Source organism: Ips typographus, linkage group LG16 (assembly GCF_016097725.1).
Source record: "Ips typographus isolate SLU linkage group LG16, UJ_Ityp_2.0, whole genome shotgun sequence".
Lineage (NCBI taxonomy): Eukaryota > Metazoa > Arthropoda > Insecta > Coleoptera > Curculionidae > Ips > Ips typographus.
In genome coordinates this window covers 5591355-5879712 of record NC_138437.1, presented here as the reverse complement: position 1 = coordinate 5879712, position 288358 = coordinate 5591355, and the positions used below count along the sequence as shown (strand labels likewise).

Below are 288358 nucleotides of genomic sequence, written 5' to 3'. Positions count from 1 at the left end.
GAGCAGCATTAGTTCCTTACCTTCAGCTGTGTGATCACATTACTGGAGTGACAAAAAGAAAACTTGCTTCAGTATCTCTAGACGTAAAATAGGGATATAGTGAAGACATCTCATATTCAACAGATAACCCCACAGGATAATTGGGTACTTACAGTATTGCAACATAGTTCCAAACTGATTGTAACTGCAGAACTGTTTTAATTGCTTTACTTTACAGTACGTAATGTAGGTAATGACAATATGCATGAATGTCTCTAAAATTTACGAATATTAGTTGCAACAATTTTAATAACAAAAATTTTATCACAGAGAGTAATAAAGCAAGAAAGGTGTAATTCCATTCGGATTTAAGACGTCATGGCAATCTCGTTTATTGACCGTTACTATCTTCGCCATTAACTAGCGGTATCACAGATAATGTTGGATTTTATGTATACTTCAGCTTATCTATGGTATAGGCTTCAAAATTGCGTCCGAATCAATCTACGCGACACTCAGTTTCGAAATGGGGCTTTGTTCTTTCTTGCTAATTGGAAATATTACGACCGCGCTATAAATATAAGCGGCATATGCCAGAGTATTCAAATACTAATTATTTTTAATTCGCCAATACACATAGATAAAAAACAGGAGCTAAATGCCGGAATTAGAATTAATTGCTGGCAATAATTTCATATTTATTGCTGTCCTCGTAAATTTGGTTATTTATTAGGGAAGTTATTTAGTGCCGCTTATGTAAACAGCATCATTATCAGGTAACAACTGGCATACATAACTTAAGCTGTCAAGAAAAAAATGGCCGGTGTAAAAAAAAAATGCAACACGGAAGAGGGAAGAAAAAGATGCTTTGCAAACACTTACTCACTAAAATATTGGTACAGACCGCAATAATCTAAAATATCACATTATTTTTTTATTTACTTGACCAACAAATGTTACTAACATTCCAGCAGACTGGTTCAAGCTTAAAAGATAAATGTTGTTAAAGTTTAACGAGGTAGTTTCAACTAAATTTAATGCAAGGGCTATAACACGTTTCGTCATTTGTTGAATTGTTTCTGTTTTGATATATGGGCGCCCTTTCTAATATGCCATAATGTTATTAAATTTTGCAAACGGCATAAAACACAGGGCGCGTATAGATGTAAAACGGCACATGAACAGGTTTATATCACTGAATTAATGCGGAGTATCCATAAACAGCGTAATAGCTTTTGGTACGTGGCTTGTAATCTATTAGCCTTAGTTTAATAACGTTACTTTACCCTCAATTCTTTGTCTCAAAATTTTATACTTTAATCAATAATTACATTACTATATCTTGACGGTTGAACTGAAAATCGTGCCTTTATTCAACCGGGACTTTTTTAATTTTTGTAAACACGAGACAGAGTCGTTCTGTTTAGTATCTGGGTAATAAAAATTAAATTACGGGACAACCCAATTGGGTAAAATCTTCACGTTTCCTGTAAAAATGAAGCCATATATGTGACCATAAAACAGTGAATCATAGGAAGCAAGAAAGAAATGGGATTATAGGCGATAAACTGTTACCGCAGTGGTCATTTAAGAACGAATTAAACGTTTCTGGGGTAATATTTATTTATGGGACAGTTCGACGCACAAAACAAAATAGAGAACCTTTATGGTTGTTCTGTCTTGCAACCTCAATTTATGTGCTCTCACATATGACAGATTTTCCTACTGTGTTCTTATTTATCAGGCTCTTACTTCTCTATAAAGTGTTGTGAATGAATATAGCGTATAAGTCTTCAGTGTAACCTCACCTTTCCTAGAGAAAAAATTAAAGAGATCTTATCCTAGTATTCTTCTGAGCTGAAAGAGCAGCTTTCAATACTACCGTGCTGTGATTTACGCAAATAATGCACATCACTAGTCACTAGGCACTACACTGCTAGGTTTGTAACTAAGACTTATTTCAGTTTGCAGAGTTAAAATGGCAATTGGTTTCAAGCCAATCAACCTATTTGACATCCTAAATCAAATCATTCAACATGTAATATTTGCTCTGAAGCATTGAATGATCAGAATTCTGAAGACGCTGAATCTAAGATGCACTATGCTCGATTGAACAAATGGAGTGAATGTAACATACTCTGCCAGTTGGTCACGTGACTTCAGTTAGGTTGGCTGATGAAACGGTCATGTGATTGTCAGATTCTGTTAGTTCTTTTATTATAAAAGGTTTTAAGTAAATGAAATTATTTTCCGTAATTTGTGACTTTGTCCCTCCGACGAAGCTAGGGAAGCAATGAACCCATTTTTGGGGATATCAGTCTAGTGATTTGCAGTTTTTGGAGGTTGAAACCTTCCTAATCACCTAGACCACCTTCGTGGAGTTAAAGTTGTACTATTTTGTGGAAGTTTTGTACGTTCTTTCTCTAGAGTTTTCGAAAATGATGTTTTAACCTGTCTTGAAAAACTCTGTTAAGGCTAGTAGGTACTTCCTTGGTTATGGCTGGCAAAGGACCACCTTCGTTGGTGAATGGAAAGCATGTTTTGTATGTAACACCTTTTCGACTAATTTAGTTAATGCAAATCATTTTACATACGTTCAGTGTTCAGTTTACTAGACTAAGATACCATGACGCCAATAGCTCTCCCTGCAATTGACGCATTTACGCTTGAAATAATCGAGTCGGTTTTGTAGTAGTTTTCGACTAATTTAGAGATGAGCAATCGATTCTCATGTCAGTTTGCCCGTATTCCAAAGAAGATTTCAATATCGTTTAAAAATTTAATTCAGGTGCTATGCAGGAATGATTTCCACTTCTGAGTTATATCAGAAAATAAATCAATCTTCTAAGAATTTAAATGCAACCAACAAAAATACTCGGTATACAAAGTGGTGCACCTATAAAGGATATTGTCATCCAGACAAATTTATACAATTAAGTTTTATGGAAAACTTTAGCAGTGAACTATAACACCAGATTTAAACTTCTTGAGCTTTGTTTTAAAAGTTGGAGCAACTGTCGTTAACTTCTATGCAAGTTTAAAGTTTTACTGTCGTATCAAGTTTCATTCTTTCCTTGGCAACACGTGCAGACAAAAATATTCATTATACGTTCTCTCCATTCTGCAGTTAGGTGCAGGTTTTCTCCTCAATCAGCGTGGACCTTTATAGAGAAGTAAAAGAATACGTTGTCACTTTAGAGGAGGATGTGAAACTGAGATGACAAATAAGAGAGATTAGGTGAAAACGCTCCCCGAGCTCGACGCCGATCGTCGAGACGGGAAGCCATTCATCATCTTACACGTAACACTGAGCTTCTACTACTTGGATTTTATCTCAGCGGGGATTCTGGAGTTTAGATCTCAGTCATAAATCGGAAGTGGATATAATTATTATCTTCATTTCACTCGCCAGTCACACAGCAACACTTAATATAAAGTGGCGGAGCTTTAACCCCCTGACAACGATAACTGTAATTATAACATTTAGTATGTTATTCTGTCGTTCTCACTCACCTGCTGTTTGGAAGTCATAAGGGTGGCCAAAAACTGTTATACCGTAAAATTACAATCTAGCTCAACAAGGTATATGGCAACTTATCGATACACTTAAGTCCTAATGTTAAAGGCAATTAAATCCAAATTAAATCGTACGAGTCGCACACATGTACCGAAAAATATGGAAATTTGACACGACATAAGGGCCATTAAGCCATTGAAATGAACAAGTTTCAAACCTCTTCCGGATTTATTGCGTGACACGAGTGCATTAAAAAGTCGCGATAAGGGCTCGACCTGAAGCACACACAACCCTCTACTATCATTTTGTGTCTCTAAATGCACAGATGTTCTTCAAATTATTGCTTCACAAACATTTATTATCCTGCTTTTACCTAATTTTTGTGGCTAAGGAAATTTCACTCAAAAGATTGACACAACTCAAAAAAATGGCAATGAGTAAAAGACACGTTTACATAATTAGGTGACTTAGGTTTGATATTATTTTCTATTTGTGACGTATGTTTTTATTAATGATGAGGTTGGTCTAGGTTAGGACGCTATGTAAATAAGATCTAATTTTGCTAAATGCTATGTCAATAATAAAGCTAAAAACACTTTGCCTACGTAAGGTTCAAAAGAAATACGAATATAGTCACTTGTTTTTATATACGCTTTTCTAATTGTTCATACTCATTGTATACGACCCTCTTTTCCTGAGAGAAAAATATTAAAATCTCGAAAAGGTTTATCCTAATTATTTTTTACTGTCTTCTTGTTATTCTTTTTTTCTCAACAATTTGCAATTAACCTCAGTCGGAAAATTGCCAGTAATTTGAAGGAACTTCTTCCTGTAACTATAGTTATTAAGTCCACGAAATCTTAACCAAAGATCCCCTCTCAGCTCGACAACGATGGAAGTAATTAGACATTTTCAACAAAAGTATACTTCTTGCCAAGTTCTAGCCTCTTATGTTCGCCCCGTCGTTTTCTACTGATCCCTTTAATCCTGTGTATCGCATCTATTAGCAGTCTGGCTTTCCTGATTGGTCTTAAGATATTTTTGCAGAAAATGTCCCAATTTATTACCTACCTTCCTTGCATTATCTGATCGCAAATCTCCTTAATTTATACCCCGAAACAAACTTTTGGAGTTATTTCGCTTTAACACATCAAGATGAGGGTTCGATTGCTAATAGTGATTGTTGATTGACAATGACAAATTGTTCCTTTACGGTTTTAGTGAATTTTTGTCAATCTAACTTCTTTATTCTTCTTTCTAATCGGAAATTGTATTTTGCAGTTATCAACAAAATTACTATTTTCTTATTACACACAAATTAGAACAATAATCTTCCCTCCTATTAAAGTGATTTTTTTCTGAAAAGACTGATGGGTAAAAAAAATATGTGAGTGGTAAATTTATATTTTCACCCCCTATTACATGACAATATATAACGCACGCAACGGTGGCAAAATTTCCATAGAGGCGAATCGAGCCCCTGTCAATCATTCGAATACGCCTAAGGGCAAATGCTTTTAAATATGTTTGCCCGAAATTGTTTTTATTTAGAATTTAAAGTGGATGTTTCCGTATGACATGATGGATGCGTGTTTCCAACCTGGCTTGGTTGTTATTTGGTTTTTGATTTGAATTTTAAAACAAACCTCTCGAGGACATGGAAGCAGCCAGAAATGTTATAAGCAAAAGCTGTGGAGAATATTTATTGGAAATAAACGCATGAACGATCTGGATGTCGGATGAAATATTTCTTTTTGCTCATATAAAAGTAATGGCGCTAATAAACCGAACCGTCTTGCGTTCTCATCAGAAAAATGATGAAGCGCAACTGGGAAAATCGTTAAAATAAAAATATACGCATCCAAATAAAGACATTAATGGATCCTGACAAATTAATGAAATTATACCTTCCAGAAAATTATTATCGGTTTATGTTTCGGTCAGGCATTCTTTGATATCCAGGGAACTCACTGCTAATGACAGTGGTTTCGTTTTACTGCTTTCTTATAACGCTATTAAGCTTAATGGTGAATCAGAAAAGTAACTAAATATTCCCTTAGCTGAATAAAAATAAAAGATTACGCAACGCATGTTGAAGAGAGAAAATTGATAAACCTATGTTTAGTCGTAATACCGACGCACCCAAACTATTTAGTCTATACCACAATGCGAGTGTTTAACATAACAATACATTGTATAGGCCACGCAAGTGTATAACAATATGTTCCCTTTTCGATATTGTGATACGTGCATTATCACTTCCATATTGAAAATGGTCGTTAGTAACTGGTTTGTTTAGAATTCTTAGACCCATAATAAATCAGAGATAGAGCGCAATAAGTGTCGTCCTGCGTCATATTATGTATTATTGAAATGGCCTTACCCTTAAGTGAAAAATCACCAACAGTTTGATCTAACTCAAGCCAGAACAAAATTGCTTTTTAATAGATGACTTGGTAGGATATTATATCCATGAGCGTGTAATCACTAGCAACTGGTCGCTATTAGGCTTAATTAATTAAATTTAATTTGAATTTACGTTAGGGGTTAACATGTTCTCACGGTGGTTTACCAGAAATAATCCCCTTCGACAATTACGATTTGATTCGTACCTGCGATTATTTCATCAGACCTAATCAATATTTTAATTTATTCCGAAGAAGAGTCGAAATCATCACGAAACCATCCCGCGTTTCCCACGATTATTTTAGGGCTTTTTCCAAATTAAATTTGAAATGAATTTGTGTGCTAGGACGACTAAAAACATACGTGCATGCACATAGGACTCTATTATTCAATTAGGAAGCGTCCGGAGTAACCAACCGGAAAATGTATACTGTTGAAATTCAAAGTGAGATTAAGGTTTGATTTGTTTTAGTTAGTCACAAGGTTTTTAGTCAATCCATTTTGCAAACCATAAATATAACAGGACCATATAAATTTTATTGTCAATAGAATGGAGAGCACATAAATATTTCATAAGGGGTTATGATAATTTTCCACGTGTTTTTTTGGGCGAGAAATGAAAGTTTCCGCATCAATCTTCTTCGTAGAAATTAATGGTCCTATTTTTTGTTTACTATAGACGTTTCACACAAAGGCTTGCCCTTAAAAACTCATCAAAACAGGAAATTAATTTTCTCTAACCCGCATAACTTTTTACTATTTCTAGTTTTCCCGAGCAAATCCGTTCACTAATGCCTTGAAATGTTAAAAAGACAATTTCATTGAGGTGGAATACTCTAAAACAGGACGAAGCAGGGACTATAAACGTATTTACAGGGAGATAGGTAATAAAGTTAAATTTTCATTGTCGGAGTTGGAGGAGCTTTCTTGCATGTTAATCTGCCCAAATGGCTCCACTACCGCAAGATTGTTCACTGACATAATTTACGTCTTTGAGTGGGATTTGTTCACATCTAGTAATCTTTGTTTACTGCTGTCCTTCATTTGCATTTCCTGCTAATGGCTTTAGCCTTTCCATATACTTTAAAGTAGCTATTATTGCACGTATTTTGTTACCGACTCCAATCAATTTCGTCATTATTCACACAAAAACAAAAACATCAATCACGCTGATATGTTACTTTTTCAACAGTGGGATATTAGCAGAAGTCATTAAGTGCTCCATCCATCATTAAGAAATGAGGATCAACTATAGGAACTAGGGTATGTCTAATAGATAATATGACAAATGAAAAACTTTACGCTTCTATGGACACGTACCTTTGTATTTGGCTATATAAGCTCAACAATAAAATATGATATAATATAAAAACTTAGTATTTAATTTTTTTAACAACTTGATGTCAACTGTAATTAAAATTTATATGATTTGCTAGAAGTGAAACTACTAATCAATTCTAAATTGAGTACGTGGATGAAGGAGGTAGTTGTAGTAGTATTTGTAAAGTGCCTGAAACAATGATAATAAATGAAATAAGAAAGTCAATTATATACAGGGTGTTTCAAATTCGAGCCACATCATTGGGATCTCGAAAACGGTAAGAGCTACAGAGTCGGAATGGGGAAAGTTTTAGAGAATTTTATGTGAAACTTATTTCCGGTTTCCAAATTAAATTATCTTTCTCCGTTTTCCGGAAAATTGGGAAAACGTCAGAGGCTGCATTTTAAACATTCTTTATCAAAGCCAAAGAGGGTTTTGAAACTAAGACATTATTAAGGCACTTTTTTACGTAGAACACAATGACGTAATTAGAAAAAATCTATCGTCATTGGTTTCCGAGATATGGGGGATAACTTTGTAAATTCTTATGGCCGCCTTCAATATGAGTCTGAGTGACATTAGGCGCTTTTTTTCGACCCATGATTTCGGATCCAAACGCGCTATGAAAAATCACATGACACCATAACTTTAAAATCACATGGTGGTCACGTGACTTTTGAATTATAACGCGTTTGGATTCGAAATCACAAACCGAAAGAAAACTGAAAAAACGGCTATATGATTTCTGCTGTGTAAATCATACCGCCAACCTATATAGACTACAGTTGTCTATTTGGTTTTTGATGAGCGATTTTCCCGCACTAGTGCGGTAATAACTGTGTTACTGTACCCTTGCCGTGTTTTGCTGAGTGTTTCTTGGAGTAATGTTCTGCTGATCTGTGGGGCTTTCCATTGCCTCGTTACCATCATATTATTTTTAATTAGATTACTTGTTAGCATTAAATTATTGAAATTCAATTTTTGGTCCAAATCATTAATAATGTCAAAAACGTGTGACCATTTTCTGTTTGTAAATTACACCGGCATTCACCGAGAGGATTTTTAGTATTTACCATCCCTTTTTCTATTGATTAAATATAATTTGACACCACATTTCAAAACTTGCTTTAATAGTGCATTTCTATGATTACTTAGCAGCGTTGTAAATAAATTTTTTCAACTACCATATTTTGCACATTGATGGATGGGTCTAGGAACGTTTTCTGTGGTTGTCTCATTAACAAAATAACTATTTTACGTCATTTTTTGTAAAGGTTTTTTAGATTTATAATAGTAACAAAATGCTGGTATAGAAAACCACCCTATTGGGTGAAAAGGTAATAAAATGAGTTAGAAGCCATAAAGAATATTTCACATATTAACGGATGCTGATCCACAAAAATTTAATCTTCGGTATTCAGTCGAGGGGCGAATTAATGGCCGAACAAATAAATTAAACCCCTTACATGATGTTTATTGCTTAGGTCGTTAACGTCCTCATACTTTATTTTTCGAACGATCTCGTTGCGTTTAACCCCACTAATACGGTTTTATGATTTCCAAAATTTTTAGCAATTTACATGTTTACGATAGGTACGGATTTTAGTTTTATGACTTTCTGGGACAGGAGTTAAACGACAGCCTCTACGCATTCGATTTATGGGGGGGTTTGCTACTGCTAGGGAATTAGTTTTACACAATGAACAATTTAACCGATTGCAGCAATAAAATTTAAAGGGGTCAGTCTTAAGGTGGGGTTAGTGGCGAACATTATTTTAAACTGAATATACGAGACGTTTTTGGTAAAGTCGCTTAATATAAAGTGGACAGTTTATGGGTTGAAGTATTGAATTCCCAATCAGCACGTAAGCCATAAAATGTGTCAACCTCCAAATACCAGATAATGACAAGAGCGGTGGTCAATTACTTTTCAAAATGAATTCCGATTATTATTAGCAGCTGTAAATTTAAGCGTTCATTGCTCGGTCTTTCTGCATTCTCCTTCTGCTACGGCGACTTTTCTTAGAAGGAGGCTATTTACTGATGTTTATCCGAATTACTTCGACGACACAAAGTAGGACAATAATATATTTCTTCTTAAGTTTCACGATTATGCTTTGCGACCATAAATGTGTTCTTCATCGACCGCATTCAGCGAACCCATTAAAAACAATATGCCAGCTTTTAAAAGCATTGTAATTACTTGAATATTTCTGTACGTAACAGTGAAATTTGGTGAGTGACTCACCACTGACTGAGAGATAATCGAAAACCCTTTCGCGATAAATAGAGAATTCTAATCGATCTCTCAACACTGCATTTGCAATTGAATAGATGATTAGGAGGTAGAGAAGGCAACAGCCAATGAATCCTTGTCACCAGTGATGGATTAACTGACATCAAATTCTCATCATTTTACGCGCGACAATCATTTGAACTTATCGTGGCTCCATCTTACTTGATTAACTCAATTCATACGACACGCCATACTTATCAAAGAAAATATAATAAGAAGTTTGCATATTTAATCTTTCAAGCGTGGCCACAATAGAACACCAGTAGCTTGGAGGGTTAAGCCGAGGGTGACAAATTTACTCGTTGACATTAGATTAATTATCGCCTTCACAATCCAACTATAAAGACGACACTCGAGGCTAAGGAAAAATACAAATGAAAATTGACCGTAAAAATATCTGCCAGCCCCAGGGGGCTTAAGAGCACCCCAAAGATGGAAAAGCCCAAAGAAAACTACTTGTTACAGGACATCTGACGAATTCCAAGAAAGCAATTCACCATTAAAACACAACTCGAGGCCATTTCCAATCATTCGATAAGCACAGCTCAAGTGGCCGGGTGTCGTAAAGATATGTCTTATTTCGTAACGGGCAATCAGTAGCTTCTGTGTAGACTTCGGAGCGCCGGTGGCGACCTTTTTGTTATGTTATACTATAGCAAATTCACAATCTGGCTGGGTTAAAACAGATTGCACGAATCAATCCAGATAATTATTTACACCTTAAATTTTTCAACAAACACTTTAACTTTCAATCTTAGGGTCATGAGAGAGAGAGAGAGAGAGTTTTCTGACAAATTTAAAATGTATGTAAATAAATACAGATAATAAATTATATTTCGCAAAACTTGCAACACTGATTTTTTAAGATTGTGTTTCGTTTAAAGCTGCCTCTATTATTTTTAATTCCATATTTTTATAAAATCTTCTTAAGTCTTTCGAAAAACTGTTAAAAATACCACCTACTTCCAGAATCACCTAAAAAATCCGATTACTATAATTTTCCACTTTATTTGTTACTTATATATGATCAGACGCCTTGAGAAACAGTTTGTAACTCATGTACATTTTAACCTTTTGGAAATTTCAGATGGATCTAGAAACATCCTGAAACCCATTTTTGATCCTAACATTCTAGGAATTTATTAAAATATTCAATGGATATAAGTCTCTATAAGCTCCATAAAAGTCCCAATAACCTTTTAAAAACACTAATTGTATGTACAAATCTATTGAAGCTCAATTTTGGTTCTAGTGGGCCATAGTGTTGTTATTTAAATTTCAAGTAAAACTTGTCTGAAATGTCTGTTTACGGCCAAAAAATTTGAAGCAATACAAGAAAATGTGGGAGGAAGCAGATATTGGATTTGAATTTGTCAAAACAAGCGTCGACAGTTAATTTGTCAGTGAACCTGCTGCCATGATTTTTTTTTTAAATTTCTGTAACAAATTCAATTTTTAATTTAGAGTGTTTTTTTAAGAGTCTAAATGTTTTAACCACATTTTTTAAATTTACTATTTCAAACTTGGTTATCAGATAGCGTTCAATGCAATCCTATATACAGGGTTAGGCATCTAAACTGGTGAATAAAAGTTTATTAGGACCAATTTTCCTTCTTTCTATTTCAAACTCAAATATCTCCGAAACGATTATACCTACTGTCTGATTCTCAAAAGTTAACCAGCACGTGACCAAAGAAACTGGTGAGGTCAGACATTCTTTTTTCATGCCAATTGTCAGTTTTGTCAAATAGACTATTTTACAATCTCAGAATATGTCTTCATCACGTGATGGTCAACTTTTGAGAATCGGACTATAGGAAGGACATTATAAACAAAATGTTTCTGAAATAACAAGCAGAGTCGAAAACGAGAAAAAGAGTGAAACGTTGGTAAGCATGCTGTTCAGGGTGTGTGCACAGTCCACGTGCCTAGATTTGAAAACACAATTGCATATTTCTTTATTTTTAAGCTTGTCCAACGTGTTCGTGGGGTTTCTATTTGTAAACTTTGCCCCCTATAACCGAAACCGCGGCCGCACTGTAGGAGGTTTTCATTAGATAAAGAAACAGTTAAGCATAAAACGTGCTCTTTGCCTCAGGACTGTTTGACTTGGTTTTTGTTCCTGCGAACTGTAATTGATTGATTGTGTGTTTCAGATTTCTTTTACTTTACGGTGTATTTCACTTCCCATCAGGGTATATGGGGCATTGAGTGTATCTAATTTTATCCAGATGTAAATTTATTTTGGAAAAATGATGCCCAGTTTCAATGTACGCTATGCATAAGCCATGGGATGTAATATCTGACCAGGTGTGCGTCACATTCCCGCTTATCTCTCTGCATTTTATTACTTTAAAAACTTTATTCCCGAGTTTTATTTCCCTTTGTAAATGCAACGGGCCTGTTACGTTACGCGTATTCCCTGTTTATTAATTCATAGGCGCTTTACTGTCAACAACTGTACATGGCAAATCGAATTTATGTAAAAATGAATTTTAAAACGGTTTTTAATGTTACGGGCGTTATTTGTTGATAGCGTGTAATATGATATTTATTCAGCAACATCAGTCGGTAATTACAAAAAGTTATGTGTATGTGTTTTTCAGGTAAATAAATATGCTTTTCTAACTCAGTTGCATAATGAACGAGTGGTGCTTGAGGGAAATGATTCTGAATATAAATGACTCAAGGGATACGAGAAGAAATCTAATCTAAATTAAGAGAAGCTAATACAATAATTATTTTTAAGGCAATCGGACAATTACTCAAAGGGGGAAAGGAGAATCTGCGTGGAATGAAGGAAAACTGGATGATAGCAGTGGAACGAAATGACAGAGCACTACTTGTGAAGTCAATGCAATTACCGAATTGAATGAATTTAGAATATGTGTTTTGATGGAAGCGTTTCGGGGTGAAAGTCAACTTGCAGACAATCAATCATTCGGTTGTTGGTGCCAACTGCAAATCTTGACAAATCGCTTTTGAGACGAATTTTGAATACGTAATAAAATGCGATTTCTGATTTAACCGGGAGTGATCTTGTTAGAGGAGTTATGTTTTCTGTTTGACACGTAACTGGGCGGCTGAATAATATATTAACGTGTTTCGTATACAGTCGAACAATTTGGGTCACAGCTCCTAGTTTCAACCCCCGAAATCATTCATCCGCGAACGGCGTTTTAGAAGCGCCAGATTTATAAGCTCGTATATCACGATAAACATATTTTTGTGCGATGTGTCTAAAATTCAAATCTGTCCCTTATATATTCAAACTCACTTTTTCTCCGACAAAGTGGAATATTCCATAAAAATTGCCTTTGACTGCAGGGTAAGTCACCACCCGTATAGAGAAATCGTGCGCGGAAAGAAGTGGGTAGGAATCTCATAAATTAGGTTTGGAACATGTGATAAAGTTTCAGCATCCTATTTGAAACATGATTGAAAACTTTCCACAATAGGGACTTTATGCTTCACATATTTAATCAATATATTGTTTTACTAACATGTGTAAGATGACGAATTTTTTCTGTATGCTTTTTTACCTGTAAACTGAGAAATCCAATTTTGGTTAGGTTAGGTTAGGTCTTCTGTATTACTCGGAATCTGCATTTTTTCGCTGAGATATTTAAGGTTGACACTTGTTGTAGCCAAATTGAGTTTAGTTTTTCGCCTACCTGTAAGTAAACGTTTTATTCTTAATTTCTGTGTTTTATCCTGCTAAATATTGCTCTCAAAGTAACTGTAAAAAGCCGTTTAAAATAATTATACAGGGTAGGCAAAAAATTCGTTAGCACAAAAACTCTCAGTCTCAACATCATTACCACAACCATCATTAGTAATTTGTTTGATTTAAGCTACAAAGTATCAAAACATTGAGAAACTAAATACGTTTAAATAAAGCTATGATCACGTGAGGTAAATTTGTCCCCCAAAACACAACATCCCTCAAAATCATGCAAATCTATTCGATGACAGTGACTGATTACGCACGACTTTGTCCCTCTCTGACCTAAAACAAAAAACGGAAAAATAGGATATGTGAGTCGAGTCGGTATTGGACCTTTGGGAAAAGTCCATAAATCAGGGAAATTTTCCTTGTCTTCTTACGCCGACGATAAAAGATTGGAGAGCTAATCATTCTATGATTGATTATTTCTGTATCTTCTTATTTATGCATATATATTTCTCCTTGTCATTTCTAGCTATTCGAGACAAACTACTTCAGTTAGGCAATGTTTGCCCCGTAAAGTGGGTAAATTTATTTAGGAAGTGCAAACTAAACGCGGAATCCGGATTTAATAGTTTCAGTTTGGGGACAATTCTATTAGGCTAGCTATTTCTGTATTCATGGATTAACTGAAACGCTTCTCATATATGCAAAGTGCAAGAAAACAGAGACGTACTGAGGTGTCGTGTTTTTATTTTATTATGACTATGAAAAGGAACTGCCTTTGGCTATATAAAAAAGTTTACTTACACGTAGGAGAATAGTAACATATTATATATAATCGAGTGTTTGGGGTGGTTTATATAAGGGGAGTTCGACCCTGGTTTCCTTTAAATCACACACATTATCCCCAATGTGTTTCGTCTTAGTAACGTGACGCTGATGAATGTAATAGAATTGGCTTAGACCTGCGTCCAACCACTAAGACGACATCTTTAGAATTTACAAGACAATACAAACCAAATTTATTTAAGGGTTAATTTCGGGGTCCGCTCAGTAATCTCAAGAGCTGATGGCTCTCTATATTTCTGTATAATTACATCAGGATGAACAAAGGTTTTGATACATCGATTTGTCAAAGGCGCCAGGAACAAAAGACTTGGCGTTAATATTGTGTTAAACGAATATTAATCAAACGTAAATCAGGAGATGATCATTAACTGTTAAAAGAAACGAAGTTCAATTCTGCGAAAGTATCAATTTACTGGGCATAATCATTGACCATATGAATATCAGCTCACTAATACCTTAAAAAATGACCATTATCCGACAGCCATAAATACGAGACGTGTTAATTAAATGGAACAGAACGGCACATGCTAGATTTTTCCCGGCTACATTTTGCATAGATATCTCGTTAAAGGGAATTATCCGTACGAAGTAATTAACTGGGGGGGATTCAAACACACAATGTGACAGTCTAAAGGTGACTTCTGCGACGCGTCTCCATCATTAATTTATTTTGAAAATAGGCTTATTGGGGCTCAACCCTCTTCCCTTGTAAACTAGGCTTTGACTCGTATTTTTGTGAGCCGGTATCTCATTATTGAGGGAGCTGCTTAAACGGGAAGAAACTGAGATAATCCCTAAGACACCACAGCCTCTATAACTAATTATCATTCCCGTTCAACCCTTCTATTTTATTTGAGTTCATACACATATTTTCTGCCTATAATTTGTAGTCATTAGAGAATTTCCTTGAATGTAAATTGTGCCGCGCACCTATATGTTCCACTTTTTATCCTTAACGAGGACTTCATTTTATAAAGAACATGTAATCAGAGTATGGCTTATTGTATTAGTATTGCTTTCCCACAAATTATTACCTGGTTTATCATATTTACCGATGAAAAATGACTTGTTTTGCTTCAATCCATGTAATTGAAACGATTTGTCGGTATAACGTTTGAAATACCAGGTAATGTGAAATGAATTCTCTAAGAGGCATTCTACACGGTGTATAATTTTTTTTCTTGGAAAATTCAGTATCTAGTTTTGACGTGAAATTATAGGATGCATCTATACTGCAATTAAATATTCAGTGACCATTACTTAATCAATTATGGAGAAAAGTGGTTTCTAAGAAAAACGACTTAAAAATTAGGAAATAACGTAAAACTGGTAAAGAGTGCGTTTTTGGTACATATAGTTTTTAGTGGATATGATGTCAGTGTTATGTCCTGTCTCCGACCAGTTTTGACCTTTTGTTGTCGACTCCAAATCTATTGCCTTTCCAAGAGTCCCAAACTCCCGTAGAAGACCAGGATTGTCCTCAAAGTGGTTTTAATAGTGACTCCTTCCAGGTACTTTAACCTCTTGCAGAATACTCTCATCGCAGAATCGACATTTGTTCTTAGCTGCTTCCTTTTTTTTTTCAGGTGGTACTTCAAGGGTTTGTGAATGATAACCATTTGTCTTCTCCAGTAAACTCAAAAAATCGTTTTAATTCTAAGAGGAGAGCCTCTTGCTTGATACAAACCTGGAAGTGTTCTCCAATTACGAATAAAGATGTGCCCTGTAAATGTTATTTGACACGTTTTTTAGTTAAATTATTCAGGGTCGGAATATGAGGTGATATAAAATGCACAAAACTTATACGGGCCAATACCAAAACACCAAAAGTTCCTTTCGTTACAAATTTATTTTGGATACATAAATCAAGAACAAGGAATTGTTTGTAGCACACGGTGAAAATTTTATTTGAGTTCATGTGAAGAGTTGGAAGTAGGAAAATCCCCAAACAATCAAAGGGCGTACATTATACAAAGCATAAAGAGAAAAGTTAAATATGCATGGAGCTAGTGTCCAGTTAACAGAGTGGTGATCGTCACGCGTCAAGTAATTACAAATGCATGAAGGCATTGTGTTCGTAGGTGGTCAGGGCTTCCAATCTCCACTTCGGGTTAACTGCACTTAATTAAATGCGAAAAAACAAGAGAAAGCAGAGGGACACGCACTTTTGTTTTCCCGAATGATGGGATTCAAAGGGTACCGACGGACAAAAGACAGAAACGGCCCCGGTCATCATCAAATTGATTGTTATTTTCGTTATTTATGGGCTCTACTTAAAGTCGCCCCGAGTTTTGAACAAGGGCATTGTTTAAAGGGCACATGACATACGTCAGTTTTAAAGCTCGGAAAATTGACCGTTTCATCCCTACTAGCTGTGGTCTGAATGGATTTAAATTACTGAAGCGGTAAATCTTCAAGACTGAAAAGGCGGAACGAGTTATTGCTAAAAAGCGAGTTGGTTCTTTAGCTTTTTTATAAGAATTACTAACATTATCCGAGCAAATGTTTACATTCGCTAAGGGACATTTCTTATGCAGAGTCTTTGTGCTAGTAACAATCCCTCCAAAAAATGAATGGTTCGATCGTAGCTCTATATGGTAAGATTTATTTGCGGTTGAAATATATGTTTGTTTTCCTAAAATCGTCAAGTCTTAGTATAGAGAAATGTAAACTCGGCATTCCGCTTGCTTTTGTTATTTTCCAAAGCACGTCGTTCGATTGAAAGACCTCTTTGATGTTCAGTTAAAGGTATCCCCCATCAAGCAAATCTCACGAAATAAACATACTCCTGCAGTAGCCACAGATTGAATATGGAAGCATATCTGATTGAAGTGGGGTTATTTTTTGCTCTGTTTATCTTCTTTACATTCACAGTATGTATCTCCTGCTTAATCTATCAAAGTCCTTTAATAAAATATTATCGCATCTTTTTGTTCAACCGCAAGTAAAAAGGTTCAATTTAAAAAACCTCAGTACACGTGAAGGGATAATTGGGCATTTGAGTGTTATTAACTTATTATGTTTATTGCTGTTAAGGGTTCTTAAAGAATTATTGCGACTGCTAATTTCGAGGCAAATCATTTTTCCCGACGAGAACCTTTTAGCGGCAATTTGTTCGAAAATTGCATACCTCGCTCTCTTATCAGATCGCATTAAAGTACACATACCGCAGTCGAGTAACACAATTACTCAGTTTAATACAAAAAAATAGATGGAACGACTTCGCATCTATCTTGCGCCTCAGAAATACCACTTATAGCTGCTGATTATATATTAATAAGCAATTTCCCTTCTCCCTGCAAACATTGCAACAATCTTTCTGACAAATTAACCTTTCCAATTCCATGCATTAGCTGAAACGTAAATAAATAATAAAGTTAGTGAAGAAGAAAAACAGTATCAATTCCCCTTAACAGCGATTCATTTACGTCTAGTGAAAAAAGAACGCCGGGGACAATTTCCCAAATGGCTGGACAAATTTTGGTGTCCTGTTCCCCGATAACCGTCGATCTGTTTCAGGAACGTCTGCTTTTCATCTTAGTCTCTTACTTTCACTGTGAATTATCTATTAGCTTCTAAATTGGCTTTTTTCAGTCTATAGGGTGAATAGAGAGAGGGTCACCTAACTAAATTTGGAAGATTAGTAGTTTGTTATAAAATTGTTTTTCTAAGATCTTTGTAAATATTAACTTCTTCAATGATTAACAAAGAAAGTTAAACAAGAGAAATTCTACCCTTGATAATGTTGATGGTGTCTGACTGTAAAACAATCGTACCAAATGCCGTGGAAATTTTATGACAATGAGTCATTAACATTGGGAGCCTGACATAAGATCCTTTATGGCATCTAAACGAGAACATCACTTACACGAGACATTTCAAAACCTGCGTAATCGGTCCCCCTATTTCGGTGATGTTTTACTGTCCAAAGCCAGAACTTAATTTCCTTTTAGTTTCCTCACCCAAAGTTTATTGTCCTGAAGGAAAACTTAAATCCCGATTAGAGCAACAATAAAACAAGATCTAATGAGGCAGTCAGTCGCTCTGGTCGGAGCTAAATTTTGGAAAATCCAATATCCCAGATTTTACGTCAACCCGGTGGTTTTAATGCTTGAAAATCGTCCGGCAACAATCAATCCTAATTGCTAAAGCGTATAAAAGACTGGAGCATAAAAGACCACCCATAGATGCTATCGCTATTTAAAGCCTCCTAAAACTTAGAAACGTTGCTTTTGCAATTATGAGCACCTATAAAACCTACCCTTCTTATTACTTAATCATGTCTTGGTGTACGCCTTTTCTTTCAATTACCCTGACGCTGTAAAAACGTGCATTCATAATTTAAATGTATAAAGAGCAAAAAAGTGAAGACCGAGGAAATGTAATAAAGAATAATTTTGAAAGAGGGCGAGAAACGCTTAAAAAACTGATGAGTGTTATGAAACAAGATTTGTTAAGTGTCAATGCATAATTTGGTGGGAAACGGAGTCATTTTTAACGTTGAAGCCATGAATAGAAACTCGCTGGGGTGAAGTATCGCCTCATTTAAGCGCTGCTGGTTTGGATATTAATTGAATACGACAGACTCTATTAATATGATTCTATCTAACCGTAGTCGCTTACTGGGAGTAGCATATTGCCGGTTTTGCGTCACCCGAATAAAAGCCAGAGATGGCATAATAAATCATGTTGCGAGGCCAAACGTAGGATCATTAGTAGGGCGGAATCAATCTACATTACGTCTCTTCTCTAGAGCAATTTCACATTTGGACAATTAGTCACCTGCTGGTTGCTTACCCGGCGTAACACCCGTTCTAAGGTCTTAGTCTTTTTCCCTCTTAATAGCATAATAGAAGATTGATTGTTCGATTTCATTTGTTTCTCCACTCGACCACTCACTTATGGCTTTTTCTGCATCTCATTCATAATTTAGGGAGAGTTTCAATGATGCGAGTTCAATGAAATAGCATAAAAGTTGGACACCAAGACACAGACTGGAAAAATACTAAGCACTGTTGGTTGAAGCTAAAAAGCAATTTCATGTTGACATTGTAATAGTTGCTAAAAACCCCAACAAGAAAAACTGAATATTATAAGCCCCAACAGAGATAACAAGAAAGTTTCTAGAAAAACAGAAAAACTCTGGTGATAGTTTATATGCACCCTTTAGTGTATTAGTGATGTGGTTTTGACTAAGTAACAAAATACTGCAAGGATAAACCAGTGTGTCACAAATTCGAAGGAAACCCCCTACCTAACTTGTGATGGTTTGACTATTTTTAGATTTTGATTTGACTGTGACTGGTCAGGTGCAAAACGTCACAGTCAATCACAAATCACCTTGTACACAAAATACCAAAGAAGTATAAAGTTGTTTCAGTTTTGTATACGATATTATTCCTGTTCCGAATTAATCTAGATTATAAATGGTCTTCACTCTGACGTAAAGAACCAGCAAACAAAAAAACATCTGAAAGTAAGTAGATTTGCATATTTGAATAACGACGGGAAATCGTGCTCGGCAAGAGTATTTGTCAAAATCCGCATCATCTAGTGACCAACTGACCGAGCATAGAAATTTGGTAAATGAGCCGCAGAGAAAGAAATTCCCCACAAATGTGAATACATCTCCGTCGTCATTTATGTATTGTCGTCGCAGGATGAACCGGAATCGCTGCCATCTTAAGGGGTTTTTGGACTAAATTCCGGTGCAGATATGGGAGTTGGATAAAACACGAAACCGGAATGATAAGTCGAAAGAGTCCTTTTTTATTTAGGGTCATCCCCGAACGACGATCAATCACCGGACATAGGCCCCTGTCTGATGGACTATGTAATGCATAATGTTTAAGACGTTAACTGCTGGTTTAAAACGCATCCCGAGAGGCCACTTTGGATGTCGCTTTAGATAACTGCCTACAAATAGCCCTCACGTAACTGGGGAAATAAACTTTACTTGCTTTATTTGAAATGGTTGACCCTCCATTTTTCTTTGATTAATGCCTGATAAATATCGCCGCTATTTTTATTTTAGTGTATTATTTTCAGCTTTAAATAAAAGAGAAATGCAATTAAAAAAATACAAAAAGAATAAATTAATGGGTGGCGTAAAAAATGAAGGATTTACAACAGATTAGAGGATTATTCGTACCTTGTGATTTCGAGGGTGTAAATTTTTTAAGCGGATAATTAATAAAAGAAACCGGGGAACGAGAATTATAATGATTAAGATAGAGGGATGCTATGTAGCTGGCAAGCATCAAAGAGAGTTAAATATAATTTTTGTCCGAGAGCAAATAATGACGCGGCAAGAAGCCGAAATAATGATTTGTGAGAGATCTTAGAAACGCCTTTATCATGGCTTTGTAATTAGTCGCTGTGTAGAGCGTCGATATAAAAAAGCGAACCGTCCACAAAGTGTCTACGGATTAAGGGTGACTTTTTTGATTTATGAGCTGGAATACAAGGAAATGACAGCGGCGCGAAACGCGGGCGAAAAGTCGGATTAAATATGCGAATCCAATTCAAGGGATTCAAACAGTTAATCAATCACCAGATACCACCGCAACCGTCATGCAGCCGTGAGCTCGCATGCTGATAACGATACAGTCTTCTTTCTTTATCCTGATTACTTTTTCCAATTACAACTTCTAACACAACATTAATTCCAATAAGGCCATACCACATTGTATACTTCATTTATTCATCTAGTAATATGTCATAACTGGGCAGCATTGATGAAGTCTGATGATCAGCCTAAAAAACTCCTGTATTCTTCTCAACTACTTGTAGTTTTTATTAGTTCTGGTAAGTGCGGAGGTTATGCCAAATTCAGGGACGAAAATTTAAAATTGTTTAATTATATAAGCAGCTGACCTATCATCATAAAAGCAATTGAATTTTATATCACTCTTTTCATGGATAGGCTAAGGATCTTAATAAAACAGGTAGTACCTTTCCTTCTTCTTAGCTTTTTGGAGGAATAACGGGAATAACTTTAAAAAACTGAAAATCGTATCATATCCTTAGATCGCATAATTACTATACCAAAAAATCATCTTGCAAGTGAAATATTAACTTCATTTTATTATGGATACGTATTTTTCATGTGGTAGGGAGAGCAAGATTTTTCAGGGGTTTCAGAGGAAGCTTTGAACTCTTTTATTACATTTGCACTTGTAAACTCCAAGTCTTCTAATTTGTGTCAAAATTACTTGCCAACTCCATATAGCCTCATCAGAAAATGGTCCTAATAGTATGTGGTGCAGGCACGTTTTTGTATATTACAACCAGATCATAATTAATATTATATCTCTCTCTAAATATCTGAGATTTGAGTGGTTGTTATGAGATGACAGTGACATTAACTGTCATATGAATTATTTAAATAATCTATTGATAATCAGCTTAATGAGACGAATTAAGCGGAAGTCTTATTTGCATGAAAAAAAACGTTGCACCATACAGTTTGGGAAAAAACTTCGTTCTGTATCAGAATCACAAAAAATGTTTGCAGGGCAGTATTTGGTAAACGTAATTGTATCAAAAATGATTGAAAATAACTGATCATTACAATTTTTTCACACAACTTATAATTTGGGGTTATACCGCCAAGCCCAATTCAAATTGAAAACTCTTTACTGATCCTGCGGTTAAGTCAACATTTGTTTATCCGGGCAAGTGATTTTGGGGTAATGTTTAATTTAGATGGGATATTCAGCGAAGTGTTTGAAAACAGTGGTTTCGGGGTGCACCAGTTCCATCTATCTGATTTTCGTGGGAGCGTCAATTACAAGTCTTCTGGACCGTGACCCAATTTTCGAAAACACCTGGTTCCTGCTTTTTTTCTTCTTCGTATCCTTAATATGCAAGCCGTTTAATCAAGCTGGAAGTGACTAAAGTATTATCGCCTCGGAATTGCGGAGAAAATGGTGATGATGTGTCCATTTAACCGCTAGAGGAACGAATGAAATATTTAAATATCGCTGGATTATGTAATTAAAATCCTAACGAAGTCGGCGCTGAGTTTATTGCTGATGAAGTTTCACTAATTCGACCTAAATGAGTCCCTTGCGGCCCTACTCGGATATTTAACAGTCCCCATTCTAAAGAAAGGATCTACTTTATATTTAAACCTATATAGTAATATGCTATTTATATGGCCATTAATCTAGTTGGTAATGTCCAGCACTAAGGACTGATATAGAGGGGGTCAAAGGGCTTAGAACAGGACGCTATTTGTTGAATATAATGCCATAGGGCTGATGTGGCGCTGTCACTTAGGCAAACTGCCTTAAGCTTCGTCAATTTGCCGAACCATGAAGCAATCCGGGCAACACTGTGTACATAAGTTAACAGAATGCGTTTGGCAGCATATATTTGATTCACTTTGAAAATCAAACGATATCACTGCTAATTTAATTATTCATAAAGCTGTTCAATCGATTACAACAACATGAATTAAGCACATCTTTTTTAAGCGCTATTAGTGAGGCACTTCGGATCAAGCTGCTTGTATTTACAAGGCGCTTTTAAAGTTAAATGAATCGTGGCAAATATACACAAGTCTATTGTATCTTATCTTGATACTCTTGTGGGTTCATCAATCACAATTTACACAAAGGCATTTTTATAATGGCCCCGGGCCATCTAAAAACGTTTTGATTTATTTCCTAAAGATCTAGCTAGCACAATGGAAAACGAAACATCATACAGATAAATTGACCAAATAATGCCTGTTTTGCACATTAGCTCCAATTTCGACGATGCACCAGACATAATAAACATGATGTACTCCAAAGTACGCATAGAATTACAATAAAAAAAATACAATTTTATTGAGTACATTTTTTGGTTGGAATTGAGATGGATATACGAATTGTTTACAAAAAGTTTTGCCAATTTATTGTTATGTTTTCCGTAATATTTACTAACAGAAATATGATTTCAAGTACAGGGTATTTTAGTCAAGTAAGTTGATTTTTTAAGATCACATACCTTGACTTGATATTAAGTAGTTTCATTCGAGATGGATATTTGAAATAACATTAAGAGATTTTAAGTTATTTTGTTTGGATATAGTTACGAATACTCGATAGGATCATTCCTTATTATGAGAATAAAATAATACTAAAACTATATACAATTTTCCTTCTTGGAAAAAAAATGTAGAATCAATTTGTAACACTCTGTATGGAGTAGGGGTGTTCCAACACTCGTCATACCAAACACACATAGTCACATATGGTCATGGTCTCGCTATGTAGACAAATGATAGACATTACATACCACATGTAATTTGAAGACCTTACAAAAAACATTACAGAGTATCCTGACGTCAGGAAGTGGTTATCTTTGTTTACAAAGCAATTGAATTTGGGCAGTATAAATACATTATTCGGGAAGTTCGGCAATGGAGATTACTGGCTTCTGTTTGCTAAAATTATTAGGTTAGTATAGTATGTAGGGCTAGATTTTTAATGGTTAGCAAAATAAGGAAGTATATAACAAAAGCATACTACTATACAGGGTTTACTGACCTTACATGCATCGAATTTCAACCAAAATTGACATAGTCACAAGATGTCAGAAGTTTCTGACATCTTCCTCAAACTTTTAGGGGCCTCAGAAAATTTTTAAAAAATCTTTGAAGGTTTAGGATACTCCTAGGTGGCATCTGGCAGATCTTGAGAGGTTTTTAGAGACCTTTGGCAATTTAAAAAGAAATCTTAAAGATTTAGAACACTTTTAGAGACATCTGGCAACTCTTGAAAGGATTTCAGTAGTATTTGGAGACCTCTGGCAATTTGAAAAAATCTTTGACACACACACACAAGTTTAGCACACTATTAAGGCATCTGACAACTCCTGAGCATATAACATAAATTGGACAAAATTTGTATCATCTATCCAAGTAAAATAATTTTGGTTTAATTCAAAACTAACATACCCAACTGTTTTTGAAAATCATTTTCAAACTTATTGCAAGTCGGTGAATTGATTTAAATTTTGCATGTTAATAAGTTTCAATTTCGTTTGTTATCGCTTCTAATTTACATGGCAAATCTTATTATTGGTTTCAAGCAAATTTAATGGCAATTATATACATTGAAGTATATTGAGATACTGGTTTTCTTGAACCATCCTGTAGAGCATTAGTTAGGCGATTTGCTTCAAACAAATTTAAGCTAAAAAGATAATGTGTTTTCCGAATAATTTGTCATTAAGTGCAATTGGTAGGCAAATATTAAAAATACAAATTCAAAATAATTAACATTATCGAGGCTATGAAAGAAGGGAAACAAAATGGGTATTTATGTGTCCATTTAAGCTCGAATATTGTCACGAGGACGTGAAAGAATAAGCGCCGGTTAAAAAACAAAACGGGGTTTGTGTTTTATTATTAGAGCTGAGGGAGAATTGTCAGCAATCACCCCGCGGTGCGGTATTAAATTGCTTTCATTATGCAAAATTTATGTCAATCATTACCATTGGATTTGACACCGGGATATGATATTTCACGATATATCGTGCGAAGGCAATGAACCACAGGCCAGATTAGGCAAAAAGGACGTTTGCAACGCCGAGTTTATCCTTGTTATCGCCTGTTCCGGGATCCCGACACCTGAGGCAGTCGTATACATCCCATAAACTGTCATTAAAAGCAGCCACTCTTCTTGCAAGACTGCTAATACTGTTTGCCGAAGCCCATCGAATGTCTTTTTATATTTATTTTGCACCAATAAAGTTTTAAATTGCACCAGTTGAAATGAGCACCCCTTTGTTTCCTTGTCCTAATACCGGGAACATTTAATTTTAGCAGAACTCGTGGGGCACATTAGAACAAACATCCTGAAATTCCTCACACCCTAGCGGGTGTGGTGAGTATGTCACTCAAACTTGGCACCCAATAATATGAAATCAGAAAACTCATTTTCTAAGGTGCAAACATATCGGTTAGAGTGACGAATCAGGAAAAATAACCCTGGTGTCCTAAGTAAAATGTTTGCTCGACAGATTAGTCACTTGTCACTGCCAACCCGTCGACCTTCTTGGCTCTACGATTTTTCAACATCACTCTGACTTTATCTTCCCGAAATTGTATAAATAGCTTTCCTAATAGAATGTGGCGTTCATTAATTTACTTTCCTACTTCTTCAGGGTTTTCATTTTCACCAATTACGACAGGAGACAAAAATTTTCAGAAATGGGGAGAAAATTCTTCGGTTCCATATATCAGCCAAATTAACTAAATTTGAAAAATCATTTATCACTTGACGAAAATTAGATTGTCGTTTGAAATCACCAGAAATAACACCGCAACTTTCGTTATGTTAGGGCAAGCAAATTACCACATTTCTCCTTAATTACCAAATAAATTACCACATGGATGTAAATTGTTTGTCTTCAGTTCTCCAAAGCACGTATTGGTAGGGTAGTTAAATATATATAATGCTGGAGGTTTAAGTATATAAAATCTGTACATACGTTAGCTGTATCAAATATTTGTCAAGCTTCATAAACGATTCCGTTTGGCACACTGATTCGATGGACATGGAGGATTGACATCATCCATATTTAATGTCCCTAATTCCAGAATATACCCTCTACTTCCGTACATATATGCACACACGATACCTTTAGAATTCGATAATTACATATTTTATAGTGGCATTAAATATTTAAAATTTAATACAATGCCGGGTGCGACTTATAGCCCGAACAACATACGCCGTCATCGTTAAACTAACATTTTATCAGCGTAATTATTGCAGACATAATTAAATTCTGTTGGATATTCTCAGTCAGACACTTTTAGGGTCACATATTGTTTACCTTTCATTTAAACTTACTTTAACATCTTTCTGATACTACAAAGTTTAAGTAAATCTTGGTTTATTACAGTAAAAAGTTTTGATTAATTATCAGCAAGTCAGGTTAGAATAGGATTTTATGTGCAAGCAATAAGAATTTACTGAACTGTAGTTTTGTTTTTTATATGAAAGATTGTTTTTTTAGTCTTGATCAAAAGGGAAAAATTACATTCCATTTATTGAATTTGATTTTTATAATAATTTTTGGCGATTACAAATTTTAGATTAAAACTCTTTTGAGTATATGTGAGTACATGGTATTTTGATTGACAATTCATGGTAGTAATTTCTTTTTTTTTTGTTATTAAATTTGTAGTCAAAAAGTGTTCACAAATGTAAAACTAACACACTATACATATACTTTAAATTGTTTACTTTCCACTCTGTTACAAGCTGAATCATCTGCGTTTCTTGACAAGTATAAAGGTTTTAAAATGATCCATACAAACAATTATACAGTAAATAGAGAAAATCATTGCAAAGCAAATTCTTGACAAAGATGAAAAACATTTTATATGAACAAACTATACTATCTTAACCACCCTAATTACATGTCACAGATTGTCACCCACTTATTCTCGTTAGGTTGTTGAAAAATAATGCCATTCATATCAGCTGCTTAAAAATAATTATCTAATGTCCATTTTTCTGAGCTCAGACTGTGATATTTTGCACCTAAACTGTCACACTCAAAATGGCTCACTCTCATTACATAATATCTTAAATATAAACATATTTGATAACATATAAACATCCTATTTTTTTTAGCCAAACATTTGTGGAAAATAGTTTATTCTGCAAATTTTTTGGACGTAAAAAACGTAGAAACCGTGTATACCATGTTATTAAGTCGAAAATGTCGAGAAATTTTACGTTAACTAATAACGACATTTTAGCATAGGTCTAGCATCTATTTTGATAAATATTCAGGATTGCAAATTCAATTTGAAAGTAATTCAGATAAAAGACAACTTATTGTAAATTTTTGAAATAAACCCAACCTGGTATTTCAAATAACTAATACCGGAAATAATTGAAATAGAGTCCCTTTTCAAATACTATCCAGCTCTGTATAATAGTTAGTTTACTTTCAAGCTGTAGTTTAGACCAAAAAATGTGTCATTGTCATACAGCATACAGTTAAACTTCACACTGACTTTTAGCAATAACCAGTCTAAAATCTGGGCCCAAAGTGTATGAACGGTTAGCACACAAATTGCGTAATTTCAGTTACGAGAATAACATGACTCATCATCTCTAACCCTCATGTACTGTGACTAATTAGCGCTGTACTGGACAGCTCACCTTAACGGTATTACGAACCTTAGGTTCGAACTATGAATATGTGTATACGGGCATTTGTTTGAAATGTTCGGTATAGTCCAGTATTGCGTAAAAATCTTGGGGCATTGGCCTTATTTGCTGTAAACGATAAGGTACCATCACGGATAAAAACGTAAACTAAGTCGTTTGAAGTCATAAGTCAAATAAACTTAAAGTGGCCAGATGATGAAACAATTTTTCCTTTACAGGCTTTTAGAATAAAGTAAACAGAGTGCTTTGTTTTCGCAATATGTCAACGTTTAAATGGGGACCTAATCTGACCCGTCAACTAGTATTCAAGCTGACAGAATTTGAAAAGCTATTTTACGTCAAAATAAATACTCGAGGTCGGAGTTTTTTACTTTTTTTGGGTACTGCTGTACAGGAGTGGAATTAACCCTTTTTTCCTTATTCAGTTTTCTGTCACTATCCAACCTGATATTTTTGGATGTATTTTAAAAATCAATTCACGCTGGTCATAAATACAGATTTGCAAACCACCTAAAGCTTGAACTTTCCTTGAAAGCCTTGAAAAGAAAAAAAATTGAAAACCGATACTGTGTTGGAATGTTCTTTGTTTGTTTTGAGCCACAAGAGAGTTGGTGGTATTTTCGGAATTGTTGCCACTAATATAACTCCGCCTGTTAAAAATGCGAATACAGTTTTTGTTTTATTTTTACATCCTAGAAATCCCAGAAGCTCATATAACCGTCTATTACGCCAGGCAAAGTGGGTTACGTTCTCTTTCTCTCGTTGGTTCGATGTTCATGGCCTTAGGGAGCCTTTTTATTTTTATTTCGCAATCACGTAATATAACAGATTGGTTCAGCCAGCGTATAGGCGCAGTGCAATTTTAGCCAACGGGTTACTTTAAAATTACATCTAAGGTGGATTAACGTTTTCCTTTGCACACTCGAAATTGACAATTTATGCTTTTCCTTGTTTGGTCGTTTAACAAAAAGTCGGATTAAAATATTACTCAAGTAATTACAACATCATTATGACAGGAGGTAAGCCGTAATGTCATACAATACGTCTTATAAAAATTTTCCGATATCAGATTTCCCTCAATTAAATATCGGAATAAGCGGAAAGAGGGTAGAGTATCTTATCGAAATATAAGAGCGGAAAAATAATTAACCTCCGTATTGGGGTGCTTAATTGGCGTTTGGAACGCACCTATTAACAGATTTGTAGTTATTGACTGGAAACATCAAACAGTAGTAAATAATGGTTTCCATAACATGCAAGTTTTGAGGATAGCCGTATAGAAGTTAAATCCCATCATTATTTCAAATTACTGCTGTGAGTGTGATTTGCAAGCAACTAACTATCTAAACTTAGCAAGTAACCGAAATATTTTTTAGATTTTTTTTACATACAAATTTATTAGAATACATAAAATGATCAGATTTAATCAACAACCATTTGGAACAATAATATTCAAACCTGACAACAAACTTAATAGTAAAATAGAAAAAAGGTACAAGTCGTACAAGCAATGAAAACTGTTATAATCGGCCATCAAAAAGCAAATAATATTTTTACGAGTATTTGAGAGTCAAGAACCGCGAAGTTGAACGGACGCCGAATACGTAATCATTTATTTAAGAGCTTAAGGTGAATTTTCATGTAACACGAAAAAGGAGGAATTGAGTGTAAGTGACCTAGAAGAAAGCGTAAAATGTTGCCCCAGGCTCTGTCGCCAGTTGTCTGGTCTGACCTGAGCGACCCGGACACCAAAGGTTAACGTTACGTTCACCCCTAAAATTCCACCCTCGTGTTCTTATTCCGCGCAGAACGGCCAAATAATAGAATATTTCACTTAATTAGTTTCGTGCTAGTGTCATGTGGTTAAATTTGGCAAGACTGTTTTCCAGAGGTCTTCTTTTCTTAAAAAAGTATTTAAAGTTTTTGCAAGTTTTGAACACTTTGTTACAGAAACTGATGATTGTACGTGTAAATCGCACAAGATTTTGTTATTATATTTGTCTAAGTTTTTGACGCTTCTTAGATCAAGAAGGGATATTTATGCCTAAATTAATATTAAAAACGTTGTCTAAATATACAGATGTGGTAAAAGAAAACCCTACCATACGAATGATCACTTTACGGACAGAGAATAGAAAACCATACAAAATCAACAACAAAAAGCATAGAAAATGCTACAAAATGTTCCGAGATATACATTTCAGATAGTACATAAAAAACACTGCTAATACTTTTAATAAAATTTAAAAAAAATGCATTTTTTGTGCTTATTTTTTTTATATATAGTATATTAAATTTATTAAAATAGACTTTTTGCTGTGTTGTTGATAATTAGATATAAATACTTGTTTAGATTCCAGAAAATATTGGATTCTAAGATACGTTCTTTAGATGTTCATTTGATCAAGATAAATTATTGTCTCCTTAAACCCATTTTAAAAACGTATACTGATTTGTCAAGTATCTAGTAACCTTACCATCATCTGCTAGTTAGTGCTCAAGTAAATAAGATGGCGTGCAGAAATTGTAGACTTTAGCTTGCTAAAATTTTCTTAAGTTCTACTAAATTAACAACAACTTTGAGAGCAAGAGAATATTGTGCAATAAACAGTTTAGAAGCATTTAATTGAGTTTCTCTAACTACCAAACATATTCTTGCAAGAAACAGTTAAAACAAGCATTTTTCTTAGTTTTGTACATAATTCTCTGCTACCTCTCTTTTTTTAATACAACTCTCTGAATCCTAATTAGCATTCTATTGACTACCTGGTATCAAAAAGGCATTAAAAAAAGCAAACAAAATGAAAAGGCAAACATGCTTTGAACTCCACGGCATTACCAATGTCTGGTCTATATTTTAATTCAGATAAACGTCAGATTATTTGTGCCAGTGATCCAAAGAGAATTGTTCATAAAGATAACAAGCAGCTTGTCTCGCTGTGCGCGTTTTTGTTACAAATTAATTGCATCCAGACAGAATTGTGTTGGCGGAACTGGAAAAAGTGAAATTCGGTTAAAAAGCAGAAGCCGTATTATTCGCAAATTTAATGGAACCTTTTATATCGACCGCCGCTAATTAGTCCAGTATGAAAGAGTCTGCAAAATATAATATTTGTTTTATATAGGAATTTATAATGCTCTATCGGGTTTAATGTTAAACAAAAACTTGTTTTTGTTTGTCAGATTAAGAGAAATCTGATAAGCTTCTCATAAAATAATAAAAGGTAATATACTGAATGGCAAACTGTCTAGTGTACTTTTTTAGTAAATTATTTTAAGCCACGGATGTTTTAAATATTTTTCAAAAGGGTTTAACACAAGGTGAGTAAAAGTTTGATTTGTTATGGTTTGGAGTGTCCTAGTTTATATTAAAAGCCACATTTATTTACTCCGGTACATGAAAAAATTAAATTAAAGTAATGGATATTACTCTCACTCATTCTATGTTTGCTACACGAAAAAACTATATTGTTAGAGTCAATTTGAATAAGACAATTCAAAGTGTTTTTCTACTATTTATAGAATATTGTCAAAATTGGCAAACATGCGGAATCTTCTTAAACAAGTTTCATGCAGTTAAAAAAATTTCTTAGTAAATAATATATAAGATCTAGTCTTATCTTAATTTAAGTAGTTTGATTAAACCTTTTTTAAATTATGTAGAAAATATGTTCCAGAAAAAACTAGGTAACAATCTATAAAAACCATAATAAAATGTAACGTGATCGTGTGTGTGGGTTTTTCCCTGCCAATATAATTAAAAAATACGATTCTTATATGCGGGTATTCCGGTTAAATTTATTATTCGGGAGTATGCAGATGAGCTGCACGCATCAGGGTCGATGGCAGAACGGTCAATGCAATGTCCAGATATTTAATGACCTTCGTCCCAATGATTAATTACTCATCTGCGTAACATTTAAACAACTCCTATCAACCCGCGTGCTGCTGTGTGTAATTTGAGTAAAATCGGTCTGCCCTCTTTTGCCCGCGTTCACCCTTGTGAAGTCATGGGAATAAATCCGTTTTAGGTTTAGGTACTCGGAGTAAAGAGGGAATATTCGCTGTAGTCCGTAACGAAAACCAGTGGGATTAAATTACACGTCGCCGATGAAAGTCAAATCTTGAAATGACCGATTTAATAGAAGAAAATATGAAATATCGAGTAACGCTTGTTAAAAACATAATACCTGTGTGTAAGAAAACTTTGGCCATTGAGAGCAGCAAAAATGTGTACTAATCATAAATGAAATTTGAGTCGGACCAGTGTCGATATGGCAGTTTGTGACTAAAAGAGTGGGCAGCAAATTACAGCACATAACAAGAAATAATGGCAGCACCAGACGGATTGTAAGGTTTCATTAATAGCCAAGCAAACAACCCAATATCTCGGTTTACCTTTACCGAGTCCTATTGATTGGAAACGGTTTGGGATATTAAAAGTATTAATGGTTAATTTCCGTATATGACCGTAACCGGAATTATTGCAATATTCCGTAAATGGAGAGAATGCGTGTGTGAGAGTAGCCCCAAGCAATATGCGTTTGGTCAGTGTGGTCAACGTGAAGCGGAAAGGACAGAAAGGGGTGACCGCAACCATCTCTGGATGACTCTTTAAGGGATAGTCTTTAGTCGATCACAAATAATTGTTTGTTTTCTCACGGTTGGCCTCATACACTAATTGATGTCGGTATTAATGCTTAGTCGTGTGGCCAGCCCGATTCCGGATCCCTCTTTGTCCGAAACCAAAAATAGGGAATCGTTCCTATGCCAATTTGTCCCGACCATGCCGGTATGATTTTTCGGTAATAAGCACGTCCCACGGCCCTTATATCTTCCACTATTGACAGCAATTATGTTTATCTTTGCTCACTTTACCCTATTGAAGTGGTTCTCCTTTCCACCAATTTCTACTCTTGTTAGCTTATATCAATACGGTTTTAATAGAAGCTAGTTCACCGTAAATATTTGCTTTGAAATGGAGAGATCACTTATGTGCTTTCTTGGAGATTTAGATAAATGCGATAAATCGATTATACATATGTTTTTTGGGTGCTTTTTACCTTAAAAACTCAAAAGCAAAATATGGGATGTAGGAAAATAGGCTAGATCGTTTAAGTAACAAAGGCAAAGCAATACGTAGCTGAATGGGACTAAACAACACGCATAATATCAAACTTGAGAGAGTGTCCCAATATTGTAGGTCAAAAATGATATGGTGAACGGAAATTGTGAAAATATTAATATTCTATGAAACATGTCTTAATAAAATGTTTAATTTCTTTTTTAATTGTAATTGAAAATAATAAAAATATAATAAGTCTTTAAGGGTATTAGCATAACGAAAGAATTAAACATACTTTTAAACCAATTACTCATGTTGCTGTAACGCGTTTAAGAACTAAGAAATATTCCTTCTCGGAATTACAAACACAATGAAGGCGTACACTGAACATAAATTAAAGGATATATTAAAATAATCTACCAATATATTGCAAAATTCTTCGTGGAGCCTTTTTAAATTCCAACTTGGTAGAATCCATTAGATTGTATTGAAGCTACACATATATAAATAACCGGATTGCTTATTAAACTCATAAACTACGTAGATAGGCATAAAAGAAACGAATTAGCTGTTTTGATTGTTACGCACCTATTTGTCACGGTATCTTTGAACCTTTTTACTTGAATTGCCGCTCAGTACATGTAAGCAGATTTTATGGAAATTAATTAAAGGTTTCTGGAATAAAAATGGCTGTTCGATGTTACCGCCAGGAAATTACCTCACGAAAGGGCCTTAAATGGTGTATTGTTTAAATTAATTGACTGAACGGGTCCGATAAGAAATTGGCCCTAAAACTTTTACGACTAATTAACCAAAACTCAGCCTTGTCCATATACATAAACGGAGTTTGCATATAAAGTAACTGTAGATGTAGGCAATCATTCGCGATGACAAGGGCTGCCGTCGATAACATTCTGGACCCGATGTAATTAAATCTTCTAATCAACACCTCCATTCATCGCGATAGGGTTATTGTTTAAAGAGAATGAGTCGGAGTACCGCTGGTTTGTCGATTTTCCCCTTATCCTCACTTGCTTTTATTCCCAGATGGGTCATTTATTCGGATTTAAGGTGGACAACGGCTAACGTTGAGAACTTAAGCTTAATTGAGCGGAGAGTTAGCCTATTACGGATGCAAATGGAGATTGTGCGGTTGTCATACTGCCATTGGACATTGCACCGACTTGCACTAACGTAATTTAGGCCTACCATATAGTTAATTCACTTGCAGTTTGGGAACTTAAAACAACATTTTAGGTTTTTCGTTTACAGATGCATTGGTACAAATGTGTTTCAAACCTAAAAAAGTGACTATGTTTATTTTCTATACCTTAAAAATTATCAATAAAAAGTAATATGTATTAGGTACAGTAATACCCAAATTAAAGTGAATATCTTCTATAACTCCTTCGACAATATTTAAGGATTTGGGAATGGTTGGAGGCCTCTGGGAATTTTATAAGACTTTTGGGTGGTTTGTGAAGTTTTGAGTGGCTTAAAAAATATACAAAAATTACCTAAGAATCTTCATATTACCGAGATATTGAATTTTAAAAAGTAGTAAAAAATGTCTTCTAATACCCCCCCATTCTATTCATTGGAAAGTTTGCTGCAGTGTTTGTCTAACAGTCTAACTCATTGATTTCTAATGTCATCTCTCTTGTTGCAAACAATATTGGATACTAGTGACTGTCGGCAAATGTATCGTTATTTCAGTATGAAGAACTAAAAGTTTAAATCATATGTTTGGCGGTAAAAGCAGAACTGAAAAGGGAGGGCCTGAAAAGTGGTAAGGGGAAACTAAAGCTAAAATGTGTGCGGCAACGTGGTTTAAAATCAAAACCATTTGCACACATGCATTAAGGATAAAGTGTTCTCGGTAATAAATAATAGTTGTTGGAATCCAAAGTTCCAGTTCGTTGAGCAGGATGAATCAACAGAAGCGTCGGTGTCTTCGGTCTGCGTAATATCTCGGTAATGACCGTCGACGCCGAAAGGGTTACATGACAAACAACATAGGGGCGGAAGTAAAAATAACCTTCAATATGCAAATTCATACGTAGTTATTCACCCATTTACACACCCCAATTTTGCAAAAGCACTCTTTTGAATTATTATATATACTGCGCCACTTTTCTCCCACTTATACTTCAAAACTTATGTTGGAGGATAAATTTACATATCTTTCTAATTTGTCAGTTGGGTCGAGTTGGCAACCAAATAAAGTGTAGGAACTACTTTCCGCCAACATATAAAGAAAGAGCAATTAACAGAGCGTTTGGAATATCCTTATTTGAGCAAGAATACACTTAAGCGGTCGGGTGCAGAGTATGCAAACTAACAAGTTAATTGAGTTTTGAAGTTGGCAACGTAACGAAATAATAAGTGTAAAGTGAATTGTTTCGGAAAGTGTCACTTGAAGTTGCGTCAGGCCTCCTGGCGTCAGCTAATAACTTTGTACGACGGTCAATTCATCTTTGAAAACTGTTGTCTCGACTCGACACGCTCAATTTTAATGTCACCGACTGGGCTGAACAAGAGAAAACAGAAGAGCTAACACGTGATTCATATTGTTATTGTTCCTTGACGAACGCGTCCCACAGGGACCAATATCAATAAACTTATTGAAATACTTTTTAGGAGGATAACAAGGGGGAAAATATAAAATAAAAACTCCAATTTGTATATCTGTGGACTTTAAGGGCCGGCCAAATCGACCCCTTGTCAATCCGCTTTCCACAAAATCCTGACCAATATACTTACCCTTCAAAAGGAAATGGAATATTGGATTAATTTCGAAACAAATCTTTTTTTGCTTTATTGGAAAGGTAAACACAAACCAATTCAATTTGCTTGGTATCACAACCACCGATGTAATTTGATTTTCTTCTATCATAGCAATTTTAAGGCGGACTTCCATCAAACACCAACTCCAAAATTTAATTACAGCTAATGGAAACAAAACTGTTCCCATTTTACAAAATCAAACTCAATTTATAGAATATTGTACGTGCAGCCTGCTTTTATGTAAAACAACCTCGTCCGGCAAATTGGATTTTATTAACGGAGTCGATTTAATTTCCCCATGAAAACTGCAAATGCGAAACGAAAATATGGATGAGAGATAAAATATAATAATAAATAATTTTCAATTTAAACGCAGATTTCAGTTTGGGTAACCGTGTACACTATTAAAAGGATAATACCATAGTACAGAAAGCCAGTTAGGTTCGAACGAATTATTCCAGTAATTTAAGTATAATCAAACGATAAATTTGTTTAAATGCTAACCAGCGCGTTATGAAATCAAAGGCCGTATAAATAGAATTGCAGCTCTTTTAAAACCCTTTTAATTCCCTAGTGTCGATGAAATTTTTGTCTTTTGCTGACACATTTACTTTTTCAATTCAACTACAACCTCTGAAACAAAGAACTCTGACTGAGAAGAATTAATAGGAAACCTTAAGACCATATAAGTCTTCTTTGGCCGCGCCAACTAAAAGTCGTAAATTATGAACAAAGAATCTCTAAGTTGGGCAAAACAAAACGACTTTCTCGTTTAATTCCCCATAAAAGCATAAAGCGAAGAAGAAAGGGGATTAAATATTTTATCCCGGCTGCATGGGTATTAAAATCGACTGTCATTAATGCGACAAATTGTCACCTAAATTGTACTGTGTCTCTTTGTTAGCGGAAAATTTTTAATTTTTACTTTGCACCAGCTCAACGACCGCATTCGCAGGGCGGACAAAATTAAAAGAAATTATATTTAAATTACGACACCACGGTGCCGCAATATTGTCTCATGATTTTTTTGTTTAAGATGTTGTTAAAACGTAATAATAAAAAAGTGTTTTTTTGGGTTCCTTGGGTCCCAAATAGTGGGAAGCGGCCATTGGGAGCTCTCGGAAAATTGGAATAAGCTCAGGAAAATGGCACTTTTCAAGTTTTTGTCCAAATTTGCCCTATATTTTAGCGAGGAGAAGTAACTTTCGGTGTTTTGGTCAATGTGACGTTCTAGGAGGGCGAGAAGAAGCTAACCCAAGATTTCGGGTGGGTTTTCTAACCCATTCTTTTTTCACACAGTTATTCGAGATTCTTTTAAGATAACTTAATATGTAATTTTATTTTTTGACCGAGAAAAGGCCGGAGGAATAAACGAGATATGTCAATAGTAAATAGAAAAAAAAATTCCCGAGACCAATGGGACTGGCTAGAATATCCAAAACTTTCGTAAATTCAGCTAAAAACATGCACATACGATTTATATTGATTTTTGTTATAACAAATTGCGATTTTGCCAATTTTGTAGAGTCCTTATTTCTCCTTTTGTTGATGTAAACTAATAGTTACTGAAAATAGCAACATCGAATTTTGTTCTAGCAAAAATTCTAAAATCGGTAAAATCGTCTATATTTTTAGCTAAATTTACGATAGTTTTTGATTTTTAGTCAAGCCCATTAGTGTCGAGCAATTCTTTTCTATTCAATATGGATCTTTTTTCGTTTTTTTTATCCAGGCCCGATCAAAAAATAAACATTTAAAAAAAATTCGATAAAATCCTTCAAATAGGTAAAAATTGGCTTAAAATAACCTAATTTAAGTAGATTATGGGTTAGGTAACCCAACCAAAATCATGGGTTGGCTTCTTTTGAGGTCCTCTGACGATGTAAACATAGCAGGAAGGAACAAAAATGCACAAAACAAGGGACAAAAGTGGTTGTTGCATATGGCGTCCGTAAATTTCCAGTTGGCACTGTCAGATCAGTGGAAGTGATGTGAGTCAAAAATTAGAATTTTTTTATTTTTTTTAGTTTTTTATAAACTGCTAGATTTAAAACAAAACGGAATAGATGATACAAAGTGATTTTCAATGGTTCTAACCCAAGCCACAGCTGCTTAGCTCTAAGAGTTTCATAGAAATTGGAAAAACTCTGAAACACTTTGATGCCTTATAAAGCTTTGAATATCTTTTGTTTTCAGTACCCTCTTACTACTTAACGTAGGTTTGCAAATAACCCAGCTGCATCCGAAAAAATGACAAAAATAAATAATAAATGTAACTACTAATACTATGTACTGTAATACTATAAAATGTCTTGACAAGAGTTTCAACCCTCGTGATTTCCGTTATATCTTTAATAGTAAAAATGACTTTATTACTCGCTCAACTACGGTCTTAACAGGTGTTCCCATTCAACCTGCTCTGGTTTGTTGAGTTAGAGCACTTTTTTACCACGGGGATTACGCTAGAGCGAGTCTATTAGTCAAATAAGGAGCTATTTGCTACCAAATAACAACACAACTTCGTTAGTTCAATCCAGTTTCTCTGTTTTATATTGCCAAGCACCCTTTGTGTTCCCTGAATAGAATTAAGTTTTTGAATGTTTCATTTCTTACTTGACGACGTTTAGGTCAAATGTTATAATGCAACTGAATTAAACGATTGTAGCAATTAAATTTTGAAGGGGCCTAGTTTTGCTTTTGTTATAGTTGGAACAAGAAAGAGTATCGGAAAGAATGTGGTTACAGAACCGGCTTTACGTGATGTAAATATGTTAGAATATGTATTTACATAATTATTGAGTCATAGAAACATTTTGCAGATGCAAACATGGAGTTCTTCATTCTATACATTTATGGGTTTATTTGCCAGGGAATTTATTGGTGTCTTATACTAGTGGTCTTTAATCAAATTATTACTTCAGCAGAATGATCTTTGGCTTGTTTTTTCCATAGCCAATATTGTCCAATGTTTTAGTGTTTTTTTCAAATCAATAGCATCTATACTAGCTCTCAACATGAAGACAATTTCTGTATGCCTAAATGTTAATGAAAACTTTGCTAAAAACTACAATATTTCCAAAAGACTTTCGAGGTCTTGCAAAAATGTCTAAGTATTTTTGAAAACCTCCCAAAAATTTCCAGAAACCTCCTCTAGTGTTTTAAACCTTCCAAAGATTTTCTAAAGCTTCTAGAATAATTTGGAAATGCCAGAGGGTAGTGAAAACTAAATTTGACAGAAACAACCCTACCAAACATCAAAGATTTCAGCTATATAAACCTGACAACAACTCTTGTTGATGAATTGATTGAAACAATCTCCTGCTAGTTACGTCCACATATGCAGGACAATGGTTAGTCCAGACACAATCTACGAAAAATGCTTTTATCATTTTTGATCATCCTGTACATCGTTGACAATTAATTAAGCACTCTTTACAAACGTATACTTAGTAGTAATTTTCAACAGAACTCTGAAACCTCAACCCAAAAATCACATGTTAAATAAACCATATCCATACTGCCCATTTAATTTACAGCAATAACGAAGCAAAAAAAACACACTGCTCTTTCATTACAACGGACAAGTTTAATGTATCTTATTTCCTCAGTAATATAGCGATATAGCACGTGAAGTTCGTTAATAACGTGTACATTTTTACCTGAAGCAAACCCTTTAGGGGGATTCCGAAACATTAAGTAATGTCCTTTGCAATTGAGCTATAGTTAGTTCGTGAAATATTATACCTAATTAAAGAAAAAATCAACGTAAATGGAATGGACATGCATTTAAATTACTTTATGCAACCGAATATATTGTGTTGGTTTTGTTGGAAGGCCAGCGTGAAAAGGTAACAAGGGACATTTATGGCCTGGGTAAGCGCTGAAAACAATAATTCACCCCAGGCATAGCAGGTAGAATTAAGTTTAGAAAGTGGTAAACTCCCTACTGGTGAAAGAACCATTTTTACGACTCACAGCTGAACATTACAATCATCCCTTATCTTATATTGTGTATTTATTTAACGATCTAGGAGTTAATGCTCTGTAGCGCCCAATTATACTTACAAAGTAACATGAAATGCCCTTTGAAGGACACCAAGTTAAGTTATTCTGCTACATCAAAATTACAATTTTTATGAGCTCCATAATATGAAGGTTGAAACTCATACTCCTTTAGCAAGTTTTCCATTAAACTAAATGTAGCATAATGGCCAGGCAATTATAGTATTATGTGGAAAACAAATGGAAATCACTAGAAAACTGCCGACGAAAATTGCAACATCGGCCCAAACAGCAACGTTATGCAAATAATAGCGAGAACACAAAGGCCACTATTAACCAAAACGGCATTCAGGACATTTTTCTTTTGCTGATAAGCATCTGGTGTTTTAATTGAGTCCGTGTTTGTAATAAGTCATGTTGGCCTGCACTCTAATTAGGTAATTATTTTTCCATTTTTGTTTCGATCACTTAGATTTTATTTACTCCCAGGGATCGTGACATGATCGCAAAAATTTGAATGTGTAAATATAAAGTGATATATAGATTTTAAAATTTGGGTTAAATGAACATATTTTGAATAAATAAAACTACTAGGATGAAATGACGAAATAATGTTGCTTAAATTTATACCTTCTGCTAAGAAAATGTTTATGGTTTTCACGAAAATTTACACTGAAATCAAATGTTAATATTAATGAATACACCAGAAGCATGTTTGAGAATCAACATTGTCTTTTAAATTTTTTTTAAAGCTTTAATATGGATTTAAATAATCTAGTAATACTGTAAATCTTATACATAACATAAATTTTATGTGGATAATCCAATTTGGACACCGGATATCAGTGTCTTAAAATTCTGTAGCGCTTTCCACATTTAACTGACCCTGTATCACTAAAGATAAACAAAATCCTCATACATGCCATTTGGCTTACCCTGTATAGTTACATTTAACTAATACCCTCTACATCACTTTCATCGTCGGAAATTACGATTACTACATCCTTTTGTGGTTCATCTTCATCAGAGATTACTATGCTCTCTATCTCGTCAGTTTGGGTTGCCACACTTCTTAGAGTGGGTCTGTAGATACAAATTCTCCCATAAGAATCTGAAAATAATATACATTTTAACAAACTTAATTTAAGATTTATAATCAAAACTGCTGTTTTTTCTCAAAATTGTCTTACATTAGTTTTACATTTCTTTAAAACTACAAAAACGTTTCTTTACACAGCAAAGGACATATTTATCCTTTTTCTAACAAATAGAATTGAAAAGTTTCTTACTTGAAGGCCTTGCTAATCGTTGGTGAAAACCTCTCTTTAATGATTGAGCGATGGGTATTAAAGCTGGTAGATCCATGCTTTCCTCTAAAATCAGTAAGATTATTTGAAATGCATCTACAGAAGAAACCAAAAGACTAAAAGCAGTTTTTAGTTTTAGTAGCATAAATGATCAACCCTATCCCTTTTTAATACACATAAACAAAATAAGGTTAATTGCTTACTCAAAACATGACAATATCTTACGTATTGAGCTTTGATGATGGGCAGGAAGTTGTAAGTAAGGATTCTCACTGATGGGCACTGAAACAAAACAAATTTACACTTTTTTTGTCAAAAATATCAATTTACTTACATATTGAATCCTCTGGTGTTGTCACAACCTCGTTAGTTGCTAATATACGTAAAAAAATTCTTAATAATTGACACACAATATGTAACAACTTACGTTGAGATTGACTGGGCTCTCCTGTAGCTCCTAAATGAGAAAATATTATTACATATTTACACATTTTCAGTGTATACCGTACCTTGTAATTGGGCTGGGTCAGGAACAGGAGTTTGCCTACCTACACTGCTTAATAATTGCGTACACAAATTCTCGTCAATTGGTGAAAGGGGTAATGAAACATTACAAGTTTGGACTGGTGGTGGGGTTGGTGTTGTTGCAGAAATTATTCCTCCATTTGGGTCACTATTCGAGGCTGTCAAAATTTTAAGTCTATGATATTTGTATGTATAGTAGAATAAGTTCGGTCTAGAAATTAAACGTAGAATTTGTTCCAAAAGGCCACCAGGAAAAAGTCACTTGGTAACCGGTTTCGGCACAATTGTCATCATAAAGAACAATTAAAAAAGATTTTTAAAAGTCAGAATATACAACATAAAACGGCTAACAAACTAAAATGTATACATACCATGTATATTGCCACATTACCATTTATTGTATTTAAGAAAAATAGGGATGTGTAAAGAAAAAGCAGTAGAAATTAATTAAAATGATGGTTTCAATAAATTTAATGGTTATGATGTTCTCAAAATAGTGTGCTTAAGCACTTACATTATATCTTCTACTAACCTTTACTTACATAAATTTCCTGTAATAACAGAAAAAAATGTGACTTTCCAAAAATCAGTGTAATTTTTCTTTCCACTGTTCTATTTATTTTTTTTAAACTTAGCGAGATAATAGAAAAATATCGAAATCGCAAAAAGTTACTTACTTGGTATTGGATGACTAGAATTTTCTTCGTTTTCTCCTTGTTGTGTACTTGATTTTGGAGGAGACATGATTTCCTGAAATAACATGTACCTATATGACATTCGAAGTGGAGTTTTCTTGAATTTGTTGTTGTTTTTCATGTCCTACTTAATAAACTAATATAAATAAGGAAATTCTACTTAGTCAACCTGATTGTTAATTTTTAGCATCATTTTAATTTTTGCAATATTTTAATAAAAGTGTTATTGATAGCCTTTGACATCATATGGCCCCCTAGCGTCATTTATGATTTTTGAAAATTATCACAAATGGTGATAGACAATATTTACACTTGTAAATAAGTGGGTGTACAAGCTTGACATAGGAGAACAGAACTTATATTTTTGTAAATACCCCAAGAACAAACAAAATAATGTTAAAATTTATTTGTTAAAAAAAAAATATAAAAAAGCTGCGGGCTAACAGTAGGACCGGAGAAAAATGATTTGAAAGATTAGAAATTTAAATTTTTTTTTATCAAAAACAGTTAAAGAATTTTATGATAATTTATGTATAATTAACTAGAAAAATACTCATCCAAAAATAAAAATCAACAGGTTCGAGGGTTTTTCTGAAAAAACTGTTCTTTATTTTAAGCATTTAATATACTTTTGCCGAATACTTCGAGCTCTGATTGAATTCAATTTAATCAATGGGAGTTAGAAATAAAACGGTTAAAATTGAAAGGAGGATTTTCATGTGTGGCAACATTACTACCCGTTCGGCCATTCCCAGAAAGCGTAATCATTTTAAATTGCATGCAGTGCTCTAGTAATATGATTTTATAGCAACGTGGAGCAGGAATATTGGCAGTAAGCTCTGGGTGACTGAGTCCTGTCGGTGGGATTATGTGTAAGAGCAAGGGGCGTCAGGAAACGATATAGTTAGCGACAATTCGCATTCCCCCAAACAAAGCGGTTACCCTTTTTGGGGCCGCGCGAGACATAACTGCCACCGGCATGGTTTACATAAAAATGCATAAAATATATATAGATCGGATTTGTAGCCACGGAGGCTGTTAAGTTTATGTCAGGATTTCACTTTGGGGTATTTGTGAAAGATGTTTCAGGGGCTCAAAGCTTAGAATTGAAAAAATGCAAACGTGGAAGGCTCCGACAATAAGGCGAGGTAATAATCCCCCTTAGTGGAGTTCTTTTGAAGTGGACAGGGTTGGTCAGTAAGTCCGGCTAGCTGTCAGAAACAATAATAAGCTGAATCGCTGAGCTGGCAGTAATACAGTTCTGACCCGCATGTTTGATCTCAATTACGTGTTGAATTGCCTTTCGAAATGACAATATTCACCCGCACCGCTTTCAAATCGACTTCTTTATTCTTGTACATGCGTTACGCAACTACGCCCTAAATAAAAGGGGTAGAAGATTTTATATGGGTTTCTACCACGCGTGGATGATGGATGCGATTGGGATGGCTGTCAAATTGCCGTTGATTCTCCTTGGCGTGTCGAATCTTCTCATTCCGCAACCGGAAATCTGATTAATTGATTTTCTAAGTTACCCTATCGAGTGTGTGTGCGCGAATCAATTACGTAACTGCACCCCCTAAATAGACAAGCCACACAGAAAAACCTTCCATAAAGAGCATCCAACAAAGGAGCTCACTATTTTAATAAAAGCTGCTAGCTTATTAAAACTGGAACTTCACTAATTAAGTTTCGCGGAATATATATGCAACATAGCGTAGAACAAAGGCTTATTAGCAGCTGCATGAAAGAAGGTCTGATGTACGAAATTTTACTAAATGCTTTTTACCAAACGAAACAAAAGCCATAGCCAACAGGAATTGTACAATCAATAATTAATTAAAATTCCTTTACAAAAAAAACCTCCAGGTGCCGGCAATAAAAATCTAATAACAATATAAAGCTGAAGTTGGAGGAAAAATAATGTGATCACCCCCCAAAGGCCTTCAGTGCCTTTATTAAGTGAACTTTATTGAGTTACACGAATAATCATATTAATGAACTCGCTCTTGCTTGAACGGATTCTTTCGCTGTTTTTCAATACAGGGGCATATCATTCTTAATTCAACCCTAACAATAAACCGATCTCTTTAAATTTCACTTTGAGACTTAAAAGTGAAAATTTCCTGTAATGTAATAAACTTTGTACTCAACTAACAAGACAGTTGTCTTTACAAATATTGCTCTCTAACTCTACTCATGCAAATTATTTTCAGGTTACCATTTACTTAAGAAAACCTATTAATTAATCGTAACTTACTTGATTTTTAAATAAAAAACACTCTAACTTTGCACAGCGTAAGTAAAAACTGTGTTTCCACTTTAAGAGTTGGCAACAAATTAGTGTCCTTGCAAATAAGCATAGGTCTTATCAAAGCAAAATTACATACTCACAAAATAGACAGTCAATGCAAGTTAATGTTTGATTTTATTGTTTATTCTTTCATTAGCCTAATCACTTTAATGTTGTTTATAATGATTATCCGAGTTTTGAATCACCTTTGCATAAAATATTTCAATGTTCAAGTACTCTATACTACCAGTACTATATGAGTATTTTGTATATGAATATAAAAGCAATGAAATATACTTTAAGATATTTGAAATCCCTATTTTTAACACAGTTTCTCTAAATTATTACATTTTAAAGTCAGTTATTGATTGAATTTTTATACAGGGTGATGTTACTGAATACGTATTACATATTTATAAAGTATATAGATAATACAAAGGTAAATAAATAAGGTTAGGAAATCATGTGAAATAAAGCTATGGTTTTTGACAAACACTAGATAACTAAAAAGAAATCTTAGCAGTTAGCTGCGGTCAAAATAAAGCGGTTTAGCCATATTTGCCTTAATCCAAAAGTTGATAATTACAGAGCTACTTCTGGAGACTCTTTTAGACTGAGATTAACGTACTTTTAGTATTTGAAAACTTTTTCTTATTTCCTAAGCAAAAATAACAGGCAAATACGCCTTTATACTCAAAAGTGATTTACCATTACCGAGAAAAATTAGACAAATTGCTTGAACCGTATGTGGCCCCCTCGATCAATGTAAAAATCGTTGGCAGATATGAATACCCAATCTCGGAAAACCCCCTGATACCTAATTTCATAATTTTAAATGGTTTGGTATAAAAGCTATAATTAAAAATTGATTTTTAAATTTTAACTTTGCCGCCCTGTAGCTCTGTAATTATCAACTTTTGGATTAAGGCAAATATGGCTAAATCGCTATATTTTGACCCCAGTTAAGTGCGGCAGAGCGTTGTAAAGACCTTTCAGGGACACCCTGTATAACATGTTTAATATGACTTTAACAATTTATATAGCTTAGGGTAATATTTTGTAGTTTTAAACAATTATGGGACATATATTACCTATTTTGGTCAGAAGCGTTTGCGGAAAAAGGAGGATCAAATTTTTCGTTTAATAAAGTTTGACGCGAAATGCAATCCATGAGGGATGGAAGGCATCATAAAATCGATTGATTTACGACGTGCGGAAGTAAAATTGCAATCGTAACTACGGCGTGGCTCATAACATGCAAGACCCCAATGGCCGATATAAAAACTAAAATGGACGGAAACGCATTGCCGCAACATCAGCACCCCCTTAAGTGCCGAAACTGGCGTCTGCCAATTTGATGGCACCATCGACGTACTAAGACAATCCACACACACTACCGCTTGATAATATTATTAATCACAAGGGGTGCTATTATTACCGGTCAACGGCCACCAGGGTTGAAAGGGGCTGAATTCCTTTTGCCCCCTTTGTCCTGTTCTCATCAATCTAAAAGGCTGCAACAATGTGCCTATGCTCACACTTGTAATGTTCGTACTCTCACCTGAAAAAGATTGACAAAATTGATAGCTGATTGACAATCATAGGTAACCAAATAGAAAACCAACAAAGTGCACGTTACTAGTGACAGCTTTCAGTCAATCTACATGCAAAGCCCATTTATACGTTACAGTGCTGTGTAAATGTCACCTCACAACGTTGTTTCTCAAGTCTAGTATTGATATAAAAAAATGTGTTGACATTGGTGTGGACGAGAGGCCATAAAAGCCTCTGGAGTTATCCAATTCACTCGACACTAAAATTATTTTCAGGACTTTTACGACTTTATTCATCTGTCAGTGGAAAAATAGTCACTTATAACATTTCAGTTTTTTTTAAATTACAGTTGCAAAGTGTAATTTATACGTATGTGAAATTGCTAAAATCAAAAACATGTGGATCCAGACCCTTGACTCAATACGTCGAGTGGCGTGCTAGTTTATTGCCACAATAATGAGCCAGACTTTAGTGAAAGGGTGATTTCTTTTATTAGCTACCATAAGTAAGCTATTTCCTAAAATCCCCTAGCCCATCTAAAATTGAAAGTTACTGAGGTACTTATAGGCTTTCCAGTAGTAAATTGACGTTGCATTGATAACCAGAAAACATGTAAACCCCACGTTATGGGGTTTAGGCAATAAATATAGTGAAGGAGGTATATATGTTGTTAATTAAACTAGTTTTATCTACGTTTATGAAAAGCGCATAATTAATTAGTAGGCACTTTAGCAATAAGCCGATAAGCCGTAAAATATGAAACGAAACCAAAATTAATAATGACAAATGAAAGAATTAGCAGTAGTGTATTATTCAGAGAGAAAATAAATAAACTCCTACTGACAGTGTTTTATGTAGGGTTAACGTCATTTGAAAACCTTCCGGCAGTAAATACGGAGATTTGCGTGGAAGGCTAGATTATTGCAAATTCTCAATAGTAAACAATTACCAGGGGATTATATCGAGGTTTATTAGCCCCCGAATAGTAAATATATATGCACGTCTAATCGTATTTCCACATAATCTCGCATTGTTGATAGATTAGGTATTATGTTTGATATTAAGCGCTCATGCATGCGAATGCAAAATCCTTTGACGCCACAGAATTAATGTATCTGATCGCAGTTGTAAGCGATACCTGGAATATCTGTCATAATCAAAATCGGTTCTTTGCTTTAAACTATTCGCTGGCTGTTAACGTTTGACTTTACAAAATCGTTCGCGTCAAATAATTCGATAGGTTCATACTTCATGCCAATTGAAAAGGCATTTCTTGCTAATTATAAAGCATCCTGGGGAGACAGTAGCCTTGTAGGTGCCTATCAGGTTGTTTCATCCAAATGAGCCCGTCTTAAGAATTTTAACATGCTTGTCATAATGGTTCACAGGGTCTCCCAGTTTTTTATCATACAAGTCAGGTATAACAAGAGGGTTAAGTTAGTCTAATTGGTGTAACTTTACTGTAGCTAAAATGTTATGTTTATGTCATTCCTAGATTTTTAACACTCTGTAACTCAAAAAGTAATTACGTAATGTTAACTCACACAAAAGGGTTTTTGCTCATCAAAAAAATCTTTCAAAGCACGATGAGTGTAGGACTTAATGTGATATTTTTATTTAATTGCTACCGCAAGAGCGTCGGGTGGTGATTAACAAGTATTAAGTCGTTATTACAACGACAGAAACACCCTTGCTATATAAAAATAGATCCAGAAGGGCGAGTCAGAATTAACAGAACATGCTAATTGGTTTTAAGGAGATAATGAGGAATCGTGTGCTCCACGTCGAGCCAGAATCCCGGAGGGAATTATGAATGGATCGCCTCGAGTGACCTTTGAAAATGTCGGCTCTATCGCGAACCTTTGTCGAGTTTAATCAGGAGTAGAGCGTTTCACCTATGTGGCGACCTAACCTTTTATTGTGACCTTACAACATGTGTCGTCGATGTGCGTGAATTGTGAAACAAACAGATCCACGTTTATAGTATTTAACAGCCCTCTGGATGGGAGATGTAATTTACCAAGTCCTCTGGGAGCTGAATAGAGCGCTCATATAGAAATATCATCGGGTTTTATACAATAGGTACATAAATTCAAATCGGCTCAATGTGATAATCCGTTAAGAGAGCTCTATACGCGTTTCCTGAACGCATATTTTCGGGTCATTGGTTTACGCACAGTAAAAACAGGATAAATAAAATATCACGAGCTGCTGTACGACGCAACCAGAGCCATTTCACTTTATGGACTGTGGAAAAGTATCCCGGCAATATGGGAATGCAAAAATTAAACGACACTGAGAATGACGTTGACGACAAAAATATGTGCATTGATTGAAGCGTCTTTCCCAGTTGGGGTGGTTTTATCCCTGCCACCCAGGGGTGATTTACCAGCTTACGATTGTTTAAAATGATGGCCTTGGGCTTCATTACACTCGAAAGACGAAGACGGCCGGAGCCACGAGAGCTGTTTTGAAATTAATTTACCGTTCAAGGGCTATCGAACTGAAAAATATCGCTGCCGGAACACAAAAGCTTTGCTCCTACGTCTCTTGCAGATTTATGCCACCCGTGAAAGTATTCTTCAAGTTTTTCGTCTTTTGTAGCTCCAGTCTAAGGGCTCAACGCATTAAAAGCATTCGTATCCAAAAGAGACCCGGTTAATCAGGCACTTCAAAAAATGACGTTCTTCTCAAACTATTAAGTAAATATGTTGACATTTTTTTGCCTCAGTACCCAGAATATTTAAATTTTTTTAAACTCAGAGAGAGATTAGTTGCAACTTGAAACAAGTTAATAAACTCAAAACTGTTGAATATAAACTCAGTAATATTTTCATTCAAATGTATATGTTGTTTGTCTCTTATAATTTTTTGTTTTTGCTAGTCTTATCTCTGCTTATTAAAAGCAGCGCATTTTCGATTGCCACTGGTACCAGTTTGAGACTTGATTAGTCTAGTACATTCATCTACATCATCTCATTTTTTGCCCTAATTGAAATTTTTTCTTCAAACTACAGACGTTACTACGAGGTTGTTATAAATATTCTTTCTGTAATAATAAAACTCCGAAAACTAATCCGTCATTCCATCCCAAATGCTTCTATGCACTTAGTATCTACCTTAGATCTGCTGGAAGCTTCAAAAGTTATCTTGCACACACAGGTAACAAGTAACGTTGCTCATACTATTCCTTGTAAACCAACAGGTTATTTTCTTGGTTACTTAGAAATGAAGAGAAGTGAACTTAAAACACCTCATTTCAAGAAAGAAACTTTTGCTTTATTGAAATTTACTTCAAAACGAGAAATATTTAGCAAGACAAGATATGTTGCCTTACTGTAATATGTCTCTATCTAAAGTTTTTCAATCAAGAAAACTGGGAAAAAGTGGTACTAGTTCACACTTCCAGAGTGATTCTAGAGCCTTCTGGAAAATAAAGTAAATTCTCGGAATGTTTAGGATTCTTTTAGAAGCCTATGGCAATTGTCAGGAAAGTTTTTAGTACTAGTTAGAGATTTTAGGCACCTCCAGAATGATTCTAGAGGCTTCTGAAAATTATAAGAAATTCTTGAAATGTTTAGAACTCTTGTAAAGAAGCTTGCAAGAGTATTTAATGGTTTTTGAAAATTTCAGAAGAAGGTACGAAATAAATTATAGAGGACTTTGGCAACTTGTATGTAATGGAGGCTACTGTCCTATCAATACTGTCAATGTTATGTCACAAATTGGTCTTCTCTAGAGAAATTTCACTAATCGTTTCTCCACATGGCTGATCGTCAGGTTCTTATTGCGTTTCAAAGAAGAAGATAATCATGATGAACACTGACCTAATGGATAAATTTTGCGCTAATCAAATAAATGAAACAAATTTTGTTTTTATTAACAAAAGGTTTTTTAGACTCATTAGCGGACATTATTGGCATATTAGTCATAGCATTTTTGTAACAACTGCATAAAAGGCAAAAATAGTCTAAAAGTCAAACTAACTTCTCTAATAATCAATAACTTGTGCAGACAGAATTCACCACCTGCTTGGGTGGTAAATAGCGGTCAAGGACTACTTTTTTTACAGCCAATTAGGTTCTATAGTAGCATTGAAAAATAACTACTCTGAAAACATACTGACGTCTTTATGACAGGCCATTGTAGATCAGTCCTACACAAACCCTGCGGTAGGGCGGCTTTGGTGTACCGTTTATTTTCAAACAAAAAATATATATCATGTCAAATAACGAGTTGAAAAGTAACGCTTTAACATTTGCTACGTTTAGTTAAATATTTGTAAGCATAGACTGGTGCCGCAAAGGTTTCGCAAACGAAAAGAAATCTGTTTATGTGTTTAGGAAACGGTTTGACGTATCAAATCGTTTTTTACGGTCCCAGAAGGGAGTCTGTTTCTTACCGTCTAAACGGAGCCCAAAAATGCTAATTTCATTTCCGCAAAAACTGCTTATGTATTATCTCTAATGACGTTTGATAGGGAATTCAAATGGTGTCTTCCCTAATATTAATTCGTCGAAATGAAAAGGTCTATAAAACGGCGTCTTCGCTTCGCCCTATTTCCCTTTAAAACTTTTAAATTTTACGATTATGCTAAACAGTAGTTCACGATTCACCTTATTATTCTTTTACGTTCCCATTAAAAAAAGAAGCTATTTTACGATTTTACAATCTCTACCACATATTTCAACAAAATAGCTTTCAATCTACGTTTAAATTGACATTGATTTACACTCGAGACTCTCGAGACATCTAATCCTTCGATGAAAAAAAAAGCATAATAGCTAAACAAAACATGGACAATGCACTATTAATCCCCTAGATGCCTCTATAGCACAAAAAAGCATTTACATAAAAAATATCTCTATTTAACACAATCACCACTGAAATTCGATATACAACACTTCAAAATGTTAATCTCGACTGAATAACTTTTAATACATGGTAAGTAAATTGTATGATCAATCAAAAATGTAGCTCCGAGATATTTATCTTTTCGAGCGCATTCAGCTATTTCAATAGGACATTTTTGTAGGGATTAAGTCTAGGTAATGGAGGAGAAGGATGGTACTTGAAAGGCTTAAATCACGCACTTTTTTATATCAAATTATTATAATAAGGCATTCATTAACCCTATTGAAAAAAATCGGTAGAGAGGCATAAAATACGTTGCGTCCATGAATCATCTTTTTGGTCAAGTTCGTGTAACCAATGATTTTAAAACTGGAAGCAGTTGTTTTCATGACTTTAAGCCTACAGTATTGTTCTGTAAATATTTTCACTTACTATTTTATAAAATACAAAAAAGTATAATAAAATAGATAGCAGTAATTTCTTAAGTCAAAAGTAGTGCTAGTTCACAATTATGCTTCTTCTAGAATTCAAAAATTCTTTTAAACAGCAAAGTGCATTTAATACTAAAAGGTTACAATACAACATTAGTTGAAACGAGTCCAAAAGAAGGCAGTTAATTTTTTGATTTTTGAAAAAATTGATAGCATTAGTGAAGTGTATTTTCGTCATAATTTATAATACTGTTTTACTTAATTTTGACTTTTTGAAAAATCGTAGCTCTTTTATTGTATATAATATTATAATATAATAATAATAATATTGAACTATTCTTTAAATTTTTTTGAAAAGTGAAAAATTCTAAAGTGCTTTTTCTGTGCTTATTTCACCTAATTTAAGGTTCTTTTGTATAAATATGCCCTTTGCTGTGCATTGGAACCCTTATAGAGCAAAATAAAAATTTGCCGAAATTGCACTTTTGACAAAAATTGAATTTTTTGACTTTTTGAAAAATCGTAGCTCTTTTATTTAAACTTGCAGGAAATTCGTTCCTACGCCATTCGAAAAAGAATAAAAAATACTACAAAATCAGTTAAAAATGGCCTCTCTAGCTCCTCATGTTACCGAGATATTGAATTTCAAAGAGTACCTAAAAAATTGTTTTCTTTTACACACTTTATAATACTATTTTTTTGGAATAATTAAAAAGCTCTTTAGCTCCAAAAAGCTGTCTTTAAACAGCAAATATTTATACTAAAGAAACACATTTATACATGTTTTATATATGAATCTTTTCTTATTTGAATATATTGAGACTAGAACAAATATACCATCCTATAATGGTTATAAAACAGTACGTGCTTTAAATATTTAATACATTAACCAACAAACAAAAGTTATTCTAAAATAGTAAATTGCTAGTTAAGCGTTTTATTATTTTTTAAATATGATAGAACTAGTGTAATTCCATAAGAAATTGCGTTTTCAGTCATTACTCACGAACTCAACATTTTGGTTAGGAATATAACATTAGGCGTTCGTCTGCTTATTTAGAAAATTGAATTGAAATTCTCCGCTTCGCTCTGAGCTGAATGGAAAATGGAGTTTGGCTTTTAACTAGAGGGTTTATGCAGTAAAACACAAAGTTTCCAGCGTTATGAAAATACGAGGCACTAATGACAGTGGCGTGTATTTTAAGATGAAGTCACAAAAAGTTGAGCCTATGTTCTTACCGAAAACAAGCAGAATTTGCAATTCTATATCTTTTATCGTGTTTGCACCGATAATAAAATTGTTTATGATTGTTAGATATGAGCGTCTCGTTTTTGACGACGATAATAATTCAAGTTTACAGGCCTCCGAAACTAATATTTACATGTGGCACCATCTAGCCTGAAAATAAAAATTGTTTATCGCGGAAGGAACGCCTGGGGATGCTGGGATCCCTATTTTATCCTGACAAAAGGTAATTTCTGCCCCGCGTACAATAAAAACGTTTTTATCGCGGGATACATTTAAATTTCGCACTAAAGGCCGTTTTATTAGTTAGAGTCGGGGAATTTCATTCTCTGGCATATATATAGCGTCTTTAAACCTGGAATCTATAATTTTAATATCTGGCCCGTTTATTGCGGGTGGAGGATTTTCATTTAGAGTGTTGTCCACTTTAAAAGCAGCAAACAGTGGAGCGCTTAGCGTTATTAAAGGGCACCACACCTCAACATGTGAAACAATTCAGGGTAATTAGTAAGAAAATTAGAATACGAGTATCGTCAAAGTTTGCTGATTTTATCAGGCCTAAAGGTGAACGGCCCACTGACATTATGCATTCATTCATATGCGGGACATGTAATCAAAATACAAGTTCTAATTACTTTTCAGCAAACAAAAAGTGACGGTTAATATACATGAACTCCAACACGGGTCGAGCAGAATTAATGATTCGCGTATCTCACAACGGTCACTGGACATTTATTTTCGCTGAGATTGATTTTAAATTTTCAGCTTAATGCCGATGACAAATTACACCGATTAAAGCCTTAAGGGTAAGAATCAAAAAAAAACCTTTTCCCTAAAACCTATTAAATATGCAAGCTTTAATTATGTTCTCATAATGGAGACTCTAATGACTTGTTACTAATTTCCTCTTTTTTTGCTGCAGGCTTTGACAAACACGGTTTAAGATTAGCAAATTTGTAAGAATATTTTTGATTGTTAGCTAAACAAAGCTATTTCACTCTATATTAATTATGTAATTGTTTGAAGGGAGAAGCACATATTTATGTTTTTATTGGATTGAGTAACTGCCATGATTGACTTAGCATTCTCTAGTTTTTTGAGATGGTGGAGAAGAGTTACAAGAAAATGTAAATGGCACTGTAAACAGTGGCAGTTCTAAGAGGGGGACTATAGGGCTGAAGCCTTCCCATTTTGCTGTTGCAAGCACGCATCAACAAAAAAATCATAAAAACTATTTTCTTCTTTGAAACAAAATGACTTTATTATTGCACTCGGTTCATGAGAAGCAGCTTATACATAAATAAGTCCATGTTCCAACATTATGGATCACATTGGTTTGAAACAAACCGTTTGCTTACTGGGACTAACCATAAGCAAAAGCAGCCTAAAACATAACATGACGTTCAATAGGAAAAACTTGGTTGACTTGATCGGTTCCAGGTCCGTAACCACAACCATCAGTCACAACAGCAAATGCAAAAACTTTGTGAACTTGATATATGTAGTTCTTCATAAAGTTTTTTACTTTCGGGCGTAAAAGAACACTTTTAATAACTAGTTTCTAGATCTTCCGTTTCTAGATAAATTACTCTACAGAGACAGATCTTAATGCAATAACTGCTAAAACAAATGTGAGGAAAACTCTTGTGTAAGTTAAGTAATCTCGAATTGGTGAAAAATGGTAAAAGACTGGTTAAATGAAGGAAATTTGGAGTTCAGTAATATGCAGTCCTAATATTTTTTTGATTTGCAAGTGAATGTTACAACGAACTCTATAGCAAGATAAAAAATAAGAACAACAACGACAAAATTACTGTATACAACATGCAAATTAATACACTAACAATTTATTATCACCCAATCAAGTAAATTCGTAATCAAAATTACCAAACAGTAATAAATCAGCAGAGGCGCCAATCTGGGCAACCAATGGGTTTCTATCAAAAAAACTCATCAATTGAATTAATTTATGCTTGAAAGTGTTTACGTTGCCTTTGTTTTTAATGTTATCTGGTATCTGTCATCTACTAGACATTGCCTCAGGTTCCTTCTCCACAGTTTTACTTCTAGTGTTGTTGTACCCAAGCATGTTTTATTTTTTTAAAGATTACAAATTACGATGAGTATTTAAACCTGGTAATACTTATTTTAATTAAATGTTTGTCTATTGTGTAGATGAAAAATATGACAAAATTGAAAAGAGTTTAGTTTATACATGTGAGCAAAATGTAATATAACCCAACACGGTAAAGTCAAAATTTAAAATATGCGTAACAAAAAGGGTCAATTGTGTTATGATTGGAGACCATATATTTCTGTGGAGCCATGTTCTGAAAGGAAAAATTCAGTTAATTAGTTGTTGTTTCAATGGTACAGAGGCGAAATGGCGCTTAATCGCAATTAACCGATAATTGGCATTTTGACAGGCCGGTGAGTTGCTAATAAAACGGGGCAAAAACAGTCTTTCATTGTGCACAAAGCAAATGAATTTCAGCCGACAGGTCCGAATAATCCGCTCTCAATCGGCAAACAAGCCTGTCACATATTGAATGGTGGGTGGGGGTGGTTGCACTGCGGTGTAGGGGTGTTTATGCACCGTCACATGAAAGCTATTGCGTCCAGTATTGCTCGATTCAATTTTCTATATGCATGTGTGGCTCCTTCGCTTAAATTTTCTCATTTATCCCCTCGAAACGCACCAGACTAATCGACATAAAAAACCATGGTTTAATACTCTAACTTCAATCAAAAAATGCATATAAAAGATCCAGCTATAGTACTAATACATTCGTATTAAAAAATGGGCATTTTTTCAGTAAGGATTGTTAAACATGCATTTTGGAGTTTTTCAAAGAATTTCCCATTATCGCGCCAAAATTACGAGGTTGTCGACCACTCATTTCTTGCTGAATCAGTTCAATGCGCTCGGATAAAATCCTTAGGTTGATACGAAAATCCTTAAATGACAGAAAACCATTAAGAATGACATGCATCTATGAGAGCAGGGTTCTACCAGATGTCTAAGAAAAATACCTTAAGATGTCATTCAGTCAACCCATGATTTAATTAATATAATGATAGTAAATGTATAAGATTGGAATTGAAATTGCTTTTCTGTACTATAATTCTAGTCAACTGGCAATTTTGCATTTTAGTCTCTTAAAGATGCAACCCATATAATGTTGTTATAGGATATAAAGTACAATTGGGAGGCCAAAGTTATATTATCATAATATTTAAATGAGAGTAACGAAAGAACGGGATTTTAATCACTTTCCTAGTGGAAACTGCAAGATATCAAGAATGAAGAGGGTCTTAACACTCGTTCCTGCAACTAAAAAGGTGTAATTGCAACTGCTGCTAAAGCTGTTACCACTTTCAAATTAGCAGTGCAACTCACATTGGCAAGTTTAGTTACCTAAACTCAACAAATATTATTGAATTGCAAGATTATTATCCAATAAAAAAACTGGCAAAATTGACCAACTGAACTTTTAGGTTTTGCTTTGCAAACCTGTTCGTGTACTTAAGACATGTGACAAAGTAGGATGTATTAAGGAACACTGTGTATACATATTTCTTCTTTCATCGAACCTCGACTCCCATAAGATCACGTTGTAGGTACAAAAGACCGGGAAATTGAACCCTCGTCTATTCCAATCTAATAGGGTTTCCTCTAGTTGAATTCTAACACAATTACAATTTAATTTGACTAAAACAAAAACGTTAATTTGCATGCATTGAGTTTGGTTAAAGCTTATATTTGAGTGATTAATTTTGAAGATGAACCGATTATTGAGCACGACGTGGATTAGGACGTACATTTTGCCAATGTTATTACCACATTTACTGACCTACCTATTCATTGCAAGGGGGGGTTTAATACAAAGCTTATACCTTTCATGTAAATCTGTTAGTCGAAGTAATATTCAATTACGAGGGCTTCACTCGACTAATGCACACATGTAGTTTTCTCTGCTAATTTGGAGAGGGCTTCACACACGAAACATATGAACGGAAACCAATTTAGCTGGAAATTATTCCAATCTAAGTCGAGATAAACGTCCGAGTGGAGAGGAAATTGCACTGGACAATTTCATTATTGAAATTTAACTTTAGATGGATTTGATTGTACCGTGTATACATCATATAAATGCTTGCAAGAAATTTTAACCCTGATATATATGTATTCGTTTTCCTTTTTAGCCACAGGTTAAAGCCTAAAACAACAACTTTCTCTCTTCTGGTTTAACCCCTCGTGGCTACTTGTTTATAAACATAAGGCTGAATAATAAGCCTGCAGGGTTGGGAATGTGTATTCATAAGCAGTGTCTGTTTTTCTAGAAATCAAGTTTTGCTTAAAATGCTGCAGAAAATCGTTCTTGCCTGCTGATTATTCAACAACTCGTTAAACAATCGAAATACCCTGCAGCAAAACGTGCACACATCTACGTGCATGCGATCATTTATTGTTATCTATATCTTCACAGCTGGGCAGTATTTGAAATAAAAGTACTTTTTAAATTTAAAATTCATTTTTTACTTCATTGAAGATACATTAAAATAATTGTTTTAATAATTAATAATGTTTTTTGAAGCAGCATTTCAGATTGATAATTCTAATTTTCCTATTTTCTCTCGCTGTTGTATACATTTATGTATGACGGAAAACATATTGATTCAAGGGAGCCTGAAAACTCTGGTTATAGACACAAAGTTAATAAAAGTACAGTAAAGGAAAAATTAATTATGTAAAAATGTAGACAACAAAGCGGGAAAAGAGGATTAGCGAATTTGAATAATAAATGTGGAATACCAATAGGCACTGGGATAAATACCGGCATTTAATCAAAATGGTAAATTACGAATTATGCTATATATGCCTGTATTATACCGTGATTTAACACGAATATGCAGGCGTTTATTGCAATATTTGCATAAAATTTCAGATATATTGCCCGGCGGTAAACTCCTGCACCCTCTGATGCATGTGCAATCTATATAGGGTTTCCAGAGCTGTAATCGACTGGTGATATACTGCCTGAATATTATGGAGTATTAAGTTTAAAATTTAATGTATCACACTTAAAACTCAAAACAGGAATAAATCATAGTCAAAAAAATTAAGGAAAAAGTAGGCATTAAAACACTAGTTTTTGAGAAGCTCATAAATATATTATATATGTGTGTAAGAAAAGCGTGAAGAAACAAGGGGAATAGAACCTTTTCATGATTTATGGCATTTAAAGAAATGCATTAGCAAATATAAAGCGGCCAAATAAAAACTACTTATCTTCGTAGCTTTAGATTTATAGCTTTCTTGGAATTCCAACTTCTGCAAACACAATTAAACAGAGATTACATAATAAATTCCACAGTAATGCCACTGAAACACTGATATTTTATTCATAGTTATGTCAAATTCAGGGGTCCATTTCTCTTAACCGGATCGAGTGGTCAGTTTGAAAACACCCTCTTTCAGAACATTTTCCGATTGCTTGATTTCAGAACGTCTTTATGGCCACTCTTTCTATTCAAAATCAGGGATACATTTATCTCTTGTCCGGTACATTTGCTTTATTAATCTGCCAAAAACACACTTTTTTATTTGCTACCAAATCCCTTATTTTTAATGTACGACTCAGGACCCTTTTTATTCAAACGGGGTGAAGCTTTCCTTCTTTTTGTTTAACTTCATAAATTTTGCTGCCCCGTTAACTCCAATTGAAATGTATCTTAGTGCTATTAAGAATTTCAGTATTAGTGTGGTAATGGCGAATGCGCCAGTTCAGTACTGTAAAGTACCATAGTACCAATGTTGCAGTTGGGACCGCCAATTTACTTACAACATTAGAAAGATTCTTTTTTTCTGTTCTCTTGAGTTCCCTAACCAATATTTGATCTGTTAAAAATGTTTCAATAATTTAAAAAGCACATCAATATAATACAATTTTCACTATTTATACAATAATATTATAATAGCTAGTTTTTTAGCTTTGTTTGAGTTAAAGTTAGTTACAGGTACTGGTTTATTCCTAAAACTTCAATTTGGTTATCCATTTGTTAAAAGTTAGTAGCAAATTCAGTTTACCTTTTCTATTTTGTTCAATTAATTTCCATAGCCATAGCTTGTTATTTTTGTGTTGGCGTTCTTCTTGTTTTTGATTTTCTTTCTTTTTGTCTTTTCTCTGTTCTTTCTTAAACACTAAACTACTTTTACATTGACAATTTTTTCGTTAATTTCTTTGCAGTACTAACAGCTCTATGAAAGAATTCTCCCTCTCTCATCTCATATGGTATTTGTTTATGTTTGAAAAACTGATTAGTGAATTAAAAAGTAGTGAAAGAAAACACGAAAATAGTGGAAAATGGTATAAAAGCAGGAGGAGTTCTATAATATAAAATCTAATATTTGTTTGTGTCATTTTAACGGTTGATTTAAAACAACGAAAAACACAGTAAACTTAAAACATATCCTAATTGCCGTGAAAAAATTGTATTTACACTGAAGAAAATTGGTAAAATTGTAAGTGTAAAACTAGCTTTAAGCATATCAAGCAATTGCATCGTAATGTAATTCTTGTTATAATATATTTTCCTTAAATTATTTCATGCATTTGAAATCATTTTAAAAATTTGCAATATGATGTTATCATGTCTCTTTTATTTGAATATCCTGTATCTCAAAAACAAAGTGTTAGTAAGCCTTCAAAAGAACTTTATTATTTTTGGACATAAAACACGGCCTTAAAATTTTACATATGTATTTCTAAGAGAGTTCTTTTAATGATAAAAGGTTTCAAATAAAAGTATATCAGTGTCAAGGAATAAACAAAATGGAATTCCAGTTTTTGGACCTTAACTATGTTTTCAAAATCACAACTTTGAATTTTCTTATAATTCATTAAGTACCAAAATAACAACGTAGATTTTAGTAAAATAAATCTCTTAAAAACCTTTTTCTGATAACAAAGGTTTTAGAAATGCAATAATTTTTAACTGTTTGGATCGTTTAAATTCGCAGGGGAATAAAGTAGATGGTTATTTTATAGGGCGGTAATAAAACAGGGACAAAAAAAATTGATAAGTATATACTGTGTGGTAATAAATCTACATCCAGATATGATTCAATAACGGCCACAATTTAATGAAATACGAAATGCAAACAATAAAAAATGCCCTTTTACTGCAGCAAATAAAACGGATTTATTTTTTATCATAAGAGTAAGGCGACGTAAAATATTTATATACCGTTAAATATCCACGGATACCCGCAATAGAAAAGGTTATGTCTTTTCTACAAATCCAGAGGCTGTTTAAGCCAGGGGGGCTTTAATGTTTCTTTTTTTTTTGACGGACCCTAAAAAGCAATCACAAAAACGAATCCAAAATATGTTTACGTCAACGTTTACGGCTGTTATAGATGTATGTACCGTGCTATTTTTAAGAACGTCACCTGAGTAAACACACCACGCTACTTCCTTTATTTCAATATAATCTATTAATTTACTTAAACCAAAATAATCGTAAATACGTATCTGTATGATATACAGGGTATTTAAAGCAAGTTAAAAACTAAAGAATAACAATCATGGTTTTGTTATTATTTGCTGTTGTTCTGTTTATTGTCACATTGATTGAGAACATGAAATACAATAATTATACTTCCCTATACTTCTTGCACTGTTTCTTAAATGTATTTCATAAAAATGGTTGATTTGTCAGCAAAACGGTAGTCTAAACATTAATTAAATTCTCAAGTCCTGAAAGGTTTGTTTATGTGACTTTTTGCCCTCAGTTAGACAATACCACATGGTTGAAAAGCCCAGAGACTAAAAATGAGAAAACCTACAGTGTGGTCAACCTTTAAGTCGGACAGATAGAAAAACTGCCAGAAGTCCGTTTTTTTTAATGGAACCAATAATGTATTATGGTTTGTAATAAAAGAACATTAAATTTAGAACAAATCTATGTATACTCTTATTCTAACTTTGACCGTTTCTGACTTAATAACAGTTTTTCCTTAGTGCGTATAAAATCGTAATTCTTACTAATCTCAAAACGGATACCTGCTTGTGCAAAGTTTGAACCAGTGTTGAATTTGACAAATATCTGTCAGAACATGTTGTAGTTATGGAATCGACAACTAGTCATTAAGCACAAACAGATGTCCGTATTTATACGATTGCATGCGCCCTTTAAGGAAAAACTGTTAATAAGTCAGAAACGGTTGAAGTTAGGTATAGGAAATGTATACTTGTTCTAAATTTCTAAATTCTTTTATTACAAACCATAAAACACCGATGGATCCATTTAAAAAAACGAACTTTTGGTCGTTGTCGAATTTAATTAAACTTTAGACTACCGATTTGCTGAAAAATCCACCATTTTTATGAAATATCTAAAAAACGGTGCAAGATAGGTATAGGGAATAACTAACATTAATTACTAGTCTTCTTGAATTCAGAAATGAGATTACTTATTGGCTACACTCGATGATATACCATCATCGTGAATCACACTGTATACTTAGGTGATAACCAAAACGAGGTTAGAAAGAAAAACATATCTAAAGAGAATGCACAAATGTAAATTTGCTTGTTTTACATATCGCATTTGTAAAGCTGACTCCTGAATTTCAAATTGCAAGGTTCATGTGGGATAGCCGTGTTATCCTCAAGGACCTTTCTTTGTTATAAAGGGTGCATTTTTATGTTCCACCCAAATAAGTATAGATAAACGTGTTGTTAAGTCAATTTAAGTGGACGGAATATGTATGCTTTGAGTGGCAAGTATATGGGGGACGAGTAAGGTCATACAATGTTAACCGATTGGATTTAACAAAAAAGTGACTTTAGACAAAAATTAATTTTAACAAACAGGGGAATAAATAGTTGAATAATGTAATGATAATTCGGTTCATCCAGTTGAATCTTTTAATTACGCCACAGCTACAACAAGCGTTATATCGAAATATTATGCAAATACTGGCTGTAACCCTTTTCGAATTTACTCCCGCAACTAAAGGTGTTGACAAATAAATTGCTGCGAAAAATTTATGCTCTCTGCCTGACAAATTTTAAAATATTCGACTCGTTTTATCATTGTTTCATAACGCACCACTGATATGTGTATTCCGGTCCGCCCATAAACGCAAAGAATGTGTTAAAAAGTGCACCAGATGCAACACGAAGTCTTATTGTAAACAGCCGGAACCGCTGTTTTACACATCTGTATCGCTGTATGTGTTAAAGTGGGTCAAACTTCTTCACTTTGTCTCGATTATTAGGGATTTGTTGCGGAACCTTAGGGTCAACCTGGAAGGACTGCAATCTTTCATTTTAATTTGCTAAATTATTCCACTACGCTTTGCTAGGTCAATTTTACTGTCATCATTTAAAGGTAGTAGCTCTCTAATGTCTTGCGCGTACTACTACAATTTTCTTGCGTAACTTCGATAAATAAATCGTATTATAGGCTCAGTCATTGCCATTACGCTTTATGCTGGTAACAATACGGCAAATTAAATATGTCAAAAGTGAATGTCCAGTCAAGTATCAATAACGCCTTATGAATAAATAGTGCCAGTTGATATTTTGCGATATGTTTTGATTTTTAATTAAACACACCGGTAGATAAGCAGTACTTTTAAAAAATTTTACAAAACGCAATTTTTGTTTTTGTTGATGTTGAGCAACATCGAATTTGTTATCCACAAATATGATAAAATATTATACCTAAATAACGGAAATTGTAGGTTAGGTTGTCTTAATATAATTTTACTGTACCTACACCATATAGCAAAGGCCTGTAAGAAAAAAAAGGGTCAAAGACAACTATCAGTGGCGCCATTGTAACGATCCTCTATATAAAAAGTGTGTGATAATAGCAGTGGCAGTTGAGTGGTCTTTCCCTCCAATATCAAATTCTACGAGCATGTTTATGATCTTATAGATCTCAGAGGAATCTCTTAATAGGGACTTAATTCCCTTTGCTATTTTACGTATGCTCGCTTCTTTCTTCTTTTATGTGCAACCTTTTATTTTCTTGGAGATTGTATTGTCACATTAGAGATTCTAATGCAATTACTCGACCAGTATTGTAATTATATATAGTGAGAGTTTCGTCAATCAAGGTTCAAGTAGCACAGTAGCAGTACGACAGGTTATCTGATCGACTTAAGCCCATCACTATATCGTAATTATTAAACTTGACAAACAGGTTGTTGCCCGTGGCAATTTGACAAGCGTACCGTTTTCCTTCCTTAGGTACCACTATTAAAGCATACTACGTCTTATAATTAGTATTTTTATGCCAGAACCTGTTCTCGACGGATATTTTTAGATCTTTCAATGTAGACCTGCATAAACCGGTGAAAAAAAATATGAAATGCCAACATGCATTATGCAAGAATTAATTAGGTAAAACAGCAACGTTACTACGCGTTATTTAAATAACCTATGAACCTGCTTGGCGCCATTACTAGCATTATTTACAAATTTAATTTATTCGGAACATCATTTAATATGCTAAGCAGATCCAATTTATAGCACACAACACTAGGTAGACAAGGAACTGTAACTTCTTAAATACTACATTGGCTACTGACATGACATGAACCACACTACTTTAAGGGTCATGTGACATGTATTAATAGTACTCGGTAGTCGCGAATTAATAAGCAGCAAGGTACTCGAGCGGTAAAGTTGGCGCATACCTGGATCGCATTACCGAGTTTAATGAACAGTAGCCGCAATAATAATGGTAAAATGAGGTGGACAAAGGTTCAGAGACCAGAGCGTGGCTAGCAAATTGTAATCAGTACCGGGGCCAGAGTACTACCGCGGTCCATAACCCCACGGGCAACGATTTGGCAACGCTGCATCGGTTCAGCTGACACCTGCAGCGTATCCTTATGTGGGGGCGGGGGGCGCGGAGCAAGTACTCGCGAGCCGCTCAACCTCTTTACCCCTCTACCCCCTTCGATCCGACAACCGACACAAATCCCTAGGACACGGCCAAGATATAAACACCCATCGTTGTCTTATGTTAACTAAACACGCACTCTCGGATTTTCTATATTTTGTTTACATTTTGTTTCCTTATTGAAATAGTCTTCACTTCCATGTGTCACAGAACCTTTACAAAATGGTGCTCTCGACAAAGATGAACTAAGCTTGAAAACTCAACTAAAATTACAATTTTTGAGTGTAACTCAGTGTTCCATCTTTGTTGATTTCAATGTCATAGAGGTACTGAACATGTAAGGACGTGAGTTGAAACGTACACCCTTACATGTTCAGTATGTTCATTTGACAAACTGAACAATCTGACAATTACTCCCATTTGTACCGTCGCACTTTAAGCCAAGCTTAAGTTAAGTGGGGTTCAGACTGTGTAGAATACAGTTGGAAAGTCACAGTCTGGACCATGCTTAACTTAAGTTTGAAATTCGACAGTGCAAAAGGCGGTTAAAGTAATAATAAACTGACAAAATGAAGAGAATATCAGATACAAAAAGCCACAAAAGTCCTTAAGATAGTCAAATATGCAATTTTTTTATTATTGGATCCAAATAGAGCATCAAACCAAGAATACCTCCAAAATATGTCCGCTAAAGTAACCGAAGTTTTAGGTATAGTTTGCAATAATACTCATGCTAAGTTCATATTACTTATTGTCGTTAAAGGCGTTTAACTAAAAGATGCATAATAGAAAGAACGATTTGCTATACATTTTTTAATTTATAATCATGTAACACTTGGTATATCCATACGATTTACTGAACTAAGGATACACGTGCCATTAGTAGGTACCTAGATTCCGACATTCATATGCTTTAGTCTGCTGGGGTAATAAAAAAATACTATAGATACTATGTCAGGTACTTTGAAAAATTCAGGATTTTGGAACTAGCTCAGCAGATACAAGTCCCAATTCAACATTTTGCTTCTTTTCTATATACCACTAAACTACCAGTCCAAACAAGTATGGACGGAAATTTCCAGTACGACCCAAATTACTTGCTGCATCATTCTAGATACAGCAGGTCATATATAAATATGGTAGGTCCAATATGGTTTCCAACTCAGAATCAGTGACTATGCCATTTTCTGACTTTCCCAATGGATAATTATTGGAGATTCTCTCCAAGAGTATAGGATGGAGATTAATATTGCTACTGTAGCTATAGTAAATGTACATTGTTCACATTTTAGGGGTGTTGTAATGTAAAGGTGTACAAAAACAATGGTTGTACTTTGGCTACAAGTATTTGGTAACCAAATCAAGTTTTAGTTCGTATTAATATTCTTTTGCTTGATACAGTTCTTAGTGTAATATTGTCAAAGTGGGCGCTAGTGGGCAGTACCTAATTGAAAATCGTTTTTTTGTCCCACAATAATTTAGTTCTCAAGTCATAAGAGAAGAATATATTGTCAACCTTTATAAGTTGAAATAATCACTGAAAAATGAATAATAAAAAAGGAATGATAATTATTGGGTCACCATCCATTTTTATGTAAAGGAGACTACTTTTCCAAATCATTATAGAAATTTTAAGCAATAGAACAGTTTGGCTTAAACTAATTTACAAGTAAATGAACAATATTTTTGTGACTTAACTGATAGTAAAAGCATGTATAGCGTTCTGAGTGAGGGTTCATAAGAACCAACCGTAATCTTCTTTAGCACTTGGTTGCCAGATTTCAAGCCGCGTTGCAGCAAACCTTATCTGCGCATTTAACCGGACTTTGGGTACTGCAACGCGGTGCGCGGAGGCGGGCGTGTGGCGTGATGTCAGTGACGTCATCGCAAGCACCAGGTCAGGGTACCAGGGGAAAGGAGGGAAAACGGCCACGTGTTCGTTAGATTCGGTCCAGCCTGTACTACACAACCCACAGATCAAGGACAGTTTTACGAGCTCCTGCATATAGTACTTATTTTCTTATTTTACATTAGTAAATGCTCCATGCAGCGCACTTGTGCAGCGCGCTCAGTAGCGTCCCATCTTAAAAAAATACACCTTAAAGGTTTATTATTGTTTTTTTATTGTCATTGTAAAAATAATTTACTGAAAGTTAATACGACCTCGATTTTTTTGAATTATTAGTTACAATTTGCTGAATTTTGATTTTTGTTGTAATGAACTGCTTGGAGATCATCATTTTGACAGTTACCCCTACTAAACTTTCTCTTGCAAATATCTCCTTTAAGAGGATTTTAACGGCAGAAAGTCTCTCTTGTGATAAAACCACTAAACTGCAACTTTTCTCCCTAGAGGGTTTTCTGAATTTTCTACACTCCAAAATCTGGTCTCGGTTTTTGGCATATTCCAGCAAAATACTACTTCCGTGTATTGGTAGGATATTACCAAACAGCAATAGATAGTGGCTAATAGCAATTGGACCACCCTGTATGTAAAGTTAGTTATTACGCAATAACCATAATTGCTATGCAAACGGCCTTGTTGACTACGATTATATTATATGAAAAAGAAGACCCTAATGAACTACGTGAAGCATTTATGTTGCCGATTTCCCAACCGTTTCACGCAGAAGAATAAACAAAAGAAAAATAGGTGCTTATGCATTGGCGATTTTTTCTGAACGAGCAAACGCTGGGACCTCAAGGCAAAGCGATTCTAAATGGATAATATAATATTAAATATATTTCTGCGACGCAGTGGTATTGCATCAGTGCAATTTTCAAGGCTTTTATATGATCTATCCAGTAGAGAACTGATAAATATCAATGAATACAGGACTCTCAGTAAGTATGATCAAAAAGATACTCTGACTTTCATCTGAGAAAAGTGAATGGTTCCACTGATACAGATGGTGAAAGTTCTTAAAAAAACCTCTAAATGATCTCAAATATCTGGAGTATTATTTCATGGATTTAAAAAAAAAATTAAGATCAAGATCCTTAACAAAGTTTTATAAAAACTCAAACAAGCCTTCTCTTGATATTGCAAAAAAACTTTGATCATTGATATAGCAATGGAACCAGACATTTTGCTATATAATATGTATTGAAAAAACAACTTTTTGGCTACTGTATTCACTGATATTAAACAAAATTTTCTCCTTGTCTAAGGTCAAGTTAACACGTGCATCATTTAAACAATGCAAGTTGAAACCTCTATACCTTTACGCCCATGTGTAACCAAATGTATTTATAAAAGTTAACTGTAAAGCGACAAGAAACGCGCTCCGATTTAAAGCTTATGTTTTGCTGGCCTTAAGCCAATGTATGGTAATACTATAAGAATTTCTCATAAAAATACTCACCGTTTAATAGATATTATCATCGTAATTTGAAAGTTAAAAAACCTGAAAAATATTATCCCACTTAAGTACAGCAAACATTAATTAATAATTATTAACACCAATTTGAGGCTCAGAACTAGCTAAAGTAATAAATTGCTCACAAGCACGGCCTTGTCTTTACTACGGTTGTAAGCTAGTCATTAGAGTACGGACTTGAAGACTAATTAAGGATTTTAAGTGCAATAAAATTAAAGTCATTAAATCTTTAAAAAAAAAATGGATCCCTGCATCTTTAATTACCTTCTTGGCTAATAACCCATAAGATTAGACCAACTGGAAGAATTTATATCTGATCTGACCTAAAACCAATCTATACAAATTTTGATGCCTATAAACACGTCACTTGTTGAATCGTTGCTTCTGTTTTAATAACAGCTCGAACTTTTCTTTTTTTGTCAGAACATTACTGTACTATTTTAATTCTCCAACCATAATGTGTGTATGTCAAAAAAGCAAACAAAACAGTACAACTAAAAGTGCGTCACGCGATTTCAAGTAATTAATCTATTTTAAGGCAACCTGCTAGCTCGTGACACGTGTGTGTTGTGTTGAATTCAGGCTAAATTTACTTGATTTACTCTTTGGTCGTTTAATATGTAGCAATATAATGAATTTTAATAAAATTGATTTTTAAATTGGTAAGAGTTTGTCCTAATAGGAGACCATCAATATTCATTCACATATCTAGATATTCTTAGTCTAAATACATTACAAATAAATGTGTAACTGTAAGGGTAGACACAAAAATATTCATACAAAAATACAATTCGCTTAACTTAAGAATAAGAATAAGTGAAGTAATTACTTTTTGTACTTTCTTAAAAAGAAAGTTACTCATCAGTGTGAATCAATCAAGTTCTTGACCCACAAGACATATTCTTTTTTGACTATTTTATTAATGAAATATTGTCAAAAATGTAATCCATTTGTTGGTATTGCCATCAGTTTTTTACTATCTACCAAAAGTAATTAAATGTAAAACATACAATACCAGTTTCTGGCCTATCACCCGAAAGGTAACATCAGAGACTGGACAGCCTAAAGTGGGCGAACAAGTGCATGTATTTAATGTAATAACGTTCAGTTTGCTTTACTATATGGGCTTGTTTATATTTGCATCCTCCTATAGTACGAGTCTAAAGTAAAACGACGCTTAAAAAGACTCTTACGTTCGACATAATAATTATTCAAGAAATGCCCATTTAACAACCATAATCGGTGGTAAGAAATCAACTGATTAGAGGCTATTTATGATTTGAAACGTTTTTTGTGAAGTGTTACTACATAGTAAATAAATATCATAAAACATTTTTATGTGCGAGTAATTGCATTTATATTCCAATCAAATTTCACAACTGGTTGTAAACAGTATGCTGCTGCAGTGTAATTTATAGTTATAGAGCTGAAGCAAAATCAGCAATACTCTTGGCGCAAATTAAATCATAATTTCGCAAACCGAAAACAAGAAAAAGCCATTATGAGTGGTTTTCTCCTTTTTAAGTATATACATGTAGGGTTGCAGCTGAAGGACTGTCATTAAATCTGATTGAAAGTTGTATAAGTAGAAAATGAAAAAAGCCCACTAAAATCAAACTAGCATAAAAACACGAGTTAAAGTAAAAGTATTCAACATATAATCCAACTTCATCTTTGTTGAGATTTTATTTTTGTTTATTTGTGCGAGCTCCCGGTGTTGGGCTGGCTGTGTGCGCCTCGGGCGATCTTGAAACAGCCATCATTTATAAGTGTAGCGATACGAAGAACTTGATTCCGAGGTTTGCTTGCCTGAAGATGTTGATGACCCTTATACGGACGAACCCTCGGCCTCTTCTGATTTAGGACGCTGTTGCACTTTATTTCTAGTTTGCTGTTCTGTAAGAACTTTTTGAACATTGTCAAAATGTTAACATGACCATGAGTCAAACCATTATGGAATATTAAGTGTCAACGGATGAGGTCTATACGAGAGAAACCCGAAATATGAATTAATCTATCCCGACGACCCTTTGAAAATCCCTCCGTTTTAAGCAGGTAGGGCTGCTTGCACCTGTTGTTCCCCTTCGGTCCCTTTCTATTTTCTAACGTATTTACGCTCCTCTAAAAAATAAACGATGCACATGTTGGCTCGTTTTGCTCCCGATGCAACAACAAGTGTCTCGAGTTTGAAACAGATCCCTAGATTTATGGCTTGTGTCACGTTTGCTCACACTTTTGTGGAAACAACACTTCATACCAAACTAACACATAATTTCTGGAATGTTTCACTGATTTCTTCAGTATGCTTTCAGTTTCAACAAGTCTTTTTTTAGTACAATAGTATTAAATGATTATTCGTCTAATAAGTTAAATATCAACACTCAATTTTGAGTTCTCTTCTTCATAAAAGCAACTTGTTATTTGAATGTCGTCAACGTAAAGGCCACACCATTTGAGATACTATGTCTGGCTACGAGAAATACTTTCTATATGTAAAGGAAAAATTGAGAACTAGAATCACTGGGAAGAACCAGATATCAGATATCTTTACTGTCAGATGTTTACAATGAAACTCTCCTTCAGAGACAAAATACAGTTATTAAAAAATAAAAGACTAGTGAAGATTTTTGTACCCGTACAGGAAGTTAACTATAAGTCATAATATACTTAGGAACGACTGTTGTGTGACTAAAACAGACAGTGTCATGAGAATACAGGGTGTTCCACGATAAATACGTCATATTTCAAGACTTGATAGTGCATTAAAACCTGAAGTATGCTGTATATAATTTTGCAATATTTTTATAGGTGAAAAAGATTAAGAGATCTACATCATCTTAATTTCTATACAAACACGAAACGCTGTAGCAAAATGTAGCAAGGAAGCTTCTTTCTAAATTGAATAAAAAATTAAAAACTGATTTGTATTTTATGAAAAAGCAGTGGAGTACCATTTTTTTCTGTAAAAAGTATCTTTCAACATGGGCTTCAACAACGCCACTGGGCAAAATGAAAAACACGTTGAAATATGTTTTGGAGCAAAATTGCAATTTTTTATTCAAATTTTCTCGCCCCGTATGTCCGCAATATCGTGAAACACCTTGTATATGACGGCAACATAAGACAAGTAATTAAGTTTAAATGCAAATCTATGAAACTTAAACAATTTAAATGAAATCACTTTTAGACAAAAAGTTTTCATCGTTGTTCAGCAAATTTCTCTGTCAGTTATTTTAAAACAATTATTCAGTAAAAGAATATTTAGAACACTTCTCTTCTTATGGTTTACTAACTAACTATAACCGACTTTTAACAGTTACAATCTAACATTCTCGAGTAAATAATAGTTTTCAATTAATCAAATTGGGGGATATATCAGTTATTATTCTCTCCTAAAATGCATCAGTGCGAATGTCCATTTACAATGCAACAGTGGTAACAATTTATATTGTTTACTCGGTGACAAGAATTAATGAAAATGAGGTAAATATAAAATATTTGTTATGGTCGCAGACAGATTTATTTACCCTACTAATTAATGCGAGCGCCCAATTTATTAATTTCTACAAACATCAAATTTAATTCGTTCACTTTAATTGGAAAGGATAATACTAAAAGTATTATGCTCTATGTATTTAAATATGTTTTACCGGATGTCTCATCAAAACTAAACCAGTGTTCTTATTAAGTGAAGGAAAAAATTGCTCTCTAATTTCCTAACATATCTTAAGAAAGTAGTTATTTGTTGTGTTACCATATTTTTTGTGGTTCCAATTACTTAACAAGCACAATAAGAAATCATCAGGTGTCCATTTCGCTTCAGGTAAGTCATGGGATCTAAGGTAGGACAATTAAAATGAAAATAGATGTCTGGAAATAGTGTATAATTAAATCTGACCATCCGTTATATGCCATGTATATTCGGTGAATCCTTGTCGGCTATCCTTCATTGATTTCAGTGAGAAATTTTCTTACACTTGCATTATAATTTGAATGTAAATAATGATTTCGAACAATACATATACATCATATAACATAATGATACTGACCAAGCGGGCATTAAAATACAATTCTGCTGGTCCAGACAAGTTTAAACCTTAAGAAAGCAGCAAGTACTACCACTCCACTTCTGGGTACTTAAAATCACTTTTACATGCACGTAGTGGGTATATACCTACACGAAAAACATCAAAAAGATAAAGTCTTGAAAAAGCACATCAGCTGTAAGGTTCTAACCGGTTTCAGACGTAGCGTTTTTCTTTTCTCCTTCTAGTAGTACTACAACTACTGCTACTACGTAGTAAATTTGATGTGTTTAGTTTATGTCGCGATCAGTTAGTTGACTTTCTTCCGCAACTTATAATTTTAATGTTATTGTGCTAAGCAGAATGGTTAAACTTTTTCAACTGACCCTATAAAACCTGTAAATAGCGACTAGTTAGGAAAGTGTTGTTACACTAAGCACGTGTGCAACTTAAGGTGTGACCTTAAGGTCACCGGTTCCTTATAAAGTCCCTACATCACAAAAGTAGTTAGTCATTACAACACTACGAAAACAGTAATAATTGTCCCAAGAACATGACTGAAATTAGCAGGAAATGTGTTTGCCTACTAGGAAGAAATCTTCTTTAGCTTGTTCTATTTCTGAATGTCCAGCGATTAAAGGCGACTCAGATTTTTATTGCGCAGTTTATGCGAAGTAACGATGCATTAAAGAGCTTTGCTTCCGTTGACCTATGCTAGAAAGAAGTGACCTAAAGGTAAATCCCACTCCATGGCGTTGTAGTCGCGAGCGCAGCGCACGCTACTACCATCATGTTGGTGTCCTTGAACGATAGCGCGTACAAGTCTCACTTGCACTTTCTTGCATCCGAAACACTTCAGGCTGTAAACGAATTTTTCTACATTGTTGTCGGATTTATTAACCAATCAATAACAAATTTACTAAAAACCGTCATTTATCCCAACTAGGACACTTCGTACTTAATACGTACATTTTAGGGCCTATATCTTTGTACATAATGTACTTAAAATTTTAATAATCTGCTTATATAACAATAAGTAACTATGTTCCATATTGTTGTATTCTGTTTTGCGTCAGATGGACGCATGTCGTTTTTGGCACAAACTTCAAATTCAAGTGTTATTTTAGTTTTGACTCATAGACCAGTGTAATTTTCCATTTTTTCTGCGCTTTTAAATATTAAGATAAGCATAATTTTTATTATCGTACAGTTGCGTAAAATACCTTTTTGAAATTCAAAACCTAGTAAATAGTAAGCATTTACAAAACTGCTGCAACGCGAATGAAATTATTTTATATCAATACCAATATCTCGGCAAGTGCAAAACCTGTGCAATTCTTACGCTACCATGGGTGTGTAACTTAACTTTTGGAGCACAATAAATTGCCAAATATAAGTATAATATTTACTCTTTTTTTCGGTTAATTATTTCTGCAATCACCCTGCATATCGTGCACGATTGGATCACCACATATACCAGGTGTCCAAGAGCACCCTGGACATAGAAGATTAACATGGGAAAACGGTTTTGATTTTTTTTGCGCCTGTACGGGTCATTTAATGGAAAAACGCTTTAGATAAAAGTTGTAGAGAACTTTTTCGGCTATCAACTCGTAATTTTTCAATACCGTAGATTTGACCATTAAGACGAAAAACGGCTCTAAAATTCGGAAAGCAAAATTTATTCTATTCTATTAGCAAAATTCTTTAAGAAAACACTGGTTTAGCTTGCAAATATTTAATGAAGACAACCGAATCACCTATCTCAAGCCTCTTCATAACACTACCAAACGATTTAAAGTGATGAAAACAGTGGACAATGAAGCCAGATCTTTGAAGATAAGTTTCCTACTGTACAGGGACAACAACAAAGGGGTCAAATACTTCCTTCAAAAGTGGTGTGATTTAGTTTCAATGTGCTTAACTTCATGGACTATCATCAGCGAGGGTCTTCATCAGTGTTGCAACTAAAACTTAAAATGGTTTAGTGTTGATATCTGTCTTAAGGCTCAAAATTTCATGGGACTGTTAAATGTGAATAATCTTAAACTGGCTATAAAACCTCTGAGAAACCCCTTCTAGGAACAGAATATGGACTTACACAGTCAAATTATCAGTCAGGTGACAAAAGTTTTTGTATATGGGTAGGTATTGTCAAAAAACCAACTTTTCAATTGAGCTATCTATATGAGCTGTATTCTAGGTTTAGGTATTAACATTATAATTGTGTTCTTTTTTCCACACACTCAATTGTTCCAAATAAAACTTTGTACACTGAACATTTGTATTAATTACCTATTTATTCACAGTTAAAGGTACAGTATACTACATTTTCTTCAAGTGAAAAGCTTAGGTACAATAGGTGGCAAAAAAAAACTGGTCTTACCACATAAACAGTGATTGTTCCACAGATTGAGTGTGAGTGGGTGAACCTTTCACCATACAAGCTAACCTAATGTGTGTTTGGATAATAGTGGAGTTCCAAATTAGCAAAGGTAGGTGAAATGTAGTGATTGAAAGTCTCTAAAGAGAAACAACTTGCTTCTAATTCAATACACCATTTCACAGGACATACCTTTACTAATCAAATGTGAACTTGAGTTACACATTACTTGCAAATAAACTATTTTTGGTTAGTAGACATTTTACAAGTATCCTTGTAGGTGAATGATGTTCAAGTTAACTAATAGAGCTAATTAAATATCAGTACTTACCTTACCCTGTAGAACTAGGGAAAAAACATTGATAATCAGTTATAAAAAATGCCTATTTATTAACATCATACAATATAAAACCACTTCACTATGGTGTGTTGATAACACTACAAAACAGAAGGATACAATAAAACTAGCAGTCACATAGGTCACTAAATTGCATCACTTTTGAGGGAAGTATTTGCCCTCTTTTGTGGTCCCTGTATAGTAAAGCAACTTATCTTCAAACATCTGCAGGCCTTCCTAGTCCATTGTTTTTATCACTTTAAATCGTTTGGTAGTGTTATGAAAAGGCTTGAGATAGGCGATTCGGTCGTCCATGGTGCTCTTGGACACCTGGTATACTTAAATGTACGTACATAAAACGTACGTCTATAACACGCCGAGAATGTTGTAAATCGGGATCAAAAAAGTACGTACTTTTTACTAGAAATGTACCAACGATGTACGTTAGTCCGTACGTACTTTGTGTGTACTATGTACGTCGTGTTGCTATTTGTAATATGTCATAGGCATAAAGCTGTTTTAGGCATATTGCCTAAGCATTTATTAAGTGTCATAGCCAATAGACAAAACAGTCAAAAGATATTGTGACATGCCGACCAAAGATTCAGGCAATTAACAACATGATTGTAAGTATTATTTTGTTACTTTGAAAGATTTTCTTGAAGGTCTTGATGTTGAAATTTGAGCGTTATTATCTGAATTTGGCAAAGTAATTTAATCAAAGGTGCGTACTAGATGTGCTACAAGTTAGAGAGTACCGTAGAGAAGAAAGAGTGCGATCATGGTAGACTGCTGCTGTACTCCGCGACATACAGGGAGTAGGTGGAGACAGAAAGTGTTGTTGACCTCAGGTCATCGTTGGCAGATTGCGTTTATTTTCACCGTCACTATTATTCGTTTTATGTTTGTCCTATTTTTTAAGCTGACGTATCAAAAATTAATCATTTATTTGTGGCTCCTTTGTTTATTCCTTTGCTGTTATTAACGGTAGAAATAAATGGGTTCATGGCTGCGTTAGCTCGACCGATAAAGGGGACCAAACGCATATATTCGTTAATGGACCGTTACACCATTAGTACCTTATCGTAACTTTTATGGTGAGAACGTACCAATTTTTTTAAATCTTTCAATGGCTGATATACTCAGTTTTAAAAGATGACACAGGCAAAAGCCCAATTCAGTTAATCGTGTCGAGCTTGCTTGAGGTAGTAAACAATTTTAAAGTACTAATCAAGACATACTAGAAACTTGTTCATGTCAAATACTTATTCAAATTTTAAAGTGAGTTTTATCGATGGCAGACTAGTATCTCTGTCTGGTTCGGTCCGTAAACACGCATCCTACTGTTCACATATCTTCCCTATTAATTGCTCTCAAATACACGATGTCGTAATAACAAAAATTCCTTCAGTAACGTTTACTTTCTTTCTAAAGCTATTTTCTAATTAGCTTCAGGTTCCCAATCCTTGAATCAAATTTGTCTCTGATACCCGATACCTGGACTTTATTGTCTGTCGTTATCTTCAATGTTTGAAACTAGAGAAAAATAGTAAAATACAATTAAATTGTAACTTTGACCTTCTCATAAAAGTTACAAGATTTATTTAAAAATTATGACTAATTACATATTTTAGAGATTTTTACAAAAGTTGAAAGGGTTTTCTCCCTTGTCAATCTACTAAAAAAACTGGTTTTATGCTATGTAGTAAGTCTGGGTAATTGGTCTTTGAGATTAAAGGGAGAAACTGATCAATGGTATCACTCAATTTTTTGATGACAGATTTACTAATTACTATTGAGTTTAGCTTAAACCAGCTTTTTAGACTATGTGGAACTGTCAATTATTATACTTTAACGTTCATTCATAGTCTCAGACTGTTTTCAGTCTCACCCCTTAACGAATAATGTTGGACGAACACCTGAACTTCAGTCGCTCTAAAAAAGGGTTCAATGTCTGCATTGATTAAGGTTTTTTAAAAATTAGCTTTGGTTTTTTCATATAGTGAACAGATTTAGAGGGGTTGTGTCAGAATGCTTTACCATTCAAGCGATTTTTCCGTCTCCCTTTTATTTGAGCCTATACAGGGTGTTACAAATTTGAGGTATTAGCATTGCTATTTCAGAAACTATAGTTGATAGAGCTTTAGTTAAATGAAGGCAAAGTTGTGCATTTTATTGCAAAATAATTTGGTAAAAAAATTTTCATTACATCTGGAGATTTCGACTTGAGTGCACGACGAAAGTGCTTTTTTTGTACTTCTTTCACCTAATTTAAGGTCCTTTGGTATAAATATGCCATTTGCTGTGCATTGGAAACCTCTTGGAGCAAAATAAAAAATTGCCAAAATTGCACTTTTTGCAAAAATGACATTTTTTCAGTTTTTGAATTATTGTAACTTTTTTATTTGAACTCTTATAGATTTAGTAAAACGCCACTACAAAAAGAATAAAAAATTCTATAAAATTATCAAAAACTGGCCTCTCTAGTTCTTCAAGTTACCAACATATTGAATTTCAAAAAGTAGTAAAAAAAGACCCTTAATGCCCCTCCATTCTTTCAATTTTTTTTTTCTTGGAGGAAAGTAAAAAATTGCCAAAATTGCACTTTTTGCAAAAATGACATTTTCTCAGTTTTTGAATTATTGTAACATTTTTATTTGAACTCTTATGGATTTAATTAAATCTCCATTAGAAGAAGAATAAAAAATACTACAAAATGAGCAAAAACTGGCTTCTCTAACTCTTCATGTTACCGAGATATTGAATTTGAAAAAGTAGTAAAAAAAGCTCCTAATAGCCCCTATAGAATGGGGGAGATTCTTTGTTCCGGATATCTCCGAATGTAATAAAAAAAAATTTGATTTTTTTTAATAAATTAATAAAACGCTCTATCAACTATAGTTTCTGAGATAACAATGCTAATGCCTCGAATTTGTAACACCCTGTATAGAGTGAGTACGGTGCATCAATAAGTTGTCTACATAGATGCATAATGTTAAAACAGCCATCAAAAACGATCATAAATAATTCAGTAAACACATTTTTGATTCATCAGATATTGTCAAGAACTTATTACGGTAGACGAGATAAAAACTTCTCACACAATTAAGGTTGGAAATTCGTCGCATCTGTACAAGCAATCACGTTGTAAAAAGAAAGTCATCTTATTTCAAGTGGCGTAGAACAAAAAGGGAATAACAGAAACAATATACAAAAGACACGCTACTGCTTAATAATTGTAATTAAGCGAAGTCCAACGCAGGTCAAAACTCTATAGCTAACGTGGTAGCTATATAGCCAGGTGCCCAGGTGTTGTGCTTTTTATTTTACTGTACACAGTAGCAATATGATCGAGTCCCTTCTCCCGCCTTCGCTCGTAAATGAAACAGGGTTGGACTGAGGGAACCCGTTTCAGATTTATTGTCTTTTTGGAATCACACTTACAGCCACCCCAGTTTTAGATTATTTACACTCTTTTAATAAAAACCAACAACTCACCTTACAATGCAATTTAAAAAAAAATAAAAAACTTAAAAAGTAACTCAATCCGGTCCAGTACCAAAGCTTCAACGCAATAACGCCAGTGGGATCTGGCCTTTGTTGCAGCTTGATTTGTTGTCTTACTTTATTTACCTTTATCTCATTTTTTTTTACTTTGTAGTATTACACAATCGAATATTGTTTAGAGCACAGATTACAATCCGAGGCAGACCATATTGAAATTGAGTTAATAATTAAGTCACTAAACTTAGTCAATTTGGGACAATAGGCAATTAAAACGAACAAGATGGCACAAATGGTAATATGCGCCTTATACAGTAAACTTACGCTTGTCTGAGTGGGACCCTTCGACCTGTTATGGTTCTATTAAGTTCGTGTGGTTTAATGACCACCTGTGCGGGAATGTCTTTAGTTTCAGGTTTAAATCCGTAAAAATCCAATTGGAAACTTCAATCAACTATTTTTACATAAAAGCCGCAGTCAGTGAGCATACTGTTTTCTTGTAATTCATTCAACTTTTATAAAGCTTCTATTTTCACTCTGTAATAATCACCAGAGAATAATTGTTAAATATTCGGTCCAACACTGTACATTTATAAAATTAAACTGTTGAATCCCTTATAACATTGAACATCTAATACTACTTAACTAACAACAAAAAAACCAGGTAGTTCCCAAGATATTTAGGTGTCTACCAAAAACAGTTGGTGGATTTTGCCAAGTCAACAAACACGTGTTTGAGGGCCAAACAAAAAATAGGGACCATATTCCAGCAGTGTCATCCTACTTTATTTCTGCCTGGTATTACTCTTCCTGTTTTTCAACGGGGCATTTAACTAAACAGGTGTTTAGCTATTTGCCGTGCTACATAACAATAAAACCACCTTATTCGGGCACTGTCATCGTACGTTATTTCTGTCTGGCATCACTATTCCTGTTTTTGTACCAGGCCCTTTCATTAAATAGTTTTTACATTTGAACAGGCTTTTAAGAGATTTAAAACAACCAATTTATTGGTTTGGTATATCATGGCGTTAATTTACGCAATAAAATAAAAAACAGGACCCTAAAAACTCTGTTGTTTTATAGCTTTAGATGGGTTAAACCCTCGTATAAAGCGCAAAATTAGATTGAGGAAAAAGTAGAGCTTTTTCCAATGTGCCAAAGGGCTGTTGTGGTGAACGTATGAGTGAATTATTTGCTCACTCGGGATTTTCTGACTGATTTATCGGTTTGTCAAACTGTTGTGCGGAACCAGCACCTGGTCACTATGCCGATTTTATAGCATATACCGTGTTATTTAATTAAAACGTTTTAGATTGCACTGATAGGGCATTTCTATTATTCAAACTGAATTGCTCTATTTCCGTTAGGAAGCAACAGATGGATAATTTCAAGATAAGATTTTATGTGCTTTCAATGTCCAAGCATATAGTTTTGTGTGAAACATGATACTGAATTCCAGGAAATAGTTTAATTTTGCTTGTAACGGTTTTAACATATACAAATGTGGAAAACTCAGTTTTTTTCAGAGCACAACACGAGTACAGCTATTTTTTCTGTCTAGTTAAAATTTTACAAGATTACTTAAAATTGATAACCAACTTGGTTTAAACTTGAACAATGTCAAAAAAATGATGCAAATAAGCACCAAAACAATTACATAATAAAAACCTAAAACATCACAATTTTAAAGACAAAGACATTGAGAAACATGTAGCAGAAAGGTTACGGTATTTACATTGGATACACAGGGCGACAAAAATGTGTAACGGACTAGAGAGATAACGAGGTTGTAGTTAAATAGATACAATCTCTAATTTATTATAATAGAAAATTAAGCTTTTCACACCTGAAACACTGAACGTGTTTACCTGAAACAAAAATTTGTAGAGACGTATCGACCGGAAAAGAATGATTTATGATAGAGAATTTAATTAATTAAAGTTCACTGGTTTTTGGAAATATGGAAAAAATATGGTAATTCTAGGGTTTGTTAAAGGTGAAACTATTTTTATGAAGGGTATTTTAAATGTATATTCTCAAACGGCCAAACGGTATCAAAAGGTAGTCGTTACGTATTAACGAGCACAATAAATCTCCTTCAAGCCACCGTTGAATAAATTTCAAATTCATAGAAATTTTATGAATTTCTCCCGAGGACAAATTTCCAGTAATTTTCTCCCTATTCACTGATTTGAACAAAACGTCAAGATTTTCCACAAAAGCTGTTATTGCAATAACATATATTATTTACAGAGACAATCAAAGAGGGCGTTTATTATGAAAATCTGGTAGGACGTAATTTCTATAATCTTGTCATAATAGTACTTTTGTGTCCATGAATTGAAGCCATAAGCAATATAGTATATGTACTATTAAGTACAACAAAAAGTACATTACAACCAAAATAACGGAGAGTGTAAGGTCAGTTAACAAGTGCAATCTACTGTAACCAACAAGCTTCTAAGGTCATTCGACTCTGTTTACTTCGATTTATATATTATCTCCTCATTTCAAAGCTTAAGCACTGTAAGTTCGTACTCAGTCACTTGAGTGCTAATGTAGTCTCAAAGATGTAAACCTAGTCAGCGGTTACACAAGGAAGCGATTAGCACACTAGTTTAAATTTGCGTGTGTGACTTTTTGGATCAAGTGCCAATCATTTTCCATCTTCTAGAAGCGGACTATTATTATGAAAATAAACTAACAAAAATATTGTTTTGCCGTGTTACTCCAATTTAACTTGCGGTATTAGCTGGAACTTTTGCGACTCTATAATTGACCAACTATAACAATACCCTAATTTTTATCATTAGCAATTTTCTTCGAAATTTAGTGGTGTCCTGCTAGTTTAATATCTCAAATTGCTCCAATTATGGCCCCATTAATAACACTACAGTTCAGCTTCCCTGCAGGGTGTATATTTTGCAGGAGGCCGCAGATATGATGGTACCAGCACCATGTTCTAATCAATTTATATCAGACTGTGTCAGGTATATTACTGATAAGATCCACGATCATTTTCTAGACATATTCGGGACTATAAAGCAGCTTTGTAAAAATGAAAAACTGGGAATATAAATAGGATACTGAAATAAACACTTAGAAACAAAACCATATGTATTATTTAGACATTCCATGTTTGTAAATTATAGTTGGTATATGTTATTATTAAATTGCAGAAGAATCCCTCGCAATTTCCATGTTGGACAAAACTTTCCGCCGCTTCGTTTCTCTAACTTACACGAAATATTGTTTTCATGCAGAACAAAATTGCAGGCAATCATACTTTTAAAGGCAATTTAGACATGAACAAAGTACTCCCAAGGGAGGGTCAGCCAATACTAGCATCTGTCAATAGGTAATTTCGTAACGCATGGTAATTATTCTTTAGCAAATGACAACTTGACATATTACATTAACTACTGTGGGGGATATAACCTGCACACTATTTTGACTTGACACTGAAAATTAATAGCTTAGCAGCATCGGAGGAGATATGCCGATACAAGCATCAAATACCTATGCGTATGGTAGATCAGGTAGCTTTACTAAACATTATTTAAGATGATGATGTTAATTAGAGAACATTGTTCTGGCATTACAAATGTTTAAGTACATTTACATTTTGCTTGAGTTGTATCTTACAATAATTAGAATAGTTGTAAATTTAAGGACCCGAAAATTTAAATCGTTTTTACTGTTTATAGTTTTGTCAGTAACAACGTTAGTTTTCCACCATTCTCTGTACATAATAGTGTTTATCCCTTTCCGTTTGTTTAAAGCTAGTTTTGACCTTTTAAAATTTTTCCAAATCTTAGTGATTTACCTTATACCAGTCAAGAAGTTTGACCTGACTACCTGTTATTGCTAATTTGCTTATTGTTGTGATATATCTCATTTAAAATAATACAAATTTTTTACGTATTCTAGCTGCATTGCCCAAAACTATTAAAATTTCAACTCTTTGAGTGTCTGTTAATTGATCCATTTTACTGACACACAAAATTGGCAATGACAGGGATTTTTGATTATTTTTTTTCATGAAATCAATTAACATGAACGAAACTTGTTCTACATGGAAGGTTTTAGAGTTTTCCAAAAATTTTATAATGAAATACCCTATAGGGTGTTGTTTCACCAAAAAAATACAAATTTGCACATCACACTTAATCAATTTCCTTAACATGTTATACAAAAGACATAAAATTTTAAATCAAAACACTGCACACTGTATCATTTAAACAAAGCATCGAAAAAAAAATTGTTACATAACAGATTTCCTTTAGAATTTTCTCTACTTTTGTGCCACAATTCTAGATATTAATTTTTATCAGAAGATCTATGCGTCATATATGTTTTATTTCATATTTTTAAAAAATGTTAATACCGCGCTGCAAAGTGAGTGTTCATATTAATAAACACAAAGAATGATTTTATAGGTTCACAAGAGCGAAATATTTAATATGTTTCTTCCCACACGTTTACGCCAGACCCTAAAACGTGTCACGTAACACTTGCGATAGGATTTGAATGCCAAGTGATAACAAAACTCCGCATTAACTTAATATCAACAGGTTTTGACGAGTTGTATATAGTCTTACAACTCATCAAGGTTATTTAGAAAATCACTAGCATAGCGCGTCAGTAAGTAAACAAAGCTTTTGCACCCTCTTTCTTTTAGGGGGTACCTGCTAATATATAAGAAACACCTGCATATCGGGGCTATGTGTCATACCCGTATACATTATGAGGTCGAGGCAAAAAAAATACTACCCTAGGGCGAAACATAGGTATAACCTAATGAAGTTCGGGTGGTAACTATCAACAATCTGTTAGCATTATTGTCGTTTAGGATCGTCTCAGAGTTAATCTGGAGCAATTAGTGGAGAAACGTCACAAAGTAAATCACCACGGTGTTATCGCATAACTTTCTCTCCAACAATCGTTCTCTCTAGGGTTTTAGCTCTGACACGGGATCAATGCTTGACAAACCTGTGACAGTTAATCTGTCGGTTTAGTGGTATTTGCATATGTTAATTCGAAAGCCCGGGTAATTGTTGGCATTAGGGTTTTGTCAGTCTAATCAAACGAAGTTTTGCGTCAAGGAATTTAGATAATATCTTTTGTTTTACGTGGCTTGTCATTAACTCTGGTTGGCTTCCAGAAACATTCTAACAATTATTATTCTGTCGGATTTTTGAAAATCATTTCACTCGAACAACGTAAACCGTAAAAGTGGCATCATTAAATGGTAATTAGTACAAGTCAAAATATAAACCAGCCTAAGCCTGAGCGAGAAGCGAACCAAACCAGATCTTTGTGTAACACAAGTAGCACCTGAAATGAGTTTTGAGAAACCAGTGGGCGATCTTAAGTTTCAATTATTGTCCCATCTTGTGTAAGTTCGCCTACCGCTTTGGTGCTGCAGTATATTTAAATTACTCAGCAGTACTGCAAGGATATTACGGTCAGTATTTCTTTCCCGTTACAACGATGAGTGGATTTAGTCGAACTGTTTCTGACTTTGATTCTTTTAAGTCACTAGGACGAATGGGACCCGTAATTATAAATTCGATGCCCGTCAAACAAACGGTCTTTTCAATAGAAGTAATTTCGTTTTATTATCAAGCACGTTCAGTTTTAATCTACTGAAAACCTTGCAACTTATTATCAAGACTAATGTATTAAAATTAAGTATTATGCCAGGTGTCCAAAAGAACTATTTTCTTAGTTATTAATTAATTGTAATTGTATTGGAAGTAGAGAATGTCGAGACTGAGTAATCATAAATATGTAACAATCAAAGGCAAAAAAAGATGGAGAGAGTGGATATGAGGAGGAAAAAGTTAGAGGAGAGGATGATTGGAGAAGAAAGCAAGAAGGTTACAAGGGATGTTTATAGAATGATAAGAACCGGAGAGTAGATGTTACACACAGAAATTATTGATGAGGTGAAGAGTAAGTTATGTAAGGTGGAGTTATCAAGTCAAAACTCCTGGGACAAGATGTGGGAGATTATAAAAAATAGAGCGGAATTAGATACCTTACAATAGTTGGAAATTAGTCTTTTTTGGTTTCTCAACAAAAAACCAACCCTGTCCCATCTCAGTTGTCCAATTTAAAGAATCATCATTGCCCATTCCCTTCATGTTTGTTTCTTCACGTATTGATAAATGTTATATTTTGGTTTATTAATTTGAACAACATTTTAACCAGAGTCTCCACCTAACTTTATATCGATAGATTCTCACGATTCAACCTGTCGTAAGTTTAGACAGGTTCAAGTTGAACAGGTACAAAAAACACGGAACCAGGCGTCCTTTTAATGTATAACCTTAATTGGCCATTCCACATAATCCAGTCTCAGTATCTCGTAAATTAAAAACACTTGAAGCATATGCTCAACTTTATATGCTGATATTTGGCTTAATCAGAAAACATACACGACACGCTCGGTGGGTCACACGTGGCCCCGTGTACCATCGTGACGCCCCCTATTTTCATTTATTAAAATGATTCTTGAACATTTACATATCGCATGTTGTGTACCTAAATACGTGCATCTCACATATGGTACATACAATCTGACTGTTTTGAATAAAATATTCTATCCGTATAGTAGGGCGAGCTGAGTTTTGAGGTGTTTCAGGCATAAATAAAAAAAAACATTGTTTTAGAAAAAAATAATAAGGTGGTAGTGCAGTTCAGATTTAAAAAGATGGGGTGGTGAAAATGCAGGGGGAGACTGTCGCGACTATACATACACCTGTGTGAAATGATCCATATAACCCTGTACGCAGACCCCTGTTGAGCCTTTCAAAAACATCCCAAATAAACTGGTAAAACCATAATGGAGGATACGTTTGTCCGTTACATTGTCATCGTTACATTCTACCCATCAGCTCTTTGTCTAAAGGTTTAGCGGATTTCACCAAGTTTTAGGGTGAAATAATGATAGTTTTATTATAATTGTGTTAGTTACGGTTGGTGACCTTTTTGAATTTAAGTTCGATTTTTCAACAACCAACAGGTGTCTTTGATATAATTAACTAAATCCACGTTTCCTCATAACTAAATTGGTTCCACACAAAATGGCAATTCAACTCAATTGATTACTTATTGAATAATAGCCCATAAAAATTATAGTGTCTTTCAAGCAACACCAAACATAAATTTACTAATTTAAATTGTAATTGTCTACGTTATTAATTATACGTGGAGAATTACATATCCGCTGAGAATATAATATTTTATTTCGAATTAATTTTTGAATTTGATTTCGTTAGTTCCATTTCATTAAATATCAGTGATGGCGGTGAAGGGAAAGACAAAGAAATTTTTTTAATAGTAAAATTGATTTTATGATAAGTATGATCAGTTGTAAAATATTTCACATAAAAGAATAATTTATCGCCAATATTCCTAAATAGCTCTCTCTAACCTAAGACCACTATCATATATGATCGATTTACTTACTACTTAAAAATGAAAAGCGAAATCACAGGTTTCAAGAAACCTGATAAAGCTAAACAAATTTTGACAGTAGTAAAACAGTTATAGTAATCAGAAATACTATACCATATGTCTGACTATTAATACCACTTTGAGGACTAGTTACATAGTAACGTAAGATTTATCCGATTTGCAGAGCATATGTTGACAACTCGGGTTTCACTAACATGCAGCAGTGCTCTAAACTTCCGACCCTCTAAATCTGGGTGGACAATAATGTAATCAGCCAGTCAATTTTTAGCTTACATTGTAGGAAACCAAACGACAATGCTGCGAATGTAATGAGACACTGAAAAGGTTTATCACTCCATAAACAAAACAGCGAATACTAAGTTAGCTGGCACATGAAATCTCCCAAGCTTGGTCAATATAATTGGACAATTCGTGTAACAAACTCCGGTTTATATGGAGGAATAAACGAGTTTCCCATTTGTCATAAGCAATTAGGCAAATACTTTGCCTGGAAATAAACGTAGCGAGGTCTGATCTGGGCTTCAAATTATATTAGGGGAGCGAAAACATTGGAAATCTTGAAAGCCAACCGCTAAACTTTATCTCCTTCATTTAAATTTGAAATGTGATTGAACACTTCATTCGACCTCATAAAATTTCGAATCAGCATTTTGACTGGGATTGTTTAGCATATCTCACCTAAATTAATTAGCTGTCATATACAAAGTGATATAACCCAGACTGGATCAAATAAGTGTTAAATAAGGGAAAAAAGACCAGTCAAAGTGGAAATTTATGTGGTAATTAATGCCTCCTTGGAGAAGATATTACTCAGGAGTACGATATATTCCTGTATCGGTGACATATTATTTACGGCCCAATAACATCACGGTCTAGATTGAAATGGTAGAAACAAAGAAGGCGGATATAACCTTAGGGAAAGAGCAATAGTAATCAATGACCGGAGTATATAGTTAAATCAACGGCTGCATTATGAAACAAACTGCTAGCGAGGGGCAGTTATGGCCTATCATTTCACATATAACCGAGGTAAGAGTAAGAGAGCCCTGTGGGGATATAATAAAGTAATCTCCGAAAATTCGGTGGCTCTTCCTGGGGTCATAAACATAACCATAACTCAGATCATCTCGTGCCCTTTTCTTGGCAAGATAATTCTGCGTTTAATGTTGAATATGCAACTCAATTCTTTCAGTATTACTGAAGAATTACAGTGAATTAAAAAAAAACTGTTTTAGGAGGATTTTCTAGGGATTATGCTCCATTGTAGGGACTTAGCATCCCTAGGGAGTTCTACCTTTGAAACGAAAGCTTAACATTTGTTCTTAATGCTTCTCAACACTGGATACAGGATGCACATATACTTGTTTAATGTATACGTAGAGTAATTAATTTATTTTCCTTGTTTATCCATGCTCTTGCATCGTTTTGACTGTATATAGGTAATAAGCAATATTTTCCAGCTAATAAGCCAATGATTTCTCGATAAATGTTGAATCGTTCTAGAGAAGCCGTATACTTTTATGGTCTGCACAGCTAAAGGAGTAATAACTGCCCTCAAGTCTATCGGGAAACCCATTTAGGGTTATAAAAGGTAAATGAAGCATTTCCAAGGGTTATCAGAGAACAGTAGCCGACATTTACATTTTGTTACATTGTAGATGGTCATCTGCCTGTAATTTAAATGAAATATTATGGCACTCAAAGTGTCTTTTTTAGGGACGAATACACTTGACTGCGGAGTTTGCGGTCGGCACTGTATTTTAAATCGGGCTCATGTTTAAAAACTGGAAATAAATCACATCTTGTTCATTCGACTGGACCCTACTGAGTATTGAATATCAAATCATTCGGGGACTAATGCGGTCAGTGGTCGCAGTGCATCCAGTATATTTGTCTTCAGTGCTAACGCTGACATTAGTTCCGGGTTATAAATAATGAAGTACGTCTATCGATTTGGGATATAAATGCTTATCAGCTTGCTACTACAGCTACAGGGAAAAATAAAAGTCTAATTATATCTTAAATAACAATTAATAAAACATATTATGCATATTGCGGGTCAGTAAAGCGACAAATTTTCAAATCAACGCTCTTCTTGCTATCTGACCTTACTCTTATTTAATAACCTTATCGTCACTGTAGTACTCCAATTACTACGCCTTAATGTTTTTAAACTGTGTACGATAAACCTTATCTCGTATTTTCGTTTATTTATCTTAGTTGCAACTGTATTTATACTTTTTCTGAAATTGGTAATTATTTTTGATGACTTATCGCCTGCCTGTCCAACTGGCAAACAAAGAAAATAGCTAAGATAACCATTGCCTGATTTGTGTTCCTATGCTTATTTACGGCTAAATTCAATTTTCGTAATGAACTAGATCGTTCCGACTGTTTATATTTTTCTCTACCACTAAGCATTATGTAATTGTTCTGTTAAAGGGTGGATATTTTTTTTATTAATGGCTGGTAATTCATACAAATATTTAAAGCCGTTTTCTAGATAACGTCTTTGAGACACAAATATGTCAAGACTCTCTCTAAAATGACTAGGAGAAATGCTCTTAGCATATAATTCCAGAAACACATATAACTGAACGAGTGTTGTAAACTCTGGATCATTTTAATTGACGTAAGCAGCAACGTAATCTTAAATTTTAAAACAGTTCAGTAATAACGTTTTACCCCTAGGATGCAAGAGATTTAAAGCGTTCACGCCACGTGACTTAGTAACATATCATTTATCACCCTTAACTCTTTGCTTAGTTAGTATAATTAACTGTCTTGTTAATTCAAATTATTTTGATTGTCTCTAAGACAGCCGTTCAATCCGAGCTGCCAAACTGCTAAAAAGTAGCCTTAAACCTTTTTTAATTGATGTTTAATTTTCTGAAGGGGAAGTAATGGGCTTAACCCCTTCTCAGCGTTCCTAAGCTTAATTATTCTACTTGCAGTTGCCCAGAAAGCTGGCACAAAAGCACAGATAGCGGTATATCAATATAAAAAACAAAGATATGCAGCAAGTCTTTTTGAATCACAGGCCCATTTATATTTCCTTTATTAAATTCTCAACGCACCACAAAAGAAGATTGGAAAGAGCCGCTGAAAAATGCCAGTGTAAATTGTATTGGCTCAGAGCAAAATAGGTCCCATAACAGTATTTCATTTCATGCAAATATACGGTTGATATGGTAATGGATCCATCCGCCATCATTTTGTGTCATCAAGATATCAAGAAAAATAGGCAAATAGGAGGGAGCTGCCGAAGATAAGACGAATATCCGGAAGTGGAAATATTTTGAAGCGTGGTAATCAATTGTTGGTGAATTGATGTAATCAGTTTCAATATCTGTAAATTACGCAAGTTTTAGATGATCGCAATATTTCACCCCTAAGCGAAAAAGTCCCTACAAGATAAGTAGAACAACCCCCGAATCCGCACCTACTATTGTTCCCAACATTTTTAGGGGGCGTCAAGTGGTCACATTTATTTGTAGCGGTTCAATCTTCATATAGAAAGGAACGTGACAACAGAATATGTCTCTTGGGTAGGAAACAGTCATTTAATCATACTTTTATCAGCTCATAAATGAAACTACTAGATATATTCTGCGTCTCTTTTATTCCCACTAGGGATGTTATTTTATTAGAGATCCAGCTTTAAATGTACAAAAGTAAATCTGAAATTAATATTTTAAATACACAAATATCGTAAAAAGCGTTTGATAGGCAATATAAAAAATATATCTGAGTACAAAGTTTACGAGCAATATTAAGGGTAGGATTTGAAGTATACCAAACCCACGAGGATATATAGTGTAGTTAAAGAAATTTAGATATAAAACTGGCAATAGGATATGGGACATAAAACGCAATGATTTTCGTGCGGTAATAAATGTCAAAGTGCATATTCTTCGCACAGATTCGCTGAACGTTTTAAATAGCCCCAAAAATTGGATTCGTTGTTCAATAACCATAAAAATATATGGCGTTTTCCAAGTTCGCATTTAATAGCTCAGGGGCAATGTTTATAAAATAATGTAGTAAAATGAACATTTTAAAGTCTAATACAGAGCATTATAAGTAGATATAATAAACCTTCTTCAGAAAGTTGTAAAACTCGAACGACTCGCTCACCCTCATTTGATGGCATCTTGTAATATCCCACTTATTAAACCAAAGCTTTATTCGTTGTATACACATCGACTCACAAGTATCATAACTTGAGAAAATTAAACTCCTATTTCGGAATGGTTCTTCTCCATTATTGAGAAGAAGTTTTCCACACGTAAAGTCTACGACTATAATATAGTGTAAATGTTCCATTTAAGGAAACTGTGTTCATCATTAGAGCACGAAATACGTGCAGACAAAAATTGAGAAAATATGCACATTGTAAGGGACCATTTTTTGCAAAACAAGATTAATATGCAGAACATATTATGCAATTGATAATTGGTGCCTTACAAAAATGCTTGATCCTCATGTTTCAATACAAACTCAGAAAATTGTTTTAACCATTTTACCTTTAAATATTGTGCAAGAGTTTAAAATGCTAAATATGCATTTGTGCCTAGATAAAATTCATCATACATTTTGTTCACCCTTATTGCTTAATTATTATTTTCAGATATGATATGATACGACGGCATTAACTGATATCAAAAAATAATGTTACTTGTTAAGATAATACATTAGTATAATCAAATTATATATGCTAAATTAAAGATGATTTGTCAGTGTAGTACCATAACTGAGGGTAAAAAAACAAAAATATATTTGAGGCAATCAATACAAGTCTGAGAATTGTCTGTAACAATATCCCAGCAAACGACTTTTTATATGCAATTTCACATAATGCATACTCATTTTTGTGTATCAGATGCACAATGGAGCGGTAACGTCGGCTGGCAGGTCCATGAAGCTGTGCAGACATTTTCCGAGCTAGTAACCCTGTCCATTTATCTTTGTTAGGTTTTCCAACATTTATTTACTTTTCCGGTCAGAGTTTTGAAGCCACCCACCTAATGCAACGATAATATCATTTGTCTTAAGCCAAAAGTCAGTCAACCATTTATGCAGACCCGTAATGCATATTAGGTCATTTGTCAAAATCATGAGGATATTTATATTCATTAGAGAAATTTTTAGGTTTTCATCGTTGAGATGAATATAATTCCGTTGAATGAAACTTTTTCCGCCCTGTTAGGTTGGTGACAATATAATCGGATAATTAATTGAACCTACTTAAACTTTGACTTGCCCGAATCATTTAAATGACATGATCGGGTGCCAAATGCAGGCTTAAGTGAACGGTGACGGCTATATTTTGACGTGTGTCCCTTCGAACAATAGTAAAGTAGACAGCGGTCATTTTTCTATCCCTTGTGTCGACCAGATCTAGGTACGGGGAATAAAAACGCTCTTCACGCACATATAATATGTATGAGATTTTGAATTAGATTAAGGCAATCCCGTTTAGTGTGACAATATGCAAAGGACTTTGCGCAATTAAAGGAGGTACCCTATCATTAATAACCACTGTGCAAACATTGTCATCGGCCATTAACAGTTTGTTAACAATAGCCCGTAAACCCATGTGTGCACCCAAAGAAATTCATCACTTCACACCAGCCTTGCCAGCTGATGCATATTTACGTATGGTAAACGACATATTTATCCCATCAAGCAAATATATAATGGAGCCTAGTTTTTCAATTTTTTTTTATCAGGATCTTCTAACCGCAGAAAATCTTCTTAATTATACTATGCTTGATTGTTACCAACAGGTGCGTTTTGCCTTCTTCGCATCCACTCCCCTCAGCTTATAACTCAGCTGTATAGTTCCTACTTTTTTTAGTTCAAACACAAATCAGAATCAGAATTAGCAAGCTTTTAACGGTTTTTACCTGTACATTTTACCGTTAACTATTTTTTTATCCAGACTTGCAATTCAATATACTGCACTGTTTTCTAAAAAAGAAACAAAAGTATTCCTAATTATCTTTTAACGAGATTTTCTGCTACGTTAGTTAACAACGGATTTGTAGCTTTTAACTGTTTTACACAACTAACGAGTGATTAAAGACAGCTAGTTTAGACACTTAAACATACAAAATTGCTCAAATTAAATGTCAAGCTATTGAATTTAATAAAGGTGCATCTGGTGCTCAATATGGTAAATGGATGTTACGTATAATCGATAAACAGCATCAATACTCATTCCAATACAAAATCTATTTAGAGATATGATATCTGACATAAACTTACCGTTGACCTATAACTCGTAATAGAGCACAAAATTCAATAAGATCAGTTTCGTATGAGTTAGCACGTCTGAAAAATATTAAGATCACCGTCATCTAAAAGATTGACACTTGAAAGAGCTCTTCTGCATGAAAGGCTGGCCATATAAAGATGCTGGAAGAGTAAATCACATTGTCCTAGTTGGACATAAACGAAATAAATTCACTGCTCCTGCTATAAAATCCCTCATGTGTGTTAAGGGGTCTCCGTGGATTTCGTCACTTATTTTTATTAAGTCATACGTCATAAAACTACGGACTATGGTCAAAAAAACTTAGTTTTGCAAAAAAAACCTGCACGTAATTACCACTAGGGATTTAAAATGTATAGGGTATGTACGCATGGGGGAAAATGAAGAGAAATAATTACGGTTAATAAGGGATTGGAACAATATTTGAATCCCATAGTGCAGTTACGTCCTCGATTGTGATATAGGTATCATTAGTCGTTCCCTGAAGGGCTCTATTGTTCGATTTGTCCACAGCCCGTTTTTTAATACAAAACCGGAAAGTTGCTGGTTTAAAGTATAGGATATTATGTTCCCATGGGCATTCACTTCATTCGACATTATAAACGCTATATGGATAGACACTGGCCTAAATTATATAGCGGAGGTTTATCAGTTCCTATTTATACACAAAAAAAGATTTCCTGATATCATTAACGATTTATGTGCTGTCCTAATTTATAATTGTTCAAATTTTACCAAACTTCTCACTATGAATGCATAAACAGCATTTTAAATTACTAAAAAAATAACCAACTGACCCAAAAACTAAAACGCAACTTTCCTTCCGTTATATTCACTCCAAAAGCTTTAAAGATAAAATGTCGACGATTGTTTCCATTTTTATAGAGCTGACATAAGTGTGGCTGATGACACATTAACTTCAAACCATTAAGATTACGGTAATGACCTTGTTGTTAAGCAAATGTTGGAAAGCGTCTTAATACATCAATCAACATAGATGGACTCTTAACAAAAAAGTGCTGTTAATCGTCAAAACGGGGTCTCGCACGTGACACATGTTTTTGGGAGGAAAACCTTCAATATGTATAAGTGGTTATCATAAACACGTTCAATCGTTCGTCACTTTAACGGTTTTATTAAGATGATAGATGTATTGAAAATATTTACAATTGCTAAAAGACAATATCTTAAGCCCCAATTAATAAATCAGCCGCACTGTAATTTTCCACAATAACAAATGTTCTGTGATTTTATTTAAGATAACGACATGATCATTGGAGTTTTGCACTTATATTCATTTTCGACATTATTACTATGTTAGACATTTTTCTTAGTATTGTTAAATATTGTTCCTTTCAACTTGCAAGTACCTTTTATGTGCAAGAATCAATTGCCTCACACTCACAGCTGAGAAGAACATTTAAGTTCAAGACACCACAACAATTTGGTTATTATGATATATTATGATTTGTAAAACGAAAAATAAAGTGCGGCAATAAACAATGTAGGAATTTAGATAAGCAGGAAAGTTATTTACAAATATGGTTTTATTAAAATATATGCATTCAATTAGTATAATAAATCAACACTGTATTGTTTTAGAAATAATCATTTAACATATTTAACGGTAAACAAATTTAGGATTTACTTCAATATTTGATTACGTAGCACCAACAATGAACTTATGCTTAACAAAGAAATTACACTAAGTAATAATAATAACAATAAAAGCTGCTAAATAATGGCGTGTGTTTATGGCGACCAAAGTGCGTAGCAAGTCGAAACAGTTGACCAAACCCATAAATTACGACCAATTAATCAAAATCTGATATTTTCTAAAAGCAAGTTCACGCAGCAAAAAGCCAATTATAACGAATTTCTAAATGACAAATGGCCATATTAGTGTAATATTCTTTTAATAATAGGAGAAGGAAGGAATTAAAAAAGCCCAGCGACAATCAAATTAATTTGAACAATATCGTAGCACAATTGATCCATAAAAACAAAATATGACTTCCTGACTCGCTCTAATTATATGGCAGGGGGTGGATTGGTGGTTATTTATCCCAGAGAAAATTTAAAACCTGCCATTAAGCGTGCCGTGATAGATAGTCGGTAGAATACGTTCTTGAGTAATTTTTACAATAATGACTTCAATTATATAAAAAGTAAAAAACGATATACCATTTTCTTTCCAACACGCAATCGGTTAGGTTTGACTTGATCGGTAGAAACCTTTATCAATTTTCGATCACCGTTTTCTTTAAGCACGATACATGGTAAGCCACCTTTCGTTTTTTTAGTGACATTTACTTAATACAAGATAATTCTTGTAGATGACCCAAACTAACCATAATGATTTGTTATTTTTAAATAATAAAATCGAACAACTAATACATAGGAGGAAATTTGATTATGTAATTGTTGCAAAGCTTAGTATTAAACATTTATGACATATCAGTTAGTTAGTATATAAGTGGATAGTAGACGGCAGTGACCTTTTAAGTTCTGCTGACAATCCACTTCGAGTCTTCGGAGCGATTGTCCCAGTCAACTCAAAAGATGAAAACTTACTGAAATATGAAAGTCCTTATATTCATGAGATTCTTGTCGCAGACTGCTGGTCTCATTTTTCAGTTTTTCGTCGAAAAAGGAAGCTCCGCTACGACTCTTTAACTTTTTTCACTTTTATTGTCTTTATAGAGGTAAATATTAGAAATTGTGAGGGAATTTTTGCCTTGCAAATATGACTAAAATAAAATAAAAAAATCGTCTTGCTACCCCATTAGACACTTTCATTTTTGAGCCTTTATGCAAGCATCATTAAAGATCCTATCATTTCTTTTTTGTACTTCAGTGAATTACTTTGAAAAGGGGAAACTTCCAGCTTGACAAAGTTTAACAAGGGTTTCAAAGCCAAAGTTTGGTTCTTTGTTTAACATATCTTGTTGAGAAATATTTATTTGATTAGATAGAACACAGGTTATCCGGTTAATCATGGCAAAGGAATTTGACCGATTACAGAGTGGGAAAGAATTTATTGATCAAAGAATTGCGTGCGTCCAACAAATTATGGAAAAAATCTTTACATTCCTAGTGACACTCTTTTACATGCAATCAATATTTTCCGCTTTCACGTAAACGCTCTGAATCGTTGATATTAATTCTCCACGAAAATGCTTTCTTGATATAAAGATATGTAATATGTATACGAAAAGTTGAAACTTCTAAAATGCATATATCGCGTCGTAGAGCTGGAAAGAAATGGGGTGGCATTCTGAATTTCAAGCAGAATGTAACTAGATAAATATATGAGCGACGCCATATAGATTTTATTGCGGCACTATAACAGGATATTGGTGAGTCAATTTTGCGGTTATCAGAACAAAGGTGGAAACGGCAAGACAAAGAGCAATGTGGGTTAACCCTTAAAAGCGCATCGAAATACGATAATTTAATTTTAGTTTGGGTTTATTGTTTCAGTTACGTAATAAAAAATCTGCATTAATGAACTCCAATGCTGACTCATTAACAAACAAAGGATTATATCGTGAATAGCTTTTTTCCAAATTTGAAACCTATAATCCATCAGGTGGTCAACAAAGGGGTAGATTTGCAAGAATCAATACCCGAACAATGGAAATGATTAGTTAACTAGGCTATTTAATGAAATGTATACTACTAATTATCGAAACGTCAGTTGCTGGTAATAGGATTATTAAAAAGCTTTTTAGAATGAGGGGTGTCACCGTCAAACCATGCTTTGTGGGAAGTTGGGCCTAAAGTAAATAACCGCACAGACTTAGTGAAACGCAGCCACATGCGTTAATTATAAGTTAGTGGCAAATGATTAGAAGCGGACTATAGAAGGGGTTTTTGATACTGATCTTAAGAGTCTTGAATTAGGTGGTTATGAAATTATTTCCTGGACAACAAAAAAGTATTTCCGGAATTCAAATACTTATAATAAATCATAATATACTCGGCAATTATTATTAAACTTAAAGTTAAATTAGGTAACGACAAGGTATTGGACACATTTATTTTATGAAAGTTTATTCTTGGAGCACAATGTAATTTCATTTTACACCTGTCAAACTTTTAAGTCAATGAAAACAGCAAGAGACCAAACAACCAAGAGAATTTAGTGTTTAGTTCCTAATAACCATTTGTATTTTTGATATTTTGATTTTAAAATTTTATAATCATTCTGAATACTGTACCCATGTAATGAAGATTTAGAAATAGTTGGACCAGAAGAAGAGTCATACTTTTACAGGTGCCAATGAAACTAATACCTAAAAGCAAACAGACAATATGTATTTCTTTGTGAAATAATTCTAAAACTTATTTAGTTAGTAATTTGATGCACAGCATTAAATTTAGTAATAATTTTAAAACAGAAAAAAGTTAATATCCTGTTGACCACTTTTTTAACTGCTTTCCAAAGTTCCAAAACCAGGATTCTAATAAGTCTCGTTTTCTGATGTTAACCCCAACTACTTTATAGGACTGTCATAGGACAGTCGAAATAAATGATCCCCAAACTGTCCTTTTGTTTCTTAGTTGACAGGTGTTGGTACAGGCAACTGAACCTTGTGTATCACCGGTGAGTCATATTGTAGCCAACTAGTTTTAAACTTAAGCATCTTTTATAAACTCTCTCTAAAAAAAAAGCAATGTTACAAAAGTTTATTGATTGTAATGTTGTATTTTCCAAACCCCAAGTTGGAAGGAGCTAATACGATTTCTTTAAGCAAAAATTCAATCGCATTATTAACACTTGGTACACCATAATTATTCTTTGTGTGTGTACTCTTTATCATTCAGGTGCAAAATTAAGAGTCAATTCCAGCCGTAATGATTAGCCGGGTTTATTGGCAAGTTAATTAAATTACTCGAGGGTAAAAACTAATTTAAGGGTTGCGAATCGCTGAAGAAAACTGTAAAGCGCGATTAGTCTTGCAGAAAGCCAGCATGCCAAGAAAGGAACTTTATTATGTTGGTGTATCTCATTTTTGTTATATTATTTGCTGTTATTGAGATGTATAAAAGAGTTGAGTGAACTGTGCTGTTTTATTGCGGTTGGGTAATGAGAGCGTTCATTTTAAACCTTTTAAATCAATTAAAGCGGTATGTTGAGTCACCATAAAAGATTCTCTCGGGCTTCGGGGACTACCATTCGTCTGGCGATTTATATATGACTCATCGATGGTAAGATCAGGTAGACGTAGATGTAGTATCGATGGCCGAATAGAAAAACCTTTTTTCGCTGCAGTTAACAGACAATGACCGCTTGCAAGTCTTTAGATGTGACTAAGCCTGCGATTATTTGTTTCATCTATTATGACACCAAATTTATTACACTCTGAATTATTATTAAAAATAGAACCAAATTTGGAACGTATAGTCCCGACTAATCAAACATCCATTAAAATGATTAAATTGATTAATAAATGCCGAATGCCGAACTAGAAATGAATATTTATGAAGAGCAAAATGTGTGTGTGTCGAACTTTTATTTTTGATCATCCAATTTTATGACGAACAATTTTCTTTGTTTCTTCTGCATGTAAATCGATGGTTACCCAAAAAAAAATCTTATCTGAACCGAGTAAAAATGTAAGGATTTTACCTGGTTGACGCCTTTAAAAGATTTATGCAACTGGTTTACTAAAATCAGGATCGAAATAAAAAGCAGCGCTTTTCTAAACCGGTTCTGATTTCAAATAATTCAGAACCAAACTCCAAAGCCGATTATTACCGACGCACCACAGCGTACATCGCATTAGGCCCTCCTAACGGATTTTTCAGTTCCAATTTGATCGAATTTTAAATTTAATTCTATCGGATTTATTATCGAAAAAAATGTTTCGCAACAACTGTTTTTCCTGGCATTATCAGGTTAAACGTGTAAATAACACCAGTCGGATTATCATTGTTTCCAACACGATTTCATTGAGCTATTTTCTGCTATTACAGGTGGAAAAAATCCCATTGCTCTAATAGAAATACAATAAAATAAAGTTTTTTTTTTGTTTCGTAAGAAATGTGATTCAGTCTGTTTTGCACACACCCAAAGTAACCATGGTCAGTATACAAAAATTTTACAATTTATAACAGTGACTAATTGCAAAAATGTGTTGTGTATATTGTACAGTGGCCTACTATAGCAGTGTTCGAATTCTCTAATAGACTCTCCAATAGACTAAGTGATAAAAGACTCAGCAGTTTGCAACAAAATAAGTAATAAATACACTAATATTGTACTTTTACTAAGAAATTTAAAGAAGTCAATCTGAAGCTTGAAAATCCCTTGAATAGGTTGGAGACAAAAATGAAGACACTAACCTTTATCACAAGTGTCTTTGAAGACTAAAATTCACTAGAATTTTTTATTTTTGCAAAATCTTAAAGCACACTTGAATATTTCTTAGATATTTTCTTCAAAACAAATGTGGTAATAATTAAATCATAAGGACGAAATGTTCAAATAATACAGGATACAGCACTTGTCATGTTTACAATACAACACGACATATTGATTTTAGTAAAAGCCCTCTGTTACGAAGATGGTAAACAAAATTTGCGACAGTCATATTCAATATGTTGACATTAGTAATGCAATGAGAGGGTTATCAAATACAAAAAATTGTTTAATATATAATTATTCCACATCTTACTTATTTCATTAATTTTGTATAAACTCCTATATACCTATATGTAGCATTCAAAAATATCTCTTTAGGGTTGATAGGTTGGACAACTTATTTTAGCACTTTTTTGGTACACTCTTCAAACCTAAATTACTTACTTATTTGATTGTCCCTCAATACACTTTTATACCAATTCCAAAGTATAGACGAGTTAATTGATAAGTTTAACAGTTTGACTAACCAATCAATGTTTTGCAACGTTTGACATTTCTGACACAAGTCATTCTAGTTCTCCACCAGCACGAGATTCGCTTATTATTTTGGTACATTCAGCAACTTTACATATACTCTTTCATAACAAATTGTTGTTAGTGTCGCAAATTTGGTTCAGCTTTGTAGAAAAAGGTTTTTCAAAAATCATTGTACCCTACTACACCTTTCTTAAGAGGTAGGGTGCTGGTTCACAATTATTCCAATAAATGGCTCCTTTAATTTGCGAGCTGGAGCAAACTAAATTGATATATGATATATCCCGTCAACAAATATACAGTGTTAACCAGAAACTGTCTGAAATTTCAAACGATCATCATAAGATAAAATATTCTTAAAATACAGCACACACGGTGTGTTTACCTAACATTCTGTATAATGCTTGAGCTTTATTATAAAAACATTTCTTGATTGAATTTATTGTCGAAATCGTTTTTGAAGACAGGTTTGGAATAACTGAAATATATAGAAATGTGTTTCTGGTGCACTAATATCTGATGCGTAAAGTGAGATTGAAAAAGCTCGTGTAAATACGGTAGCTTTGGAAGGTTCTGTTTGGGAATTGACCGCAACCGATTGGAAGATAATGGGTAAAGGTCGACCTTGACTGATAGAAAGGAAGCACAAATAAAGTTTACAGAGCTGCTGGAAAGTCAGTGGTGGAACCTGTTTTGGTATTAATTTTTATTTTTCAATTTATTGCACATGTAAAATTTTCCAACCATCCAAAAATTCCCACGGCAATGGAAAATTAAAAGCAGAATTTTTACTGTAAAATATGCACTATTGTAATATTTCAATATATGCCAAATTTTATTGGTTGGCATATTTTTGGAAAGTAGTGCCGAACTTTCAGTTTTACACTGAGAAGGACGAAAGTGATTATGTAAAACAGTGTGATGTTGCCTAATCTAACAAAACTTCGTTTTTCTGACTCAGTACTTCTTTTTATCCTAACATTTGCATAATGGTTTCTAAAGGAGCAATAAGAAAACTATTTAACTTAATTTAATAACACATTAGCTTTAAAATGGTCCAATTTTTTTCATAATCAGCATCTCACTCAAAGGAATGGAGTGATTTGTTACGTGTATCCTGCTGAAGTATTTTAGGTCCTTTTGTGATACAGACCGTAGTGTTACAACAACCACGCGGAAATGTACGAACAAATTATTTATTTATAATGAGAAACAATTGCATCACCTGAAACTGAAACAAGGCCATGAAATTTCTGGATGTGCAGATGTTTGCAGAAATGTCAAGGGCATTAAGAAATCATACACCATGGGAAAGAATACCTTATCTTTGTTTTTAGCAATGCTATTATATTGCATCTGTTGGTTAACGTGATTTAACTTCCTCTCCCAATCAGTCAGACTTGTTTACTTTCACAGGAAAGATGCAAAATAAAAAATATTATGTTGCATAAAATACTAATTGTTCTTGAACAACATATAATGAACAAGCCAGTTTAGAGGCCCCGTGTTTATTTAATTTTCGAAAACCATTCTGTACGCTGAATTGGCAATTTGGGTGCCTACACTGCCTACATCAGGTTCAGGGCCGTACCAACTTGGTATTACACCTTTGCGGTTCTATTTACCAATTCTACCAGGTGTTTTAGGTGAACTTTGAATTTTGATGTTGCGGATTGGCAACTTATTATATTAACGATTGACAAAAGGTATGGAAGTACTTTCAATGAGGCAAAAAATAAACAGTTGGAACGCCACTGTTCTTATATATAGCGTCGTGTGTCTTTACTTTAGCAAGCCATCGTGTCTGGTTTTTACAGACCATCTCCGAGAAGTTTGTGGTCATTTCTCGGAACCCAAGCCTACCCAGGGCAAGTTTGGTAAACGGCACAGATGCTAACTTAAATCCTTAAGAGGCTCGTTTTTAATGCTGGGTGTTTTGATTATACAGTACCACCTGGGGTGCTATGCATATGGGTATTCTGCTGCGTAGTGCATTTTAGGTCACGCGACCAAATCTAAACAAAATTACATTTTTCTAGATTTTTCTAGTTGAAGTTGTATCTGCTTTAGTGTTATCATATCCATTAATTATATATATTATATTTTTGCAATAGGTTACAATGTGGTATTAACGCCACAGAAACATGAGTCACATAAACACAAAACTGTGAGGTTTTAGATCACCAGATAGTTGAGATTAGATACAAAGGTGTTGATGAGCTGCAATTTTCCACGTAAATCCATCTCTATTCTCTCTGAAACTTTTAAACAAAAAAAAAGTCTATGATAAATTCTGACATATTACTTATATTACTCATACAGCAACCTACAATTTGACACTCATTTTCGCAGTTTTCATAAACGATTTCACCCAAGGCTAACGCAATGCAAATATTGTTTGTATACATGATATTTTAAATCGCAGTGATAACTTTCGAATTGCACCATTCCAAGATAAATCAGGTGATATTTACGAATGTAGGTCAAGGTCTCGGATACGTCATTCATCAAAACATTGTTCATTACTTAACTTCCTCTAAAACAGTTCGGATACCACAATGCACTGGTCAATGTACAGGAAGATGAAAAATAATACGTAACACCTGCAAAGTGAGTAAAACAATCACAAAAGATGGGACAGGTTTCGACCTGTCTAGGTTCGTCGAAAGCTTAGTCTCATAAATGTTGCCTGTTATATCTAACTGTAAAGATCCGCACCAAAGCGTAGGTTCTATTAATCGAGTACTTCATTTTTGTTTTTTTATTTTTAGTTACATTAACCTACAATTAATACACTTTTAAACCCTATAAAGTAAAAACAATTAAATGCAACTCTGAAAACAACTATTAAAAAGCTCAGTCTGTATTGGTGCAGGAGAACCGGCAGAACCTTTAAAAAATGACTAGTCCTTTTGGACGTTCGAAGTTGCAAAAACTCGTTTGTTGACTGCATTGTCTGCCTAGCATTATTTTTCTATTTGTATTTGGTACCCACTTCCTAGAATAATATTCACAGTACTTGGAATTTTTTCTACCTGAACGACACGTCATTCTCAGTTTAAGTGGATTTATCTGAAACCAATAATTAATATCATGTAATCATTGTAACTCGTCAGACTGTATGTCATCTCACTATCGAGAGTTGTTTGTTTATTTGTTTCACAATTAGATTGAACCAAAATATACATTATAAGCAATTCAGTAGAAATGAAAAAATCTTACACTTTTGTACAACATTCTAAATTACTAATATTTGCTCGAAAAGTTCGTCAACCTTTCAATAAGTTTTCGAATGAACAACTTTCCAACGATTTAAAAAGGGTACCATACGGAAGTTCTTTGGTACGTTTTAATATAAGTGAACGCCAACTGAGCTGATGAATCACCTTTGATGATTCATGTTTGAGAACTACATGGTGTAATTCTTATTGGTTTAGTCCTCTTATTTACTGAAGAGTAAATCTTTGTTAGGTTTGACCCAGTAATGTTTGCTCATTTTTTGGTTAATGTCGTCGGACTGGTTTTACGAATTTACACACTTTTTTTCAGATATCACTTTAAACAAATGACTAATATCAAATGATCTGTAATAAAACTTGTTACGAATGTTTCCATATTTATTATTGAGGCACCTGATTTTGTTTTATAATAAAAAACTTGCAATCATATTGAAAATGTAATAAACTCTGGCTGTCAAAGTAAAAAAGCAGTCAAAACTAACAAAGTTTCAAAAAAGTTGACTCTGTTTCTTTGATCATACAAAACTCTATTAAAATGGTTGTTAATTACTACATGTAGTAATAAACTGATATTTACAGAAAGTACAGAAACCCCATTTTTTGCACTTTTGATCAAAACCTGACATTGAGGTATTTACAGTTAAAAATATCACTGATAAGTGACTAACAATTTCTGTGATCTAAAAATGTGTGGCGACTAATTATTGCCAATCCGTTTTGGACCTGATAGAGTCCTTATTTTAATAACGCATATGAATGAAAATATATTGTTTGTTGATTTCCTCAACCTTTTGCATTACAAGCATTTTAATGTTTTCAATTGTACAAAGCGGACATTTTGTGGAAATTTTAACCATTCCACATAACCGAAATTTAACTTGGAAAAATGGAACAAAAGTATGGTGACAGGTACTTTCAGTGCAAAATTATGTGTAAAGTTTACTTTATATGGGCGGTTTTAATTTATTTAAAGCAATAAATGACAAAGCAGACTATAATAACCTATAAGCTTATAAGTGTCTAAATATTGAAAATTTTACACAGTTATTACATATGCTATAGTCTATTTAAAAACTAGGAGTGGATTAGGTTGGCAATACTGATTGAATGTGATTGGTCAGTGGGCCGTTTTCTTTAGGTTTGTGATTTCGGATCCAAACACGTTAAGATTCAAAAATCACATGACCACCATGTGATTTTAAAATTATGTGATTTTTAGATCATAACGCGTTTGGATCCTAAACTTATGTTAATGTCACTCAAACTCATAAATCAAATCTAGGGATTTTCTGTCAGGCTTCTTCATTCGCTCCTTCTAGTTTTTAAATAGACTATAGAAAACTGTAGTATACTGATGAAAGTTATTATGTTGGCATAGCTTCTGAAAGTCACATTCCACCATAGCTTGAAATTACATAATTTTGATTTTTTAACTGTTCTCACGTCATACATGCAGACTGTGATGTTAGTTTAACTACATTATTAATGTTGTTAAGTAGTTACAGTAATTGTGACCTGATTAACCGAATATATTTAAAAGTTCCTAAATTCCAATTAAAATACTGCCTACCTAACAAGATAAAATTTGATATCTTGCCACTATAGAAGGTGGGTTTCTAAGAAAACTGTTGCGTTATCGCTGTTGTAAAGTTTTATATAATATTGTAAATAACATACCTTAAGTATTTTACCAATATTTGACCTCTTAAAAAATAAGTAGCATTAGTGCTGTACTCACCAACGACATTCTAAAGGCAAGTTGTGGGTAGTTTGAATTTGTCATCTTTATTAGACCGCAAATCATAGCGTTACTACTCTAGACCTTGAAGACAATATTTTGGTTAAAAGTTAATAACAAAACTTTTTTCACAACTGTTAAGTTTTAACCGTGAGTTGGTTGTCATCATTACTTAACTATTATTTAGTTAGTTTTAGACTTTCCTCATAAAGTTCTCCATGGCCACAAATGCATATGGGAAGTCATATGAAACTGTTGGATCATTTAGGGTCAACAATGTTGTAGTATACATTCTCAAGGAAACAGGGTAGATATAACGATATAAGTGAAGTATGAATTTATGATGTAGGTATAAGTGGTTGACATAACACCTGTATATCGAAAAAAATCATTCGGTCGTTGGGTGATGTCATGAATAGAGATTTAGGCCGCAAGGGGTAACGATCTTATAGGGTATGCGTAAAATAACAACAAAGGTTTAGTATTTCTAAATATATTTGGCCAATATTTCCCTTCGTTTTCGGTGAACACGCCCATCTGAGCAGCCTATTGGCTGTAGCCTCAAAAACACGTTTCATCCTGTAGACATGTAACATAGGAGCTATAATCGGTTGGCAAAGTTAGTGGGGGTGAAGCTAGGTAACCGTGAGTTGAGTTTCACGTTCAAACGCAAAACACACTACACAGTACACTCAAGCGGTGGCGATAGCGGTGTGTGGTGCTTAAAGCTAAAGCTCTCAGTCAAAGCTCGATCAGACTTCGTATCGTACGGACGCCCGATTTTGGGACGCTCAGTATAGTCGCGTGTCTCGCGAGTTGAATCATCTCTTGTGCATTTTGTGTTTGCATTGCTAGTTCGCTGTGTGATTTTCTACTCAACGTCTCAACATGGCAGTGCCGTTCAACTTGCCTGAAGAATCGAACGAAGTTGAAGTGGTTCTCAACCAACTTCAAGTACTTGTTAACAAACTTCAAATCACAATTGGGAGGTATCAGCAATTGACTCAACAGGCTTCCTCTTCTACGACATCATCGACTTCGTGCAATTCTCGAGGTAAGTCGTCTTAAAAATTACCCTGAAAGTTTGTCTCTGAAAACTTGTCAAGCTATGCACTGGCTTCAAGGCCGGGGAATCATTGACACGAAACGCGATTAACCGCCACACTTAACATTTTACTCGGACTCCTCAAGGTCGGTTTTTATCACATTTTAGGTGATTCTTTTCTGATATTCATTATCACTTTCATAAAATAAATATTCCAATTTAATTAAAAAATATATATTTTAGTTCGCCATCCATCATCTTCTCGTCTCCGAATCATGAACGGACAAGAAGTCCAAACGGCCCAATCCGCTCAAATCGTTTTACCTGATCTCTTGGCGCACTTATGGTTGAATAACACCACATCTGGTACTACCACTGTCTCCTCAGTTCGATCTTCCCAAAGATGTGCCACTGCTCATTCTTCAAACCCTGAGATCTCGAACACTGCCATTAAGAAACCCACCTACAACGCTCAAGATTGGAGTAAGGTCAGTAGACAATATTCTTTATTTTATTTTTTATTTTTATTTTGCATGTTTTGTTTACGTTTGCTTTGCTGAGATTTATATATGTTTTGGCCTCAGAAAGCTACTTTTGTTTGTGCAACACCAAATAAATTGAAACGACCAATTAAATAACATATTGAGAGCAAACAAAGAAACTGTTAGCGTATATAAACAATGGAGTAAATATAATTACATTACAATTATCTGTAAAACGGTAGCCAAGGTCAGAAATGCATATAGCATTGTTTTTTAACGACGGAGTAGAACAAGTCGGATTACCAATAATTTATCCTCAGAAGAATATTTACCTGTTTGTTATCTCTCTCTGGTCTACGGATTAGTGACTGATCAAATACATAGATAACATTAGTCAAGTAGTAGTCCTATATGATTAATCTATTTTAAGTATTTTTGGTAGTATAAATGCGTCGATGAATAATTTATTTGAAATATTAAGTATTTATTTCTAAGCCCAAAAATAGAGGTAAGCCTACCCGGTTGATTTCGCTTACAAAAATAAAATTGGCTTACCGCCAATTTGTTCACTGGGAAACCCACAAAGCTCGCTATATCCATGGTAATTAAGTCTTTCGAATTACTCTGCAATTTACTTATAGTCACGTAATTTTCTTTCAAGCATACACAAAAAATATGCAGGTTGTTATAGGAACAGGTTCAGAAGAATACAAGAACTAAAATGTTAAACATATTTTTGGAAACAAATTAATTATTAATTATCATATTAACGAACGCATTTATTATTTTGTTTTTATTAGTATCTTACACTTACAACCTTAAAAATCGGATTACAAATACATAAAAAAAAAATGAATTTTTACATACAATATTACACAGTTCAGGAAATGTACATTAGACAAGGATTATTACAGTGCATTTTGTAAACATTATGTTTTTGTACAATATTTTTTAATATCATTTATATATTTGTATTGTATACCTACCTATAAAGTGTTTATTTAATATTCTGTCGAAGTCCTACAGATTATTTTTTTATCCAATCAAAAAAAAACAATTGCAAATAGGAAGCACATGTTTTAATTTTTGAGATAATCACATTTCTTTTTATATGATAAGAGAAAAAGTACGTATATTATAGATAGTCAATTTAATAACAAATCAAGGGTATTTATTTGTTTCGTGTGTAAAAGAACTATTTTTTAAATTTTTGTTATGACTAAAATTGCATTTGTCAGTTTAATCATTTATCAACAAATGGTTCTTAGTACACATCCGCACCGCAATTTATTTTGCAGAGTGCTTTAGAATAACGGGAAATAATTTTACATATTCGCATCATTAAAAAGGATGTCCACGATTTCTAAGAAACGTAACGGTGGAACAAACATTCATAAACACCATATTTTAGAGCTTGAAAATGTATAATGAGAGATATTATTTGTTTTTTAATATGATTTGAAAAATAACTGCCATAGTAAATAAAAACCAAAATCAAAAAAATAGCTTTGTTCTAAATATTTCAAAAATTAAAATGTATGTCATGTCTAATATAATCCTTATCTTGGACAGGCTGTAAAGAAGGTTCATTGATAAACATTTATGCAAGTTGCGTTTCCTATTGATTGTAAAAAAAGATTTGTTAAATGAATAACATACCTATTAAGCACAGATTTAAAAAAAATAGCTACCAAAAATTTTGCTTTCATTAATTCGAAAATTACTGGGGTAATTCTGTCTTTTTGATAAACTAATAAAAATTTGTGATTTTCTTCGGCTCAAAAAAATCATAAAATTTGTATTAAATGTTTAGATAATATTAAAAAAATAGTTCAGTTTAAAAGAAAATTGGCAGTATCAAATAGCTTTTAAAATAATATGATAAAGCTACATTTTTAAAAGTGAAAATATACGTGGTTGAAGAACTTCAGAAATTAAATATGGCGTCCATAATATACCAAAATATATAACAGTAGTTTCATAATCGTCTCATAGTAACTCTTCCAATGAGAAAAATATGTTGCTCTTCCAATTGATCAGCCTTGTATCTCCACCAGTTTCTAATATCCCCATATACAAGGACCAATTTGCCTTTTTGGGCTTCCCTGTACGTAATTAAAAAAACTCAAATAGCCATTTGATGTAGTTTAAAAAGTTGAATCCAAAATTCTACCAAAATATTAAATTAATTTTTTTATCATATGCAAGGTTTGTCAAAAGACAAAACACTATTTCCCTAATAGCCAATATTTAGAAAAATTGTAGAGGGATTCTTTTTTATCAAATATTTGCAGGGTACATTCGGAAAATGTTTAAATATACCAGGCGACCCATTAGAAAAGATACAATTATTGACTGTAGGGTTTGGAAAATTTTAGTAGTAATTTTTTGATTCAACTTTTTAAACTACATTAAATGGCTTTTTCAGTTTTTCTTGATTACGTACAGGGAAGCCCAGAAAGAGGGATTGGTCAATTTGCAGTGATTGACCCTGTTCATATATGCAATGATGAGCATGTCAAAGAAGTTAACATCAATTCACTACAAATTTACAACAAATATAATATACTCAAAATGAAAGGTACCTAAGCCTAAGAATTACCAAAACTTAAAATCTCACAGAAGAGAGAAAAGTAACTGTTTCATTTTGTTGTAACCATCATATTGGCTTTAGGTTGTAAAATAAAACAACACAGTATTTGGTGTAAATAGATTCTGACATTTTTACATGTGAACAAAAAGACTGTATAGATAAATAGTTCTAAACGCAACTATCTACTCAATTATTATTAAGAAAAAAAGTCTGAAACTGATTCCATGGATATTTTATGTTAATCTGTTTTGTGCAAACTGGAAAATATTACCCGTGGTTTTACAAAGAATACACTTTAGTTTTAAAATTGGATAATTTTAATTTTCCAGATGGACTGCACAAATTTCAAAAAACCGGACCTAACACAGCCAGAAGGAATATTATCCAAACTAATGCCAACATCAGTGTCATCATGTTCGCTGATGACAGCCATGATCTGTTTTGTAGGATGGCACATATTTCGAGGTCGGTAAGCCCTGCCAAAAGTTTCGAGCTCTCGAGCACAATTTCACCCAAAGCTAAAGTGATTGAAGTAGTTAAGGTTTTTTGCGTCAATATACTATATATTATGTTTTCGCTTTTATGTTGTTGTCAATATTATACTTTCGGTATGTTTTTAGTTCCATTTTTGTAGTATTCTATATACATAAATATACTGAGTGTTAGGTTAACTATAGGAATATATAAAAATATATATATATAAATACATTTTAAATAAATATTTTCCAAGCAAATAAAAAAATCTTGTGATTAGGTGTGGTGTTCCTAGCCGCACCCTTTGTTATGTAATATGTAAAATTGAGATTTTTATATTATTTCTTGGAATATGTTTCAAGAAGATTCTGTACGCAGGTCATTTGTAAATTTAGGACAGTTTGTGGTGGTAAAGTTACCATGCTGCTTATAGCATTTGTACTTAAAGCTTTGTAAACGCAATCTGTCCTATCAAAAATATAAATACTGTGTCGATGTTTTCCAAAGAGAGAAAAATATATCAAAGTTTCTGATCTCATTCAGTTAGACCGAAACCAACATGGTGCAGGTCTGCACTCAGGAATTTTATTTGTACTAGTAGATTTGTGCTTTTTGCTTTGCCTCATAAAACGAGAATTGTAAAAATGAAATTTGAAGCAAAGTTGTAATTATATGTAATTCTCATTTTGATGAGGTCATGTAAGTATTTGTATATAACTTGGAAAATTGTCAGAAACTGGATTCAGCAAAGCCAAAGAATTTGTTAGTGCCAAAAGGCTTCTAAGTGGTTATATGTTTTGCTGGGGATGAGCCTGACTGTCATTTTTGTTTGTTCTTTGTATAAATCGGTGTGGCAAATATGAAACTTCGTTTGCTACCCTTGGAAAAGTTTTCAAATGATCTCCGTAGATAGATTAGTGGTGCGGCCAGGGAGCTGAATTTTTTACAGCTTGCACCTACAGGACAATTTAAAAATTACGCCACAAGTGTTCGTAAATGTAATTTTGGGTCAATTTAAATCATATTTTTATATAAAGCAATATTGTGTCTAAATTAAGTCAGTTGAAAACAGAAAAGAGTTATTTAAATTGTTCTGTACGAAAGAATGTTGTATATATTTTGGTTGGGCTAATTGTAGAGCTGTAGTCCAACCTCAATCAAGCTGTTTATAGCTTTCTACCTTTTACCATTATAAGGTTAATGTTAAGTATATAAAATGGCGATATTTTTGAGTAAAGCAATGTATATTTTTAGGTTTAGTTTTAAGTTTTTATGCGACTTTGATTAGAAGTCGCTGCTAGAATTAGCTCTTCAAAGCACCTCTGTGATTCAGCCTAGGATGGCAAACATGCGTGCATAAGGTACTAAGAACCTTTTGCATACATTCCTGTTTTTATTGATCTCGGAAGCATTTTAACAGTTTAGTAGATTTACATCCCTAGTCATTATAGTCGTTCTCTTTGCTAAGGCCATGACTAGGTTTTTAATTCTGTAAATCTTAGTTTTAACATAAAAGTGTGTTATTTGTTTACTGATTTTAACAACCTATATATAGATGTATTTTGTCAATTGCCATATTTAATTTCATCTACAACAGAACGCATATATTATAAACACTGTATAATACCGAAATTGTTTTCCTGCTTCACGTACTCGATTGGTGAAAATTTCTGCTTTTTGTCTCAGAATTATCCTCAAAAACCTTACCTTAAGACGTACATTTACTTGCCCACTCGGATCGTTTATAAGTCATAAGGATTTTGAGGTTATTACTGAACTTCTTTACCTGATTCGGACCAAGAATGACCATTTGGGCCTGTGATAATAAAAGCCCACATTGGATATGCTTACCTATTTCAGTTTATAACAAAAAATAGCTTATAGAATAAATGTCAATGTTTTATCTATATATTCGATACATACATATATCATATATGTATTATTATATTTTTGTGATGTATGGAAAAGGGTTAATCTATATATTTTATTTTTGTTCGCTACAGATTTGTTTACGATTGTGTAAGAATTTTGTGTGTAATGGTGGTTTAAGCCAAAAATACACGTCTCAACCTACGTCTTTCAAAATATAACTTTTTCACTTTTATATAGTTGATTTAAAATATATGTAAACATGCCGAAAGATACCATAGTTGTTTTATTTAATTACCTATATATAACAAAAATCAATGATTATTTTCTTTTTGGACTATTGAAAGAAAAGACAGCTTTTTGGCCTTTTGCATTTAGAAAATATCAATTATCAAATCTGAATTTAATATTATTTCAAGTTTCTAAAATTCATGAAAAGTATTTAAAATGTTTGTGCAACTACCGGCATTTCAAATACTGTCTCAAGCAAATTCCCTGGTTGAAAAGTTATCATGTTTCGAGATATTCGCAAATGAAGGGATAGGTTATTTTCATAATTGAAATAAAAAACCTTATCTATTAAGTTACATACATTTTAGTTATTTAACAGATTATTTACTTTAATGTGGTTCTGAGACTTACAAACAGTTCCTACCATTGAAAACGAATTACACATTTAAATTCATCAACACAAATTTTATACATAATAAGACAATTGAAGGTTTAAAAACCTCAATCACACCGGTCACATAAGTTAAGTGCAAATGAACTAAAATTATTCTAGTACTTAACTAGCCCGCTCGGCTGTAGTAAAAATGGATTGAAGCATATGCTAACAATATAATAAAGTTTTCACCAATTGGCCTTTATTGACATAACTCGGCCCACATATTAAGTCACTTCAAGCTGAGCCAGCAATAACATCTTCATCTTTATTAATTGAACAACTTTTATGTCATTATACAGTTGTTGCGATTCAATTTTTCCATGTTGACAACCCTGGATAGGTATAGTTGAGAGTGTTGAAAACCACCCTACTTTATAATTTACGAGCAGTTTGTATATTATAGGCACGTGAATGTCTTAAGAGGTAAACATTTTTTACATATTGTTTAAGATTTGGTATGACGCTAATGAAGTATGTGATATCTGTCATCGAGTAGTTAATTTGGCTCTTTGAATAAACCTGTGTTATATTTGACTTATTTACTTAGTCTGCAGATGTTTCCACTATTTCAGTATTAAATCGTAATAGCTGACAACTGCAACTCTTAGGATCCTATGTTCGCTTTAATCAATGTCACTTTTTTTCACCGGTTTGATTCTGACGAATGGATTTGCAACAAGTTGTAAGAATTTGACGGTTTTTGCGAGTTCAATAATATAACAAAAGCTATACAAAAAGAATCTCTTTCTCAAATAAAATAAACAATGTAGGGGCAAAAAATCGACAGCAACAGTAAGGCGTAATTGTCTTTTTAGTTGCAGCACCCTCTATTATTTTACTACTACATTTGACACGTGCTAGGGGCAGCTTTCGCGTGAACAATCATTGCTCATCTTTTAATCTTTTTATTTTCCTTTCCGATTTCCTCTAGTGGTTACTGTCAGAGGGTAAATCTCAAACTATTCAATCTTCTTTATGGAATTCTCGTGTTCTGCCAATTGCCAAAACACTCCAGTCAGTTTTGATCCAGCTCTCCAATCATCAACTACCTGTATCTTCTTGTACCTTTACAATGTCTCCTTTAGTGTTTATACATCATGAGTCATCTTTTGTGTTTTTGTCGAGACATCTTTATCGGACCTAAACGAGTTTGGGAAGAGCAAAGAAGTCCTCAAATTAACACAGTGCCGGTTATTCTAAATATAAATTTGACCTTTTCTGCCTAGAAATTATACCATACATCTGGTTTTTGCTGCCCGCTACCTACCTCGGGACGAACAAAAGGATATTGACTTTGCACAAGAAAAGAATACCAATAAATAAACCTCATTGGTTTCGGTGTTACTTTTCAATATGTCAAGTTACGCGAAACTAATTGACCGTTTGGTAAAAGAAATAAATTCTGTTAATCAGTATTTAAATAATTTAATTTTGTAACATTATTACTCAACTTCATAAAGAAATAATTTTGTTTTATATCAATTTCGTCATTAAGAACTTAATTGCATAATTTATTTCTTATATAGGATGATGTTACAAAATACGTTGATTGCATCCTAAATGTATTTATTGGTTCAAGTAGTAGTATGTAGAGAAAAGTGTTTGTTACAAATAAGTTTTAGACATGACAAAGTTGAAATATTAATACGTTGATGTATTTAAGGTTGATATTGGTATAAAACAAATTAGTATTCTTACGAGATTTGCCATTTTACCTCATTGATCTTATGCAAAATTGCGACTTACTTACATCAATTTGGACTTCTTAATACTAAATTAAGGAACAATTCTCTTCTTAACAAAACAGCACATGGTGTAAAAAATGTATATTTTTATCAGAAAAGTTTGTGGTATGTTAAGTTGAGATTATATTGAAGAAAAATCGCATTTTAAATGCACTTACACTTTAAATCGTTTTTGCATAAAACTTTCTTCAAAAAATGTGTCCAATGGTGTCCATTCTTGGCATAATTTTTGCAATACTGCTTTTGCTAAGAGTATGTTATTTGGGACTCTTCCTGCATTTCAGTTATTTATTGAGATAATAATAAATATTAAGACAACATTTTTGCACTAAAATGGCGTAGTTACCGAAAAAATTACACAAAAACAGCAACATAACCAAACAAAAAACATTAACAAAAATGTTAATAAACTTGCTTGGCAAAGAAAAAGTATTTTTGTAAATTTCGACCATTTTTGAGAGTAAAATTTTAACTTAGTAATAAGCAGAATATCAATTGTATTAAGGAAAAATAATTTCTGTTAGTCCTTTTGCAAATGCAAAAAGAGGATCAAAAATTTAAAATCAAAAAATTGCAGATTTCCTTATCCGTTTCAGCATAGGTACTCAAAAATCCTTGTAACCGAAGCCTCTTGATATGATAATGTAATTTTCAATTCCAATTCTCCTTCGTAATTATTGTCTTTTTGTCGGGGAATTGATGGCACAATAGGGCAAATGGGGGCGTAATATTACGTTCCACGAAAGTTGACAGCCTGCAAGAACCCCCTTCACGTCACCAACAAATTCCACTTGGAATAAATTTACACGCTGAATTGTTATTTTCCTGTCAACCAGTTCATTGCCCGTATCAGTTTTTGATTTCAGAGTGCAAATGAAAACTGTTTTTGATGATTCAGACGTGAAAAGTGGCAATCCCTAAAAGGAGAAAATGTTTCTCTAGCTCTATGAAAATATGGGATTGTGCGTCTTTGTCTAGCAGCATCCAACTTCTTAATGGATTTTTCTTGTATGTTGACAGCTGGTTTTCTAGGCAAATCTTTGAAAATTCTCGTGCATTTTATAAACTCTTTTCATTGTAAACAATTAATTTCACTGAGGTAATCAGAATGTTGGAAAATTATTTGTTTTTTTCAAAGTAAATTAGGATGACATTACAAAGTTCAAAAGTTTTGTCAACAGCAGGAAAATCAAGTTTATTTGACGGTTGTGGCTTTGGTAGCATTGAGCGTTATTATTTGGCTTAATCAAACGTTTCGCACTGCACTATTACATCTTCAGGCTGATTTTTATATTTTATAAAGTCTCCAAACTTAATTATTTTTTTCTAAGGATTACAAGATAAATCCATCGCCCGGCACCTTCGCCATAATACAGGTACGTCCGCATTTTTTTAAATCAAATTGACTAGGGTTACAATAGATTGTGTAGTTAAAGCCTACAATACAGTTACATTGTTATTGGTTTGACTGACAAGCATCTATACATTTTCTGAATGATTCAAATTTGTCGACATATATCGTTGCCTTGATTAACGTGCGATAAGCAAGATAGAGGGAACAATAGTTATTCGCAATGTCATCACGTGACACTATAATTAATTGTAAGCAATTAGCAAATAGTGTGCGGTTGACTGATACAAAATGACCGTTTCAATCATCTAATTATTCTTGCTTAGCGTGTGATAACCCTTTGAAACCCTGTGTTTGATAGATATGTAAATACCGCTCGTTTATTCGAAGTGTCAACAATTAGAAACACTGAGGGTGTCGTATCACTCTTCAGGATTTTATGTGTCTGTTTCAGATAGGAGGAGAAGGATTGAAGGATATCTGATTTTTAATATTTTGCGTTCTTAATCTCTTTGCAACTAAACGAGGTTCATATTTCATGGACACTTATTGAAGAACAAAAGATGCACTGCAGTACTTAATACGAGAGGAAAGAGAAAAAAAACCCTTTGGGACTTTGAATATAAAAAGCGCATTTTCCTTTATGGAAGCTCAAGTACGAGGGGTGTAATGTAGGTTAGTAATACCGAGATTATTTGCAGTATTCCATCATGTACTTCGCAATTTTATGTATATATAGGGCATGGCTTTCAACATCGTTAATTAGTGGGGGAAAAGCGTTTTCAAATCAACTATACACGTAGTATATAGGGTAAATCAAATAAAATTGCATTAATGCGTAAAGCAACGGTGTAGGCCTTGGGAGAGCACCAATGAAGAAAAACCTATGACACACTTGCATTGAAACGGTAACCAGTTTGGTTCGTAATTGTCACTTTCCGCACTTATTACGCAACCACAGTAATCGTCTCAACTAAATGAATCAAGGCAGAAGGCTTATTAACCAGGGACTTTGAATTTAAACACAGCAATTTAGTATACCTTCTTTGAGGATAACTTGTGGCTGCGTGTCCGCAAATTATACAGAGGAATTGATCTGATTTCGACAGATTTCCTAGTCTCTCTACTCGCTATAACTGTATTGGAACCTTAACACCAGCACCAGAATTAAATATCTAGCATGGGTTTACTTAATCCTACAGGCGTCAACAAAGCCACGTGTTTGATGAGTAATTCTTCTTGTTCCTTCATCTATATCATGTTCTTTAATTCCATGCTGGCAGATTGCAGCTTACACTCTATAATTCACACCCGAAAATCTCTTTCAATCGAATCATTTTGATTCGGACAAAATAACGACGCTGTCGTCTAACACGTGACTTGCGGAGTTCATTTGTTTAGGACTACCCAAACTGGGGGCTTTTGATATTTGACACATCCAACGCGTGTCCCTGTTTGCCTTCAATTCGTTTTTACCCATAAAGAAGTTTGCTTATTATGATATTCGAACATCGCATTAAGCTTACCACTGATATGCAAATATTCTTTTGTGTAAAACTGAATTTCTTAATAAGGACTAGCAAATTAGTTTTTTAGCCGATATTATGTATATCTGAAAGTATACACTTTGATTGTAACGAATTGCGGTATGTTAACCTAATCACATGCACGTGGATTAATTACAATAATTTATATTGTTGTGTTTTTTGTGCCGCTGTTTATGTTTAATTATTTTTATACTACACTTTCCAAAATCTACTTAACAACTTTTACCTAATTCTAATGATCTTTGAGTTATTAATTACTTTCTTTTTATTCAAACGTAACTTTGTTACTACGCCACTGAAATTAGTAGAAAATGTGAATTTTGGGAAAAAAAAATTATTATTGAAAATAAAAATTCCTTTACCTAAAAAATTGTTCGTATCTTTACTTTTTTTTAGTACTCATCACCAAAACAAGCAAATTTTCAGAATGATGCAAATCTCCATAAACATCTAACGTAATGTTGGACACCCTGTATATTATGTTCTTGTTATTGTGTATTTGGTTCCATTTAAAACAAACTTCTGTTATTATATGATCAAAATATGCTATTCAATTATGCATTTTAAAATCCTCTAAAACTCTATGTTAAATATCATTTTTTGAGGTTATTAAATTCACGGATCGGTTAATATGATTGTATTCAATCGATGATACTCTCATATGACGGGGTTTCGAATCAATTTCCCGAGGTACAATGTTACCAAAGTCCACCGAGACAGAAAATTGCATACATCTAAAGCGGTGCACCTTTAAAATTGTGGTTTATAAAAAGAGCATTTAGGCGTATATGATTCTCACCCTAGCGACTTCCTCTAAATCTATGAAAAAGAACAATGTCTCGAGAAATAACAAAAAGCGGTGGTAAGCCCCGTCGCAAGCACGGATTTGTATAGTATTAAGGGATAAATGGGGAAAGTAGGGGAAGCTTTCTGATTTCGACGTGTCGCTAACACTTTGAAGTTGCCACTCTCAAAGAATCTTTTGTCATCGGTTACTTATTATTACGTTCATTTGGGTCTTTGGATCGCAATGAATTACCATTTCCCGCTTTTTAATTATAGTGAAACCTTTGATATTAATTTGAGGACTTTTAATCTAACCCGTTCGTGCCGTTTTCACAAATTCCATTCAATTTGCCCTTCCCTCTTTTCACACTACTATGTTATGTAATGCGTCGACTTTTAAATTTCATTTCACATGAAAATATGCTGAATTATACCCGCATTTTAAGTGGATTCGTGTCGTAAATATTAATATGCACATACGCATAAGGGTTGAATGAGAGTTGCAATAAGGTTTTATATATTACGATAACGATGATGTCATTTTTCAATACCCAATTGGATGTATTTGGCAAAAGAAAGTATAAGCAAATAAATTTAGCGTGGGCATCCCTATCCTACGTAACTTTCATAAAAGATGATGTTAAATCCGTTTAACCAACATATCGTTCTCAACAATGATTCTAGTCAGCGTGTGTCTAGTGTTCTTACTTTCTAAAAGTGCGGTGTCTATATCAACATCAAAAACTGATCAAGAGACTATACTGTAAGTACTTTAGATTCCAATAATAAATCCATTTTCATGAAACCTTTTCAGAAAATTACCCAATGAACCCACCCAAGAAAGGCAAAATCACAATTATCAATACTACACTTACCGACCAGACTATCAATATGCTTCTCCACCCTATCAGGATTTACAAAATTCTGTAATGGACAACTTATTTTCCCTTGCTCAAAACGATGATTTGCAATGTGTTCCTAAATTGCTTTGTGAAATGGCTGCTGGAGGTGTTATAGGAAGGCAAAACTTACCCGTTAATATCAACTTAGAATCCTTAGCAACGTAAGTCTAGTAGAATCTTTAATGGAGTTTCAAATGGTGTATGTTTGGTATTTTCCACTAGTTTGATATTAAAAAAACATATTTTGAACAATTAACATCAAATATTTCTTTCTAGGTTACTTTCTGGAGTTAACAGTATAAACATGTCACCTGTCCTTCATTTTGGAAAAGCAGCTCTGCTAGGTGTTGTCTCTAAGGGCAATACCATGTCCTGCAAATACGCTTATCCAGAATGCCCTAGTGATCCTGACAAATTAATTAAATACCTCAACAACCACAACGGAGGATTTTTCAAGTTTTTTCAAGGAATTAACTCTTTTCAAAATCCTTTTGCAGAAAAACGCATTCAAAACAAACCGGCAGAATTTTCATATTCTCCTGTAAACAACTATTTTAAACTGTTTCACTCTAACCAACTGAAATTTCCTGATCAAACGTACAGGAAAGAAAAGAAATTAATATTTAATGATGTTAAGACCGCCAACGAAATTGAAGAGTTGGATATACAACAACCTTTACCCAATCATGTGCCTAGTCCTAACATTTTTCCTGACAGGACTGGGACAGGTGAGTTACGACTAGACTACAAAGAACTAGAAAAAGCACCAAGTTACGACAGTTTCTATTATAATCAGTTGCTTTATGATAGTTTTCCTAACATTGAAAATTCCAGAAAAAATCGACTGACATTTCCTGAGAAGTAACAAAATTATTTTCTATAAGTAGGTATTTATTTATTGTTTTGTAATTATATGAACCAACCACCACAAGACTGTAAAACAGGTAATAATGCTTTAAAATCTTCTTGGCACAATATTGGTAAATAAAAACATATCTGAAATATTCTATATTTTTATATTATACAAAACAGTAAAAAAGTTTATTTACAAAAATATGTACCTTAGTAGGTACTATTATACTACAATATTGCACATGCGGCCTCTTTGACTCCTACCTATATATACATAACCTCAAACTACATAATAACTAGTGATATCACCATTTGCGCTGTAACACCAGGTCACTAAATTTGTTAACTAGCATAAAAATTCCTAAAAAATACTTCTATTTATAAAATAATAATTAATCTGTACAGTTTCGTCCTCGTTTTACTAGTTGGTTGCAAAACTTAGGTGAAGCTAAGAAATCTCCTAGAAAAACACTCAAAAAGTAGAACTCCTTCTGTTTTTCTTTGGACGCTTTGTAGTTGCTGAAAAAAATGTTTTTTATGTAGACAAAAATTTTAGTAGCTTTAGTTTTGTTAATTGTGATTAAGAGAGACATTTATACGGATTTACTTGCACTATTTACCACAAAAACCGTTTTCTGAGTGATAATAATAGTGCAAGTGTCAATTATATTTATGTATATCATCAGCTCTACAAGTGATTCATTTAGAAATTTCCACACAAGTAAAACTATTATATTCAAGGTCTTTTAATTGGTACTTACTCGAAGACATCATCCCAATTCACTTCCACTTGCATTGATCCAGATTTGCGAGCTTTTTCTGCATGGTGAAGACAAACCCTAGGGTAAATACACACATTATCGCCCAGTTCGCTCACTAAACGTTTTTCAGCTTCCAACATGTTGATCATTTCTTCATTGCTAATACTTCTACGTTCCCTTTTGCTTACGTACGTTTCTGAAAACGGTTCACTCTTAAAATATGTCTGCAAGGTCAATTATTATTACTGTACAAGCGAACTACTTTGATAGATTTGTAAACCAGTCACTTAAAGTTTCATTAAAAATAATATGTTGTACTTACTAGGATTTAACGAATATGCTAGTTTTTTAACAAAATTTGACAATCTGACTGCAACAATAATAACTGGAAAACCGACAAGTTCAACTGGAAGTTCAAACACAGGTTCCTGTGCTGCAGTCAATGCAGGTTTTTCCAACGCAAAAAAACACACGAAAAACACTAAATAAATGATATAAGTTACGTTTAGGACATTCATGTTAACCGAACTGATATTTTACAGACCGCGAAAGCAAGAGTGGGTTAAGAATTATGTTTGTAAGTCAGTCTTTATAGTGAAAGTTGCCACCACTCTACGTAATTGAATTGTGCCCAATGACGACTTACTGATGTTAAATATGCGAAATATGTATTATTAGATAACGGAAAATTAGGTAATAGGTGGGTATTGAATGTTAATTCAATTGGAGCTAACTTTGGAAAATGCTTTTACTTATTGGTGTGCATCTAGAGCTTCTTTTATGTTACGAATATTGCAAAACTTTTTACCGGACAATGGAGAATTGCGAAAAACATTTAATGGGTCTCATGTGGACTATTTAGCTTATTAAATTTCTAATGATATTAATTGCCTACAAAGCATTGTCATATTCTTGGTATTTTTTCATAGAGATTGCACTACTTGTTCAGTAATTTTGAATACAAACTTACGCTTACAAAGACTGTTTTTATTTAAGAGAGCTGTCATTGAATTGATTTTTTATAAATATACAAAGTGCCCCTAAAATGTGAGTTTCAAATACTTGAAATTTGAAGCTTAACTCTTGAGGCTTTCCAAAATGAAGATTTTAACTATTTATCCTCCAAAAACCCCTTTAGCCGAACGAAAAAAATATTCACGACAAAAAAAACCATTGATACTCTTGAATGGTGGATGTAGATTAAAGCGCGAATTATATGCATAAATACATATTTTGCATATTTTTGTAATTATTAAACTAAAATAAATTTCCTCTTAATATTTTACGTAATACCATGCTCTAAATGTTTAGGATGGAGGTTACTTTTTTTGAAAAACAAACTCTCGTTACATGCTACAAATGCAATGAAGTGCATCTGTAAAAAAATGAACAGTTCCATAAGATTAACATGGAGGGCTAGAAAATAGTTAATTTAAAAAGGTTAATTTTTGGACCATCTCTTCGCAAGCTTTATTTTTAGATTTAATACCGGTGTAATTGAATTTTGATGGTTTGTTCGGAAATTTGTAAAAATTAACATATTTAGAATAAAATAGTAGGTTGTAAATAAGGTATAGTATATACTTCATGTTGTAAAGCAATTATTAACTAGCACGTAGGTAAAAATTCATTTTACAACACATATTAGGTTGTATACTGTTTATTAATTGGTGGTTGTAAAATTGGTATTTTTGGCAAATAAAAAAAAACTGGAAACAAAAAAGAAAAGTATAAAAAGAGCGTGGATAAAACAGAAAAATAGCAGGCAACAGTGTAAAATATCATACTTAGTACACCTCCAGAGGATTATCAAGTTCATTAAGGAGAATTAAACCGAACATGAAATATTTCATTGTATGTAATTAAGCACGTTACACTTCAACGAAACGCCATAAAAAGTTAGAAAGCAGCTTATTTATGGAAATGAATTGAAGTTTTCATACACTTTCCGTCTAAATTAACTTAAAATATGCTGATATAAAATGGGAAAGACGTTGTAATTTTCCTCTGCAAATAAATTTAAATATTGCGCGCGAAACTTTATGACTTCTTTGCATAAAAACAAAGAACTGACATTTTATTGCCGCTCATGAATACGTTTCCAAACTATTACATTTCGAAATTAGGATTTTTGTTCTTGTTGGGAAATATCATTAGAGTCTGACTTGGGCGGACCGAGAAATACTACCATAGAGTCGAGCTTTTTATTTAAACACTAAATCACAGTTCGACTTAAAATTAGCTTAATTAAAGTCTAGTACGCAATGGATCTGATCTTGACATGGTTTCATCTAGAACGGAAACAAAAGTTAGTACAAATGAGGATGAGAATATAAACTCACCTATAAATGTTTGTGATCTGAACGTTTAAAGGTCAGCGCATTCGAACTTTTTTCATCATCTGGAGAACTTGCAATCCAGGAAATGGACACGTTGGATAAAAGTTATGGCAACCATTTCCGTCAACTCCGGCAATTAGTTGGCCCATGTGCGCCGCAAAGTGATATTTAGAAGTCAATTCTGCCGTAGTGCTTATAGTTGTTTCCCTGAAATATCATTAGTTGGGTTTGTTTTTCTCTTCGACTTATTCTCTATTGGACATTTGATGGCTCAGCTGAAAATGAACTTAAATTCATTTTCCACAGCCACGTTTCCGTTTTATTTCTTTTATGTTACTTCATTTCAGAAATAGGTATAGGTACAGTTAGTTAGTCAGTTCAAAGTATCGAAAAGAACAATTTCACTCAATAAAAATTCTTCACAGTTAATTAAGGAAAGGAAAAACGTATTTAAGTTTGTCCTGAAACACCCTGTATATTAAATCCTGTCTTCTGACCCACACCACAAGCCGAAATGCAAAGTTTCGATGCCAACTGTCACTCAAATTATCATATCTCATGCTTAAAACTACTTGTGCGACTGGTCTTTTTCATATCTCACAACTAGAATTAACCTTGATTGGTCTGTGATTTCATATCTGTTGAATCGGTTGCAAATGCCTGCTTATTCATATTAGTCACATTACGGAAACTAATCCTCTACCATGTAATGCTAAAAATTTGTCTCCAAAAATTCAGTTAGTAAACTTATTAATTACTTTTCTATGTTTTAGCAACTTAACACATTTTAACTTAATATGACAAAGCAACTTTTATCAAACAAAACAAATTTTAAATCATATTGCTGGTTGCAACAAAGTTAAAGTTGGTAAGGATTACATACAATATTGCAGATTATACAGTCAAAAGTAACAAATAATGTATAAGAAACTGATTTAACATTGCCTTGAGTGTGCAATATGTGCCATTTTATATAATATTACATCTATTGCACTTATCCGTCGTAACAGTATGAACGGACTTTCTCTTAATAAATGCGTGGTTTACTTAACATTACATAATGATCATTGCGTGTCGCTGTATAAGTTCTTGTTTTGGAATATTACCTTAGTAAATTCAGCAAAGACTTTTCAGTTTCTGTGAGTTTTTCCTTTTGAGGTGTAGCAGTTAGCTCGCATATCAACTTAGGAAGGCAAGCATTTTTAATAGTCTGCAGTATCTGGGATCTTGCTGTTTGCGTTGCTATAACATTCAAGATCAATATTGGATATTCATCTTGACATTGGAAAAAACCTGTTTGAAACCTTGACAACTTACCTATATGTCTTACTGATTCCTCTTCAATATCAGCGTCGATATCAATATCTGTTTTGGAATCGCCATAACCGGGATTAGTTGGTTTTGGAGGGTTGTTTTTGTTGTTGGTTCTATTGCCACCAATCAACTTATTGAACAGTCCTGAGTAATCCGAGATGATGAGGAGCACAAAACAAAGAATGAACACGATACGTATAATAATTTTCCCAGTCAAGACCATGGCTATTTTTTCCGGTCAAAAATGGGAACGAACGTTTTGATCAACATTATGTGCCACTATAAAATATGGTTAAACTGATTGTTTAAACGCTTCGCAAGTCCCGCTCACCTTGTGGTTTTTAGCCCCTCTGCGCGCGTTTGGTTTTGTTTTGTAGACACCAAGTAGTGAAAGCCAAATTCAAGTCAATGGTTTTAGCAGTCACTCGGTTATTTTAATTACTATCATGGCTTCTTGTTGGATGGACAACTTTAATTTTAACCAAACTTCAATTCTTCAAACAAGACTTCAATTCTTCAAAAATTTTAAATGTTCTAATATGCAGTATAACACGGAAATATTAACAGAAAAACATTACTTAACTGCTGCTAAAACTCCATAACAAACATTCATCTGTAGTAGTAACACCGTTCGATCAACATGAAGATAGTTTTACGTAATCGACACACTTCTGAAGGTGCTAGACTACTTCCGAGATGAAAGTGAAATTGTTTTGTTTTTTTTATGTTTGTGCATATTGTTGTAAATCGATTTATTTATTACAAGATATAAACAATGTTTTTAGGGTTAGAGTCTCCATCTTTAATGGGTCTGCCAGTGTCCCAAAAAGCTCTTAAATAAAGGTTACAATACCCAAAGTTATATAATATTAAATTTAGGTATTATAATGAGGTCTACTTTAAGGACACCACTAGGTTTTAAACTCCCCTAAACGAAACCATTCATTAGCTGAGATCTCCATTAACTCAGTCATATAAATCAAACATTTTTTTTGCTAGACAGATCAGGTCACTAACAATACAGATCCCTGTGGTTATTTCAACTTTACTGGTACTCCAAAGACTTATGCCCTTATTACTAAAATTGTCTTATTTTAGATATAAGGAAATCCTGAGATAAACAGTCGAATGCCTTAGTAAGGTCACAAAAAAAACTATGGAACTACTACAATTAATGAAATTAAAACACAAACATTCGACAGTACTGTTGTTGTTTTGATATACTTATTAATTATGTAGGTACAAAAACCACTTGTTTCATCCATTTAGGTTTTACTAAATTAAAAACAAAGTTGAACACAATAATTATAGGAAATTATTTTTTTTTATATAAAACTGACATTAATGACTTCTTACGCTATAAAGTCGTGTCTACCCAGAGTGTATAATAATTCACCTGGTGATGAATCCGGGACAATGACATTTACGAGGTTGACTGAAGTTTTTCAAATAAAACAGCAATAAAATAGACTATGTTCGTTATTAGACATCAGGAACAGTAATTTCTTCTTCGAATGATAAGAAATAATAACCCATAACACTATTTTAGCACCAGCTGTAACGGGAATTACATACTCTTCGTAGAATTTTAATCGTAAAATTACCTACCGTCGTGTATTATTATAAGGGGAAAGGGTTGTATTATTTGGTCTTTAGTGGAACTTGAAGGAAAATAATCTCCATGATTTCCGTATATGCACAGGCAAAATAAATAACATTTTTCAACGGTAATTGAGTAATAGTTAGGCCCTAATGCGGTTTGGCTGCTCCTAAATTGCTGTTTATCTAGATTAGGTAAATAAAACCAAATTTCGGAAGAAAAAGTGTCACGTCAGTATTTTATAGCATATTATATTTAAGCATTTATATCAATTAAGCTAATTTGAGTCACAAACATAATGAACTGAACATAGTGACGATAACGATCAGGACAAATTTGTGTAAATAACACGTATTTCGTATAATGACGACCAACCACGTAATTACCGAGAGAAGGAAACACATGTTTCTATACAGAAAAAATAAAAATTAACCCACCAAGATTAGTATATGATAATCTGCAGCGTAGATTTCCAAAGATATTAGTCATATTAAACCACAATTTATACCGGAGGTTTTCATGTTATGAACTAAAATTAAGACGTATTGTATAAAGAACAATTGAGTGTAATGGAGCTTGATATATCGATAGTGACAAGGGCGAACTGAGAAGCTTTGACATAAATATGTTTAAAAGAAAACGGTGCTAAAAAGCTCGTGCGCTTTTACGGATGGCTGATAACTGATAATTACGTGCGGGTGATCTTGAAGAGACTTATCGGGGGTAGCGAGCCTTCCATCCCTTAAAAAATAAAAGTGTCACGCGCCCCCAAATTTCGCCATATCCGATACCGAACGACAAATAAACTTCATACTTGGACGCACTCAAATGCTTGCTTGCACTTAGTTTAAAAGCAAAAATATTCCATTGGCGTAACACTTTAAAAAAATTAAATTGTATTTATACTGCTTAATTAAATTTTATCCACCAGGTTGTTTTGTAATGTGGTTTCATTACAATTATTGGATTTATCATTACAAGTTACTTTTATTTATTCAACGTTTATCAAGATTTACACCTTAAGCATTCATTATTTTTCCATATAAACTACTGTAAAATGTGATGTTTGAAAGTTTGACATTAGTTTGACAAAATGTTTCTCTTGTAGATCTTTCAGTGTTTTGACTGAGATATTGTAAAACTCGAACAAACTGGAAATCTTATGCAGCACATCTTATGATCAGTGCAATAATTTGATTCCAAAATTTGCAATTGTGTTACGTTATACTAACAGGTTGCGTTACGTTACGTACGACTAACTTTCAAACTGTACAAACTTAAAAAAAAATTATTATTCCATGCTGTTAAATCAAATTGTCGTTTGTAGAGCTCCCCTGGTTGGTTTACTAATTTAGAAACTATAATCACTTGTCAATAAAGTAAAAACTAAACCAAAAATGACGGTGCTTCAATGAACTTACATTTGTAATCTGTCTAGTTTAAAGTGGATCGTAATAGAGGTCTCGACCACTATCATGTGGCTTAGTTTAAATGTCCGACAGTTAGACAGGTGTCAGGTTGATTCAGGTTGATAAAGTACTATTTGATTTTTTAAAATTTTAAATCAAAAAACATATTTTGGAGAGGAGGAAAACTCCTTTCACAATAATGGCACTCTACTCCAGTTTCAATTTGAAATAATTTTTGAGCTGTCAGATTGACAGAGACGTATTTAAACACAAGTTTGACTTGATACTAAAATTATAAGTACATTAAAAACATGTCTAAGTCAAATTTTGACATACGCCACTGATTTTAAAGTGGGCTGTATCAATCTCCAATTGAGGATTTATGATAGTTTAAGCATTAATGGATCAAGTTCTTTAAAACCGTTGAATTTGAAATTTATAGCTTCATGCAAAGGTGGCCCGCCATGTTTTAATGCAGTTTTTAAGTTCACTCTATTTTATTAACCTCGGCTAAGAATTATTATGGCCGGGTTGCTTTGTGGGTTGGTTGGTTCTAAAACGCAAAATATGTGAGATTTATACGAGTGGGGTTAAAAGGAAAAGCACAAAGCAATTTGAAAATGGTGTCACCAAAGGTGAACGATCTAAGCATGTCATACAAGGTTAAACAATTAATCAGGCAGGCGGTACAAATTGAGGAAAATAAAATTAGTTCTACAGGGCACGATTATTTTGTATCTGGTAAACAAAACTGTAACCCCATTAGGGCCATCTTCACTCTCTCACGGTCAAGACCACGATAAACATGCAACGAGACAATTATGCTTTTTTTAATTGAACTATACCACCATACCAAACTTTAGCTGTAGTGATGACCCTATCATTGGTAAATTGGCTTGCATATCAAAAACGGACATATTTATTCGTTCGATCCTGATACCCTAATTGATATTTAATTCGTTGACGTCCCGAACTTTTTGAATTAAGATAATCGAAATGGATACAAATCGATTCGGTTTGATTTGGTTTAATACGCAGGAAGTTCAACACCTGTTATGTATATTTAACAATCTGGCAATTGAAAAGGGCCATGTGAATGATTTGTTTGATGAATCACCTTATTTGAAATTGCTATTCTTTTCTTTCGAGTTTAGCTACCATTAACTACGTGCTCAAAACGTCTCATAAATTTGTAATTTGGACTAGAACATTGTTAACAACATTGTAAAATCTGGACGTTTATGTGAGCATTAAAAACATCTTTTTATTTCGGTTAATACACTGGCACAATGCGTTAAAAAGTGCCATGGCAATGAGGAAATAAAGAAATGTTATGTAAAATAAGGATACTAAAATATAATAGCCAGCAAGGTAATGGGTAATAAACATTGACATTGTAAAAATAAAAGCAATTTTCAGCTACACAATGTATATGTATATTAATACGTTTTCATAAAGGCAGAGGCATGTACCGAAATTTTATGGTGATTGAAGAGCTAACTATGTCACGGCACTTAGCATGCAAACTTTTCTTTATAGCTCCGCTTTACTATCAAGCCATAAAGCATTCGAAACGTATTTAAATGGATTTTTTTAATTTGTCCATAAAAATCAACTACTTTAATGCCGGTTTTGATTTAAGCGCACCCGAATAATATGCCCGCATTTACCGTCGAGTGCAAAATCGTTTCGATCTCCGATCATCCACTTTATTTTGATCCTATTTCTTCTTCGGGGACTTTTTACAACCCAGTATACGACCCTTCCAAGTGTTACTCTGTTTTCCCGTAACTATCTCCATAAACTCTCCCATTCATCCTATAACTCGATTTCATACACTCTGCACGTGCAATATCGGGCGAACTTCTTTTTTATTTCCTATTTTACCTTATCTAATGCAATAATTTGTTTTCGTTTTATTGCACAACAAAATTAATCGCAAAACATATTATGTTGTAAATAAGTAATTTAGTATTTAATTCTTAATCTTCAATAAATTAAAATAAATAATCTCTCTTATCTAAGAGATAACTAATTATTAGTGTTTTTTTTCCCAGACTTGTTACGATTTTTACAAAATTTACATTACTTAGCCCACAGGATGCGACAGTTTTTTTTAAATTTCTTCAGACATATTCAACTATTCATCTTTTTATTGTTTAACTCGAGAGTTTTTTCAATTTACTAGTATTATTTAATTGTCAAATGCTATATTTTCTTATTCTACACTTATGGAACCAGAACTCGAATATTTTGCACTATAGACAATATATGAGATTTACTAATAATTTTGTCTGACTGTCCTATATTGTTAGAAATGTTAGCAATAATGGTAAAGAAAGATTCTTGGAGTGTTCTGTGTGGCCTGACTGCAGATAGAATGCTCTGAGAAAAGTCAATGCACTACTTAATCTTCGATTGACTACTAAAATAAAATTAGCAACAAAAAAAACAATTAAATACCCTGAAGAAGTAAAACAATCTAATCCATCACACTTTAATTCAAATGAAAATTCACTGACCCTACGTAATTGAACGTGTCTATTGTTACCAAAGCGATATAGGATTCAGATATGAAGTATTTGGTCGAGCCAAATTCGGACAAGCGAAATGATGGATGAGGGCTGTCAAACGAAAGCAAATTGTGTCGAGCCAGGGTGACTATCGACTAATGTCTTCGGTAAAATGGAAATTTATTTTCCATATAAATCAATCATGTTCGCTAGTCCTCGTCTTTGCGTTTTCGATAAATATTAAAGAGATTATGTGCTCTATCTTCATGCACTAAAAACTTTATCAGTTTATGAATAACGTTGATGGAGTAAAATCGGATATGGATTGTGTTAGAACTTTTTTAGCAAATGTGGGGTTTACTTATTTAGATAATGGAATTCTTTAAGAGTGGGATGATGATTCAGGCCATTTAACCATCACAATTTTCCCTTGTATTTATATGCAAATAAAACCAATAAGCAGTTTTAGAAGTGAAAGGGTTGCGTTGCATTATTAAATAACCAATTAGTGCATATGTACAATTTTAACGGTAGAAATTTATTCATAGAACTGTCGCAACTCGGAGCTGCAGAAATTGTAACGAAAACAACCCTCTTTTCCTGCAAAAGCTATAAATTAGAATTGTAGACTGGTGGAGAAATATTTAAAAAATAGCTTCCGCTTAGTCAGGACGATGTAGTTTCATTGTTAGAAGCACAAGATTGCGAGGGTAATATCATTTCCGGTGAAAATTTGTCCCCGTATTTTCCATCCGCAATAACAGTCCATATCTCCCAAAGTAATTTGACACTTTTGTGCGATAAGTTAAATTGGATTTTTAACGGTTAAAAAGTAAAAAAACATCGCACATTCTCGAAGAATGAAAACAGAGCTTTAAATTCTTAGTAAAAACGACTTTTCATGGATCGTTTATCAGGTGTTATTTTCCTTGAAATATTTAATTGTAACCTTTTTGGGGGGCTTCCTTTACATAGGGTAGATTCCACTTGGCTTACGCCCAATGGCCATGAGTGAGCATTATTACTAACAATAGCACTTGTCGAATTACCATGATCTCAATGTTGAACGGTGAGGAATTAGGGCAGCCACATGTTCTATTTTGTATTAATCTAATGGAACACTATCCCTCTGGTTCGGAATTAATTACCAGACGTCCATTTTCGCTTATGACAGTGCAACATTTTCAAAAGCTCTATTTACTTCCAGATAATTGATGATACGGAAAAGGAAGTCAACAGAATGGGGAGTCTCTCTTCTATACGTCCAATCATCTTGTTAATACAAACATAAGTTGAGGACGACCCACGCTGAATTGCTTTTAAAAATCGCGTGCGTTATCATCACCCATAACTCAATCAACAAATCTGATTGACATTCAGATTGGAATATTCCCTGCTTATGAAAGTTTATTTTATGTTCGTAGCTTCTGAAAGGGTGCATATCAGTACATCATCGCACCTTTTTGTATGGACTTTCCAAACAATGGCTACCCTAAAGCAACGGAAACTTTTGTCAAGTTTACACTTCGGACAAATGAGCGATATGAGCGATAAAATATCTACGGTCATAAATATTACCTATTTATGTTTGTTCTGATCGTTTTAAAAGCTTTTTACTTACGATTACTTCCGGTGCAATTTTACGCTACTAGGCTATTTATCGTTTCATCAAGCTTGCGTTTATTATTAACTAGAGGTGTTTTTTAATCCTTATAAAGTTTTAATTTACAGTAACTGATCTAAAAACATAAAAATAGGTACAATAACCTATTAGTGAACCCAAACAGTCTACCTGTCACTTATGACATCTACCATCATATGCAAAAATATAAGGTTGGTAATAAAATTTATATTTCTATAGCCTACAGGCACACCTGACAGTTTTGCACATATTTTCTAGTAGTAGCTTAATTTAAAGTAATTTAGCAATAAGTGGTAATATTATAACAGTGTTGCCTTATGTCAGTAACCTTTCTAGCACAGAATAAGGAATTTCAAAATTATTTCCATCGTTTTCCTCCTTTTTATACTTGTTTTATCACAATTTGGAACACGGTAATAAGTGATAAGGAATGTATTAACAAAAAAGTCATAAACCAGGATTATACAAAAGAAAGCGTTTATTGAAGTAATAATAAGAATAATTTATATTGTGACAAATCTATTATTTGAACATTTTACACCAAAATCGCTTTAGTGTTTTTTAATGTCACAGTGTTATTAAACTGCGTAATTGCAACCCAATATCAAGCTGACTACTATTATTATTAACTACTATTGTAACAAGCCATTAAGCACTTTTTAGCTAAAATGGTTTTTTAAGTTATTTCTTAATACATTTCTAGAATAACTTATTAATGGTTAATAAAAAATTTGAATAAAAACAGATTTAGTTTACTACTTATTTGAACTATAAAAGTTTCAAAGAACAAGAGCTTTTTTGAATTAGATTCAATTTTAGTAGAATCAAAGTCAATCGGCACCAATTAATGAAAAGCAACACTATAAAAGCAAGTCATCACCCTGGAAGGAATTCCAATTGCAGGAAGATTTACGTTTCTAATATCGAAATTGTAACACAACTTTAATGGCGATCCTCTCAATCGGGAATGCATTTTATTTAGTAATTGAGGAGGTGATATAGAGGGAAAGAATTCCCATGTATCGAACGCGCGGGTGTACACATTTGGGAATGTTTCATCAGGATTAGATACAGATGTCAGAGTATCTGTTGTAATATAGGCTTTATGGTTGTCAATAACCATCAAATAACCAATGTTATCAGCGTAGATAGCACTGTGGCTGTGTGTGGTCATCGCTATGTCCCTCCTGCCGTGTATTTATTATTCCTATTATAAGCCCTGCGTACATCGATATAGACACCAGGGGAATGTTTGTTATTAATAATGTGACAACTGACCTGTAGTTGTAGATATTAGATGTCTTGCTTTACCTTCAATTTCAATATTTTAGAGTAGACATATTTTCGCGAATAAACCCAGTATATAGAAAAGCCTTACATGCAACAATTAAAACCGCTCTGACCCGGACTAGCGTTTAGTACTTTGCAAAGGGGAGGTAAATAGGGGGTGATTCTGTACGAGCGGATATGCGGATACTCAAACATAATATCTCTAATGAATGATTCGAATATAATAGGCAATGCTACAATGGCGGAGGTACAATAGAAATCAAAATTTTACGCAAACATATGCACGTGGTTCGCATAGTCTACCAACAATCATTTAAATACCACTCCACTAGTTTGGTTTGTTATAATCGTTTAATTTAAGTACACAAGCTGCAGAACCTTTTGTCTCAATATCAAGTATTTACTTTTTAATATTTATACCAGCTTCGTCCAATTTGAACTCCAGGATATTACAGACGCTCCTGTAAAATGCGTTTTCTCGGTTCACATCCAAAATGTAGTTACCCCAACCTCAAAGTAGTTAGTGTTTTCCCCTCTGGAAGAAAATATAAATTGAGAAATTTTCAATTTGAGATGTGAAGTTCAATTTCCGTATTACTCCACTACACGTTACAAGAATTTCTGAAATATTATAAGAAAAAGTATTCCTTTAAGGTTGCAGGAACAAAAAATCGAAAGGGGATGCATCAAGGACTGCATAACTGCCTTTTACAAGAGCGTTGCTATAGCAAACCCCTAAGTAAGTCACTGTGTAAGTAGGTCATTCATTGTTAAGTGAAAAAAAGGGGAAAAAATATGCATATGCAGGTACTTACCAGAATAAGACAGCAAAATATAATTACTGCTGAAAAACAGCCAGTACGTGAGGTCGAAAATGGCCTATGTAATATTTTGTAAGCTAGAGCAACATCATAAATATTCATCCCACTAACAAACGCAGTGATCAAAAAACGATTTATCTCTTACCAAAACTGTATATAATTTACAATTACCAATATTTTCCTGGTGTAAAAAAGGTGTAAATCGCTAGCATTTGCAATATGTGACAGTTTTATTCAGCAATTTACAATTTGATGATTTAGGTTTTAAGGAATGTTTGTTATTTATTAAAACTAGAGTTATTGATAAAGATGGTAGTATTTATTATTATAAAATACCATACATTAGAGGGTTACGAAAGAAACTGCAGTCTGTTCTTGATGGTGAAGGTACCAAAGTACTATTCTATCATAGAAAGACGGTGGGCAAATCAATACAGCTCAATGAAAGAAAAATTGTCATGTTGTACATAAGGTGGAGGGTTTAATTGATCAGGCAAAACAAATATTAAAGGTTTTAGGATGTGTGAGTAAAGTACTCTTGTCAAGAAAAACAACCTGCATTGCATATTGCATATTTTAGGTTTATTTGTCCAAAAGTAGATAAAATAATATAACGCTGCAGTGCAGGGTCATTTATTAATAAAAAAACTCATAAATGTTAAAGAAAATAAATAAAATAAAAATAATGAATTAAAATATAATATGCAGTATTTTTTCTATTCTAAAATAACAAATAGCAATAGCTCAATTATATTGCCTTAAGCAATTTCCACCATATTTGACACAACATTTGTTATTTCAATTTTTGACATATGACTTTATACAGCATGAAGCAAAACCACTGTTAACAGTCCTTACAGTAAAAAGCTTCTGATCTTGTTATCTACAATTTTTGTGAAAAAAAATGAAAAATAGAGTATAATCGTAAGCAATTGGGATCAGTTGGGGCATTAAATGAAATAAATAACTACGTGACAATTAAGGGAGTAGGGTTGTTTTTAATTGAATAACCATTAAGGGTCAGTCAAAGTGGAATGTAAAGATTTATTATTGCGAGCTGACCAAGAACAAGTATAAGGCGGACACCGTGTTCCAATTTGAGTGACATTTCATTTAACTCCTGCGTCATGGTTGTCACTCAGAGCAAGCGTAGGGCGAAAGAAGCAAAATTACTGAAACCATTCAACCTTGTGACGATAATTTGCTAGTCACTCAATTAATAACTTCTTCATAATAAAATCTAAAGAAGAGTATTAGGTTTATTGGATTTACTTCAAAAATCTGTCCAACTTCTCTCGCAGTGACGTATCGGCTTGATGCCAGCATTAAATCTGCGACCATGAGATAGTCTTTTCATTGATTGATGGATTTTGCCACTCTCCTTCTAGATATACTCGCGGAATTCAGCCAAAGTTAATGGATTGCCCTGCAAATCACTATTTATGAAAAGTTCATCAATCATGGATCTGTTAAGTGACTCTAAGAATAGTATAACTTTAACTACCTCTTAACAGGCCATTGACATAAATTAATCTTTGAATCTGTTAATATATTGATATAATATTATCGAACAGAGTAAAACAGATTAAGACATCGCTTTGTCACGACTTATTTATTAGTAACTTCACAAATCAAAGCAGGGATAGGCAATGCTCTTGAATTTTCCTGTAGGGACTGAGTCTGCTCTGTAAACACAGCAACTAACGTCGTTAACATATCAGCGGTTTTGTCTTTCGATATGGCACGTGTCCTAAAGGCTTTTGGATTGACACATTACCACTTATTCTCGAAGGACAGATGTCGTGCTACTCTCAAACGCACACGTGCCTAGTTATACTTTTTAATCTAAAGGGACACGCTTTTACCTACTGACTATACTCTATTTAAATCAGAAATTTGACTTTTAATGTTAGTCTTTCTTCTTATCAGGACCATCGGGTGTTTACACGTGTCAGTTTAGGTACCATTGTAATTGAATATTTAAAACTTGTTCAATTTTCGTTTTTTAGATTTAATATATGTATACAGTGTAGAGTCAGTTAGGAGCAGATTTAGTTATTCCTCAATGTAATAAAACGTGGATAAAATAAAATCACACATAATAATACATTTTTTGATGATTAATGTCAGTAACTAAAACATCATTCTAGAGAAGCCATACTTACACGACAGTAATACAAATGTGATTTGGATGTTACCCCTTACCCAACAGGGAGAACATTAATATTCTACAGGCTGTTCTACACTGAACGTGTCTATTCAAATAGAAACCGAAGCATTACCGGTGTTTGGTTATTACTTTTGTTCATCTAAACAACAATCTGTTCAGGGTAATGGCAACGGTTTTGTAATGGGACCAAAACAGACACGAATTGCACCTCATGTATATGTGTGCGAAGAAAAATGAATGTTAATTTGATTTAATTATCGTAAAAATTCCCTTTGCAAAAAACATTCTAATGAAGAAGATTCAAAATAATGGTAATGGATCGCAAATGATTATTACGAACAGTCCATTTGCATTCAAATAAATTCATACGACTTTTATGAATATTTTCCGCCAATAAGGACCCGTATGAATAGCCATTGTATTGGAGGTGTAATAAAGGACTTTGAAACGAGTTTTTTAATCCTTTCGGTAATACGAGTCCGAGCTCGGGGTGCAAATTGAATTTGCGGGGATGGCGAGACATATTTGTCCATGACGCGTCCTGTAATAGCATTCCTGATACTAATAATGAAATAGGCATTGTCCGTTAATGCACAAGGGATTCCTAATTGTTTGTATATTGTCAATTTGCATCTGATGAATTTTACGAATTCGCACTACCAACCAACAAACCGGATGATCTGATTAACGTCCCAACCTTTTTCAATTTCCCTAAAAATGATTGCCATTCCACTGTTAATTGTACGAAAATACTCTGGGATTTATTTCCACCTAGGTTTACTTAATATACTCATGTTTGACAATTGCTTATTTAGCCATTATCTGTATTGAGAATATAACATAAAAACATAGAGGCAAATAACTAACACTTATTCTGCATCAATCATATCATTGTCGCGTTTCTTCACGGACATTAGCCACTCTTTGTGGGTCATCTGACAAGAAAGATTAAAAATGATCTTGCCTGTCAAGACTTTTGTTGTTGACGATTGCCCTTAACGTGTTTTAAAATAAGTAAGTGCTTCACCGGTAGGGGAACAAAAGATGAAAAATTAAGCTCTTGACCTCTTCTTATTAAAAAGGGTCAAAGTGGGTATTTCGGATGTAGAAACTTTATAATACATATTCTACCAGTTGAGTTATTGGCAGCTGTAAGTAAACACTGCACTAGAAATACACAGAAAACACCATGTATCAAACCCTAAATAGTCACACAAACCTTTCGACTTAAAACAAATTTAATTACTGAAATAGCTTCGACAAATCTTCTGTCACTCATTTTCTGAACGGACGGAACTTTATATATCGGAAATACTTAAGCGCTTCCAATTTCTTTATTCCATTAGAAAAATAACGGGAACTAGAGACACGAACTGTCTAATTCTCGAGAGTTATTGCCCACCGAGGTGCAATTTAGAAATTTATGGCCGCATTTGCATGTGGAGAACTAACTAAGGCATTATTGGCGATACAAATAAGCAGCATGCACGGATTTTATGGTAATCGGGATTTCTATTACAGGCGCGAAATTATATCGACTGAATTTACTTACTGAATACTCGAAAAGGGAAACAAACATGCAAAAAAAGTCAACCTATAATGACAGCTTAGAGAGTAGGAGAGTATTTTTTTAACTAGCTGATTAGTTGGGATTGGAATAATTCAACGGAGCATCAAGATATTGCTTTTTTGTTGGCTTGTGACCCTGACAAAGTCTTCAATTTAACCATGAGAACATTCATGGTAATAAGGGAAATTAAAAATGATATAGCTAACTCAAACCCCCCAAACCAATAAAGTACTACTGACATTTTCAAGGTTTGTCATACTTCTAAACTGTTGGTAATTTCATATTCACCATTCTTGTACAATATACTACTGTGACTTCTTTCATTTTGTTATTCTGAACTAATGATAAGTAAAAATAAGAGGAAATCAGTGGAAGGAATATCATACAAACGCAGAAGGAATTTCCAAGATTTTTTAGTATCTCAAATGAAGCAAGTAATTGCTAGAGGTCAAGTAGAAAAGATAAGACGTTAGTTAATCACCATTTTGAAGGGCTTATTCACTTTTTATTTTCTTTAACAAATTTTTGTATTGTTTTATTCAGAAGAGTTTGTAGAAGGGTTGTTTTAGCACATAGTAAGTATGTGTATTTTAAAGATTAACCAAAGTCTATCGAGGTGACACATTAAAAGGGAGTATCTTTTTGAAGAGACATAAATATTGACACTGCCATCAAACTGTTTATAGAATAACATACCATAAATTAACTCATTACGGCAACATCTCGGCAGATCTGTCCGTAGTTTAAAGCATAATACTGTTTGGACAAAGGGGCTCGGATGGCTTTCATTCCTCATTTGCATAATACCCTTCGGAGAAAGGCACTTACTGACTACTATTATAAACACAAATACGGAGCCTTTATGCAATATTGATTTAATCATCATTTTGGATTCAATTGGTTAACACGTTTCATCGCCCATATGATGATAAGCCTTTCTTAAGCAATGTCCGTCTTTTTTATTAAAGATAGTATTACTACTCATAATCATATAATATGGATGAACTTTAATTTAACCTTAATATCAAAGTCAAAATACTAGTCACAAAAACGGACAACCCGTATGACTTACATTTTTTCAAAATCAAAATAAAATGGAACTAAATTAATCTTTTTTTTTGTTGTGGAACAACAAAAGGTAAATTTGCACTGATTAGCCATAGTGTAACGAAGATAAAATGTATCGGCAGGTGATACAATGGCAAACAATAGTCTGGCATAATAATTTATTCGTTAACAATGGAGGTAACTCGTCATTTCGTAAAACAATAAATTTTGAAGCGAACACGCAAAAACCCTTTGATTTGTGGGCCGCAATGTCCATTAAACGTTATTTTTCCCTTTCAATTAGGGGAGATAATGCAGCAGGCAAAACTACTTAGTTCATCATTGCAATTTAGCTACTTTTTTCCGATAGTAGTTAGGTTGATTCTCTACATTTTTAGAAATCCTTTAAAAAGTGTTGACTGCTAAAACGGCAACTGCAATATGCATTAAAAAAGACGTTGAGTATACGGTTTAATAGGGTCCTTTATTCAAATCGTTGCAAGTAGAGCTGCATTGAAGGTTCATAAAGCGTAAAATATGATGTCCAAAGCGTTGGACTTCTCTCGATATGGATGTCCGCCTTTTTGAAGGATCATTTAACCCTTTGACTGGCTTAACAGCGCACTTTTCAGTTTTTGAGTGGTTCACCACAATTTAATGGACTTTTGTTTCATTGTGTTGCTTGGTTTATTTCAATTTTTTTGGATTGAGGTTCTGGGAAATAAATCACAATTGTATTTCCGGTTAATCAATCTTTGAGACATACATGGAAGCCTAGTTATACGTATATAAAACTATCATTAATCATTTATCTAAGCAACGGTCCTAAAAGGGCTGGCAATTTGGCCGTATACTCCGAACGGACAACTCAATCTTATTAATTCAGCAGCCAAGCTCAATAAAATAAATTAACTTCGATATGTAATGTAATTGACTTTCCTGAAAGTTTCTGTGTAAGTTAAAAAGTATCTATATCTGTTAATACACTATAGATATAAACATGCTTTTAAAGTTTGTAATCCGACTCAAACCAACTAGAAAGAGCACGTAATTAAAATATGGTGCATGATAGCCAATTTGTATGAGCCGATAATAAAAGTAGCGATTAGAATTTTAATTACAGAAGTTGAGCAGTAATCTGGGAATCTGCTGTATCCAATTATGAACTAAATCGTTTTTCCGATGTAATAAGGTGTAGAGATTTAGTACCGAGCATGAATTTGAAAACGCGCTATTTTCCTGTTAATTACAGCTACAATGTAAAAGTGCTACATAATCCATTTATATAGCTGCATTGTTGAAAGTGCATTTTACGACGTTACTTAATTGCATTTTAAGGGATTCTGCCAACTGTAATTCGATCACAATCCGGACTATTGGAACGAATTCTATTAGCTCTTTTGTGTAACAAATTACCGGATAACTACACAGAACTTTTTAAATACAATTTTAAATATTTTAATTTTAAACTTATATTTTTTAAGAGTGCTACTATGCTACATTTTTGAGAATATGATAATTTTTAGCTGCAAGTGTTTCGAGTAAATGCACAACTGAGTTTATGCATAGCTGTTGCTGTTTCCGTAATATTTCTGATTTGGAATCATATTAAAAATACAAAAAAAAAACAAAGTTTTAAACACATACTAGTATAAACTGACCCATCATGACACTATACAGGATGGGATGTGACTGACATTTTCATATTATATAAGGAACCGATTCTTGAACCCATTACGAAAAAATTCAATTTATTTGGAAACTTTAGCACCCTGTATCTTCAAACTTAGGACCTTTAGAACATGCGTTCATATAAAGTAAGTCCCACAATGCTCTCCTGTATTACCACACAATATCATTAAAGGAACATTTAGTTTTGCCAAATTGCAACTTTGTGTATTCTACTTTTTTGTTTTAATTGGAGGTGCATTTTAATTACAAGGAAGTAATAAATAATTTTAATAGTAAAGTTAAAATATACACGTAACTTAGCAGATAGGAACCAATTTTAATTGATAAGTATTCGTTTAAACCTATAGTGGTGATAATCAATGAATCGTGCTATGTATTAAAAGGTGACAAAGACAATTTAGCAATACCGTACTTATCTAAGAAACAAATGGTTTCGCACAGGAAACTAACGATAACGTATTGAGTATTCGTGCAATAAAAATTTATTATTTATTATTGGAAGCCTTATCGAAATACCTTCGGTGAGCATTAGGTTGATCGACGGCTGAAAATTAAATTTTCAACATCAATAATGGCAATACTCTTGTTAAAAGGTATTTCAACAAAAAGCACGAAATAACTCAATAATAGGGGAGCGGGAAATAACATTTTGTGTATCGGAAACAGAGTGCGGACACATTTAACTGGGATACAAATTTTAGCAAGCAAAGCAAAAGACCATAAATATCGTATCCCACTTAAACTCTGAGAGGCAAATAATAAAAGCGTATGCACTTTTGTCCTGAATAATGCCGCGCTATAAATATTAGCCGAAATATAGCTCCCCTACTTTGTGCTATATTTTCTTTAAAAATATCCTGGATAAAATATAAAAATGCTATGGAAAGAAATTAGGTCATAAATCGCGGTTATTTCTATTGTTCACATGTTTTTCGGGAGTTTGTTTATTACATTCCACACAATGCTTTTATTTCAAATCGCATTAATCTACCATTTTGAATGTCTTAACCAGAAGCAAAATAGACCAGGTCTACTGTTAGTTAACTCTGATCCAGAATTCTTGCCCTAAAATTGCGAACCTGCCCTTTTTACAATATACGGTCTTCAAACAGTTACAAAGGGCAAATCAACCCTTTAAAGCGTTGAAAGGATTTTCGGTTACTTCTTCCCGAGTGATTAATGAGTTGAACTTTGTCAAAACCCTCTATAACAGTATACAAACAAATTCAATAGCATGACACGTCATTTTATATTCAAATACTGGATGGTTGTAATGATTGCCCTTGACAGGTATATACTGTGTTAGATTAATTCTTGACCAGTCTAAAAATGATTTGTTATTTAAATTTGCACTGTAGTAGTACAGTTTTAAAGTAAAATTTATTAATTGTCCCAACGTAATAATAGTAATATCAGTTTATAGATAACACGTGCACAAAGTGCAAAAATAAGTTATTTTAGAAGAAAAGTGTTTCTTTCAATATAAATCCGCTGCTTACAAATTTAAGGGAATCTAATTGCCCTAAATCACACTGAAATTACGTTCTGCAATGTACAGTTTAAGGTAATTACACTAATTGCTTTAACGGACTAATATTTCATACGCCTAGCGAAGGATTTTTATAACAAACAGTGAAAATTGATTACGGTCATTATTTCTTGGACGTCCTAGAAATGAAGGTATTGCACTAATCACCAAACTAACCGAAACCGTATTAGACCACAAAGTTCAGTATATAAATCATAGGAAGCATCGCATATGCAGTAAGCTAAAATGCAAATATAGGGGGAATATACAACATTATTATTATGTCTTCATTTATATTCATTGTTAATTAATACTATAGAATTTTGAAACTTTTTCAAACGAATGACGGAAAAAATGTGGTGGAATGTACCGAGTTTTAATTGTGGTAATTTCAGTTTTGTTACACTCAACAAAAAAGGGTTTTTGTCACATACAATGCTTCGGGGTGCTTTATAAGCAAGCCCATAATTTCGATGCACTATACTCAATGCATTGGATAATTGCGGTGCAGTAACTGTGCCGCAAGTCCACCACAAATTACAGTTTTTGCAAAAAAGTGGTTAATGCAACCCCATAGTAAATACCAAAATCCACTAGTAAGACTTTTTGTTTTTAAAATCCAATGTGGCTCAGAATATGTTTCTGCTAGTCCTTTGTGTTTACTTGTGTTAAAATAGTGTTTTTTAAACTGACAATGCTTAACAATCATGTTATGCAAAATCTCCCTTTTTCGATTCAATAGGGTCCAGACAAATCGACAAATGTATCAACTGCAATTATTTTTTTATGACAACGTAACGTCAGCGGCGTAGAACTACTAATCTTGACAATTTTTGTTACAAAGTAGATTAAATTTGCTGTCAAGTCTGTTATTCAGCAATTAACATTGAACTGATCAATATGCATCGTTATTCTCTGCACGTTCATTAATATAACGATGATGGCCCCAAAGGGTTAAAATCGAAGACGATGCCGTTTCGCAGCTTTTTAATATTAATGTCACCATAATGGTCTGTTTAAGGACGATAAACTTCGCTAAAGGGCAGTGGGATATAAATTTAAGGGCTCCTTGAAATATTTAACACCGCAGACAAACGCACACTGAATAACGAAAATCACTTAACTTACCTCTCGAAGGGGGTGAATTGTCTTAAGGGCTTTTTGCGGGTTATACTGAAAGCATCTTAACTCTTTACCTTAAATTGGTTTATCAGTATGGATGGTAATGCTCAACAACAAAGAATCAGAGTGAAATTTAGGGTGTCCCACGAAGGGAGACTACAAATAGGAATAATAATATAATAATCCAGTTGACTATACTGGAATGAAGGTTTTGTTCTTTGGTTATCAAGCAATACAGCCTCTCTGATGAGCCTAAAGAGAGAGATTAATAAACCAAAAAACAAAACCTCAAAATTTTTTATATTTTATATATTATAACATAACATTCTATTGTTTTCGAGTAATACAATTGAACGTAACACTATTGCCTACTTTATAGCTCCAAAAAAATAACTTTCATTGAAAATTAGAAACCTTAAAACTGAAAACAGCGTTTTGGGTTTTGTAACAGCTTTTACTAAATATTGGCTTTAATTAATGTAATTTATGTTTTTAGAAAGTGAATAGAAATAAAACAACTAAAGTTATAATAACATGGGGGGTGTTTCCAAAATGACTGTTTTATTTGCAAACTTCAGAAATCAATAGCTTCAAGGATATTTAAAAAAACTCACACAGTGTACTACAATAATTCTCTCTAAACAAGAATAAAAGCTAAAATATATTTGGATCACAGAAACATGTGAAAAAAACAAAGAATTGGTTGTCTGGTTGCCTATAAAATCAGCTCAGTTTTTACAAAAAGTTGTTCAAAGAAAGAAGAAGAGGTAACAGGTAGTTAGGAGGACAAGGAAATACAGGGTGTCCTCTAAGTATATGGCATAAGTTCAGGAACGTGTAGGGGATGTAAAAATAACCCTAGTTTGTCATATAAAATAAATTACCTAACCTAACGGAGATAGAGAGCCCCAAAAAGGTGACGAGCAGTTTAATTTTGGTCTAACTTCAGAACAAGCCTAACTTATCTTTTTTTTGTAACTAGCTAACCAAATTCCAAATTAAATGTAATTTACGTAAGAAACAAAACTACTCCACAAAGTAATCGCACCATTTATTCTATATGAATTTATTTTAAATTAAAAAAACTTTTAATCAAATTTTTTATTCATACGTACCTTATAGTATTTTATATACTTACGTGAGACTGCCTTACTTATTATCCTTTTTAGATACTTCAGTAAAATTAAGCATGGAATGTAAAAAATGCAACAACAAACAATTTTCCACTATTTATTTAATTGGTCAAGTTGTTTTATTATGGAATACATATTTGATCTTAGATCTAAACATTTTGTTTTTTACAGTAAAAAAAAGTTAAACAAAAACGTAGACAAAAAATACACAAACCTTTATTTTACCGCAATATTCTGTAGTTACTTCATCCTTAACAGGTTTTAGTTCTTTTCGGTATGGGCGGGTACCTCAACCGCATTTTCGCGATGTGGAATGTACTTTTTTTTTCCTTTTGTAAAGAAATAAATTAAAAAGGAAAATGCCAGAACAAGCACCACTGCTACTAAACTCACAAAGATAATTTTTGCAATAAACAACCTTTTCGATCGCAGCAAATTGTTGTCCTGATGTTCTTGAATTTCTTGAATTTCCATCATTTGTTGTCCAGAATCCCCAGATCGTTGAGAATCCCGGTCCAAATTATCTTCAAAACCGTCTATGTCAAATTCTTGACGTGCTGTTTCATTTGCTGATATATTTTCTGAAGCATCTGAAGATTGGATGTGTTCCATCTGGATGGAATGAATTTCTTCCGCTTCAGGCTCAGGCGCAGTTGTGAATGATATAATCTGCATTAGGTTCTGTCTGAATCTTGCCATGTCGTCCATCTGAACTTTTCTCTCCATTGTAAGTAGATTCAAACTTTTTTTACACTGTCACTTGACTGAATTGAGTGCGAATAAAATGCTGTTTAAGGCTTGTGTCACCAACACAGTTTAACGTAGTCTTTGCTTTGTTTCGAACTCGCAATATGTCATAAAAACTAATTACCTGATATCATTATTTCGATTGATTAGTTGTCAAAACATTGCAATAAAATTATGGTTGCTTTAAAATGCAAGCGTTTAAAGAGTATAATAGGCCGTGTAGTGTAAAATAAAACCAGAAATTATAATACAGGAAAATAATAAAAACACCGTAAAATTCACAATGGTTGCAGTTTAAAACTTTTAATTGAAGTTATCTCTAAATTTAACGTTTTTGCTCATCTCCCGAGAGGAATCAGATATTGAGCCCCAACAACATAATAAAAGAGACGATTCAGTTTGATCCAATCAGGCAAAACGTTCCCTTAAACGCGTTGGGTGGAACGTATGTTAAACCGTTCCTTTAGTCGTTAATTTAGGTTTTATTGTTACGATTTCAAGTTGCTCGTTCAGGCCAGGCTTTGAAATTATATCCAATAGTAGGCCATATAATTCAGTGAGAAGGAAAGTAAAATTTATAACTGAAACAAAGTTTAAGTAAAACATTAAAAATAATAAATGTATTGTCATAATTACTATCAAAATAATAAGATTCCTGAAGGGGACTTTTTATAAGACTTATTTTGTGGCAATGTGCTTTGATTTTCTTGCAATATACAGGGCCGTATTTATGAAAAAATATATACATTTTTGAGCACTAACCAAACCTAATATTTTTAAAAAAACAGAAGAAGAATCTGTTGAAATGATTGTGATGTTGAAATTCAATTTCTTTTGAACGTATAATGGAGACTTTGGAGAAGATCAGTGGATTCTGCTTAGACATCTTTGACCGTTGACCTTTGAAGGCATTTGACCGTTTAGATCATACAGAATAGGAGGTGCAGCTTCTTAGCTTAAAGCATAAACAAGCCAGTTCTGACAAAGTATACAGACTGTGCAATCCGATATTTAAATTTTCAGACATTAAACACAAGGAAGTCATATTTTATGACTTGAATAAAACCCTGTATATATGATTTTAGTATCTCCTTAAAGAAGTGCTGCACTGTAAATTTTCCCTTCATTTTTATGTGAATGTCGACTTTAAAAATACAAAACTAGTTTACTATTAATCATATGGGGATTAATCTTAACCTACAAACCTCAACTCAGATGGTAAGATAGGGAGATGAATAATGGATATAGCAAGTAAGGTAAAATCAGATTAACAGCACTAATAGTGTCGCTGCTGACAGACACAGTAGACAAGGGACAGGTTGAGGTAGGTATTGGCGATTATTGTGCATTATGCTAAATAGCAAACTGTTCCTAGGCTTGTGTGACGTTCGCTAATCAATGCTACAGCTGCAAATTACATCCCCGAGGAATAACCCCATTAACGTTCTTGTAACGTGACGACGACGTTTTCACTCGATGTTAAGTTTCCCCATTTCCATCAAGTTAAGTCTTAATAGCTCCCTCACAGCCGCGAAACAGTTTAATTAGTATGTATTTCAAACTTTAGTGCAGTTCAAATTTGTAAAAGAAATCAAGGTTTGAATATGTTAAGAACAGGATTGATCCATCACAACAGCACTTGTTACAATACCCAAGATGTTATGGTAGTGGATGTAGATTACTTAATCACTAAAAGACAATAATAACAACACAGGCGTTTTTAAATTGAGCTTTTTTTGCTGCATATGAGAAATCTTATTACTGATTTATTTAATAACAGCTTAAGACTTTACCACTGTCACTTTTTCTCTTCTGCAACTTGACAAAATCATTCTGGCAATAGGTTATTGCCATAAAATGAGAGACAGTATTAGAACGGCAATTTCGTAATTAGTGTGGGTCGTAATAATTTATGACCTAGGATAGCCATTGCTAACAGGCACCCTGTTAATAAGCTAACTTAATTATGGCAAAATCTACAATTTAATCGCGAGTTTAAGCGCACTCAGCACTATGCATTATTATGCCATCGATGATGCATAGTCGCTTTACATATTAACTGGAAAATTATCTTGGGTTAGATGCTTTTGATACTAACATTGTCCGAACCACTAAAAGTTCTAGAAGACTATAAATCATTTTACATTGTTTGGGAGTATAGAGTATCCGTAAATTCTGTTTTAGTATCCTAATCCCATCAAAATTCACTTAAAACAGACTTAAAACTATAGAAATATTTTTTTTAGTACCTCAGTCATCTCCGGTTTACAAAACCAATAAACATTTATCGACTTCCGACATTATACCAAGCCATAAATACGTTTAGAGCTAGCTGTACAACATTATTTCGGAAACGCATCGTTCTAATATACTTTTCTAGTTTTACGGTTTTTACAATGTATATTTTATAGCAGATCGTAATGGTATCTTTCATTTGAATAGCCAATTAAAGCGGGATAATGGATACTGAAAACTCTTTTTTGTTTTGTTACAGCAAGTAGACAAATTGAAATTAGTTTGGACATTAACTGTTTTAGGGGTTTATCCCTTTACTGACGTAAATTGACCAGAAAGCAGGAAATGTTGTTTAACACCTGCAACAAAAGTTTAGTCTTACTAACTACATTTATTTGAAGGTAATTTATTTAAACGTTTGAAATAGGGAAATTAATTACATCAAGTCACAGATGAATCCCCCTGCTTTCCTGGTTACAAAATCCTGTAACAAGACTATAATCACCCCATACACAACCTATTAGTTTAATTATTAGGGTAGAATCTTAAACGTACAGTTTTGATGCCTTAGTAGGTCTAGAAAATTGGTACAAACAGTCGTTTAGCTTAAATTGCTTGCAGGAAATGAGTCTTTAAAGGAAATTAAATAAGAATCTAGTTCAGGTCGCGAAGTTCTTATTTCATTACCGAGGAAAAATCGGTTCCTCCCCTTTTAATCAAAGAAGTAGTTCAAGCCAATAGACATTGAATTAAAGAAGAATTGAGTCTTCCAGTTTTATCAATTTGCTTTATTTTCAGCGCCCTTTTCTTTAAGAAATTATTTACTCCCCTCTTCGGGAACGATACCGTCTAATTCTAATTTCCAATTTTAAATTTCTTACTGTTGATCAGATTACGAGTTAAAACCCAGAAAATAACCTTAGATCGCTACTTTACAACCTCATGCTTGATAAGACTTTGTAAAGATTTCATACTTAGCACTACTGTTCATATTTAAGTTGGATATTAATTAAGCCTTGTTTAATTAAATTACTTTTATTTAAGAGTAATGCTATATAACCAGTATAGTTTTCATAGAAGTTCCAATATAGTTATATCAAGGATATCGGTAAAAAGAAGTTAAAAATAGGCTTCTCCACTCATTTTATAATTGAATGTTACCCCCTTCCTATTTTTTTACTTTTTTACGTCAATTGTCATAAGAGCCTTACGCCACAGGGAAGTAATTAAGGTAATAGCTAGTAAACCTAAATTTAGCTTATCTGCACGTCCAACGTTTAACTAGAAGAATGGTGATTTCTCCCTCTGTTGTTTCATTTGTGTATCTATAAAACGACCATAAAAACAAAGAACCTCGCTTTATCCGATGTCATTTTAAACGTAGGGCTTTGATCCTTTTTCCGCCAGTGCCAATTTCATTTTAATTTTATGAAAATTCCCGACATACAAGTCGCCTCGACGCTCTACCAAATAAATGCAGATTTCCAATACAGAGCACTTTAATAGCATACCCTAAAAGCTGAACTACACTATTCAAAGAGTCGTTTTTCGATTGATATTGCTTGGATGTGGCGGAGTTTACCCAATTACAAAAACAGCATCGGTATGCATTTGACAAAATATGGTTAGTCGATATAAACAGATTGTGCGAAAAAAGCCTTTAGGGAAGTGTCCAAAAATTAATCATGTATTTCATCCCTTCTACTATTGTTGGAAACAACAGGATTTTCGAGAAGCTTTTACATGAATGGGGGTATTAAATTCCATCGGACTGATGCAATTTTACTGAAATATCCTAATGGTGCAAACAGACTTGTCGAGTTGACAGTTTTCGCGTTAATTCGGACGGACAGACTTAGCGACAACCCGAGCCTGATATATTGGTTTCTATTACATGTCGTTTCGGTAAACCCTTATATTTAATGTCAAATCACATTGCATATTTAGGTTTGTCTAAATTTTTCAAACCATCATGTTTTTATACATTATCACACCATAAAACCTCTGTACTAATAGTTTTCTGAATATGCTACATTTTTTGTTTAAACTATGCGGATGACACAACTTTAATTGTCTTATCTTTGATGATAAATAGTAGCAGGTATGGCTAATAGTATATCAAACTGTTCAAGTAATCTTTAAAGTGTGAACCCCTTTTGTACAAGGTTGAAGTGACTCTTGAAACCATCACACAAATCCACCCTTCTCCTTCTGAAAATTGGGACAACCCACTGCGAAAATCCAGTGTAACTACTAAAGAGCTGTTTTGATAAATCCCATATCCCATCAGCGATTTTTTTGGGCCACCCTAATAAAATAGTCCCGCATACCAGGGCTCATTTAATAGATATAAATGAATGTCGTTTTGTTACATATTAGGACGATTGCCAGTCATCTAAAGCGGGCCATTTCAACGCAAAAGAATGACCACGATATTATGCCGGACCGTTTGAATGACAGACTAATCTTTCAGTGACATATACCGAGGTTCGTTTATAAATGACCAGCGATCGCCAAATGCAAATAACATGTAAATGTACGCGCGTTATAGCAATTCGGCAGGTCCGTATCTCGGTTTACTGTTTCTTTTTAAAGGTGGTTTAACGAATTGCATAGTCCGTGTCTGTAAAATGAACGGAAAATCTATAGCATGTCAGTATGCGTACATTATAGCCCTCATGTCCACTCTCTGGACAAAAAGACAGGATTATACGGGGCGCTGTGCCCTTACTGACCACCCACTGGTCGAGTTGTGGGAAAATGCCCGATTTCGTTTTAACCCTGTCATTTAGCTTAATCAAATTTTTATTTCCGCATTAAATTGCTTCTAGTTCATTTGGCTAAGTGTTTTACCCCTTTATTAGCATTCCAATAATAAATTGATCGGAATTTAAAATTGTTAAGTCCACTTTTATCAGCACATTCCAAGCATTTTCTGTTTTTTGGTTGGCATAGGTTTAGTTCAGTACCCAACACCGTTCGTCCGATTCAGTTTTAACCATGAATCTTTATTTGCATATTTTAACAGTTAGTTATATTTTCTAGGTAAACAGAAGTAATAAGTAATTTAATACTGATCTTTCAGGGTGCTTTATGGACAACCCTGACAGCTGCAGAGGTGGGTTTAAACCAATATCTTGAGGATAATATAAATCGTTTTGTCGAACGATTAGAAGACAATATTCCAGAAGCTCAAGGTATGAAAAACAAAATGTCGATTATTAATATTCTGTGGAAATAATTATACATTTACAGAATCTCTTTTGGAATGGTCGTTCTATCCTACCTCCAGATTTTCAGAAGCATCCGAAGATGTTCCAAATGTGCACATATATACTTTATTCAATAAAACCTTTATCACCATGGAAGATGAAATCTTTATGGCAACCTCAAATAAATCTTTAAAGATGGAGTTAGTTGGAAATTTGGATCATGCAAATCATGCTACATATTTAAAGGCAAGAAGCCATTTTTTGACAAAACTTACTTTCTAATATGTTTTTTAATAGGTAATTGAGTATAAAGGTACAGGGTACATGGCACTTTCCACAACAAATGAAGTGACTTTCTATGAAATAACCAACAGTACTCCAAGCTTTCTACATAGTATTTCCGGCTCAAAGTCTTCAGCAGGATCATTTTTTGTTAATCACGAAAATATGTATTTCTTGTCGGGTACCAACAAAGGCCAATGTGAGTCCTCATTAAAGTAAGTATTATTTACTTACTTATAGAAAATAAAAATAAAATTATGTGGTTCCACCTACGAATTTCAAAGGAAAGTGTATTTGTGGATATAATCAAAAAATGATATACTGATGTTGCTAACATTGCGAAAATTTCTGAATGTATTTAGTTGATAATTGAAATTTTTCTAATATCAGAACAGTTTATTACTGAATTTTACACAGTGTAACATTGACCAAAATTAAACAATTTGGCATCCCCATACAAGATTCATTATTATTAATATGACAGTTTACCACTCATTGAAATTTCAGAGTCTATAAATGGTTGGGTTCTCACTTTGATCGAACTCACTCAATCATAGTTCCAAGTATTAATATCATAAATACCTTCCAATACAACGGATTTGAAATCATCATTTTATGTCATTTGGTAAGATTATAGTGCTATGTTAATAAATCGAGTACTTCACCAAATATATTTAGGATGCCATCTCAGTGTACTTGTTCAATCAAGAAAGCTTGCGGAAAATTCAGCATCTTGATGGAGAGATAGCAACTCACTTAGACTTGTTTGTACAGGATAGTATTCCATACATGTTAACCTACCAGCTAGGTAAACAAAATTTATATAGATGGGCTGGTAAGTTATAATACTTAGTAAGACTAATGACTTTGACATCTGGTTTACTCTTGACAGGTTTTGAGATGGTTTTAGTCAATACATTTAACTGGGACCATTTTGGAAAATCTCTGGTGGTTTACATGAACTCAACTCCTTACATCGTTCAACCCAAACTAGTAAAACAAATTTAAAAACTCCTGCTTTAATATTAATGACATTTGCTTTAGGATCATTTGCTGGTATTGAAACCAAAGGGCAAACAAATAATTTGGTATAAGGAGAAGCGTTTTTTTAATAAGTTTTCGACTGTACTTGGAATCGACAAAGGTCAAAATTCAAAAGGCAATATAACTTTTATAGTCGGCTTAAACGACGATAACATAATAAACATCTATTCCATGTCTTTCGAGGCTGACGCCGGAATAGGTAAATTTATTATTTAGATATAAGAATCGTAAAACAAATTTCAATTTACCTGTTTTATAGAGACCGAGCAAGACGGAATGCTTCCTACATGTTTCGATAATTTAGAAACTAAACTTAACGAGCGAAAAAAGAAATCAAATATCGTGACAACTAAACATCTTGAAAAACGTCAAGTCCATCAGGTGCTTAAGAAAATAGTAAATAGATTCTCGACTTTAATTAATAAAATTTCAGGAGGACACAAACATCCAGAATAAATGGAAAAATATCGTCAATAGCTTAAACGAATTGAAACTCGTTTTAAGTCTTAAAGGAAATGTCAGTCAGTTCGTAAGTTTAATACATTAGCTTCAAATTATACTGTCTGGACTAGATTATAGACAAATACTTTATTTTAGGCTGTAAATAATAACGTCGTTATACAAAACATTACTTTAAAAACTGCAACCGCCAAACAGTGGAAGTGTAATTTTATTAATGGAAAAACATGGACCCCAGTATCGTGGTTAGCTCTTAATGGAACTCAAGCTGTCCATAATTTCGTAAAAATTCACACACTGAGAACACGAAACTTAAGATACATCCACAACAATACAATCTTCAATAGTATTTTACAAACTTCATTTAAAATAAATTAATACAAGGAACTTTTTTTCAGAAATGCTAACTAAACATGCGATTAATACACTTGAAAATTTACAAGTAAAAAAGTTGGTGGTACCCAAAGTTTACACAGAAACTATTAATAATATTGAAGTTAGCACTATAGCCAAAACTAGTAGTTCTTTGCGCCTTCGTGGCCTGAAAACATTCAAAAACATCACAACTCTGACAGCCCAAATAGAAAACTTAAACGGAGTAATTTAATCCAAGTATGTAGGATGTTTAACGTGTTAAATTTGTTTTACAATTTTAGATAAAAGTTACAAACCAAATCGATTTTTTGAAATTCTATTCTCATGTGACTGTAGAATCCATACAAGTCAACTCAGTCAATGGCATCAACTGGAATGAATTCAAAAACCAAACTTTCAAAATTGATGAAGACACCAATATAATTGGTATGTAAAAAGTGATCTAAAATTTATTATTTATTCGTAAATTTCCAGGAAACATAACAATACCGAAACTAAAGACAATTACCCTAAAAACCCCATTATTAAACCACGTGCCAGTCAGCAATCTATTAACCGTAGCAACTAAACAGAATGTAACTCCTACTCTAATATTTAACCATATACAAGCTAAAAGAATATCATGTGACACCCTAAATGAGGTTGAGATTTCCAATATAGTCCAACTAGATCAAGATACTTCAGTAAAAGGTTTAAAATTTTTGTTATGTGTGTATGTTTTTATTGTCAAAAAAATCAACTTTCAGGAAAAGTCGTTGTGGAAAATTTGTTTGTCCGCACACACTTAGAAACACTTGGTGGAAAACATTATAATATCAGCAACAACTCACTAGAAATGTTTTTGGGAAAACAAGTCATTACATCTAATTTGCATGCAAAAGATTTTCTTGTCAGCTCAATGGTTAAGTTAAACATAAGTGGGGAACTATATACGTTTGAAAATTTGAGCAATTATTGGAGCAAAAATGATAACCAGGTAAGTAACAAACAAACACAAAAACATAAATTTAGTATCATTGTTTTCAGTCAATTCCAGTACATTTTGAAGCTCTGGAAGGGATGTCTGTTCAACACTTACAGACTTTCTCTTTAAATGAAGTTCCAGTTGGGATTTACGCTACAAACAACCCAACCACAACAATCACGAGTCCTCTATTTCTAGAAAATGCCACTGTAATTGGAAATGTCACTATCGAGAATAACGAAACTAAATCATTCTTGGAAAAATTACACTCTGAAGGAGTGAGAAAACATGGTGTTGAGTAAGTGTCTACAATACGTGTGCTCAAATTTGCTTATAGTTTCTTGCATTATTAGATATATAATCAAGGGAAAAAAAATATTTCATGATAAACTTACATCAAATCATTTAGAAACTTTTGAAGAAATTCACCAAAAACAAAATTTATCTAGTAAGTGTTCACTTCATAAAATGTTAATACACATAAAATAATTAAATTGGTAATTTTAGGAGATCAAGTCTACACATCTGTAATTGTTAAAGGAAACTTTTCAGGAATTATTGAAACGGAGAAGATTAATAACATCAGCAGTTTAGCAAATCAAACCTCATTGAACAAACCTCAAAACTTAACTAATCTCTCTTTGAAAAACGTTACAGGTAAATACAATATTAAAATTGAGTGTCAAAGGGACTTTACAGTGAACTTATCCAGTTCAAAATCTACACGTAAAATCCATTCACGGCATCAAAGTGGAAGATTATTTAAAAAAACTTGACTACATTCAGAAGAGTAAGCATCTAGAAAACGTCATGGTGACCGGAAACTTGACAGTTTTCAAAATTGAAGCATTAAAAACTATCAACAGTTTTGACGTTGTCAACTTACTAAACGAGGTAATATATTGTTGGTTCTTCTCCGGAAGTGGGTTTCACTCCATTTGAAAATATCAAAATATTTTTAGGATACATTTGACTTCAAGGGAGGTGTAAAATTCGCTGGAAATGTCTATGTAAACTACCTAAAAACAAAAGTCATAAATGACATAAATTTTCCTATTTTAACTTCGAAGTGCTTTCATAAGAAGTTTAACCAAACCGTCACTGGCAGGTTCACTTTTAATGACTTAAAAACTGGTAAGACTTTCTCCAATACAATTTCTGTTCCAAACAGCTAAAGTTATTCTACAGAGCATTTACATACTATATTAATCAACGATGTCAATGTTACCAACCTCATTGACACTTCCGATACATTCCAAACAATCTCAAGTGGAGTTATTCTAAACAACAGCGTTTTCTCATCTATAAAAGCATCTAAAATGGAACCTTGCAATATCTACCAAGCAATGGAAAGTATCTTGTCACCTCAGACAAGGGAGTGGCCTGAAGTTGAGATTATAGGAAATGTGACTATAATTGATACAAATAGTGACATTAAGAGAATTCTAGAGAACACTGTTCATCCAACAAAAAGCAATACCATCTCGGCTCCTGTTTGTATCTTCAATTAAAAAGTGTTCCTAAGTGGTTGACTGAAGAATTTTTAGGTTTTTATAGCTGGTGATGTAACATCTCGGAAAGTTGACTTACAAGGCAAACTTAATGAAGTTGTGTTAAAAGAGTTGATTGAAGATGTTGTGTTGGTCGATGCTGAACATGAACAATTTATTACTGGACGTAAAACTTTTGCCAACAAGTTATTTGCGAATTTGGTAATTGTCAAAGAAAATGCTGACGTCTATGCTATTAACGATATGGAAGTTCGTAAGCTTTACCAACGAATTATTTCTAATGAAAAAGTCAACGACTTAATAATCCTCGGGAAAAAAACATTCTTTGCTGGTCTACAAACTGATAAATTCATGGTGTGCAACTTAATCAAATCATTAGTATAAACTCAAAACTAACAATCTTGCAGACAAACAGAATATCTGGATTGTTACCAGATGATGTGGTCACTTTATCCAACTCCACTTTTACAGTTCCAGAAGTAATTTTTGATTCACTTAACATTACCAACTCACTAACGATCAAGGATATTAACAACTACGACTTGAATACTGTCCTCAATAACCGATTACTGCTTAACGTAACAGAGAGACAAGTAACTAACGCACTCCACTTCCTTTCCACAGTAACTATCGAAGGTGAGAGTTTATAGTTAAATAGTATTTTTTATATTCACTAAAACCATTTACAGAAAAACTTCAAGTAGCAGCAATAAATAACATTCAAATAAAGAACGTGGTATTTGACATGGACCAGCAGGAAATTACAGAACCCAAACATTTCATGCAGGAGTTAACTATTAATGGAAATCTAAGTCTGAACTCTTATAATTTTATTGCAGTACCTACAGTGTTTAATAACTCAGTGTCGCGTTCCAGTAGTACTGTGATTAGTACTTTGGTATGTAGTTTATTAATTATATATGCATTGCAGTAATTAAGACCGTTTTTAGAGTATCTTAAAATCAACTGAGTTTAAAGGAACCCTAACTGCATCAAAAGTCAATAATTTTCCACTTGAATATGTGAATAGTGCGTTACAAATTTCCAAAATTCAGGAAGGGAAGATTAGTGAAATAATCGACGAAGCTCAAAATGTCATCCAATTGTCTTCATCGCAACTACAACGTGTGTTAAGATACGCGCTGTATAATATAATTTAGAATATAAAAAAAAAATATTTTTCAGCTTGGGGAGATGAGTTTATGTATATTCAAAACACAGAAAACTTATTCCAAGTTAAAAATAATAAAGCAGTTGATGTCAAAATTACAGTGATCCAAAACTATTCTCTGGTTCACATAACCAGTGAAGAGTCACACGATAAGTGTCTCCTGCCAATAGGATGTGAGTGTTTCGTACAACACTCTCTGGAAATCTCTCCTGATTTATCAGTAAATCCTTTACCACAGGAACTACCACATAAGAGAGTATTTAGCTTCAATAATGAACACGTAACTGTGCACGTTCTTATAAATAGTGTTAGTAGAAGCCAAGAGTGTCGGTAAGTTTCTACACAGTAAAATTAAATTTAACTAAATAGAACTGCTTCTTTTTAGATTAAACAACACGGATGATACAGTATACATTACCTGGAATGTTAAGGGCAACTTAACTAAAAAGAATTATATATTTCCGCTTTCCGTTACAGACTATATTAGTGATGTTGGCTTTTTTACAATGAATGAAATCACGTACCTAATGATAACCCGATTTTACGACCCTTTGTTGGATACTCACCAGTTAAATTCAACTCTTTATAAGCTTAGTTACGACAAGGTAAGAAATTAATAATTAAACATAGTAAGTAGAATAAAACCTTATTTTTATTTAGGAATATGTATTTGAGGTTCAAAACATTCCGTCCTATAAAGCTTCATCGCTTCATCTAATGGAGTCAGCACAAGGAATTATTCTAGTAATAGCCAATCAAGCAGATACACCATTTACCAACATTTTTAAATTTGATCAAAACAATGAGAAAGTAAGATGGTATATACAGAGTGGTTCGAGTGAAGGGTCGTTTTTCTAGGATATAGCTCAAATATATTGTCACCTTTAAGATTCTAAGCAATTTTGGCTAATAGTTACACATTATTTAGCCAGTATGATTTCCACACACACTTTACTTGAATCACCCCGTATATTCTGTTAACAAAAATATGTAAGGTGTCTGCGTACCCTTATATTTTATTTGGTTTAGTTTGAGCTTCTAAGAATATGGCCTTATGGATGTACTAAAGCCCAAGGTATCGTCTTAGCAGCAGACAGCTTCTTGATCCTAGCAAGCAATGATGAACCTCTTTGGGTACTAAAATACCATCACAAGTGGAATAACTACTATGCCTATCAAAAAATTGTTTTAGATGAAACTGTAGTTAGTCTTTCATCTTTTTATCTTGAAGGTAAAAAGTAAACGTTTTGTTGCAACTAACAGTTCATCAAAAGTACTTTTTCAGGTTTCAATACACGTGAGGCTTTTCTTTCTGTAGTAACTAAGGATGGTTATTACCATATTTACAAATTTTACTACATGGATGGATGGGTACTTGAGTTTGAGGGTATTAGAACGGGCTTAAAAGGATTGGTACCCTTTGAGCTGGACAATCAGCTTTATCTTTTTGCACCTTCTATTAGTGAATATTTATTCTTACGGGTTGTAACGCGTTGATACGTCAATGTACAATCTAATTTGTTAATTGTGCGGTTGTATAAATGGAAAAATTTTATTACTAAATTATTGTTACAATTTTTAAGTTGTGGTTTTTTTGCCTGACGTAATGATTTCTTATTGATACTATTGATCATGAACAACTTTTATATAAAAATGGTTTTAAAGAAAAACACTTTGTTACACTATTTTGCGTAAAATTAGGGCAAACTTAGCTAGCAGTAAGTCACCAAAGTGTCACAGATATACTTTTTTAATTCTGGACACTTTCATGAAGGAAACCTTACCCTGGGGGTTTAATTAGGAGTTGTATATGAAAATGCTCAGATAACTACTCATTCTGCAGAGATTTGAGCCATTTGCTGTAAATATTACCTTAACGTAAGTATAGTAAAAGCACAAATGTCATATACTTGTGTGACGTATACGAGTGGATATAAGCTAATGTATGGGCAAAAACAATGATGCTAGCTAATATTTGACAAATATCTGTGCCCACTTTTACAGGTTATAATATCTTTACTCAATATGCAATAACTGTTACTAGCTCAAACATCTTGAAGGTGTTAAAACATCAAATCACGTATTTAACGAAAGTAATTCAAGCACGTTTAGTTAATGTTGCTTTGACTATGGCCGCATTCGTTTTGAGCGGAGCTAAGTGACCTCACGATGACGAAATTTGGCAAAACCATAATCGGTCCAACTGTCAAATTACGTCATTGTGACGTCACATACGCTCTGTTCACTCAAAGTAACGTGCTTATACCGCACACGATGATAAACAAATAATAAGTCAAACTGAAGTTTTTGTTTTACAATTTTACCATGCTAATTATTTTAGCTCTGATGATCTGTGTCTTCAAATCTCGGCTTTTGCTTTTATAGTTACAAGTGTTACAACGGTTAACCGAATTAACTGTTAACCACAACAATATACCCCTGTCTTGAGAAGAGTGCTTGCTTCGTTATTCTTCTGTCAACTGTCTAAACTGTGACACTCCCGGACGCCTATTCTGTTTTTGATTGGTTGTATTTTGTAGTAATTGTAGTAAGTTAGTTGTCACCTCCATTGTTGTTACATTGTTTGGAAATTTGGATATTAACAGCAAATCAATGGAAATTATTTAATAAAGGCAGTCTGGCAATGAGGTTCACCTGACAGGATATAACATAAAACGTAAATATAAACATTATTTAAGGAAATGTGCTTTTTAGTCTTACCACATATAAATACTTTATTTTCTATTGAGATAAGATTCTTTTTTAACAATTTCTGAATTCAAAATTCCAGTATGTACCAACCTTACTATAATGAAATTTCAGACTTGTCAAACCAGATGGTAGTCATTTATCAGAAGTTATTATTTTCTTAAACCAATGTGTATTACTTCAGGTAAAAAACAACATTAACCATGTCTAAAGTAATTTTAATGCTCATACAAAGTGCTAGTTTTTTATTTGGTAAAAACTGAAAAGTGTAGGTATATCAACTTTATCTGTAAAGAGGTTATTGACCTTTCTTGATAGTTTCATGGTCCATGGCACTACAGTCCATGAATTAGTGTAGTTTATAGTGAATCCAATACAATACCATGCACTAGAGGATGGTTGGATAAAAATACTGAAGTAGTGTTACAGTTAACTAAAACAATAAAAGTAATTTAATTAAGTAAATAAATGATAGCAATATAAAATCAGTGAACAATCAGAGTTGCAGTTTTTTTTAAAACAATTTTCTTCAATAGTGGGTCTTCAATAAAGGGTTGACATGCAGTGATTGTTTTTAGTGGAGTTGATTTAATAATAATAGGTAAGTGGTTTGTTAAAACATTATACAAGGACACCATAAATGGAACAACTTCTGAATTGTTAATACCCAGATAAGAAAAATGTAGTTCTGGTCCCTCCCAATAAAATATTGTTTGTTATTTTTAGTACAGTCAAACTAAGGTTATGTGATTAGTAGTGACTACTATTTATCTGCTTTTAACCTAAATTGCCACTTTAGTATAGTTTATTTTGTAACTGGTTAACTTTACAGTGGTTTGGAGTGAACACTGGACATGTCAGGGTTGACCACAAACGCCCCTTCCTCAGCTGATGCTTGCTTGAGCATTGTCCACAGTTTAATGTGCCATCGACAAGGTGGAGAAAGTGAAGGCTTTGCCAAAAGAGCCATTGAATCTCTTGTTAAAAAACTCAAAGAAAAGAGAGATGAATTAGACTCTCTTATCACAGCAATAACTACTAGTGGTGCCCACCCTAGTAAATGTGTCACAATTCAAAGGACTTTAGATGGCAGATTGCAAGTTGCTGGACGAAAAGGTTTGCTTCTAATGTATACATTTTTGTCATACCAATAGCAAGTGTTTACAAGCTATTGTTTATTTTTTTTTGTCTAACAATATTCAGTCTTTCTTTGTTTATCTAGTTTAAGTAGTACTACTATAGGTAATTCAGTTGACAACTAAAGTAACATGTAACAGTTTACAATTTTTTTCATTTGTCATTGTAAAAGGTGCTCTCATTTTTTTAATTAACAACTTTCTATAAATTTACTTTATTTTATAGAATGTACCTAGTATATATTGTCATTTGCAAAATATGTTTTTCATCAGTTAAACATTTAAAAAATTCCAGGTTTTCCTCACGTAATTTATGCAAGAATTTGGAGATGGCCAGACCTTCATAAAAACGAACTCAAACATATTAAATACTGCCAGTTTGCTTTTGATTTAAAATGTGACTCAGTTTGTGTTAATCCCTATCATTATGAAAGAGTGGTATCTCCAGGAATTGACTTGTCAGGGTTGACACTTCAAGCAGGTACTCCACGTATGAAAGATGAGTACAGTGCAGGTACTGTGTCAGGCTCTTCCATGGATGTTGATGGAGAATTAGGTATTGGAGTTTCTCAGACAATACAACACCATCCACCTCAACAAAATTTCAATTTGGGAAACTTACAGTCACCTACAAGTAAGTCCCAATAAAATAAAATTTACTTGGATTTAATGTTTTTTTATAATCTGTTACTTACATGGGTTCATAATAAGTTGTGCACGCGGCGGTCCTTGCAAAACCACTCATTTTTTCCATTTAAAACCAGTATTTTTACATGGCATTTGTAGTGTGGCAAATTTGTCATTGTTGCACTATTTTGGACGTGAAAATGATTAAATTAGATTCATTATTGATTAAAAAAAATCTCTGTTTTATTCATTTTAATAATTTTGTTGTTAATAGTTGCTTGCACTGCTTATTAGCTCACCCTATACTTTTTTTAAAACTGTACGTAGTATTTAAAGGAGCTAATTACATAATAAATTATATTTTTGCTCTTAGTAGCTTTAATAGATTTTAGAAATAAAATTAATTGTAGAAGTTAGAGTATAGATTTTACTAGAGATTTAGATTTTCTCACAGGGCATAGAGTTAATCAAGGATGTTATGCAGTAACTGACGATTTCGCAAATTTCAGTTATGCATGTTTTTCTTTTCATTATCGTGGTAGGTGATCCTGGATTGTATAGTCCTTCAAATAGAGGAGTTTTGGGTCCTGTGATGCCAAAAACTGAAGGCGGACCAGACCCCACAAGGTCTAATTGGTTGCCCCACATGCATATGCCTCGTAAGAATTTTTATTTAGATTGTTTCTAGTTGTTTGCTTGTGGAAAGAGTCTTTTCAGTCTGCTGTCATATGTTTTCTTTTGTGTAGGCCTCCCTAACCAGAATCAAGTGCCAGGAGCCATAATAAATAATCAAACCCCCAGTGGTTCTACAGCTGTAATGCATAACACACCGACACACAATAGTCCTGGTCAATTTTACAACAACTCACAAACTCCTGTTAATTCAGACAGAGCTCAAGAGGCTATCGCACCAGCTATTGGTATTTAAATAATTTCAAGCACACTGTAAATGGGGTAGGTAGATAATTAATTTTGTTTAGGTAGCAGCTCTCCAGTATCTCCCCACATGCAACAGAACGGCTTTAACGGTACTAGTGCCAATGTAAGTGGCAGCAATAATGTTTCCGGCAACTCTCAAACAGTAACAACCCTCCCACAAACATACACCGGTGCTGGAGGAACGTGGACTGGCTCAAATACGCTCACCTATACACAAAGTATGCAACCACCAGATTCTCGAAACCATCACAACACTTATTGTACGACTACAAGTGTTGTTTGTGACTTTCTAATACTCTGATTTTTTTCATTCAGGGAATCACAATTCAACCAACCAGCTTGGTACTGACATAAATGTGGGACTACTTTCCACTCAACCTGCACCGGAATATTGGTGTTCAGTGGCTTATTTTGAGCTGGACACCCAAGTAGGCGAAACCTTTAAAGTCCCTTCAAACTGCCCCAACGTCACTATAGATGGTTATGTAGATCCCTCAGGTGGTCACAGATTTTGTTTGGGGGCTCTTAGTAACGTTCATAGGACGGAACAAAGTGAAAGAGCGAGGTATGATGAAATAGTATTAAATTTTATTTTCATATCCGTGTGGTCAAAAGTTGGCATCGTTTCAGCACCCACTCTTAAAACCAACCTTGTTTAACAAGACAATATACAAAAACCAAAAAAAAAACCTTTTCTGATATGCGAAATGTCAAATTTCACTTAAAATGGTAAATATTTCAGGAACGAATACAGATAGGCATATGACATTATACATGAAGTACATATGTCTAGAATTTGTCGTATAATCCAAAAAAGAAACAATATACAGGATTAAAAATGATGAGATTTTTTTTTGTTTATCAATACCAATCTTCTGACCGATTTTGCAGTATTTATATACGTCAGAGAGGCTATAGGGCTTGATAACCAAAGAACAATACCTTCATTCCAGTATAAGTAAATTGGCTTTTATGCAACCTTAAAAAACGCGTGCAGTGTCTGCCTAAACGAATTTTAAATAAATTAACAATGTTACGAGGCTAACATCGCCTTTTGTTTTTGATTTTTTTACGAAAAGAACAAAAACCCCAAGAAATTCTAACTTAACAATATAATCGCATCATTCAAGAAGTTCCTAATCCTTGAAATATATATTCCAGATTACATATTGGGAAAGGAGTCCAGCTTGATTTAAGAGGAGAAGGAGACGTATGGTTACGTTGTTTAAGTGATCACTCAGTTTTCGTTCAGAGTTACTACTTGGATCGTGAAGCTGGTAGACAACCTGGAGATGCCGTTCATAAAATATATCCCGCAGCATACATTAAGGTAATAAAATTAGTATTTTTGGCCAACTTTTATTGAGATATGTTTATGCAGGTTTTTGATTTGCGGCAATGTCACCATCAGATGACTACCCAAGCTCAAACTGCGCAAGCAGCAGCTGCAGCACAAGCCGCAGCTGTAGCTGGACACATTCCCGGTCCTCATTCAGTGGGTGGAATTGCTCCCGCTATAAGTATTAATTTGCTGATTGTTTAAAATCTAGCTTTTGCAACCAATTATTTCAGGTTTATCGGCCGCAACAGGAATCGGCGTGGATGACTTACGAAGGCTATGCATTTTACGTTTAAGTTTCGTTAAAGGTTGGGGCCCTGACTATCCAAGACAGTCTATTAAAGAAACTCCCTGTTGGATAGAAGTGCACTTGCATAGAGCATTACAGCTTTTAGATGAAGTTTTGCATACCATGCCTATCGACGGTCCGAGAGGCATAGAGTAAGGTTTCTTCACGTTTTATTTCAGACTGACTCTAAGATGTTCATTTTGGTAGTTTGTGAGTTTTAACTGGAAAGTTAAGTGAATTTATGTTATAATGGTTTTTGAATTTTGGCTCTTGGCTTCCGTTTTGTGTTTGCAGCGCTGAATTAATTTCTATTACACGATAAAACAAGGAATCCACGTGCCATTTTAGCTATAACGAAATAAAAGCCAAATTATATTTGCATATTCTTTGACAGTGTAACATTAACTTTTTGGGCTGTGATACTTGTTAGTACACTAAGGTTTCTATTTAATTAGTTCTTTATTTATTTTTGCAGAACGTTTTACCACTTCAACAATTGTTTTGTAGGTATTCTCCTGTTCTGTAGCTTGGGGCTAGAATACTATTAAGTAGATAAGTGTGAGGTTTGTATATTAGTTGGTATTTACAACAATAATATATAATACCAAGGAAATAAATTAGATTTAGGTTTTAATCAAGGAGATTGCCAAATTGACATTTAAAATTATTTAATTAACATTATTATTGTTAATCCCAAATACTAAGAAATAATGGTAATTTCGAACAATTTCTTAGCTTATTGGTCTTGCCATTACACTAAGATTAGTGGGCATTATACAAGTACAATATCAAATTTGGATTAAACATCAATTAATATGTCTTAATGGCTTATAATCATTCTTTACAGAATGTCTTTTATTTCAAACATGAATCCAAAATATTTCAGAACTTATTATCATACATTTTGACAGGAAAACAATTAAAATGACACCACAGTCACAAAAAAACTGGTGTAGAACCAGCTTTTAACATTGTCACATTTCCAGATGCCTCAAACACTTCAAAAATCCTTTAGTTGTCACTAGCTTCTAAAAATTTATCAAACTTCGCAAAAGTATGTGTCAAAATTTATTTGTAAGAATTACAGGACAGTATACACAATCTTTCAATGATTAGTAATGTCAAAAATACTTTATTTGTCACATTTAGAATTGTATTTTCATTGGCTTTTGTGAAATGTACTTTTTTTCTAAGTTTTCACAATCAATCAGCTAAAGAAAAGAGTTATGGAACAAAGTTGTGTATTTCTCAACTTTACAAGATGACAAAATTTACTGGATACAGGTAAAGATTAAGCTTTGTTTTAAAATGTAAATAGCTACCGTTTTTTTAACAGGTCTTTGAATTATTATTTTTGTATATGTAATCTATTTAATAAAAAAACAACCTTCAAATAATTAAAAATACTTCTTGGAACACGTTTGGTTTTATTGTAACTAAACATATGACATATAATTCTTACCAAATAAATAATTAATTTTATATAACACTCACATCCAGAAACTTGTTATATTCTCTACTCTACTTCTTAGCTTTGCCTTGTGCAGCAACAGCTTCCATTGCTTTTTTCACTGTTTCTGGATCTCCCAAGAATTCCATGCTCTTAACAGGTTTCAAATTTTCATCCAATGTGTATACAAATGGAATTCCAGTGGGTAAATTCAGCCCCATGATCTCATCATTTGACAACCCTACAATAATACACTTTTTTTAGAATGTGAGTTTAAAATAGCAAATATTTTTGTAGACACAATTCACAAGTTTGTCATTATTAATGCAACTAAAGTTTTTTAAATGGATTTGATTATTTAAAGTTAAAAAAATAAAATGACATTTTATTTATTGAATGAGTGACTGTTAAGATCAATATTATAAGTCACTTACCATCTAAATGCTTAACAATGCCTCTCAAACTGTTTCCATGTGCAGCAATTAAAATCTTCTTTCCTGCTTTAATCTGTGGCACTATGGTCTCATTCCAGAAAGGAAGGGTGCGTTTAATAGTCAACTCCAAACTTTCAAACATAGGAAACTCATCAGGAGATGGTTCAGCAGCATATCTAGGGTCTTTAACAATAGTGTCATAATAGGGGTGACCAGGTTCCATTGGTGGAGGTGGAGTGTTAAAACTACGACGCCATATAGCCACTTGCTCATCTCCATATTTTTCAGCAGTCTCAGCTTTGTTGAGACCAGTCAGCCCTCCATAATGCCTCTCATTTAACCTCCATGTTTTAATTACAGGTAGGTCAGTTTGACCAATTTCTTTCAGAATGGCTTGTAAAGTGTTTTGAGCTCTGGTGAGCACTGAAGTGTATGCAATATCAAATTGATAGCCTGAGTTTTTGAGCGCAACACCGGCATTAGTTGCTTCTTGCTTTCCTGTGAGAACAATTTTCAAGGAAGAAGGTCAAAGAAAGGTCACAATCATCTTACCTTTTTCACTTAAATTGGCATCAAACCAGCCACAAAAAAGGTTCTTCTCGTTCCATTCGGACTCACCATGGCGCACCATCACCACTTTGTACGACATTTTCAGTTTTTGCTATTTATTTTTCAAATTATAAGTACAGCTTCGGCTTCTTGCAGTCGGTTACAGACAGTAGACTGTAGAGTATGTAATGTGATTAATGTCAATAATTGTGTATGTCACTAAGTCAAGATTTACGTCACAAAACCTGCCTTCTAAAAAAATATTTACGAAATATATTTAAGATCCTTCAGAATACCTTATAAGTTAGTAACTGAGTTTCTAAAACTATCTTCTCTCATTTATCATTGAAAACTCTCAATTTTTTGTACACTTTCATTTTAAACTTGCAAACGGTATGTATGTATGGTTGGTTGTCTAACCTAAACCTAAGCTAATCGCAAATCAGCTGTTTAACGTCAAACATAATTTTTCTAGAAAAGAAAATTTATTATATATGATAAAAGACTGCTGTTCTTTTTCTTGTGCAGCTAATCAAAATATTTACTTATTTATGTATATTATAAAGTTCTGGTAAAAATCTGAATCGTGTATTTCCTCAGGTTTGTCCTTTCAAAAAAGGCCGATCAGCTGTTTCTGACGTTTCATTGGACAACACAACATAAAGTACAAAATTCAAATTGTTCAAATTTGAAAAACGATTTGTTGAATTATTTGATGTAATTTAATTAAGGTTTTATTTGTTTGTTTGGTGTATTGCATGTTGTGATTTGTCAATATCAAGAATATGAAGCATGGAATATGTTATTGTAAGGTTAGACAGTATTTATTATTTTATGGTTTTGTTATGAATATTGAATTGTTCAATTGTTTTTTTGAATTCGCCCAGATGTTACTGAAGTGATTATTTCAAGTTCGTTTAGCATTGACGATAATGCAGTGTAGTTGTCTGAAATTACTTTTATCTGTTTGTACTATAAACATGCTAGATTAAAGCTGGTTTTAATCTAATTTCAGCCGTTGGATAGATGTTGCTAAGTAAAAAGTTATAAAATGGAATCAAGAATTCTTTCAATTCAGAGTCATGTGGTCTCTGGGTATGTCGGAAATAAAAGTGCAGTTTTTCCAATGCAGGTAAGTGTTCAATCATCAATTTACATAGAAGTTTATGGTCTGTTTAACTCTTCAAAAGAAGAAAATTAAACTATTAACTTAACTATTTCAAATTAACTTTAATGAAATTAACCTTGTTGATCTTTTTATCAGTTTAACAGCCTTCACTTACTGATCCAATTTGTTTGGATGCTTTAAATATAATAGAGCAGACTGCAAAGTCCCTACTGTTTCTTAAATTAATAATTAAGTCATAGTGACGTCACAATCATTCTCTACAAGTCAAATTAGTCAAATTATTGTTTTGTCAGATTACGTCATCGTGACGTCAAAAACGCTCTGCTCGCTCCATGGAGCTTGAAAACGAATGCGGCCCGTATTTATTTGCATACTCCATAGAGGGAGTAGAGCGACTGTGTTGGTCATTGTGACGTCATATTCACTCTGCTAGCTTCATATACAGGGCGTTTCAAATTAAATAACTACATAGGGTTTTTGGAACCAGTAAGGAATACAATTATATAGAGAGTGGCTTTGTACATTTTATTTGCAGTTGCTGGGATTTGATGTGGACTATATCAATTCAGTCCAATTTTCAAACCACACAGGCTATAAAAGCGTGGAAGGACAAGTAATTAGCGAAAAAGAGCTGAGCGATTTGATTAGGGGGCTCAAAAACAATGGCATTGATCAGTACAGTCATTTACTTACTGGCTATATTGGTTCAGTTGGTTTTTTAAAGGAGATCATATCAGTTTACAAACATTTGAAAAGTGTTAATCCTGATTTGATTTATGGTATACATGGTACTAGTTTATTTTGATAGGTTTTTTTGTACAAATTTACTTTCTTCAGTATGTGATCCAGTAATGGGTGATAATGGTAAAATGTATGTACCTAAAGAGTTGCTCTCAATTTACAAAAATGAAATACTGCCTCTGGCAACGATCTTGGTACCAAATTTGTTTGAAGCACAACTATTAACGGATATGGCAATTGAGAATGAGGAGCAAATGTGGACAGCAATTGATTTGTTGCACGGCAAAGGAATTCAAACCGTTTTCATTTCTTCTGCAGAATTTTCTGACAAAAATCAGTTGGTTGTATTTGCTAGCTCTAGAAGAGGTTTGCATACATTTTTTTTATTACTTATTAATTTCTCAAATTGCATTAACTTTTATTATAGAATAGCTTATTTTTAGGAACTTCAATTAAACTCAAATTGCAAATTCCAAAAATTCCAGCAGTATTTACAGGAACAGGAGACTTGTTCAGCGCCCTTATCTTGTGTTTTATGCAACAATCTGGATCGGACGTGAAGGCTTCGCTGGAGAAAACTGTGGCAACGTTACAGTCGGTCTTGAAACGGACTTATGAACACTCTAAAGGTGAGTTCAAATGTAGAAAAGACTTGGAAAGTCATCCAATTGATTAAGAAATTTTAACACTTTAAATGAAATCGCCTGCTAAAGGCTTAAACATTAAATAAAAAAGTTTCTCGTACCTGTTTTACTTTACTGTTTTTTTAAATAATTGTTTCAGGAAGGGAATTGAACTCCAAGAATACTGAATTAAGACTAATTCAAAGCAGAGATGACATATTAAATCCGCAAGTTGTTATACAAGCAAATGTGGTTGATTGATTGTTTTTTAGATTTTGTTAATATTGTTTTCTTTAATCCGTGTTTTATATTATATTTATATTATATTCGTCTGTTATTAAAGGATTGTAAATTGATGATTTTTATTGTGTTTGTGCTAATATAACATAAAAGCCGCACTCGTTTTCAAGCTCCATAGAGCGAGCAGAGCGTTTTTGACGTCACGATGGCGCAATTTGGCAAAACCATAATTTCCACCAACTGTCAAATTACGTCATTCTGACGTCTAAAACGCTCTGCTCGCTCCATGGAGCGTGAAAACGAATGCGGCCATTGTAATAAATAAACTTGAAGCTTAACGCCATAAGGTAAGGTTGCACAATGCACTTGCACATAAAGTCAGAAAAATCAATTGACTCTACTAGTCGTAATTTTAAGATTTCCTTGCGGAACTTTAGACACTTCCAATGTTTCAAATAAAATGATGTTTGACAGTTTGACAGTAAGTTTTATTTTGAGTTGAGGTTTGAGGTTATAAAATGAAAAATTGACAAAAAAAGTTCAAAATAAAGGTTTAAAAGTAAGTTTTCCCTTAAACAAAATTTCTAAAGAATGCCCGTAAGTCGCCTTGACGTTATATACAGAAAGCTCTTGCTCACTAAATTTTTCACCAAGGGCTGGGGGGTTCCGGAGGACCTGGAAAGGTACTAGTAGTCATGAAACTACATTTGTTTATTTGGTTTTTATTTTATACCTTTACCATATGCTTTTAGGCTATTTAGCTTTAGGAAAGTTATGTCAAATAGAGAAACTTGCTTTGATCTAGTGCCAAAGGATTACCCAATCCAAATATTAAATGTAAGAGAGTTGTTTTTTGATAGTTAACTTTGCTATATGTTTGGTGCTTTTTTCCAGTCCCAGAAGCATGCAGACTGTCACATTATTGAAGGTAAATTTCGGAGTCCTTTTGCTTTACATATGCCTGGTTTGGTGGCCCCTGAAGTTCAAGATGCTTTTTTCCAAATGGTTTTACCATTGCACTGGTCAAATGATTACAAACCTGTTTGCATTCATTTAGCAGGCACTGGGGATCATGTAAGTTGTTTTGGATTAATTCAGCATTATTTTGTAAATATAAACTTTTCTAGTACTTTTGGAGAAGAAGAAATATGATGGCAAAACCCTTACTAAAAATGGGTATTGGTGCCATAATACTTGAAAACCCATTCTATGGCTTGAGAAAACCAAAGGAACAAATTAGATCTAGTGTACATTATGTTTCTGATATTTTTGTCATGGGTGGTTGTTTAATTTTAGAATGTCTAGTTTTGCTCAATTGGTGTGAACAACTTGGTTTTGGCCCATTGGGTGTTACAGGTATATCAATGGGTGGCCATGTAAGTATAGAGTAGCATTCACAACACCTTAAACTTTAATTTGGCACAGAAATATGGAAAGTTTAAATAAAAGTGGACAGATAATATAGAGTTACTTGTTGGACTTAACACATTACTTATTTTTAATCAGCATACTTTCAGTGCAACATTATAAAAATTTTTAGTAAATGCTAAAATTTCTGTACACTTTTGTTTGAATATTCTTTAGTAACATAGACTCACTTAGGCTTCATCACATTATGATTTATTTTGTAGATGGCTTCTCTTGCAGCATCTAATTGGCCCAAACCTTTGGTGCTAGTCCCTTGTTTAAGCTGGTCAACTGCCTCATCTGTCTTTACTGAGGTAAAATGACCCCACTAAATTTTATAATTTAAATTTTGGTAATTGGATCTTTTATTATACAATCTTTGCTGTCAATGGTATGTTGTAAATTTAATAAGAATGGGTCATTTCGCAAATTTAATATGTGTGTTAGGTTGATAATAATAATATTAGTATACTTTAAAAAACAATACATTTATGTTATATGTCCTGAATTACCCATACAACTTGAACAATTTACATCCAGTTTGTGTTTTCTCAATTCTATTTTAAATGTACATTCATTTATTTTCAGTAGTAACAAACATAATGTTTTGCTTTATCTTCACAATCATGCTTGGCATTTTTTATCTGCACTATGTAGAAGTGAAGATTTAAAGATGAAAACTATAACAAATTTCAAGGGCTGAAAAATAATTTTAAGTTAAAGTGTTGGTCACAAATAGCACTTTAACCTATTTTGCAATTATACGTTTTGATTCAATATATGCCACATAATGTTTATTTGTATTATTAGGGTGTAATGAGTGAGTCCATAGACTGGGACATGCTTCAAGACCAATACTTTAGCAACAAAATGTACTCTGAAAAGCTGTCAAAAGCTTGCAAAATAGTGGATGATCCTTTTGCTTGTAATTTAGGTAAAAGTTTGACTGGTATGGTGATTTTTATTTTGTGAAAACTTTTTAAAACCATTACATGTCTTCCAGATTATCATATACAATGTGAAATGGACCTAGTTGATCAATTAAAGTCTAGCTATGTGACTCCTTATGAGTTAGTTAATGTAATTAAGATTAATGGTGAGAATAGGAGCTGTCAAGAAGTTTCTTACAAGTCGTCTCCTTCTAAGAAGAGATTTTTATCACAGATCGACTATATTAAAAATATACCTCCACTTATTCCAAGCAAAAAAGTGATATCAATGAAAAAACGAGGTGTTTAATAGTTGTGACGTGCGTTTTGTTAAAATAACAAAGCCACATTTCAGCAAAAGAAGCCTTGTGGTTTATGAGGGGCATGATGGATGAATGTACACATTTAAAAAATTTCTCAGTACCTGTGGATACCTCACTTGTGATATCAATAACTGCTAAAACTGACGGGTATGTCCCTAGAAGGGGTGTATCAAGACTTGACGAGATATGGCCTGGAACTACTGTGAGATATTTAGACTGTGGACATGTAGGGGCCTACATTTGGTATAGTAATATATTCAGGTGAGTTGGTTTTACACTTTAAAATAAAGCAGTTAAATCTGATTGCATTTAAAAAATTATATTAATTAAACTGTTGACACATGTTTTCTTGCAATTATTTCTTATTGTTTACAGTCTAGTTAGTGTGTTCTTTTTATTGGTCGACAAAATTGCGCAACTTTGACTCTGTTGGAATCCAATAAATAACACTTTAAGATATGAAAAAAAAAACGAAATTTTGAAAACTTTTCTTGAAATAACTAAAAGTAAATTAAACTTTACCTTTGCCACTTTTCCTTCTGTAATAAACTGTTCCAGGGGTGCAATTGTTGAAGCCTTTGAGAAAGCAAAGAAGAAGTCTTCATCATCCTCCAGTAGTTAAATTTGAGATTTATATGTTTGTTCCTATGTGCCTTTCACAATTTTATTTGTTACAAAAAATATGGTTGTGATTTGTGTTATTTTTTGTTGAATCCTTCATATCAGGTAATAAAAAAGTTTAAATAAAACCAGCCTTTTTGACTTAGTATAAGGTTTATTGTTTTTGTTAACAAAAATAAATGATATAAATTAAATAACAAAAAAAGATGTTTTTACACTGTAAATGCACTTTTTTATAAATTATTCACAATAAAAATGATAATAAATTACACTCAATTTTTAAAAATAAATTATTCAGCACTGTTACCTATCTAAATAGGCCATCATTTGATGGACAGGACCATCTAAAGATAATGCTCTAGTTCCATATAAATACATATCAAAAATTTGTAAAGTACATTGTGCCACAAAGCGAACAAAGGGTTTTACATCTCCCATGTTTGCTGTTTTAAGAGTGTCATAATATTTATCCCTAAAACAAAAAATAGTGTAACTGCTTTCAGTATTAGAAAATATACACTTAACTCACCGTTGCTCTTTTAAAATCATTACTGGAGGATAACCAGATTTTAGAAGAATTAGATTCATAATAAGTCTACTTGTGCGTCCATTTCCATCAACAAAAGGGTGAATGTCAACCAACTTGTAATGTGCCAAAGCAGCATAGCGTACAGGATGCATGCTGTGGGCTTCTTCTGAATTTAACCAATTAATATAATTTTCCATTAAACTAGGAATCTCTTCATATGGAGGAGGAACATGACTACCTACAAACACCTACAAAGCCCTACAAATATTGCCTTTAATAAATTGGGTTGTCCTACCTTCTCATCTCTGAATACACCAGATTTAATAGGGTCCACATGGCCCATCACACGCCTGTGAATACCTAAGATTTCTTTAATTCCAATATAGTCAGTTCTAATCAGTAACTTCACATACTGCATGGCCTTCTCAAGACCCAAAATCTCATTGTGCTCAAGCAAGCTCTTTCCACTCACCACTTGGCCAGTTTCCAATACATATCTGAGCTGTTCTACAGTCATGGTGTTGCCTTCAATTCCTACCTGAAATTTAAATTTTAGGACAACTATACTAAAACATGCAACAACATACAGTATGGTAAATATGCAAATAATATGCTTGTTTTTTAACAGCATCAAAATGGTCTAGTTTCATCCTTTTTTTCAAGTCCATTTTCAGATTGTCTATTTCTTGGAACAATTTGAGGTCTAATCTGTCAACAACTGGAGCTGTACGTTGCCTGTTAAAAAGTGCAGCTTCATGGTGTGGAGAGTAAGTTAATGCCTAAAATTTCAACTTTATTTAGGCTCAAATTGTCTCTAAATGTTCTAATGTGGATTACAATGGAATTGATTACCCTTCTCTACATAAATGTGTAGTTACACAGACAAAACTTACCTTAAAATATAATTCATCTGCAGTGACAATATCATGGTTTTGCTCCAAAAACTCTCCATACCAATTCAGAACATCAGCATTGTCAGGAGCCATGGCATTGGCATGTTCAAACAACTTCAATGCCTTGCTCTTCTTTCCTACAATCTTAAAAGCAAGAGCAGCTTGAATTATATTGTAAACTTCCGAATCGGTTCCCATTTTCGCCTTAATATCATAATCCTTACTGTCAGATTTAAGGGCTAGATTTAAATCATTTAATACTGAATCATCATGATGTATTGCCACCTGGGACTTCTGGTCCTCTGAGGGAATTAGATCTTCAAATTCTGGTGAATAGTATCGGATTGAAGTTTTCTTATGAAGGCCAATGTAATAGTAGTGTTGAAGTAGAGCCAGCAAGACACATATTACAGACAACAATATTGAGATTATTACCACCAGAAGATTCATTTCCCAATGCTAGTTAGGAATCCTGACATTGCTTAGGAGTAGTGCCAATACGTTCATTGTTTCCTTTAGTTGAATTTGGTACTTATTGTGTTACTAAATACTAAGTATAATTAGCGTAAAACTACCATGGAAAAAAATAAATACTATGAAAAATTACAAAACAAGATAATTTAAAATGACACACTGATTTTAGGTTAGGTTGTATTTTTAGTCAGGAAGTAAATGACGTCATTGTTACTCCCAATAAATTAAGAAATATAGCAGGAAGGAGAAATAGCAATCAAAGAGGGGGACAAAAATCGTTCAGTATGGCCGCCGTAAAACTGTCAGAAAATCAGTGACGATAATCAATCTGCTGTTGCCCACTATTCACAAATCCACTCGTCAATAATAATTCGACTAATTTAAGTTTGCAAAAATTAACCTTTAATGGACCGAAAAGCAAAACAAACAAAAACCACAAATCTTTGCGGTTTTTTGCTAACTTCACATACCACCAAATATAAACAAAACCGTTTTACGACTAACTTCGGATGTTTCATTCAATTGCGCAGTAGGCGAATGTGGGGGACAAAGATGGCGACTTCCGTCTCGGTCGCTTAATGCACAAACCAATAATAAGAAAATATAGCAGGAAGGAGCAATAGCAATCAAAGAGGGGGACAAAAATCGTTCAGTATGGCGGCCGGAAACTGTCAGAAAATCAGTGACGATAATCAATCTGCTGTTGCCCACTATTCCCAAATCCATTCGTCAATAATAATTCAATTAATTTAAGTTTGCAAAAATTAATCTTTAACGGACCGAAAAGCAAAAAAAACATAAACCACAAGTCTTTACGGTTTTTAGCTAACTTTACATACCACCAAATCAATGAATAAAAAAAATATAGCAGGAAGGAGCAATAGCAAACAAAGGGGGTGACAGAAACAAGGGGGAGAGGGGGAGTAATATGGCGGCCGTCAACTTTCGGTTGGCACTATAAAACACTATTATTATTGTCCACTGTACAACTTAATTTAAATTTGCAAAACTCAACTGTTAAAGAACCACAAACAAACAAAACAAATTAACACTAAATACAAACAACAAATTTTTGCGGGTTTGAAACTCCAAACTGACAATGACTTTGCGTCAATTCAACTGCGCAGTAGGCGAATGCGCAATCAACTTCCGTCCCCCTCGCTTAATGCACAAACGGGTTATAATTTGTATTATTGTTACCTCCTGATACTTGTTCTTTTTCCTCATTGCACCAAATATAAACAACATCGTTTTACGACTAACTTCGGAGGTTTCATTCAATTGCGCTGTAGGCGAATGTGGGGGACAAAGATGGCGACTTCCGTCTCGGTCGCTTAATGCACAAACAGGGTATTTGCTACCTCCTGATTCTTTTTGCTCGAAGACATTTACCGTACTGGGTGGCAACACTGGCAACACCGCAGAAAAATGACATTTTTAATTCCTATTTCCTTGACTTGGGACGTCAAAAAAAAGCAACCTGAAAAGCAAATTTTGGCCTTTGGCGTGTTATGATTAAAATAAAATGTGTCTTATTTAACTAAATTGTTCAAAAAATGGAAGAAAACCTGAAAGCGGATTTACATAGTGTTAAGTCTGAAATGTTGAGTGATAAGAGCAGGTCAAATGCTAACAATATGTGCTTGACCATAGAACTTTGTGTTGTTTGTGGTGATAGAGCTTCTGGAAGGCATTATGGAGCTATTTCATGTGAAGGTTGCAAAGGTTTTTTTAAACGATCAATCCGTAAGCAATTGGGGTACCAATGTAGAGGGAGCAAAAACTGTGAAGTTACTAAACACCATCGAAATCGATGTCAATACTGTAGACTTCAGAAATGCTTGGCATGTGGCATGAGGAGTGATTGTAAGTTGACTTTAGACCGTTAATTAATTTAAAATTGCTATTGTACTGCTAGATCACATGCAGCTGGATTATGTTTCAGCGGTCCAACATGAACGAAAGCCTATATTAGACAAGAAAGATTACCCAAATAATTCAAACAGTAATTTTAATCCTTCACCTGTAAATACAGTAAAGGGAATATTTATTCGGAGGGATTTGAATACAGAGAGTGGAATCATAAATAATCCATTTAATCAGTGTGATATAGGGTTGCAATTTCTTACTAAAAGAATTAGTAAGCTAGTTTTTGTTGTTCAAGAATTCTTGTGGACTTAACTTCCTGCTTCTAGGTAACAATAGTTCTACTGAACAATTTCATCTTTCACCTTCTCAGGCTAGTATAGATGATGAGGTGTCTATGGATAGTACAAATACTGGAGCTGAACTGTCAGATGCATTAAATGTAGCCAAGGATAAACAACTAATTTCCAAAGCTTTAGATATTATAGCAAAAGTACAGTCATTCAATGAAACAGATCTCCCCACTTTATCAAATGAGGAAAAGTGTGATTATGATGGTCCTGTGTTGGAGGAACAAAATATATCATTTAATTTACAAGTTCCTGGTCCTGTTCCACCCTACTTACATATTCACTATATTTGTGAAAGTGGGTCAAGGTTATTGGTTTTGTCCATTCAATGGGCCAAAAATATACCTCCATTTCACAGCCTGAAGTAAGTGAAACCCTATAATTATAAACATTGTCAAATTTTTTATTTTATTACAGTTCTGATGTACAAATAGCATTACTAAAAAGTTGTTGGGCTGAACTTTTTACTTTAGGACTAGCTCAGTGTTCTCACTCTTTATCAATTTCCACAATTCTCTCAGCCTTAATAAGCCACTTACATGCTTCAATAGCCCAAGAAAAAATGTCAGCAGCAAAAGTGAAACAAGTAACTGACCACATTGTAAAGTTACAGAATTTCATAAGTTCAATGAATCGCCTCCATTTGGATGATGAAGAATATGCTTATTTAAAAGCAATCACTTTGTTTAACACCAATCAAAATGATGTTTTAAATAGAAGCAATATTTTTACCATTGAAAAGCTGCAAGAAAAGAGTTTTCAGGCTTTACAAAGTTATGTAGACAGTAATGCATCAGGGGACCATGATAGGTTTGCAAAGTAAGATTTTACTAAATAGCTTGCCAGTTTTTGGTCTATAATTTAATGGTAATTTATAGATTATTACTGAGACTGCCACCTCTTAAGTCTTTGGAACCCAGTATAGTAGAAGAACTTTTCTTTGCCAGCCTTATAGGGCAAATTCAAGTGGACAGTATTATTCCCTACATATTAAGAATGGGTTCTAACAGTTGCAATATGAGCTTCAGAACTGTGAAGTCAGAAATTGAGGAGTTTTGTAAATGACATTTAGTTGCAATTTTGTTTTGTGATTTTTTAAATTTTTATATTAATTACTTTCACTTATATGGAGTGTTACTTAATAATACATATATTTATATGCACTGAGAAAATTATATTTAGATTTTTTTTATTTGTGAAGTGATCACTATATAATGATAATTTGTTTGTAAAATTTTTTTGACGACCAAATATGGTTAATAATACTAAAAATATTAATAAAAGCTATTTTATTAATGATTTCAAAATAATGTGTTTGTTCTTACTATTTCCTATACTACAGTTTTAAATGTCAATAATTCACCAAATCGATAGCCCATCAAAAAATAAGTTGACATAATGTAATTATGAAATGAGTTGTTTGATTTGAATGACATAGGGATATAGGGGGATATCGATATAAGGGAATAGTCTTTATTTTCTAGGCTCACTGGATATTATTCAAAAATTGACAAAAATGTCTACTTGGGTTATTGCCTTTTTTACTTTAAAATGGTTCAAACGGATTCAAATTTGGTCATCTGTGAGGTTTACGAGTTAATTTTTGACACTGAAAATAGTCAAAAAACAGGATTTTTGAACTGGGTAGGTAGTGTAAGACTGATCATTCACACTGGTAACGAATTTTCGAACTAATTTAATTCTAAAAATTAGTGTTCAAGACTAATATTGTAGCATTTAATGCCAAAATTGTTTAATTTTATCAATGAAGAGTCTGAAACTTAACTTTTACTAGAAAAAATAGTTTAAAATTAGATTTTTCAGTCTTAAAACACAGTGAAGCGTCTAGAAGTTAATTTAATACTGACAAAGCGTGAAATGGCATGTTTAAGCCTATGGAAAATTTAAAAATAGTTTTTTAAGTCTACTATGTCAAAAACTTGGTGAAGATAACCCTAAAACTCAATTTTCCAAGCTGAAAGCAGTTTTAAAGCCCTAAAAATAGTCCAGAGTCCTAAGAAAATAAAAAACAAATTAAAAAAACTTAAAAAGTTAGTCTTCAATTCAGTTTTCATGAATCTAATATCAATATCCTGTATTTAAGACTATTTTCAAGACTAAAATGTTGAAATGTATTTTCAAATCATGAAAACTTACTTCAAATGCAAATTTTAAGCTTTTGATGTCACTTTTTGGTGTCCAAGTCAATTTTCAAGGTTGAAATGTGTGAATTTGTAGTCAAAAATTCTAGATAAAGTAGTTTTTCATGGCTACAAATCAATTTTCAGTACTCAAGTTTTTCAACTTATCTGAAAACTATAACGACTGACTACAAAGACAGTTTTTAAGCCTCTCAAGTCAATTTTTACAGTTTCCAAGTCAATTGTCAAGGCTAGAGTCTTTCAATTTGTCTGAAAACTGGTTACAAAGACAATTTTAAGCCTCTCAAGTCAATTTTCACCGTTTCAAAGTAAATTTACTCGTTAATAAGTCAATTTTCAAAACTAAAGTCTTTCAACTTTTCTGGAAACTATGAAAACTGGCTAGAAAGACATTTTTTAAGCTTCTTTGTCAGTCAATTTTCACCGTTTTTAAGACAAAGTTGGGTTGGGTTGGTTTTGGGTCTTTGAACGTAATAACTCAATTATCTCGTAAACAAAGTTTCAAATCAGAATTTTATAAGAGATACTTATTTTAATTGAACAAGTAAAGTAAAAAAAAATCTGAAATTTTTGAAAAATATCCAGTGATGCAGAGAAAAAAAATTAAAACCATCTTTCTGTATTTACACCACTGTACAGTTTCGACAAACGTCATTAACATCACATAGTGAGTATTAATTTCATATGTATTTATTCTAAATTTGATTAAAATTGCTCCAGCGGTCTGACAGTTATGACAAGAAACCGATTTTTTAAATTGAACTTTTATGGACTGTATTTTCATTGAGAAGCATTTTTCAGGAAAATGACATAATGTATGTTAACTTATTTTTTGATGGGCTATCGAATGGTGAATTATTGACATTTAAAACTGGACCACCCTGTATAATAAAAGCCTGTAGTTATAGTGAGTAAGAGTTTTCTCTACACTCTGTAGATCCTTGTATGTGTCAATATTATTGACCTCAGATGGTTCAAGCAAGACTACTGCTTTTTACCCTCCCATCACTGTATATCAACGGGACAAATGAAGAGGGCATGACTATTAAGTTGTCTTGTTTTGTTCTTTGGCTCTGCTAGAGGGCAATTCGCCCGCACGAATTGTGAGAGGGCTGAGATAATCGAGTTTGTACTCCCCAACCCCCAGAATTTGTCACAAAAGTTACTTTACACACACAAAAAAGTCTAAAAATCGCTTAAGGGCACGATCCGAGTAAAAGATATAGTCATTCCTTGTGGAAACTATAACCGTCACATCCACGTGGTCTTGACCTAGGTTTTCACCCTTTCCGCCTCTTGGAAGTGCACCGCACAAGCAAAGTCCCTATAGACTTTTAGGAATCGACGTTTCCACTTAGAGGTCCCACCATCTCCACTCGACCGGCTGCGGAATTCGGTCGTCAACTTTATGAACCACTGTAATCTAATTAACAAAAACCAGCACGGATTTATAAAGGGAAAATCAACACAAACGGCATTATATCAATTTATACAATCAATCATTAAGCACTTTGAAAATAGAGAGGCCGCACTTGGAATATTCCTAGATCTTTCGAAGGCCTATGACTGTCTACATCGAGAAATCTTATTAAATAAAATGGAAAAATATGGGATAAGGGGGCAACCATTGCAGTGGGTAAGGTCATACTTGCAAAACAGGCAGCAAATAGTGGCTGTCACTAAAGATGATCAATCTAGTAAATCAGGGACTCTTTCGAACGATTATGGAATAGCACAAGGTAGCATTATAGGGCCAGTCCTCTTTGTAATCTTCATAAACGACTTGTATTCGGTAGCAGATGAACCATGGCAAACTATTATTAACTATGCCGATGACACCAACTTGTTGATTGGAGACAAAAATAGTTTGAACCTAGTAAGCAATAGTCAATATTTAACGTCTAAAATTGAAGCATGGTTTGCTGATAACGGCTTAATTTTGAACGCAGAGAAAACTGATTTAGTCCTGTTCAGGACAAAACAATCAAACTTTGGTAAACTGGAAGGACTCCGGATTGTCGGAAAAGACATAACAGTATCTGAAAACACGAGGTTCCTAGGGGTTTATCTGGATGAGAACCTTGACTGGTCTTTTCATTTGGATAAACTCTTGAAAACTTTGGGAATTATCTGCTACGGAATACGATTCACTGGTAAATATCTAAGTGAGCAATGTCTAAAAATTCTGTATAGCGCCAATTTTGAATCCAGACTGAAGTATGGTATTATGTTCTGGAGCCGAGATGGTAGGGTGCAGAACATTTTTATTGCTCAAAAACGAGTTATGAGAATAATTAAAAAAATGGATTATCGGCAATCATGTAGAAACACTTTCAGGTCAATGGGACTAATGACAGTATACGCTCTGTATATATATGAATGCTTAATGTTCTTTTTCAACAACAGAAGTTTATTTTTTCAGAATCCACAGGTAAACAAATATAATACAAGATTAACCCATCAAATTATGTATCCAACACACCGGCTGTAAATAACAGAAAAAACTCCCCACTATATGTGTATAAAGCTCTTCAATAAGTTACCTATGGATATTAAAACATCTGTGAGTAACCAAAAATTTAAAAGGGAGCTAAAAAAGTTATTAATCTAATTGGAACCCTATCATCTCGACGATTACCTAAACATATGTAGAGGTTGAACTCTCCTGTATTGAATGAGTATACTATATCATAAGTATAATAATATACCTAAGTAGTCTTTCTTTTGCTGACGCAATTTCATTTTCTTGTATACGTTGTTTATGACAATCTTGAAATAAAGTTACTATTTCTAAAAGTTTGGAAATTTTCCTTTTCAGGAAGTTTCCAAAGTTGCACTGGCGCCCCCTGTTCTGCTAGGCTAGAGAGATGTCCCCTCTGACCTGACAGACACACTTCTTGTCCTCAATTTCTTCATCAGCTATTCAGCATCTGGTTGTCTTGACAAACTTTAGCATGTAATAGTCATGCTTGACCTCCATGAGCTGGAACACTTTGACTGTAACGTCACTGCCGCAGAATTGGAGAAAGATAATGTACTTACAGTGTAATGGCTAAATCATCCCCATACACTAAAAACCACCAGAGCATTGAAACTTACCATGTTTTGAAAAGGAATAAAAAGAAAACAACCAAATGAACTTTTATAATGAAATAATGTATTATCAATTTGAAATGGAATAATGCCAACACATTTAAAAAAACAACATTATTATGTATGAATGTTAGCGACAAGTTGTGATGTTTAAGGAGGTTCCTTTGAAATAGTCTAATTTTTTTGTATATATAGTCTTTTATTATCTTATTATAGGAGCGATCCATTCGCATCCTACCGAGAACTATACGCTCTCTTAATAGAAAAATTTAGAATATGTGACAAAATCTGCCTTATAGGGAAGATTTCAGTTGAGACGTTTTCCTTTAAATATTGCGCTGGTTCAAAATAAAGGAAATTAACTTTTGAACCGCAAGTGATATTTTATAATATATATAAATATCTGAAAGTGCTATTTATTGCTGGACTTGTTTAGTGATCTTTAGAATCAAGTGTTAAAATAGTATTATTTCTGCCTGGGTTCTGATGAGTACCTCAAATACTTAAACATTTTCTTGTGTACAATTCTGTATTCAACTAGTTGTGGCTATAAAAATAAATTTATAGGTTAACTATGTGATATTACAGTTTGGCTGGATATCTCAAGAGAATACTTGATGAGGCAACTCTGTGTTTGAGGAAAGCAACTTAGTAAACATTTTTTTTTGTTTTTTATTATTTTACTTTTTTTAGTGACTTTCTTTCAAAGGAATCTTAAATGTTTAAAAATACTATTAGTCAAAATAACACTGTAAATCGGAATGAATTTTTTTTTGGTCAATTTGAAGTGCGTGTTTAAATATATGAAGATCCTTATATCTATAAAAATGTTTCACTTCTTTGTAATAAAAATAAATAAATACTGAAACATAGATATATAACGAGAACAAAGTAAAAATTAACAATATTTGTACATTACAGTTTCACATATCCATTAGTTTAGAATATAATATTTCAAAATTGTTAGGAAAAGGTGCCATTTTCCCAGCAATAAATTTTACATTAACTTTAAAATTAAAAGAGAAACAATTAGCAGTCTTAACGTCAATTTAGAAGAACGAAAACTACATCGAAATGGCAACGTTCTTCTAACAATTTATTTAAAAGCGTTTTGTAACTTTTCACATCTTTCCGGCAAAAATGCGGTCCAGGGAGGTTTGACTCCCCCCGTCCGCCTCCCTCTCCCCATCCGTTGGTGAAAGAATCAAACACGAATTGGAAAGATTCGTGTTTGAATCGTTTACGCTCAGTATAGATGGAAACGCCACAGCTGTTTCACAAATATCCACTGCCCCATCATCACTCGGCATATAAATCTCCACCATCTGCATTAAACATTCCCTGAACAACTCACTATGGCCGTCCATATTGTGAGTTTCACCCTAAAACGGCAGCAGATATTTACCCTCAACTCCATCAATTCCAACCACGACCAACCTGTTTCACTTTCAAAAAAGAACCAGCAAACCTCCACAACCCTGCAAAACCACTGTTTTGCAAATGTAAATAATGGATGTTCTCTTGACTAGTATTTTCGCAAGCTATCATCGTTTGTATTATTGTACGCACTGCGCTCAAAGTTTCCAAGTCATGGTTCCCAGTTAATATGGTTTTTAGGTTTTGGTCCAACAAGTTGTATCTGTAAAATACATTCCAGTATAAACCCCGGATCTTTGTCTTTGTTGATAAAATTAAGATATAAAAAAGCTGGCTAAGTGTTGCCAAACGTCTTTTCTGCAAATCCTAATATTATTGAGAAAAGAATGAATATCACTATTTTTAGAATTATGTTCCTATCCTTCATTTAGAGAGCTGTCCAGCTCAACGTTTTTCCTTAAACCACTCTCAAAGACCTACTTTTTGGGTTTCACGATATTGCCGTAAGTTGGCAGCACCATTACAGTAAAAGGATTTTTTTACAGCTGGATTGATTAAACAACTAATATAAAAACAACAATAGAAGATAAAAACAGAATTTGAAACTAAATACGTACATTAATGGAAACACTCTAGGGAATACAGTTGCCCCTTCAGCTAAGAACTTATAAAGCGTGCGAGTCTCCACTTCTCCTGTACTGTATTTTGCAAGCGTAGCCAATGTCGTTAAAACCAGTGCTTGTGTACCAAATTCAGTAAGCACATCAGGATCCAATAGAACGTTATTTTCGTTGCTGACTGACACTCTGGCACTACGATCCTAAACAAAACATCCAATACTCCACTAAGTTTAACAAATATTTAAATGACAAGATTGTTAAACATTCAGCAGGAAATTTTAGAAAAGTCACTTCTCACCCAAGCAGTTTGATAAGTTGTTATACGTTTCAGTTAAGTGATTTCTATTTTACTAATATGAACATTCATGGCTTTTACATAACGTTTACAAGAAAAACATGTGTTATTATAAAATTTAGCAAAAGAGTTTGTCAAATTCAAGTAATAGGGCTAATTAATATATTGTTTTAGTAAATACTTAATAAACTTTTGTCTTCTGCGACTTACCTGTCCCTGCTGGCTAGTTGAAGTTGCTTTAGTATGTCCGGCAGTATTATGTTCTAAATAATCGCATGATTTCTGCCTTCGCGTTGTGTTACTACTGAAAACGCTGCTTGATATTGTAGTGGCAGGTTGTTGAGTGACAGTAAATTGAGGATTAGGTTCCATTAAAAAATTTTCCTGAGATAATGAGTCTGAAATGTACCTCGGTATGGAATGTTTTACGTGACACCTGCTTCTCACTTCTTCGGAATAACCGATAAGAGCTAAAATAAATATTTTGCACAAAATACCGTAGGAGTAAGTACACAAATATTATCTACCTGCGAGGTAGGCTACACTATCGGGGGTAACTTCAAATTTATCCTTTTTGGTGGGTTTGGCAACTATGGATAACAACATAGTAAGAACTCGAACGGTTCTAGAAACTGTTGTTGGTGTGGTGTGTCGATATCCTTTGAGCAAGTGCCCAACTAGGGCAAAGTGGAAATTGGTTCTGAAGCTCAAACCAACATTATGGTCCATTTGCTTGAAATACGATTCAAAGGGATCTCTAGTAGACATCATCACCTCCTCGAGAGACTAAAAACACATACATTCACATACCAATACATAGACGTATAGCTAACAATCTCACATTTTCCTCGAAAGTGCCTTGAGAATCCAAAGTATGGAGATTTTGTTCTAAAAGTGCCAAACCCACAGCGTACAAGTTCGACTCGTTTAATTGCAATACTGAAACGGCAACCCAAAATATGGACTTATGAAAAGGTGAATCAGAAGAAAGAACTGGTTGAAGCCTGGTCAAGCACATTATAGACGCCTCCAGTAATATAACGTCGTTCCATGATTCCAACGATTTTATAATGGTTTTCATAATTTTAACCACCTCGTAATCTTCAACATTTTTGGCAATACAACCGAAAACTATTAAAGCTCTAGGTTGCAAAGCTGAGTTGTAACAATAGGCCAAGCTTCTAGCCAAAGTGATCCATTGATTTAACCAGTCACAATCTTCAATCTCGTTCATGCAAGCTTCGAGTATTTCAAGCAATGCATCCGTGATAACTTCCAAAGAACTTAAGGAGACTCGCTCTCTCTCTTGAATAGCTGCCGAAGTAGCTATTTTGTCTTTCTCTAAAGAAGGCGGCGCAGTTGGGGTTGTTATATTGGCATTCACTGTTTGCGCCGCTGCACAGGAATGCCCACAGGCTTGATGATGACACTGCAAACCCGGTCCCTTTTCACAAGATACGAACATCCGGGAGTCTGCAGGATGATTTATGCCCAACCTGAAGGCACTAACAGAAGGGTTCTTTACTTTGCTCACACCAAACAAAACATAATATTTAGGCAGAGCAAACTCGTCAAGAGAAAGACGAAGAAACTTTTGAACTTCCTCAGAAAAACGAGGTTCTGTGCAAGTGCAAAGAGAGTGAATGATATTCATAATCAGGCCATGAGTTGCTGCTCGCATATTCAGAGATCCTGCACAAACTAGAAAAGTAGCAGTGTGGAAAAGGTATGGAAGATGACGGATAACGTCTAGGCAGTTATTGAAAGATAACATCAGAAGATAGCGGGCCAAAACTGTCAAGTCATCCCACATCGAGTTGTTTTCCAATGCGCTAATCGGTGGTACTCCATTTCGCACCTAAAAAACATGATTAAAAAAAATTAAGTATGAGTATAGATTTTCTTGCCTCTATTTGCAATGTTGTTAAATTTCGGATAACTTTAAAGAATCTGGCTATTGTCTTCTTGGCTACAAGCTGGATGTTAGCGGAAGCTAATGCTACAGTTGTATCAGCCAAAACTTCGACCATCAAAGGACTATGACCATCGCTCACTGAGCAACTAAGAAAAGTATCCAATATGATGTCAATTAAATCGGAAACTTTTCCCAAGGTTCCCCAAATTTTCGCTTGCACTGAAGGGTACATTTCAGTTTCTTTAATAGTCAACACAATCAACTTCTCTAATATCTCTCCAACTTTCTTATATCTCTTAAAGTCATCCGTTGGCTTGCAAAACTTAACCAAATTCGGCAGCCATGGGGTCATATATTCCAAACACAAGTGCTTTAATTCGATGCTTGAGACTCTGAAACCTTGTATACATTCTTCCAGAAACTCTAGAGTTAGATGGGGTTCGTTGGTGGCCAATTTTTCGGAAATCGATTTTATAAACAGCGTATTATTCGAGGGTATGCAGAGGCCTTGAGTTTCTAATAGCTGTCCTTCAATCTTCAGATCAAACGTAGCTGTCAATGCGCAAAGCAGATTGTAAGCTGCTGTGCGCAGCATCGGATCATGAACCCCCAAGTTCAACAAGGCCATGTTTAACAGAGTTCCTGGCACATCTTTGGGCCGAATTTTCTGATGCACAGTCACCATGTCCTGAAAGATGTTTACATCGTCATCTTCCAACTATGACGTTGTTTTTGAGAGCTCCAGAAACTTGGTAGCGTTAATATTGTAGTTACGCTACATACAGGTTGTCCAATATTACAGCATGTAATGAGCAATAAATGCAAAAACGGACGACTACTAGCTAATAATTTCAACTCAGCATTGATATACTGAGTGTTTTAGGTTTTAATAAGCAAACTTAAACCGCATAGTCTATGTCTAAAAATAGAGGGGTTGCTTTTTGCAAAACTCTACAGGATGTTATTGTTTAGGGCTTGTACCCTGTTTCTCCTTTCACAAACTTTTGATCTGGTGCGCCAATGATTTTTTTAAGATTCAAATTTCCGGTTCAATTTAGAAGCTTTTTTTACCTATTTATTTATTCCATACATGTCATAGTTTTCGAAAAAATTACAAATTTATAATTATCATTACAATGTGCATTATGAAATTGAGATGTCTTTTCTTAAAATAAAAATGTAATTTGTTTGAAAACGGTTACAGATACGGAAAAATAAATGATACAAAAGTTTCTAAATTAACTAAGGATTTTGAATTTGTAAGAAAAAAAACATTATTGGAGAACGAGAAAAAAAGTTTGGAGGGCTAAAAGAAAATGAAATCTTCAATACTCTGTATTCCTGTAACAAAGCACTTTTTGGATATTGTTTATACAGAAAATTATAGTTATTTTTAGCCGTAGAATAAGCGGTTTAACTTTGCGTATTAAAACCTGATACATCCTGTATAAAGATATACAGGGTAGGCGTTTATGTAAGTGTTTACTAAGTACTTGTACAAACTTTAAGGAATGAATCTTTGACCAATTTTAAGCAAAAAGGTTCGTATAAACATAAAAATAACATCAGTTAATTGCATTCCAAATTTGCAAAAATTAAACTTTGACATCTTGTATTTCCGAAATAATGCATTTGCGGTCCTATGTATATTCAAACTTTGCTTAAAATTGGACAAAGATTCACCCCTTAAACTTAGTACAAGTACTTATTAAAGACCCTGTATAACACGGTTCCTGAACGAATCACAATTAAATGGATTAAATACTACAAAATTGAACAACCCGTAAGCAAATTTCATTTGTGATATTTACTCGACCTAGCCAAGGGAATTAGTTTGGGGTTGATATGATTCCATTGATGACTTTGCGCCGCACCAGAAGTAGCCAAACAGTTAAAAATCCCGGAATGGTCCGAGTCCCGAGGTAAAATGTCTAAGTAATACTTACAGGCTGACTAAGTTCCCAACGGTTCCTTATATGGATAATAGCTTGTACGATAGCATCACAGTCGTTGTGTATAAAACTTAGAGGCCCACTCTCATTAGTAATAGTCAAAGTGAACTGATTATCATCCACTAGACAGACCTCTTCGATTTCAGAAGCGTAATAAACATCATTCAGATAAATAGAGTGGGCAAGAACTTTAGTTCTTTCTGCCGAAGTTATTTGAATAGCAGTAGGTCCTACTTTAATGGACACCTTAGTGTCTTTGTGCGATAGTTTTAAGGCATTGTGAAATACTTTTAAGTCTTCATCTAAACTTAAGGTGGCACCCGGAAGTTTCTGTTGCTCGAGATCGATGAATTCATTTAACTTCGAAGGATGATCTAGGAACACGATTTTACGGTTCCCCTGAAAAGTACCGAATAAGACAAGAATAAAAACCAGTTCGAACAATGTGATGAGGATATATTGCCTACGGGAAAACCTCAAATACCAAAGTAGTAAAATTACCTTTAAAGGATATAAAATTCGGTCGTGATATTTGGTGTATTCCCGTACCCAACTATTGCAGTTGTAAATATAAGCGGCGTGGATATTTTCAATAGCTACTTCTGGTAAGACGCAAAACCACCCCTGTAAGCACTCAATCCTAAACCTATTCTCAGAACCGGTTCGCGTAAAATCAACCACTAGCTCAAAAGGGGAATGGCAGAATGGTTTTAAAGTTAAAATAACGTGATAGATCAATAAATCGCCGTTAGTTTCTCCCATCCTGAAAGCGTTGTCGGTTTCTAAATATAACACTCTACACTAACGATATAAGTATTACTTGAATCTTCTGGCGATATAATAAAACACGGGATATCCAGCTTTGCTGGTCCCGGCTTGATAAAAGATGTTAAGTGATTTTATAGACTTAAACTCTTCCTTTTCATCTATGTTATGCCTGGTCATTAAGTCTTCGAAGTTAGTTGAAGACATGTCCAAAGAACGCCATCTGGGATTAGCTGTAAACAGTAGGCTAAAAATTAATTTATACATCAGGCAAGATTAAAACCCATTAAAAAATACTTTACTGAGAATCAAATGTTTTATGTTCCGGAGGTCCCAAATATGCCAGTAAAGTAGCCATTTTATCAAATGGCCGTCTACCTACGGACCTATGATCTCGACTACTGGACAGATAATCTCCGATCTTTTCTTGATGATTCCATAGCAACCGATGTAACGCCAAAACGTTAGCGTCCGATATAAAAGACATCGAATGCGAAGCCTGATCGACGGTTTCGCAATCTGACGCTATAGTAATAAAAAATCTCCTTCCGGTTTCAAAATGGCTACGCAAAAAATCATTAAAGGGGAGCATATGTTGCTCTTTACTAAATTCCACGTGGTTAGCTATATTTTGTAGTATCTTAGACATTAACATCAACCCCCGTCTTATGTTAGTTGGTACTTGGTCGCTCACGATCCCCATTTCGTGAGGCGACACTATTGCTGGATTGATAAAGCGTAAAAATATCACTGTTCCCACAGCTCCAATATTATTTTGAGGAAATTGAGGAAACCTCTTGCTCAAAACTTGATATAGGCAATGACACATCGAACGCAACTGTGGTGGGAACCTATCAGCTGAGCAAACTATTGCGTCGAAAACTTTCTGTGTCAATGCTATGAGATTCTGACGATTCTCTTTGATATCTTCTGAAGCAGACAGTCTAGCTGGATCTACTTCAAAACTCCGAACTGGCGCGTCCAACAAAGGCTGTATCAAAGGCTCTAAAAGTGTCTGCAAGTAGCTGGCACCATAAATTTTAAAACAAAACGCCATTATCTTGCTTCCAAGGGAATTCCCTCGAAACAATGTTTGCATACAGTCAGATATTTCCACTTCCCTGTAGAACATGTTCCACAACAAAGGGGAAAGCAAGTGCTTGGCGTCAAACAAAGTCACAAAAACTCTGGCTAACTCATCCATCTGAGAGGTTGTAACTACGTTTGCCAGGGCTACAGCTATAGGCAGTTCTCCTTTATCGCTAATCATCGTTACTAACTGTACCAACTGCTCAAATCTGTCAGCTAAAACTGTTTCAGCCAAAGTATCAAATTCTGTTCCTTGCTGTAGAATTTTTGTTAGAACTTCAATAAAGGCGGCTCGTGTTTGTAGATCTTTATTGTAACCCAAATCTGCAAGAATTATGAACAATAAAATCATATTATAACGTATGGTATAGTACAAATACAATAAATTTGATAAAAAGGGTGATTTTTATTTAAAACCATAAAAAGTCAGAGACATTTAAAAATTGAGACATTACGAATATCTTAAAATAAAGTAAAACATTTTTTTTACTAAAATTTTAGATGTTATGTTGGTGTCTGGAAGTATCTATTATAATTTCCAAGATCACAATGTAGAGAATTGAATTTGGGACTCACTGTATACAGGGTGGTCCAGTTTCAAATGTCAATAATTCACCAATCCATAGCCAATTAAAAAATAAGTTGACATGCATTATGTCATTTTCCTGAAAAATGGAAAATACAGTCCTTCAAATTTCTGTTTTAAAAATCAGTTTTTTGTCATAACTGTCAGACCATTGGAGCAATTTTAAATATCTCTTATAGTAAAATTCTGATTTGAAACTTCGTTTATGAGATAATTCAGTTATTACGTTCAAAGACCGCAACTAACCCAACCCAACTTAAAAATTGTCTTGGAAACGGAAAATTGACTTAGGAAACTGAAAAAAAATTATTTTAGCCAGTTTTCATAGTTTCCAGACAAAATGAAAGACTTTAGTTAACCTAACCAGTTTTCATGCAAATCGGGAGACTTTAATATTAAAAATTGACTTGTAAACATAAAAAATCTATACATTTAAACCTTAAAAATTTACTTGAACACCAAAAAGTGACTCTGAACTAATGAAATGTGACATCATAAGCTTAAAATTTACATTCGAAGTAAGTTTTTGAAATTTGAAGACAAATTTCCATATTTTGACATTAGATTCATGAAAATTGTCTTAAAAACTAACTTTTCGTGCTTTTTACTTTGCTTTTCATTTTCTTAGAATTCTGGACTATTTTTAGTGCTTCAAAACTGCTTTCAGCTTGGAGTTTCAAGACATCTTCACCAAGTTATTGACATAGCAAACTTAAAAAACAATTTTTGCATTATTCATAGACTTAAAATGGCATTTCAAACTTTGTCACTATTAAATCGAATTCTAGACACCTCAATGCTAAAAATTCGAATATTTCTTAAAAATCTAGACTGTTTTTAGTGCTTTAAGGCTGTTTTCAGTGCCTCAAATCGAGTTTCGAGACTATCTTTACAAAGTTTTTGACTTATCAGGCCTAAAAGTCAGTTTGTACACTGTCCATAGTCTTGAAAATGTCATTTCAAGCCAGTAAATTGAAGTCAAGTTTCTTTAGTAATAAAAATTAAAAAATTTGGTACCAAATGCTACGATATTAGTCTTGAGAACTAATTTTTAGAAATGAAATAGTCCGAAAATGTAATTTACTTCTAGACTTGTTCCAGTCCAGAAAATTAAGTTGTACACCAATTAAAGTCCTGAAAATAGACTTTGGGAGTCTTTTTAGTCCTAGTAAAGTGAGTTCTAGCCCTAAAAGTCAACTTTTAGATTATTTTTAGTAGTAAAAAATAACTTTCATGCACAATATAATCTTTGTCTTGATTTCCAGACTGTTTTTAGTTCTTGAAATCCAGTTTCAGACACTCGGATGGCTCACCAGGATGGCAGACTGAGAAAACAAATTATAAGACTGTTCCTAGTAGTAAATAGCAAGTTTTTAGACTATTCAGTACAAATTCGGAATTCAGTACAAGTCTTGAATGTTCAGTATTACACTATAAAACGATTTTTTAAATTGAAATTTGGACTGTATCTTCCTTAGGAAACGTTTTTCAGAAAAATGACATAATGCAAGTCAACTTATTTTTTGATTGGCTATCGAATGGTGAATTATTGATACTTAAAACTGGACCACCCTGTATAAACTAAACCACAATGATGTGCATTAAAAAGTGACTTACCTATAGAATGCATTAATCCACTATCAATATTGGCAGACAATAAATTTGACATAGCTTGAATTGTGGCGCTTCGTAGGTTGGACAAATTCTCTGAATTCAATCTATGTCTGCATTCCTCGCTGTCAGATAAGTCCAATATTTCGGAACCACTCATCGGATCCGCACAATCATTCAGCAAATTCATAAACAACGTGAAATATTTAAGAAACAGTTGACTTTTCGCATCCATTAAATCTCCTCTGTCTGATTCTTCTGGTTGCAGCGGCAACCCTCTAAGCAGAGCTGCGACCGCTTGCATAGCAGATTGGTCTAATTCCCTGGTCATATCAGTGATGTCACTGCCGCTGGGTGGTGAAATTTGGTGACTAGAGCCCATTACCCAATCAGTTAGATATTCCACTAACTTATTTCGGAATTTCATTTCTTGGCGAAATGATAAATCGTCTCTTCTATGCATCATCACTTCCACTAACTGACATAGTTTTGTTTTGATGTGTAGACCGTGCACGGACATATCAAGGTGTCGAGCGTATCTGACTATTTGTAGCATCATTCCTTCAATACTGGTAACTCCCAGATGTTCGGCAGGTTGGTCGTTCTTCGAGTAATCCATGATATTTTTAAGAATTACTATAATATGCTCTATTAGTTGAGTGTTGACGTCAGTTACAGTAACCTGTCCGCTTTGGTCGAAAAATTTGTCTATGATCACTTTAATTTGCTCGAAAAGAATTGGGTAAAGAGCTGGTGCCATTTCATGGCCTATTAGTTCCTTTACATGTTTTTGTATTTGAGTACCAAACTTCTCGTTGTTACACATGAGTAAACGTAGCAGTAATTCCACAAACCTTAAAAATACACAATTATAGCAAAAACACAACAAAAACATTACCACACTTACGTAATGACATTACCCCAGTCAGGTTCTATCTGGGCTTGTCTGGGAGGACCTAAGCCCCTTCTACAAGCAGCAGAATCGCTGACAATAGAGCTCACTGTGTTTAATGATGACATGCTTGAATAACCAGATCCACTTCCAGTTACAGTGCCACTATGCGACCCTGACTGCTGCCCCTGGTGTTGTAGAGGAACCCCCACCCCTGTCCCTTTTGCTGTAGGCTGCAAACATACTCCTCCCAAAGCACACAAAAATCCTGTCATGTTTGCCCATTCCAATATTTGCTCTTTCTAAAATTTCATTTGCTTATTATAACTGCATTTTAGGTTAAAAGTTAAGCTATACTTCGAGTTCGTGTTCAGAGTTCTGATGTGAAGCTCTCCTTTTCCCTACTGATCGATGAAATGGTTCCAACTGACCGTCATCAGACCGAGTTTTTGATGAGGCCGTTATATTTTTATACGAAACACTCCAGTTTCTAAAAGTTTCTTCCCAAGCTGGATAAACACCATTTACGCAATAGTCAATTTTTCGTAGCAATGCCATAATTCGTTTTTGTAACGCTAGGCGACCTTCAAACATTTATAACCGTTTATGGCAATCGCTATCATTTATGGTTTAGAAACGTCTTACCGGTAGTCAAAACGGTCGAAGCTTGAGCTAACTCTAAATAGACATGGTAATTAGGAACTAATGATGTTACGCTTATTTCTTCTGACGAGCAAAGTATTTCAGCTTCTTGACAAAGCAAAGAAAAGCAACTCATAGCGACGAGGACAGCCTCAATATCGATGCTCCATAAATACATAAAATAAACAACCTGAAATACATATTAAATAAAGTCAAATGAACTAAATGTTAACAGGGTAAACGCATAGAATATATAGGAAGTAGTAGTGTGTCAATGTATCAAACTGTATTGGTGTGATTAACTTAAAGAATTAATGCAAACCAATAAGTATGAAACTTGACTAAAGAAATGCAAAAAAGTTAGTTACATGGGCAGTAAATCTTCATAATTTGTTCTCTAATAAAAAAACATATAACAAAACTATGCCACCTAATCAAATTTAACTTTAGTTTAAGTTAGAGTTAGTTGGAGCTATTGAGTAAAATACTTAGTAATTACTGGTAAAATGCGCGTAACTTAATTATTATCTTACCTCCAATTTCACGTGCGCCTCCAAGGACTGCCAATGCTAAAACAATGTGAGGTAAATATTCAATTACAAATAAAATATAAAATCATTACCTCCAGCTTCACATGACATTGAAGTGTACGACTAACTGAGCTACCTAATGTAGCATATTCCTTATGTTTAGTTAAAAAAGCGTTTCTGTATATCACAATTTCCCTAAGCCATTTTAGAATATCGGTGTAATTTACATATTGGTGTTGTATAAGTTTGCCAGAAATTTGGCTTAAAACCTGAGATCCTACATCCCAGAAGGTATTAACGGGTGCCTCTGGGTTCCACATTTCAATTTTATCTGGGTGATGAAGCACTAATAAAGCATCCATGGCTTCTTGTGCCACTTCAGGTATAGCTTGCAAGTGAACTAGTGAAACCAGCCCGTTAATAAGATCCAGAGTGCAACTTTGTACTTCATGTCCCGGTTTCCCGAGATGATTCAAAAACAATACTGGATCGGCGTGTATAAGTCTTACCATATACAATAATAAATTTCTACAGCCTGGTGTTTCTTCAGCCCCTGAACGATGTTTCTGTTGCGAGTCTTTATTTCCTTTCAAACCAATCATCATTCTTATAGGTAAGTATGGATTATAACCTGGTGATCCAACTTTAGTCAAAATGTCAGCAAAAATATCCTTTAATTCTGCCGATTTTGTGTAAATTATATCGATCATGGGCCACCAAGGTAATCTGGGTTGTGTTACTATTTTATAAAGGGATCTAACTAGAACGAAATGGTATGTTGGCGGAGAATTCAGGTTTAAACAAACAATCAGGCAGTCGTTGATGTGAGGATTAACACGAAATGCAGACACAAAAAAATCTATCATTATATCTATGTCTTGACTTAAGCAGGTTCTACGTGAGTTAGGGTTATTTGCATTAAATAATAGATTCTAAAATACAAAAATTAATAAAAAAATACGACTTAAAATGTGTTTAACACAAGTACCTTCAGATCAACCATAACAGTTTGCACAAGACTAAAGATTCTATTTGTAGGCTCCAAAGTACTGACATAAGTTGAGGCCTTGCAAAGTTTTACGCCTGCAATCACTGCAGCTTCCACAGACTGTTTATTATTTGAGTGCAAAGAGAGAGATTTCTTTAGATTATCGATGTAGTTTTTCTTTTTGGTATACTTTGATAACACTCCACTACTGTCAGCAAGAATAATTTCGTCAAGAACTTTCTGCAAGTTTAAGTAACAATATAAACCTACCTACGTCAAAATGATAACTAGCAAGACTTACCGGAAGCAATATCAGTAACATCATTTGCAAAGACCAAATATTTGGTTTAATTTTCTTGTTATCACTGAAAGATTCAATGATGTCAAAAAGTTGATCCGCATTTCTGTATAAATCTTCATCAGCGTTTTTCTGATAATCAGCAAACTCAAAGGGATAGGTTTCAATCCAATTCCATATAGCTTTTTCCAATGACGTGACAAATAGTTGCTGAGCATTTTTTCTTAACTGTTTGAATTTCGACACACCCTCAAAAATTAATTTTGATAATCTCTGGACATCAACATTTATGTGCTGTATAAGCTCAATCTCATTCAATTCAACCACTTCTTCAAGTGAAGAAGCACATTCCTGAAGTTTAGAGGTAATTCGTGTAAAGACAACATTAAAAAAATTTGCGGACAAAGCAAAAAGAACTTTACTGGCTAGCAATCTCAAAGCTTGGGTGTTGGGATTATTCTCAGGAAACGTATCTGAAATTGTTATTTAAGTATCAAGGGCTGACAGAAGAAGATTACGCCCATGACCAAGATTTTTGTTGGGTCAAGGGTGTAGTCCTTTTTTCGGTCCTATGGTAGGTATATCGTTTTACGCACGAATGATCTGTGGATGGAAAAGTTTGAGCAACTAGTTAATTTTTAATTTTTACGATAAACTGAGTTGTAAACAACTATTACTGAGCCATTTGTACGTAAAATATATTACCCACCATTATTTAATAAGAAGAGAAATTTTACCAAACAAAGCAATTATTAAATTTAGTAACTTAGTTTGTTTTATTAAGAGTTATGAAAAATATAAACCTTTTATCAGGAGGTAACTGCAGATTTCCTTCAAAAGTAGCTTTAAATTTTGGCTTTCTTCCATAGTTAATGAAATTGAGTCGCGCGGCTGAATACTGAAGCATTTTTCTAAGGTTTCAAGCACTATAAATAAACTGTCAAAATAATTTTTTTCCTGCTCAGAACCGTGTTTCTGATTCTTGTCATACTGCAAAGAAAAATATAAAGTTAGATGAAAGTATTCAATAATATAATTATTTTATTGTTTCATTAGTTAACACACATCTCTGTTCAACAGGGAACAGAAGTTATTTTGTAACAGGATTTATACAAAATATATAACAGTATTTATGTTGATAATCACATTTTATATTAGGGTCTAGACCCAATCATTTTAAGCTTTCTGACTCAGGAGTCATTCTGTTCAATCCCCATCTGAAGAGACACCCGCAAATGTCAGATTAAAACAATGGAAGTTTCATAAGCATACTGATAAATGGTACCAGACTTAGACTAGTGTAGTCTACAGGCAATCCAAAGGAAAACATCCTGAAGGTATGAGTTAGAAGAAGTGTGAGCAAGATAGCATGCATGATTCATGGCATCACACATCTTTGTTAAAATGGAAAAAACAGACCAGCCTAAGTCTCAACTCTGTCCACACTCCCTACAATGTGGGATAGCAGGTGGCAAATGGCTAACTATTGAGTATATGGGACAAAGCCAAACTGATTCTCAGAATGTTAAATGAACAGAAGACTTGAAGAATTTGCTTAATTCTCTGACACTCAAAAATTTTCTGCTTAGAAAATTTATATTATAATATTATTTCTTAGACAGTACACTTTAGTTATTTATTTACAACCCTCTATTAGAGTAATAGATAAAACCTTAGTATATCTTAGAATCATCTCAGGCAAGAATGTTTTAAAACACCCCTATTTAGTAATAACAGACCTTCAAAGTGCTGCAATTATGATGCAGAAACAATATGTAATTTTATCAACAGCATTTTAACAAACATTTATAATGCAAACCACCAGACAAAAACCAGGGATCTTATATATAGACAAAAAATTCCATATGCTAAACATGAACTCAATCCACAGTGTGTTTTTAAAATCCAGCATAAAATATGGGTGGTAAGTCCTACACAACAAGTCAATGGTAGTAAGTTTTTTTGAAATATCATTGATTTGCAATTTACAGCACTCTTGCAATTTGCTAAATTCTCTAGTGACACTTTTTTACTTAGAAACAATACAATTTCTTAGACTTTTATGGTTTTTAGTAGAAAAAATATATAATTTTATAAACATCATTTTAACAAAGATTTATTAAAGTCACCAGACAAAAATCATAAATTTTAGACAAAAAATTGCATATTATAAAACATGTTCTCAATCCACAGGGTGTTTCCAAAGTACCAGCAGAAAAGATGGGTGGTAGTTCTACACAACAAGTCAATCATAGTAAATAAAGTTTTTTTGAAATGTCACTAATTGGCAATTTACAGCACTTACAAGTTGTTCTCTTGTAATTTGCTAAATTCTCTATTGACACTCAAAACTTTTCTACTAAAAATAAAATCTAAGTTAACATATTTAAATATGGGCATACTCTTCTAAAATAGCTTGTAGGAAGCCAATTCCTTCATCCTAACAACAGTGTTCTTGGACTGTGTTCTAGTTAAACTAAGTAGATAAATTATTGTCAATTATACTTTAAACATAATTACAAAATTGAACACACAATAATATACTCATTTGAGTAAGATGTTGTCAACAAAATAACACTTATATGTTTATGCTTTAATTCTAAAATAAAGATTAAATACTTACAGTTTCATTCACTTTTTTAAGGACTTTAACAAAACCATCTAGGACTAAAGAGAATTTGTGCTTGGATATTTGAATGATACATTGTTTGTTTTGTTCTTGGTTTACTGTGGCATGTGTTGTTTGGGGTCCAATTCGACAAGGTAGCTGCAATTAAAAATAAAACAATTACTTTAAACTTAAATGGGCCCATGGAACTGGATTATCAGTGTAGATGTAAATATTGATTAGTTGGTGGGCAGCATCACTGAACTGTGTATAGGCAAAAATTTGAACAGAAAGTACTTGCCTGATCTCCAAATCGGTTTATTAAATGATCAGCCCATAAGCTCGGCTTTTGCATTGCCATTTTAAACTTAAAAATCTATTTTATTTCACATTTTTGTAAGAGGTTTTCGTCCGGCCTGACATTTTTATAAATGATGACTGCCCGTTTGGCAACCGCCGTTTGACAGACGACAGAGCTGACAGCTTTATTTGCTATCATTGAACTTGGACCTTTCGAAATAAAATGGCATAAAACGATTATATTCTTAATTTAAAAATAAAAATAAAATATTTGTTTAAGATAAAATAATGTTGGTTTATAAGTTTTAACAATTTGTTTTCATTTTTAACTTTGTTCGAATCGTAATCACATCGTTAGAGTTTCAATGTTCAGACACAGTTATTTTAAAAATTCAAAATTAATTGCAATATACAGGGTGTCTCTAGTGTGGGATTAGAGACTAGACTGGAAAGTTTTAAAGAATTTAAGATTTCTTTGTAATTTGTGTAACATATTTATGGATTTTAAATAACTTCCCTTAAAATATTGTCAACTTCATCTAATATACAACACACTATTCTCACTGTTTAACAATAGTTTTTGCTACATGAGAACAGATAAGAACTGATGTATCAAAACTGGATTCTAATAACCTTGAATGCAAAGTGTGCATATACTTTTGCGTATTTGATATCCGTACTGTCCACGTGTAAAACATATATTTTGTCCGTTCCATTAAAGTTTTATTTTACAAGATGCTTTTTACCAATTGCTGTTTTTTAAAATTAATATTTTTCTATTTTAGTTTGCATGTAATCAACGCTTCAACTTATTTATTTAATGACACAGAAAATACGCAGAAGCTCCCAGGTAAGTCCATATAACGTGTGTATTCCAAAAAATACTTTTTAAGTTCCGCGGTTAAAGAATCACACACTTTTTAAGTTTGATACTTCCTTGAAATTAAACTTTTAACAGTTTTGGCACATGTTTTGTCTATTTAAGTTTAGCAAACTGTTTAAAACGATTTTGAGTATTTGTGGAGTTTCAACATGATTTAGACTCTTAAAACAAAGCTCTAAACTTGAATTACAAGAGGACAAACTAAGGGACACACGCAATAGTGTCTTTATTCCCAGCGGATAAAAAGAAGTTGAAAATTGTGATTTTTGGAACTTTTGGGGCTAATTTTTTACTAGGTAACGTTTAGTGGAGATCTAAGTAAGGCTAGGACATTTTTTTTTAATCTGTGGACTCAAATTTCCATATCCACAAAAAAAGAAAATTATTTTGAAAAAACATCAGTGTGTCATATTCTCACAAATTATGAAGTACGGTTATAATATTTTAGCTGTAACTCCTCATAAGTAATCGCATCCCTTTAAGTAATTTAAGCTATTTTCAGTAGTTAATTTTAAAACTTATGGTTGTAGTTTTGAAACTTTTTACCTTAGAATTATTGCAGCGTCTGAAGATACTTGTACAAGCTGTTCCGAAATAAAAAACATCTGCTCAGAAGGCCAGTGCTATTGTGAACAGGGATTTGTTCCCAATTCTGATCTAATAAATCTTAATGTTGCTAAATGTGATTTTTTACAGCTTTGGGTAGTCGATGCGAAAGAGATGAGGACTGTGAGCACAGCACTGTCAGAACGACTTCCACTAGATTTAGCTGCTTTTTAGGACTGGGTAAATGTAAAAATCTCGAAAAAGGACAATGTACTAGTAAGTGGTTAATTTTTGTTTAAAAATAAAAATTCTGTTACAGGCAGTAGTTTTGAAATAATACCTTCAGTAGTTCCTCTATTCCTATCTATCATCCTGTGGTCGTTAAAAATAAATGGTTTCCTGACGTTTTGCCAAAGATATCATTTGACATCAATCATACATTGGAGCAGATACTTCTATGATGTCAAATGAGATTTTGACTAAATGGTGTATGATTGGTACGTTGTTGACACTATTTGTGAACAACTACTCACAATAACGTTGTTATTTACAATAATATACTTTCCAGGTTTGATTGAACCATGCATAGAACCGTTATGTAGTGGGTTCAGTGTGAATAGGCGGTTGAACCAAAACCTATGTGTACCTGGCAGATGTGAGTGTCCGGAGGAACTCCAGTTCTGTACTAATAAAGAAGGCGTTGAGCGTATAAAATTTAAGATAAATAGAGGTGGTAAAATAATTGATGACGGTAAGACATTAATATTTTATGAACTTTCGGTAGGGTAAGGTAGTTCTCAAAAGATTAGTACATGTCAGTACATAAAACCTAATTTATTACAATATTTATACTGCCCAGGGTTTTTTAGATGTTTAGTTTAGTAGTAGTAGTAACTGAAGTAGCAGGGAATAGAAAGTTTATTTCTTTAAAGTCTTGCTTAAATCTTTATTTCCCCTACTGACATAATATAGTTCGTATGTCTCTAATTGTTTCAGATATGATTGACCGACAAAATCGCAAATTTATCAGAGTGTTTTTCGCTTTTTTTGATGTAGTCATTACAGACTGGTACCTGTTATTATTGCTTTTTTCATTTTTCGTTGTTCACACATTACACGAAAGGGATGATGTATGGTTGGTGTCATTTCTTACAAAATTCTTTTTTCCCGCTATTTTATACGTGATTTGTGTTGTATTATATAGGGAACTCAGAGTAGTTGAAACTATGTTGTTGTTCACAGCAATTTCTATAATAGTAATAGAGTACTACTTCGTCGCACCTATTTACCTAAATAACCAATAAAAGGTTTCTCACATGACCCAACGACAGTGCCCATCCTAGGCAAGAAACCTTACCTGATAATTCCGTGTATGTACATTATATTATAATTTAAGATAATATTATTAAGATTTATTCGAATTGTAATCCCCTATATTATTAATAAGAATGTGCCACATCGATTTTATTTCTGTAATGACATAGTTAAATAGTGATACTAATTAATTTTTAGTTAATTAACGCTACATCAGTTTATAGTAGTTTGAGAGATAACTGTTAAAGTTACATCTTTAAGCCGTCTAATTAACTGCATGTTAAAGTAAAACTGGATATTTTAAGTATTTAGTTTAACTCAGAAGACTAGCATCAATACCATTTGTTGTATTGTATTGTTATATACTTTGTACTTAACTAAAGTAGGTATAGTAATAGATTGACTTTTTTTAAATTGTGTTTTATTCTCTATACGTTACATTTATAACATACCTATCTGTACCATGTTATGTGTAAAATGATACCATTATAGTACCAAAAACAAAACGTGAAAAGACATTATTATTACATATTCCACATGGAGGATTTCAGTCAAAGTGATGATGTTATGTTTTATTGTTATTGTTATCTTTTTAACATTCGCCCATTAAATTAAAATTTACTTGTTTTTAAATACAACAAATAAGAAAAAAGTATTTAAATAAAGGAGTAAAAAATGTTTTTCTAAATATCTTTAAGGTGGAAAGTTTTGTAAATGTGATTTTGGGTAACATAGATTGTTATTTCTAATTTTTTTATAACATTGTCAGTGTTATATCTCTATGACACTTGAGAATATGTACTAATATACAGGTTTTTAGAGTCCGGTATAGTATTCTGTGGGTTTAACAACAACACTTTTTGCTAAATGACAAGAGATAACAATTGAACGAAAACTGGATTCTAATAACCTTGAATGCAATGTGTGCATGTGGTTCGGGTTATTTCATGTTTGTCCTGTCCACGTTTAAGACATATTTTATTAGTAGTCTCCCTTTTTAAAGTTTTATTTTACAAGATGCATACAGCAAAATGCTGGTTTTTAAATTTAATCTTTTTATATTTTAGTTTTCATTTAATTAATGTTTCAGCTCTTGTTATTAATAAAGAATATGCAGGTAAGTCCATATTATATAAGGTCTTTACAGTAAACGTCACGTCTAGGTCTGGTTAGACATTTGTTATGTCCCTAAAAAACAGTTTTTTTATATTGCACCCAAATATCATTTAACATCATCAGAGGTTTTTGGGTAGTACCTACGTATGTATGTACACTTTTGGTACTTGTCTACGAACATTTACTATAGTATAATACACTTTCTAGGTCTGCTTGAACCATGCATAGAGCCGTTATGCAGTGAGTTCAGTGTGAAAATGAGGCTTAACCGAACATGTGTACCTGGCAGATGTGAGTGTCCTGAGGAACGTCAGTTCTGTACTAATAAAGACAGCACTCGGGGGACTAATCCTAAGAAAAACAAATATAACCGTAAGTATAGAATTTGTATACCACTTAGTAGTAGTAATACAACACAGGGTGTCTCCAAATTATTTTGCCAATAGATAATGTGAAACTTTCTATTTGGAGGATTTGTAATAGGAGTAACATTGCTGTTAAATGTAACTTTTTCGTTTATTAAAAAAATTTAATTACTATAAATAATATTTTGAAAAGGATGAACAGACATATTAAACCGTATTTATATCATTGAACTCGTCTATTAAAGGGCTACTCGAATCTGTAATAATATACAGGGTGTTATTATCATATAGCTCAAGTATATCTCTGATTGTTTCAGGTACTCGAAAGGAATATTCCTCATGGATCCATAGATGGATTTACACATTTCCTAATCTCTTTATTGATTATTGGTTGATCATTGTCACAGTTTTTCTTTTTGTATGTATTCATGCTAGGGATCCAAGGCGAGGATTATATCAAACATTGCTTTTGAAATTTATTATACCATTAATTGGCTACCATTCTACAGTTACAACAATTCATGAAGTTGGATTTGTCGGATATTTGCTTATTTTTCTTATGTGTGTTTTACTACCAATAGTGATCGGACTCGTTCTAATAAGTTTATGTAATAATAATGTAATATTATTTCGATACCGGCAAATAAGGAGGCGTAGACCAGAACCTCAAATGTATGATGCAATCCCCAGACGCAATTTAGAGAACCATCGTACAATGCCACCTTCACCAAATCTGCCTCAACAACCAATACAAAATCAGCCTCCTGGTCATGGTCGTGGATGGCGTAAGAATCGTCATCAACATTACAATGTCCTTGCAAGTTTTCATACATGTATTTTTTTTTTGTTTGTCAATTTTTTATAAAAGATTTCTGACTGAAGTTTCTCATTGTTTCAGGTCGTCAACCAACGACAGACAATGATGTGAATGAAGATGTTCAAAATATATTATCGAATTGGGAACCCATCATTAAGGAAGTATCTCTAGTTACAGTCTGTGCGCTAGCCATATGTACTATTCTTGTAATGATTATCGGTGCTCCCGAAGTACTCCAACAATATAGTACATACATATTTGTTCCTATCGTATTCCTAATTATCATGTATTCCTTAGTAGTATCAGGCTATTATGATAATGTAGGCGAGATAACTTCTTACCTGTTATTGCCGTGTTTTATTTTTGGAACTGTATGTTGTATTATAGTAGGATGTAATCGATATGTGGTCCCGTATATTCTTAATCTCTTTTTCCCTGATGACGATACGCCACAAGATAATGTTGAAGTTCAGCAAGATGAAGCTCATAATGATGAGTCTCCAAATATCTCTGTTAGTTCCACTCAAAGCTTACACTCACCACCTCACTCACGAGGCCGTGGGCGAAAAAAAGAGGGGAAAAAGCGTCGTCGTTAATCAATTTTCTATTTCTTTTTATGTGTTATACTAATTTTCAATTGACGCCATCAATTTTTGTAGTTTAAAAGATAATTTTTACAGTTTACCTCTAACCCTCTAACTGCATGTTAAATTGAAACAATGTTTTTTATTACTAAACGGAATATTTCTAGTGTTTAATTTATTTCTGTGACGACCAATGTATTGAATTGTAATATGTAAAGCAGACTTGAGTTTTATTTTAATGTATAGTCATCATATTAATATGAGTTGTATACGTTAATTTTATAACAACATATTTATGAACTATTCAAAAAGTACATCTAAAATAAATGTATTTTTATGCTTGACTTTTTTTCGTTTCTATTGTCTATGATGTCTTTGCGTATCGTCCAAAGATTGGCTAATTGGCCAATATTGCAAAATTAAGAGTGAAAAGTTTTGAATTGATGGGTAACATAAATTGTTATTTCTAATTTTCCCTATAATGTCAATTTTATATCTCTATGCAACCTGAGAATATGTACTAATATACAGGTTTTTGAGAGTCCAGAATAGTTTTTGTGGGTTTAACAACTGTTAGGTTCGATGTTGTTGAACAAGTAAAATTCACGAGTACTGGTTAAGGTGTTTAATGACTACGTTCTTAAACTAAAAATCTATGATGAGATGTGGTTGAGAGTCGGAATGGTAATTGAATGGTAATGCTTGCGGCCTAAGACTTAAACTAGTAAGCGAAAAAGAATTGCGATTAAAGAGAGAGATGGAATGAAGTGGGTCTAGAGCTGACTAAGTATAAATGTGATAAAATATAGGAATAAGCATGGGAATATAACACAACAACACTTTTTGCTAAAGGACAAGAGATAAGAAATGTATGAAAACTGGATTCTAAAAACCTTGAATGCAAAGTGTGCATGTAGTTCGTGTTATTTGATGTTCGACCTGTCCACGTTTAAGACATATTTTATTAGTAGTCTCCCTTTTTAAAGTTTTATTTTACAAAATGCATACAGCAAAATGCTGGTTTTTAAATTTAGTCATTTTATGTGTTAGTTTTCATTTAATTAAGGCTTCAACACTTGTTATTAATAAAGAAAATGGACAGAGACCTACAGGTAAGTCCATATATAAGATAAGATCTTCGGACATTGTTTTAACTGAAATTACATATGGCAGCATTTACATCGCACTTAATAATCATGTGAATTGACTATTTTTTTGTACGTTTTGTAAAGAGTAGACACGTGCAGGTTGGAACAATTTGTAATGTAAATCAAGAGCTTGCGGTGTAGTTTAATAATAACAGATTTATGTATACAAGGTGTCTCCAAAATAATTTTTATGTACCACGTTTTATACCTAATCTCGGCAGTTTTTGAGAAATCTACTATACCTAGGGAAAACATTTTAACTATAAAAACCCCGAACAGCATTGACCATTAACCATTTAAAATTTCCGTAAAACAATAGAATGGTAAAAATTTGTGTAATTTGTTTAATTTTTATTCCACTAAAACCTTTTTGTGTTAGTACAACACTATGATCTTTTAAATCACCTTTTTCTCCACTAACGTAGAGAATAAGGGCAAAATCTACGCCACTGATATTGAAGAACAATTTAATTTACACACAGATCAGTCATAAATTATTCATAATCAAGACTCTGTATAACAAAAAATACATTTGACTTATGTTTGAACAGTTATATTTACACCGTGCCATGAAGATTCGGACTGCGCTGGTTTTGGTGCCGAAAACTTTACTTGCTTAAACTACTACTGCAAGTGCGATGGAAGCAAATTCTGCGTTCATCCCAATAAAGCAGGCCTCAACAAGCTGGAGGAATCATGTAGTACAAATAGTGATTGCATGATTGAATATTCTGTATGTGAAAAAGGAAAATGTCAGTGTGAAAAAGATAAAGCTGCAAGTTTAGATAAAAGGAGTTGCTTAACAAACAGTACGTAAAGTTTTGGTTAAAGTTTTCAAAGTTTTTAATTTTGGAATGTATTGCAGCGACCAAAGATACCTGTACAAACTGTTCCAAAACCGAAAACACCTGTTCAGAAGGTCAGTGTTCCTGTGAAAATGGATTTGTTCCAAATTCTGACTCTACTCAATGTCTAAAAGTTGCCGTGGTCATCGACGACTTTTGCGAGGAAGATATTCAGTGTTCAGAGACATTTGTTAATGCCGTTTGCATTAATACAAGTTGTCAATGTCCGGCATCATATAAATTTAATTCTACTGTTCAGACTTGCGTTAAAAAAGCTGGTAAGAACAAACTAGTGTTCATTCTTTATTACTGTGACTAAATCTAATTTTTTACAGCTTTGGGTGGTCAATGCGAAAGAGATGAGGAGTGTGAGCAGAGCAGTAACGCAACTGTTTCAAATAGAGTTAGCTGCCTTTCAGGGCGTTGTGAATGTAAAAGTCAATTTGTTGAAAAGGAAGGACAATGCACCAGTATGTTGTTTATTTTGCTTAAAATATGGAAGTTGAACTCACTCTTCTTTTACAGGCTGTAGTTTTGGGATAATACCTTCAGTAGTTGCTCTATCACTATCTTTCATCCTTTGTATGGTCTAGCAGTAATGAATATGGGATTCATTAAGTATTTTCTGCCCATGTATACTAACATAACATAATATATAGTATTAAATTTTACTTACTTTATACTAAATTGTTATATTTTTCTTAATAAAATCTATTTTTTTACACAGTGATTATAATTTACATTGAATGTCCTTCCATAGCTACTACGTTTGTAATGTTGATTAGATACATATGTAGATTGGTCTAGGTATGGTTAGACATTTGCTATGCCCCTAAAAGAAAACAGTTTTTTAATACTGTACCCAAATATTATTTAACATTGCGTATTACCTACGTCGGTAACTACACAATGTACACTTTTGGTGGTACTTATTCACGAACATTGACTATAGTATAATACACTTTCTAGGTCTGCTTGAACCATGCATAGAGCCGTTATGCAGTGAGTTCAGTGAGAAAATGCGGCTTAACCAAACATGTGTACCTGGCAGATGTGAGTGTCCCGAGGAACGTCAGTTTTGTACTAATACAGACAGCACTTGGGTTAATAATCTTAAAAAAGGCAACCGTAAGTATCAAATTTATACCACTTTCATATACTAAACCAATCGTCTAACATAAATACACGAGGGTGTCTCCAAATTACTTAACCAAGGTTTGAAGGTAGAGTACCATTATTTACCATCACTATTTTTGATATGGTATCAATATTTAGGCAGAACTTGGTATATAGAGGAACATATACATGCAATAAATTTGCTCTTGTATTTAACTTTTTCGTTTATTCAAAGAATTTAATTACTATAAATAATACATATTTTCAAATAAATGCATCATTGAACTCGTCCATTAAAAGGCTATTTGAATATGTAATAATATACAGGGTGTTATTATTATATAGCTCAAGTATATCTCTGATTGTTTCAGGTACTAGCGGGGAATATCCCTCATGGATCCATAGATGGATTTACACATTTCCTAATCTATTCATTGATTATTGGTTGATCCTTGTCACAGTTTTTGTTGCTATATGTTTTCATGCTAGGGATCCAAGGAGAGGATTATATCAGGCATTGCTTTCGAAATTTATTCTACCATTAATTGGCTACCATACTACAGTTACAACAATTAATGAATTTGGATTTGTCGGATATTTGATTCTTTTTTTTAAGTGTGTTTTACTGCCATCGCTGATCGGACTCGCTCTAATAGCCTTATATAATAAGATAACATTATTATTATTATTACGACAACGGCCGATAAGGAGGCGTAGACCAGCACGTCCAGAACCCCAAATGTATGATCCAATCCCCGGACGCAATTTAGAGAACCAGCGTACAATGCCACCTTCACCAAATCAGCCTCAACAACCAACACAAAATCAGCCTCGTGGTCGTGGTCATAACCGAGGTCATGGTCGTGGAGGGCGTAGGAATCGTCATCATCATTAAAATGTCCTTGCAAGTTTTCATTACATGTATTTTTGGTCTGTTAATTTTTTATAAACGATTTCTGACTGAAGTTTCTCATTGTTTCAGGTCGTCAAGCAAAGACGAACAATGATGTAAACGAAGAAGTCCAGAAGATATTATCGGATTGGGAACCTCTGATTAGGGAAGGATCTCTAGCGACAATCTATACTCTAGTCATATGTACTATTCTTGTAATGACTCACGGTGCTCCTGAAGTACTCCAACACTATAGTTTATACATATTCGCTTTTAACGTATACCTAATTATCATGTGTTCCTTGGTAGTATTAGGCTATTATAATAGGGTAGGCGACATAACCATTTACCTGTTAGTGCCGTGTATCTTTTTCGGAACTGTGTATTGTATTATAATAGTATGTAATGGATATGTAATCCCGTATATTCTCAATCGCTTTTTTCCTGATGACGATACTCCACAAGATAATGTTGAAGTTCAGCAAGACGAAGCTCAGGTTCAGCCAGATGAAGCTCAGAGTGATGTTAGCGAAGTTCAAAATGAAGTCAATGAAGTTCATAATGAGTCTCCAAATATCTCTGCTAGTTCCACTCAAAGCCTACACTCACGTGGGCGTGGGCGAAAAAAGGGGGGAAAAAAGCGTCGTCGTTAATCTGTTTTCTATTTCTTTTCATCTGTTTATGCTAATAATTTGTAACTATAATTGACGCCACATCAGTTTTTAGTAGTTTAAGAGATAACTTTAAGAGTTCACCTCTAAACTGTCTAACTAACTGCATGTAAATTGAAACAATGTATTTTATAATTACCAAATGGAATATTTTTAGTGTTTAATTTAAATCTGTGAAGACCAATGTATTTCTTGCATTGAATTGTATTTACATGACATTTTGTACTTAAGTGTATATGTAAAGCGAACATGAATTTTAGTTTAATGTATAGTCATCATATAGCATGTTCTATACCTTAATTCTATAACATTTTTATAAACCATTTAAAAAGTACATCTAAAATAAAAATTTTTACCTTTCACTTTTTTCGTTTCTATTGTCTTATTGTTTTGTATGTCGGCCAAAGGGCAGTGATAACGCGCAATTTTAAATTGCCTACAAGGTAGTAAAAAAAACATAAGTTTGTCTGTACGATAGCCATATATATTTTCAGTATCCTTCGGTTTGAAATATAATGTTAAGTCTTTACTCTTCTTGTTGCAAATGTTGCAATAGAATAACAACGTTCTGCGTTTTGTTTATACCTCAATGGTATTGAACGCCCAAGGCGACGGGTGTGGCGCCACCTATTCAACAAATATCTGAACTTCACATTTTAATATACTGTTGATAGATGGCGCGAGAGGTATTTTAAAAAATGGACTTGTACCTAGAGTAGTGTGTAATTTCCCAATTTATTTATTGTTTAGACGATGTTTACTAGCTTAAAATGCAATAACTAGATACAATAAAATAGTCTATCTCAGTTTCGAGCAATTTACAAGGGTTGATAGATTACTGAGACTTTGTTTACTTTTATGACTGTCATGACTGTGTATGCAATTTGCCTTTATTTCTGATACATCCGTTACTTTTGTTAGAAGATAAACCTACAATTAGTTTACATTAGAAACTTAACAACGTGTCTTTGAAGTTGTATTCTTGGTTTTTTGAGTTAGAACTGTGATTATTGGCGGGAAAATTTTGAACGTTGTTTAGCTGGTTGTCATGGAAACCAACCATATGATTTACCACACCTATTTTCTAAAATAAGTAGCATTTTCCAGGAAGCTGTTAGCTGATATCCAAGTTTTGTGACGAAGTTCAGGTGAATTTACTGTATTTTATAAGCACAAAATTGTCAAAAAATAAATAAAAGGTTTTTTTTGAAGAACCAAGCTGACAACGGGAGTGAACGAATTGTAGCGCATGTGCAGAATTGTTTTGACCCAAAAGTCAATTACACGGCACACTATTTGCGAAGAAGAGTGATTGAACATGGTGTATTTTTAGGTGATAAGTCTCGTTTTGTAGTTAAATCGTGCTGTTATTCGTTTCCTGAGTTTCTTGTGGACCGTAGAACAATATATTTAGGTGGAAATTCATGCATTATATCGCTGTAAGTGACATCGCCCGGTCTCGATCTGTAATGGCGTTCAGCCGTTTTTGCAATCTAATCTCGGAGTATAGAATCGGAACAGAAATGACACTTGAAGACAGCCCATCCACCTAAGGCAAGTCTCAAGATACTCCGAACTTATTTATTGTTATCTAATTCTACGTAATTGTGCCGAAGAAGTTCAGTTTCAAATCTGCTTCACTAAAATTGTGAAATACCTGTGATAGTACAAAATGTGATATGCCTATCTGACAATTTAATTTTTATGAGTGACTCAAGTTCAAAGGACTCTTTATTTCGATCAGCATTGTTTTCTTTTTGATTTTTAAGCTTGTGCTAATCGCCATTCATCCATTCAATAAAGGTGAGTAATCTTTCCCTAATTACTTATTTTTACAATCAACCTTCATTATTGGTGACACTGGGTAGCCATTCTTTCAGCTGGTTATTTCATACAAAATAAACACCACACTAGTATGCATTTTAGTACAAGACAGGAGTACACACTGAACTCATATAAAATAAACTTCAATACTATAGTTTCAGCAAGTTTCCATACCAAAGTGTAAAGTTGGAGAAACATACTAACTATACCAGCCCTATTCAATTGACTACTCAACCTCACTTTTATAGACATACAAGAATTTATTACTAAGTTAATTATACAACAAAGATCCAAAAACAAGTTATAACCTGTCCTGAACCTAAAACTCCATTTGAAGTTGTAAACAGGGTTGTTCCAGTTTCAACAGGTTATAAGCTGTCAATTCTGTAATGAAAAATTTAGTACTTGTTAGTTACTTCTTGAGTTAACTTAATATACTAACAGAAGTAATAATTTCACAGGTTGCTAATATTACACCTAGTCAAAATATAAATGTATTACTATTGTTTGAGTACAGCAGACTTTTCATTTATTAAGTTTACAAAATTTAGTGTAAATAAATTAGTATTTCTGTTTATTTACAAGGGTGTCATTATACATACAAACAGTTTAATTGATAATTGATATATTTTGTTTTGTTGATAACTTAAATGTAGCTTATTTTCAATATTTTAATGTTCTTTGTAATTTGTAAGTACTAAATGCAAAGTTGTTCAGTTAAGTACATGGAGTAAGCAGAGTAGAATGTGATGTACTGTCAGTACTATTTTTGATGAGGTGGTCATGTGACTAACTGTTGAATGTCACATTTTGTTTTGACATACTGACAGATGTCATCTACAAAGTTTTTGTTTATGTTTCTCTAGGCTATTGATTTGTAATGATTCATTCATTCTCTATGGAACATTGAAGTTTACACTTTTCATACCCTATATACTTGATTATACAGTGTGAGTCAAGAAGTTGTGATATTGTAAAGTGTGAAAGTATAGCAATACTGGAGCAAAGCAGTGAGGGCAGTTATCACTGTTGGTATATGTGGAGGGCCATCTAAAAATCCTGAAAAACTGTTAATAGAGAGTTAAGACAAATTGTGTGTGAGAGGTAATTCAATTGGTGTAAATAAAAATTCTTCTATCCGTTCATACTTCCCAGCTCTTTGATATTATCTATGAACTCTACATTGTCAACTCATTCAAATTTAACATTTCCTAGGAGAGATATAGAGAAAAACTTCAAAAGCACAGTGCTGAGGCTGAAAATGCTACTTTAAGCCTAAACAAACACTTAATAATAAAACATTACTTCTGTCATGTTATTCTTTCTGTATTTTATTTATTCTTCTCTTTGGGTTTCTTTGAGAGGGTTTTTTTTGTACTTTCCAGCAGTAATTGACTGACCATGGATATTAAAAGGTAAAAGAAATGCTTAAGAGCAACTAGGAAATGCCTCCCCTAATAAGCTTTCACTGTAGTATATTCCAGTCCCAGTATAAACATAATCTATTTTTCATTCCCTTATTGATTTTCAGTTACATTTTAGTTGTAGGATTACAGGCTTAGGTATTGCGACTTAAAATAAAAGCAAACTGAAGGTCATAATTTTCTGTTAAACTTGTTTTTTTTCTGGAATTTTATCACCTAGTTTCATAATAAGGCAACCCAAAAAACAGTAAATTTATATAAATTTAACCTGCTTAATATTAATTAAGCAAGTCTGAATTTAACTTGCAAACAGTTATCAATTCTTTTTATACATCAATTAAATGAAATCTTAAGAAAACAGTAATTTGGTAAATTTCACTACTTAAAATTAATACACAGGATTAAAAAAACATTTTTACAAATACATATTTTTTTATGTTATGTAAACATATTAAAGGAAATAGAAGCCATTTTGAACACATAGCAACTACAGTTTTTTTAATCTAGTCAACCCTATAGGATGCAGCAAATTAAGGATTTAAGTAAATAAATATTTATGTGCAAGATCCCTTAAAGAACAAAAATTTTCAGTTTTTATAAATTATTGAACAATATATCTTCAATTTTCAATTAATACAGTACAACATTCAGGTAGAAACCAGTAGAACATAACAGTATCAGGTTATCTGGGTAATCCTCAGTTGTCATTAATCCCCTACATCTGATATGATTTAAATCATACATTCATTTATTTATTAATTTAGAGTAATAATCATTTTATATACTTATACACAAATAGGTATCAGTAAATGTCAATGTTAAGCAGTTAAACAAACTATAGGAAATACATTAGAATACCCTGTTGTACCCACTAATCATGTTTTATTATTGGTTTGTAAATAAAAACAACTGCTACTGCCACCGAAAACTTGATGTACCAAAAAGTGTTTCATTGACCCCTCTCTAATTTCAGGGAGGCTTAAACCACAGAAGATGGATAAGGGGGACCAGAAGAAGAATTCTAAGCACCGAGGTGCGTTTGTTCGTACATTTTCGTAACATTGTGTTAGCAGTAAGTTAATTTTAGGTGCCAGTGAGTCCCATAATGCCCGTCATAGCGTGAACTCAAGTGGAGTTCTAATGGTGGGGCCCAATTTTCGAGTGGGCAAAAAAATTGGCTGTGGTAACTTTGGGGAGCTGAGACTCGGCAAGAACCTCTACAACAATGAGCATGTGGCTATTAAAATGGAGCCTATGAAATCGAAGGCTCCGCAGTTGCATTTGGAGTACCGCTTTTACAAGCTGCTCGGTAGTCATGGTAATGGGAGGTTTCAAGTGATTTGTTAGGGGATTTCTGCGAGGTTTGGTTTTTCAGAGGGCATTCCGGAAGTGTACTATTTTGGCCCTTGCGGCAAATATAACGCCTTAGTTATGGAACTGTTAGGGCCTAGCCTTGAAGATCTCTTCGATTTGTGCGAGCGTAGATTTTCGTTAAAGACTGTTCTTATGATTGCTATTCAGTTGGTATGTTGTTAAGTTTTCCTGCTGAAACGAATCTCACATATTTTTTTTAGCTTCACCGAATAGAATATGTCCATACTAGACACTTAATCTATAGAGATGTTAAGCCGGAAAATTTTCTAATTGGCAGGCAAAGTACAAAACGCGAGAAAATTATACACATTATAGGTAATAATTCAATTAGCACTAGAAGGCTTAAACTATAGGAAAATTGTTTCAGATTTTGGTTTAGCTAAGGAATATATTGAATCAGAAACTAATAAGCATATACCATACCGGGAGCATAAATCCTTGACAGGAACTGCTCGGTACATGTCTATTAACACTCACTTAGGCAAAGAACAGTCCAGAAGAGATGATCTAGAAGCTTTAGGACATATGTTTATGTACTTCCTAAGAGGCTCTTTACCGTGGCAGGGTCTGAAAGCTGATACTTTAAAAGAACGCTATCAAAAGATCGGAGATACCAAAAGAGCTACTACTATTGACAGCTTGTGTGAAAACCACCCTGAAGAAATGGCGACTTACCTTAGATATGTTAGACGACTGGATTTTTTTGAAATGCCTGATTATGAGTATTTGCGAAATTTGTTTACCAATTTATTTAAGAAGAAAGGATATGTTGACGATGGAGAATTTGACTGGACTGGCAAGACTATGGTAAGTTATTTTAATTTTGTAATCAAGTTGGTTTCAATTATCAAATTCAGGTACCTACCCTTTGGAACCAAAATGTGACCGTTCCCTAAACCGCTCTCCCGAAAATCCCTATCCGACTTGTTTGTTCATATTTTGATAATTAATGTGTTACATGTTTTGTTCTAATGTTTCTACAGCCTTCAAATACATATGTGTTGCAACAATTACGCAAAGCGCCTCCTTCAAATAAACTGAAAACCAAGTCTGAAAAGGTATATTTTTGAATATAGTTCAGTTTTATCTTAGAATTATTTCGCTAGAAAGTGGCTGTAAGTTTAAAAACTACATTATAAATTAGTATTTAAATTACAGCATTTGAAAATTTTGTGGTTGACGCCATCAAAGTGTGACTTATACAAGGTTGATTTAATGCGCTTTATTAAGAAACTAAAATGTTTCTGATTTTACTTATGTCCAGAGTTGGAAGAAAACCAGGAAGCTAGATGTAGGTAATTCCTTTGTCCTTTCCATATACCATTTTGCTTTTTTTTGGTTTGATGCATACTGCATACGAAATAATGTGGTCAGTGAAAGGGCTGTTGAAACTTTCAATTAAACACTGCAGTTGAAACCTTCAACAAAATCTATTAAAATGAATTTAATTATAGAGACGACTTTTGTTACTTATAGGTATATATTTTTTTCATTTAGAGCTGAGTATTCCCTTACAGTATGGTTTTAATATCCTGTGAAATTAATTTCCCATCTCTCGGCATTTATTGGAATGTTAGGGTTATATGGGAGACTGATGAAAGCGGTAAAATAAAATTCCAGGACGATGTAGAGCTTTCTGCCAGTATTGAATTGAAATTTTTAAAATCCACAGTAAGGTCATTGATTTTTTTGAATGAAGGAATCAAACCAATTTCAATCACAACAGCCCAACTACAGTTAATTAAATTTTAAGCCTTATCTATCCAGTTATTACACACAAACGTTCTATTCCATGCAGGCACTAAATAAACCAAAAGGTTTCAATTTACTTTGGATGCAGTGTGTATGCTTTTTTTTGGTCTGTTTACAAACTACAAGTAGGAGCACTATAGCACATGTAGATGTAATGGGGTTATCAACCATCATGGACTGAATCGTTACAGGACATTCCAGTCAAAATGAGCCACTTTGAATGATTTTGAAACTGTCATGTTTATACAAAAAAAAAAGAGAGTGACATATGCAAACCGCATTTCAGCTCTTTCTGGCTGTCACAGTAAATTGCAACTGTCAATTTGTTGAGCATAAGTCTCAAGAGTTCTTCTCCTGAGATAGTTTTTTGTGAGTGAAGTAGTAGTCCATGTTACTCACATAAAACATCATAAAACAAGGTGAAAAAACGCGCATGAGGCGTTTTGACTTTCAGTTTGAGGGTGTAATAAATATATTATGGAGAAGGTTGCCTGTTTTTTCACCACTTTTATAGTGTTTTGTGTTTACTACTGAGCCGCACTCTTTCTATCCATGATTTCGGATCCAAAAGCGTTCTGATCTAAAAATCACATGACATCATGATTATAAAATCAGATAGAGGTCACGTGACTTGTAAATCATAACGCGTTTGTATCCGAAATCACAAACCGAGAGAAAAGGGCTCGGATCTCCACTATTTTGACGGACCTCGGGCTTCTCTCTGAAATAGGATACTTTAATGTAAAAAACAATAACTTACGTTATTGTATGGTGAAAATCGGCCGATAATGACATACAAATCGCGTGGTTCTTTTCGGTTAGCTATGGGGCACTCCTGCTAAGACGTCGACGTTTCTGAGCCTGTACTGGTCATCAGTTAGCCTTTGTATCCCGGCAGTTTTCCATCGTACCATGCAGTGTCAGCATGTGATACCAGGAAAATCACAAACCTAGAGAACCACTCGATTTGTACATCATTAATAATCCGCAAAAGAAAGAAACGTCGACGTCTTAGCAGGAGTGCCCCATAGCTAAGCGAAAAGAACCACGCGATTTGTATGTCATTATCGACCGATTTTTACCATACAATAACGTAGGTGATTGTTTTTTACATTATATTTTTCACGATCAAGAACCCAAGGAGATTTTATTAATCTTCTTAACTCTCAATCAGTATACTTTAAGTATATAGCAAATACAGGGTGTTCTAAATTAAGTGCGCACCATTGCCAACTTTTTTATTATTGAAAATATAAAATTGTTTAAATTAGCAAACTTGTGGCATTTTTTGCGCTCACTTAAAAGGCAAAAATGCATAAACAATTGAACATCGCGTTTTCGAATTATTCCAGAAATTGTTTTTTCTTAAATGGAATGGCCTATAAATTTTTAGCCACATCGGTAGACCATAATTTTCTCAATAAAAAAGTTCTTATGAGCATAAATCATAATAGTTAGAGCTTCTATAAATAACTGAACAATAATAAACACAAAATTGTTTATGCATTTTTGCTTTTTTAGTGAGCGCAAAAAATGCCACAAGTTTGCTAATTTAAACAATTTTCTATTTTCAATAATAAAAAAGTTCCGCACTTAATAATTTAGAACACCCTATACCTAGGTTTTACTGCTTTATCAAATAAAATCGAACTGGCACCTTAAACTGTCTTTGGTTGATGACTTCATTAATTTTTGGTTATAAGGTATTAAATAATGAATTATTACAGAGTACCCCAGTAGGATCACTTCAAACTACCGCTCATGATGTAGTAATATCTCCAAATAGGGAGAGACATCCTGCCCCAAAGGTAACTGGAAAATATTCAATTTGGATCCTGTTATCTTAATAATTTATTTGTTTATGCAGACCAATAAAAATGCAGCATGGCCTGAAGCATCGAAGCAAAGTACGCTAGGAAATTTGACACCAGCAGACCGACATGGATCGGTCCAAGTGGTTAGTTCTACTAATGGAGAATTAAATACTGACGATCCGACGGCTGGTCATAGCAACACGCCCATAACCCAACCTCAAGAGATAGAGCTTTTGGATGAAACCAAGTATGTTAAGTATGTAGTCGCTGTATGACATTACAAGTATTTGTGAGAATATCATGTTGATATTGTCACTGTTGAAGAGTTGGATTAACACGTATTTTTGCGCGTTTCCAGATGTTGCTGCTTTTTTAAGAGGAAGAAGAAAAAAAACCCGCATACGAAATGACTACAATATAGTGAGACCGACCAACATCTCACGTTGCTTCCGTGCGGTCACAGTAGCGCGGTAACGTTGACTTGAACGTATTTTTTGTGAGATGACCCTTGTTATTAAACTTATTTAAATATTAGCTAATTATTATAGGTTAGCCTTAATTCAATATAAAGAACATTTAACTCTTACCATATCTGAGAGTAGAATTTTCGGACCGCTTCAATACAGGCAAGCAAAACGTCAGGGCCGGTCGTAAGTAACGTTTTCTTTGTTTATTTTTTAAGATGGTACGTATTAAATTTTCGTTCCTATTTTATTGTGTAATTGTAAGGTTAATTCTAAAGAGACTCTTGTTACGCCTGTGTACGAACTCACTTTTTCACATAACTTTCTGTGCTTTTTGTATTTTGGGCGGGTTAAACTCGTACATAGAAACACAATCCTTTCAACATTTTTACTTTTCATTAATTCGATATTTCAGAGTTCTTTCATTATTTATTACCAAATACTATGTTTATAGGATATTATTTTAATGTTTAGTTTCTAGCGTGTTTTTACTACTTTTCACCTATAAGGCGGGAATATCGAGAATTTGATAGTTTTTTGTAAACAAGAATATCCAGTCAGATTGTATCAGACTATAAAAATTTCGTTGCAATACATTCAGAAGGTATTTGAAAATGCTTTAAAGCTTTATTCTCAGTGTATAAGGTGTTTCAAATTAGCGAGCGTGATTTTTTTGGTAAAATGTCTATAATGTGTGTATACATTCAATAAACTTGCTAGTAAATACTGCCGTAGACTTTGCAAAGTGTAAACTGATCTTGAAAGGTTTACGTTGAAATATCGGCGATTCTTTAAAAGCTACCTAGTTTTATTTTTTTGTCTCACCCGGTATTATGACTAATAGCTAATTTTGAATATCTGTTATTCCATTGCCAGCTTTTTATTATTCGAGTTGTATCTCTACGTTTGTTGCTTTCGGTTGTTTGACTGACATTTTGCATTAGTTTTGAACACTTTCCGCTCAGACATATCTTTAATGAAACAATTATTAGTACAGTTGACCTAAAGCGTAAAATAACTAAATCTTTTCAATATCTTATTTCACAGCGTTTACAAGAGTTGTTTTGCAAATAAAGTAAACTATTAATACAAAATTGGAAGGAGCATGGAGAGTAATTAAAACGAACGTACTTAATAAAAACTACTTTCTGACTGGCTCCAATCAAGTTAATTATCGTTTTATTACAGTAACTTTTGGACATTATGTATGTTTTTTGTGCGATGAAGTGGCAAAATGTGGTTCATTATGTAAGAATAAGTCTAAGTCTAAAATAGACTGACTCCCACAATTTGATTAAGATGTCTGAAAATCTTTAGGTAAGATTTATTTTTTCATTTTGAAATTAACTCACTAGGATTTTATCAACACGCAACAAGGCATAAATAAGTTTACTTGCCACTTTTAAAGCCTGGTCCATGTTTGTTTAGAGACGCGGGCACGTTTAGTTCAGTCGTTTGACGTTTCATCACACAGCAGGACAAATAGCGACAAGCACTACTTTCATCATCACTTCAGTAAAACTAAAATTCAATTATCTCTAATTTTGAGGCGCTAGTACTAATTGGGTTACTGATGTGTTGCACAATGACCATCTGATGTTTCTGTCAAATAATGCTATTTTTTCTGTATCAAGACCAACTTAAAATCAATCCACAAAACACAACACGGGAACGGATTTAAACCATTATATTAAAATTGTATAGCTACAAGCTTCAGTTCTGTATATATAAAAATTTCTTATTGAATTTTAACAAGAGTTTATGCGTTAGTTAGCTTGTTATCGCGGATATTTTAAAAATGTCAAAATGTGTGAATTTTTATTAAGTCCATAATTTAAATTTTAATTAGAGATCACTGATATGTAAGAAATATATTTCGAAATGAAACTTAAAGCAGGCTTGTGTGTCTTCATAAAACAAAATTATCTGTGTTGCTGACGTTTACATTAACATCTACCAATGTATCGCGTGTGAGTTTAAAAAGAGAAATTATTAGTCACATAAACAGAATTATTTTTCAAAGCGCTTTATTTTCAACATTCGCTTTCTTCTTGATCTCAATCAAAAGCAATGAACTGGCTGCTTTCTTTAATTTTCGTTTTCTTAGCAATTTTGACAATAACAGGCCGTTCTATGTTAAGCCTTTTATACATAAAAAGCAGTAGTAACTTTATTTAGTATGTTTGTCCTGTTATTAGCAAAATAGTACTTGCACTATATTCATGAATCAGGCTACGAAATTAATTAACATTTATGCATTGTTTCATTATCATTATGTAATTTTAATAAGCCCGGTCGTTATACGAATATAGACTTGGTGCACTATATTAAATTTGAAATATTGTAAGATTTGTACAAATATTTTAGTTAAGAATTTCAGCTCAGTAAATCATTTGCTATTTTACAATATTTCCTTTATTGTAAAATGTAACAACCTGTTGTACCTAAAATAAACCATTTTAAACTGAATAATACAATTTATTTACGCATCTAAAAACCAATTACAATTATTTATTCTTTGCATCACATTTTCTAGAATAGTCAAAGTCGAAGTCCTCATTAAGCTTTCTAGCTAAAAAATATAGTTCAGCTAATGCAGTGGTAAGGGCACATATAACTCCCAGCAACAATCTAAACCCAAAATCTAAAGATCCAGTAACATGTTCAATACCAAACAAGCCAATGACAAATCCAACAACTACAGATGTGATAAACTGAGATATGGCTATGCAGTGTTTATACAACATAGTCACTTGATTACTTTAACTTGCTTTCCATAACTTTATATTCTTCTACCAACTGATTTTCTTTTTCTTCAAATTCACTATTTATTTTGGTGTACTCTGAAGTTATTTCAGCCATCACTTTTTCCCAGTTGTCTTTCCTCTTCTCCTGATTTAGTTGAAGGACCAAGTTCTAGGAAAAGTTAATCCAAATATAAAATCCCCTTTAAGTAGACATTTTATGTACCTGACTGGATCTTTCCTCTAACTCCACAAAATCGTTATAAAGCTTTAAGGCCTCACTCAGTTGCTGGTTTGCCACAACAGCTTTTTCATTCCCACTTTCAATGAGTCTGTTGATTTGAGTGTCCTTAATATCAGTAATAATCTCAATAGATTTAAATAGATTGTCTATTTCAGTGTCACCTCTTTTTTCCTGAAAATAATGTCAATCTAGATTTCAAACATGCTGGACATACAGGGTTAGTGTGCCTGGTAGGTACTAATAAATAATTATAAAGGGTAATGTGTGTAATATGTAAAATGATCTGTGGCCACAACTACAACAATATCCACCTGCTGTTATGGTGCACCCTGTATATACATACCTCAAACTCTCTGAGAAAAAAATTTATTTCACCATTTAAAAACCCTTTCTGATCGAATAGTCTATCCCAGACTTTACTTATGTCTGAAATAAAAAATGTTTTGTTAATAAGTTGCATTAATTAAACTAGAGAAACCTTTACCTTTCCTTATATCCGACATAACAGTTAATCATCCTTTAAACTAGTTTTACTTTGGACATTTAAATACAGTAAATCATATAGTTTAATAATACATTAATACATATTTTTTTTACAACTTATTTAATTTTATTATTTACAATTAAAGTATAACGTCATTAATATCATATTGAGTTGACAAGTTGACTTCTTTTAAGATTAGAACAGCTGACTAGATAGTAGGCAACCAGCCTTACACAAAACTGTACTAAAGTGTAAATTTGTTTTCTTTTTGGAATTAAAAATTTATTTGTTGTACTTTGACCCTATTTACTTAAGTAGTTGTAGAACTTATACATACTTTGACTTTTGTATAGTAAGTACAAAATGTTCTCCAGACAGTTTTCCCGGAAGGTAGGTGTTAAATTACAATATAAAAATTGCACTTCTACAAACCTTTTTCCTTACAGTTTACTAGGCAATTTCAGAGGTACCAAAGTACCCTTCTGGTAGCCGAACATAATAACGAGTCGCTCCTACCAATAACCCAAAACGCATTGACTGCAGCTAAAAAACTTGGTGGTGAGATATCAGTTTTATTAGCAGGAACTAAGTGTGGGCCTGCAGCTGATCAGCTTGCAAAAGTTGAAGGGTTATCCAAGATTCTAGTGGCTGAAAATGATGCCTTTAAGGGTTTTGTAGCTGAAAATATAACAGCCCTAATAGTAGCTACTCAAAATCAATTTAAATTCACACACATTGTGGCCCCAGCATCATCATTTGGCAAGTCTATCTTGCCAAGAGTGGCAGCAAAACTGGATGTTTCTCCCATATCTGATGTGATTGGCATAAAGTCTTCAAATACTTTTATCAGAAGCATTTATGCAGGCAACGCTATACAAACTCTAGAAGCATTAGATCCTGTAAAAGTTCTTACTGTAAGAGGGACTAGTTTTGAGCCAGCTAAATTGGAGGGTGGATCTGCTGCTGTAGAGAAATTAAGTGCTGACGGATGTGACACACAACTTACTAGTTTTATTAGCCAAGAATTGAGTAAGTCTGATAGACCAGAACTTACTAGTGCTAAAGTGGTTGTTAGTGGAGGTATGTATCACTACTGTAAGTTGTTGGCAAAATCATAATAAAAGTTTTTTTTAGGAAGGGGTCTAAAGTCTGGAGATAACTTCAAACTGCTTTATGATCTGGCTGACAAGCTTAATGCAGCAGTTGGTGCATCTAGAGCTGCAGTAGATGCTGGATATGTGCCAAATGACCTGCAAGTTGGTCAAACTGGAAAAATTGTGGCTCCTGTAAGTACCTACAGTTCATATTAGCAATTAGTCATAGACATGAAAGACAACTTTTCTAATTCAGGACCTATACATTGCTGTGGGTATATCTGGAGCAATCCAACATTTAGCTGGAATGAAGGACAGCAAGACTATAGTAGCTATCAACAAAGATCCTGATGCACCAATTTTCCAGGTGGCTGATTTTGGCTTGGTTGCTGACTTATTTAAGGCTGTACCAGAAATGACTCAGAAATTGTAAACTTATTATTTTATATACAAAACACATTTTTTATAAAAATTAATTACGTGAAAAGTTGTTAAATAAAAATATATATTTATTTTAATATGTTTATTTTGATTAAAATCTGTGTATAATTATGTAATATAAAAATGGACGGAGTCTTTTTCAGTTTTTATCGCACATATCTCAATACCAATAAGTCTTTTTCTCATAAATCAAGTAAAAAAACCACAAATCAACTTCCCTTACCCGTTTTTGTAAAATTTGATACTTGGGTTTATCTATATACATATTATAATAAATTTAAAACCATAGCAGTAAAATTACTATACAGAGTGGCTGACATTAACCTTGTACATACCAATGAACCACCATATTGTTATACAAAGTGTTTCAGAAGTAATAATTATGTATAAATTTAAATAAAAAAGCAATTTGTTTATCCAGTAGGGTTTTCAATGGGTACAAAGACATACCATGCAATTTTTCAATAATTAGGTAAGGTGAATATCAAAGTAAAATGGGATATTTGAATGTGAGAGAGAGCATCTTATTTATTATATTCTATTAATTATTACGTCATCCCGTCTTACTTTGAATTTTGACATAATCCACTTTGAAGAACCCCATTATTAAAAATGTCAGACAACATTGCATTATTTTTATACAGCACAACCAAAATCTGATAAAATTTTTAGTTCAGTGAAAAGTAAATGCTTTCAATAGTCAAATAGACTGTTTGAAAACCTAAGTAATAAATCATTACAGTCAAAGTGCATACAAAAAGTGTATCTAAAAAACGAAAGTGATGTTATATGATCCAAATCTGGAACACCCTGTATACTTATGAAACTTTGATCAACACAATAAAAATATATATAAACACTACATACAAAACTTGTTCCAGGCTAAGGAACTAACTGATCAATTAAAATTTGGCAGTAGTAGTCACTATATAAAACATCTAAAAATATATACAGTGCGTTTTTTTAACGCGCAACATAGGATTTCACGTGTTACATTTTTAAGGTCATGTTAGACCATGTTATTTTGGAACTACAGGTGAAGCTTAAGTAGGTTTACAATTTCGTTCTAAAAAGTGATTAAAGACTCGCAAGAAATCATCTTTTTTTCCATACTCCTTGTATGTATGGTAGGTGTTTGTTGTTTCTGATACTGGCAGAGAAAGGAGCAGGTAAAGTTTTTGAAAAGTAAAACAGGGTGGTCAAAATGCGAATATTAACTTTATATCAAGAAAGTTAAATAGCAAAGAAGTGTTTTTTTTAAATGAATTGTTCAAAGTGACATCCCTTTGAAGCCAAGCAGTATCCCAAACGATCATAAAATACCCTTTTGACATTCAAAAGATATCCGGCCGTGATGGAGTCAAAAATATGTCACTCTACCTGCCCTGCCAGGATCAAAAACAACAAGCACCTCCCATGCATACAGGGAGTATGGAAAAATAAAATCTTTTTGAAAAAAGTTGACTTTTTGCTAGTTTGTAAACACTTTTTAGACCGAATTTGTAAACTTACTTAAGCTTCAGGGTACTAAAGACACATTCGTCAAGTTTTACACATATAGTTCCAAAATAACATGGGCTTAAAAATTTAACACGTAAAATCCTATGTTGTGCGTTAAAAAAAACGCACTGTATAGTACAAGCATAACAATGCATTATAAAAATAGATAATTTTACATATATGTATAATTATTAATTAAAACATAGTTCAAATAAATGATATGTCACGTCCACATATCCAAAAAACAACCTACCATATGTATAAGATGTTCTGGAGATTCTAACATTGCCATATGTCCTGCATCAGGAATTAGCTCTAGAAATGATCTGGGAATTGTCTGATAAAAATAAAACTAAATAATAAAATACATAAAAACAATACAAGCATAAACCCACCCTTTCCATTTCGCATTCCTGCACTAAAGTTACATTTTTATCCTGCAAACCATGTACCAGCAAAGTGGGAGCCAGTATTCGCCTGTGAAAAGACGCATCTCCTTCAGGCCAGTACTGGCCCCTTATAAGAAAGTCTTTTAAATGTGGTGGAACTGTGGATTCTTCCTGACAAAACCTAAAGTTTTTGCCTCTTGATGAGTAGAAGAAACTTCTGTAAATGGTCTTTTTTTAATCTTTTACACCAACTTACTGATATAAACTCACCTCTTTAATCCACAGTACATAAATGGATAACATAGATTGTGTGCCCATCCATATGGTGAAATATCATTCATGTCAGCAGGTGGGGCTAATGGAGTAGGACCTCCCCCACTGATTAAAATTAATTGGGCAATTCTAGTGGCTCTGTTTGAATACAAAGCTGTTATTAAACTGCATCTAAACATATTCAACATTTAAAACTTTTCTGTTATTTAATAAAGGTCTGCAATATTACCCATAAGAATGTCCTATTAGTATACACTTTCTTTTGTCATCTTGTTTCATAAAATAATCAAATACAGACATAACTTGAGTTAGTAAACTTTTAAACTGATATAAACAGGCTTTGTTTGGTGCTGAACTTAAACCATGTCCAAGTAGGTCAGGTGCAACAACTTCAAATCCTTTAAAAGACAGATTGTGCATTAAAACATTCCATATATCTGCTGTACTGCCCAAGCCATGAATTAACATTATAAGAGGTTTAAGCCTATTGTGAACACAATTTTTTAAATTTGCAAGACTAGAATTGTGCAAAATTTCTCCATTTTTCTCATTGTGTTTGTCTATGCTTTTTCTTCTTAAAACAACACTGTCTACTTCTGATTGCTCATAAGCAGGATTATCATAACCATTAATATTTCTGCTTCCTGCACATTCATTCAAAGCTTCACTCAATATATCCTCCACAATTTCTTCTGCAAATTTTTCTACATTATCAGTTGCACTATTTTCAGCACTTACACCTAAGCTGAAAATCAATATTGCATTGTTATTCAAGAATACAAAGTTTGTAAACCTATCTACTTTTTACCAAATGGTGCTTATTTTTCTAATTAACTTTAATAGAATATAGGGTTTCAAAAGGAATCAAAATGTCTAAAAATATGATTTTTGAAGTTGATTATTCACTACAAAATCTGTTAAAAAAATGACAATCATGTAATAAAGATTGGGCCAGAGTTCTGCTAGCAGAGTAAGATTGAAACTGATAACTGAATGAATGCAGGCTATATCAAAAAAGTAATAATGTTTTTATTACTACTTAAATAAAATCAATGGAGAATATATCATTCCAGTTATGTAGTAAAATCCATATGAAAACTTACCTTGTATCACATAGATTGTCTTTTTTGAATGACCCATTAAAGCTCATCACATTTTGATAGGACTTTCTCATAGAACTCCTAAATGAACAACTACAAGTTGTATTTCTCAATGGTTTGTTCTTCATAAACCAATATTCCTCTGATACAGAGCTGCAGTTTGAGGAATCACCTTGATTGATCACCAATGAATGCCTAACTTTTTCTGGAGTTAAATGAATCACTCGAATTTTAATTTTGGATTCAATTACAACAAATTCACTATCTTTTGGTGGTATAGGATTGGAGGGGTGTACACGATTAGCAGATGTTAAAGTACCAAATACTGTCCTCCATGTACTGGAAACTTTGGGAAAACATCCCCAATCTGATCTACTTGTTTCCTCAGTCATGTTTTTTTAAAACATCTCACTCTCACACCCATGGCAATGCCTCAAATTGTTTTAATAAGTGATTCAGTACGACCCTTCCTACACATTCTTTCTGTTTGAATTTTCTGTTACCAATAAGAAATTTTAACTGTATCAAATTCCTTTCCATTGATACTCCCCAGTTTGTAGCAATAAACTGATTGGACCCTAAAATTGTCCCTTCAGTCGACTGGCATTTCAAATTGTCTAGTTTGCCCGGTGATAATTAAACAAATAAACAATATCATGTACCTATTTTAAAATTTGATTGTTTGATATTATTGCACTTTTAAATTCCCATGTTTTCTTTTTCTGTTTCAATTTTTTTGACAAATAGAGAACTGACAGGAGTAAAATTAAAAAATGACACTAATGACAATTTGAAATAGTTTCTGGTGGTTACTGTCAATTCACGCTGTGTGGCGCCATCTATCGACTATAGCGTAAAGTAAGTTCTCAAATAGCTTAAAGAATTTTAATCAAGTCCATTATCAAGATAAAAAATACTGTTTATATTGATTGCCTACAGCTCTTTACCTTTAATGTACAAAAAATACTGTTAGGAACAAAACTCAAAAACAGTAATAATAAACAAAATAATTTATTTCATTTAATTAACAAGTATAAGTTCGGAAGTAAAAAACCAAAACCATATAACAAATTTCAGAATAAACAATACAACTTCTGATATAAAAATGCTTTATAAAGGGAATGTGTATATTGCATATTGGTGCCCTATAACCTTTTCTCCTACTTGTTCGATTTATACCACTTGTAGGAACCTGTATAATTAAAGTTATGTTTTTTCAATAACTCATCTGCCTCTTTCGGCCCTCGGCTGCCAAATGTGTAAGGAATTGGTTGGACGCGGTTGCCTTCAATTTCATGCAACAAAGGCGTAAATATCCTCCAAGCTTCGCTAAGTTCGTCAGACCTTACAAAATGCATTTGCGACCCGCAAAACACGTCAAGAATCAAACGTTCGTACGCATCGGGAAGTTTTACATTCTAAAATAAGGACTTAAGTATACCATTAGCTTTATTATTTATAACTCGGAATACCTCGTAACGATGTCCATAAGTTAGGTCAAGTTCAGTTTCTTCCATATCAAAAGCCATTCCGGGGGTCTTAACCATAAGCTTAACATACAAAGCTTCTCCAGGTTGAACTCTAATAACAAGTTCGTTTCTTTTAGCTTTTCCATCAAATATATCTCCAGGAACGTCTTCAAATTGGATTCGAACTTCGGCTTTCCTTTCATTTAAAGCTGAAAGTACTTTCTATTAACAACAAAAAATTGCAAAAACACTATATCAACTAACCTTTGCCACATTTTAAAATGAAGGGAACACCATCCCACCTTTCATTATTTATTCTAAGTACCGCAGCAGCATAGGTAGGAGTAACAGAACCTGCGGGCACTGTAGGATCATCTAGATATCCAATTTTAGCTTCACCCTCTCCTTCTGGATTGCCAACGTATTGTCCAAGTACTACATCATTGAGAGTCAAAGTTTTAACACTTTTTAAAACTTTTACCTAAAATTGTTAACATAATTTTGATGAACAGCCGTGCGTAAAAGCAGACTTACTTTTTCATCACGAATATCATCAGGGTGAATCGTAGCAGGTTTTTCCATAGCAGCCAAAGTCAAAATTTGCAACAAGTGGTTCTGCATGATATCCCTTATAATTCCAAATTCGTCAAAATAACCGCCTCTTCCTTGGGTTCCAAATGGTTCTTTAAAAGTAATTTGTATTGAAGCAATATTATCGCGATTCCACACTGGTCCAAAGATTCGATTTCCAAATCTAAGCGTCATCAGATTTTGAACCATTTCTTTCCCCAAATAATGATCAATACGATACAATTGATGCTCGTCAAACAAAGAAGATAAATGGTCAGATAATTTTTGAGACGAAGCGGAATCTCTTCCGAATGGTTTTTCAATAATAATTCTAGTCCAACCTCTAAAAAACATTTTTTTCAAAAAATTATCAAGTTTTCCATATCACACATACTTTTCAGCCATACAAGTGTTTTTAATCAAAACTGTAACGTCTTCAAATACGGAAGGAGGTAAAGCCAGATAAAACAACCTGTTTGCAATAGGTCCCTTCTCATATTGACTTATTTCTTGGTTTAGCTTTTCAAAATCACTTCTGACATCGTATTTTCCGGAAATGTAATAATTCAACTTCCAAAACTCTTCATAAAGCTTCTCTTCGCCTTTTTTAACTTTCATGTAAGGTTCACATTTGGATTTAATGTCTTGTATTGTCGTGTTACTTCTAGCATATCCAATAAAGTGAGTATTTGATGGTATTAGATTATCTCTGTAAAGCCACCAAAGGGTTGGGTAGATTTTCTTGCGCGCCAAGTCACCCTTGAAAATTCATATTAACTATTATTTTGATGAAGTTTGGGTTAATTAGTGTTAATATGCAAAGTTTGTTTTGTGTAGGTATTTGCTGCTGGGTGAACAAAACACAGCATATATTGCTTGTATTTTCAATGGGAGAGAAATGAGGGGTCAAAGCTTACATTCCAGGTAGTCTAGCAACCTGTAAAGGTGTAGCAAGAGGAATTGAATTACTATCAGAAATGATAATTAATTTAGCTACTACCTCACTTGCTGGTAAGATACTGGGTATCAAAAGGATTTGTGAGGAAATAACAAAGCAATTTAGAAGCGCAAAAATTTCAGGCTAAGCATGGCTTTTGATTAATCCTTTGAGTAGGAACCTAGGGGGTTCAGAAATTTCAGTACTACTAGAAAAGAATAGTCCTACTGATAAGAAACCTTATTTCTCAAAATACTTGTATATTGAGTCCCTACTGAACTCTACCCCCATAATAATATATGGACTTCCTTAATGACAACAATCTTGTCCACACTCTTTTATATTCCTCAATATACTTTATGCTCTAATAAACTATCACAAAGTTTAGGCCTGAAGAACAATTGCAGTAATACTTATATCAAAATGTAAATAAACAGCAGAGCTAAATTTTGTTAGCTACTATAATAAAACAACAATATGTCAATAAAGCCTCACACACAAAATGTTTTGTGCCTTGTTATTAAGGTGGCCTATTCAAAATTAAACAGAAAAGTTTGTGACCATATAATGTTGTGGACAGTCATTGAATGATAAAAATATTTTAAAATTAAGATGTGATAAAACTAGGATACTTCAAAATTATTCAAAATACTTACAAGATAACATATTAATTAGCAAGTAGTTAAGACAAGTTTTTTTAGTATTTAGAAAATTATCTTAGATACTGGTATCAATATTATTTAAATGGCTATTTTATTTACATATTTTTAACTGTTTAATATAGTTTCCCAGCTCTGCTGAACACATTACAGTTTAATTTTCAATGACCACCCAAAATATGGTCACCAAAAGTCAAGAAAATATAAAAAAAGCACAACAACACATGCTTACCTAATTTTTATTTTTACCTATTTATATTAATGGTTTAATTTTCTATGTTTCATCATTACCATCACTGTATGTTGAGGCCAGGGACTCATTTCATTTTCACTACAGAAAATTAATCATTATTTAATTATTTCTATAACATTTTTTCTTCATTTGTTGATAAGACACAATGTTGCATTGTTATAATTTGCAATGTTCAAACTAAGCTTTTGTTTGAAATATGCTAATCAAATAAGATACACCACATTATGTATATTACTAAGAAACTTTTAGCATGACTTGTCCAGTTTTACAAAGTTAACTGTTGTTTCTTTAAGATATGCACTATCCATATAGTAATGTCTATTGATAAAAGTTCTGTTATATAAATATTATCTAAAGAAAACATTAAAATTTAAGAACATCCTTACTTAACCTATACTTTTTTAACAAGTCATCCTCAATAGTAGTTCTTTAACTAACCTTGCCATAAAATAGCAAGCAAAAATAAACCTTGAAGATGACCTTTACCAAAGATAACTAAACTAGTTTGAGACAAGTTGTTGAAGATGTTTTTTTTAAATAAACTAGAAATTGGTCAAACTAAAAATGTTTGAGCACCTCAGGAACATAAATAGCACTTCACAGCTACAACCTTAAATAAAAACAGTACAATAGTTGACTTACCGATGCCCCCAGAGTGACAAATATATGGGGATACTGTCCATCAAAATGGGTCCCTTCATGATCCAAGTCAATAGCTTTTAGAGACTTTCTGTATAAAGCCAGACACACTTCCGAGTTTTCTACGGAAAAATAACAATAAATTGATCAATCCTAAATGATTTCATTAAAAAAACTAGTAAAATATACCATCAGTACACTCTAAAAATGGACGAGAAGACATGTTTGTATTACGTACTAATGGAATGAAAACAGTAGTTACTTTATTGCTTTGTGTTACCGGAATGAAGCGAAAAAAGGTTCTAACACTAAATAATCAGTTGACTTTCATTCTGATTTCAATAACACACTTAAAACACAATTTTCATTAGTTCAAGGTTAGGTTAAGTATCAGGCCATGCGAAGAAGGTTTAAATTGTTCCCGCCTCTAAAATTATTATGTTGTGCCTGTTAAAATTTACATTTATTACTTACTACAAGACGCTAAATTTTCCACTTTACACAACTCGCATTTATCAAGCATTGTTTTAGTATTTACAGGCAAAAAGGGCATTGCTAAAATTTGGAGTACTTCTATTTTCGACTGGAACCACGTTAAATGTTAGGCAAAAAATGAATGTTTACTCACTTTTGCCGGCAACCAAACATACACCTAGCAGTACTGGGTCTGGGTACTCATTATTAATCCGAGAGCTTAAGTTTTTTCTAAAACACCTGTGAGTGTCTGGAACATCAGTTTTAACCCTTTCATTTAAAATTAAAACAAATTATTTAACGCAATTTAGGTCTTAATATTCTTACTTCCAGATTTATATTAACATTTTTTAGAGAAAGCCAATTAAGAGAAGTGTTATATAAACAAACATTTTACATCGCCTATCATATGATTTTGACTTTGTTGACAAAACCTACAAACTAGGTTGCCAAGTGGTTCAAAATACGTCAAGGTAAGGGAATTCTCTCGATAATTTCCTAAATTAAAGACATCAAAATAATTGAACTTTCTGAATATACAACATTGGAGACCTACCGGTTATATAAAAATATATTCAAATATTTGACGTAAATTCTAGAAATTGCAAAAAGCTTGTAAAAATTTGAAAATAAATAAATATAAAAAAATTTAAATTATTTTTGAAATTCATAACTGGAGAAAAAAATCACGCATTTTTGAACTTACTTTCCCATTCACTAAAATGTTGATTCATTCTATAATTAAGTAAACATTTTTATCCGAAACATCGTGGAGCGGTATATATTTTTTTTTTTTAATTTTTGCTATGTTGTATTTTAATTATTATTACAAAAGTGACTGGTCACTTAGCTTGGTACATATCATAAAAACAGTCATCAATAACACCGGATCTTGTACTAATTTGGAGTGAAATCCATCTGTACTTTATGGTTCTTGTTAAATTGTTAGAGAGATCATTTTGAATAAATAACAAAGTCACAACTGTAATAATTAATGTTGCGTAACCCTTAATTATTCACTTATATACTTACGTTTAGATGGTTGTGCCGTCATCTTTACAGCTTTTATTTATGGTATAACTTCACTCAATTAAGGTGAAAACTCTAGCACATATTTCAACTAATGTTATAATCTGTATCGAAAACAGAATTAAAATTGAAGCCCTACTACAATATTACCTTTTCGGGTGCCGAATGATAAAAGTTTTAAGTAGTACTCAACTAGAAGTGACGTCGGTCGGAATTATACAGCAAAATTTGGTTTTTAATTTTTCACGGTAGGTTAACATCTCTGATTACCAAACTAATAACACGCAAATGCAAATACCGGAACCACTTAAAAACAGGCAGGTAGACGAAAAATCGGTACTGAAATTTTACCAGATGATTAGCTGGAAGTTAGTAATATGCTTGATTAACGCGATTTTAGATGCGGAATTATTTTCTCTTAACCATTTAAGTAGGATGAACACGATGACTTGGTGTTTGTACAAATTGATGTCTAATATTATTGATCTGCGACATATCAAATGGAGGATTAAGATTAAACATTATATAGTAATTTACGGGGGCTTAAGGCTAGTACACCGATTCTACTCTAACAGAATTACACATGCTTGCATTTTTTGTATGCAGTGTATTTTGTGTAACATAAAATAAAACAGTTTAAATAAAAATAAAAGTTTGAGAGGCAGAGTAGTTTATTTTGGAGAAAAATACGTCATCACAATAATAATACTATGTCATCGGAGTGTGTGTAAATGAAAAACAAAAACAATACTCTTGTATATATAACTAAAACAATTTTAAGGGTGAAGTTTTAAAGTATGTACTTCTGCAGCTTTAGCTAATAAGGCTTAACATCTATCATCACTCAATCAACAGTCACATGCGCACGGTTTAAATAAATAGAGCACATTCATTAAACACTTAATAATATAAGGAATTAATATATAGTTGTACAATTTTCGGGTCTACATTCAAAACTTAAGATAACCTATCCTGATTAAAGCTTGTGAGTTAAAATCGACAGCTACCACCAGTTATCTTATGAATGTAACACCTCTAAAATGGCTACATACATAAAGGAAAAATAATACTTATAAGTAAAACATATAGAGACTGGTCCAATAAGTAGTATTAAATATAGACTGTGTCTGTAATTATAAGTGTTAAAATGGCTACCTTGTAGTAACGTGGAAAGTGTTTTATCTATGTAAAGTGGTTAGATAACTTTAGGGAGTAGAATATAGTAAAACATACTTCACAGCACGTTTCAATTCAAAATGACATACTTGTTTTATTCAGAAACCAGTGTCTTACAAATGGCTTCAAAAGAATCTTGAATAAGCTGACGTGGTTTGGTTAATAACACTGAACTTCCCTAAATATTGAGCTAATTTTATAAAACAAAAGTCAAGTGAAAATTCACTGCAAAAAGAAAAATACTTTAAAGAGACTATGAGCTTAAAACTGATTTTATATTGACCATACTACTCAAGTACTCATATAAATATTATCACAGACGCAGTCTATATTTAAAGAAAACATACAGGAAACAAAGACATTCCCTATGGTAGCTACTTTACACAAAAAACAGAAACAGAACAGAAAGATAATACCTCTTTAAATAATATCACAAGGTACAAAACTTAAAAAAGTAAACGCCTTCTAACAGGTCAAACTTAACACAGGAACTAAGAATATAAAATATTTATTTACAGAGCCGCCTAATGTAACCAACAAAAGATTAACTACACCATTTTTGGGAGCCAAAAGCATTCGTTTAAGTTGCTTAATATTAGATGCTTTAATTATTAGATGTCTAGAAGAAGGAACTCAGTGAAACTCAGTACTATGTAAGCCCTCTAAATTAATTTGTCCTATTGAAATAAGCGTACAAAACCAACTAGAACATGCTTTAATACGTTTTCAGTTTAAATGGATTGGTCATTTGACTGCAATTAAATCAAATATTTTATACCTGCCTTTAGTGTTGTTCCCAACACCATCACACCAAACAATAAATAAAATAAGTAAAAACGATATCACACACGCGGATTTCATTGTAAGAGAGTACTCTCCTGCTTTGGCTTTAAAATACAACAGAGGCAATGAGTTTCTCACTTTTGTAATTCGTGGTCAAGCACAGCTTTACAAGGTCGTTTTTTTCTCATATTTGCATTATCTCATACTGGTTTGCTAGACATGTCTATTTGTCGTGCTTATAACAAAGAAAATCAATTATAAGAACACCCAGGAAAACAAATAAAACATTGGTAGACTCAAAACTGGTTTTTGAAGATGGATTGTTTGTTATACCGGCTAGATTTCATTCGGTAATTTTGCAAATGTTATGATTTAAGCTCAAACTTGTCAAAGGCTAAAATTTAAACAACATTGAGATACTACCCTTCGTTACCAAGTTGACTACTGGTTTTTGTTATACAGTGATAATCACTATTTTTAATACAATTTGTAAACTTTGTTTACAAGGCAAAAACAACAAATTCAAACTCTGTCATAAAGTATTTGCACTTTAACAAAGCAAATACAGTCACGCTATTCAGCAAGAAAAATGACCAATCCTAAACAAAATCGAATTTGTATCTATTTGGCAAGGGTAACGACTAAAACTAATTACCAAAACGTACCAGAATGAGCCTACGGAAGCATCATAATAACATGTAATATTTCAAGTACAAGCAGTTTGTACAAGAATTCCTTTCAGGAATTTGTCAGTCAACCAATTTAGTCGCGTTAATTTTAAAGACCACGTCTCACAGCCACTACGATCAGTACAACTCTAACCAAATTTAAAACTCCTAAAATAGAATTCTTGCACGTAACCAGTGAAATAATTTAAAGCATACCAGGAACAGTCCAAGTCAACTGAACTTCATTCGCCTGTTTCGGCTAATTCCACTTGACTTACAGGCCGATCATGGTCTGACCTAGGACAGTGCAGGAGAGTATTAAACTCGGCAAAATCTTCACTAGATCGCCTGGCTGAATCGCCAGTTCCACTGTCTTTGCAAGATGATTTATCCGAAACGCAATCAGCGTGAATGTCTGTCAACTCCGTCCCTGCAAATGCACTGGGATCTGTAGATTTTGAAGGCTTACGGGTTTGATAGATTATGGCGACCCAAACAATTGAGGTGAATACTGCACAACAGACCACCGTTATTATTATAATGCCCATCATGTTGTTGGAATCTAAAACATCTAAAATAATAAGAAACAGATTAATGCAAACAACATTCCGTAGAAAAGCAAGTTCTTACTAGGTTTGATTATGACTCTGCTTTTACCCACTATACCACCACGGGAGTTATTTAAATGGCACTCGTATACTCCCGTGTCATTGTGGATTGAATCGGTTATTATAATAAGCTGATTTTCGGCGATAAAGAAGTGCCTTTCCGTAGGGACGATAGGGTCTCCATCCTACAATAATTTAATAAATACCACATTTAAAATTAAATACTATATAAATACCTTAAACCAAGTTACAGTAGGTTTAGGCACTCCTTGAGCCATACACTTCAATACTATAGGTTCTCCAGCTGCCAGTTCTCGATCTTCGGGTCTATTAGCCAATTGAGGTTTTTGAACGATCTGAAAAACTACCTATTATTTCCTGCCGTATAAAAAGAAGATATGAGTGGACAAACTACAATAAGGAAACAAATAATAATGTAACACAACACAGTACAAAATAAGTAATTTAGTTCATTTGATGTTTTGAAATTTATAAAAATTTATAAAAAGTACCGCGTGAAAAAAAATAAGTAATCATTTGTCCACTACAAATTACACCAACAAACCTCAACGCGTGCATCGGCAGAAACAGTACCAGCAGTGTTATGTGCGGTACAACTATAAATTCCAGAATCTGTCAATCTAGAATTTGTAATAAAGAATGCATCATCCCCGTGTAAAACGTGCATTCTGCGTTCACGGGCTGCAGGAAAATCATTTCCACCATCTTTGTTCCACGCAATTTCAGGAGGTGGCTCTCCAGCAGCAGCACATTCCAACTTGACCATCTCTCCAGCCTCGACCTCTATGTTCTTTGGTTTTTTACGAAACGTAGGAAAAACTAATACTGCTATAGTGGACTGTTGGGAATATGTTATTCCGTAATTGTTGCTAACGATACATTGGTATTTTCCTGCGTGTGAATGCTCCACCGCTAGCAACTTTAATTCTGATACGCTCTCCATTGATTTTCCGTCTGAATCTATTTTTGACTTCACGATAATATTAGCGTTAAGTAGTTCCGCATTGTCTTTTTTCCAAATAAATGTCATATTGTTAGTGGAGCTAGAACGGGCTTTACAATTGAGCGAGACACTTTCACCTTTTAAAGCCATTATTTCTGTGTCGGGCTCTTCGATAAGTCTGGGTTTGAGCACTTCAACTATAAATAAAGACTTTTTAAAAACACTATTATTTCGCCAACGCGATAATGTACAAACCACAAGTTAAGCTGCTCTTGTTCACCTCAACAATCGATTTACCCATTAACCACTCAGGATAAGCGCAAGTGGCACTGACATCTAAATGCTTATCATTCAACCATTCAAGAAACCATAACAAGTTACAGTCGCAAAGCATACTTGATGTTTTGATGACTAGTTGCTGCAAATTTACCAATTAGAGTCAAAATCTGGTATAGATTCTTTTTATCAAACTCACTTTTAAAGCAGGAACTTGATTAAAAGTATCATTGTGTATAGATGTAATGTTGTTTTTGTCTAAGTTTATATAAACTACATTTTTCAGACCCAAAAATGCTTCAGAATTGATAGATTTAATATTATTTCCTATTAAAGTAAATTTAAGTAGCTCAGACAGCCCTTGGAAAGCTCCTTTAGCATCTTCTATGGTCCAGGAGATTTTATTATAGTTAAAGTGTCTAAAAATGTCAATAATATTAATTTATACAGTTTATTCCAGTTAAAACAAGTCACACTTAGCTGATGTTGCATGGGTTTAAAATCCTTGCTTATATTAAATGACTTAAGTACAGAAAAAGATAAATTTAAACCTTTAAAGCCAAGTCAATACTGAGCAGCGGCGAAAACTTAATTACAAAAAACCACTTACAGTATCCTTAGCTTGGCTAAATGGAAAAAAGCCTGATCTCGAATAATAGCAATGTTATTATTGTTCAACACTAACTTTTGTAAACTGTTTAGGCTTTTAAAAGTGTCTTCTTTAATCACATTTAAGCGGTTATATGACAGATCCCTAAAAAATGTAAATAAGATAAAGTAAGTAAAGAAATAAAATTCAAAAACTTACAGCACTGTCAGGGTACTACAAAACTCCCAAGCATCATCATGAATCTGAGTAATTTTATTGTGACTTAAAGAGAGTTCTTTCAGGGACTCTAGACCATATAGCCAACTTTTGCTGATTACAGTTACTTGGTTGTTGTCTAACATCCTATAAAATAAAAATGTTGGTTGAGCGGTTTACAACTGAAATTTTTCTTAATTTGGAAACTACATTTTACCAGTGTCAAACCAGTTAATGAATATTTGGTTTAATAGTAGAATTTGGAGCTGTATATTATTATATTTTTTAACTGATTATTGTAAATTGATGATGAACATTTGAATAAAAATTTTACATTTTGAAATGTCACAATATCTTAGCTTTTTCTGGTTTAGTGCAGGGTCATATTGCAAAGAACAACCTGTATAGAGACAAACATCTCCAAATATTGCAAAATAGAATTGTCATGACATTGCAGGGATAATAAGTGTTATGTATGTTACTAGCATTGTTAACACTAACTAACAAAAATAAGTAGGACAAAAAAGCTACAGAGCACTACTGAATTTTTATTTTTTATTCTATATCAGTTGGCACAAACTAAATTCATTCATAGGGCAACCTCAGAGTCCACTCAACAAATTGTAGAGGCACTGGAAAGATAACTCTGCTCACTCTTCCTGTAAGTATCTAAAGCTTATTATATACCTAGCTGCAATTGTCTCTGCACAACCCAACTCAGGTAGTAAGAATGGAGACAGAATTATTTCTTCTTTCTGACAGATTTGTGGTGGTGTGTACCACAGCCACCAGAAGGCAGTATTTAAGAACTCAACTTTCTTAAGTTTTATTAAGTTAAATAAAAATAGTAACTTGTAACCTACAATAACCAGACCAATAAAAAGTAGAAACTATTTTACTATCTAAGTGAGTTGAAGCCCTATAACTATTACAAATACTTACCATAAATCAAGAAGTAACCCCTAAATACTGTTGAGTATTTTAAGACAAATATGAATTTTATGTGGTAATTTTAGAAATTTAATAAAATTGTTTCTACAAAAATCTGGACATTCTAAATGTTGTGTCTCATATTCTATGTTTTGATTGTAATCCAAACCTATTGTATCTTATGGCATTTTTCATTGATAAGTTTAGTGCAAAACTAGTGTATTTGTATCCTGCTCTATCAAATAACATTGAAGCAGTGCACTAAACTTGTTAATAGAAAATTATACACTACAAAAAATTTGAGACAACCTGTATACCTAAATAATCTACTTTACTTCCTTATCAACACATAAACCTGTCTCTTGCCTGACATATTCTCATTACACCATTTCTTAGTTATTATAAAGCCATAAAGATAAGTTATTCTAATCCCAGTTATAATCTAATCACTATCACACACATCCTTCCAGTTAATTCCTTAAATAATTCTAACAACAATAAAAATGTGATATTGATAATATACTTTATTTGAGTTGAATAATATTAATTATAAGGATATATACTTACAACTTTCCAATCTTCTTTAAACCATAAAAAGCTCCATCCTTGAGAGTATCAATTTGGTTTCTTTTCAGGTTCAGAACTTCTAAATTTTCTAAATGTTGAAAAGTCAGAGGTTCAATATGCTTTAATTTGCTTTTGTTGATATCCCTAAAAACCAAACCAGTTGAGTAATAGCAGTGAGAAATGTATTAAGTGTTTCTGAATGTATAACCATATATGACAAAATATGCTCTACTTACAAGTGGACTGCCCATTCAGGGATGTCATTAGGTACTTGATTTAATCCATCAGGGTTTCGACAATCCACAAAAGTATTCAGACACGAGCAATAATGTGCACATTTGGATTTAGCAAAACTCGTAGAACTAGATAATAAAACCACATAGAAAACCCAAAAACAAACTCCCACCATTTTGGAACAACACTAGATAAATCATAGTTCGTTATTTTGTATCGTTGAGATGCCGAAAGCACGGCATTTCCACATCGTATTTAATTGTTTTTCGATATTTCCAAACACAGAAACGCAAAAACTCGCGACATTGCCTTTTAAATGGCCAAAAATATATTTATTTTTATCAAATTAGTTACATGACGCTAGATGACACAAACATCTATTTATTACAAACTGATACAAACACCAATGAAGGATGAAGGGGAGGCGAAACTAGGGAAATATGAAATTCCCTATCCTATAAGGTAAGAAATACATTTTTCTAAAGTTGGTTGCTGTAATGCATGTCGGAACATATTTTTTATCTCTCTCTAACAGTATTAACATATTAACGGTGTGCGAGAGAGACACCGAGATCATGTCGAGAAATTTGTTGAGTTTACGTCAATCAAGTTTGGTACAATTGGCAAACCTGATGAAAAGACGAAGAGTTCCAAGGCCAAGACTCTGTATGAGAGTATGAGGTGCGGTCATGTGGTCGTTTGGCAGCTTATTTACAACGAACCACGTGGTGTCAATCCTGTTACAGCATTTTTAACGATTTTACTGGTTGTAGTTGTAGTGCTCTTACAGTAAAAATGGCAGAATATAGCTGTGCCTGATTTTAGAAAAAAAATTGTTTTATTTTTATACGGTTATTTTATCATTTGATCGGGCATTTTACTCGTTTTTACTATATAAAACCTCAAACACAATCCACAGTCTCGTGAAGTGAGTGAAGTGTGACAACTTTGACAGTCATATTCTGGAACTGTCTAATTTAACGTCATTTTAAGTATTTTTTTGTCCATCAAAATTTAAGGAAAAAAAAAACATTGAAATTTGGAGTTATTTGTGATGTAGTTTGAGCGTTTGGGTATTCATATTCACAGTACCTTACTGGATTTGTTAGGAATATAGTGAAGAAGAAAAGTGTTTTTGCAGTTACATAAACATCAGATATCCCGCGGTGGTTCCAATAGACGATCACCATTGTTCGTAAACGAAAAAAAGCCACATTGTTACCATATAGCTCAGGATTCAGCATGACTTAAAGAAAGGTATTTGAATTAATATGTTTAAAATTCGTTTTAAGTCTTTAGCTTTAACTTTTGAAAAATAAGATTGATAATGAACATTTTTTGTGTTGTCATTCCATTTCAATATGGCCGATTGATGGAGCCCACATATCAAATTGTGCAATTTTTTTACTAATGCCATATATTCTGGATATTTTCAAATATTCTAATGCGATTTGTTTCTAAAAATACAAGTGGTCCGCAAACCATAATTTTTTTCCATTAATAAGCTCATTGTTTAGGACCTGAGTAATGCCTACCTTATCTCAATGTGTATGTATGTATATACACATTAGTAAATAGAAGACACAACAGTCTACAGTTTCTGTAGTGTTTATCATTGTCTAATTGTGTACTGCAAAGTCATAGAGCATTCATTATATTAATGTGAGATACTTTTTTGATTTATGTATATAAACATGTGTTTGTATGTGATGTAGTAATTTTGTTTGTAGTTATTAAAGGATGTGGAAGTAAAAAGGCCTCAAAATGAAGATTGATAGGTCACGGGCTCGCAAGAGCACTACAGACATCCCAACTGAGTGCATCCAACTTATAGAACGGCTTCAACAATGTTCTTATTCTGAACTACTTGATGAGTTATCAGCTATTACTTCATGGACCTACGGCAAGTGTGAATTACTTCACTGGGCACCTGTTCTGGACATATTTGATAAAATCTTGGGCTCTGCTGCTGAAGCCAGTATAGGCAATAAATGGGCTTTAAGATGTGAAAACTATGGAGAGAAGGTAAGTAAATTTATAATTTTGTGGAACAAATAAATATGTATTATGACTTGTTTTGCTTCATTTTAAAATGGTTTCAGGGTGATTTTTTTAAGTTGATGCCTTTTTTTATCAATATTGGTAAAAGTTCTTGGCAATTGAGCCTTAACTAAAAGTACAATAAAGTATATATTTTTTTCTGGTATGGATGTGATTTTTTTTTATTACAGTGTATGTTAAATTTTGGTAGAATGTATTTCAAAATAAAATTGAAAAAGTTATTTTTTTGTAGAATGGGATGATTAAAGCCATTTTTATTGGGATAACAAATTTTTTAAAATTGAATTTTTATTAATAACTGAGTTGACAAAAAAGTGCCTAGGGAGCTACTAGGTGGCAGAGCTACAAAGTCAGTTAAGTTGAGAGAGACAGTTTAAGAAGAACAACAAAAAGATAATTTTATATGTACTTTAATATTTATTACATCTGATTTAATAATTAATTAATCATTTTTGTAATGGCCACCTTTCTCTAAAGCTAATGTTTAAAGAACTCTTCAAAACCTTGATTACAACTTAAACTGCAAAATCAGTATAAGATTAATATCTTGTCAAGCTCACAAATATCTACAATTTTTATGTGTTGTTGTAATTCTTTTACTCAGTTATATAAACATGTGGAAGTACAAGTAATACTTAATATGTACCTTTTATAGTATTGATAATTCATGATGTCCAGTTCCCCCAAAATATGCACTATTTAAAGCCTTATCTTTCCTAAGAAGCTGTTACAAATCATTGCCACCACCTACAGTTTCAATAAATCTAGGATACTTAAGTGGACATTTGCTGTTAAGTTATTTAGTTAAGTTTATTAGTTAAACAGAATACCAATCATAGAGCTGCTGAGTAGAAGCTCTAGTGTAATTTAAAACCAACTAGTAATCAAGATTTTGTCATAATTTTATATAGATACCAATGTAATATATTTCTGGCATTGTTTGAGCTCTGATACTTTCATTTTTTGAAATGGTCAACACACATATATACTTATTTAATACTTGTGTGATAAAAGCCATACATAACATTCTGTTGAAGGCTTTATCCTGGGTTTCCAACCAATAATAACAATATTTGCTGCAATTATTGATAAGACTTAACTGATTAAATTGTTCCAACACTAATAGAATTTTATGTTGTGTTTTATGAGCAACTTCCAATGGAGAGTCTGTGTTTATAATAATGTATAATTTGAATCATATCAGATTTGTTTTTATTTGTGCCTAAAGAATCATTATATTTTTACTAAAAAAATATTACTGAGGATGGAGTGTTTACTTATAAATTGTCGGAATAGATGGCTAGACTGCAATTATTTGTTCAGTTCGGGGTCATTCTAACAGCATAAATCAAAACATTCCATTTGTTGTGGCTAATTGCCAGGTGCAATTTATTTCTTATCAAAGGCATCATAATGTTGGTGTGGTATGTAGTTGAAAAGCGTATTCAATGATCTTCATATTGCTGAAACAATTCTAGGAAAAAAATTAATTTGCTACAGTTATTTAGTATAAAGTCTTGGTAAACACAATGTTAAACTTGGTCAGATAATTTATTAACTTTACCTGGAAACATGTCAGTAGCAATCTTCTTCTAAGATCCCAAAAAAAATTTAGTTACTTTTTGATGCTGTACATGAATCTATTGCCAAATTATGTAATTTATGTAAAGAAAGAAAAGTAATTTTTTGAGTGCCAATTGTATGATTTTGTCTTTGTATGACCATGAATCACTGTGTGTTATAACCGGAACAACCGCTCATATCATACGTCGAAGTATATCGTTACGAATTTTTAAAACTTTCCTATGTATTCTTTTTTGAATATTGATCGATATCATTCATCCTGGCTGGCACACCATAGTATTAATACCAGAATATTACAGCATATCTATTTCTTAAGTGTTACCTGAAAAGCGACTTTAAATAATTTTATATAATTTCTCAAATTAAGAGATAAACTACTCTCTATGCGGATAGAGGTATTTTTTATTTACTTAAAGATAATTGATAGCAACAAACAATTAAAATCTTCATACATATAATACTTTTACAAGTTTCGCGCTTATGAAGAAAAATAAGGAAAACCTTTTACTGTTGTTTTTAGATTGACATTTATTCGAGTTTTTTTTTCAGGATAAATTGCTACTGATCTCCATTCTTAGATTTACAAGTTTACTAATAGAACACTCATTTTCTCGACATCTATACAATTCAATGGAGCATTTGCTGGTCTTGTTGTCATCCAGTGATATGAGTGTTGTTTTAGAAGTTCTGAATTTGTTGTATATGTTTTCAAAACGCAGTAATTTTATTACTCGTCTCAAGACTGAGGAGAAAGAATGTCTTTTATCTAGATTGCAATATTTAGCAGAGGTATGGGATTAAAGAAGTTTTAAGATTCAGTAATTATGCCACACTTTGTTTCTACTATAGAATTGGGGTGGAAAGGAAAATGGTTTTGGTCTAGCTCACTGCTGCAAACCCCATAAGACCATGCCAGCAAGCGCCACGACATTACACGTAGAATTTCATAAAGATGAAATAAAATCTAAGACACAACAAGTTGGAAAATCCAATATTTGCATTATTCACATTGAACATGTGGATAAAATTAATAAAACTCCGGCTTCGATTATGAAGTCTCTTATGAGCATGTATTCGATACCTGTAGAGAAAGAGGTTGGTTTCTGTTATTTTTTAATGAAATTTTGATTTAATGTGAGTTTTATTAGGTGTGGTTATTTACTCATGTGAGACTAGCTATCAACTTTTCTAATTATGAGAAACGTCTGAAGTGCGTGCAGGCCAGGTTGCAAGCACTTTCAGTGCTGGTTTATTCAAATGCTATACAGGATTCTCCGTCAAATTTACTTTACTCAGGACTTTTGGAAGAGTTAGTTGAGGTTGTACAGCTTCAGTATCCTCATGTAACCGACATACGATGTGCAGCTTTGCGAACTTTAACTGCTATTATTCATCTGGATAGAAATACCCAATTTCCTAAGTAAGATCATTTTATACAAGTCAGTAGGGCATTGATGTCAATTATTTTATTTGGTTATAGTAGAAGAGCGGGTGCGAGGTTAAACAGCATAATAGACGTAACTGGAGCCAGTCAATATCACGGTTTTTTGCCAACATTAGTGAGAAACTGCATAACGTCCCTAACTAGTACGACACAGGAAGTTGTACAGAGCGACTTGAAAAGTACTAATTCACTGGACAAATCTGGATCATCTAAGACATTATTGGAGCCTGGAACATCATCAATTGAAAACTCAGACGACGATTCTTCATTTCCTGCTTGCACTGATGTGGAAGAAGAGCCTGATCAAATTAAATTTCCAGTCAGTCTCACGACAGCATTATTTTCATTCTTATATCATTTGGCCAGTTATGATGTAGGCGGTGAAGCTTTGGTGTCGTGCGGAATGATGGAATCTCTACTCCAGGTTATTAACTGGCACGGTTACGAATTGGATCACATTACGGTAAGAGTTGTAAATTTAAAAATAACGGTATGTATATGTTAAATAATATTCTAGTTTGTTACTCGAGCCGTCAGAGTTATCGACTTAATCACCAACATTGACATGCAGGCATTTCAAGCGCACGGGGGATTGAATAGCTTTATTAATAGATTGGACTTAGAAGTGGGTTTTTGTAAATCTGAACAGTTATATTCTGTTAAAACCAACCAAGTAGAACAAAATTTCGAAGAATCGCCTGCCCAACCGGCCAATGAAGATCTGCCAGTTGTCGAATTGGAGGCCGTTAACGAAAATGCAGGAAAAACTTGTTTACCTCAAAGAGCGGCTCTTCTTAAGTCCCTATTAAACTTTTTGAAAAAAGCTTTTCAAGACTCAGCTTTCGCAGAAAGCATTCGTCACTTAATGGAAGGACCTTTACCCAACGCTTTAAAGAACATAATTGCCAATGCGGAATATTATGGACCTTCGTTATTTTTATTAGCAACAGATGTTGTCACAGTCTATGTTTATCAGGAACCAGCTTTACTGTCCGCATTGCAAGATAATGGTTTGACTAGCATCGTAATGCACGCTTTACTCGTCAAGGAGGTATGATTTAATGCTATGCATGAGGAAATTGTAATTATTAAAAAAAAAATGTTAAATAGGTTCCTTGCACCAGAGAAGTACTAGGCTCTTTGCCAAACGTATTCAGTGCTCTGTGCTTGAATGCTCGAGGTTTAGAAGCATTTGCCAAACACAAACCGTTCGAAAGACTCTTCTACATTTTGGTCTCTCCAGCTTACCTACCAGCTATGCGCAGAAGGCGGAGTTCCGAACCGCAAGCAGACACCGCATGTAATTTAGGTAGTGCAATGGATGAACTGATGCGTCATCAACCCAGCCTAAGACAAGACGCCACCATCGCCATAATCAGCTTGTTGGAAGAATTGGTGTTTATTGGAAGCGATCCAAAATATGTGTGCTGGAGGCCACACACTCGAGTCGAAACAGTAACCACTACACCGGGTCGAACAACTACCACCGAAGGATCTTCAGATGAAGAGGAGGAGGAAGAGGAAGAAACTTCAACTAGTTCGCAAAATGCTAACGCGCAGGTTCAATCTGAAAACGGCTCTACATCTCAACAGAATAATCCAGTGCCTGTCGGAAATGAGCGCCAACCAATAGCTCTGATCGACTACGTCCTTAACACTATGAAGTTTATCGACGCTATTTTAAGTAACAACTCAACTGATGATCATTGCAGAGAATTTGTGCAAAAAGTCAGTTTGTTCTACTCATCTATGGTGATGATATTTATGTAACAAAACTTTTTGTGTCTTACAGGGTGGCCTAAAACCTCTGCTTCGTTTATTGGGACTGCCAAACTTACCGGCCGATTGTCCAGTCACCAATACAGCTCAAGCAGTCGCTACCGTGTGCAAAAGCATTTTGAACCTCGCCCACGAACCATTTATTTTTCAAGAAGGCTTGCAGCAACTAAGCGAAGTTTTAGATCGACTGAAACCCCTATGCTCTCCTTCTGAAGAACCAAGATTTATGGGAGGATCGCGATTATTGGCCGAGTTGGCTCGCACGCCAGATCCTTCTGTCGCCTTCAATTCTGCGAAAGGAACTCCGCTTTTACACGCTATGGGAGCAGCTCACGGCTACGTACTAATGTTTGTGCATGTTTGCCGAACCGGACAAACCGAAATACGTAGTTTGTCTTTGCAACACTGGGGCAAAAAAGAAGGAATCAAAGTTCTTAAAGGTATGATTTGACGTTTGGAAAATATATTGATACTCATTTTTTTATATGTTAATTATTCTCAAATGAATGAAACACGAGAAACAATACAATTTGTTTATTTTTAATTGTAACAATTTTGTTTTTTTTTAATAGGATTAGCAGAACTATACACAGCATTAGTATGGGAAAGCACGCTCTTATTAGCGTACTGCAGTGAAGATTTAATACCAGGCGAATGTGATTTTACAAGAGAGAACATTGAAAGGCTTAACATATTTTTCGAACGGGTATGTCTCATGTTTAATGTGTTAATTTTTGTAAGTTTTTTAAGTTGCTTTGTTTAATAGTGTGAAGCCAGTCATAGTACGGGAACAGAAACATCCAGCCCGCCTTCTACTATAGACATGCTTTGCAACAGTCACCCGCATATCGACCTTGATGCACAGGAGTTAACAAAGTCTGATAGGAACTTAAAATTCATCAAACCTTTATTAGGAGCCTCATCCAGATTAGGACGCGCCCTTGCTGAATTATTTGGGCTGTTAGTGAAGCTTTGCGTTGGATCTCCAGCTCGACAACGTAGAGGTCAAAACAGTGCTGCCACGCCGCCTCCTTCCGTCCATGCCAAAAAGGTAAGTTTTTTGATTTCACCTTAGAAAAAATAGATTTATCCCTATAAAACGAAAAAGCGTTTTTATTTTATTATGAGGTTATTTGATGAGATAGATAATTTAATACAATTAACACTTGATATTGCACCCTTTTTCCTTCCACAAAATACTAGTGGCACATTCAAATAGTCGTGTTCTTTCAAACAGACCTTTAAGTTTTCATTTTAATATTTACAAAAAAAAATGAAAACAATAAAAGGGTGTTTTAATGTCAATTGGTAGTTTACAGAAAAATTACTTATTTTTCAAGTCAAGTTTAAGTTTTTCTTCTCTTTTAAAAACCTGACCGAATTTCTGTGAATGAATTTTGCGGCACTAGGCTTATAATAAAGCCTGTCATTATTAATTTTAGGTGGCGTTGGCCTTAAACGCCTTACTAGCTAAAGGATTAGACAGCGACTCTCTCCCACCTTCGCCCAACAAAAAATGTCGTCTTACCTTCTTAGTATGTAGCGTAGGATTTACAAGTCCTATGTTATTTGATGAACGTCGATACCCTTACTACTTGATGTTGAAAAAATTTGTCAGCATGGGTGGCCAGGCTACTTTTTTCAAATGTTTTAAGTGGGCATTGGGACGCCATTCTGACGGTCCAACTGACATTGCATCGTTACCCGAGGGAACGTTGGGTTTCTTAGACGCTTGGTTGAATTTGCTTGAGAAAATGGTTAATCCCAAAACGATTTTAGAAAGTCCACACATAATTTCAAATAGACCGAACGCAGCCTATAATTTTGACGCCGTTAAATACTTAATTCAAGTTCACCGACTGGCATTCGACAGTATAGAGAAACTGTGGAAGCACATTCCCATTACCGCGTACGGACCTAGAATTTCAGAAGCTATTCTAGTTATTTTGAAACATATTTTTGCCGGCGAAAAAGTGATTCGTGATAAGTTGAAACAGGATGATGCTAGAAGTGATCAAGCAGCTTCCAGTACCGCACAAGCTGCTAACAGAGATAGTGATGATAATTTACGTCACTTAATCGATATGGGATTTACGCGAGAGCACGCTTTAGAAGCTTTGCTTCACTCTAATAATCTTGAGCAAGCCACCGACTATTTGCTGTCAAATCCTCCTAATTCCAGAGCCTCTAATTCCAATATGGAGGTGGAAGTTTCCGAAGACGATCAAGTAATGCAAGCTATAGCCATTTCCTTGGGTAGCAATAACACCCCAGACAATCCGCACGCAACTTTGGAAGAAATGCGAGTTATATTAGATAAATTTACAGAAAACGCTCTAGAAATGGGTTTGGATGCCATGCAAAAGTTGCCCGATTTGACTTACAAGATATGCGAACTATTGGTCACTATAATGAAGAGAAATGGTAAAACTTTTAGAGATAACTTACTGGAAACTTTTGTCAAAAAGATTTACCTACTTGCTAATGAACTGAATGTTTCTTCAAGATCGAGAACAGATCCTAAGTCGATCTATGAGGCATTGACTAATACAGAGGATGCAAAAGTTCTAGGTTATTATTTACATTTATTTATATTGTTCTACGAAGTAGCATCTTATTACGAAATGAAGCTACCCTGTATGGCCACATACGGAACTCGTTTAATGAACTTGATCATAAAATTAATAGCTCGATCCCAACTATGCATGAGTCACTTGGCGAAAGAAACTCCGAATATTGCCGAACCCCATTGGCTACCTGCAGGTTTCATTTTCCTTGATTCTTACTCTAAAGTGGCCAATCGTACCGACCGCAAATACAAGATGCACATGAGTACCAGCAGAGTCTGGCGATGGTATGATTTAGTCACAGGAAGATGGACTGATTACACCCCTGCTAATAACAGAATTATAAACGAAGCTTACTGGTCTGGTGAACAAACTGTTAGAGTTACCTGTGGAAGGAAACGATACACCATAACTTTCCCTAACATGCTTCAAATGAATGAAGAAACTGGAAATAATAGACCCATAGCCATGACACTTTTAACAATTACTCATCCTTGCGTTACACTTGATGCTGAAGTTCCTCAAAGTCCGTTATTCGCAGAGCTCACTCGTAAAGAAAGAAACCGTTGTATTCCTGTACCACCACTATCCAAGCGTCAAATTAAAATAATTGTCAAATGTTGTGCAAGGTTGTTACATCAACAAACATTGACTCGAGAGCTTCTCCATGCAATTTTGCAAGTTTGTGTGAGGTTTACAAGAGATTATGAAATGGCTAAAGAGTTTGTGAATGCCGGAGGAATCACCCGTTTACTAACTATGAAGCGCATTGCCGATTTTGGAGGTTTTGGTGTGCTAGCTACTATTATAATTAGACACGCGTTAGAAGAACCGAACATTTTAACTTACGCCATGGAGAAAGTTTTACGAGGAAGGGTCCAAAGAGCACTTCCGCCCCCCTACAGGGAGTTAATTTACCTATCCCGGCAATTAGGAGCCGCTATCACTCGAGCACCTGAAGTTTTCTTCACAGTTTCAAAGAACATTCTTAGAGTGGACATTACGGCTGCTAAGCCGGGTGATACTTTTGATTCGGCTTTTCCTTTGAGAGCAATACCGATGACAAAACCCAAAGCGCCACCTCTAGAAGATCCTGTTTCAATTCAAGTGGTGTACGATTTATTAGATGCTCTTGTAATGCCCCTATCAGATAAGCCAGCGTCGAAAGACGGTGGAGAAGAGGGTCAAGGGGACGCCGATAAAGCCAAACCTTCCAAGTCAAAAAAGAGCTCTGGGTCTCAGTCTAAACCAGGAACGTCTGGAACATCTGGTACTCAAGAAGAAAAAGATGATGAAGTTGTGAGTCCCATGCTCTCCAAGTCTGTTGTACTAAAAATTCTTGCAGATGCGGTAGTGTCTTATGGTCCAATAGCTAAACTTATAACGGAGTACACATACCAAGCCGATCGCGTTGAATGTATTATTGAAGATACTACGGCATTGGCATTTATTTTTGACAAAATTCTCCCTGAAACTGAAAATATATCAGACTCTGATTGTTCGACTATGTGCCGAATTCTGATAGCTTCTTTGGCATCCGCTAACCATTCCCCAGAAGCTCAAATGATCCTCGTTAATGAAGTCAAAGCGGCACTAGGTCGTGCGTTAGCATTGTCAGAAAGTTCAGAAAAACATAATCATGTTCAGCAAATATGTGGAATAATTTCAACGATGATCGACAATTGTCCTATACCACCTAGGGGAGTTAATAGTGCTCCTCTCGTTAATAACATCATAAAGGTGAGTTTGTAGAAAAAGTTTACATTTATTATAACCCGGATATAATATTCTAGTTGATGATTCGACGAGGATTAGTTAGCGATTTAGCCAAAATTATGCATTCTTTGGATCTGTCTTCGCCGCATACTCCTTTTACTGCTAACGCTGCTTTGAAACCGCTAGAATCTCTTTCGCGGACCATCAATCAACCTGGTCCAACTACTGCAGTTGCGAAAGGACGAAAGGTATGTTTGTAGTGTATTTTTTCAGTTTTCTAATAACACGTTGAGGTTTAGTTTTTGTCTTTATTTTGTGCAAGAATAGGTAGAATACATTAAATGTCGTGTTTTAGTCTGTTGGAACCGATACCGAAGAATTGTCAGCCAGTGCAAATCCACAATCTGAACCGACTCGAATACTGGAAGAAGAAGATACTGAGAACGCAGAAGATGCTCAATCAGAAGCAGCAACCGAGAGGAACGAAGGCGGTGAAGGACAACGCGATCGCGATAGGTTGGAGGAGATCATGGAGCAAATTCTAGATGGTACTGCAGAAGCGATACGCAGCACTATGGATATCGACGATGAGAGTTATGACCCAGAAAGGGATCCTACTGAAGAGCTAATGAGCACTGACTCTGGAGAATCGGATTCAAATCCATCTGATGACAACGATGATGATGGAAATAATGATGACGATGACGGAGTAGATGTTAATATGGAAGACAATGACGACAATGATGATAATAATTACGAAGATGAGGATGATAATAATGATCGAGGAGGTAGAGGTAAGTTTCTCATTTCACTTGCCTAGATTTATTAATGAATGTCGTTATTATTTTGTGCATTCAGGCCAGATAAGAGGTAATGTTGATTGAATAAATTTGAGTTATTTAATGATTTTATTTTGGGTATAGATAGTCAATTCAGAACTTCCCGGGTATTCAGAGTGGATCACGAGGAAGATGTGTTAATGATTCACTATGAAGGAGAAAATGAGACACCACTACCCAGGATGGTCAGATGGAATGAGAATGGTTATGCAGTTCCTATGTTAGACGATAATTCGGGCGATCATGGTTTGTAGTTTGCAAATAGTATTGACTGTTATTTTATGAGATCAACATTTTAGCCATTATTCATCCACTATTACTACAACGGACTGGGCCAGATAGCACCCAGAACTCTATAACGAGAAATCAGCGCACTAATCGACCAAGGCGATACCAGTATTTGTTTAATCCGAGAAATGCCAATCCTCCTGTAATATTGCAAAGGTAATTTTTATCAATCGTTTGTGAAGAAGAATTGACATTATTTATTATAGGTTATTGGGTACCCACGATCCGCATGCAATGGCTAACATGATGACAGCCAACAACATTCTTGCGGCCCCTACAGACGCTACGCGCGAACAAGCCAGAGTTGTCATAATGGATAACTTTGGAATTATTCCGCCTAACGAAGAACAAATTGACTTTGTAGACCAATCAGGGTATCTTTTTGGTCCCAGTCTAGCAGCCACACTCAGCCACGTCCCGCCAGTAGTTCATTGGTGGAATATGGAATCTAAGCTGCTTGATTTGGAATCAGTATTTGATTGTACTTCTTGGATTTGCAACCAGCTGATGCCTTCGCTGCTTAAATATAGAAATGATGAATTGAACGTCAAGCAGGTTCGGGCCGACGAAGAGAAAGCTAGGAAGCGCAAGTTTGCTGCTGCTGGTTCGTCTGAAGCCAGTGGTGAGAATAAAAACGATAAGTGGGAACTTCCAGAACTTCCCGATGACGGATATGAGGCTAACGATGCTTATGTTGTTAATTATTCGGACGGTGAAAACGATCCAAACAGTCAAGGTTGGGTGATTGTTTATAACTTAGAAACATGTTAGTAATGTGCGTGGTTTAGATCGAACGGAGAGGAGAGAACAAACTGATGAAACAATTCCAGTCCGCATAGTGGGAAATCCATCTCCAGGAAGAGACCCTATAGTGGTCATGGGCGTGCCTTGCAGAAGTAGAACGTACGTCATTAACTATCCCAGCGATTCTAACTCGGGAGACAGCTCTTCCAACAGAGGTAACTTTATTTTTGCTACACTATGAGTATTTGTAATCAACGTTATTACAGACGCAGATGAGAACTCCGAAGATAGGCAAGATTCCAGAGCTGATGTTGACGATATCTTTGTAGAACGGAATAGGGAAGGTAATGTTTATTGTGTATTTTTTTTTGACTTTTCACGCTTTTTTTTGTATTACTTAAAACAGACATTGACGGAGTCCCTGTCGAACCTTCTAACGCTTCAAGTAATTCGAACGCTAGTCAGCCATCAACTCAAAATGAAATGGTCGTCTCTCCTTTGCAAATGACTTTCAGAGCAGCGGGCAGTTCTAGTTCTCAACCAGTTTTACAGCTTGGTCAAGCTTCAGCACTTGTACAGACACACACTAGCAGTGGTGTATCCACTGAGAGAACAGAAGACAGCAATAGTAGAGCAGATTCTGAAAATAGGTGAGATTTAACAGCTCGTTTGTATCTTTGTTCTGTAGAAGTAAACAAGTCCAATTTTCTGTTAATCTAGAGTTTTTGATTAGATATTTTAGCAACAGTTGTAAAAATCTCATAGATTATAAATAAAATGGACTTAATATAGTTTACTTCTCAGGTCAATGTTATCAATTATGTTGGAAGATACTCGCTCATGGCCGTAAAGAGCTTCTGGTCAATTATTTTTGATTGCACCTGCAATATATTGATTAGATCATCAAAATACGTTTTTCTTTTAGTTAAGAATCAATAACCTTTTTATGTGAAAAACTTACTTTTGGAAAGCTTTTAATTATTTGTTCTGTGCAGTTTTTTTATGTAAATAAGTACGTGTTTTTTGCTGCTTTGCATATATATGAGGGTAAACTAAAAATGTTATTTGTAGCCAGAAATAAATGATGACCATTTCAAATTACTACTAATACAACCAGATCAACTAATTGCTATTATAAAAAGAAATGAGTCAAAATTTCTTTGGACTATATTTTAACCACACCCAGTACCTCACAGTCTGGCAGATTGCCAAGTTATTTTTGCTGTTAATGTAACATGTCAGTTTACTCCACACTACACAATTTAAAATCTTGTTTCTCTTTTAACAATAAAGTGAACAATATCTGTTTCTTCGAACAAAACAAATAGGTGCAGAATTTTATTAACAGAAATGTTTTGGGATTATCAACCAAACAAAATTTCTCCTTCTCTAATAATTTTTGATTACAGCATGAGCGACATCTTCCCACCGAATATGTCCCCAATTTACCCTCACGTTACGACAACGCCTAGATTGCACGGTAGTCCCGCTTCGCTTCAAGCTATTTTTGAAGAAGCTATTAATCAGCATATAGAAGAGTACACAGCTACCAGAGATAGAGATCGAGTCCCGACTGAAGGAACTTCCAGCAGTAGTTCCTCTGAGCCTCAAAGCCAGGCAGATGAGTCACGTCCTGAAAGCGAAGGGGGTTCTAGTGTTATTCTAGGTGAGTATTTTGAACTTTCTTAGGTACATAATATATAATGAAATGTCTTGTGTGCACAGTGGAACCGGAGCCTAGAGATTTGATAGAAACTCCTGTAGTAAATGTGGAACCTTCAGCCCCACCTACTGCCGCCGGCCCTAGCTCAGCCCCAGACGATGAAGAAATACCAGAGGGAGTAGACCCATCTTTCCTAGAAGCTTTACCTCCAGAAATTCGAAGAGAAGTACTGGAACAACACAGAATATTAAGCCGTCAACAAAGACTTGCTGCTCGCGCAGCAGAAACTGCCACTACTAGCAGCAATACTGAAGAAGGTTAGTCATTCTTGAAGTATTTTCAAATATATTTCTTAATTCTTATTGTTGTTGCGTTGAAAAGAAGCCTCCACTTCAGCCGAAGCCGCTCAAGAAGTCAGCCCCGAGTTCTTAGCTGCATTGCCTCCGGCACTACAAGAGGAGGTTTTAACTCAACAAAGACTAGAACAACAAAGGCAAGCCGCTGCCAGAGCTCCTCCAAATGAACCAGTGGACGCGCATGCTTTTTTCCAAACCCTGCAGCCATCACTGCGCACTATGGTAAGTACTAAAAATGTTATAATGTTTTTCATAAAGTTGATTACAGTAAATTATTTGGTACAGTATTTCATTGGTTAAAAAACTGCTTATAACTACACATAATTTTGGACTTCTATGCTCTATATTTTCTTTACTTCATAAAAAATTAAATGTATTCCTTGTTTCTTTTATGTTTGTATGTTAAAACTTTATTAGTCTATTTTGACAAATAATGAAATCTTAATATTTTTCCAGTTTTTTCACTTGTTTACATGTAGTAACAGATTATTTTTATTACTAAAACAAAATAGATCTTGTCGGATATGGAAGATTCGCAAATGTCGGCACTACCACCGGAATTAGCGGCTGAAGCCCAAAACTTAAGACGTGACTGGTATGCAAGAAATAGACAACTTGCCCAAGAACGGTTCCTACAAAGCAGCCTGCCAACGTTAATCAGGCGAAGTCGAGTTGACCGACAGGGACAAGGCCGCCCTATTACATTTCAAAGAGGTGGTTGGAGCCAGTGGAGCCGGGATTTCATGTCTAATACCTCTTCTGCTAGAGGAACTACAAATTTGGTAAATAATTTAAATTTTGAAAATACAATTTAATTACATTTGACAAGTAGCGTAACTTACAGATGAGAATACGTGGAAGACAGCTTTTAGATCATGAGGGCATAGCTTGTTTGTTGATTTTACTCTTCACGGACGACCCTCATCTTAATAAACTACGTCTGCATAGGGTGATTAGGAATTTGTGTTATCACGCTCCAACTAGAGATTGGATTATAAACGCATTGTTGACTATTGTAAATAAAAGCGTGAGAGCTCGAGTTGAAGATATTATGAGGGAATCATCAAGAAAAGGACCTCGCGCAGGTCCACTGACCAGCAAACTCCAAACAGATCTTAGACACGTAAATGTGGGAGGTAATTGGTTGACTATTAGAATGGAAGCAGCTCTTGGTTGTGCTGCCTATGTGTTCAGTGTAAATAAATCCGTTGGCAAAAGATGTAGCGGTTATCAAGCCATTGGAATCCATCCGCAAGCCGCGCCTGTAGTTTGCAGAAATGCATTAGACATATTTACTGCTTTGGCTAAAGCATTTCCAACATGTATTTTGCCTATTAAAGTGTTTAGAGACGACAGTGTTGATAGGAGTCCACTTACTCCAGTGAAAGTGAGTCCTGCCGGACAACCAGACTTTTGGGACACATTGCTGAAACTCGATTCCGCCGGTGCTAAAAAAGGAAAAAGCATTGCAAAAGCTGTCATTACTTCTACTAATTCAGACAACGATAATATATATTTCAATAACACTGTGTTTGGAAGATTAATGAATATGTTGGGATCCCAAATTGTGAACCAGAATGTTTACTTTACAGATAGCTTGCTCAAATTGCTTTCTGTGACTACCTCTGGAATGCCTGAGTTGATTAAACCTCTACGCCTAAAAAAAGGAAGTGTATTTCAACCTACGATTGAGCAGGGTGAGGACAGTTCAATTTACGGTTTGACTTTAGCTGTCAAAGTTATATCTAAGAAGTGTTGCTCTGAGGAAGGTTTGGAATTTTTGACCAGTCTTCTTATGAATATTTCAAGTGCCTCCCTCGAAACGGGCTTCATGATAATGAATCTTTTATTGGCTGGAGTTGTTGAAATTGGGCGTGTCGTGGAAGAGCAAATAAAAAGTATGCATGCAGATTTGGAAGAATTTTTGCAAATGTTGGAGGAAAAAGAGGAAAGAGAAAAAGAGAGCGGACCTTCCACCTCTAAAGGCGTGATCTTCAATAGGTTTACTAACGAGCAAATTATAGTAACGGCTTCCAGCAAAGTTAAGGCGAGTTGTGAACTTCAACTTCCTTCAATGAGGCCTTTGACCTGTAAAGGATCCAGCCAAAGTTACTTTTTGCGAGTGTTAAGACTGATCGTTCAAATTAGGAACGCATTTATAAACACGGTTAAGAGAAACAATATATCCGTTGAGCTTACTGCTTTGAATGAACATTTGAAACCAATAGAAAATTTATGGAACACACTCAGTTTGTGTCTTTTGGAACTGGAACATGCCCGTGATCACCATGCAGTTTTAGTCCTACAACCTGCTGTAGAGGCATTCTTTTTAGTTCATTCGCCTCAACAAGCAACGTTTCTTTTCGGTTTTGATGAAATCGGAACTCCAAGTCCTCCAGGAGAAATTGGAAATGAAAATACGGAAAGTTCCAGCTCAACCAGTGGTGATGCACAGTCCGAGTCCGAACCTGCTGCTGCTCCTACAGCCGGAGAAGAGCCTCCTGCGGTAATATTTTTGTTTATTGTATTATAGTTTGATATTAATATTTGGCTTTAGGCTCAAGAAGAAGCATCGCGATCCAGCTTTGACTTCGATCACCGACATTCAGATACTAACCGGCAAATTACTCCGGAACAGCAGAAGTTCTTAGCGTTCGCGGAGAAACACCGAACTGTACTTAACCAAATTCTGAGGCAGAGCTCCGCTCATTTAGCAGACGGGCCTTTTGCTGTGCTAGTGGATCATACTAGAATACTCGACTTTGACATTAAAAGACGGTACTTCCGAACTGAATTGGAACGAATGGATCATGGAATACGTCGGGAGGAGACTGCCGTTCACGTGAGACGGAACAACGTTTTTGAAGATTCGTTTAGGGAGCTCTTTAGAAGGCCACCAGAAGAATGGAAGAACAGATTCTATATTGTTTTTGAAGGTAAAAATTATTTAAATTTAAGGCATAGTATTTGTTATTGCAATTAAGTACTCTCTGTGCCAGGCGAAGTAGCAGTGGAACTTACTGTAATACTTAAGCATTTTCGGTTACCGAAAATATAAAAATTAGAAGTACAACTACACAAAATAAAAACTAAATCAATAAATTAAAATTACAGCGGGAAAAAATTTAAGGAAACTGTCAACAAACGTCTAAAAATCAATATTAATAATCTCGTTCAGTTCATATGTAATAGAAAAGGTGCCTTTAGTTCAAAGTGTCCTAAGTTGTAGTTGGGAAAATGCTCTCTAGAAATAGAACATTTTTCAGTTTACTGGCAATACAGGTTGCTTAACAAAGTTTGTTTTTAATTTTCCGAAAAATAAAATTTCTGTCTTCTGATAATTTATTGTTTATTTGCAGAGGAAGAAGGTCAAGACGCTGGTGGTTTATTAAGGGAATGGTACGTGATCATATCCAGAGATATTTTCAATCCCATGTATGCCTTGTTTACGGTTTCACCCGGAGATCGAGTGACTTACATGATAAACTCGGCCAGTCATTACAATTCTAATCATCTGTGTTATTACAAGTTCGTGGGGCGAGTGATTGGTAAGTCTTGCAGACTATTAAAATTGAAATCCACGTGTGTTAACAATTTGGTTTTTTGCAGCGAAAGCCATTTACGACAATAAATTGCTAGAATGTTACTTTACCAGATCATTCTACAAACACATACTGGGAATTCCCGTTAAATACACTGATATGGAGAGTGAAGACTATAGCTTTTATAGAGGCCTAGTCTATCTAATGGAAAATAATATAAACAATCTGGGGTTGGATTTGACTTTTAGCACTGAAATTAGCGAATTTGGAGTTACTGAGACTAGAGACTTGATACCCAACGGAAGGCACATTCCTGTAACGGAAGATAACAAAATGGAATATGTGCGATTAGTTTGTCAAATGAAGATGACTGGAGCCATAAAACAACAGTAAGTGTTTTTTGATTAGCGCTTTTTTAAGTTTCTATTTCCTGCTCATTTTTAAGGCTTACCGCGTTCTTGGAAGGGTTTTACGACATTATTCCAATGCGTTTAATTTCCATATTTAACGAACAAGAACTCGAGTTACTAATCTCGGGACTTCCCAACATCGATATTGATGATCTGAAAGGCAACACTGAATATCACAAATATCAATCAAATTCTCTTCAGGTAAATGTTCAACACTTAATTTGATTTATCTTTAAAATGAGCTTATTTTTTGCAGATTCAATGGTTCTGGAGAGCTTTAAGGGCATTCGATCAAGCCGATCGAGCAAAGTTCCTTCAATTTGTCACAGGTACTTCGAAAGTGCCTTTACAAGGTTTCGGCGCCCTCGAAGGCATGAATGGTGTTCAAAAGTTCCAAATTCACAGGGATGATCGGTCTACTGATCGCTTACCGTCCGCCCATACTTGGTAAGTCATATTTTTTATTTAGTCAAAGTTTTTTTCACAGAATTGTGTAAGTTACTTGAATAACTGACATTCTATTTTTGTAGTTTCAACCAATTAGATTTACCGGTATATGAAACGTACGACAAATTGAAGGCCTATCTGCTGAAAGCTATCCACGAATGTTCGGAAGGTTTTGGCTTTGCTTAAGTTATCTTTTAATGTTGTGTAAGACTGATGTGTTAATTTGTTTATATATATCATCCTCTAATATAATCCTGATGTGTACATAGCGTATGTTACCGCCTTCGAGGGAGATAGCTATATCAAATTGTAAGGTTGACTGTACAAAAAAAAAACATACCTACCTAGGTGTACTATTGTAAAATAAAACCGATATTTGAGGACATAACACTAAAAAAAAATATATTTAAACTAAAATTAATGTCAGTTTAATGTTATACGTTTATTTTGTTAACTGTAAATTTCTCACTAGGATTGAACATGTAATTTGTAAATGGGCCCTTAAGGCATCCGAGTGTGATACAATGAATTTGTTTTTTCAGGTTCACTCTTATTGTAATTAATATTAGATTTATAAGATTTTTTAGTATTTTAGAGATAGTTCAATTTAAGTTTATTATTCAATTTGGTTTCATTATTGTTTTTTTACTTTTACTTATGCCAAAAGCATCTGCGCTTACAATTATTGTATTTTAATGTACAGGGTTACCAAATGCCGCTCTGTACCAATCCAATTTTTGCAAGAATTAAATTAATTGTATGTAACTGTATCAAATCAAATATTTATATTTCAAATAAAGATTATTGAGTTCATTTGCTTGATTCAGTAAAAATGTTAGTAGGTGTTAATAAAAGCCTTTTTGGCCATTCTCCCTACATCCATCCTCACTCTCAGTGTTACAGCTAAAATTTGTTAATTTTACTTAAAGCTATATTTGCGTTACCCCATTAGACAATTGCCAGAAAATATCTGGCAATAATATATTTCAAATTATTTGGCCCTTCAGAGGCACTCTAGGATTTGATTCTAACTTTTCACTAATTAATTTCTGACACTTATCAAGCACAATAGATTAATGGTAATGGTAGGTGTGGATGGTGACAGATGTACTGCGACCTGATTAGATTTCTGTACCCCATCTTCTTCTGCTATCTCAAGGTTTCCTTGTTCATAGCAGCCCCTCAAGATTTAGTTCCTTTAGGAATTTCAGGATCTTGAGTTGGTCTGTTCGCGGTATTTCTTCCACAGCCAGCTGGGGTAATCCCAGTGTGTTAATCTTCTGTGGCGTCCAGCCTTTCTGGTTCTTCTCCGCAAAACCTGCAGGTACTGTCCTCTTCTAGGCCTAGCTTCCTTAGGTGTTCTCTGAGTCGACAATGACCCGTTAGAAACCCCGTTAATGCTTTGAGACTAATTTTGCTGAGGTTAATCAGTGTCTTCGATCTTGCTCGGTTAAAATTGCCGAGGAGATCTTTGGCCTGCATCAGTCCTGGCAGTCTTTGCCACTGCGTTGCTCTCAGTTCTTCTTCAGCTTTACTAAGTGCTTCCTGGACATATGCTTTTCCAAGGCAGCAGAATGGTTCTGGCCCGATCAGTTCCTCCTTCCTTGCTTCCTTCCTGTCGAGGTTAAACTGAATACACCTTTCTATGGCGTGAATTTCCGCTTGAAAAATGCTAGGGAACTGGCCCATGGGTTCGGAGTATTTGGTGCGAGGCCCGTAGACTCCTGCTCCAGTCCCCTCGGGAGTTTTAGGTCCGTCCGTATACTATATTATGGAATTTGTTCCCAATGTTTGAATGGATTCTCTGCTCCAATCTCTCTTGGTGCTCAGTTCCGTTCGAAATTGTTTTTCGAAACTAAACTTCCTGATGATTTCGTCGGTTGGGAGATCGGCGAGATGTGCACTGCCAGTAGGCAGTGAGTCCCTTGCACTGTGTGCTCTCCTTTTAAATCCGGCCTTATCCAACCTGAGATGTGTTCCCCAAGCACTTCTTCTCACCATGATGTGGAGCGGTGTGAGGTCGAGAATTAATGCTGCCGTGGGGGTTGATCTCATTGATCCCGTTATGCAAAGACTCTCACATTCTCTTATGTTTTCCTTGTTGTGGCAAGTTCGGTTTTTCTGTGCCACACTACTGCGCCGTATGTGGTCATAGGTCTCACTATCATGGCACACCATCAGTGATGACCTTGCCTTGCTGGCAATCTTTTCTACGTGGGGGTTCCAGATAAGTTTTGAGTCTAGGGTAAGTTTTAGATACTTAACCTCTTGCCGCCATTCTAAGTTTTCGTCGTTGAGGCGGATATTTCTCAAGTCTTGTTCTTTTGGTGAAAGGTACCACTGTGGTTTTTGATGAGTTGATTCTCAATTCCACTGATAAACACCATCTTCTGGTGGTCTCTATTAGTGGTAGATTAGTAATACACATCCAAGATCAATGAAACCCGGACTGGAGAGTCATCGAGCTGATTGAATAACAAATATAGACATAATTTAATCTTAAAAAGGAACTGGTGTAATAGTCAAGCTTACAAATAACACTTGTAAAAAACATGAAACAAGGAGAGATGCTTATTTATCCGACTGTGACGCAATCAGGAAATAAATGCATCCAAGTAAGTCAAAGCTGAAAATGCACTCGAGTCGTTCTTTCTACGAGAAGATGAAGGAAGCGAGTTGCTCAAGGTAATACGGTTAAAAAATACTTCAACGCGGCTACCACGAGGTTACACGGTTGGAATTTTATTTTCTAAAGGATATCAATTCGTTGTTGATGTAGAAAACTTTTAAGTATGAAATATTTATAGCATTTGCAGCATTGAATTTTTTTATCCGCTGCAAAAGCGATTTTTGTTCCGGTGTTTATTAGAAAGGTCGCAGCACCTTTTCATAATATAAACAAACATGTCAAAATTGTTTGTTCTAAAGGTTTTGACTTGAATCGACCGGATGAAGTAAGCGAGGTTCAAACGTTTAATTAACTCGAAGATTTTAAATAAAAAATCCAGCAGCTATAACTAAAGGCAAAGTACTTCTGGATCAACATCAACCTCAATATACTCTCTACTCTCCCTCCAATGCTGTGAAGGATATTCAAAAAAAATGGTACTGCCATGATCATGAAGCAACCACTAGCGAAGACCTCCTGTGATTAATGTACTGCGCTTGCCAAGCAGAAATTAGACGATTATATGCGGAAAAAGTATACGTACAATAAGTCCTTGTCATTAAGGAGGTATTAGATGAGTGCAATTATAGCATCAAAACAGCAAAACATTCAAAAACGGATTTCTGTTAATTAAACGAGCAAGGATAAACAGATTCAAACCTCATGCATTGAATGCTTTAGCTCTCTGCACTCTCACTAACTTAGTATAGACTAAAGGAAATTGTCTACAATGAGAAAAACACGAATGGGAGAGAGAACTGTAGAATGAAAGAAATGAAAACACACAACTGATAAGCAAGAAGTGGAAGAAATGATAAAAAAAAACGAATGCCAAATTATGGAATAACTTCCACGCTTTCCAAGGTATAGAAAAAAGCCAGAATGAGCAAATTAAAGAGTCATGCTGATCAGGAATAAAAGCAACCTAAACTTCTTTGTATTGGTAAACCTAGATTCATTCACCATGATGTCGAACTATTTTTGTCCAAAAAGATATGTAGACGACTTTGAAGTGTTAGTAAAGAACTTAGAAACCATCGCTCTATCTTACACAGTAAACAGTTATTGTTTTAGAGCCAACGTTTGCTCAAACGACCTCCGATTTATTTACAGATTTAAGTACGTAAATAACGTGCTTTGTTTCAAGTTCTCCTCAAAAATATGACACTTTTACAAACTGTATTATGGCGTTGTTGCTTAATAGTACTTAAAAAATCGTAAATCTAAATGGATTAAACACACAGTCAAACAATAAAAGTTAGTTATTTGTTTAGCTGTTGACTGATATTCGCACAATCGGTAGTTGATATATGTATAATTACTTGCGCACTTACAAAACTAATTAATACCTACACGTACACTTGCTTTTATAATAACGCTTAAACATAAAGAATTAAAAAGTAAATGACAAAAAGGTTATCAGAGGTGATAATTTATAACGAATTTAACCTTTAATCTTCAAAAGTGTACTAAAATAACGGCGAATTTTCCATAACCTACCTGAATATATTTTTAGTGATGCGTAAATGCGCGAATGTATAAGTACACAATAATTTTGCTGACTGTACGCCATTAAAGATAGTCCCAGATATCTTAATTATACGCATTTATGTTTTTCCATAATTGCAATACTTATTTTTAAATATTTTTTTTCTGTTCTTTCTGTTTGATGTATTTTTGACCTACTTAAAATGTATTAATTTACTTGTTGAATAATTATTATTGATATAATTCATTTGATGTTTATCAAAATTGTTCCCGACCCATTTAACAAATTTCATATAACACTGTCCTCCCAGTCCTATTGAGCTATTTGCATATGATAATCAAGAGAAAACCTGGAATGTGGGGCAAATGTTGAAGTATTCCAATGGTTAAATAATTAATAAAAATTGTATAAAAAGCCGAATATATAGTGTGATTTAGCCACAAATAATGTAGTGCGCAAGACAGATCCAAAAACTTTCTAGTCAAGTATCTGTAGTAGTTTAAAGCCACATTAAAAATGCTAATTAATCTTAAGGGTAGGTTCTCATAAGCCCCACCTTGTATACGTGTGTCCCAAATTGGTTCTACATGTATTGGGATCTCTGTAACCGTAAGAGCTACAGAGTCGGTTAAATGGGGAAAGATAATTTAATTTGGAAACCGGAAATAAGTTTCACATAAAATTCTCTAAAACTTTCCCCATTTAACCGACTCTGAAGCTCTTACCGTTTTCGAGATACATATAGCAGCAATTTGGGACACACTGTATACAATAAAATTATCCTTCTTAGTGGTATTTTTATAATCCAAACTGAGAAAAAATTCCTTTCAATTAATGGGCTTACCTTAATTATTACAAGAGGTGTCTATTAATTCCAGAGGACACCTTCAGTAGTCACGTGCCTCGAGCACGTGTTTGGAGCGTACGTCGGCCAATCTCTTGCGTAATGGCAACGTGAAGAATAATTATTTTCTCTGCTCATAACACCTACAAAATGTCCCTTTTATGTAACTCGATCATATTCACATATTATCTAGCGGGAAACCGTTATCGCTTCTGCTAGGTACACGTGCACATTGGCATTGTCCAGGTGTAACGGTGAAACAATGTTATGGGTACGGGTATTGCAAAAGTTTATAAATTTAAAAAAATGCCCTATAGTGCTATTAACTAAGATATTGCAACAACTATTTTAATGGTTTAGATGATTTGTAGATAGGAAACTGTTAAATGTTAAAATGATTCCCAAATTGCTAATACTTTTAGAGCGACGATGCGAAGAATTAAAGAAACATTTTTTTTTAAAAAGCCTTGCAATGTAAATTGAAATTTCGTAATCAATTCCCTTGTTTTATTACAAAATTACCAACTCCTGAACGGCTGTACTTGCGGTAGGTTATGATTCACAAACCGTTCACGGCTACTTTTTCAGAACTGGTGCGCTTATTCGACAATGAAAACCTTCGATGTCTGCTTTTGGTAAGGACGTGCAGTAATTATGTAAATCAATAAAAAAAAATTAAAACTTCCAGGTTATAGTTGAGCAAAATCGATTACTGCAAATAAGTTTTTGTTATTTCTGTTAATATTAATCCTTCCGATTTGTTCCAGTATGATATAAATTAAAATCTAATCGGTTTCCTTAAAATTATCATTTCGACTCCAATAACGTTTAAAATTGGATCCGCAACCTCGATTATGCTGACCCTGGAAAACTTTGATTGCATTGTTTTACTTACAAACCGTAATAGGAATTATTTATGGAGAAACTACAGTTTTTATTCTTACAGCTTGTAGCTACTTTTTACTCGAAGGTTTTCAGCTACTACAGTTATTCCAAATTTCCAAAATAAAGTTGCGACTACATCAGATATTTGAAGTATCAACATCACAATAAGTAAGTTTTATATATGAATCAGTTAAAATGTTAAAATAATCAGATTCAAACAATCTCTCCAAAAGGTTCTAAAAGTTTAAGTTAACTGAGCGAAAGCTAGAAAAATAATCCTTGTCTTTTCGGCTTGTTATTGAAGTACTTTGTATGGTATTTCTTGATCGCCAGTTTTGGTACATTTCAGTACTTTCAGTAGGTTCTTGGTTATTCACCAAGAACCCAATTGACCATTTTGAAACTTTATCTTGGTCGAGGAATTTTTTTCGATTATTATTTGTTGGTACTTCCAATGCTGTAACTTACAGTACTTTCAAACCCAATTGACCTTTTTGAAACTTTATCTTGGTCGAGGAATTTTTTTCGATTATTATTTGTTGATACTTCCAATGCTGTAACTCACAGTACTTTCACTACTGGGAATCTTAGATCATCGCTTTAGCTATCCACGGTAATTAAAGATAATAATACCTCCAAATCTTACAACAACATTATGGATTTAGCCGACAATAAACGAGGACAACAAGAAAGGCGTTTTCTATCATATGTTGCTACGCCATATGATTGGTGATACGTAGCTTCGAGCAATTCATAACGAGGTATTTCTCCACTTTTAAAAAATTTGTTTCCTGTATAGCAACCAGGTCAATATTGCCATTCTTAAAAAGTTCGATGGGTACTGGGTTTTTGAGTAACTTTCTATATTTAATTGGTCAATGAGCCTTGTTTGAGGAGAGCTTAGAAATATTATAGACTGCTTTTTTGGAGAGGAGATTCCAGTATTATCTGCCTGCCAGTTTTGTTTGCCATAAGTGTAAAATTATCTTGCAGATGCTACATTGCAGATGCTTTTTTTGTTCCCTCCTCTAGGTACTCGAAGTTTTTTAGTTTTAACTTTAATTTTATTGTATAAATAGTTTTAGACCAGGAGCGAAACTAATTAAAAGTGCCATAGGTGTAAGTGGTGGCGTCATTTTAAAAAAAAATCAATCAGATTGAAAAAAAAACTTTGGAAACTCCTTGGAAAGGGGCTCTGAAGAGGCTGGAAAACGTGTCCGACTGGTGGTGTCTGCCTCCAAGTTTGTTCTTCCCCAGTAATTCAGACATTTGGACCTAAACCTTTAAAGAGGCTGGAAGAAGAAGATTTTTGGAAACAGCTTGCGTTTGAGCTCTTTTCCAAAAAGAAGAAGTTTGGGGAGTTTGTCTTGATCAGACAACTAATTGTTTAGAGCGATTTTCACTGATGTTTGGGTTCTGAATTGACAGCAGAGGAGGATCTGGCACACAGGCAAAGAAAAGATCTACTCGAGGTGATCTGCACTGGTGATCGGAATTGTGGGTACCCATAAAGACTTTCAAGTTTTGCTTCTGGCAAGTAGAATATTATTAGTTTAAAGTTTTGTAAATAAGTTAGGGTAGAAGATTGTCTAGTTTATTTTATTTTGAATCGTAATGGTTTAAAAATTTAGTCCTTATTAAAACATGACCTCACCTTTGGATTTAAATCGGGGTTCTTTAAGGGATAACAGAATTCACGTTAACACCATTTTCAGATGAAATATCGTTTGGTTTGCTTGCATATTTTCCTGTTAACATGGTGGCAGGTAGTACACACACATGGGACATTACAGCAATTGAAGACATTGAAATTAACCCTGTAAAATGTCTAAATTTGGGTTTGAATAAAACCCTGTATCAATGCATTTTACCAATGTCAAGCGTGGTTGCAGTTCCTTATTACTATGCGTAACGCAACCTTGTGTATCGAGGTCTCACTAACTGGCGCTGCAATGTTTTAATATATTTTATGATTGCGTCCTCGATTTACATCTCGACGCTTTATTTTTGCACAAAAACACAGTGACGGTACAAATAATGTTTTATAATCGTTTTAACACGAGTTCAAAACAAAAAAAGCGTCTTAAGATGAATCCCAGTTGCATGGTGAACGTCTTACATTATATGCGTGCAACTAGCTAAGCGCACTAACAAATTGAGTGGAGAAAGTCTAATAATGATGCATTGATTGGCTGACGGTGCCTCGTAACCTTGTTACGCTTGCCATTAGTAAAAGAGAAACTTTCCGAGGAAAAAAACGGTTGGTAACTAGGTAACTGTTTTGATATTGACATTGTGATGCTAGAATTTCTTTACCCACTTATTTATTATAAATTATGAGTAACGGTATCCGGCGCTCGTTTTGCTGCCACCGTGTTTTCTTTACGCTTAATCGACGTCATGTACCAAAAGTCGATCAACTGCAAGTTACATAATTTTTAATATATGAAAAATAGAAAAAATATAAACGTGGATGACCCCTAAACTTAGAAAGAGCTTGATAAGACATTTTGCTTGCGTTTGGTTAAATTTTGTTTCACTAAATTATGGTAGTTACTTAATCGCAAGCGAATGCATAATTTTCTATATTTTGCAAATTCTTTCGATTTACTTAATATTATAAATATAAAATTTCAGTGGTCAGCAACAACAAAACAGGGTGTTTCAAATTTGGCCAATGGTCATTAAGAAAGATAAGTGTTTCCCTTGTGTTACTACACAACTTCCCTTCCTCTTTCTCTGTGAATACCTCCCTTGATACATCATAGCCAAAAAGTCTGCACTTTCATTTTCCTTGTTGTTTTAATGTAGTTTTGTCCACAGAAAGTATATTTGATTGTCAAGACATTCCTTAACCATTTTGGAACGTATTTTTACTTTATCAGTGGTTCTCATATTCTCATATTTATATAATCCTTGTTTGTAGACAGTTATTACTGTTATTTCTGTTCTAGGTTTATAACTAGGATTGGAAGATTATGTGAACAGCTGAAAAACATTCATTTTAAGCATGATGACAATTATTCTCAAAATAACAATCAAGTTATTCTTATCAACTAGAGCATAAAAGATGATCCAGTAGTCTGGACTGCTAGGTGACCGGATCTCTCATCTCTAGTTGTTTTGATGAGGCTTTCTAAAGTACCACACTTTGCAAATTTCTTTACAGGGAAGCTGTGGTACACAGTCATGATTACGTTGTCAGGCGAATTGATAATGATGAGCATATTGTAATTTATTTGATGTTGTCCTGCATTTCACTTTGTGGATGCTTTGTGTTGTATCAATTTACAAATCATGCCTAAACCTCTTTTCTTAGAGATTCTTAAAGTGAACCTCATAACTGAGTTCCTGAATTTGAGAATTTCAGTTTTCTAGTCCAGAATTTACTACCAAATGTTTACATTCTACATTATGTAGTGTATACATTTTGATATATATTAACAAAAGACACCTTCTTTTATACATTTTAAGGGTTATAATCACACTATTTTTGAGCAATCAGTAAATTATAACACAAAAGATTTAATAGATAAAAAAATTGTTATCTGTAAATGGATATAATTCCAATGTCAATAAAAGACAATGCTCCCAATGTTGTCAACCTCGGTGTTGTACAATTGATTATATAAATATATACTCCAAAATGTGTTAAAGACAACGTGAATGCACTTGAAAAGCTTTGAGTCAACGTCCGGCACCCAAGAAAAATGTGGCAATCATTTGGCGAGAAAACTCTTGCTACATACGTATGTAAATACCGAGTTCAAAGACCAGTCGTATATAGTTTCGACATTGTTTTATTTTTTTTATCTTAAAAGTTTACGACAGGCTGCCAGTTTTGTTATACTCGCAACTTGTTTCGTGAAACCAGCATTTAAACCGCTTATAGTTACAGTTTATAATATTTTTGTTTAGGGGCCCAAAATCGTTTTTTTTGTATTCAAGAAGTAAAACGTTCAATTGTTGATCGCCATAATGATATATTTAAGACAATACTGACTTAGTTTGTCAACATGTATGTCCTCCTCCAAGAGGTTTTTATGAGTTTCTAAACCTTATACGTATGCAAAGGCCACTCTAATTATATAAACTAGCTCTATCTCATCACAGCTCATCAGTAAGCTTTAGAGAAAAAATCACATCATTATGTTTGGTTTAAAGCTCAAGAGTTTCTTCCTCAACTCGACTTTTATCTGGATTTTTCATGTTTTTTTGGGCTTATCTACTTAAAGGTTAATAATGATTGTCTTCTGTGTCTACTTGTGAGATAATTCTAGATTATTTCTGTCAGTTCTTCTTCTTCTAGTGCCTATTCGTTTTGAATATTGGCGACCATCCTGGCTATGATGACCTTGTTGACGGCTGCTTTAAACAGTTCTGTGGTTGTTTTTGAATACCATGTCCTTAGGTTCTTGAGCCATGATATATCCTTCTTCTTCCGGGCCCTCTCTTTCCAAACACTTTTCCTTGGAGGATGGATTTCTGTCAGTTGATAGGTAAATAAGTAGGCAGTCCGTAAAGTTTACAAGGTTTTCTCTAGAATCTCCTCTACTTCTGGCAGTGTTATGGACATAACTTATTTATGTTGTTTAGCAACTGATAGAGTGAAACTTCTATCAATAAGAATCTTTATTTGAATAAGTACACAGGGCAGTTGGACTATTGCCCTCTTGACCAGAATGACATTATTTTTTAGTTTTGCTCTTAAAGAAACACAGTTTTGCTCTACAATCAGTCCCAGAAAACAGCCGTTTTATGAAAAAAGTGTTTATTGCCCAAAAGGAAATTTGTTGTATTTTCTTAAAATTATACTTTTGGACTTTGTGGTTTTTGAAATGGGTGATTCATTTACCTACTAGTTGCAAAATAAGAAATTACCAGTAATTATTGTTATTTACCCATTTAAGTGTAGTTTGGAGTAGTAAATAACATTGCTGATAAATTTTCACTATTACCTGTATTTTAACACTAACCGGTTACAAACGCATTCTCTGCTATACCAAAATTCTATTACAAAGCGTCTGACCTAGACCTTAGAGATGTAGAAATAATAAGGTAATTGAGACTGAAGATTTAGTGTTGTGCAATTCAAAAAAGACCGGTTTATAATATGGTCGTAGATTTGTAGGTATTAAAGAATTAAAGTGTTCCGCTGGCCCAGAAACTGTTTCTAGGTCAACACAGAGAGGAAATTCAATCCATCTGATGTCTTTCTTATTACACTTTCTTATTTTTCCGATTATGGAATATTGTTGTAATTGGAGTAGTTCTAAGAATTGGCGTTATTTATAGTATTGAGTAGTTTGTAGTTGCTTCAACTCTGTAGTATTCTGTAGCATATTCGTAGTAGGTTTGCATGATTGTCTATAAATGCATGGTTGGCACGTAAATTGCAGACAATAACTACCCATTTAGAACGATCTGCAAATAGCAATTTTATGTAACCAAATCTATTTATATATTGCTCGTTTTGCATTAAAGAACTGTACGAAATATCAATCTCGTAACTCCAAATTCGATATTTATCGGGATATAAATAGGATGAATGACTTCTTGCAGACAACCTTTAGTATTTTTGGATTGAAAATGTTTTGCAGAATCCCACACCAATAATGCCATAACAAGTTCCATAAACATGCATTATAAAAATAAGTGATAACGTAAGACAAATAAATGTAATTTGGCTGACCCAGTTCCAGTAATATATGAATATTACGTGGAAGAAGTAACAGGCGTACAACACAACGACGGGAAAAAATATGCGAGATTGAGAAAGTACGACCTCAATTTGCGACACACATTTCACCGTTTTATCTCTATCCTTTAACTTGTTTTCAGTACGTCCGTCCTCGTCGCGGCTTCTTTCTTTGGCCTAGATCGCCGGAGAAATTAGCGATTATACTAGTTGTTTGCCGTTTTTATGCCGTTTCAGAGTGAAAATGTTCAGCACCTCGTTAGCCACACTTTTCGATTACAAAGCCATTATCTTTTGTTAATATTTAACGAATTATATCACCCAAAAGTTACCGTTACTTTGTTACACTCGTTCAGAAAAGTGTTACGCCGTCGTTATATTTTTAACAACCGGCTTAACTTTTTGGTACTGACGTGTAACCCATAAACTTATCTCATATTTAGTCATTCTCATTTTTTATAACAATTACAGAAAAAATCACATTATTCAGAGCGGTTCTTTTTAAAATATTTTTAAGAACCATGCTAAAACATATTTTACGCTGATAACTGTTTAGTTAAGTATACGTAACTCAATGAAGTTCTCACAAAAAATTATCCTATTTATAATTTAATTTATTATTGCAAAACGTATTGAGTTATCCAATTAAACCTGACTTATTTTTCAACCCCCTTAAGCAAGAAAATATCTTGTATAACCAAACACAGTTATTCAAAGAAAAGTCCCAAAATAGATATCTCCCAGAATCATCAATACATTGTATAACTAGACATCTTGATAAATCTATTTGTAGCATTGTTAATTTCTCTGTGGAATTTTATTGTATATTTGTTTACACATATACAATAAAACGGTACAACATATATGATAATGTAAAACACACACGATTTTCCTTTCCTTATCTCCTATTTTTTTGCCTTTTCCCATATCGTGACTCTTTCGACATCATCAAACAAACCACATATCCCTCTTCCTCCATCTTTACTCGAACTCCAGTATTCCACTCCAAACAAATCAGAAAATGTAAATCAGCTCTGCTTTCAATGACGTTAGTGTCATCTGCAAATAAACCAGTTTTTCCAGAAGTAAATCGTGGCTAACAAGAGTTAATACACTGTTTTCATATATTTGGTGCTAATAAATTTACTTTATCCTGGAGTAAAAGTGAATGTCAAGTATTTGACGATTAACTAAAACATCTTTATTGTATCATTAAGTGGGTAAGATTTCAACGTTTTCCAAGTTGGCATTTCCTTTCAGGAAAATTCTTGGTAAATTCAACAGGTATGTAATCCAATCCAGTTCACAAATCGATAAAACTGATTACCTTGTATAGCAGTATCAGGAAGCGCAGTTTTGTTGAAAATATTTTAGATGAAAAGGTCACATAAAACAATCCCCACATATCAAATGGATAATTGGATTGGTTCTGGAAAATTCAAAAACTGTCCAGATAAAGATCTGTTTTCGTGTAATATAATCTTTTTTCCTCTTGTTATCTTACAGAAAGAAAAATACAACATGTAGGATTTACACTAGTATTTAATAAGAACAAATTGTGTTATATACCAATTTGTGCAGGAATTTTAAGGATGCCGGAGTAACCTCTTCAAGAATGCATCACATTAAATTAAAGTTCACTGGAAATATGTAATTAAGAAAATAATCAAATTAAGAATGTCTACTGCAGAGGCGATTTTTGCAGTGATTACATTTTAGTTATAAATAACTTTACTAATAATGACATATTTATATATAAGATAAAAGGTAGTTTTTTGTGTATGAAAATAAAAGTAGAATGTGGTATTGAATGTACTGAACTCCAATTTAGTTTTAGAACTTAACCATGCAGATTTAGATAATTTATGTTCCTAACACTGTGTTCCACTTTGATTTTCGATCTCTGAGCATCATTTCATTAATCTTTAAAATTACTAATGCCTGTTTTCCCTGTACAACTTAAGCAAAGTTTTGAATGTGACAGATCAGGTGCCCAATAACACAGTCTAGAGTAAACTTATCCAAGCTGCCCTTAAACTCAACTTAGCCAATGTTGGTGTAGCAGATGTGCACCTTTTACTTAACTTTTCCGTTTATAACACTCTCCCATATAAAATGATGTAAATATCGGATGCTGGAACAAGCTGGAAGCATTGGAGATGGAGGTATAGGCGTCTACTGAGGATTCCATGGACTGCAAGAAGAACCAACGATGAGGTCTTGAGAATAATTAATAAAGACCGCGAAACGAGAGGTACCAATTCCTGCAATTGATAATTGAGGGGAAAATTGAGGGAAAGAGAGAAATCGGCAGGAAAAAGATGTCATGGCTCCGCAACGTTAGGCAGTGGACAGTACTGAGGACAATGCAAGAACTAATGCATACCATACGTAATAAGGAAGAAGAAAAATGAGGACAGTAACGTGTGTATTTTTAGTGGTTGGCTCAAACTTTGATAATTAACTTCTTTAGAAAAAAGTTTGTATAAAATATAAAATATTACTGAAGCAAGGTGTAGAATAAAACATAAAATACCACAGACGAGCCGCTTTTCTATCCACACATCGAGCGTGACTGTGACCCAGTTTCTATCCAGGTCACAATTTATTCTTGCTTCGTTTGGTTTCAACGATTTGTCCCAGAAATTTAGTAATTTTTTTAAATAATACATAATTTCGTTACGATCTCGAAACTGTAACGAGTTCTTTTCGACAGTCCGTTACAATTTTTTGGCAACGGTGATGATTCTGCACAAATTCGGTTAAATTCATGGTCTAGGCTGGTAACTGTTGATGGAGAAAGTAGCTCATCCAATTGAATACATATTTTTTAATCATTTAATGCACCGTTTTAAATAGTTTTTATCAAGAACAGCGTATTTTTACAAGTATATGAAACGAAATCATATTTACAAAATTAAATAATCGGACAACAACACGTTGGTGACCGTGACTTTGACCAGTGGCTACTCTTGTGAAATTGCCCCTAATTTTACGAGCGCCGTGTTCTTTCGCAATATTATTGAAATAAACCAGTTACGTTAGAATAAACAGTTCGCCATTTCTTGTCACCCACACTTGAGTTTAAATCTGTAGGCGACAAAAAGCAACACAAAGTTCTATACGCCAAGCGGGCACAGAGAAAGAGAAAATAGTGAAAGATCAGCAAATATGTAGGCTTTGCCTACTAATTACCAGCTCTCATGTTTTTTACTTTATAATTATATGGAGCTATTTCGCCTCAACTAATAATTGCCACAAACCCATGCTTACAATCATTCAAGATAGTTAATCGATTTAAGTCAGGAAAAGAATTTCATTTGTGAATTGTTTACCCAATTTCTAACCCGGAAACTTGCCGGTTGCCAAACCAATCTCACTTGCAATAATTGTTAAAAACACATCGATAACCCAATTCACGTGATCTAGGTTAACTAAAAGCCACATACAAGCAACATCCTGTGTGTTTGGCAAACACAATGTTTATCGAATCACGCAACACGTTTATTTACCTGAATATGTCCAGAAGACAAACGGCCACAATATAAAATTATATTTTTCTTATGCCATGAAGTTTGTTCAATTGGAACATCTGAAATTTTTGCACTTTTGCCATCTAATGTGAACGAATTATCCCAAAAAAGTTATTTTTTGTTCTTATTGCGCTTATTTGTAGATTTGTGGAAGAGAAAACAAACAAATGCAATGATTGTGTTGGTCAACGACATTTAACTGACTGTTTAGAGTAGTTTGAATATTTTAAACATGATGTAAATAACTGGCAACATGTTTGGTTAAATTTAGTGGCTGTATAAACTGTTAAAATAATTTTCGACATATTTAGACACTTTCCAACTTGTTTTAGACATTTGACAATCATCATTGACTGTTGTATAGATTGTTTAGTAAAATTTAAATATTTAACTAACTACTTAAACTAGTTTGAACATTTTTTTACTTTTTCAGGCATTTAAACAGTTAACAACATGTTTAATCAAGTTTGGACTTTTGTCAAACTGTCTACACAATTCTGGGCATGTTTCCAACTTGTTTTACATCTTTGACAACAATTGCATCAAAGTTTTAGATTGTTGGGGACATAATTTAGTCAAATTTAAACATTTAACTGGCTGTTGAACATGTGTAATCCAATTTAATAGCTTTATAAACAGTTTAGACACTTTCCAACTTGTTTTAGAATTTTGACAACAATTTTAACCAAATTCAGACTGTTGGGGACGTGGTTTAGTCAAATATAAATATTTAACTGATTGTTTAGACTAGTTTGAACATTTTAAAAACAAGTTTAACATGATTTTAATAGTTGATAATATGTTTAATCAAATCTAGAGGTTTTTCAGACTTTGATTAACGGGAAACTGATTAATCTCAAACAACCACTGTTTCGGTACAATTGCTAGTAATAAAACTATCAACCGGCAAAGATAAAAAGAGATGAGTTTGAGGTTTTCACAGCACAGTAGACCATCAAATTCTAGATAAAATTAATAAATACTATTGCATTAGATTTTTTCCGAAATATTTAAGAAACAAAAAGTTGGAGAAGAAGTAAGAACAAAATAAAACTTCTTTCTGAATCACTCTCTAAACGGCAAGTGCTCTTTTAAACCGAGTTGCCGTTTTTGAGATATTACCTTCTTTCAAATCTTGGACCACCACTTTTCATTTTAGTGTCAACAACACTTGTGAAAAGCTTTTTTTCCACACTCTGCTATGCGTCGTACGTATTGCTTTCTGCACTTGCACGTTTTATTTACAAAAGCTTGATGGGGAATTAAGCGTAATATGTGGACAAGCCATGAGAGAATACAGGGTGTTACAAATTCGAGGCATTAGCATTGCTATCTCAGAAACTATAGTTGAGAGAGCTTTAGTTAAATGGAGGCAAAGTTGAGCAATTTATTGCTAAATAATTTGATTAAAAAATTCAAACAATTTTAATTACATTCGGAGATATCCGACAAAAACCGAGGCACTTTTTTATGCTCTTCACGAAAATAGTTTTCAGCCTCGACGTTTCGTTTTTTAGATACCACCATCAACTTCAAATTTTTAAATACGGACCTGGACTTTTTATTTCGTTTTTTATTAGCTACACTAGTATGAATATTTCTAGACATTTTCAAACATGATTTACATAGTTGACAACGTGGTTAATCAAATTTAGTGGCATTTTTGCAAATATTCAAATATCTTAAAAATTTAATAATTTTTTAATTGTCATCATATAAACTTTCGTATAACATCAATTTATTAACATATTAATTGTTAATAACTTTTTTAAAACATTTTTAAGTGTCTAACTATAGGTTTGTTAACGTTTTGTATGTTAGATTTGTTAGCAAATTTTGTTTGTTATTGTAATTATTAATTCAACTGAAACATTTTCATTGTCAGGAAGTTCGTTTCTGACATCCCTATCCAGACTGAATTCCACATACACTCGACATTCCAGTAATTACTTGTTAACTCAACAATAGATAATGAATATTTTGTGGACAAAAACAATTTAATTGACGTAATAATTTATTCGATTTGCTACAAAATATTTTTTAAGTAAAGTCGTCCTATCGCAGTCTCTCGAAAATAAATTGCGCGGGTTAGTGACAGCAAGTGGAATTTTTTCAAGTTTCATTGCCAGTGCTTGAACTTTTTTGTTTTAGCGGTAAATCCAGTAAATACAATTATTACGGTTAAATCAGTTGTGCAAGGTATTGTGTTCAAACTGCGGCTCTGTTAACTGTTATTTTGTGACAGGTCTGTTAGTGAAAGTAGCTAAGAAACGGGACTCGTAATAATTAAAAGTACTTCAAGTAACAGCAATGACAGATAATAAAGTGAATTTAAAAATAGCAAATATCATCTGCTTTATACGAGCGAGGAAAAAACCTTCATATTAATCACAAGTGCTGCAATTTTGTAAACACTTGATGCTACAATAAACCTCGTATTAATGCCTTTGCATCTACTAAAATATTATGTTGATTCGTGTTATCTGTTAAATGCGATGATGGATGATGGACGGTCCAACGATGGATGGGTACACTGATAACCACTAACAAGCGCTTTGGTACCATTGAGAGTGACAAAGATAAAAGATGTTTTTTTTAGTTGGGCAGTGCATTGCCATGACGTCATACCCGGCCTTGGTAAAATTGTTTGTCAATCAGACATTGACCCTCTTTATAGCTCTCACATGTTTTCAACAATGTATTTAAATTGATGGCAAATTACATTATATCGTTCATGCGCCAATGCTAATAATTAGATATCGGTTGTGTAACTTTAATTACAAGATCAGAGGCTTAAGAGTCATTTGATTTCGAGAGCGAGTTAAAAATGACGCCGAAGCATTGGCTAGAGTCCAAAAAAATAACTTTCGGTTACCTCTGAATGCCAAGCTGCTACAAGGTGCATCCTTAGGGTCATCGTTTTTGAGAATTTATTGGATGCCTACAGACGAACGTCAGTTAATTCTCCTTACTTCTTTGCCAAAAACAGGTTTTACAGTGCGCTTTGATCTCAAAGAAATTTATGATTTTATTTACGAAGCAGATGCAAAGACGAATTTTTTTAGTATAAAACAAAATTTTACGTCAAATTTACCTTCAATTAATTTTGTTCATCCAATTTATTTGATGAATTATATTTCAGAAACAGTATTTTTTCACAAAAAAGCAAACAAAGTACTTTATTTCCTTTGTATGAAGTGCAGCCACCTTTACGAAGATTAAACGGAATTAAGAACATAACAACCAACTTTTGATAACCATTATGGAAAAAAGCAACTGATTTCGAACCCTAAAATAAAATAATGAAAACCACTTTCAAGGAAATGGTGGGCTTCCTGGAGAATGGCATCAATTGATCAAGAGTGAAGATACCCCAATGGTTGCTTTAAAAAAATTATGTTAAGCGCCTTAAGCTAAAGGTCCAAAAGCATTTTCTACCACTCCTGCTGCAATCCTAGATCAATGTAGATGAATTTGTATTGAGCAATTATTTACCCACCAATGCCAGGATAAAGTTTCAGAAGTACAATGCTGTGCGACCTTAAGTCCAATAGGTGTAAAATCATATCTGGCTGCAGAAGGTTCAAGTGTACAAAACTCTTCATACAAATATTACATTAGCACAGCAGTCATCAATAAAACTGGAGCAATTGAATATCGTCCTGATCGGCCCCAGAGATTTTGCAAATTACAAAGTTGGAACAGAAATAACGTTCAAGTTAACTGGGAGATCTCGATAATTATTATCTTCTCCCTAACCTTGTGTTAATAAAATTATTGGTTTATTTTTCTTTTGATTTGTAAACATTATAATAATCCACAAATGCGCGGGTGTAAAAGTGTTTTCTAAGGAAATGGTGACTATTTTTTGTTACATCGTTTGCCATTTGCATATTGCTAATACGAATAGGATATTTTTATGTAACTAGTTGGCTGCACAACAAAACCATTCACATTATTTCGGTTGGAATGTATACGGTGCAGAAACAACATTGGATTCGGCACGTTGCAAAGCAACGTGGCATAAGTAGTAACGAATAAACAGATAGACTTTTCTCTCTTTCATTAATATGGGTCTGGTTTTTAATAGTCGTACTATGCAATGCCAAACAAAATGTCAAACAGTTTTTTTTTATACTTAATAGGAATTATTTAGCATCCAGTTTTAAATTATAATTTTATTGCAAAGAAAGGTTTGATCAGAACTGAAAAGAAGAAAATTGAAAAATGTTTTAGTTTTCACGCAAAATGAAAATTGGATGAAATGGAAATAAAACAGACGAGAAAATATAATATCTGACAAAGACAGACATCCAAGAACTGTAGGCAAAACATTCTGACTAGAATAAAGAACGCAATAGTAAACAAAGAGAATAGTAAAAAATAATACACAGATAACTGTTTAGTACTAAATCAAATGAAAGTGTGGAAATATTGTTGTTTCTGTCAATCGTTAAGCCATCAATGGTTAGATATTGATAAAGATTACAGGTGTGTCAAGTTAAGGGCAATAAGTGTTTTATGTGGGACTAAATGTGAACAGATATCAGTTTTGTGTATTGATCTCTTTCCTAGAAATAAAAAAAACAAGAAATTGGTGTCAAAGTTCACTAAAAACTTAAGTATTCCTAATGAGTCAAACCAAGTTGCATTAATAAAACAATCACTATAATTGTTAAAAAATTTGAGCTTCTAATCTGCTGTTTGGGTTACATAAACTTTACTGGCAATTTCCATAGCTTATCTTTGGCAAACATGATTGGACATAATCTGCTTTATACTGTATAACCGATGGTCTATTGTATCTAACGCGTTAAGGCTTATCCAAAATTACCAGGCCAGATAATTTTTGATTTTAGATATTACCTTCAGCTTTTCCTCGAATCTAAAAAAGCACCAAATTTCTATTAATACATTGAAAAGATTTTTTTCAATCTGTTGTTTAAACGATTAGTAATTTCGATGGTGATGTAAACAATAGTAATTCTTGAACTCTTAGTTGTAATGTGTTATTCAAAAGTGGCAATTCAACCAACATTGGACGTTGAATTAAAGGAATGTAGATTTGCCACAGACATTTTTTGTTAGCCTTTTGGTATATAATCGTTTTTTCCATCATTCGACTTGCCAGAATCTAACCTTGCATAATCTTTATGGTTTGCAGTGCAGGATTAGTGGAATTGAGTCCATTATTCTGAAGCATGGATTATAACCACCTGCTTTTGTTTTCCTGTCTCAGAATGGATAGCCTCTGGCAATAAATTAAGAGCTAAAAGAGACACGAAAAAGTTCATTATATTTTGTATTGTAGGCACGAGAACCGCGGCAGGGTGTATGACATTAGAAGAGACGAGATGGCAGGTTGCGGACATTAGAGCATTGGCACCGCAATTTTGAATGCAGGTGCCCCAAAAGGGGCCAACGCCCGAATCGGGCCAGACAAGGGGCGGGGGCACTCGGGCAGCAGGCCAAAGGCCTCAAAATCGATCTCGCCAGAAGACAGACTTGCCTTTGTTTAAGAGCCCCAAACTATGCCGGTGATATTTTCGGGACTATAATGGAAACAGCGTCCTTGTACGAGTCCGTTGCATCGATGTAATCTGTTACTTGTTAGCGTGAACTTATCCATAAATGTTCAGCCATAAAATGTGTCACTTCCATCCGCACCAATAAGATCATACGGCCATTACGACCGTCCAATCGCGGTAGTTTATCAAAAAGATAACGCGTAGTACTTCCTGTGGATACCCCACAAGTACCAATACTTTATTGTCGAGGTCTACAAGTACCTCCAAAAAAATAAAACAAAATTGTATGCAACTTAACTTGAGATGTTGCAGGCTGTAGAATGTTTGATTTAAGAGGAGTGCTTTTCTAATATTCTCAGATGGTGATCGCGTCAATGATACTTCTGAGGGTTTCTTAGGAAGTAACGAACCCATCTGAGAATATTAGAAAAGCGTTCTTCTTAAAACAAACTTTCTACAGCTTACAACATCTCAGGTTAAGTTGCTTAAAATTGAATTGTATTCAATTAACCGCGACAATGAGGTATTAGTACTTTTGAGGTAAACTTAGAAGGTAACCCATCTGGAAATATTAGAAAATCCCTTCTCTAAAACCAACTACACTCTCTAAACTTTCTACAGCCTTTACTATCTTAAGTTGTTAGGAATTAAGAAACTAATCTAACAGAAAAGCACCTTTTTAAAGCAAAGTTTCTGCAGTATTTATTGTGGCAAAAAAATATCATCGAAGTTGATGTTATTTATTGATAATTAATTTTTTGTAATTTTGGATATCCTTGAATACAGAAAACTTTCTTTCGCCTTCTTTTGAGAAGCTAATTGACTAAGAGAGTGAAATTCCATATCCAAAGTTCTAAAGAGCAATAAATACTAATAAATATATTAATATACTAAACTACTAATAAATCCATCTCAGTTTGTGTACTTTTCTAAGGTTATGTCCCGAGGTGATTCCTACGGCCTGTATCAACATATTGTAGGCCTCATTGGTGCAGATCGTACATTCCAAGAAATTATAATTAGGGTTTTATCATTTTTATGGATAACTTTACGTTAACCTGTTACTTCTCTTACTTTTATTGCTTTCGAGCTGTGTAAGGTCGTAAACTGGATTTGTATTTATCCCGATTATGTACTTCAAACTGCGATGCATAACAAAAACAACGTTATTGCTTCATAACTTACATTCTCCCATATTTGGACCTCTTGATTTGTACTATTGAAAGTATCACAGTCTCCTCAACATAGGTGGTACGTCGTACATAGGTGGTGTTGGCTAGGTCCCCTGTTTATATGTCATAGCGTACATGTTTCACTAAGCCTTTGGGATTATACGATTATACACACTGAAACGACCTTCATTTTGGAAGTGCGCTTCTAAAAATACTGAGGCGGGATGCCATTTAAAGTTAACACTCGTTTAATGAGGCCTTCTTCTTGGAAACAGCTTTTTTCTTCTTCTCTCTTTCTAACTTTTTTTAAATCGCGAGAATAATAATTATTATGAAATCTGTTTTATATAAATCTCCTGGCCTCGTTGCGTTCCTTGGATAGGTCTCTTGTTAATGTAACATTTTTAGGATTTTACGTAAGAACCACAGAATCAAAATCCTAGACCACAAAGATTAAGATAATCAACTAGGAAAAAGTCAGGAGAGAAGGAGATTCAAGTAATTAATTACAGTAAAAACAAAGAAGTTTGAAAACAAATTGTATTGTTGCAGTGCTGTGTCTAGATATGTACAGGATCTCATCAAATTTGATAGAGCAAAGAGGAATGTTGACAGGCCACAGAGGAGATGGTTGGATGATGTTAAAAGAATAGCAGGAGTAAGATGGTACCATATAGCAAAAGACAGACCAAATGAAAGAAGCCCTTTGAGATCTTTTGATTTCGAATTTAGTTAATATAATTACACGCAACAAGGGTATCACCGCTGCTAAGACTCTTCTTTAATGTGTGAATTATTCTTTCAGCAAGTCCATTGCACTGGGGTATCCAGTAGTAGAGATCGCAGATGGACAATATTGAACTTGGAGCAAAGTTGTGCAAACTCTGATGAAATGAATTGTAGTTGGTTGTTTGAGACCAAGAAGTATGGATTGTTCGCAGATGTAGCAATGAGAAGGAAGGCTTTCCTATTTGTACCGAAATCTGTGAGATGGAGCTCCCTAATGGCCCAGCTTCACCTTTTTTTCTATGGAGACCTTATAACAAGCCTATTATCTTCCGAATCTACATGTAACACTAGAGAATTTGTAAATAGTCTTGCTGCGCAAACAAAAGTAAATCTGCGCATCAGTGGGTGTTGGAATTCCAAGCGAAAAAAGCAAACATCATCACGTCTTCCCATTTGATCTATTTACGGAGAATAGATCCGTGTTAGCGCCCAAGGCCCCATGTAAGCGGTCGACTGGGAGATCCTAGGTCATGGTTTCAAAACAGTTAAGAAGCCGAGGCGCAAAAATAGACCGCGTAGACTGTTAATAATTAAAATTCATAGAGTTACGTAGATGACGGGACGAAACCCCAACGGGCTTAACTAATGCAACCAAGTTGCCCTGACCATCGCACTGGTAACGTCCTTGACGTCTGCCGTATGTGGTTGCTTTTGCGTGATTATTTTCTTAACTACTTACTGCGGTTCCCTTCAATAAGAAAACCTAGAGAACAGGTTGAAGCTGTTAAAAATACTGAAGTTGTGCAAGCGGCCAATGTCAAAAGCCTTTGTAAAGTTCGAAGGTACCTTTACTCGCTTCGCAACAAATGGACGTTGTCTTTAGCCTATTTTCGTCCGGGGTTAAGTTTGGATCGTTATGAAAAGATGATCGATTATGTTTCCAACGCGAGAGTCGCAAAAAAAAAATGGGCGAATCCTGATCTGGCAACAATGTCGCCAGACGTTCATGTTTGTTCATTTCGCGCCGCGACCTTCGCGAAAGTGCATCGCTCGATTTCAGGGTCTCTTTCTATTTGATTTTGATTTTCATTCGCGTCTTTGTTCGCTACAGGAGCGGTGCACTGGCGCGCCGCCATTAACGACCACCAAAACATGTTTTTATAAGGCATTCCTTTTTTCACCCCCATCAATCTCCTCTTCGAATTACTTAACTTCGTCCTGCCATTTTCAAGAATTTACACTCGATTTTATTTCGTGCTAGATTGCTGCCTTATCCAGAATATCTTTGAGATAATCCAGGATGTTCTTGACCAATTGTCAGGAAAATAGTTTGTACGAACAAAATTTGGCAACATTGTCTCGAGTCCCTGACTTGCTATTATGTTTGACAGCTCTGAGACGCAAAAACTTCAAAAGGCAAAAAGTTGCTTTATTTAAAAAATGAAATTCAAAATTGGAGACAGTACTTGTTTTTACTTTTTGGTGCTAAGAATATGATAAGTTGTTCCGTCAGAATGTATCCAAAAATATCCCCTATACGTTGGAATAACACTGAAGCTTAATAAAAAAAAGAAAACTGTTTTCCTTCACTTTCAATACCCTGTTTAAGTTGGATTTGCATTCATCAAAAACCTAAACTGGCACTCAAAAAGTACTGTCTCAAAGTACATAATAGTAAACATTGTCTCAATACCAATTTTTCTGTATTTACAGTTAAATTTTTAAAAACTGCATTGCCAATGGAAAAAAACATGAATCCTGTAGGATAAATCTGTGAAAGTAAATAATAATATGAAGGTGTCATACACCAAACGAAAAACCAGACCAGCCTTTATAGGGACGAAATCCGCCAAACATGGCTATTTCTGACCTCTGTCAAATGGTTACTATTCGAAATACATACCTACACGTAGAAAGTTTTCTGTAATTTAGTTATCATACATAATTACTTAGTCTATTAAAATGAAATAATATGAAAACTACAAATTTCAAACTTATTTCCATTAGAACCGCTACTGAACTTGGTGTCCAGCAGGAAAGTTCCTTCGGTTTTAAAGGTTCTTCCCAGCATTCATTCCTTCTACTAAATGTATGTATCTCTTAAGTCAAGAATCTTAGTCCAATAATCTAAACCCCATTTAGGTTAAACTTCCAAGTTTAGAGTTGAATTTGGGTCTCTCTTTTCTCTTTGCATTTTCATGTCTAATGTTGAACTTAGCCACTTAAACTAACTATTCCAAATGGCAAAGTTCAATTCTCCAACCAAGGAATTATATTAAATATAATATTTCTTAATTTACAAAAATATATATAAAAATGTAACAATTTCCAATAAATTATACTGTGATATAAAGAGGCATGTAATATAACATAACCACTTTACGTCTTTTATGGCTTATCCTGTCAAACTACCTAATTTTATATATGTATCTCAGACACATGTTTTCTGTTTTCTGTACTCTATACTTCTCGTAACCGGTGAACATGGAGAACACCAAAGAATCAGCCATATGTTATACTAATTTAGGATGAGATCCCGACTGTTTAATACTAAATCTGAGGAATTAATCCATACAAACACCAAGATTTTTAACTTCATCAGAAGTATTAATGGTAATTCTAGAACCAAACAGAATTGTGGATTAAGTTGGAGACAATGTGCAAGAGAAATGCTAAAAATTTGTAGGTCACCATATGACTCTTTCACTTTTACAATCAAATTAGAGAAGCTTTTCTGAGCTGACTGACTCATGCAACTGATCAACATAAAACAGCTGATCTAGAAATCCTGGACTTAATTTCATTGGACTCTGCAAGGCAACCAGCAGACACTGGAAACAATTTCTTCTACAAAATGATAAAAGACCATCAAAATTAGAATGAGGAGTTAATTTTTAAAATAAACTATTTTCTGTGGTTTTAGGGACGGATCAGTTATAATGAACGAATCAGTAAAGAAAATAGTCCTATTTAAAACAGCAGAAAATAGCTATATTTAAAACAGATCTAATTTAGTCAGTATCTTAAAATGAGAGTCAAATCCAGAAGGCATCTGAGTTCTCCAAGGTGTGGAATTACTGTCCATAATCAAAAATAACACACATAAAGTTGACAGTTCCGTTTAAAAAGGAGGTTGTTACTTAAAAGTGCCCAATTTGATTTTCTATTGTTGTTAAAAAAGAAGAAATACGTGACACATATTTTTTAAGTATAAAAGTATTGACTTTTACGTTCCTTCAACCAACTTTAGATTTTAGAGATTGTGTAATTGCAATTATTTCTGAATTATTTCAAGTTCGTACAATTTTAACTGTTGAAAGCATTAGATTCTCATTAGAAAGCAAAAATCAATTTGCTCTAAATGTTTTATGAGCGAACAAGAGATCTATAGATTACGTCATTCTAAACCCGATTTAGAAAAAAAGTGGGGTCTACGTCTAGCCGTCGGGATTTTAGTTCGACATCAAGGTGAGGGTCACGATTGGCGGCAAAAAAGGGCATCAGACGAGCGCCACCTCCTCGCCGCCCCAGGCTAACGTCTCCGGTGAATGGCCGAAAATTGTCGGCGCGATGCAAGGTCAGACATACGCCACATACGTTGCACCACATCTAATGTCGATCTGATCAAATCATCATTGAAGCTTACGTAATGATTTTGATTGAAAGAATCACCATAATCATCAGCACTAGTGATGATTCAATCAGTGAGTGTTTAAGTTTTTTTTTTAATCTGAGGTCAACTAGGCGTCAAAAGAGGACAATGGAAATTCGGTGCAATGTCCTTCGAGCCGGACAAACCGATTTAGAGGCAATTAGTCAACTTGTGGCCTTGACGGATCCGTTCGGGTCATTTTGGGGTTACTAAACTAAAGAATGTTAATGTGGGTGGCGCGAATAACAAAATGCAACGTGCAGACAACGCATCACATCCGCCGCGCCGCGACCTTACATTTTATTTATAGTTCTTTGTTTATCGCCTGGTATCATTTTGCAGGTTTACTACACTGGCTCGTATCGGTAGATGTTATAACGCAATATTACCGTGATTTAACTTTTTTTATATAAGTAAATATAGTGACTGATATACCATAGCAAATAAGATATTTTTTAATTTTTGAACTACAAACAAAATAAGCGCAAATTTGGTTGGAACGGTTGAAACCAGTTTTTTTAGAAGATTTTTGAAATCAGAAAAATGAGAAAAGAGCAAATAAATTACAGGGTGTTCAAACATTTTACAAGTGATATGTCAATTTTGACATCACATTCTTGCAATTCAGTGAAAATACTACAACTTTGCTAATTCAAAGATACACTATCACCCTCTACAATACTTTATGTACGTCCCTTATGTAAAGGCGGTAATTTATGTGTAGGAAAATTTCCATCCTTAGAAATGCGGAAACAAAAATTTTCTTTGATACTGAAGTTTTCCTGAAAGGTACATGACTGTCAAATTAGTCAAAATGGGCTCATCCCACATAACGTAAAACTGCGTTTCAATGCATATAAATCGGGAAGCTTAGTCTGAAATGTCGGAATTTGTAGTTTATTTACAGAAAAGACTGTTTTTTGGTAATTTACAGGACTTTAAAAATCCGTAAATAAATTCAAATCGACGGTTTTGCCGCGTATATGACGTGGACGACTTTCAGCAGTTTTATTGGCTATGGCTGTCTGATGGTTGACAGCATCTTCCAATCAGCTGATTTATATCCTCAAAGTCAAGTCACGAGTCCACAGAGTGCAATGTTGCCAAATAACACGTTTTATAGCACGACACGAGTAATTTGATGTCAATTTCAATTGCTGGATCAATAATTGACATAACGTCTTTAGTCTAGTGTTATTGTTAGAAAAACTGTAAACAATGAGATGTTATGGAAATAAAGACCGTCTTTTATCCTTGTTGTTTTTTGAACTGAAAAAAATTTGAATCGGTAAAGCGGGCCTAGAAAAAGCTGCTGAGAAGTGGCTCCTCGCACATAATTGGTTGAAAACCGTCTACGTCACATCTAACTGGCGTTTTAAATGTTACTATGAAATTTGAATCTTTTTATTTAATTCTTGTTATGTTAGACTTAAAAAACATATTTCATATTTTTTTGGGTCCTAATCAAATATGAAATAAAAAAAATATGTGGGATGAGCCCAATCAGAACATCTAAATATATTATTAAAAGAATTGTAAACTTTAATTTTTTCTCTCTTTAATCTCTTCTTTAAACTACTTAAAAAACGTAACTTAAAATATAAACCGTAACCATAAATTTAGTATTCCGGAAATTTTACATCGCTGGGTACGTCTACGATCAACACAGAAATTGGTCATTTTTGAAAGTACACTGTTTAAGTTCGTTCGTCTTTTCTTCCCTTAATAAAGTGTATCTGTATATACCAATCAATCTGCTGTTGCCCACTATTCACAAATCTACTCGTCAATAATAATTCAACTAATTAAAAAAAAAATTAATCTTTAACGGACCGAAAATCAAAACAAACATAAACAAAACTATTTTACGACTAACATCGGAAGTTTCATTCAATTGCGCAGTAGGCGAATGTGGGGGACAAAGATGGCGACTTCCGTCTCGGTCGCTTAATACACAAACGGGGTATTTGCTACCTCCTGATTCTTTTTGCTCGAAGGTATATACTATCCGATCACATACAAGCTAATCATATACAATTATCTTACAGTATAGTTTAAATCAGCAAAGTGACAGTATTTTTGGTGAATCGCTAGAATCTGATAACAAAATTGACAGGTGTCAATCTTTTGCCACATTTTAGACACATGATTTGATTATATAGATTTTGACAAAATTGTGTGAATCGTATCCTGGCAAATTATAATAAAAATCATGTGTAAAGGGTGTGTCATTATAAATTTTTCCACCCTGTCCTGTTATGCATGTTTTTTTATGGAACTGTTCTTCAGAATTCCAGTTATTATAGTTTGTTGGGTTATCTTTAACACCTTTCTTATAGCTGTAATAAGAACTAATTAATGCTAAGCAAACTTTGCATTATGGTGTTTTATTATATTGTTATTTTTTCCTTGTACTGTGTTGGCGATGACTAAGTCGTTAGCAAATCCAATAAGCTCTATTCCATTGTTGCTACTTTCCTGCTGTATTTCCCTCATTGTGTCACTCTTTTGTAATTGAGTTCAAAGAAGTGCCATTAAATGCTAAATCGAGGAATAATCCTAATAACAGTTTTTATTCCATTCTTTGCACCTAATCTATAGGCATATTGGTGTTTCACCTTCTCTTATATGTCGATCAATAACTTTTCCATAGTCTTTACAGAGACCGATTTTGCGTACCGTTCACTCTAAGTAATATCCATATATCCCCTAAAGTGCTCAATGTTTTGTTGGAGCATCGCTGGAGTTACCTACTTCACCTAATTGGAAGGAGCTGACTGCTGATCTTATTTTATCACTAATTTTGCATTTAGTGATTTCTTCGTTACTTTTGAGTCAGGACAGTGACATCAGAACTGATTCTCTAAACAGCCTCTAACCTTTTGTTGTTGATATCTAGAATAAATTGGTGGAAGATTTTGAATTTTTGAATTAAAAATAATCGATTATCATGATGTTTCGGTGTTTTGTGCAATAAAACGTGAACGAGCGTCCATATGACCGACCTAAAGCAAACAAAGATTATGAGTCGGAGAACGTTCGCAATCAAAAAGTTGTTTTTCACTTTTAAATTTATAATCGCAGTCTTGGGTGCATTGGCCCAGACAGCGATGTTAAACTTACGAAGTCACGGTCAAAACAACTATAAAAAATAGCCCCCACTCCCGTACATCCATGACCTACGTGTTATTTTTTAATTTGCGAAATCCGGACCCGAGAATACATTCCTTCATAGATACGGCCTAGAGACTTATTTTTAGACCTCCAAGACTATGTGCCACTTGGAAACCAAAGTAATTATTGGACCGATAACGTCATTGTGATCTAAGCATCCTGTAGTACATTAACCCAAATAGATCATGCCAAGGTCAAAACTGAATAATGATATGTGTAATCGCAAGTAACATTGGGATTTTTGTAATCAATATTGCGTCATTTTGTGAGGATTTTGTTGTTTGTGTAGGGCTCAAGTCCGGCTCTGAATACTGATGGTTACAGTGGTTACCTGGGTCGACTCAGCCTATATGCCTTCGTACAATTAAATTTGCCAATAGCAGAGATGCAGGGTCGTTACTGCTATCAATTATTAACATTCCGACGAGGCATTAAAAGCACACTCTAGACTAGTTGGTACTCTTAAGGTGTTATAGTCGAACCAAGGTAAACCAGCAGCCAGAAGGCAAAATATAGACCTCAGAGGGGCTGAGGTAACTCGTCAGGCAACCACATCATTAGCTCAACTCTTGCACTAAAAAATGTCATGTTAAGAAAATAAGTATGACGTCATTTAGTACTAGACCTGCGCGGTAATTTAAACATTAAACAATATAAAAAATATGTTTGTAATGAAAGGTAAAGTTCAAAGTTTTCGACGATATTTAAACGAAAAGCGATTAATCAAACAAAAACAAGCGAGGAAGGTCTATAACCTGCATTCTGAAAAACGTTTCGCACGTAGGCAGACGTTGCCTGATAAAAATTATTTGCGCATCTCTCAATAATGCTAACTGAGTTAGGAAAGGTCATACATGCCTTGCTGATTTTATCTTTTAAGATCCAAACCAGATTCCACAAATAAAATTTGTCTGCGCCTATAATATTTAACTAACCTCAGCCCCCTTGACGACGTACCGGTGTTACGCCTCTGGCTAGCGATAAACCGTGAACTCGGGAGACTGCAAGGTTACTTCATTGTTAGTTCATATGAAATGTCTACGTTCGATAAAAAAGTCGATGCACCTCTTATTACGACGGGTGACCGAAAATGTTAACAAATATGATATTACATTGTCTGAAGCGCAAGGTCAAATTGAATGTTAAACACGTTGTGGTGGACATGGATCTCAGTACCGGGTTAGCAATCTCTATTTCTATTTTCCTCGTCTAATATTCAGAAACTAGTTTGCTGCAAGTTGACAACGTTGTCCTCATAGTAACATTATAAATCTAGATTTACATGTCAATGGAACTGTTTGAAGTCACGTTTTGACAGATTGAACCATAGCTATTACGATAATTTATCCGCGAGAGGGCGTTTTGCATGGCACCCTAGATATGTTTTGCTAAGCCCGATATATTTGATGTGCTTTCACATTCAACAACAGAAACTCTACAATAGTTGTAAATTGTTATTTTTATAGTTTTTAATATCAGACTTTGAATAAAAAGCTTAGAAACTATATCGGACTATAATGGTGAACCTGCTTTTACCAATGCAAATATAATAATACTATAGACTATAGATAACAGCACAACATGCTATTTGTGATACTATTTTAAATGAATTATTTATCAACATTAAAGTAAAACAATAATACGCACCGGCTTTCCCCATATAACTCACAAAACTCAGGAACAACACAAAATATCCAACTTCAACTTTACTTTTGATACCTTTTTGTCATAAATTCGGACAGCGCAAAATAACTCGAACGATATTGAAATTTTAAATACAAAATAGATGTCATAGTGCACCGCCCTCTATACTAGAAAGCCGAAAATGTCACTTTTAATGGCGGCGTTAGCGGTTTTCATTTTATACACAAACGTATGCAGATGCAGTAAAAAATATGTTTTTTTTAATTGTTTCGTGTAGTTGATTGCAAGTTGAGTGAAAAATCAAAAAAAGGTTCATTACATAGATAGAGCTTTGTCCAGCCTAAACGATTTGGTTAGAACATTTGTCCTGGAAAGTACAACACACAGCAAACTAGTTTAAACACTATTCAATGTAAGAAAATCTGTAAATCCTTGAAACTAGGTAAGCAAAACTGGTAAATGGTTCTTATGTTATTACCAAGAACATTCATTCAAAATTATTTTTGTTGCTCTCACAATGAAGGATGTTTTAAAATCTAACTCACATACCTGTGCATGTAACAAGTGCCTAATAAGTTTACTGTACTAGAAAGCTTTTGTACCTACCATTGAGTATAGTGTTGCAGTAAAATCATCCCACTTCAAAGTGTTCAACCACTGTTGAGTTAGATCCTTCTGAAGGCTTTTTCCTGAATTGCTGTTACAATGTGACTTGAAAAACTTATGAACGGCAGCAAACAAAAATAACTTACGCAAATAACCTCAAGTTTTGATTTTAAACCGTAAAAATTCATCTAATCTTCAAAAAACTTAATTTCCACAATACAAACAAACGCAAACTGTCACCACTATTTCCGCCATATTGGAATTTTTGACAAGCACCTTCTAGGCTTTCTAGTATAGTAGGCGGTGCATAGTGACAACAACAATGACAATTAGTAATTAGTCGTTTTCTTTCGGATCTAAACGCGATATGATCCAAGCTCACGTGGCCTCTGTATAATTTTGTGATCATGGGGTCATGTGATTTTCAGAAAAAGCCTCCTATTTAAGATGGAGATCTAGATTTAAAATGTTAGTCCTGTTTCTTTCACAAAACAAGTTTTCGCACCATTACCCACCTATTTCATATTTGTAAATAATTTTTAAGCTTATTTAAAGTGGACTGTATAATGATATTTTGGCTGTAACATGTTCTTTTAAAAACTAACAGTCAAAACACTAACAAATCACTGCTAGAGCATTCTGCATCCAGGATTGGATCTTTCATCAGTTTTATCATCTCAATAGACATAGTCGCGCCACACGATAAATTCTGAATGGAATTAAAATAGACCTAGTTAGAACATAATTCAACAAGTTTGAATTAAAAAAATGGTCTACTGAAAGCCAGTTGTATCTTTTGGTTAAAAAACAATCCTAAATCCTGGTTCTATTTTCTTGCGTTTATTTTACAGCCTGGCTACATGGACTAGTTGCAGAATACAGTGGAAAGACAATGGTTTAGACAATGGACAAGAACAAAACCTTCAAAGCAAATGTCAATTGCCAAAGTTATTGCCATTTTTGACAACTTTCAACTTCAATTGCGACGTTGCTAGCCAATGAGTAAATTTGACAACGCAGAGTTTGAGCGGGCAGTCAACTTTTTCATGTTACAAGGCCATCCATGGAAGTTTCACACCCCAGTGTGCTTATTGTCCTATGGCCTGAACCATGAGAGAAATCTTATCCCACTAGGCTCCTATAGAATAAGCACCCTGTCTCTTTTCCATTCAATTCCGCCATTTTTCACTGAAATTGAAGAACAGACATTTTTGTAGATGATCTAAGTGACTTTTGACAAATGACGTAAATTTGACAGCTTGTTTAATTTAACCCTAAAAAACTTGTCAAGTATCATAAGCAGATAACCTGCCACTGGACTGGTGTTGCAAACCATTCGGACGTCTGCCTTAATATGGCAACGAAGTATTTGCAAATAATTGCTTTTTAAAATCAATTTTTAACGGCTACAGCCTTGATTTCTGTCCATGGTAGCCTGGACCTTATAGATTGTTTCGTAGAATTTTAGAGCTAATCAATTATTTGATCAACGAGGCTTTTGTACCAATCGTACAACAAAAAGATAATTTGTAAAATTCACTAAAATTTACTGTACTTAACAGGAACACTTTTTATGACGCTGACCCAAAATAATTGTTTAGTAATAATGAAATTACCAGGAAAAATACTGTTATCATTTCATAATCATTTTGAATCACTTGTTTGTTACATAATGACGTAATACTCTGTGGATTCCCAAACCTCTGTAATACAGGATATTTGAATGATGTTTTGATAGAAATTTATTAGGGCAAAAATGGATAATAATTTCTACAGTAATGCTTTGTTTCTGGTTATAAGAACTCTTGTTTACTTGAAGTTTTATTAACACGCATTGAGACTAACAGTGCAATCATTGCGGCACAATAAACTTGCAAAGCAAAGAAAAAACAAAGGATAAACTTGATGTTCTGCGAAAACTGCGCCTTTTGTCTGGAGGGACTATTATCTTTATCGTATATTCTCGCATTAAAACGTATTAACTACTTATCGCATTAGCGGACGTAATGTAACCTTTCGGGTCCCCGAAGGTGCGATGCCCCTGTTTTGTACCGAAATAAAAAAAAATAACTCCGAGAAAATCTTGGCCGCCAACTAAAAATATCCCAATCGTATACTGGATTCAATTCGCTGAAAAATTTATGTTTTGCTTGTATTTTTAATCTACGTTGCATTAAGTGATTCGTATTTTACTCAGAAATAATATTATAGTGCAGTCATAATTTTTTTAAAGATATATTTCAAACTGTATTTCAAAACTCATTTATTTTAAAAACTGTAGTACAAAAGCTTTTGATGAAGAATATTAGCAGTTATAATATTGTCAGAGTTAACATGAATGTCATAGTGTACTTAACTTGAAAGTCAATGATTATTTCATAAAATTTGTTGGAAGAATTTAAAAGTTTTGCCATATGTACTACAAGGGAGAAGACCACTTTGAAGGATCACCATGAACGGTCTAAAGATCTTCAGACATGTTCTAAACTAAATTATCTGAAGTAGTGACTAACTTTTAAAATAACTAAAGCGATCCATGCTTGAAGCTGAAAAATGTAAGTATGTTTGCACAAAATGGAAAAACTACATGCAGAATTTTGAAAATGTGTGAAAGAAGAGGAGCCAGAAGATGACAGATCTTTCTGGAAAATATTTTGTGAAGTCCCACATTAATTTGTTCCCTTTTCAGATTATCTGATCCTTCTACTAGAGACCATTTCAACAATAATAAATGTAATGCAAATATATTTCTTTAACAAGAAATCCAATAAACATAACTTGATTCAATGCAGAAATTGGAAAAGAACGATACATCAAATACGTGGGTGATTATGAACTAGGCACACAAAATGAGAGAGGTGACCGACTAGTAGTACAGTTTTGTCAATGGTGGTAACAAATACCGAATTTCCATTTTATAAGTTTACTTTGTATTATAAAACAAGCATCTACCGTGGAACATTTCTGTTTTCTCCTAGAAAAAATATTTATACATTAATCGTCAGTACTAATTACGATAACGTTCCGAATAGCAGCTGTCATCTGCATGAAATACTATTTTTAAGGGGGGGTTTTGTTATAGTTTTTTAATGATTGGAGATGTTGTTGGGTTTATTGGAAACGAAGGGGATAAAGATTACCAACTGGATGATACTAAATCGGAAGAAGCAGCAAGAGATGATGAATAGAACAATTTCTTAAATGAGCAAAAAATAAAAAATAAAAAATACAAAAGGTTGACACCCTAAACAAAAAGTGAAAAAAAAAA

General features: G+C 33.9%; 23 protein-coding genes across 49 annotated transcripts; 12 read left to right on the top strand and 11 right to left on the bottom strand.

The window, feature by feature from the left end:
* Positions 1 to 39738: 39738 nt before the first annotated feature.
* On the bottom strand, positions 39739 to 43920 carry LOC145739051 (uncharacterized). The gene is made up of 9 exons (XM_081994369.1): positions 43867 to 43920; positions 41589 to 41661; positions 40896 to 41069; positions 40814 to 40843; positions 40721 to 40759; positions 40612 to 40668; positions 40369 to 40452; positions 40028 to 40190; positions 39739 to 39973 (listed from the first exon to the last, which is right to left on the bottom strand). The coding sequence occupies exons 2-8, from the start codon at positions 41653 to 41655 to the stop codon at positions 40030 to 40032; spliced, it is 612 nt and encodes a 203-aa protein (XP_081850495.1). The 5' UTR covers positions 41656 to 41661; positions 43867 to 43920; the 3' UTR covers positions 39739 to 39973; positions 40028 to 40029.
* Positions 43921 to 102836: 58916 nt separating this feature from the next.
* LOC145738825 (uncharacterized) lies at positions 102837 to 108923 on the top strand. Its single transcript, XM_081993906.1, has 3 exons — positions 102837 to 103239; positions 103474 to 103718; positions 106635 to 108923. The coding sequence occupies exons 1-3, from the start codon at positions 103074 to 103076 to the stop codon at positions 106776 to 106778; spliced, it is 555 nt and encodes a 184-aa protein (XP_081850032.1). The 5' UTR covers positions 102837 to 103073; the 3' UTR covers positions 106779 to 108923.
* A 6401-nt stretch (positions 108924 to 115324) lies between these two features.
* On the top strand, positions 115325 to 116513 carry LOC145738769 (uncharacterized). Its single transcript, XM_081993808.1, has 3 exons — positions 115325 to 115507; positions 115559 to 115807; positions 115923 to 116513. The coding sequence occupies exons 1-3, from the start codon at positions 115419 to 115421 to the stop codon at positions 116509 to 116511; spliced, it is 927 nt and encodes a 308-aa protein (XP_081849934.1). The 5' UTR covers positions 115325 to 115418; the 3' UTR covers positions 116512 to 116513.
* Positions 116514 to 116648: 135 nt separating this feature from the next.
* On the bottom strand, positions 116649 to 117824 carry LOC145738770 (uncharacterized). The gene is made up of 3 exons (XM_081993809.1): positions 117582 to 117824; positions 117260 to 117455; positions 116649 to 117017 (listed from the first exon to the last, which is right to left on the bottom strand). Exons 1-3 carry the CDS (start codon positions 117775 to 117777, stop codon positions 116891 to 116893), a joined length of 519 nt encoding a protein of 172 aa, XP_081849935.1. The 5' UTR covers positions 117778 to 117824; the 3' UTR covers positions 116649 to 116890.
* A 1625-nt stretch (positions 117825 to 119449) lies between these two features.
* geko (olfaction protein geko) lies at positions 119450 to 121266 on the bottom strand. The gene is made up of 4 exons (XM_081993732.1): positions 120916 to 121266; positions 120705 to 120840; positions 119602 to 119805; positions 119450 to 119550 (listed from the first exon to the last, which is right to left on the bottom strand). Exons 1-3 carry the CDS (start codon positions 121133 to 121135, stop codon positions 119634 to 119636), a joined length of 528 nt encoding a protein of 175 aa, XP_081849858.1. The 5' UTR covers positions 121136 to 121266; the 3' UTR covers positions 119450 to 119550; positions 119602 to 119633.
* A 19264-nt stretch (positions 121267 to 140530) lies between these two features.
* On the bottom strand, positions 140531 to 141329 carry LOC145738963 (uncharacterized). Its single transcript, XM_081994177.1, has 2 exons — positions 140843 to 141329; positions 140531 to 140778 (listed from the first exon to the last, which is right to left on the bottom strand). The coding sequence occupies exons 1-2, from the start codon at positions 141173 to 141175 to the stop codon at positions 140701 to 140703; spliced, it is 411 nt and encodes a 136-aa protein (XP_081850303.1). The 5' UTR covers positions 141176 to 141329; the 3' UTR covers positions 140531 to 140700.
* Positions 141330 to 146352: 5023 nt separating this feature from the next.
* On the top strand, positions 146353 to 154031 carry fs(1)M3 (female sterile (1) M3). Its single transcript, XM_081994527.1, has 30 exons — positions 146353 to 146458; positions 146517 to 146628; positions 146687 to 146889; positions 146941 to 147140; positions 147433 to 147550; positions 147604 to 147760; positions 147818 to 147918; positions 147970 to 148168; positions 148229 to 148350; positions 148403 to 148498; positions 148567 to 148774; positions 148827 to 149026; positions 149085 to 149229; positions 149278 to 149493; positions 149550 to 149779; positions 149830 to 150065; positions 150121 to 150215; positions 150275 to 150424; positions 150480 to 150661; positions 150730 to 150901; positions 150956 to 151260; positions 151315 to 151632; positions 151686 to 151914; positions 151968 to 152176; positions 152229 to 152403; positions 152464 to 152779; positions 152835 to 153054; positions 153110 to 153259; positions 153479 to 153680; positions 153735 to 154031. Exons 1-30 carry the CDS (start codon positions 146432 to 146434, stop codon positions 153944 to 153946), a joined length of 5505 nt encoding a protein of 1834 aa, XP_081850653.1. The 5' UTR covers positions 146353 to 146431; the 3' UTR covers positions 153947 to 154031.
* A 907-nt stretch (positions 154032 to 154938) lies between these two features.
* Positions 154939 to 160904, top strand: LOC145739144 (SMAD family member 4-like). Of its 7 annotated transcripts, none has more exons than XR_014180905.1 (11): positions 154945 to 155126; positions 155991 to 156274; positions 156590 to 156928; positions 157464 to 157580; positions 157668 to 157841; positions 157902 to 158120; positions 158176 to 158425; positions 159022 to 159190; positions 159242 to 159380; positions 159433 to 160461; positions 160544 to 160904. XR_014180905.1 is itself a non-coding variant. In XM_081994531.1 (11 exons), the coding sequence occupies exons 3-11, from the start codon at positions 156013 to 156015 to the stop codon at positions 159642 to 159644; spliced, it is 1881 nt and encodes a 626-aa protein (XP_081850657.1). In that variant the 5' UTR covers positions 155325 to 155342; positions 155695 to 155759; positions 155991 to 156012; the 3' UTR covers positions 159645 to 160904. The 7 variants fall into 7 exon arrangements, 6 of the variants coding, with proteins under 6 accessions (XP_081850659.1, XP_081850654.1, XP_081850660.1 ...); XM_081994531.1 differs by lacking the exon at positions 154945 to 155126 and adding exons at positions 155325 to 155342; positions 155695 to 155759 and having other exon boundaries at positions 159433 to 160904; XM_081994533.1 differs by having other exon boundaries at positions 154939 to 155126; positions 157902 to 158078; positions 159433 to 160904.
* On the bottom strand, positions 160896 to 162241 carry LOC145739149 (phosphoglycerate mutase 1-like). The gene is made up of 3 exons (XM_081994546.1): positions 161925 to 162241; positions 161373 to 161870; positions 160896 to 161179 (listed from the first exon to the last, which is right to left on the bottom strand). Exons 1-3 carry the CDS (start codon positions 162019 to 162021, stop codon positions 161010 to 161012), a joined length of 765 nt encoding a protein of 254 aa, XP_081850672.1. The 5' UTR covers positions 162022 to 162241; the 3' UTR covers positions 160896 to 161009.
* Positions 162242 to 162591: 350 nt separating this feature from the next.
* Positions 162592 to 164773, top strand: Pdxk (pyridoxal kinase). 4 transcript variants are annotated; one of them, XM_081994542.1, is made up of 6 exons: positions 162592 to 162733; positions 162937 to 163053; positions 163586 to 163829; positions 163888 to 164157; positions 164235 to 164420; positions 164575 to 164773. In XM_081994542.1, exons 2-6 carry the CDS (start codon positions 162973 to 162975, stop codon positions 164673 to 164675), a joined length of 882 nt encoding a protein of 293 aa, XP_081850668.1. In that variant the 5' UTR covers positions 162592 to 162733; positions 162937 to 162972; the 3' UTR covers positions 164676 to 164773. The 4 variants fall into 4 exon arrangements, with proteins under 4 accessions (XP_081850668.1, XP_081850671.1, XP_081850670.1 ...); XM_081994545.1 differs by having other exon boundaries at positions 162596 to 162728; XM_081994544.1 differs by having other exon boundaries at positions 162620 to 162638.
* A 354-nt stretch (positions 164774 to 165127) lies between these two features.
* On the top strand, positions 165128 to 168062 carry LOC145739146 (protein ABHD18). Of its 2 annotated transcripts, XM_081994539.1 has the most exons (10): positions 165128 to 165251; positions 165309 to 165337; positions 165407 to 165491; positions 165549 to 165728; positions 165782 to 166030; positions 166286 to 166375; positions 166872 to 167010; positions 167065 to 167292; positions 167346 to 167574; positions 167872 to 168062. In XM_081994539.1, the coding sequence occupies exons 1-10, from the start codon at positions 165246 to 165248 to the stop codon at positions 167933 to 167935; spliced, it is 1299 nt and encodes a 432-aa protein (XP_081850665.1). In that variant the 5' UTR covers positions 165128 to 165245; the 3' UTR covers positions 167936 to 168062. The 2 variants fall into 2 exon arrangements, with proteins under 2 accessions (XP_081850665.1, XP_081850664.1); XM_081994538.1 differs by having other exon boundaries at positions 165133 to 165337.
* A 6-nt stretch (positions 168063 to 168068) lies between these two features.
* On the bottom strand, positions 168069 to 170011 carry Fic (FIC domain protein adenylyltransferase). Its single transcript, XM_081994540.1, has 5 exons — positions 169357 to 170011; positions 169051 to 169242; positions 168759 to 169001; positions 168464 to 168711; positions 168069 to 168406 (listed from the first exon to the last, which is right to left on the bottom strand). Exons 1-5 carry the CDS (start codon positions 169804 to 169806, stop codon positions 168238 to 168240), a joined length of 1302 nt encoding a protein of 433 aa, XP_081850666.1. The 5' UTR covers positions 169807 to 170011; the 3' UTR covers positions 168069 to 168237.
* A 1252-nt stretch (positions 170012 to 171263) lies between these two features.
* On the top strand, positions 171264 to 173356 carry Hr78 (Hormone-receptor-like in 78). Of its 2 annotated transcripts, none has more exons than XM_081994537.1 (5): positions 171264 to 171696; positions 171776 to 171970; positions 172026 to 172410; positions 172464 to 172865; positions 172925 to 173356. In XM_081994537.1, exons 1-5 carry the CDS (start codon positions 171387 to 171389, stop codon positions 173109 to 173111), a joined length of 1479 nt encoding a protein of 492 aa, XP_081850663.1. In that variant the 5' UTR covers positions 171264 to 171386; the 3' UTR covers positions 173112 to 173356. The 2 variants fall into 2 exon arrangements, with proteins under 2 accessions (XP_081850663.1, XP_081850661.1); XM_081994535.1 differs by having other exon boundaries at positions 171749 to 171970.
* A 3987-nt stretch (positions 173357 to 177343) lies between these two features.
* Positions 177344 to 193932, bottom strand: Nf1 (neurofibromin 1). Its single transcript, XM_081994567.1, has 22 exons — positions 193771 to 193932; positions 193485 to 193628; positions 191665 to 191851; positions 190865 to 191334; positions 190564 to 190803; positions 189668 to 190507; positions 189579 to 189614; positions 189049 to 189235; positions 188761 to 188987; positions 188419 to 188705; positions 187518 to 188365; positions 184528 to 185638; positions 184281 to 184472; positions 183962 to 184223; positions 183455 to 183859; positions 181501 to 182196; positions 180435 to 181451; positions 180121 to 180379; positions 179804 to 180063; positions 179296 to 179498; positions 178739 to 178940; positions 177344 to 178683 (listed from the first exon to the last, which is right to left on the bottom strand). Exons 1-22 carry the CDS (start codon positions 193828 to 193830, stop codon positions 178423 to 178425), a joined length of 8394 nt encoding a protein of 2797 aa, XP_081850693.1. The 5' UTR covers positions 193831 to 193932; the 3' UTR covers positions 177344 to 178422.
* Positions 193933 to 194406: 474 nt separating this feature from the next.
* On the top strand, positions 194407 to 199738 carry LOC145739167 (uncharacterized). Of its 3 annotated transcripts, XM_081994576.1 has the most exons (7): positions 194407 to 194619; positions 195349 to 195474; positions 195767 to 195949; positions 196195 to 197629; positions 197836 to 198000; positions 198311 to 198810; positions 198892 to 199738. In XM_081994576.1, the coding sequence occupies exons 1-4, from the start codon at positions 194505 to 194507 to the stop codon at positions 196500 to 196502; spliced, it is 732 nt and encodes a 243-aa protein (XP_081850702.1). In that variant the 5' UTR covers positions 194407 to 194504; the 3' UTR covers positions 196503 to 197629; positions 197836 to 198000; positions 198311 to 198810; positions 198892 to 199738. The 3 variants fall into 3 exon arrangements, with proteins under 3 accessions (XP_081850702.1, XP_081850701.1, XP_081850700.1); XM_081994575.1 differs by lacking the exons at positions 194407 to 194619; positions 195349 to 195474; positions 195767 to 195949 and having other exon boundaries at positions 197418 to 197629; positions 198311 to 198778; XM_081994574.1 differs by lacking the exons at positions 194407 to 194619; positions 195349 to 195474; positions 195767 to 195949 and having other exon boundaries at positions 197418 to 197629; positions 198311 to 198826.
* A 543-nt stretch (positions 199739 to 200281) lies between these two features.
* LOC145739166 (uncharacterized) lies at positions 200282 to 204428 on the top strand. 5 transcript variants are annotated; one of them, XM_081994572.1, is made up of 7 exons: positions 200282 to 200506; positions 201094 to 201351; positions 201408 to 201665; positions 201723 to 201857; positions 202357 to 202515; positions 202875 to 203407; positions 203486 to 203628. In XM_081994572.1, the coding sequence occupies exons 1-6, from the start codon at positions 200395 to 200397 to the stop codon at positions 203396 to 203398; spliced, it is 1446 nt and encodes a 481-aa protein (XP_081850698.1). In that variant the 5' UTR covers positions 200282 to 200394; the 3' UTR covers positions 203399 to 203407; positions 203486 to 203628. The 5 variants fall into 5 exon arrangements, with proteins under 5 accessions (XP_081850698.1, XP_081850697.1, XP_081850696.1 ...); XM_081994571.1 differs by having other exon boundaries at positions 202875 to 203424; positions 203486 to 203627; XM_081994570.1 differs by having other exon boundaries at positions 202875 to 203433; positions 203486 to 203627.
* A 739-nt stretch (positions 204429 to 205167) lies between these two features.
* On the top strand, positions 205168 to 215195 carry gish (casein kinase I gish). 2 transcript variants are annotated; one of them, XM_081994694.1, is made up of 9 exons: positions 205168 to 205869; positions 208288 to 208347; positions 208402 to 208632; positions 208690 to 208838; positions 208889 to 209003; positions 209056 to 209495; positions 212168 to 212248; positions 212308 to 212501; positions 212613 to 215195. In XM_081994694.1, the coding sequence occupies exons 2-9, from the start codon at positions 208308 to 208310 to the stop codon at positions 212662 to 212664; spliced, it is 1302 nt and encodes a 433-aa protein (XP_081850820.1). In that variant the 5' UTR covers positions 205168 to 205869; positions 208288 to 208307; the 3' UTR covers positions 212665 to 215195. The 2 variants fall into 2 exon arrangements, with proteins under 2 accessions (XP_081850820.1, XP_081850819.1); XM_081994693.1 differs by having other exon boundaries at positions 205170 to 205869; positions 212308 to 212510.
* Positions 215176 to 216362, bottom strand: Muted (biogenesis of lysosome-related organelles complex 1 subunit 5). The gene is made up of 4 exons (XM_081994697.1): positions 216191 to 216362; positions 216050 to 216132; positions 215689 to 215877; positions 215176 to 215634 (listed from the first exon to the last, which is right to left on the bottom strand). The coding sequence occupies exons 1-4, from the start codon at positions 216207 to 216209 to the stop codon at positions 215476 to 215478; spliced, it is 450 nt and encodes a 149-aa protein (XP_081850823.1). The 5' UTR covers positions 216210 to 216362; the 3' UTR covers positions 215176 to 215475.
* A 57-nt stretch (positions 216363 to 216419) lies between these two features.
* LOC145739242 (electron transfer flavoprotein subunit alpha, mitochondrial-like) lies at positions 216420 to 217802 on the top strand. The gene is made up of 4 exons (XM_081994696.1): positions 216420 to 216580; positions 216637 to 217270; positions 217325 to 217476; positions 217541 to 217802. The coding sequence occupies exons 1-4, from the start codon at positions 216554 to 216556 to the stop codon at positions 217715 to 217717; spliced, it is 990 nt and encodes a 329-aa protein (XP_081850822.1). The 5' UTR covers positions 216420 to 216553; the 3' UTR covers positions 217718 to 217802.
* LOC145739240 (protein ABHD8-like) lies at positions 217793 to 221731 on the bottom strand. Its single transcript, XM_081994692.1, has 5 exons — positions 220991 to 221731; positions 220117 to 220632; positions 219885 to 220058; positions 219621 to 219831; positions 217793 to 219562 (listed from the first exon to the last, which is right to left on the bottom strand). The coding sequence occupies exons 1-5, from the start codon at positions 221377 to 221379 to the stop codon at positions 219449 to 219451; spliced, it is 1404 nt and encodes a 467-aa protein (XP_081850818.1). The 5' UTR covers positions 221380 to 221731; the 3' UTR covers positions 217793 to 219448.
* A 251-nt stretch (positions 221732 to 221982) lies between these two features.
* On the bottom strand, positions 221983 to 229107 carry Zw (glucose-6-phosphate 1-dehydrogenase Zw). Of its 4 annotated transcripts, none has more exons than XM_081994186.1 (7): positions 228976 to 229107; positions 225518 to 225636; positions 223421 to 223785; positions 222991 to 223369; positions 222721 to 222937; positions 222460 to 222665; positions 221983 to 222405 (listed from the first exon to the last, which is right to left on the bottom strand). In XM_081994186.1, exons 1-7 carry the CDS (start codon positions 229052 to 229054, stop codon positions 222148 to 222150), a joined length of 1623 nt encoding a protein of 540 aa, XP_081850312.1. In that variant the 5' UTR covers positions 229055 to 229107; the 3' UTR covers positions 221983 to 222147. The 4 variants fall into 4 exon arrangements, with proteins under 4 accessions (XP_081850312.1, XP_081850314.1, XP_081850311.1 ...); XM_081994188.1 differs by lacking the exon at positions 228976 to 229107 and adding an exon at positions 227021 to 227416; XM_081994185.1 differs by lacking the exon at positions 228976 to 229107 and adding an exon at positions 225989 to 226146.
* lbk (leucine-rich repeats and immunoglobulin-like domains protein lambik) lies at positions 227671 to 234446 on the bottom strand. 2 transcript variants are annotated; one of them, XR_014180888.1, is made up of 11 exons: positions 234031 to 234446; positions 233795 to 233938; positions 232301 to 232444; positions 232103 to 232246; positions 231692 to 231911; positions 231472 to 231634; positions 230818 to 231413; positions 230489 to 230608; positions 230275 to 230437; positions 228368 to 230215; positions 227671 to 228316 (listed from the first exon to the last, which is right to left on the bottom strand). XR_014180888.1 is itself a non-coding variant. In XM_081994184.1 (10 exons), the coding sequence occupies exons 1-10, from the start codon at positions 234201 to 234203 to the stop codon at positions 229887 to 229889; spliced, it is 2196 nt and encodes a 731-aa protein (XP_081850310.1). In that variant the 5' UTR covers positions 234204 to 234446; the 3' UTR covers positions 227671 to 229886. The 2 variants fall into 2 exon arrangements, 1 of the variants encoding a protein (XP_081850310.1); XM_081994184.1 differs by having other exon boundaries at positions 227671 to 230215.
* A 570-nt stretch (positions 234447 to 235016) lies between these two features.
* HUWE1 (HECT, UBA and WWE domain containing E3 ubiquitin protein ligase 1) lies at positions 235017 to 254281 on the top strand. Of its 5 annotated transcripts, none has more exons than XM_081994183.1 (32): positions 235017 to 235285; positions 235759 to 236053; positions 238223 to 238462; positions 238523 to 238768; positions 238822 to 239093; positions 239157 to 239580; positions 239635 to 240168; positions 240228 to 240845; positions 240910 to 241336; positions 241469 to 241602; positions 241663 to 241947; positions 242339 to 245203; positions 245257 to 245427; positions 245535 to 245973; positions 246038 to 246049; positions 246103 to 246264; positions 246318 to 246462; positions 246513 to 247042; positions 247095 to 247265; positions 247317 to 247394; positions 247457 to 247700; positions 248460 to 248716; positions 248776 to 249030; positions 249095 to 249291; positions 249582 to 249851; positions 249914 to 251575; positions 251627 to 252005; positions 252429 to 252617; positions 252679 to 253000; positions 253057 to 253222; positions 253278 to 253468; positions 253552 to 254281. In XM_081994183.1, the coding sequence occupies exons 2-32, from the start codon at positions 235793 to 235795 to the stop codon at positions 253652 to 253654; spliced, it is 12249 nt and encodes a 4082-aa protein (XP_081850309.1). In that variant the 5' UTR covers positions 235017 to 235285; positions 235759 to 235792; the 3' UTR covers positions 253655 to 254281. The 5 variants fall into 5 exon arrangements, with proteins under 5 accessions (XP_081850309.1, XP_081850306.1, XP_081850305.1 ...); XM_081994180.1 differs by having other exon boundaries at positions 249902 to 251575; XM_081994179.1 differs by having other exon boundaries at positions 239154 to 239580; positions 249902 to 251575.
* The last annotated feature ends 34077 nt before the right edge of the window (positions 254282 to 288358 follow it).

Coding starts and splice junctions, on each gene's coding strand:
- LOC145738963 (XM_081994177.1), bottom strand. CDS start 141,175: ATGGAGAGAAAAGTTCAGATGGACGACATGGCAAGATTCAGACAGAAC. Junction 140,779..140,842: donor TTATTGCAAAAATTATCTTT/GTGAGTTTAGTA, acceptor TCTTTACAAAAG/GAAAAAAAAAGTACATTCCA.
- LOC145739149 (XM_081994546.1), bottom strand. CDS start 162,021: ATGTCGTACAAAGTGGTGATGGTGCGCCATGGTGAGTCCGAATGGAAC. Junction 161,871..161,924: donor TGCCAATTTAAGTGAAAAAG/GTAAGATGATTG, acceptor TTGTTCTCACAG/GAAAGCAAGAAGCAACTAAT. Junction 161,180..161,372: donor CATTGTTAAGCATTTAGATG/GTAAGTGACTTA, acceptor GTATTATTGTAG/GGTTGTCAAATGATGAGATC.
- LOC145739051 (XM_081994369.1), bottom strand. CDS start 41,655: ATGTCTCCTCCAAAATCAAGTACACAACAAGGAGAAAACGAAGAAAAT. Junction 40,669..40,720: donor AACACCAGAGGATTCAATAT/GTAAGTAAATTG, acceptor GTTTTGTTTCAG/TGCCCATCAGTGAGAATCCT. Junction 40,191..40,368: donor ACGATTAGCAAGGCCTTCAA/GTAAGAAACTTT, acceptor TATTATTTTCAG/ATTCTTATGGGAGAATTTGT.
- geko (XM_081993732.1), bottom strand. CDS start 121,135: ATGGTCTTGACTGGGAAAATTATTATACGTATCGTGTTCATTCTTTGT. Junction 120,841..120,915: donor GGAATCAGTAAGACATATAG/GTAAGTTGTCAA, acceptor TGAATGTTATAG/CAACGCAAACAGCAAGATCC. Junction 119,806..120,704: donor TCTTTGCTGAATTTACTAAG/GTAATATTCCAA, acceptor ATGATATTTCAG/GGAAACAACTATAAGCACTA.
- lbk (XM_081994184.1), bottom strand. CDS start 234,203: ATGGTGGGAGTTTGTTTTTGGGTTTTCTATGTGGTTTTATTATCTAGT. Junction 232,247..232,300: donor TGTAGTACCCTGACAGTGCT/GTAAGTTTTTGA, acceptor TACATTTTTTAG/GGATCTGTCATATAACCGCT. Junction 231,414..231,471: donor CAAGAGCAGCTTAACTTGTG/GTTTGTACATTA, acceptor CTTTATTTATAG/TTGAAGTGCTCAAACCCAGA.
- Zw (XM_081994186.1), bottom strand. CDS start 229,054: ATGAAATCCGCGTGTGTGATATCGTTTTTACTTATTTTATTTATTGTT. Junction 223,786..225,517: donor TTGTCACTCTGGGGGCATCG/GTAAGTCAACTA, acceptor TGAATTTTCAAG/GGTGACTTGGCGCGCAAGAA. Junction 223,370..223,420: donor AACACTTGTATGGCTGAAAA/GTATGTGTGATA, acceptor AATGTTTTTTAG/AGGTTGGACTAGAATTATTA.
- Nf1 (XM_081994567.1), bottom strand. CDS start 193,830: ATGGCAATGCAAAAGCCGAGCTTATGGGCTGATCATTTAATAAACCGA. Junction 190,508..190,563: donor CTGTTATGGTTGATCTGAAG/GTACTTGTGTTA, acceptor TTTGTATTTTAG/AATCTATTATTTAATGCAAA. Junction 188,706..188,760: donor ACTCTGAACACGAACTCGAA/GTATAGCTTAAC, acceptor ATGAAATTTTAG/AAAGAGCAAATATTGGAATG.
- LOC145739166 (XM_081994569.1), top strand. CDS start 200,395: ATGCATACAGCAAAATGCTGGTTTTTAAATTTAGTCATTTTATGTGTT. Junction 201,858..202,356: donor AAAGGAAGGACAATGCACCA/GTATGTTGTTTA, acceptor TACACTTTCTAG/GTCTGCTTGAACCATGCATA. Junction 202,516..203,485: donor TAATCTTAAAAAAGGCAACC/GTAAGTATCAAA, acceptor TCATTGTTTCAG/GTCGTCAAGCAAAGACGAAC.
- LOC145738825 (XM_081993906.1), top strand. CDS start 103,074: ATGGCAGTGCCGTTCAACTTGCCTGAAGAATCGAACGAAGTTGAAGTG. Junction 103,240..103,473: donor GACTTCGTGCAATTCTCGAG/GTAAGTCGTCTT, acceptor TATATATTTTAG/TTCGCCATCCATCATCTTCT. Junction 103,719..106,634: donor ACGCTCAAGATTGGAGTAAG/GTCAGTAGACAA, acceptor TTAATTTTCCAG/ATGGACTGCACAAATTTCAA.
- Fic (XM_081994540.1), bottom strand. CDS start 169,806: ATGAATCTTCTGGTGGTAATAATCTCAATATTGTTGTCTGTAATATGT. Junction 169,002..169,050: donor ATTTGCATATTTACCATACT/GTATGTTGTTGC, acceptor TTTAAATTTCAG/GTAGGAATTGAAGGCAACAC. Junction 168,712..168,758: donor GTGTATTCAGAGATGAGAAG/GTAGGACAACCC, acceptor AGGGCTTTGTAG/GTGTTTGTAGGTAGTCATGT.
- LOC145739144 (XM_081994528.1), top strand. CDS start 156,013: ATGTCAGGGTTGACCACAAACGCCCCTTCCTCAGCTGATGCTTGCTTG. Junction 158,426..159,021: donor GAACAAAGTGAAAGAGCGAG/GTATGATGAAAT, acceptor TATATATTCCAG/ATTACATATTGGGAAAGGAG. Junction 159,191..159,241: donor ATCCCGCAGCATACATTAAG/GTAATAAAATTA, acceptor ATGTTTATGCAG/GTTTTTGATTTGCGGCAATG.
- LOC145739240 (XM_081994692.1), bottom strand. CDS start 221,379: ATGACTGAGGAAACAAGTAGATCAGATTGGGGATGTTTTCCCAAAGTT. Junction 220,059..220,116: donor CTAATAGGACATTCTTATGG/GTAATATTGCAG, acceptor GAATATGTTTAG/ATGCAGTTTAATAACAGCTT. Junction 219,563..219,620: donor AGGAATGCGAAATGGAAAGG/GTGGGTTTATGC, acceptor TATTTTTATCAG/ACAATTCCCAGATCATTTCT.
- Hr78 (XM_081994535.1), top strand. CDS start 171,387: ATGGAAGAAAACCTGAAAGCGGATTTACATAGTGTTAAGTCTGAAATG. Junction 171,697..171,748: donor ATGTGGCATGAGGAGTGATT/GTAAGTTGACTT, acceptor TTGTACTGCTAG/ATCACATGCAGCTGGATTAT. Junction 172,866..172,924: donor GACCATGATAGGTTTGCAAA/GTAAGATTTTAC, acceptor GGTAATTTATAG/ATTATTACTGAGACTGCCAC.
- LOC145738770 (XM_081993809.1), bottom strand. CDS start 117,777: ATGAATGTCCTAAACGTAACTTATATCATTTATTTAGTGTTTTTCGTG. Junction 117,456..117,581: donor AGCATATTCGTTAAATCCTA/GTAAGTACAACA, acceptor AACCGTTTTCAG/AAACGTACGTAAGCAAAAGG. Junction 117,018..117,259: donor AATTGGGATGATGTCTTCGA/GTAAGTACCAAT, acceptor CATTTTTTTCAG/CAACTACAAAGCGTCCAAAG.
- LOC145739242 (XM_081994696.1), top strand. CDS start 216,554: ATGTTCTCCAGACAGTTTTCCCGGAAG. Junction 216,581..216,636: donor CCAGACAGTTTTCCCGGAAG/GTAGGTGTTAAA, acceptor TTTTCCTTACAG/TTTACTAGGCAATTTCAGAG. Junction 217,271..217,324: donor TAAAGTGGTTGTTAGTGGAG/GTATGTATCACT, acceptor AGTTTTTTTTAG/GAAGGGGTCTAAAGTCTGGA.
- Pdxk (XM_081994542.1), top strand. CDS start 162,973: ATGGAATCAAGAATTCTTTCAATTCAGAGTCATGTGGTCTCTGGGTAT. Junction 163,054..163,585: donor GTGCAGTTTTTCCAATGCAG/GTAAGTGTTCAA, acceptor TTTTATTTGCAG/TTGCTGGGATTTGATGTGGA. Junction 164,421..164,574: donor GACTTATGAACACTCTAAAG/GTGAGTTCAAAT, acceptor TAATTGTTTCAG/GAAGGGAATTGAACTCCAAG.
- Muted (XM_081994697.1), bottom strand. Junction 215,878..216,049: donor TTTTTCTCAGAGAGTTTGAG/GTATGTATATAC, acceptor CATTATTTTCAG/GAAAAAAGAGGTGACACTGA. Junction 215,635..215,688: donor TAGAGGAAAGATCCAGTCAG/GTACATAAAATG, acceptor AACTTTTCCTAG/AACTTGGTCCTTCAACTAAA.
- LOC145738769 (XM_081993808.1), top strand. CDS start 115,419: ATGATTCTAGTCAGCGTGTGTCTAGTGTTCTTACTTTCTAAAAGTGCG. Junction 115,508..115,558: donor ACTGATCAAGAGACTATACT/GTAAGTACTTTA, acceptor AAACCTTTTCAG/AAAATTACCCAATGAACCCA. Junction 115,808..115,922: donor AACTTAGAATCCTTAGCAAC/GTAAGTCTAGTA, acceptor ATTTCTTTCTAG/GTTACTTTCTGGAGTTAACA.
- HUWE1 (XM_081994179.1), top strand. CDS start 235,793: ATGAAGATTGATAGGTCACGGGCTCGCAAGAGCACTACAGACATCCCA. Junction 238,463..238,522: donor GATTGCAATATTTAGCAGAG/GTATGGGATTAA, acceptor TTTCTACTATAG/AATTGGGGTGGAAAGGAAAA. Junction 247,395..247,456: donor TGTAGAACGGAATAGGGAAG/GTAATGTTTATT, acceptor TACTTAAAACAG/ACATTGACGGAGTCCCTGTC.
- LOC145739167 (XM_081994574.1), top strand. CDS start 197,428: ATGCAATGTGTGCATGTGGTTCGGGTTATTTCATGTTTGTCCTGTCCA. Junction 197,630..197,835: donor TATTAATAAAGAATATGCAG/GTAAGTCCATAT, acceptor TACACTTTCTAG/GTCTGCTTGAACCATGCATA. Junction 198,001..198,310: donor TAAGAAAAACAAATATAACC/GTAAGTATAGAA, acceptor TGATTGTTTCAG/GTACTCGAAAGGAATATTCC.
- LOC145739146 (XM_081994538.1), top strand. CDS start 165,246: ATGCCCGTAAGTCGCCTTGACGTTATATACAGAAAGCTCTTGCTCACT. Junction 165,492..165,548: donor ACCCAATCCAAATATTAAAT/GTAAGAGAGTTG, acceptor GCTTTTTTCCAG/TCCCAGAAGCATGCAGACTG. Junction 165,729..165,781: donor TAGCAGGCACTGGGGATCAT/GTAAGTTGTTTT, acceptor AAACTTTTCTAG/TACTTTTGGAGAAGAAGAAA.
- gish (XM_081994693.1), top strand. CDS start 208,308: ATGGATAAGGGGGACCAGAAGAAGAATTCTAAGCACCGAG. Junction 209,004..209,055: donor GAAAATTATACACATTATAG/GTAATAATTCAA, acceptor AAATTGTTTCAG/ATTTTGGTTTAGCTAAGGAA. Junction 209,496..212,167: donor ACTGGACTGGCAAGACTATG/GTAAGTTATTTT, acceptor GAATTATTACAG/AGTACCCCAGTAGGATCACT.